The sequence below is a fragment of the Trachypithecus francoisi genome, unplaced genomic scaffold (genome assembly GCF_009764315.1).
Source record: "Trachypithecus francoisi isolate TF-2019V2 unplaced genomic scaffold, Tfra_2.0 Lachesis_group6, whole genome shotgun sequence".
In the NCBI taxonomy this organism is placed as follows: domain Eukaryota; kingdom Metazoa; phylum Chordata; class Mammalia; order Primates; family Cercopithecidae; genus Trachypithecus; species Trachypithecus francoisi.
In genome coordinates, this window is record NW_022681471.1 from 48,391,447 (window position 1) to 48,647,331 (window position 255,885).

Consider the following 255,885-nt stretch of genomic DNA (forward strand, 5'->3'; position numbering starts at 1 on the left):
TGGATTAAAGTGACAAAATGCACAGACATAATTTGGTAGTGACCATGAAAATTAGAAGGGATCATGGATTTCACTACTGTCTTTTATTGTTTCATTCTTCTTCCAGTGTAGCACTACCTTAAAGAGATCAAAATATGACATCAGACTTTAAATATGTAACTGTTTATCATGAAGCTACAGTAATTAACTTGGTGGTGAATTAAAAATAGAACAATGAAACAGACTAGAATACATTAACTCACCAAAATAGATAGAGATATTTAATATATTATAAAGATGGCATAACTGTGGGCAAAAGATGGATTGTTCAAAAAATGGTATTTGGAGAGTGATGACAGGGAAAATGGCGGAGTAGGAACTGTTAGGAATTCATCTCTCCACATAGACAACAATTGTACTTCTAGAAACCAGAAATTGTCTGACATGACTGTTTTGGAAATCTTGATTCTACTTGAACTCTTTTAGCTTCCAAGGGGAAAACTTTGCTGGTAATTGTAGTTATTATCAGTCCTTTTTAGCCGTCATGCAATAGGGAGCTACTCTTACTCCAGCCCCCTTCCAAGCCCCGTGTCAGTGTAGGGACTGCAACCTGTGTCTCTGGCATGGCTTGTTGGAGCTACAGTGCATAATAAGAGTATTGTCCTCCAAATATCAGCGGTTTGTGTTCTGTTGTGGATAACTGCTTCTGATTACTGATGTGCAGGTAAATAAACCTGGCAACCATTGTTTTACCCCTCACCAGCTCAAGTAGCTTCCAGAGGATTTAAGGGAGCCTCATCATCATTTTTTTTTTTTTTTTTTTGGACATTCAAAAACAACTGCATATACAGGGTAATTTAGAAAGGCACTGTGTATACCCAAGGAAGATATGGTCCCAGAAAAGACCTGAGAAGACCTTAAGCTTCTAGCCCATGCTGATTTCTGGCATAGAGACATGTTACAACAATTTTTAAAACCCCAGAAAACCTTGGGGAAAGGAATACACAATTCGATTTCCAGAGTTACCACATTATAAGATTCAAATGTGCACTCTTTAACAAAAGGCCACAAGGCATGAAAAGAAACATAAAAGTATAGCCTATTAAAGAAACAAAATAATAAATAAACAAAAAACAGGCCTGAGAAAGCACAGATGCCAGACTTACTAGACAGAGATGTTAAAACAATGGTCTTAAATATGCTCAAAGAGCTAAAGGTAGACATGAAAAAAGACAGGAAAATTGTGTATGTACAAAATGGCAGTACCAATAAAGATACAGAAATTATGAATAAAGAACCCAAAGGAAATTCTGGAGTTGAAAGGTACAATAACTCAAAATTAGGGCAAAAGCTGATTTCAGCAGGTGGAATAAAGATTCATAGAGCTAGAAGATAGAACCTTTTAAATTATTGAGTCTGAGGAACAGAAAGGGAAAACAATGAAGAAAAGTGAACAGAGCCCAAGGGACCTGTGGGACATGATCCAGCAGAACAACAGGCCAACTTACACGTTATGGGAATATTAGGAAGAGAAGACAGAGAGAAAGGGGCAGAGAGGTCATTCAAAAAGTAATAATGGCTAACAACTTTCCAAATTTGATAAAACACATGAATGTAAAAATCCAAGAAGCTCAATGAACTACAAACAGGACAAAACAAAGTGACATATGCTAAAACACATTATAATAAAATTATTGAAGACAAAGAGTGAATCTTAAAAGCAGAAAGAGAGCAGTGACTGATCATATACAAGTGATTAAACCTGTCAGCAGTGACTGATCATATACAAGTGATTAAGACTGTCAGCCAATTTGGTATCAGAAACCTGGAGGCCAGAATGTGTCAGGTTTATATCATCAAAGTGCTGGGGGAAGAGTCAACTGAGAATTCCATGTTCACCAAAAAATATTTTTTAATGGGGATAAATTAAGACATTCTCAGATAAACAAATCTGAGGGAGTTCATTTTCACTAGATATGCCAAGCAAGAAATTCTAAAGAGAGCCATGTAGATTTAAACAAAAAGAAACTAGACAATAACTCACAGCTATATGAAGAGATAAAGATCTCTAGCAATATAAATATGTAAGTAATGACAAAAGCCAGTACTGTTAGAATTTTGGATTGTAGCTCCACTTTTTTTTTTTGTATGACCTGAAAGACAAATGCATAAAAATCAATATTTAATGTATGTTTTGGACATGCAGTGTATAAAGTTATAATTTGTGACAATAACAGAAAAGGAGATGGAGCTGACTAAAGAAGATACAAAATCTCAACAGTGGAATGACATTAGCAAGATGGCAGACTAGGAAGCTTCAGGCCCTCCCCCTCTCACAAACACTCCAATTTAACAGCAGTATATCAACCAGAGTACCTATGTTAAACTCGACAATTGAGAAGAGAGACCACCCAGGTCATGATTTTCCCCACCTCCTTTGCTGGAATCCTTTCTTGATTTTACATTGTCATCAGCAATGCACAAGGGTTCCAATTTCTCCACATCCTCACCAACTCCAATTGGTTCAAAGATTTAAACACAAATCTCAAAATCATAAAAGTACTAAGAGAATATATTAGAGACTTAAAAAAAATCTTATATATAAATTAATTTATATTTTACATTTTATTTTATATATTTATATAAAATAAATTTATGTATATTTTATTATATATTTTATATTTATAAATTAAATAAATTTATATTCTAGTATCCTATTAGGTGTGAAGTAGTATCTCATTGTGGTTTTTATTTATGTTTTATTAATAACTAATGCTTCTATCTAACCTATTTATATTCTAGGTTAGATAGAAATAAGCAGGACATAAAAATTGATAAAGTTAACTGATAATGTTAACATGATTCATAATATAAACATTTGCAGATGAATTAATCTTGCATATAGAAAATCCTAGGAGATCCACTAAAACCTGTTTATGAACTTCAGTAGAGTTGCATGATAAAATATCAATATGCAAAAACATATTGTATTTCTATACAGTAGTAATGATCAAAAAAATGACATTTTTATAACTGCAAGTGCATCAAAATAATTTTTAAAATAAGGAGTTTTACCAAAAAAGTGTAATATTTGTTCACTGAAAACTCTAAAAATTGTTGAAAAGAATTGAAGACCTAAATAAATGGAAGACATCCCATGTTTATGGATTGTGAGACTTAATATTATTAAAATATTGATACCAGCTAAATTGATCTATAGACTCAATGTAATCCTTACCAAATTTAGCTACCTTTTTATAGAAATTCAGAAGCTGCTCTCAAAATTTATATGCAAGTGATCCACAGTATCCAAAATAAGAAAAGAACAAAGTTGGAGGACTCACACTATTTGATTTCAATGCTTACTATGAAACTACAGTAATCCAGACTATGTGGTACTGACATAAGGGTAAACATAAATATGAATGAAAAAGTATTGAGATTCCAGAAATAAATCCTCACATGTATTGAGTTTGACAAGAGCATGAGAGCCATACAATAGGGTCAGAATTGTCTTTTCAACAAATGGTGTTGGGACAATTGGACAGGCACCTGCAAAATAATGACTTTTAATCCCTGCCTCACACCGTATATAAAAATGAACTAGAAATTGTTCAAAAACCTAAATGTAAGAGCTAAATCTATAAAACCCTTAGAAGAAAACACATGGTATAAATCTTTGTGACTATGGACCTTTGTAACATTTGGTGTCTCACATATGACACCAAAGCATGAAGAACAAAGGGAAAAATAGGCAAACTGTACATCATTGAAATTAAAAACTTTTGTGCTTCAAAGGACATAAGTGAAAACCCAACCCAGAGAATGGGAGACAATATTTCAAATCATATACTTAGCAAGGAACTTCAATCTGGAATGAATAAAAACTGTTTCAACTCAAAAATAAAAAGATAACCCAATATAAAAATGGTCAAAAGATCTGGATAAATATTTCTCCAAAGAAAATAAAAAAATTGCAAGTAAGCACATGAAACGATGCTCAACATCATGAGCTATCACTGAAATGCAAAGCAAAACCCCCAAACATTTCCATACCGATTAGGATGAAAATAATTAAAAGACAGGTAATAAAATGTGTTGGTAAGGATATGGCAATATGAGAATCCTCATACACTGCTGGTGGGAATGTAAAATTGTGCAGTTGTTTTGGAAAGCAGTCTGGCAGTTTTTCACAAAATGACCTTATATTCTAGCAGTTTCACTCCTAGACATATATCCAAGAGAAATGAAAACATATGTCCTCATAAAATATACACATATGTTCATTGCAACATTATCAATAATAGACAATACATAGCAACAACCCCAGTTTCCATCAACTGGTAAATAGATAAATAAAATGTGGTATATTCATACAATGGAATAATTTTCCACAGTAAGAAGCAATAAAGTACTAATAAATGCTACAACAGGGAAGAGCCTTATGCTAAGTGAAAGAAATCACAAAGAACCATTGTAGTCATTCCTATAATTTCATGTTGCTCCAGCATCCACCCTAGATATAGAGTTAACTTTCTAACTTTCTCATACCAGAGGCAGGGCCTAATCACCTAATTCTCCACTTCCTCACACTTTCTCAATGTGATCAATCCATATATCTGCCTTACACAACCAGATATCCACCGCCCTCTGGGACGGAGAGATATAACCTACTTAACTTGCCCCACTGACCCTCACACCCAACATGGACAATGCAAATATGCCACAGTGATCACCTCTCATCCCTGCTTGCTTCAAACTTGCCAGTTTGAACTCCTCATAGGAAACATATTTGGGTAATGCTTTTGATCACAATAAAGGCCCAGCCTACAAGTCTGTCCCACTCAACACCCACTGGTTGTGCATCCTGCTGTCTTCAGACTTCTCATCAGCCCTTGTGGGCAACCCTCTTCTCTTGTAGATCTGAGTAATAAAAATATTTTGTATTTCATATGTTTTGTTGTGCTGTCTTCTCTGTGCCTCATTTGACTTACACAACCAAACCTAACTATCCTGGTCAGGGCTCTCCTTGCAAGTGACTATCTTAGCAGGGATAAACTGGACACAGGTCAAACAAGAGCCACAAGGGTATCTGCCAGTACAAACAAGTTTTCAGTGAGAGGGACACCTGATCACAGGTTGGACACTTACGCATTAGGCTGTCTGCCAGGATGAAGTATCCCGTGAGAAGCACACTGTAAACACTGAAGACCACCTCCCTTAGAGCCCCATTCAGCACAGGGCTAGAATTTATAGCCACTCTCCAGACAGAGACCTCAAGACCAAATTAGAAAAAATAATGATAATAATACAAATAACAACTACATACTAAATGATTCCATTTATATGAAAAATCCAAAATAGATAAATTTATAGAGGCAGAAAAATGAATTGTTGCCTCTGGTTTGGGGGTTAGGGCAATGCAATCTGACAACTAAGGAACAGAGAGTATCTTTTTGGGCTTAAAAATGTTACAAAATTGTGGCCGGGCGCGGTGGCTCAAGCCTGTAATCCCAGCACTTTGGGAGGCCGAGACGGGCGGATCATGACGTCAGGAGATCGAGACCATCCTGGCTAACACGGTGAAACCCCGTCTCTACTAAAAAATACAAAAAACTAGCCAGGCAAGGTGGCAGGCGCCTGTAGTCCCAGCTACTTGGGAGGCTGAGGCAGGAGAATGGCGTAAGCCCAGGAGGCGGAGCTTGCAGTGAGCTGAGATCCGCCACTGTACTCCAGCCTGGGCAACAGAGCGAGACTCCGTCTCAAAAAAAAAAAAAAAAAGTTACAAAATTGATTTTGGTGATAAATGCACAACTCTTAAGTGTATTAAAGTCTTGAATTGTACATTTTGAATTGGTGAATTGTATATGAATTGTATTTTAATAAAGCTGTTTTAAAATATTATAAACAGGCCGGGTGCGGTGGCTCACGCTTGTAATCCCAGCACTTTGGGAGGCCGAAGCTGGCGGATCATGAGGTCAGGAGATCAACACCATCCTGGCTAACACGGTGAAACCCTGTCTCTACTAAAAATACAAAAACTTAGCTAGGTGTGGTGGCGGACGCCTGTAGTCCTAGCTACTCGGGAGGCTGAAGCAAGAGAATGACGTGAACCCAGGAGGCAGAACTTGTAGTGAGCCGAGATCGTGCCACTGCACTCCAGCCTGGGCAGCAGAGCGAGACTCCATCTCAAAAAACTAAATATATTATAATAATAATAATAATAAAATATTATAAGCAAGTCAAAAAACAGCATATACTGGAAACACTAGTTACAGCAGATATGGCAATCTACAGGCTCATTTTGTGAGTTACAAAAGCATACTATAAATCAATGGAGTGAATATCCCAATGGAAAGCTGAGTAAGTAAATAATTAGTTCACAGGAAAGAAAAAAGGTCTGTAGTACTCAGCAAATAGATTTGAGACTTTTGTTAATTATTACTGTTGCTAACCAAGATTTCCTGCAGTCCAATTTTCAGACACTTAGCCTTGCACTTCCCCACACCTTTTGAACACAACAATGGCCATGTAACTCACTTTGGTCAATGCAATATTCAAAAAGATTTTTGTCAGTTCTGGGAGGAAACTTGTAAGAGCTGCTGTGAGATTTGTCATGATCGGTCTCTTCCTATGTCATGGTAACCAGCAATGTTTCAGATCATAACTGTTCCATTTAATCCTCATGAGTAAAGCTCCCAACAGAGGTGTTAGACATGTAATATGAACAACAAATATATTTTTGTGATTTTTTTTTGAGACAGAGTCTCACTCTGTTGTCCAGTGGCACGATCTTGGCTCACTGCAACCTCTACATCCTGAGTTCAAGTGATTCTCTTGCCTCAGCCACTCGAGTAGCTGGGATTATATGTGTGTACCACCATTCCTGGCAAATTTTTGTATTTTTAGTAGAGATGGGGTTTAGCCATTTTGGCCAGGCTGGTCTCAAACTCCTGGCCTCAAGCTATTTGCCTACCTCAGCCTCCCAAAGTTCTGGGTATTTTGGTTATTTTAAGTTGCCCAGATTTGGGGGTCATCTGTTACGGCTATGTAATGTAGCACATCATTATTGATAGACTCCCTCACAATTGTAGAACACATTAAAATAATAGTATTCCATTTTTTACCTTTCATAAGAATAAAAATAAAAGTTGGATAATTCCCACTGCTGACAAGGTGTCTCTGAAACAGTTTCATTTAAAAAAAAATTCTTTTTTTCATTGAGAAATGAAAATTGTACGTATGTATGATGTCCAACATGATGTTTTGATATATAGATACATTGTGGAGTGACTAAATCAGCTAATTAACACATCTATTGCATCTCATGAGTTTGTCATAAATTAACAAATCCTCTATACTCATATATTTAGGTTATATCTATTTTTTCCTATTATAAACAATTCTGTAAGGAATGTCTCTGTGGGAAATTTCTAGTACTAAATGATACATTTCACTTGTGTATTTTTTATTTGTGTCAGCCCAGTTATAGTTCTTGCCCTGTTTCACCCGGTAAGATTACCTGGGTGAATTCTAGGATATTGAGAAAAGATATTGAAAATCTGAAGATTATATAGGCGCTTGTGTTTGCTGATGCTTGGATCAATTCTGTTTTTCTGTTTTATCTACACTTTGAGTGCACTCTCTCCAAGGTGTTTTTCTTTTCTAAAGTTAGCCCATAGATGAAGGAATAGCACAGGATTAATATTCTTGTAGCTAAATTGATTTGCACATCCTTAAGGTATTTCCTTAGGGAAAAATTCTAGAAGTAGAATTCCTGGCTCAAACAATCTCTGTTAAAGAACTCTTAGTTGTATTTAAAAAATTACAATCACCTTCTGTCACTTTCTCTGTAGTGGCACAGAAACGCTTATCCAGTGATCAATTCAAGTACCTGAACATCGAAGAGGAATACAGTTTAAATGGCCTTGAGAGACTTGTGAAAAATAGCTGTCAAGACTTCTTTAAGTAGCATAGATAAAAAGTCAAAAATTTTAGCGTCAGCTGCAATATATAAAGAGCTTAGAAGTCATCACTCCCAAATTTAAATAAGAAAAACCTGAATAAACTGAAAACAAATGGCCGTTTTTTTGTTTTTTTGTTTTTTTTGTTGTTTTGGACCTATCAGAGAACTAAGGTCATAAGCCGAACCAATACCATAAAATCTGGAGAAACAGTACATTCAGAGTCAAAGCTGAAATTGGCTTACATGGAATAGAATTTACTGGAGCCATAAACTGGTAGGGACACTTAAATGTTAAGTTGATGAACTGCTTGACACTGACTGTGGAGCAGCAGGAGAGTGAGAAATTCTGGGAGTCATAGTCTTATAGGGGGTTTTTATGGATTTAACCTTCAGGAAACTCACTCAGTTCTTATGGTGAAGAACCAAGAATTATCCCCTTGTGAATCTGGCAGAGGGAGAGGAAATACAACCATTTTTAAGTACACCCAGAGCATTCTCCATACAACTGACTACTCTTAAGAGAGACAAACTACTGGAGCCTTCTCCCACCTGGGCTCAGGCATTTCACCAATTCCAACTCCACCTAGCATTCTTGTCTCACTTTCGGAGGAAGAAAGTTAAGAAACACTTATAAGGTCACAGGCCAAAGGAAATATCAAATTCTAGCCCCTTCTACACTTCCTGTCTCACTTAAGGTTTAAAAAAAAAAAAATGAGAAGCACTTGTGAATGTCACAAAATGGGCAAAAGCTCACAAAAACACTGAAACCTAATAATAGGACCTGGAAATACTTCTCCTCCCCCCGCTGCCCACCTCAATTTCTACTACATCAGTAAGGCTACTGTATTATAGCAGGATATTAAGAGATAAGAAACTGTACTTATGAGACCGTATTTAAGAAGTCTCTAGAGAAACCCAAAGACAGCAGGGGATACTAAAGCAAGGACATCAGAAGAAAATTAAGCTATAGCAACATAAACACAGCCCAACTACTAGCCAGACTAAAGGCCTACTTACCTCATTTTCTTTTACCCAGTACATCATATTGATCTTTCAACAAGAAAATACAAGTATTAACAGAAAAATACCAAGGAATCAAGAGCTAGAGTAAGCATCAGAATTAGTTTGGGATATGGCAGAGACTTTGGAATTATCTGAGTAGGAATTTAAAACAACTATGATTAATATGCTAAGTGCCCTAATGGAAAATGCAGACAACATGCAAGAACAGATGGTTACTGTAAGCACAGAAATTGAAAGTCTAAGAAAGAAACAAAAGGAAATTGCCAGAAATAAAGAAAGAGAAATGAAGAGTGCCTTTCATGGATTCCTCAATAAACTGGACATGGCTGGGAGTAGAATCAGTGAGCTTGAAGAAATGCCAATTGAAACTTCCAAAACAGAATGCAAAGAGATAAAACAGGAGAAAGATGGAACAAGAACTGTGGGACAATTACAAAACATGTAACTTACATGTAATAGGAATAACAGAAAGAAAAGAGAGAAAGGAACAGGGATATTTGATGTCATAATGGCTAAGAATTTTTCAGAAATCAGAATATACCAATCCACAGATCTAGGAAACTCAGAGAACATGGAGCAGGATAAAAATCAGAACATCTACAGTAGTTATATTATATTCAATCTGCAGAAAATCAAAGACAACTAGAAGATATTTTAAAAGCCAGAGAAAACAATTACCTACAAAGAAGCAGGGATAAAAATTGGCATTCAGATTTTTTTCAGAAACCATAGAAGCAAGAAGAGAGTGGAGTAACACATTTAAAGTGTTGAAGGAAAAGAACAACAACACAGAATCTATGAAATTACCCTTCTCATCTAAAGAAGACATTCTGGATATTCTCAGACAAATAAAAATTGAGAAAATTTGTTCCCAATAGACCTGGCTTGTAAAGATATCAGTAGACAATCTTCAGAGAGAGGAAAATTATGCAGGTCAGAAATTCAGATTTACGTAAAGAAAGGAAGCATGTTAGACAAGGAATAAATGAGGGTAAAATAAATCTTGCATTTTTCTTATTAATTGATTTAACAGAAAACAGTTTGTCCAAAATAATCATGTTAGCAACAATGTATGTGATCATTACAACTTACAGATTAGTGTAATGAATGACAGCAATGGTATGAAGGATTGGAGGAATGAATTAGAAATACCCTGTTATAAAAGTACTTCGCTCAAGGGAAATTTTTTAATAACCTAAAAAAATTACAAAAATACAACTTATAAAAGTTGTGGGATGTAGCAACACAGTGCGTGAAAAGAAGTTTATAGCATGTAATGAATATATTAGAAAAGAAGAAAGATCTATAATCAGTAATCTAAGCTTCTATCTTAGGAAACTATACAAAGAAGAGGAAATTAAATTCAAAGTAATCAAAATAAAATATAAAATCTAGGCAGAAATCAGGGAAAATAGGAAATCAATGGAAAAACTCAATGAAAACAAAAGCTGATTCTTTGAAAAGATTAAAAACATTCACAAGTGCTCCTCCGAAAGTGAGACAAGAATGCATTTTTAAGTACACCCAGAGCATTCTCCATACAACTGACTACTCTTAAGAGAGACAAACTACTGGAGCCTTCTCCCACCTGGGCTCAGGCATTTCACCAATTCCAACTCCACAAGGCAAAAATTGTTAATATCAGAAATAAAGGAAGGCCTATCACTACTCTCCTGTTGACATTAAAAAGATAATAAAAGAATATTATGAACAACTTTATCCAAAACTTTGATAGCCTAGCTGGAATGGAACTATGCCTTGAAAAACAATCTACCAAAACAAACCCAGGGAGAAATAGATAATCTGCCTAAGCCTATAACCATTAAAGAAATGGTATCATAGCAAAGACATGGAATCAACCCAAAAACCCATCACTGATAAACTAGATAAAGAAAATGTGGTACATATACACCATGGAATACTACGCAGCCATAAAAGGAATGAGATCATGTCCTTTGCATGGACATGGATGGAGGTGGAAGCCATTATTGTCAGCAAACTACACAGGAACAGAAAACCAGACACTGCATGTTCTCACTTATAAGTGGGAGCTGAACAGTGAGAACACATCGACACAGGAAGGAGAATAACACACACTGGGCCTGTTGAAGGGGGTGGGGGGAGGGAGAGCATCAGGATAAATAGCTAATGCATGTGGGGTTTAATACGTAGGTGATGGGTTGATAGATGCGGCAAACCACCATGGCACAAGTTTACCTATGTAAAAAACCTGCACATCCTGCACATGTATCCTGGAACTTAAAATAAATTTAATTTAAAAAAAGAAACTGAATCAATGCATAATACACTTCCAAATGAGAAAGCACCAGCCCAGATGGGTTCACTGGTGAATTCTACCAAACACATAAGGAAGAAATTATAGCAATTCCATATAGTCTCTCATAGAAAATAGAACCCAAGGGAATACGTTCTTAAAAAATGCTATGAGGTCAGCATTACCTTAATACCAAGACCAGGTAAAGAAGTTACAAGAAAGTAAAACAGACCAATATCCCTTACACAGATAAATGTAAAATTCTCAACAATATTAGTCCATCAAATCCAACAATGTATAAAAAGAATTATATGCCACAACCTAGTAGAATTTATTTCCAGGTATGCAAGAATGTTTCAACATTCAAAAATCAATTAATATAATCCATTACATCAAAAGGCTAAAGAGGAAAAATGACATTATTACATCAATAGAGCAGCAAAAGTATTTGGCAAAATCTAACACCCATTAATGATTTTAAAAAGAGAAACTCTCAGAAAACTAGGGATAGCGGTGTTGTGGGCTAAATGTGTATGTCCCACACCAAATGTATATATTGAAGTTCCAACAACCAATGTGATGGCATATGGAGGTGGGACCTTTTGCAGTTAATCAGGTTTAGATTATCTGATGAAGATGGAACTCTCAAAATGGGATCAGTGCTCTTATAAAGAGACACCAGAGAGCTTGATCTCTCTCTCTCTCCCCCCTCCCCCCACCACATGCACACACTGAGGAATAACCATGTGAGAACACAATGAGAAGGTGAATGAATGAATAGGAATCAATGGAAAAACTCAATGAAAACAAAAGCTAAGGCCGGGCGCGGTGGCTCAAGCCTGTAATCCCAGCACTTTGGGAGGCCGAGACGGGCGGATCACGAGGTCAGGAGATCGAGACCATCCTGGCTAACACAGTGAAACCCCGTCTCTACTAAAAAATACAAAAAACTAGCCGGCGTGGTGGCGGGCGCCTGTAGTCCCAGCTACTCGGGAGGCTGAGGCAGGAGAATGGCGTAAACCCGGGAGGCGGAGCTTGCAGTGAGCTGAGATCCGGCCACTGCACTCCAGCCTGGGCAACACAGCGAGACTCCGTCTCAAAAATAAATAAATAAATAAATAAATAAATAAAACAAAAGCTAGGAAAACAAGCTAGGAAGTGAGACCTCACCAGCAACCAAATCTGCTGGCACCTTCATCTTAGACTTCTTAGCCTTTACGGCTGTGAGAAATGAATGTCTATTATTTAAGCCACTCAGTATATGGCATTTTGTTATAGCAACCTGAACTAAGAGAGAGAGATCTCTTTATACTTAATAAAGAACATCTACAAAAACTTTACAGCTAACATCATAAGGGTAAGAAACTAGATACTTCCCTGCAAAGATCAGGAACAAACCAAAGATGTCCCTTCTCACTAATCCTATTCAACATTGTACCGGAAGTCCTAGCTAATGCAGTAAAACAATAAACTCAAAAGGTACACAGATGTGGAACGAAGAAATAAACTTACCTTTGTTCACAAATGACATTATTATTATTATTTTGAGACAGAGTCTAGCTCTGTATTTTTAGTAGAGATGGTGTTTCACCATATTGGCCACGCTGGTCTCGAACTTCTTGGCCTCAAGTGATCCTCCCACCTCCCAAAGTGCTGGGATTACCACCGCACCCGGCCCACAAATGACATTATTGTCTACATAGAAAATCCTTCAAAATTGCCCTTATATGCTCTCAACAAACTAGTATTTCACGCATGAGAAATGAAAAAAGTGCCCCCAAAGACCATTGAACCTCTCATTGTGAAACAGAAGCTCATGAGTTTTAAATAGATAAGTCAGGAGGGGCCTCTGAACAGTTTGTTCTCCAAGCAGCCAAGCACACTTTCACTAAGGAGAACTACATTCTAGGATTTAGCATTGTTCTTAAATTACCTATCTCAGATCCAAAAGTTTAACTTGCTGAAGCTTCGATGTGTTTATGCCTAAAACTTCAATGTACTCTATATTGTCAAACTACACTCGCACAGAAAGCCTTTTGCTTAGAAAATGGTGTGTGCATTTTTTTATAACAAGACTTTGGCTAACTCCTTACCCTATTGGGGTAAGAGAGTAAGAGAAAAAAAGGACTTGATGACAACCAAAAAGGACTAGACCAAAATACTGTGTGTACAATAAAAGTGAGAAGTGTTACAGCATTCCAGAGAGGATTGACATGAAAGCTAGCACAATGAAACATTCTGCAACTAAATTGACAATAGAAGAAAGAAAGTGTGGGAACATAATAAGAAAATGAGATCAAGAGGTATACTGAGGCTGGACAAAAACGCATATATCCTATAGATATTGATGACTCATTAAGGATTTTACATGTGAAGGAATAATATGAATTATTTAGAAATGATCACTGTAGAGATTCCAATAGAACTTTCTATGATGATGAAAATATTCTATATTTGTGGTGTCCAGAATTGCCCACTACCCACAATAGTCATCAAGTGACTATCAATACTTGAATCCAAAATATATAAAATATAAAATATAGATTATGAACAATGGGATTTGTTGCACAATTATGTTGGCTTAACATTTGAAAATCAAGGTAATTACCAGAATGAAGAAGAAAACTGATATGATCATTTCCATAGATGCAAAAATTTTGACAAATTTCAGCACCTATCCTTATGGAAAAAAAAAGTCAGAAAACTAAGGAGGAAGAAAAATAAAACAAGGGAACTTCCTCAATAAATATTGAAAAGGAAGAACACTGTTGGAGGATGTATTTACCTGACTCCAATACTTGCCAAGAAGCTACAAAAATTAAGAATGTTTGGCACTGGCATAAGGGTCAATAAATAGATCAATGGAATAGCCTAGGAATTGGCCAACACTTATAAAATTTTTAGATTTTTCTACAAAGGAACCAAGCAGTCCAAATGGGGAAAGTCTTTTTAACAAATGATGCTTGGACTACTGGATATGTATATGGAAGAAAGTGAACCTTGACTCCTGCCTCACACAACACACAAAAAATAAATTTGAGACAGATCATAGATTTAACTATAGGCCGGGCGCGTGGCTCAAGCCTGTAATCCCAGCACTTTGGGAGGCCGAGCGGGTGGATCACGAGGTCAGGAGAATCGAGACCATCCTGGCTAACATGGTGAAACCCCGTCTCTACTAAAAAAATACAAAAAATTACCGGGCGATGTGGCGGGCGCCTGTAGTCCCAGCTACTCGGAGGCTGAGGCGAGAGAATGGCATAAACCCGGAGGCGGAGCTTGCAGTGAGCTGAGATCCGGCCACTGCACTCCAGCCTGGGCGACAGAGCGAGACTCCGTCTCAAAAAAAAAAAAAAAAAAAAAAAATAACTATAGAAGTTAAGCCACAAAGCTTATAGAGAAAAAAAACAAAAAAAACAAAGAATTTCTTCTTGTCTGGGACTGTAGGTAAAGTTTCTAAGAGAGTGTACATAAAATAACTAGAACTCGGCTGAAATCAGCAAAGAAAGGCTGAAAAACTATTTCAATTAAAAGTTAAACCAAAAGAGACACACCACATTCAGTGTGTACACACATATTTGATTCTGGGCCAGGAAAGAAAATGACTATGAAGGAACTTTTGGAACCAACTGGCAGAGTGGAAGAGTTTATAATTTAGATAATAGTGTAGTAATAAGTTGTATCAGGCCAGGCACAGTGGCTCACACCTGTAATCCCAGAACCTGGGCAACAAGAGTGATACTCCCTCTCAAAAACAACCCAAAGGAAGAAAAAAGAAAAGGAAAGAAAGAAGGAGAAGACGGAGAAGAAGGGAAATGGGGAAGAAGAAGAAGAAGAAGAAGAAGGAGAAGGGGGGGGAGGGGGAGGGGAGGGGGAGGGGGAGGAGGAGAGGAAGGAAGAAGAGGATGAGGAGGAGAGAATAAATAGGGTCCCTTTCTATTCCTGGGAAGTATCAGTGGTTTCAGCAAAACGGCACTTTCGGCACATTTCTATAGATTACCTATAAAAAAAAGCATTCTCCCTTTAGGAAGCAAAGACGAGGAATTGATGTGTTGTAGTGGTGAGGCATGAGCTCCAAAGTAGATCTTCCCAGAGACTGATCCACAGGTAAAGAAGTCAAGGGGAATAGACTTCGTCAGGATGGTAAGTGTATTAGGTTCATACTGCTGCTTTAACCAATTACCACACACAGAAAGGCTTAAAATAATACAAATTTATTATTATCTTACAGTCCTGGAGGCTGGAAATCTGCAAAGAGTTTCATTACACTAAAATCAAGATGTTGCCAGAGCAGCTATCCCTCTGGGATTTCTAGGGAAGAATCTGTTTGTCTTTTCCAGGTTCTGGAGACAGCCTGTATTTCTTGGATCTTGGCTTCCTTCCATCTTCAAAGCCAACAATGGCCAGTGTAGACTTTCTCATGGTGCTTCAATCTGATATTGAGTCCCTGCCTCCCTCTTCCACATCTAAAGTACCCTTGCAATTACATTGGCCAAGATAATCCAGCATAATCTTAAATTAAATTCAGCTGATTAGCAATCTTAATGATCCTTTGCCAGGTAATATAAAATAGTACATGTTCTGGAGAACAGGACATGGACATCTTTAGGCGACCATTACCTGTCAAACACAATGAGGGTAGCATCTAAATGAGTTTTCAAATGGACAGCAGTAACGACATCAACTTCGTATTTAACCACATTGTCTGTCCCATGCAGGAAGCAGGGAAAGGAGGGGCTCAAGATTAAAGGACGGATGTGGGGGCGATTCAAAAGGAGCCAGGTTGCTTTGTCTCGGTGAGGGGGTTGCATGGTGGGATCCTCTCCTGAGAATGACTGCTGAAACAGCAGGTAGTTGTGGCAGGTGGCTGAGATCCAAGCTGGTGCGAATACCAGCCACATTTCCACACTGCCAAATGTCATGGCAAGAGAAGACTTGACAGGGAACTGAAGAGGAGCTAGGACCATCCCTACCTGGTGCCATCAAAGAGAGAGGACTGTTATGACCTCCTGCGGGTCCTGACAGGGAGAGGTCCTCTTTTGGGGGCAACTGTGGGGACTGTGCAATGCCAACGTGAGCCACCATTTGAAATGAGAAAGAGCGGTGTGGCAGAAAGAAATGAGTCTGGTTCAGACCAGTGGTTGGTTTCCTAGGGTTAGAGGTCTAGGTCTACCTTCTTTTAGAAGAGGGGCAGTGTTGAGACCTTGATGGGAGCCCCCTGCCCCAGAGTTCACTTAAGAGCAGGTGTACCTTCCTCCCCTGCGTGGCTCCACGAAGCTGGGAAAGAAACGCACAGGAAGACCACCCTAGAGCCCCAGGCCTGTATTGCCTGAAATCGCCTCTCCCCTCCCACACTGCAGTGCTGACACCCCCTTTCCCATTAGCGTCCAGGAAGGAGGGTGACGGGACTGGGGAGAGACAGAGGGCACACACCCAGCAGTCCTTGTGAAGGGGGTTCTTGGGGGGGGGTGCAGACATATCACTGGGCGGTTTGGTATCCATCCGCTGTTCGCTCCAGCGCGGCTCTTCCAGACCTCGCGATCCTGTCCTCTGCCCGGGCTCCCAGCCGCCCGCCGGTCCCATATATTATAGCAGCGCCAGAAATATGGTAGTGGTCGCCACATTAGGGTCCGCGGGGGCCTCCTGAGGCACCCTGGTGCCAATCCGCACACCCAGGCTGGGGCTCATCCTGGCCCCGCCCACCTCGGGGTCGGAACTACGGTGGGCCTGGGAGGGGGCGTCGAGCACTTTCGCGCCGTATCCCTCCGCCCCCCTTCCCGACACCCTCGCGGCGAGCGGTTCTTGCCGCATCCTGCGCAGCCCCTGCCTACTTTGGTGCAGAGGCGTGGGGGGCGGGACGCGTCTTTGCCATTTGGATCGCGGGGAAAGCGGTGGCTCCAAGTGAGGAGCCGCCAGAGGAGAGCTGAGGAGAGGAGGGGGAGGCCGACGACCTGGGCCCTGGGCCTCTGAAGGCAAGTGCGCGTGCTTGAGGTGGGGGTCCGGGTTGCGGGGGTGGTCCGGCAGGGTGGAACAGCAGGCAGCCTGCCCCGCGGACCCTGACAGCTTGGCAACGAGGAGACGATCCGGTGGGAGCCAGGCGCTTGAGAGAGGTGCGCAGTGCGCGAGACCCCTGGCGATGGGGAGGCGGTGACCAGAGCGGGCCGGGCCGGGCCAAGGGCTGAGGGGCTGGCTTTAGAGGCACTGTCAGATCCTTTGGAGGAGAACCGCGCTGACCGCTTCCCAGCCAGCCTTGCAGGCGCCCGCGCCCCGCCCTCGACCGTGTCTGTGCCCGGAGAGGGCTGTGGGGGAGGCTCCTGCGGGAGAAATGGCGGAGCAGGAGCCGTTGTGGGGGGCGCCCGGGGAAGCCGGCGGGGGTCGGCGTCCGGGCTCTGTACCCAGTCCGCGGGAGGTGGGCCGCGTTTGCTACTCCGCGCCCCGATTCCCAAAAGGGGCTTGTGAGGCTCCATGTCCTGGGTGCCTTCCCTTCCCACAGGCTCCAGGTTGATGTCAAAGTCTTCTGTCTGCGCGGTAGGTCTGGCGTATTCTGACAGGACACAGTGAGCATCTGTAGAGGAGAGGCTTGAGATAAAGGAAGAGCACGAATATTGCCTGGATTTCTGGAGGTGTGTGGGGATAGGGGTTGGGCGCTAAACACTGACTGGGGACCCAAATCGGGGTAGGGGACTGTGACCAGAGCAAGTCCGGCATCCAGGAGCACCTCATAATCTTCCCCTCTCTAATGGCGCTTCCCCCATCTTCCATCCCCACCCAGCTCCCCCACTGTCCTAAACTGGGGGCATGAAAGGGTGGGCTTTGGAGGTAGGGATGATGAGGGAGACATACTGACAAGTACCAATTCACAACCTGTTTTCTAGAATATGCGGCGCCCTTCCCCCGTTTTATGCTGCGCAGAGCAAGGAGATGTGGCGCACCTAGTGGTGAATCCTCAGAATTGGAGAAGGAAGTAATGAGAAGAGTATGACGTCAGGAGAAGGAGTTGTTATCTCTAGAACCTTGAAGTAGGGCCTAAACAAAACGAGAATATTCCACCTGCAAAACCCCGAATGTTGAAAGACAGATATCAATAATACGGGGATTCTTATCCTTGGCGTTGGTCTGTCTACCAAGTGCTCTTCTGCCACCCCTCATATCCTGACTGTCTTAATTTTTCATGTGTTTGTCCATAGGCCTACTTTAAGGCTAGCCAGTTCTGCAAGAAAGGCAAGGAGGAGGAGACTGGCTCACAACCCTGGAGGTTGGTGAGAAGGGTGAGGAGTCAGTTCAGGGGACAGTTGGAGAAAGAGAGCATGGCAGGTGGCAGATCCACTTCCACCTGTAGTAGAAGTGGCAGACCCACTTCTACTCTGCTGGGTTTGCACAGTGTCAGCATCCTTTTTGTTTCTTGCAGGAGACACGAGATAGGTGTAGGTTGGGTTGTGACTCAGAAAAGACCTGAGAGCAGGGACCAGGACTCAGGAAACGATAGATACATTAAACCCTTGAATGGGAAGAGAGATATTTGTCACAGGGGCCAGAGTGCCTGCCTATCTACCATTCTCCATTCTCTCCTGTATGTTTACTTGTCTGTAGGACCCCCTTCTGTCAGCTGTGGGGCTTGACACCACTTGAACAAGAAAAGGAGGGGGAAACTGCACCACATCAGTGAAGGTTGGTATGAGAGCGGGTATACTTTTGGGTGGGGTGGTGGAGACCAGCATGGGTCCAGGAGTGATTAGGGTCCAATCTGGGGGCTTCTCGGCCCCTCCCATTGCCAACACACTTTCCCACTGTTGTTGGACCTGTTTTGTAGCAGGCAGCTGGTCCAGAGAGACTTTCTCAAAGCCCACCTGTCCCACCTAGCATTCAACATCAGTCGCACTGCATATGTCTCATACAATTGGAAGAGACTCAAAGCCTCATTTCATTCTCTCTCCCTAGATCTACCTCCAGTGGCTGCTCTGCTGGTGGTGGAGTTGCTGCTGACAACCACCCTCAACAGGTCTGCACCCATCCAGGAAATACCTGTCTTCCTTTAGCTTGATTGTGCCTGTTCTACACTCAATCTGTATTATTGAATTATTGACTGAGACTGTGTTTGGGAAGGAGGCTGAGTGACTACTGGATTGGATATTGACTGTAACTCTTGTTTCCAAGCTTATATCCTCAATCACCTAAAGATCAGAGTGTGAAGAAACAAACCTGTGACAGATCTGTGGTTGAAGTTTAGACTGGGGGAGGAGTATATTACTGGACTTCCTTTGTAACTTGTACCATGACTGGGGCAGAGATTGAGCCTAGTGTCCAGGCCAAGCCTGAAAAGAAGGCTGGGGAAGAGGTTATCGCTGGGGCTGAGAGAGAGAATGATGTCCCTTTGGTGGTCAGACCCAAGGTGAGGACCCAGGCAACTACTGGGGCAAGGCCCAAAACTGAGACCAAGTCTGTGCCTGGGGCAAGGCCCAAAACTGATGTCCAAGCAATGTCTGGGGCAAGGCCCAAAACTGAGGCCCAAGTAATGGGTGGTGCAAGACCCAAAACGGAGGCTCAAGGAATGGCAGGAGCTAGACCCAAAACTGATGCCAGGGCAGTAGGTGGTGCTCGTCCTAAAACTGATGCCAAGGCAATCCCTGGAACAAGGCCCAAGGATGAAGCTCAGGCATGGTCCCAGAGTGAATTTGGGACTGAAGCAGTGTCACAGGCAGAAGGGGTGTCCCAGACTAATGCCGTTGCCTGGCCACTGGCCACTGCTGAGTCTGGATCAGTTAATAAATCTAAGGGCCTGTCTATGGATAGAGAACTAGTCGATGTGGATGCTGAAACCTTTCCTGGCACCCAGGGTCAGAAAGGAATCCAGCCCTGGTTTAGACCAGGGGAGGAGACTAATATGGGGTCTTGGTGCTATTCCAGGCCCAGGGCCAGAGAGGAGGCCTCTAATGAGTCTGGGTTCTGGTCAGCAGATGAGACCTCTACAGTGTCTTCTTTCTGGGCTGGAGAAGAGACAAGTATCAGATCATGGCCCAGAGAAGAGTCCAATACCAGGTCCAGGCACAGGGCTAAACATCAGACTAATCCCAGGTCCAGGCCCAGATCCAAGCAAGAAGCCTATGTTGATTCCTGGTCTGGATCTGAGGATGAGGCCGGCAACCTATTCTCCTTCTGGGCTGGAGAAAATACCAGTAACTTGTTCAGGCCCAGAGTCAGGGAGGAGGCAAATACCAGGTCCAAGCTCAGGACAAATAGAGAAGATTGTTTTGAATCTGAGTCTGAAGATGAGTTCTATAAGCAGTCCTGGGTGTTGCCTGGAGAAGAGGCCAATAGTAGATTCAGGTGCAGAGACAAAGAAGATCCTAATACCGCCTTGAAACCCAGGGCCCAGAAAGATGTTGACGGTGATAGGGTCAAACAAGAACCCAGGTTTGAGGAGGAAGTCATTGTTGGGTCCTGGTTCTGGGCAGAAAAAGAGGCCAGTTTGGAGAGTGGAGCTTCAGCAATCTGTGAATCTGAGCCAGGAACTGAGGAGGGGGCCATTGGCGGATCCACGTATTGGGCTGAGGAAAAGTCCGGTTTGGGGGCTGTGGCCAGAGAAGAGGCCAAGCCAGAGTCTGAAGAAGAGGCCATATTTGGGTCCTGGTTCTGGGACAGAGATGAGGCCTGCTTTGACCTAAATCCCTGTCCTGTGTACAAGGTCAGTGATAGGTTCAGAGATGCAGCTGAGGAACTTAATGCATCCTCCAGGCCCCAAACCTGGGAAGAGGTCACTGTTGAATTCAAACCTGGTCTTTTTCATAGGGTTGGCTTCCGATCCACAAGCCCCTTTAGAATTCCTGAAGAGGCTTCTGAAATGCTTGAGGCAAAGCCCAAGAACATGGAACTTAGCCCAGAAGGGGAAGAGCAGGAATCTTTGCTTCAGCCTAATCAGCCTAGTCCTGAGTTCACATTTCAGTATGATCCTTCCTACCGGTCAGTCCGGGAAATTCGAGAGCATCTTAGGGCCAGGGAGAGTGCAGAGTCTGAGGGTTGGTCCTGCAGCTGCATACAATGTGAGCTGAAAATTGGTTCTGAAGAGTTTGAAGAACTCCTTTTATTAATGGACAAAATTCGGGATCCTTTTATTCATGAAATATCTAAAATTGCAATGGGTATGAGAAGTGCTTCTCAGTTTACCCGAGATTCATTCGAGATTCAGGTGTTGTCTCACTTATTGAAACCTTACTTAATTACCCATCCTCTAGAGTTAGGACAAGTTTTTTGGAAAATATGATTCACATGGCTCCACCTTATCCAAATCTAAACATGATTGAGACATTCATATGTCAAGTGTGTGAGGAAACCCTTGCACATAGTGTGGATTCCCTTGAGCAGCTAACTGGAATAAGGATGCTTAGACACCTCACTATGACTATTGACTATCACACACTGATTGCCAACTATATGTCCGGGTTTCTCTCCTTATTAACCACAGCCAATGCGAGAACAAAGTTTCACGTTCTGAAAATGCTATTGAATTTGTCTGAAAATCCTGCTGTGGCAAAAAAACTATTCAGTGCCAAAGCTCTTTCAATATTTGTGGGTCTCTTTAACATAGAAGAGACAGATGATAATATTCAAATTGTTATTAAAATGTTTCAGAATATCAGTAACATTATAAAAAGTGGAAAGATGTCCTTAATTGACGATGATTTCAGTCTTGAGCCGCTTATTTCTGCATTTCGTGAATTTGAGGAGTTAGCTAAGCAACTACAAGCCCAAATAGACAATCAAAATGATCCTGAGGTGGGACAACAAAGTTAATATGATTAACCACCTGCCGTTGATCAGCCTTATGTTCCCAAAGAGCCCTGAGTAGTGCTTTGGTGTTCACAGTCTGTTTTTTTGTTGTAACTTATATTTTTTAATGCTTATGTTAACTTTGTCAAACTCTTGTTTTGAGCTAGATCATTTTGTGGATGCCAAATGAATATCAAAACTGAAAACACATTTGTTGATATTTGTCTTGCTGTCCAGATTGCGATATTTTTCAGTATTAAGCTTTCAGTGAACTGTGTCACCTAAGTAAGCTACCCTGCTATTTGTTGTTTAAATATATGGTTCTCTATTTGAGTCTGTGTTTTCAATAAAGTTCTATGTTTAAATTGGCATAAGTGACCCTTCTTTAGTTTAAGAACCATGTATAGATACATCATGTGCACTTACAAACATAGGTAATTATTAGTATGAGAAACGTGCTCATTAGAAAATTCTGTTCTTGAGCTAAGAAGGGAGCGATTATTGTGGGCTCTGATACTTGAGGAATGCTTCCGAGAAGAGAGACCCATTGAAATTGGTCGGGATAGAACAAATTTGTCAGGATAGGAGAGCAAGACAAGTTGCCCACCTGCTTGCCCAATTATGAGCCTACCCAACAAGCAACCTAAAATTAATACTTCTTATAGGACCCATTTAAATTACCATCTTAGCCCTGGGACTTGCCTAAGGGTAAGAAAACACAAATCATTAGATTGCTCTTGGAAGTGGGCAGTGGTGGTTTGAAGAAAAGTGTGTAATTGAATAATCTGTTTCGGTAGCATGGATGAACCCAGTCTGCCTGAAACAAGTAAAAGGAGTTTGATGAGAAATGCAGTTAGAAAGTTGAGAAGAGGCCAGTTTGGGGAACAGAATAAGCCAAATCTGCATATTTAACAATTCAAAGTAAGGTGTTACCTCAATGCCACCTAAACGCTGAAAGAGTAGGATAGCACAATTAAATGGAATGGGGAATATGATTTCCTTATATGCCTAGACAAAGGAAAGTGTTAAGGAAATACCATACAGCCGTTGAAATGATTATGTATGGATAGGTTTTTTTTTTTTTTTTTTTTTTTTTTTTTTTTTTTTGAGACGGAGTCTTGCTCTGTCGCCGGGGCTGGAGTGCAGTGGCCGGATCTCAGCTCACTGCAAGCTCCGCCTCCGGGTTCACGCCATTCTCCTGCCTCAGCCTCCCGAGTAGCTGGGACTACAGACGCCCGCCACCTCGCCCGGCTAGTTTTTTGTATTTTTTAGTAGAGACGGGGTTTCACAGTGTTCGCCAGGATGGTCTCGATCTCCTGACCTCGTGATCCGCCCGCCTCGGCCTCCCAAAGTGCTGGGATTACAGGCGGATAGGTTTATTGACACAAAAGGACATTATTTTATATTTGCTGAAACAGAGAATGTGACATGTATGGAAAATTAGATTCCATTTTTAAAACATCTGTAAATGTACACAATTCCTATACAATTTCAATATGAATTTCTAAACATTTCACAGTCTGGAATAAAATATATACCATGTTAAAAAATGCTTAGAGACAGGCGTTGGGGAGATACAAACATTAATAAGACAAATTAAAATATTAATATGCTTACATTTTGTATCTTGAGTTATAGATGAGCATGCTGGAAAGGACACAATTATATAAATGAATAAACTATAAGTGTTAAAATACGGTTAGAGATAATATCATTTAGCAAAGTTGTAAATGAATGAGCTATCAGAAAGACTAGCTTTTTATAAAATGTTTTAAAGACAAAAATTAAAATTGGCCGGGCACAGTGGCTCACACCTGTAATCCCAGCCCTTTGGGAGGCCGAAACGGGAGGACTGCTTGAGCTCAGGAGTCCAAGGCCAGCCTGGGCAACATATTGACGCCTTGTCTCTACTAAAAATACAAAAAGTTAGCCCAGCATGGTGGCACGTGCTTGTAGTCCTAGCTACTCAGGAGGCTGAGGTGGGAGAATCACTTGAGCCTAAGAAGTTGAGGCTGCAGGCCGGGCGCGGTGGCTCAAGCCTGTAATCCCAGCACTTTGGGAGGCCGAGACGGGCGGATCACTAGGTCAGGAGATTGAGACCATCCTGGCTAACATGGTGAAACCCCGTCTCTACTAACAACTACAAAAAAAACTAGCCGGGCGACGTGGCGGCGCCTGTAGTCTCAGCTACTCGGGAGGCTGAGGCAGGAGAATGGCGTGAACCCGGGAGGCGGAGCTTGCAGTGAGCTGAGATCCGGCCACAGCACTCCAGCCTGGTGACAGAGCGAGACTCCGTCTCAAAAAAAAAAAAAAAAAAAAAAAAAGTTGAGGCTGCAGTGAGTCATGATCACACCACTGCACTTCAGCATGGGTGATGTGAGTGAGACCTTGTCTCAAAAAAAAAATAGGCCGGGCGCGGTGGCTCAAGCCTGTAATCCCAGCACTTTGGGAGGCCGAGACGGGCGGATCACGAGGTCAGGAGATCGAGACCATCCTGGCTAACATGGTGAAACCCCGTCTCTACTAAAAATACAAAAAACTAGCCGGGCGAGGTGGCGGGCGCCTGTAGTCCAGCTACTCGGGAGGCTGAGGCAGGAGAATGGCGTGAACCCGGGAGGCGGAGCTTGCAGTGAGCCGAGGTTGCGCCACTGCACTCCAGTCTGGGCGACAGAGCGAGACTCCGCCTCAAAAAAAAAAAAAAAAAAAAAAAAAATAAAGTAAAATTACCAGGGTGGGCCAGGCACGGTGGCTCATGCCTGTAATCCTAGCACTTTGGGAGGCTGAGGTGGGCAGATCACTTGAGGTCAGGAGTTCGAGACCAGCCTGGCCAACATAGTGAAATGCTGTCTCTACTAAAAATACAAAAACTTAGCTGGCCATGGTGGTGTGCACCTGTAATCCCAGCTACTAGGGAGGCTGAGGCAGGAGAGTCGCTTGAGCCTGGGGGGCAGAGGTTGCAGTGAGCTGAGGTTGCACCACTGCACTCTAGCCTGGGTGAGAGAGCAGAACTCCGTCTCAAAAAAAAAAAATTACCAAGGGTGTTAAGTTTAATATTAGTCTGTTCATGGTACAAAAATGGCACCTTTTTCACATAATTATTACCGTAAAAAACATAACATTTCCTTTTGAGGTGACAACAGAGTTCTGGAGCTAGACAGTGGTGATGGTTGTACAACATTGATAATGTACTGGGTTGTATACTTTAAAATGCTTAAAATGGCAAATCTTATGTTATGTGTATTTTGCCACGATAATTTAAAATATGACAACACCATACCTTCAGTCAGGAGAATTGGAAAAGACAGGGATATATGTTGGTTTGGAGAGGAAATTCAGACTTAGGAGAAATATCAAATGTTTTATTTTTAGACATGACAAAATATTTTTTTTGGTCTCAGAATGCTCTAAATTTTCAAAGGTAAAATTATAACTCATGTAAATGTAAAAAGAATATGTGAAAGATTTTTCAACACAATTAATGAACAACTGCTAGGATTAAGAAAACAGTTGAAGGGTATATGTGTATATACAATATACACAACATGAAGATATAAACAAAACATTGAATTTTATAAACACATAGGAAATTAAATGTTAGAATAACACTGCCAGGTTAAATACAAAACTAGTTAATATCTTACAGGGCAATAAATTGTAATATTTAAGGTTATCTATTGTACTGGACATAAATCATTTACATATCTATTGAATAAAATATCTACATGTTAACCTCAGTGTCTACAGAGTTGAAAAATAGGTAAGTCAATAGACATCCCAGCACTGCCCTGAAATGACATCCAGTAACTAATGGTGGCTTTACCTAAGTTTTGTAGAATTTTTCTGACAGTGCAACATGCTTTTTTTCCCCACCTGATCCTAGTTTGGTAAGGTACATGGAAGTGACAGTTTTGCCTCCCTTTGCAAACCGTAAGTTTTAACAGGGATCATCCTAGTGGTGCAAATTGGAGTTTGAATTTTGTTTTGCTTACCACCATGTTTCAAGACAGATCCTGTGTGTGTTTTAGTATGTCGCTTGAGTCGTATACAAAATATTAAAAATCACTTCATTTCCCAAATCCTCATCGAATGTTCCTCGCCAGCCAAGTGGTCCTCCCGAGCAAAGCCCAGCCTTCCTTCCAGCTGTCTGGCCAAGGAGCTTCAGTGTCTTCTAGCAAGCACCCCAGAGGCAGAAGACTGTCATCCGTGGTACGGGACTGCGGCGAACAAGCTGACTGCGCAGTCACGTGGGGCTGACGGTGGGTCATGTGACCAGGCTCCGGCTTTGGCTTGCCGAGAGGAGTGTTTTCTTACACCCAGAAAGGACCTGAAAGGCGGAAGACACCTGTGCTCCGCAGAGCAGAACGTGGGAGGAAGGGCGGCATATTAAGGTAGGTAGGTGACTTTCCATGCTGCATCAGCCTGAAAACTAATTTCTCGGGCGACCGGAACTACAGCATTTGTTGGTAAAGGAAACAATCCCTCAGCCAACCGCGAGCGTCTTAGCTGGTCTGTCTTTTGTTCAGGAGCTCAGGAAGCAGAGAGTCTACCTGCCTGACGCATTCGTGGAAAGGAGCAGCGGTTGCTATTGGAGGAAGTGGGTGCAAGGACGGCAGATGCCATCCCTAGGAGGTGGTGACTGAGACTAGATGCGGGTGCAGGTAATGCCTCGGATCCGCCTGCTCCCTCCTGCCTTTTGAACACCCTTGTCCCCTAATCCCAAGGCTCCCAGCCTAGTGAGTGCCCTGTGTTTGTATGTGTGGGTGGGGGAGGTGGGCATATGGATGGAGTTGGCTTCGGGGAAGCCCAGAGCGGGGAAATGGTGAAGTGACAATTCGTGAACACCTGTGGTGCTGGATCAGGAAAGGCAGGAGTGGGGATGGGAACCATGGGCTATGCATCCGCACTCATTCTACTTTCTGTCTTCTTACTGGCAGTATTCAGAAAGTGGGGATGGCTGATACCAGCTCAAAACTGGCAGAGGGTGGAGGAGGGCAGGAGAAGGGAACACATACATCTGCCTTTTCCTCCAAGGCTCCAGCTGACTGGGGATGCAAGAGAGGAATGAACCTCAATCCTGGCAGTTCTAGGAAAAGGAGGAGAAGACATAGACTCGAGGAGAGGAAACCTAGATGCTGTGGGTCTTTCACCTAGGATTTCTCATTAGGATACTCCAAGCTTCTCGACCCCCAACGGGATTCCTGGATCTCAGCCCCATGCAGCAGAATCTCATTCCCATTGAGGGACACAAAGTGGGTTGCTGCTCCATGTGACACTCTCCCTGCTCTCTTGGGCCTCAGAGGAGGGTCTTTCTGGGGAGCACCTACAGAAACTGCTTCATGGATAGTTTCCTAAGTTCCCCTCTGCATACCCTTTGCCCTCTTGTGTTGTGATCTCTGCTTATTCCTTGGGATGTGTTTCTTTGGTCCCATCCCAGGTAGCAACCCCATGGTAAGTCCTTGTCCTGTTTCACATTGAATATCCTTCTTTCCCCCTGCCCCGTGCATCCACTGGGTACCAAGTGAAAGAAAGTGGTTCCTCTACCCACAATACTTCTGGCACAGAATGTGTGGATTTTTCACACCAAGCAATTCTCCTATTCTTTGAGGACACCAGTTAGGTCTCCTACAATTTAATTCAATTCTGACACTACCCAGAGTTAGTGCAGTCTTCTCTGGTTCAGGGCTCGTTCCCATGAGACTGCCCTCCCCCACTTCAGACAGCAATCACAAGTAATGGATCTCCACCTTACCCACACTTCTGTCTGACTTAGCTCCCAGATGGGAGTTCCCGCAACCCCCTCCTCAGGTTCAGTAATTTGCTATGAGGGCCCACTGAACTCAGGGAAACTCTACTTCCTATTACTGGTTCATAAAGAATATAAATTAAAAGTGAGATGAAGAGGTACATTATGGCAAGGTCCAGAAGGGTCCCAAATGCAGAAGCTGCCATCCATGTGGATTTGGGGTACACCACCTTCCCAGAATATGAGTGAGTTCACCAACCTGGAACCTCTCAGACATTTGGGGTTTTTATAGAGGTTTCATTACATAGGCATGATTGATGAAATCATTGACCATTGGTGATTAGCTCAATCTTCAGCCCCTCTCTTCTCCTTGGAGGTCAAGGGGTGAGGCTGAAAGTTCCAACCCTCTAATCATGCCTTGATCTTTCTGGTGACCATCCATATCTTGAAGCTATCTAGTAGCCCTCACCCACCAGTCATCTCGGAGCATAAAAAAAGACACCTAGCACTCCAGAGATTCCAAGGGTCTTATTGTCAAGAGCTTGAGACTAAAGCCACATGTAACAAAAGATGCTTCTGTTATCCCTATCAGGAAATAGCAAGGGTTCTAGGAGCTCTATGCCAGGATATGGGACAAAGATTTATGGTTACCAAAGGCTGGAAAGGGTATTGGGGATGGGGTATAAAAAGGAGTTGGTTAATGGGTACAAAAACACAGTTAGAAGGAATATGACCTAGTATTCAGTAGCTCAATAGGGTGCCTATAGTTAACAATAATTATTATATATTTCAGTGTAATTAGAAGAATAGATTTGGATTGTTCTCAGTGCAACAAAATGATAATATTTGAGGTGATATATATCTCAATTACATTACACATTGTATGTTTATATCAAAATATAATTTATACTCCATAAATATCTACAAATATTACATATCCATATAAATTAAAAATTTTAAAAAATTAAAAAAAAACTCATTTGAAATTTCAATCAAAATAAAAAAGATCAAATGCTTATTTCTTCGTATATCACAATACATACAAAGTCAGTGTAAGAAAGTGTTGCTAAGAAAAAATTACTTTTTCTAATCCCACTCCTATTCTTATGTTTATACCAAGTTTATAGAGTTGAAACTATATTGTTCTACTACTTTAGGCCCTCCTGTTTAGACTTAAGTCTAGGATAGATACAAGGCATGTGGGGCAAAATCATAGGTAGAGATTAGTCCCCTACATCCTCGTCTCCTACCCTCTCCTATTATTTTCTTCTCTTTACTCTCCAGAATTCTGATAATATAAATACTGGGGCCAGCATTCAGCTTATGGTTTACTACTCAAGCTGTCTTGTCTCTTGTCTCTGTGTGTTTTTTCGAGTATGTCAACAGAGAAGACTTCAAGTATGGTGTAGTATAATAGAGAATATAGCTGATCTTTAGCCCTAGTTTCTAACACAGAGCTTCAAAAAACCTTGGGATTTCCTGTGTGACAGAAGTATCTTTGTTATGCTAATGAAGTGACTTATGGTGGGCCCCTAGATAGCTTCAGGATGGGGACTGGTCACCAGAAGGACCAACCATATGATTAAAGGGTTGGAACTTTGGGCCAGCTCAACCTTCAGGGAAGGTAGTGGGGCTAGGTATTAAGTTCAGTCACATAACCAATAGTTTAATTAATCTTGCCTATGTAATAAAACCTCAGTGAAAACTTTGAACTTCAGGGCTAAGTAGAGCTTCTTGGTTGGTGAACATATTGTTCTCTAGGTAGGGTGATATTTCCTGACTCCACAAGGAGAGGGTATGGAAGCTTTGTGTCCAGGATCCTTTCAGACCTTGTCCTGTGTGTATCCTTAAATGAAACTGTAATAATAAGAATAGCACTTTTCATGAGTTCTGTGAGTTGTTTCAGTTAGTTATGAAACCTCATAATGTCATGGGAACTCCTGAATTTATAAGTGGTCAGTCAGAAGTATGGGTGGCTTCCTGAGAATTGGGGCTGGTATCTGATCTAAAGCGGGGGCAGTATTGTTGGGGATTGTGCCCTTAAACCTGTACAGTCCAATGCTAACTCCAAGTAGGTGATTTCAAATATTTGATGTCAGAACAACAGTGTAATTTTCCCTAGTTTTAGCAGCCACACCTAGATTAACATATGTAAAGCTTACCTTTGCTGTATATTCTACATCAACAAGTTAAAATAAAGGAGACAGACCCAACAGTGTATTATGGGTGAAAACAGTCTGTTTTTGTGACATGTACCTATAATTTAGATAATTTTTAAAATTATCTATGTATCTATTTATCGATATCTATCTATGTGTCTGTCTATCTAATCTATCTATCCATCTATCCTGTCATCTTTTTTTTTTTCTTATCACAGCTCCCTTAGCCTAGAATTCCTGTTGTGGGTATTGCATTTATATTTGGAAAACTTCAAATTGTGACCCGATTAAATACTTCTGTGCCCCAAATGTACTCCAAAGCAGATACTTAAACAGTTTATACCTGTAGAATTTTTCAATCTCAGCCAAAGAGCAGGGCGACTGGGGGGTGTGTGTGTGTGTGTTTGTGTGTGTGTGTGTGTATCCAAGCAAGATGATGATTGCCTTTGTTCTGACTTGTAGAGGGTACAATCCTTCCTCAATTCTTTTTCTGGGGTGTAATTGAAATAAAAATTCATCATTCACTCAGGCCTCTTGTTCTTTCTCCCTTTTTTGATAAATATTATGGGCTACTTTATGTAATAGAGGCTACTTCAGATGTCACCTGGCCTAAAATGTTGTGTGGGGATAATATCAGAGTGAATTTTTCATCTGTCTAGTCTGGACTTTTAGCAGCCACTAATTATCAACTCTGCCCCCAATTTCAAAAGAGCAACCTTCAATGGGATGTAATCTATAAAATACCACCAGATTTTCTATCAAGGCTTTCAAGACCTTGCACCCTTTAATACAAGTCTGCCTTTCTATCTCCATCTCTCATAACATTCTTCCAAGTCAAGGCCAGGACTTGAATGAAATAAAGAAAGAAGCTCTCACTCTCAAGTGCCTCACACTACTCCAGGCCTTGCCCCACTTTGCCTGCAGTCAAGCCCCACTGGAAAATCTGTTGTTTTCCAAACTGTACTATGTGCTTTACTACTTGTATGCCTTTCCACATGCTGTCCCTTCAATCTTCAATGTTCTTACCCTTTTTCTCTCTATGACAAGCATCCTTTTGGGCTCAGTTCAAATGCCAGGACCTTTTTGAAGTCTGATACCTCCTCACCCTTATTCCTTGCCCCTTGGTAGGAAGTAATTCCTCTATCATTTGTACTTACACAATATTTTATTTGCCACTTGTTTCTTTTTTTTTTTTTTTTTTTTTTGTTTTTTTTTTTTTTTTTTGAGATGGAGTCTCACTTTGTCACCCAGGCTGGAGTGCGGTGGCACGATCTCGGCTCACTGCAGCCACCATCTCCCAAGTTCAAGTGATCCTCCTGCCTCACCCCCCTGGTAGCTAGGATTACAGGCACACAACACCATGCCCAGCTAATTTTTGTATTTTTAGTGGACACAGGGTTTCGCCATGTTGGCCAGGCTGGTCTCGAACTCCTGACCTCAGGTGATCCACCCGCCTTAGCCACCCAAAGTGCTGGGATTACAGGCATGAGCCACTGCGCCCAGCCCACTTGTTTCTTTATACCATGCATCAGAGTCTTTTTTTTTTTTTAATGAATAACATAGAACTAGTGTTGAGGAACAGGTAGCATAGAGAAAGAAGCTTGGACTCTGGAAGTGTAATTCAAACCCCAGTCTGTCTGACTGCAAAGCCTGAATGTTTACTACTTAATATTGTGTTAATATTAAGATTTGTTGGGTGATTTCTATGTGCCAAGGTACTCTACTAAGAGCTCTAAATATATTCACTTATTTAATCCTCAAAACAAACTTATGAGGTAGGTGCTGCTATTGTTTCCATTCTATATATGAGGAAGCTGAGGCACACATTGGTTAAGTAGCTTAGCCAACCTCACTGAGTCGGTTAGCAGAGGAGGTGACATTCCCACCTTTGTGGTTTGAATCTGGTGCTGATGTGCATTCCTTCTATGCTATGTCTATATTCCTCCAGTGCCAATTATCACTAAAAGCTTCCATAATCATTGTAACTGTTTTTACAATCAGATCTTTTGTTCCTCAAAGCTTGTAGCAAAGTATTTATCATAAAGAAATTAAACCTGAATATTGTTAGACCTCTTGTCCCTTATCCTTTTTTCCCTGTTTATCAGCCTATTCCACCCTTTCCTTCCCTCCCAACCCAATGTCCACCACACTACATTATTTTTACTACTCTCCTACCTCGTCCTCTGGTTCCTGGCTCCACTGTCCTGGAAAAACCCCAACTCTGGATAAATCTCTAGTATCTACGACTTTCTATACTTGTGTTGTTTAGTGCACCTAGGAAAGTTAATCATATTGTTCTAACTGTTGACACTGTAAATGTGTCTTTCTCAGTATCAGTACAGTCCCCTGAATTGAAAGCAAGTAACCTTTGGTATCTTTATAATCTAGATATTTCACAAGAGTGCACCTTCACACAATGATCCTCTGAATTGAAACTAGGTTTCTGTATTATCTCAAGTATTTAATGTACCTCTGGACCTCCTAGATAAGTCAGAGTTTGGCTTCTGCCTGAAGCTTTCCTTTTTAATCTGGAGCAGAAGCCAAACAGTTGTCAGACCTCTAGCAATCATTAGGACAAGTGTTGATAATTTCTGGCTTTTCTTTCCTGGGAAACATGAGTTCTGCCACTGTAGATGTAGGTGCTCACTGATGGACACAAGTCAGGAATTCTTACTCATTGAAGAGCTGTTTTGTGCCTGAGCACATCTCGGATTGTTCCATTTTCATATAACAAGGAATTCAACTAAAACTAACTTAATAAGGAAATTAGGCCGGGCGCGGTGGCTCAAGCCTGTAATCCCAGCACTTTGGGAGGCCGAGACGGGCGGATCACGAGGTCAGGAGATCGAGTCCATCCTGGCTAACACGGTGAAACCCCGTCTCTACTAAAAAAAATACAAAAAACTAGCCGGGCGATGTGGCGGGCACCTGTAGTCCCAGCTACGTGGGAGGCTGAGGCAGGAGAACGGCGTGAACCCAGGAGGCGGAGCTTGCCGTGAGCTGAGATCCGGCCGCTGCACTCCAGCCTGGGCGACAGAGCGAGACTCCGTCTCAAAAAAAAAAAAAAGGAAATTAATTATCCAAAGATTGTAAGTACTGAAGTAGGGCAGCCTTGATGGTTGTTTAATTCAGTGAAGGACTCAGCTTTTTTCCATCTCTTTCTTCTGCCATTCACAATATCAACTTCCGTCCTAAGGCTGATAGCTTGATGGCTACAACAATTTCAGGAGGTAAGCAACTTCCTGAGGAAGAAGAAAAGACAATCTTTTCTGATGAATTTTTCTTATGAATGAGGACACTTTCCTCAGAAGTCCATCTGTAACCTTCCCCTAATGTCTCATTGAGTGGAATTTGATCAATGCCTCTTCCTAAACAAGAGAGTACCAAGCAGATAGATTATCCCTTGACCAAAGAGACTCACTCCTGGAAATGGAATTAGCCTCTCTGTGACATGTGACTAAAAGGAGGAGAGAGTCAGTAACCTGCAGTGGCAACTATGCAAAAATGGCATCCTTTTAGTAAAGAGTTATGGTAAGCCACACAGAATATACAGAGCACTGAGGCTACAGCACAAAAAGCACAGTGACACTGACTTAGCAATTATGACCTTTAAAAACCATGTACTTCTCATCTATTCTTTCCTGCTTTCTCTAACCCACCTCATGATAGGAATAGATCAGAAATTTTAAAAGTACTAGAAAGACCTGATATATGCATGTGGTACAGGATATCAAATAGTTTTCTCAGTATACACAATAATCCTATGAAGTAGTTAATGCCAGCTCCCTTTTAAGGATGAAGAAACTGGGTCATAAAGACGTTAAGTACCTTTGCTAAAGTTACACAAATAGTGACAAAGTCTGTATTCAGACTTTGGACTGTCTGGTTCTGAAATCTGGATACTCCCAACTCGTCTATACAAACTTCCTTTAGAATGTACTCCCAGGACTCAGAAACTGGTTACTCTAGTCTAAGCAAGCACTTAACAATCATTAGGCAGTTAATGTAAGCTATAGATTCTAACAGTATCATGCACTGCCTCTTGATGGTGGTGGTAGTGGTAGTGACATAGACAACTTTTCTCTCCTAGCATTAAGTTACAGTTCCTCAGACTTCATTACCAAGAATATATATATTTTTTAATTTTTAAAGTTTTTTTTGTAGAAACAAGGTCTCACTGTATTGCCCAGACCAGTCTTGAATTCCTGGGCTCAAGCGACCCTCCCACCTTGGCCTCCCAAAGTGCTGGAATCACAGGCATGAGCCATTGTGCATGGCCATTACCAGGAATTTTGATTCAGGAGCTCAAAATTCTAATTTGCACTGCACCTTAAAAATTTTGGGGCTGCGATGTCAGGTTCAGGGAGCCCTATAAATTTCCTGTACCGGCCGGGCGCGGTGGCTCAAGCCTGTAATCCCAGCACTTTGGGAGGCCGAGACGGGCGGATCACGAGGTCAGGAGATCGAGACCATCCTGGCTAACACGGTGAAACCCTGTCTCTACTAAAAAGTACAAAAAACTAGCCGGGCGAGGTGGCGGGCGCCTGTAGTCCCAGCTACTCGGAGGCTGAGGCAGGAGAATGGCATAAACCCAGGAGGCGGAGCTTGCAGTGAGCTGAGAACTGGCCACTGCACTCCAGCCCGGGCGACAGAGCGAGACTCCGTCTCAAAAAAAAAAAAAAAATTTCCGTACCTGGGAGTGAAAAGAGCTAATATTTATGGAGCAGCTGGGTTTTCCAGGGCAACCTAATTCCCAGGTGTGATGTCCAGCAGAAAAGAAGCAGACAAAAGCAATGTGCACTGCAGTTTGTTTTTTTGTTTTTTTTAAATAGAGATGGGGTCTTGCTATGTTGTCTAGGCTGCTATTGAGCTCCTGGACTTAAGCGATCCTCCCGCCTTGGACTCCCAAAGTGCTGAGATTACAGGTGTGAGCCACCACACCCAGCCCATTTAAAATTTTTTATTTTTTATTTTGCACTGCTGTTTAGCTTCCCTGTTAAAACCCATAGCCAGATTTCCAGTTTCAGTTCCAACATATAAGAACTTATAAGTCATTGCTCCTGTACTTACAAGCAGAAAAAAATCTGAACAAACAGAATCAACAACATTTCTTAGATTTTTCAAAGAACTGAGGCATAGGGCAATTGACTACCCCAAATTCTGAAGGCAAATCCAGAGAGTCACAACCTATTTCTTCTTGTGGTAAAAGAAGAAAAGCACGTAAAAGCACGTAAATGTAATATTGATGAATTGCTGGAGACTGACTGTGGAATAATATGAGAGTGAGAAACCCCTGAGGATCTGCAGTCAGGGAGGTCCCCACACTTTTGTAGGCATTACTTCCAAGAACCCCACCATATTCTTACAGTGAAGAACCCAAAATTATCTCCTCATGGCCCCTGCAGTGGGAAGAGAACTATACTTTCGTGAAATACACTCAGAGCCGCCTTCATTTTTTTTCAAAGCCTATTCTGCAGTGGAAAAGACTTTATCAGAGCCTTATCTCAGCTGAGGGAAAGGCATTTCTCCAATTTCAGCCCCCTTTAGGTTTCTAGTCTCATGTAAGGGAGAGAAAGGAGCTAAAATAAAACTCTTATGAAAATCAAAGCCCAGGGACACAGGCCCACAAAAGACTGAAACAAGGTCTCACTGTTTCAATTAATCATAATATTATAGAACACTTCCTCTCTGCTGCACTTCACCACCATGCTAACAAGGCTCTAGTATAATAATAGTGTATAACAGTGAATAACAGCTAAAAGAGCTGCAAAATGTAAACTCTCCTTGAGAAGAATATTTAGGGAAATGCTAGAAATAAAAAAATACTGTAACAGAGTCCAGGCACAGAGGCTTACGCCTATAATCCCAACACTTTGGGAGGTTGAGGTGGGTGGATCACCTGAGGTCAGAAGTTCAAGACCAGCCTGGCCAACATGGAGAAACCCTGTCTCTACTAAAAGTACAAAAATTAGCTGGGCATGGTGGCAGGTGCCTGTAATCTCAGCTACTCAGGAGGCTGAGGCAAGAGAATCGCTTGAACCCCGGAGGCGGAGGTTGCAGTGAGCCGAGATCGTGCCACTGCACTCCAGCAAATGAAGAATGCCTTTGATGTGATTATCAGTAGACTGGACACAGTTGAGGAAAGACTCAGTAAGCTTGAGTAGCAGTCCCCAACCTTTTTGGCACCAGGGGCAGGTTTCGTGGAAGACAATTTTTCCACACACCGGGGGTGAGGGGCATGGTTTCCGGATGATTGAAGTGCATTACATGTATTATGCACTTTATTTCTATTATTATTACATTGTAATAGATAATGAAATAATTGTACAACTCACCATAATGTAGAATCACTGGGAGCCTGGAGCTCGTTTTTGTAAAGCTAGATTGTCCCATCTTGGGGTGATGGGAGGCAGTGACAGATCATCAGGCATTAGATTCTCATAAGGAGCATGCAACCTAGATCCTTTGCATGTGCAGTTCACAATATGGTTTGTGCTCCTATGAGAATCTAATGCCATAGCTGATCTTCCAGAAGGCGGAGCTCAGGTGGTAATGCAAGTGATGGGGAGTGGCTGTATATACAGATGAAGGTTTACTGGCTAGCCCACCACTCACCTCCTGCTGTGTGACCCAGTTCCTAACAGGCCATGGACCGGTCCTGGTCCGTGGCCTGGGGGCTGGGGACTCCTGAGCTTCAGGATAGTTCAATAGTGTAAACCAAAAAGTATGTAAAACATGTCTCAATTGATTTAGAAGTTTATTTTGCCAAGGTGAAGGACATTCCCAGAAGAAAAGAGCATGGAATCACAGAAACAGTCTGTGGTCTGTGCCTTTATCCAAAGATAATTTTGAGGGCTTCAATATTTAAATAGGAACAGCAGGCTAGAGGGGAAAGAGGGAGGGTACAGTAATCCACATGATGCAAGGGAAAAAGAGCAGAAATGGGAATAGTCAATTCTGTATTCCTCTGGCTCACAGTAAATTAGCACTTTACATAAGATAAGGGAAAATATGTAGTATCTACCTGTGGAGATGTTTAACCTTTTATCTGTAGCTATCTGCTTAGGAACAAAAAGAAAGGTATTTTATTGCATGACTCAGCTTTCAGCTTAATATTTTCCTTTTGGCATAGTGAATTGGGGTCCTGGGTTTTTATTTTCTTTTCACAATAGAAACTTCCAAATTGAAATGAAAAAAAGAACTGAACATTGAAGCACTGTGGGATGATTTCAAAAGGTATACCATATGCATAGTTGGAATACTAGAAAGAAAACAGTGAATTTGGAGCAGAAGAAATATTTCAAATAATAACAGCTGAGAATTTTCTAAAATCAGTGACAAACATCAAACCACAGATCCAGGAATTTTAGAAAATACCAAGTAGGATAAATACCAAAAAAATCCACACCGGGGTGTTACCAGTGGAAGGTATCCAAGTTACTGACAGTGAATCCATACAGGTCTGCAGCAAACTCAATTCTTGCCTGCTCAGAAGAAAGAATTCGACTAAGGGGCAGAAAGCAGAAAAAGAGACTGAGGCAAATTTCAGAGCAGGAGTGGAAGTTTATTTAAAAAGTCTTCAGGGGCCGGGCGTGGTGGCTCACGCCTGTAATCCCAGCACTTTGGGAGGCCGAGGCAGGCAGATCACAAGGTCAGGAGTTTGAGACCAGCCTGACCAACATGGTGAAACCCTGTCTCTACTAAAAATAAAAATAAATAAATAAATAAAAAACAGCTGGGCATGGTGGCGCATGCCTGCAATCCTAGCTACTCAGGAGGCTGAAGCAGGAGAATCACTTGAACCCGGGAAGTGGAGGTTGCAATAAGCCGAGATCACGCCACTGCACTCCAGCCTGGGCAACAGAGCGAGACTCCGACTAAAAAAAAAATAAAAAATAAAAAATAAAGGCTTCAGAACAGGAAAGAAAGGGAAGTACGCTTGGAAGAGACCCAAGCGGGCAACTTGAAGGAAAAGCGCACTGTTTAACTTTGATCCTAGGATTTTATAGGCTGGCCCCTTTCCCATGATTCTTCTGTTAGTGTGGGCTGCCCGCATGTGAGGTGCCCTCCTTACCCTTGGGAAGTGAGCATGCACAGTGTGTTTAGAAAGTTGTATGCATGCCCATCTGAGGCTTTCTTCCCTTTTCCAGTGGAGTGCCCCCAGAAGGTCATACTCTGTCGTTCTCTCTCTTAATGCATATGCCTGGGAAATTGCTTCTCCCTGGTGTCTGCATTCAATTAATACTTTAGTACAATAGGTGTGGACTATCAGGAAATGGCCTCTCCTTCATGCCAGCTGCCAACTTATTACTTTTAAAGAGGCAATGGGATAATTGCAGAACCATCACCTGACATTCCTAGTGGGTGGGGGGAGAGCCGTCTCTTGCCCTGCTCATGCCTAACTACCTGTAACATTCCCCCCTCAAGAGCCCAAGACCCCAAGACCCCAAATCTTTGGGGAAGAATGGACAAAAGTCAGTCTTCTGTAACTGCTTTCAACTGACAAATGGACAGTGGTGGTTCAGTGGGTCTTGGCATTTTGCTAGCTGTCAGGGCAGGAAGGTCATTCCATGGGTTGGTGAAAGCAGTATCTAGCCAGGTCCGAGGGAGTCAGGGCAGGATTTTTCCTCCTTCCTGTCCCACTGATGAGCAGTCTTGGGGTCCCCTGTAGAAGGGTGTCTCTTGAATATTGAGAGGATGATATCCTTCACTGAAGATCATCTGGAGCTTGATGACCCATCCTTTTTGTTTCTTCTGAGCTGCATCAAGAGATCACTAGTTGGTTTACAGGAATAAGCAGGGTTAGTCCAAAATGCAGACAAAAACTTAAAAACAACTGATGAGACTAGATTCTAATAGTAGGTATATAATAATTTTTGAAAAATATTTTTCTCTCTCCAGTCCTCATGTTTTTTTTTTTTTTTTAATTATGATAGGAGTGATTTGTTTGGAAAGTAAACTTTAGTCTTATTATACTTAGCCTGATTATTTGCATAAAGCCCAGCAAGAATAATTATTTTTTCACATAGGCTTTTAAAATTTGCTTTGATGGAACTCTGTTCCATAAGTAATCTCAGACAAGACTTTTTAAAGCTGAGCTCACCCATGGGTTTGTACCTTCAAATACTTATGGGTTGAGTAAATTTCTCTTTTTTTGAGGTTCTAAAATAACTTGGGGCTCCTAGGCTTGTCAGAAAATGACATTCTTTACATACCACAGGTCAGGAACACTGTACAGGAACTGTGTAGACAAGGTATGAGGCCAGTTTTCCCAAACGGCTTTTATTGGCTCTATAAGTCAAGCTTGATTCCTTAGATGAAGACATGTCATTCCAGTCAAAGACTTGGTAAAACAACCAGTTTCTCCCATTGCCCTGTTGCAAAAGAAAGTATTCTTATTGCACTTACGCAAATAACTATATTGCCATAAGTTAAGAATACTCACAAATTGGCTGGGTGCAGTGGCTCATGCCTGTAATCCCAGCAATTTGGGAGGCCGAGGTGGGCGCATCACCTGAGGTCAGGAGTTCCAGACTAGCCTGACCAATATGGTGAAACCCCGTCTCTACTAAAAATACAAAAAAAATAGCTGGCTATGGTGGCAGGCACCTGTAATCCCAGCTACTCAGGAGGCTGAGACAGGAGAATTGCTTGAACTTGGGAGGCAGAGGTTGCAGTGAGCCGAGATCACACCACTGCACTCCAGCCTGGGTAACAAAGAGCAAAACTCCATCTCAAAAAAAAAAAAACCTCACAAATTGTTTTCAAATTCTGGAAAAATCAGGTAGAGAGAAAGGAATAGGCTCCAAATTTTCTTCACAGGAGTATTCTTTACTCAATTGTTAAAAGCTGTAAATAACTCAAAAGTTTTCTTTAATCTGAAAAACAAAGGATCAGCAACATTTTAAGCAAAATGTTAAAAAAAAAAAAGGATGACTTTAGTCTTTTACTGGTTTTGTCCATTCAGTTAACCCCTGTTCTGCTTGATATTCATGGAACATTTCAGCTCTCCATGAAAGTCCTGAAAAATATTTTTTCCTTTATTTTAATGTCACTTTCACTCGCGTCCCTGTGAAAAGACCACCAAACAGGCTTTGTGTGAGCAATGAGGCTGTTTATTTCACCTGGGTACAAGCGGGCTGAGTCCGAAAAGAGAGTCAGTGAAGGGAGATGGGGTGGAGCCGTTTTATAGGATTTGGGTAGGTAAAGGAAAATTACAGTCAAAGGGGGTTGTTCTCTGGCTGGCAGGGGCGGGGGTTACAAGGTGCTCAGTGGGGGAGCTTTTGAGCCAGGATGAACCAGGAGAAGGAATTTCACAAGGTAATGTTATCAGTTCAGGCAGGGACTGGCCATTTTCACTTCTTTTGTGGTGGAATGTCATCAGTTAAGGCAGGAACAGGCCATTTTCACTTCTTTTGTGATTCTTCAGTTACTTCAGGCCATCTGGATGTATCCCTGCAGGTCACAGGGGATTTGATGGCTTAGCTTGGGCTCAGAGGCCTGACATTCCTATCTTCTTATATTAATAAGAAAAATAAAACAAAATAGTGGTAAAGTGTTGGGGCAGCAAAAATTTTGGGGGGTGGTATGGAGAGATAATGGGCGATGTTTCGCAGGGCTGCTTCGAGCAGGATTAGGGGCGATGTGGGAACCTAGAGTGGGAAAGATTAAGCTGAAGAAAGATTTTGTGGTAAGGGGTGATATTGTGGGGTTGTTAGAAGGAGCATTTATCGTATAGAATGATTGGTGATGGCCTGGATGCGGTTTTTTTTTTTTTTTTTTTTGAGACGGAGTCTCGCTCTGTCACCCAGGCTGGAGTGCAGTGGTGCGATCTCGGCTCACTGCAAGCTCCGCCTCCCGGGTTTACGCCATTCTCCTGCCTCAGCCTCCCGAGTAGCTGGGACTACAGGCGCCCGCCATCTCGCCCGGCTAATTTTTTGTATTTTTTTAGTAGAGACGGGGTTTCACCGTGTTAGCCAGGATGGTCTCGATCTCCTGACCTCGTGATCCACCGGTCTCGGCCTCCCAAAGTGCTGGGATTACAGGCTTGAGCCACCACGCCCGGCTGGATGCGGTTTTGTATGAACTGAGAGACTAAATGGAAGACACAAGGTCCAAACAAGAGAAGGAGTAAAACAGATATTAAAGGACTAAGAATTGGGAGGACCCAGGACATCCAATTAGAGAGTGCTCAAGGGGGTTCAGCATAATTACTTGCTTGGTTGGCAAGTTTAGGCTCTATCCTTGAGTTTTTTTATGTTGTCATATACCAGGCCAGATTGATTCATGTAAAAACAACACTCTCATTTAAAAATATACAGAGTCCCCTCCCCCGCCTTTTTGTTGTTGTTGTTGTTGTTGTTGTTTGTTTTTTTTTTTAAGCAGTAAGTCGAGGCCTCCATGATTTTGGAGGAAAGAGAAATGCAAAGCCAGCAATTGTTTGTTAAAGAAGGATTAGAAACGGCTAGGAGAGAGTGACTGAGATTGATAGTGTGGTGGAGATAGCTGGGGAGAGGTAGAGGGTGACATAAGAAAGGGAACAAGAATAAGAGTAAGCATAAAAGTAAAGAATAGGACTTCGTTAGGGTGAAAGTACTGGAGTGTACTTTGTCACTGAAGATCTTCTATCCACTTAAAGAGAGACTTAAGGGTAGCAGTTTGAGGTAAAACCAGGCACTGTAGCCGGACAAGCTGCAGACAAAACTCCTCAGACACTGAGTTAAAGAAGGAAGGGGTTTATTTGGCCGGGGGCATCAACAAGACTCCTGTCTCAAGAGCCGAGCTCCCCAAGTGAGCAATTCCTGTCCCTTTTAAGGGCTCACAACTCTAAGGGGGTGCGTGTGAGGGGGTCGTGATTGATTGAACAAGCAGGGGATATGTGACTGGGGGCTGCATGCACTGGTAATTAGATTAGAACAAAACAAGATAGGGATTTTCGCAGTGCATTTCTATACAATGTCTGTAATCTATAGATAACATAACCGATTAGGTCAGGGGTAGATCTTTAACTACCAGGCCCAGGGTGCAGCGCCAGGCTGTCTGCCTATGGATTTCATTTCTGCCTTTTAGCTTTTACTTCTTCTTTCTTTGGAGGCAGAAATTGGGCATAAGACGATATGAGGGGTGGTCTCCTCCCTTAGCCCCACTGAATACCAAGAACCTGAGAAACTGCTTGGGTGATTTGACTAATAAAGGACAGTCTGTTATCGGACTGTATAGAGGTAGGAAGGCCAAACTGAGGAATTATGTCTGACACTGTAGGGACCAGCCTTACAGGGTCTATGGGTTTTTCTCCCCATGTGCAGAGATGAGAGATCGCAGAAATAAAGACAAAAGACAAAGAGATAAAAGAAAAGACAGCTGGGCCTGGGGGACCACTAACACCAAGACGCGGAGACTGGTAGTGACCCTGAATGCCAGGCTGCGCTGGTATTTATTGGATACAAGACAAGGGGGCAGGGTAAGGAGTGTGAGCCATCTCCAATGATGGGTAAGGTCACATGGGTCACGTGTCCACTGGACAGGGGGCCCTTCCCTGTTTGGCAGCCAAGGCCGAGAGAGAGAGAGAGGAGACAGCTTATGCCATTATTTCTGCATATCAGAGAATTTTAGTACTTTCACTAATTTTTCTACTGTTATCTAGAAGGCAGAGCCAGGTGTACAGGATGGAACATGAAAGTGGACCAGGAGCATGACCGCTGAAGCACAGCATTACAGGGAGACGATTAGGCCTCTGGGTAACTGCAGGTGGGCCTGACATCAGTCAGGCCCTCCACAAGAGGTGGTGGAGTAGAGTCTTCTCTAAACTCCGCCGGGGAAAGGGAGACTCCCTTTCCCGGTCTGCTAAGTAGAGGGTGCTTCTCCTTGGCACTGATGCTACCGCTAGACCACGGTCTGCATTGTAACGGGCGTCTTCCAGACGCTGGCATTACCGCTAGACCAAGGAGCCCTCTGGTGGCCATGTCCAGGCGTGACAGGGGGCTCACACTTGTCTTCTGGTCACTTCTCACTATGTCCCCTCAGCTCCTATCTCTGTATGGCCTGGTTTTTCCTAGGTTATGATTATAGAGCAAGGATTATTATAATATTTGAATAAAGAGTAATTACTACAAACTAATGATTAGTGATACTTATATATAATCATATCTGTGATCTGTATCTAGTATAACTCTTGTTATTTTATATGTTTTGTTACACTGGAACAGCTCATGCACTCGGTCTTTTGCGTCGGCACCTGGGTGGCTTGCAGCCCACAGACAGAAGGGAAGAAATGACCACAGTGGCCTTCTCAGACCCTGTGGGAAAGGCCTCTACCCATCCAGTGAAAGTGTCTACCCAGACCAAGAGGGATTTTAGTTTCCTGACTCAAGGCATGTGAGGAATTCACCAGTCCTGGGCTGGGGCAAATCCCCAAGCTTGATGTGTAGGTTAGGGAGGGGGCCTGAACAATCCCTGAGGAGTAGTAGAATAGCAGATGGAACACTGAGACGTGATTTCCTTGAGGATAGATTTCCACGATGGAAAGGAAATAAGAGGTCCTAAGAGACGGGCTAGTGGCTTGTAACGTACATGGAAGAGGTTATGAAATGACAACAGAATAGAATGGGCCTGTGAGGCTGGAAGGAGATATTTTCCTTGGTGTAAGAACCATTTGCTTTGTGTGGGAAGAGATTGATAGGTGGAAGTTTCAGTGGGGGAGTAGGTGGGAGTGGCCAGATGAGAAGGAGAAAAACTACCCTAAAGGATAGAAGTTGGAATGCTAGCTGCTTTTTTAGCTACCTTATCAGCATAAGCATTGTCCTGAGCAATGGGATCTGATGCCTTTTGATGGCCCTTGCAGTGAATGACTCCAGCTTCCTTTGGAAGTAAAGCAGCTTTGAGCAGAGTTTTTATTAAAGAGGCATTAATGATGGAGGACCCTTGCATAGTGAGGAAATTTCTTTCTGTCCATATTACAGTATGGTGGTGCAGGATATGGAAGGCATATTTAGAGTCAGTATAAATATTGATGCGTAGTGCTTTTGCAAGAGGGCTGGAGTTAAGGCAATGAGTTCGGCTTGTTGAGAGGTAGTGGAGGGGGGCAGAAACTATGTGCATCAGGTGTGAGGAAGAAAATAGATTTTGGAAGTTATGAGAACTGTAGAGAGTGAGTTGAGCATAGTTTGTGATTTTGAGGGCCTCTAAAAGTATTAAAGCAGTGGCAGCCACTGCATGCAGACATGAGGGCTAGGCTAAAACAGTAAGGTCAAGTTGTTTGGACAGAAAGGCTACAAGGCATGGTCCCGGGTCTTGTGTAAGAATTCTGACTGCACGTGAGCTGAGATCTGGCCACTGCACTCCAGCTCGGGCGACAGAGCAAGACTCCGTCTCAAAAAAAAAAAAAAAAAAAAAAAAAAAAATTCTGACTGCACAAACCATGCCTAGAAAGGAAAGGAGTTGTTGTTTTGTAGAAGGGATTGGGGTTTGGGAGATTAGCCGGACACAATCACAGGGAAAGCACGTGTGTTTTTATGAAGAATTATGTCGAGATAGGTAACGGATGAGGAAGAAATTTGGGCTTGACTGAAGAAATGGGAGCTGTCTGTGAAGCCTTGAGCCCAGATAATTTGCTGAATCTGATGGGTGTCAGGGTCAGTCTAAGTGAAAGCGAAGAGAGGCTGGGATGAAGGGTGCAAAGGAATAGTAAAGAAAGCATGTTTGAGATCCAGAACAGAGTAATGGGTTGTGGAGGGAGGTATTGAGGATAGGAGAGTATATGGGTTTGGCACTACAGGGTCAACAGACAAAACAATTTGGTTGATAAGGTGCAGATCCTGAACTAACCTGTAAGGCTTGTCCGGTTTTTGGACAGGTAAAATGGAATTGTAAGGAGAGTTTATAGGCTTTAAAAGGCCATGCTGTAACAGGCGAGTGATAACACACTTTACTCCTTTTAAAGCCTGCTGTGGGATGGGATATTGGCATTGAGTGGGGTACGGGTGATTAGGTTTTAATGAGATGGTAAGGGGTGCATGATCAGTCGCCAAGGAGGGAGTAGAGGTATCCCATACTTGTGGGTTAAGGTAGGGGGATACGAGGGGGGGATGCGAAGGAGGCTTTGAACTGGAGAAAAGGGCAGCAATGAGGTGTGGCTGTAGCCTAGGAATAGTCAGGGAAGCAGATAATTTGGTTAAAATGTCTCGGCTTAATAAGGGAACTGGGCAGGTGGGGATAATTAAAAAAGAGTGCATAAAAGAATGTTGTCCAAGTTGGCACCAGAGTGGGGAAGTTTTAAGGGGTTTAGAAGCCTGGCCGTCAATACCCACAACAATTATGGAGGCAAGGGAAACAGGCCCTTGAAAAGAAGGTAATGTGGAGTGGGTAGCCTCTGCATTGACTAAGAAGGGGACGGACTTACCCTCTGCTGTAAGAGTTACCTAAAGCATCTGTGATGGTCCAGGAGGCTTCCATGGTGATGGGGCAGCGTCAGTCTTCAGCTGCTAAGCCGAGAAAATCTGGGAAGGAGTCAGTCAGAGAGCCTTGGGCTAGAGTTCCAGGGGTTCTGGGAATGGCTGCCGGGCAACTTGGGCAGTCCAGTTTCCAGGGGGTCCCGCACAGATGGGACACGGCTTAGGAGGAATCCCAGGCTGCAGGCATTCCTTGGCCCAGTGGCCAGATTTCCAGCACTTGTAGCAAGTTCCTCGGGGAGGAGGTTCTGGAGGAATCCCTGGCAGCCGTGGTTCAGGCATTTGGAGTTCTTGTGTGCTGGAGATGTGGCTGGGTTTTGTCTCACAGTGGAGGCAAGTAATTTTAACTTTTTAAAAATTATTATTATTGTACATCTTGAAGGCGAGGTTAATTAAGTCCTGTTATGGGGATTGAGGGCCGGAATTTAATTTTTGGAGCTTTACTTAAAGTTGGGAGCTGATTGGGTAATAAAATATATATTGAGAATAAGACAGCCTTTTGACATTTTAGGGTCTAGGGCTGTAAAGTGTCTCAGGGTTGCTGCCAAACGGGCCATGAACTGGGTTGGGTTTTTCATCTTTACCTTGGGTAGTTCTTTCAGTTTGTCATAATTAACAGCTTTGTAAGCCTTTTTAAGCCCTTCAACTAGGCAGGAAACCATGTAATCTCGCCTAGCTATACCTGGGGAATCTGCCTGATAGTTCCACTGGGGATCCTCTCCGGGAACTGCTCTAATGCCTTCCTGGAGGTCTGGCTCGTGGAGCCGGCAGTTGTCAGTGTGAGATTGGGCTAGAGAAAAAACTCTTCCTGTTCATCTGGGGAGAGGGTAGAAGTCAGGTTGACATTTAAGTCACTCCAGGTTAAATTGTAGGACAGAGTTAGATATCTGAATTCCTGTACCTATTTAGTGGGATCTGATGAGAAAGAGCCTAAATGCTGACTGATCTGAGAGAGGTCTGATAGAGAAAAATGTACCCAGACTGTGCCTTCAGCTCCAGCCACATCTCTAAGAGGAAATTGTTGGGCAGGTGGGGGAGAGCTAGTCACAGAACTAAACTGTAAGCTGGCCTGGGTGTGAGGAGGGGAGGTGATAGAAAGATTATAGGGTGGAGGAGCGGAGGCTGAGGAAGAATTGGGACCTGACTCTGCCTGGCGATGAGCAGTCTGGGGAGGAGGGGAGAGGTCAGACGGGTCTGTAGAAAAGGAAGATTGGAAAGACTCAGCGATGCTTGGGGTTAGGACTGAGGGTATAGGCGGGAGGGAGAGAAGGAGGATTTGGGAGGAATCACATTGGGAACAGAAACTAGGGAAGGAACGAAGTGTGAAAAATGCCTGGATGTAAGGCACCTCAGACCATTTGCCCATTTTTCGACAAAAATTATTTAGGTCTTGTAGAATGGAGAAATCGAAAGTGCTGTTTTTCTGGCCATTTAGAGCCATTGTCAAGTTTGTATCGGGGCCAAGCGGTGTTGCAGAAGAAAATAAGGCGTTTAGGTTTTAGGTCAGGTGTGAGTTGAAGAGGTTTTAAGTTTTTGAGAACACAGGCTAAGGGAGAAGAGGGAGGAATGGAGGGTGGAAGGTTGCCCATAGTGAACGAGGCAAGCCCAGAGAAAAGAGAGAGTAGAGACACAGAGAGAAGAGGTGGGGGGTGCTTGCCCCCCAGGAAAGTGGAGAAGGGGTAGAGACATGGAGAGAAGGGGTCGGGGGGGTGCTTGCCCCCCAGAAAAGCGGTGCTTGCCTCTGAGGGTGAAGGACCAAGGCAGGCGCCCCCGCGTGGTCAGACACCTCTGAAACGTGGGTGAATAATCAGGCAGGCGTCCCTGCACGACAGTCTTCCTGAGTCCGTGATCTGCGCTGGAGTTTTGGGTTCACGGATAAAAACGCACCTCCTTTGACTTTACCGGAAAAGGAAAGGAACTGAAATTAAGAGAAGGGAGAGATTGAAGTGTGGTGCCAAGATTGAAAGGACAAAGAGGTTGAGGGATAGTGAGAGAGGTTGGAAAAAGAGAGTGAAGAGAGGCCGCTTACCGGATTTAAAATTGGTGAGATGTTCCTTGGGCTGGTAGGTCTGAGGACCCGAGGTGGTAGGTGGATGTTTCTCACGGAGCGAAGAGCAGGAGGACGGGGGATTGATCTCCCAAGGGAGGTCCCCTGATCCGAGTCATGGCACCAAATTTCACTCGCGTCCCTGTGAAGAGACCACCAAATAGGCTTTGTGTGAGCAATAAGGCTGTTTATTTCACCTGGGTACAAGCGGGCTGAGCCCGAAAAGAGAGTCAGTGAAGGGAGATGGGGTGGAGCCGTTTTATAGGATTTGGGTAGGTAAAGGAAAATTACAGTCAAAGGGGGTTGTTCTCTGGCTGGCAGGGGCGGGGGTTACAAGGTGCTCAGTGGGGGAGCTTTTGAGCCAGGATGAGCCAGGAGAAGGAATTTCACAAGGTAATGTCATCAGTTCAGGCAGGGACTGGCCATTTTCACTTCTTTTGTGGTGGAATGTCATCAGTTAAGGCAGGAACAGGCCATTTTCACTTCTTTTGTGATTCTTCAGTTACTTCAGGCCATCTGGATGTATCCCTGCAGGTCACAGGGGATTTGATGGCTTAGCTTGGGCTCAGAGGCCTGACAGTCACAATCTCCAAAGTTACCAGAAACTTGCATTCAGGAACACCTGTCCGTTCTATAGCTGATTATAAAACACCATTTAAAGAGGATCAAAACAAGACAACAAGCTGGGCGCGGTGGCTCACGCCTGAAATCCCAGCACTTTGGGAGGCTGAGGCAGGCGGATCACAAGGTCAGGAGTTTGAGACCAGCCTGGTCAATATGGTGAAATCCTGTCTCTACTAAAAATACAAAAATTAGCCGGGCATGGTGGCAGATGCCTGTAGTCCCAGCTACTCGGGAGACTGAGGCAGCAGAATCACTTGAACCCGGGAGACAGAGGTTGCAGTGAGCCGAGATTGGGCTAATGCACTCCAGCCTGGGCAACAGAGTGAGACTCTGTCTCGAAAAAAGAAAAAAAAAAGGCAACAATTATCTGTGGATGACGAAAAGTCCTAGGGCAGCCACAGTTAAAGACACACATTGACAAGGAAATTTCTTACCTCTGTGGCACACAAGAATTTTACATAACAGTTCTAATTATTAATAATACCCACTAAGTTATATCAGAGTCTCATAATTTTGGAACACATATTAATGACATATTTATGCAAATACAGCCCAAAGAAAGCCAAATACAATTTCATATTTGACAATGCTTCCTAATACCAAATAAGCCAACTATGTCATTTTGGACTTTAGAGGACCTAAAGTCCAAAATCTAAAACATTAATTAGGTCAGAAATAGACATAATTTATAATTTAATTTTGGAAAGTTTGTCAATTATCAAAGATTTTAAACACTTGATATTATAAAATAAAACCCCAGGTCACCATAAGTCATTCACTTAGCCAACCTGTAGTTTATTTGAAAGGCAAACAAAAGTCTTTCATTATTTTTAATATTACACAAAAATCTTGTTCAAGAGAGAAAGCTAAACTTCACCTTTGCATTAGTGTCAAACCAAATTCTTAATAAAATGTTATAGATAAATCTAATTTTAATGTCTGACCATAAGGTAAGATTCTCATAAACCTTTTATAACACATTACAACTTTTGTTAAAGAGCAGATCAGGGCTCCAAGAAAACTCTGTTATGCTTTTATTCCAATGTTCAACTTATGGAAAAACTGTATAATACCCCTTTAACTTTAGCCAATATGTTTACACACAGAATCTCTTTTTTATTTTTTTTATTATTTTTTGAGATGGTGTCTCACTCTATCGCCCAGGCTGGAGTGCAGTGGTGCGATCCCAGCTCACTGCAAGCTCCACCTCCTGAGTTCAAGCAATTCTCTGCCTCAGCCTCCCGAGTAGCTGGGACTACAGGCGCTCGCCACCACACCTGGCTAATTTTTTTTTGTATTTTTTGTAGAGATGGGGTTTCACCGTGTTAGCCAGGATGGTCTCGATCTCCTGACCTCGTCATCCACCCACCTTGGCCTCCCAAGGTGCTGGAGTTACAGACGTGAGCCACCGCGCCCGGCTGAATCTCTTTTGCAATATATTTTTCACAAACTTTCCACAACTTGTTCATACCTTCAGATGTTTCCTATCTAACTTAAAATAATCCTTTAACCCTCTAAACTAGGCAAGAAATCCACATTCCCATTCCTTCTTGTAATCTTTTACCAAATGCACATTTTACTTTCTTTGTACACCTTGCATGTAAAACTGTTTCTTCAGTAGTTTCAAATACATGTTACACTGTTGATTCTTAGCAACTTTTGGTGAAAAACCTGGTTAGTAAGCTATTTTAATTATGTACTAGCCTAGGACACCATACAGAAGTGCAGATAAGGTCTGACTCTTTCCAGCATAGCTAGGGATATGGCTAACTCCACATGTTGTTAGGCCTTATCTAGTGGTAAAGCAGGCAAGTTGAACAAATTTCAAAAGCAAAAGAAGCAGTTTATGACCTTAAAGCATTTAGCAAACCTAATATCTGACTTGCATAATTTAGACCAAATGGCTAAATTTTTGAAGATATTTTTATTTTACCAATAATCCTAAAACTGTCTTTATTTCCCAAAGATAATTTAGGTCACATGAACTAAAAGGCATACACTTTACATTTTCTGACAATATTTAAGCAATTATTTTTTAACACCAATTAATTAGAGCTCTTTTATATAAACATCACACACGACACATAGAAGATTCAGTAGTTGTAAGATTTTTCATTTGGCACTTTTTGTTTCTTAATTGGATTATCGGCTTCAGGGTGGAGCCTTTGGAAGAACAGAGTGGAGAAAGCATGCAGTTTCCAGAGTCTAATAAGCAGATACAGCTGGAAGGCAAAAATGGATCCCCAAAATTAAGGGTCCCATCATTACAGTGGATCCTGGATCCCCAAAAGAGAAATGCTACAGAGCAAAACAGTACAATGATTTTACCATACATTTCATTGCAAAGTGATCCAATGCCATTCAGCCCATTCCCCATTGGAGTCTTATCTCTCAGTGGGGGGTGGGGATGTTGCCTTCCCTTCCGGGTGGCCAAGAGCATGCTTCTCTGATCCAAACGTGCAAGTATTCCTCCATAACTGCCATTAGCCATCCATATATTTCCTACCTGGTTGTTACCAAAGTTCTTTCATAATGTGAAGTAATTTCTGAAACTCCCAAAAGTGAAAAACAGGTAACGCAATGCAAACAGAACAGAGCCTTAGATTTTAAGAGGGATCTATCCACTTTCAGTTCCTGGGGTTACATGAGGAAACCAGAGGTTTTTCCCAAAATGGGGTCTGTTGCACCTCCTCTGATTTTCCCAAGGAGTCCCAAGCTGTTAGAAATTATCTTAGGTCTTTCATGTGTGCATCAAGAGTGCAAGAACACAAAATAAGAAAACCAATTCAGTTGACTGAGAACAAAAAACCTTTTTTTCTTCAGAAAAATAAGATCCAAGAAGAGAAAAAAACAAAGGCCTTTTAAATATATGTATAGCTTGGACATCTGCTTTTAACTAAGCTGACTTTTAACCATAGTGTTCCTAAGAAAATCCTTTTAAATCTCTTATTACTTGACTTTAGCCTAGCCAAACAGCCAATACTTGTGGTTTTTGAACTTTACCAAAAGTAACCTCACAGGTGAAACCAATAAGTCTTAACTAAGGTTATGACTTATCCATGAGTGTACAAGGTATTTTCAAAGAGGTGGTAAGCAGTTTTTACAAGATTTAGAGTCTACAAAGGTAGCTTCGACAAAGAAAAATTCAAGAAGGGAAGTCAGAAGTCATTCATGGAGGGGCAGAGAATACACTGATTTCTACCATTCCTACTACTGGTTTGCATAGAGAGAGAGAAGCCAGAAGTCTGACTGGCAAGAATTCCCACCCTTCTACCAGCATGCCTGGCTGCTGGCTTCTGGGTTCCCTTTCCCTGAGCAGCCCTAACAACCCTGCTTGCCGCACCCTGAGGACCAAGCCACAACACCAAGGAAAAATCATCTTTTTTCCATTTCATGGAATCTTTGAACTAGATAAAAGTCATTTTCTTTCTGTTAGAAAGTTAAGGTTTGTACTGCATGATGCCATGTGTGTCCTGAGAAGAAGGAGTAGATAAAGAGGTTGTCTACATACTGTAGAAGTTATCCCCTCTCAAGAGATTTCTCAGTTAGAGAAATCTCTTGAGAGTTAGGACTTGTCTGAATAAGTGTGGGCTATTTTAGACATTACCAGGGATGGGTGGGAGAATGGCAATTGGTCCCTTAAGTAATATAAAGGGGTGTGAATCTTTTGTTTTGAGGGAGGGGATGCCATTTTCCCCACCTAACAGGCTTAGCCCTGTTCTCTTTATTCTGCTCTGGGTTGTAAAAGACTTAAGAGGCTAATCTGAGGACCTCCTGCACAGGGGTTCCAAGGCTGACTCTTGTAATTGCCTCCCAGTTTCTTTTTAAGCCAGGCAGTTTAAGGTTTGGGGAAATTAAAATTTTTCCAGTTTTGGGGGAATGCATCCAAGGGGCAAGTCCTGTGGTATGGAGACACAATTTCCCATCTGCCATTTGTGAAGAGAGAACAGAGGAGGAAAAAGAGGAAAAGGGAAAAAGGTATCCTCCCTTTCTTCCTATTATCCCAAATGGGGCATCCCCCATCATCCTGGGTTCTAGACTTAACCATTCTTACATGTACCCAGCCTATAAAGTCCTAGGATCAAGATTAAACAGTGCACTTGTCCTTCAAGTCGCCCGCTTGGGTCTCTTTCAAGCATGCTTTCCTTTCTTTCCTGTTCTAAAGTCTTTTAAAATAAACTTCCACTCTTGCTCGGAAACTTGCCTTGGTCTCTTTTTCTGCCTTATGCCCCTCAGTCAATTCTTTCTTCTGAGGAGGCAAGAATTGAGGCTGCTGCAGACCCATACAGATTCACCAATGGTAACTCAGACACTTGTCACCCTTAACATATTAGGTACCATGAGACTCGGTTATTTGCCACCGGTAACATATTGGCCATGTGACTCAGATGTTAAGAGGTATCTATGCCTTGCCTTTGGTTGGAGGCATCTGACCCCTGTGTGTAGTCCCTTGTCCCTTCCCTTCCCTTCCCTTCTTTCTTCCCTTTTTTCTTCCCTTCTTTCTTTCTTTCCATGTGACTCAGATGTAAGAGATATCTATCCCTTGCCTTCTTTGGTTGGAGGCATCCACCCCCCATGTGCAGTTTCTTTCTTCCCTTCCCTTCCCTCCCCTCCCCCTCCCTCCCTTCCTTCCTTTCCCCTCTTTCTTTCTTTCTTCTTTCTTTCTTTTTCTTTCTTTCTTTCTTTCTCTCTCTCTTTCTCTCTTTCTTTCATTCTTTCTTTTTCTTTCTTTCCTTTCTCTTTCCTTCTCTTTCTTTTTCTTGTGATCAGTTCTGCTACTAATGCATTCTTCAGTATGCAGCTGCAAATTTTCTAGATACTATCTCGGGTGACATTCCATCTTTCCCCTGTCTGCTGGCATGTGGCCAGGACACTAATTGGAACTCCAGTGCTGCAGGCTTCTTACAACTCATTATGTGCATTTTGTTCCTGTTACACCCCAGCACTAAGTTTTCTGATGGCTTTTAAAAGCAGCTTGTCTGCCTGCATAGTGCTTCACTCTGGTCCTTTAAGGTTCCCCCGCTTTTGCTTTTTAAGCCACCACCACTTTGGGAGGAGGAGAAATTCCTACCCCAAGCCCCAAGTCCTCGAGGTTACTGCTCTATGTTCAGAGGGCAAATAAACGTTACCCTCTTGAATACAAGGGCTCCTGTTTTTGTGAGCATATGAAGGCTTTCCATGAGTATTCCTCTTGCTTCTTTCCACATCCTCCTATAGCCTCCATTTCTCGAATTACTTCCATGCCCTTCTCAATGTGCATCAAGCCCTTCAAGTCATATTCTAAAGGAGGGAGGAGAGAAGTCCAGCCACTGCGGCAGTTAACAGAGAAACAGGTTTCTAAGAAAAAAGATAATTATTTTATTACTAAAATCCTCTGAGTGAGAGTCACTATAAGGCCATGGAGACAAGGATATAGGCTGGCCAAAGGCCACAGATGCAACTGTGAAAGGAAAATATCTTGTGCCCTCAAAATCCTAAGCTAAAGGGAACATTCAAGCTGGGTAAATCTGCCTCCCATTCTATTCAAAGTCATCCCTCTGCTCACTCTGATAGAGGCTTATTCTGATTGCCTCCTTTGGAACAGCTTATCAGAAACTCAAAAGAATGCAACCATTTGTCTCTCACCTAACCTGTGACCTGGAAGCCCCCTCCCTGCTTCCAGTTGTCCTCACCATTCTGGATGGAACCAATGTACTTCTTACATATATTGATTGATATCTCATCTCTCCCTAAAATGTATAAAACCAAGCTGTGCCCCAACCACCTTGGGCACATGTCCTCAGGACTTCCTGAGGCTGTGTCACTGGCGTGTATCCTCAAGCTTGGCAAAATAAACTTTCTAAATTAACTGAGGCCTGTCTCAAATTTTCAGGGTTCACACAAGAGACCCATAGGACAGAGATGATCTAGAAAATTTGGAGCTGCATACTGAAGAATGCATTAATAGCAGAACTGATCACAAGAAAAAGAAAGAGAAGGAAGGAGAAAGGAAAGAAAGAGAAAAAGAAAGAAAGAAAGAGAGAGAGAGAAAGAAAGAAAGAAAGAAAGAAAAGAAAGAAAGAAGAAAGGAAAAGGAAGGGAGGGAGGGAGGGGGAGGGGAGGGGAGGGAAGGGAAGGGAAGAAAGAAACTACACATGGGGGGTTGGATGCCTCCAACCAAAGAAGGCAAGGGATAGATATCTCTTAACATCTGAGTCACATGGAAAGAAAGAAAGAAGGGAAGAAAAAAGGGAAGAAAGAAGGGAAGGGAAGGGAAGGGACAAGGGACTACACACAGGGGTCAGATGCCTCCAACCAAAGAAGGCAAGGCATAGATACCTCTTAACATCTGAGTCACATGGCCAATATGTTACCGGTGGCAAATAACCGAGTCTCATGGTACCTAATATGTTAAGGGTGACAAGTGTCTGAGTTACCATTGGTGAAACTGTATGGGTCTGCAGCAGCCTCAATTCTTGCCTCCTCAGAAGAAAGAATTTGACTGAGGGGCATAAGGCAGAAAAAGAGACCAAGGCAAGTTTCCGAGCAAGAGTGGAAGTTTATTTTAAAAGACTTTAGAACAGGAAAGAAAGGAAAGCATGCTTGAAAGAGACCCAAGCGGGCGACTTGAAGGACAAGTGCACTGTTTAATCTGGATCCTAGGACTTTACAGGCTGGCCCCTTTCCCATGATGCTTCCATTAGTGTGGGCTGCCCGCATGCGAGGTGCCCTCCTTACCCTTAGGAAGTGAGCATGCACAGTGTATTTAGAAAGTTGTATGCATGCCCATCTGAGGCTTTCTTTCCTTTTCCAGTGGAGTGCTCCCAGAAGGTCATACTCTGCTATTTTGTCTCTTAATGCATATGCCTGGGAAGTTGTTTCACCCTTGTGCCTGCATTCAGTTAACACTTTAGTGCAATAGGTGTGGGCCATTAGGAAATGGCCTCTCCATAGCACTAACTGCCAATTTTTCCATTTTAGAGAGGCAATGCGATAATTGCTAAATCATCTTCTGACAGTCCTAGTAGGGTGGGGGTAGAGCCCTCTTCTGCCCCAATCATGCCTGTCTAACTACCTGTAACATAGGCATATCATATCCAAACTGAAGAAAGACAAAGAGAAAATACTGAAAAAACAAAAAACAAAAAACAAAAAAACCCCCAAATCCCTTACCTATAGAGGAACAAGGATAAGAATTACAGTGCAGAAATCATGCAAGTAAAGAAGAGAGTGGGCTGTAATATTTAAAATATTGAAAGAAATACTACCAACCTAGACCTCTGTGATCAGTAAAATTATCCTTAAACATGAAGGAGAAATAATTTCTCAGACAAACAAGAACTGAGGATATTCATCACCAGCAGACGTGACCTGCAGGAGATGTTAAAAAGAAGTTCTTCAGGGAAAAGGTACAATAATATAGGTTAGAATTTATAGAAAGAAAGGGCATTGGAGAAGGAATAAATGAAGGCATGCTTGCTATTGCCTTCATCATTCTTGTCCATCTCAGTGTGCTAATGAAACCACCTTTGCAAAAATTATAGCTAATGAAATTATGACAGTGAAAGAGATCAGACCTAACCAACTCCATCTTGCTTCTAAACTTTAAGCTGTCCTTGTTCATTCCTGGGTTTAGGCCAAACTAACCTTGGGAATGAATTTAGTTATAGTTTAACTCTGAAACAAAATTGATAATAGCCCTTTCCAGTCGGGGGCGGGGTGTGGGAGGCCTTCTTGCCTGGGGACCAGTCTGCCTTCGTAGGGCTAACAAATTAGCTACAAGATTAAAAATTATGGTTTAGGGGCCATACAGCCTCCAGCTGCGAGTCTGAACCTCCCCAAATTGCTCCTGGGAATAACATCACTGTTGAAAAACCTAAGATCACTACTTGAGATATTTTGCAGACCCTGCCTTCCTTGTTGGAAGCAAGTAAAACTCCAAAAAAATAAAGGAGTTGTACAGCAAACTAAACTTTAGTTCTCGTCCAAATTTTGGGAGATCAGGGATTCTCTGGGGAGGGGCTTCCAGGCCTCTGCAAGTTGTCCTATTGGTTTCAGCCATAAACCAAGCTGGTACCAAGCACCCGTAGGAGATTCGTCAAGGTCAGGGGTACCTCCACTCAGAATCCCTTTGTGGTTACCAAAATATATACCCCAAACATCTGAGACAGGTCTCAGTCAGTTGAGGAAGTTTATTTTGTCAAGGTTAGGGATGCTTCTGTGACACAGCCTCAGGAGGTCTTGATAACATGTGCCCATTGTGGTCGGGGCAGTGAGACATCAATTAATACATGTAAGATGCACATGGGTTCTGTCCAGAAAGGCAGGACACCTCCAGGAGGGGAGAGGGCTTCCAGGTCAATGGTAGATAAGAGACAAATGATTGTATTCTTTTGAGTTTCTGATTAGCCTCTGCAAAGGAGGCAATCAGATATGCATTTATATCAGTGAGCAGAGGGGTGACTTTGAGCTCTGTCTGTCCTTTGTCCACAAGGAATTTCCTTGTGGATAAATGGTGCGGGATGTATGTAGCTTTTTTTTTTTTTTTTTTTTATCTTAGTAACTATCTTTTTGAGGAATAGAATGGGAGGCAGATTTGCCCTAAGCAGTTCCCAGCTTGACTTTTCCCTTTGACTCAGCGATTTTAGGATGCTGAGATTTTCCTTTCACAATAGTTATATACTTATAATGCACACTTTCCATAAACCATATGTATTATTGTACAACTTGCATTTTCACTTTGTATTTTGAGTTATTTCCATTTTGGTATATAGAGAGCCACTTCTTTTTGATATCATAGTAGGGTAAAATAGTACTTTATAAAATAAATTTATCATACTTAGTTTAATCCTTTCACTATTGATGATCATTTATGTAACCATGCGATGGGTTCTTCCTGCCAGCTGCACAAACAAAATTAATTCAAGGAGACCACGGCATTGCAATAAAGAAAGAGTTTAATTGATGCGGTGCTGGCCACACCAAATGGGAGATGGAGTCCTGTCTTAACTCAATCTCCTGAAGAATTTGGGGGCTACGGTTTTACAAAGGTAGTTTGGGGGCATGGGAGTGGCTAGGCAATGGGTTGTTGGTGCTGATTGGTTGGGGGTGCAATCATAGGGGTGTGGGAAATGGTCCTCCTATGTGCTGAGTCACTTCTGGATGGGGCCTCAGGAGCAGTTGGTGGGTCAAGGTGGAGCCAGACATGCAAGAAATCTGAAAAGATACCTCGAAAGGCCAATCTTAGGTTCTACGATAGTGATGTTATCTGCAGAAATAATTGGGGAAGCTGCATATCTTGTAACCTCGGAATAATGGCTGTCAATCCTTTATGTCTACACCTTAGCAGGACTCAGGCTGCTCCATCCTCCTAGCCTGGTGGTTTCTTATTAGCTTTACAAAGACAGTTGGTTACTTTTTGGGGAATGGCTATTATCATTTAAACTGTAAAGTAAATGTCTCCCAAAGTTAGCTTATACGCCCAGGAATAATTAAGGGCAACTTGAAGGCCAAAGGCAAGACAGGTGTTAGCCAGATCAGATCTCCTTCACTGCCCTAATTTTCTCATTGTTATAATTTTTTGTAAAGGTGGTTTCATTTACATTATTTACAATTAATTGCTTAATTGCTTAAAAGAAATTATGCATTTTAATATTCTTGCATATATTAAAGCATTATACTGGAGAAAGAAAACACATCAGAATCTGCAGGCCTATGTCCTTCATATTTAAGATAATGTGTTAAAGTTTTAATGCTATTAAGCTTAAAGGACAAAGCTAATAAGAACACACAAATGTTAAGAATCATATCGTAAAGTGATTCATCAAAAAGTAGTGTGACATCCAATTGAAACTCCTGTCTCTCTTAGTATGACTAATATCTCCTAAGTCACATATATTGGTGTGTCAGATTGAGGCATCCACAAAGGGAATACAAATGACCAGGAAAAATGATTATATTTTTCTGCCTCTTTGTGCTCTATATTTTAAAATGTAGGTGTTGGTACTATTTCTAATATGTGTGTGCTTCAGGAGTTGCTTCACAATCTGTCTTCCTCTCTTGCTCCCTTCCAACACTGAAAAACCATACAAGAGCAGCTGCGGGTGGCATACTCTGGGCTAAGCCCTGGGGTTACAGGCAACAAAGATAAAGACACACTTACGAATTAGCATTGATCTGCAGCCCACAGAAGGTAACATGGAATTGTCATGACTCAGTAGCCCCTCACCTCCTTCAACCCTTGACTGACTATACCGTCTACAATGTGCTGAGAATACAGTGGTGAACAATACCAAGAGGGTACTTTCATTCAGGCAACTTCCAGTCTAACAAATTCCCCACCACTTGGGAGAGTAAAAAAAGGTACATGTTCAGAAGAAAAGGGCACATGCATGCATTAGGCAGGATGCAGGTCTGGGCCAAAAGGAGGAGCTGAGGAGCTCAGCTGGGATCTGGGATTTGCCTTGAGGAAGTGCGCGAATAGCGGTCCCCTCTCCTGACAGAACAGTGGAGAGGCGCCAAGACCATCCCTACGTGGTGCCATCAAAGAGAGAGGGCTGTTATGACCTCCTGCGGGTCCTGACAGGGAAAGGCCCTCTTTGGGGGGCAACTGTGGGGACGGCGCAATGCCAACGTGAGCCACCATTTGAAATGACAAAAACCGTTGTGGCAGAAAGAAATGAGTCTGTACAGACCAGTGGTTGGTTTCCTAGAGTCAGAAGTCTAGGTCTACCTTCTTTTAGAAGAGGGGCAGTGGTGAGGCCTTGATGGGAGACCCCTGCCCCAGAATTCACTTAAGAGCAGGTGTACCTTCCTCCCCTGAGTGGCTCCACGAAGCTGGGAAATAAACGCACAAGAGGACCACCCTAGAGGCCCAGGCCTTTCTGGCCTGAAATCGCCTCTCCCCTCCCACACTGCAGTGCTGACACCCCCTCTCCCATTAACATCCAGGAAGGAGGGTGAGAGGGCTGGGGAGAGGGAGGGGGCAGACACCCAGCGTCCCTGGTTGGGGAGTTGGGTCTTGGGTGCAGACACACTAAGAGGAGGTTTGGTATCCATCCGCTGCTCCCTCCAGCGCGGCTCTTCCCAACCTCCTGATCCGGTCCCTTGCCCGGGCCCCCGGCCGCCCGCCGGTCCCATATATTACAGCAACGTCAGAAATGTGGTGGTGGTCGCCACGTTAGGGTCCGCGGGGGCCTCCTGAGGCACCCTGGTGCCAACCCGCAGGCCCAGGCTGGGGCTCGTCGTGGCCCCGCCCGCCTCGGGGTCGGAACTAAGGTGGGCCGGGGGAGGGGGTCGTCGAGCACTTCGCGCCGTATCCCTCCGCTCCCCTTCCCGACACCCTCGCGGCGAGCGGTTCTTCTCGCATCCTGCGCAGCCCCTGCCCAGTTTGGTGCAGAGGCGTAGGGGGCGGGACTCGTCTTTTCCATTCGGATCGCGGGGAAAGCGGTGAGAATCCAAGTGAGGAGCCGCCAGAGGAGAGCTGAGGAGAGGAGAGGGAGGTCGACGACCTGGGCCCTGGGCCGCTCAAGGCAAGTGGGGGTGCGTGAGATTGGGGTGGTCCGCCAGGGTGGACCGGCTGGCAGCCTGCCCCGCCGACCCTGACAGCCTGGCAAGGAGGAGACGATCCGGTCGGAGCCGGGCGCCGGAGAGAGGTGCGCAGTGCCCGAGACCCCTGGCGATGGGAGGCGGTGACCGGTGAGGGCTGGGCCAGGCCAGGCCAAAGGCTGAGGGGCTGGCTTGAGAGGCACCGTTAGATCGTCTGGAGGAGAACCGCTCTGACAGCTTCCCAACCAGCTTTGCAGGCGCCGGCGCTCCGCCCTCGACGGTCTGTGCCCGGAAAGGGCTGTGGGGGAGGCTCCTTCGGGAGAAATGGCGGAGCGGGAGCCATTGTAGTGGGCGCCTGGGAAGGCTGGTGGGGGCCGGTGTCCCAGCTCTGTGCCCAGCCCGCGAGAGGTGGGCCGCATTCACTACTCCGGGCCCTGATTCCGGAAAGGGGCCTGTGGGACCCTTTTCCTGGGTGCTGTCCCTTCCCACAGGCTCCAGGTGGTTGTCAAAGTCTCCTGTCTGCGGGGTAGGTCTGGTGGGTTCTCCAAAACTAGAACTTTGAGTGGGTGGATTATGAAGACACTAAAATGAAATGTTTATCCGCCTTTTAATACCGCACTGTTTTATTGCCTTACATATTTAGATCCCCACACCCAGTTTTGTGCAAACAAATAGATAGGGTGTGGACTTGGTCGAATTTCACAACAGTGGTCCATGTAAATAACAGGGTAGTATTTTTCCACCTTTCTTGTTCAGGATCTGTTTTCTCAACATGCTGATGCACTTTAAGTAATGTAATGATGCGTGAGAATGAGGGTTCCAAGTAGAGGGGAAATCTTTTTGAAGGGTCAATTTAGAATATTTGAAGTCAATCTGCTTCTTCAATTTCTGGTTCTGGAAACCAAAACTCCATCTCCAGCCATTCCTCACAGACCGTCTCATTTTGGTACAGAAATAGTCCCACAGAAGAATTCATGGCATTTCTGATGGTGGATATCTGAGGAGCTATGAGAGTTAGGAGACTTCATTTACTTAGTTTCTGATTCTCAAAAAGGAGGTGTTAGAATCCGAATTCTGGGAATCTGTCCATTAACCTGCTATTTTTCTACCATTGTTAACATAGTCTCTTGGGGTTATTTTTTTGCTAGTTGCTCGCCTTCTTTTTGTAGGGTGTGACTCTTCTCTAGCTAGAGGACTCTTTGGTGGGAAGGATAGCATCTCCTGAGAACCCCTGCTGTATGAGCAGGCTGACATGGGTGGTGAATAAAGTAGGATCTAGGTATGCATGGGGAAGGGGAGGGACATGCACAGATGATATTAAAATAACAGTCTCCATTATCTTCCCTGCCTGCCTCATAAGTACGATTGCCTGTGTTCCACTACCTATTTCTGCACCTCATTTTTTTTTTTTCAGGAAAGGAGGTATAACTTCTGTTGGGAAAATGACTGACTTCAAAGTTGGCAGGAGGTGTAATCAGGCTGCAGGTCTTGGGGTGATTAGGGAATCATTGAGGAGGAGCAGACAGGTGGGAGACATTTAACATAGCCTTGAATATTCAAAAGCATATGTTATAACCCTTGTTATGGGCATTAGATCATCTTAGTCTCTTCTGTTTTCTTTCCTCTGCCTTCCTTTCTATCCTTAGGTCTGTTCCTTTCTAGGTTCCTGTAGAGATCTGTATGTAGCTGTTCACTTGGAAGTTAATTAAGAAAGAGAACAAAAACTGTTCATTTGGATTCAAGGTAGGTTTATGTGTGAACACCCCTGTTGATTGGGGTTATGGAGAGGCTGTTGCCAAGTGGGTTAGACCAGATGATATCTTGGAGCCACTGTCTTCCAGCTTTCTAGTCACTTCTGACCTCACATTTGTGTACAAGTGATGGGGTGGGGTGAGCCAGGATTATGCTGATGAGGTAACTGGTAGATACTGGGGCAGGAAATGGGAAGAGAAGCCACGAGGAGTACTAGGAGGCCAGAAGTGTTATATAACCAAAGCCCTAGATTTGGGAAGGCAGAAATTGAGTTTAGAGATTAGAGTGTAGGTCTGTCAACCAAATACTCAGAATTCCAATCCCACCTGTATTTTTGTCCATAGGCCTGCCCATGAGTTAACTGTAGGGCATATCAACACTGGAAACAGGAAAGGAGGAAAAATTGCACTAGATCAGTGCAGGTTGGTGTGAGTGCTGCCTGAATACATCTATGAGGTCTAGTGGTATGTATTTTAGTGGTGGACCTACTAGCATGGGTCCAAAGAGACTGGGCACTCCTTTAGCCTTTCTCACTCTCAGCAAGCTTACCTGCCATCTTTGTTCCTGTTTGATTTAGAGTAAAAGAATGACAGTGCTTGGGCAGGACATTGTTGAGCATTAGTGGCAGTGTGCAAGGTATAAAATGAAGCAGCAGAGTTTTTTATTAATTCACTTCTACACAATTCATTTCTACTCTATGTCCTTCTGTGTGGCTGTTTGCATAGAGAAGCACAGTTGGACAAGACTCAAAGCCAGTTTCTTTCTTCAACCTCAGGTCCATCTCCACTGGTGGCTGTAGTGGCTTTGGATTGTTGGAAGACCATCACCTTCAGCAGGTCTGCACTTGGGAACAATCATTCTCCCCCAGCCCGAGCGTGCCTCTGCCCTCTGTATCATTGACAGAGGCTATATGTTTGGAAAGAGAACTTTGTGACTGCAGAACTGACAGTTGACTCTAACTCTTGCTACTAAGTTTTTCCATTACCCAGTGAAAGAGGGTTAAGACTTCGACCTAGGACACATTGAGAACCAAGGCCAAGACTGGACAGGGCCATATAACTGGGCTTCAACCATGACTGGGACTAAGAATAAGACAAGAGCCCAGGCCAAAACTGAAAAAAAGCCTGTTACACAAGCTAAAGCTGGAGCAGAGAGGGAGGCTACTAGTGTTGTTAGGCCTGTAGCCAAGACCAGGGCCAAAGCCAAAGCCAAGACAGGGTCTAAGACAGATGCAGTAGCAGAGATGAAGGCAGTGTCTAAGAACAAGGTTGTTGCTGAGGTGAAGGAAGGATCTCTGTCAGAGCCTAAGACTCTGGGCAGAGCCATGGGAGATTTCAGTCCCAAGGCTGGGAATGAGTCCACCAGCTCCACATGTAAAAATGAGGCTGGTATTGATGCCTGGTTCTGGGCTGGGGAAGAGGCCACTATCAATTCCTGGTTCTGGAATGGAGAAGAGGCAGGTAATAGTTCCAGCACTAAGAATGATAAACCTGAAATTGGTGCCCAGGTCTGTGCTGAGGAGTTGGAGCCTGCGGCTGGGGCCGATTGCAAACCCAGGTCAGGGGCTGAGGAGGAGGAGGAGGAAGAGAATGTTATTGGGAACTGGTTTTGGGAAGGAGATGATACCAGTTTTGACCCTAATCCTAAACCCGTGAGCAGGATAGTTAAGCCTCAGCCTGTGTATGAAATTAATGAAAAAAATAGGCCCAAGGACTGGTCTGAGGTAACTATCTGGCCCAACGTCCCTGCTGTAACTCCAGCAGTGTTAGGATTTAGATCCCAGGCACCATCTGAGGCAAGCCCTCCTTCATATATTGTTCTGGCTTCAGCTGAAGAAAATGCCTGTTCTTTGCCTGGGGCAACAGCTTATCGCCCTTCTAGGAACACTCGCTCATGCTCACAGCCTATCCCTGAGTGTCGTTTTGATTCTGACCCCTGCATCCAGACCATAGATGAGATTAGACGTCAAATCAGGATCAGGGAGGTAAATGGGATTAAGCCATTTGCTTGTCCTTGCAAAATGGAATGCTATATGGATTCTGAGGAATTTGAAAAACTTGTTAGCTTACTTAAGTCAACTACTGATCCTCTTATTCATAAAATAGCACGGATTGCAATGGGTGTCCATAATGTTCACCCGTTTGCCCAAGAGTTTATTAACGAAGTGGGTGTAGTGACACTTATTGAAAGCTTGCTCAGTTTTCCTTCCCCTGAAATGAGAAAAAAGACTGTAATTACTCTGAATCCTCCTTCTGGTGATGAAAGACAACGCAAAATTGAATTACATGTTAAGCATATGTGTAAAGAAACTGTGTCATTTCCTTTGAACTCACCCGGACAGCAATCTGGATTAAAGATACTAGGACAACTGACTACTGATTTTGTCCATCACTACATTGTTGCCAATTACTTTTCAGAGCTTTTCCATTTGCTGTCCTCAGGAAATTGCAAAACCAGAATCTTGTTTTGAAACTACTTTTAAATATGTCTGAAAATCCAACTGCAGCCAGAGACATGATCAATATGAAGGCATTGGCAGCATTAAAACTCATCTTTAACCAGAAAGAGGCAAAAGCCAATCTTGTTAGTGGTGTGGCCATATTTATTAACATAAAGGAGCATATCAGAAAAGGCTCAATTGTAGTTGTTGATCACTTGAGTTATAGTACACTCATGGCCATTTTCAGGGAAGTTAAAGGGATTATTGAAACAATGTAAAATGAGCCAGAGATAGAATGTTTTGAGCCATCGCCAAACTCTAGCAGGCTGTACATTACAGTGTACACATTATACACTGCATCTTTAACACAAAGTCACCTGTGACAGGCTCTAGGTTTGAGCTAGACTATTTTGGCGGTATCAAATGAATATTATACCTTGGGCTGAAAATGTTTGATTTTTATCTTGTCTAGATTGGCATATTTTTAACATTTTACTTAAGATAGCGAACCAGTTTGTTTTAAGTAAGCTAACTTTTTCATTAGTATCTGCTTAGATACATCTGTGGCTTAAAATGGCAAAAAAGAAAATATCCTTGAGTTTGTAATCCAGTTACAGAAGTAAGGCATACACATACACAAAGATAACAGTACCTAGAGAGAGAGAGAGAGAGAGTGTGTGTGTGTGTGTGTGTGTGTGTGTGTGTGTGTCTCTGTGTGTGCACGTGCACACTCATGGCCGAATGTGCGCACTCTACATAAAGGAGGCAGGGGTTGCTATAGGATATTTAATGTAAGATAAACTACTATTTTTCTCCTCTTCCAGCTGTATCAGATACTCATTCCACAACACAGAAATGACTCAGAATCTCAGACAAAATGTATTATTTGTTCAATTTTAATTTTGCTACTACATTCATAACTCTTAAATTGTTAGGCTGTTTCATTTACATAAAAGTTATCTCACAAAAGAGAAGGCAGGAAACATTTTGTGAGTGCCTATTCTATGTCAAACACTGTGTTGGCACCATATTTTACAAGTTTTTTTCCTCTTCTCATAGTGAACTTGTGAGCTAGTTACTTGTATTTTTATTAGAACTCATTATTCTGGGTACCCTCCAATGAGAATTAGGTTAAATACCTTTTCCTAGATTCCCACAGCAGGCAGGTGGCATAGCTGTTTTGTCTGACACCAGAACCTATCTCACCACACTGCTTTACAGTCCCCCTGAAGGGCATTTTGAGGTGGGGGGCCTTCAAAGCTCAGAGACTGGTTTTAATGGTTTAATTTTGCAATAGATGATGTGTATGTCAGGTGTTACGATTCTTAACTTCCTTCAAATTCATGTGTCTATTAGACATTTGGCTACATCTGGCTGGAGGTCAGGAGAACATTCTGAGGTGAATAGATGGATTTTATCTGGCAGTGTCGAAAATAGTAGGAGCCCAAAACTTTGTTCAATGAGTAAGATGTAGATTTGGAGTCATCAGCAAGGGAAACTTGTTAGGTGTCCTTTGTATCTTTTTCTATCCATTTGTATTTTTTATTTCCCAAAGAGCTGAAATCATTTTATACCCTGAATTTAAAAGGTAATTGCTTTTTTCCTCCTTGCGAAATCATACCTTAATTTTTTTTCTTTTTTACCATTTATGATTTATTCTCCTGTGTGTCATATGAAAGGCCAAGGGGCTTTATCTTTTACTAGTAGGCAAGCCTGGGCATTTCTGCATTTGTACCAGCTAACACTACAAGATAAACTTAATTAGAGAAATTTAGACCCAGAATTGCAGCCTCAACAACACAAAACAGGAAAGCTAGAAGAGGTTGCTGTGTCAACCTACAAGATAGTGATTCTTGGAAGTTGGTATGGACCAGAAAGCATTCCCAGGACATTTAGGCTATGGCTGAGTTCTCTAAGACTCATGGTGGGAGTTATAATCCCTGGTCTTAGCTGATGTGAAAGTTTCTATGTGTGAAAATATGGAGTTATATGTTTTGAGATTTTCTGCCAGTTAAGAAACTAAAACAAGATCATACTGTAAATGTTTGTAACTTGCTTCCCCCCAGTTGTATACTGTAAACATCTTTGCATGTCAATAAATATGCCTCTACAACATATTTTTGAATCACTTAATATTTTTCTATGTTAACGGTTGGTATATAGTGTTGTAATCCTTTATTGCATATTCTCATACAATATACACATTCTTTTGCAAAAATAGGAATACAGTGTTGAGACTTGCCTTTTCCTCTTAACAGTTATCTTTTCAATTTAGTGTTATGTAGATCTGTCACATGCTTTTTAATCTAATAACTTGACAGAAATATAATTGCCATACATTAAGCTGCATGTTAAAAGTATACAGTGTGATCAGTCTTGGAATGTATATACACATAAAACCATAACCACAATCAAAATTGTAAACATATTCATCACCCACCAAAGCTACTTTTTTTTTTGAGACAGAGTCTTGCTCTGTCACTGAGGCTGGAGTACAGTGGTGCAGTCTCGGCCCACTCAACCTCTGCCTCCCAGGTTCAAGTGATTCTCATACCTTAGCCTCCTGAGCAGCTGGGACTACAGGTGCATGCCACCATATCTGGCTAATTTTGTGTGTGTGTGTGTGTGTGTATGTGTGTGTGTGTGTTTAGTAGAGGCAGGGTTTCACTATGTTGGCCAGGCTGGTCTTGAACTCCTGGTCTCAAGTGATCCACCCGCCTTGGTCTCCCTGAGTGTCAGGATTACAGGCGTGAGCCACTATGCCCAGCCTCCCCCAAAACTTCTTAATGCCCCTTTGTAATCCCTCCCTCCTCTCTCTCCCTGTGCCCCTAACCCAGGCAACCATGGGTCACTTTCTGACAAAATAGAATTGTTTTGATTTTCTGTAATTGTGTATAAATGGATTCATACAGCATGCACTCTTTGGTCGGGAGAGGATCTGGCTTATTTCACTTAGTGTAATTATTTGAGATTCATCCATATCATGTGTCTCACTATTTCATTGCTTTTTATTGCCAAGTAGTATTCCACCATATGGCTTTACTACAGTTTATTTATCCATTCACTTGTTGATGGACATTTGGGCTGTTCAGAGTTTGGCCAGTATAAGTAAAGCAGCTATGAGCATTTGTGTACAAGTGTTTTTATGAACATAGGCTTTCATTTCTTTGGAATGACATCTAACAATATTGAATCATCTGACCCATGAATAAAATCTCTCTCCACTTATTTAAGTCTCCTTTATTGCTCTAAGCAACATTGTGTAGTTTTCATGCAACATGCCTTTTTAGCAGCTGCGTATATTCTTTTATATGGTTGTATCACATGTTATTTAATCCATTGCCTGGTGATGAACACTTACGGGATTTGGGAAGCATGAGTAATTCTATGATTTTGTATTTAAATAAATCTTACTCTATAGGTGAGGAAGACCAAAGTTGTAATTGGTAAAGAAGCAGCAGTCACTAATATTAGCCAGATTGGGGGGGGAAGGGTATTTCATCATTTTTATAATTGGGACAGTGATTTTCTGTGTTAGTACATTAGAGTAGTCTTGCTTTTGTCTTGATACATGACATTCATAGAGTAGCAGACCAGGCTACTCTTAGATGTCAGGCTGCTTTTCTTCTTGTCATGGATATTTACAAATATTTATGTATATTGCCTAGTTGACCTTCAGAATGAATCTTACCAGCCTCATCTCGTGGAGCATGAATGTCTGGTTCTTCATATACTTGCCAACACTTGGTATCACTGTTTTTAAGTTTTGCTACTCTCATAGACAAAATCATCTTATTGTTATTTTTATAACAACATTTTAAAGGTTACGTAATACTACATATTATGGATGTGACAATGGAATTGCACCTTTATATTCCATTGGGTTAATTGTAGGTATGTGAAGATGGACCCCATTACTTAGTGGGTGGAGGAGAATGGAGTATATATACGTCTGTGTCACTTTGCCTATTTTGTTTATGCCTCCTCATTGCTGTCCTTCCCACGGGATCTGGAGGCCCTTGCAATTATCACCAACTGACAGCTAGAAAAGTTGTATCACTTTATACCTTGGGAACTAGATTTAAAACAAGAATGAAAAGTTTAGCTGTGCTGACATTCTGTTACAGAGTTCAGACCCTGAACTCTGTTATGGACCAACACTCAGGCAACAGCCATAGTGACTAGACTAGCAAGTGATATGTACACACAACTACAGCTCAAAACAAAATGGGGCTTATTAATGAGACAAGCACAAATGCTTTCCAGTTACAGTTTTATGAACATAACATAATTGTGTTTCTATTTCTTCAGTTTAAAGAGTTGGTCATTTTATAAAATCAGCTTCAGAGAAGTATCATAATTAATTGTGAGTTGATAAAAGTCTTCAAGAGCACAATGAAATTTTGCTTTAAGATTTTAGCTTATCTCTGGACACCTGCTTTCAGCTCGACAACGTGCTGTCTCGTGTCAGCAGCTCTTCTGAAAGGAGCTGTGGCCACCTCTCTCCTAAAGGTGCCATGTCCCTCTCAATGGTAGTTGCTAGGGTTTCCCTGAAGGAGAGGAGAACTCCAGAAACTTGCAAACTGGAACAGCTATTTGTTTTATATGTTGAACAACTCATTTAGCAAACAAAACTAGGCTGTTCTCAAGTTGTGATACCCAAAATAAAGCAAAATATAAAAGACTTGGATAGAAATATTTTTCTTCTCCAGAAGATGTTAATATTCCATGCAGGAGGGAGAGACTGGCTACTCCCCAAGGCCCAATTAGGTCCTTTGTGGAAAGCTCTAAAATGTTAGGAACAAACAAAATGCCTAGTATGTTAGCAATGAACAGGAAAGAAGAGTAATGCAGAAAGCAATAATGTGTTTCCAGGTGCTCTGCTTTGAATTAGGAAAGAGTGCTATTCCCTCTCCTTGTTGACAACAAAATGTCATTTTAATGGGAAATTGAACTGGAGAAAGTGTGCTTCACTAGGCCCATGCTTTATTATGTAGCTTTTACGTGTAGCTGTGCTATTGTGGTTTAAGGATACCAAGAATTTTTTATCAGAACCATCTTGATTCTACAAAATATGATAATGTGATATGAGTTAAATTGCACTTCTTAACAAACATCAAATACTTTTTTTTTTTTTTTTTTTTGAGACGGAATCTTGCTCTGTGGCCCAGGCTGGAGTGCAATGGCATGATTCCGGCTCACTGCAACCTCCGCCTCCTGGGTTCAAGTGATTCTCCTGCCTCGGCCTTCTGAGTAGTTGGGATTACAGATGCCCACCACCATGCCCAGCTAATTTTTGTATTTTTAGTAGATAACGGGGTTTTGCCATGTTGGTCAGCCTGGTTTCAAACTCCTGACCTTAAGTGATCCACCCACCAAAGCCTCCCAAAGTGCTGGAATTACAGAAGTGAGCCACCGTGCCCGGCCTACATGAATACTTTTATAATGGCCTTCTGGAAAGCCATACACTTACGCTGCAATTGTTCAAAACATTGAAATTGCCTTCAGAACTAGTTTCTATTAATTTTATATTTATGATTAACACATTATAATTGTGTATATTTATGGGTACAGTATGATGTTCCAATGCATGTGTACATTGTATAAGGATCAAATCAGGATAATTACTATATCCATCACTATAACCGCCTTCAGAACCAGTTTGTGAGTTACACAAGGACACCAGGATCATCACTTTATAGCCGTGGCTATATATTCAATATTTTTGTACTCAAGATCAGTGCTTTTCCATCTTCGTCATGTCCTAACACACACAGAAAAAGAGTATTTGTATGGGATAAACAGACACATCTGTTCCCCCTTAAAGGCATCAGCCTCAAGGACTCCAGCTGCCCCATTCCCACCTGCAACTACTGTGAGCACTGAGGAAGCAGTGTCTTCAGCACACCTGTAACCTATTTCTAGCATGTGATTGGAATACTCCAGGTCCATGGTTTTCAATCTGCCTTTCCTGGAGTCTTAGGATTCCCAGAAATGCTTCAAAAGGCACTACAGAGGCTCAGGGGAGGCTGAGTGGGTGGGATCTATGTGCTTCCCACTACTCTCAATCAAAGCAACTTAGCTTTGGGATTATGTGTAAGAGTGTGTTTGGAAAAAAGTTCCGCCTGTTAAAAATTGCTGTGACCACTTCTATAAATATCCATTCATCCATCCGTCTTTAGAAAGAATCTGCGTCTAATGGTTGAGTTGCCCTTCTGCATATTCCTAACACTGACAGAATTACTATCTACTGATTTTTTTAGTTGATGGAAATCTATTCATGTTACTCAAAAGATTCCCATGTTCGGGTATCACATAATTTATTAAAAGCTCTAGCTAATACCTTCAACTAAAGTTCGTAAACTTATATAAATTCTATTTTTGAACAAGTGTGTCACACACATGGCAGGCAGGCAAGAGTAAATAGTAGTTTTGAATACAAGTCCCAAATGTATCATTTTTTTGGTTTTGATGCCAGAGTTCTCAACTTCCTCGGCAGTATTTTCTGTCTGCCAAAAGCATAGGCCTCCACTGTACACACGTCAATTTGTGCAAAGGTTCCCCTAGGAAACATTTCTAGAATTTGAATTTCTAAGTCTGAATAGAACATTTTTCATCAGTGGTGAAGGTGTAGAACAGTGATTCTTAACCCTGGTTGCATTAGAATCACTTGGAGAGCTTTTAGAAACTAGTAATGCCCAGGATCCGCTCCCAAAGATGCTTATTTAATTGGTCTGGAGAGGAACTTGGGCCTTGATAATTTTTAAAACGTTCCCTAGGTAATACTAATGAGCAGTCGAATTTGAAAACTGCTGTTGTAGAGAATCATGCAATCTCATAAACTGCTAGAGGTAAAGGAGAATAATTTGGTGTAACCTCTTCTAATGGTCATTTGCCAATATCTATTAAAATGTTCATATTTTTGAATGAGAAATAAATTAATAGATATTTATCCTACAGAAAAAATACGTAAAAGTGGGCACAAATATTGTATAAATACGTTAATTGTACCAATGTTTGTATTTTTGAAACTAGAAATATTCAGTATATCCACAAATAGGAGATTAAATAGCTTACAGTAGTTCTATAGTATGGGATATTCTGCATTAAAGTAATCAAAGAGATCTATATATACTAAAATATGATCTTCGTTTTGAAAATGCATGCAAAGAGAAAAACTGGAATGACATATAAAATATCTAATACATTTTATAGCTAGTGGAGGAACTAGAGTGTTTTATTATCTTTTTGTTTATCTTATTTCTCTAATTTTTCTTTGGTAAACAAATACTTATGTAATAAAACATACAACCTTAAGGAGAAGATCTGATAAGGAAGCATTTGTTACACAAACAGTTAAGCATATACCCATAAAGGAAATATCAATTAAATGGAACTTCTCAGGCCGGGTGTAGTGGCTCATGCCTGTAATCCCAGCACTTTAGGGGGCTGAGGTGGATCACTTGAGGCCAGGAGTTTGAGACCAGCCTGGTGACATAGCAAAACCCCTTTCTACTACAAATACAAAAATTAAGCAGGTGTGGTAGCTCATGCCTGTAATTTCAACTACTCAGTGGCTGAGGCACAAGAATCATTTGAACCCGGGAGGTGAAGGTTCCAGTGAGCCGAGATCATGCCACTGCACTTCAGCCTAGGCAACAGAGACTTTCAAAGTAAAATAAAATGAGATAAATGGAACTTCTCTATGGGTAAATTATTGGGACAAGATACAAAGTCGAATTTCATGAACTCATATTAGTCTAGGAATTACAAAATATCGTAAATGAGAAGATGTAAATATGAGCTAAAATTCATAGTAATCGCCCAAGTAAATGAGATATTTAAGCAATCCAGAACCTTTTCTCATGAAGTTGATTAAGGGAAATAATCTCCCAAGGTGTTGGGAGGCTGATAGGAAAGTGTGTGTTTCATAATCAGAACCCAAGAAATCTGACAGACACAAACTTCGAAAGTGTGTAAGTTAATAATCAAAAATTAGCTGGGCATGGTGGCAGGTGCCTGTAATCCCAGTTACTCAGGAGGCTGAGGCAGGAGAACAGCTTGAACCCAGGAGGTGGAGGTTACAGTGAGTCAAGATGGCGCTACTGCACTCCAGCCTGGGCGACAAGAGCAAAACTCTGTCTCAAAACAAAAGAAAAAGAAAGTGTATAAGGGGATGAGAAATGTTTTGTTCTCCAGAGGTCAAGGGAGGTCGCAGATCTCGGATGGCCATTACATATATTATTGGCAATGCAAAGAGTCAGTTTACATCCAAACACCATACTTTCTTTTAAAAATGACTGCATCAAATAAGTCTTTTGAAAAGCAAAGAAAATAATTATGTTTTTATCTTAAACTAGTAACAGAAGCAATCAGTTGCTGAATGGTCTGTCACTTTATATTCAGTAGGACCTCCCTAAACAGGATTATTCTGTGAAGTAGCATGGTTGGAACGAAAAATAGCTAAGGAAGACATTTCTTCTTTTCTTCCTTGTAGTGGACATTCTGTGTGCCCTTTAACACAATATGGTTGCAGCATCAAAAGACACAATTGATTAATAGTCATAAAACTTCACAACCATCCTACAATGTGAAAAACTGAGCACTTAGTCTCTACGAAAGGTTTGTTTATTACATGAACAAAGGAATGAATGAATGAGTTATGAGGCACTAGATATTGAAAGAAACAATTCCTTATCTTTAAAGTGGAAGTTGAGAAGAAAACATTAGTTCCTTGAACAGCCAACTACCTTTGCCACCAGTAGGTTTATTCATACAAAAATCTCTTGAATGGAAGCTGTGGTCTTTGAGATATTTCAAATTATGATAGAAACAATGCAGTGAATTTGAGCAGGTGCTTTCTTTAGGACTGATCTATAAAATATGATAATGCGATATGAGTGTAATTGCACTCCTCTACACTATAAAGGACCTCTACACTGATCAGGCAAACCTCACAATTCAAATGAACCAATTCAAACTGCACATGTGAGCTTCTCAAATGTTCTTGTAGGTATAGGCTCAATAGAGGGCTGTTTGCTATTGAATATTGGAATCTTAATATACAATTTTAATACTTTTATCATTTGACAAGTGCTATATATTATGCTGTGAGGATGAAAATACAACTCCATTTTCTTTTGAATATATATAAAAATATATTATATTTTTATATATATTTATAATAAACATATTAAATATTTATAATATATTTTAAAAAATAAAAATTATTTTTACCCAGTGATTTGAAAATGCCACTTTTATCATAATAAACATTTATAAATGCTTTGGTCACTCTCAGTGGGCTTTCTATTTTATTTCATTAAATTATATATTGTTGTATTGGTTTTAATTGTTCTTGCCTTATAATTTGTTTTAGTATAAAACAGAGAAAGGGTCTCTTCATTATGCTTCTTCTGAATGGCCATCAGAGCTAGGTGGTATTATTCCTGTTTCTAATGGAAGTAAGGATGGGTAGAGTGACTTACTCAGTGTTATAAAGTAAGAATGTTGTTGATATAGCCCAGGGACCCAGATTTCATGCCTCCCATTACAGTATTCTGTTTGTCAGCATCGTTATTTTGCTTTATTTGTTTGTGGGATCTTGTCTCTCTGTACCTTGAAGGATATAACCAACATCAAGTTCTCTTGCTTCTCTGCTGCTGACAGGGAAAAAAAAAAAAAAGGAAGCAGGAATGTACATACACCAGTTACATATAAATGGGTGGTCTTTCATCCCTATCCCAATTATACCATCCTAAACATTCTACAATACAAAAAATGATGCTGAAGGTCATGTATAATGTAATATGTGCTTATTTCTCTGTCTGATTCTAGAAGAAATTCTGATGTATTTAACAGTCATGCTGCAATCTTACCAGAATTCTTAGACTGAGTCACTACATTCAGTTCAATTAGTTAAACAAAAATTCTCAGAGTGTTTGGCCCTGGCTGAGGTCCTACAGATATATGTTGCTGTGTGGTAGGATACCATTGTGGTTAATACCAGTGTGCTTTGACACCATACAGTCTGGGCTAGGGTACTGCCTCTGCCCCCTACTAGCCATGTGGTCCTGGAAAGTGTCTTAACCTTTCTGTACCTCGAGGTCCTGATCCATGAATGGGGATAATACCTTAAAGAGCTGTTATGAAGCTCAAATACGTTAATGTCATTAAAGTACTGAGCATGGTGTCCAGCATAGAAATGTAGGCTAACATGGACCTTCATGGTTTTTGTTCATCTGTCTTAATGTTGAAGCTCCTTTTGGGTCTGGCTTTACTTGCTGCTCATATAACCAATTTCTACATGTTTTACCATTTAAAACATGCCTTTAATAAAGGGGAACAAAAGCTAAGCTCTAAATTTTGGTTGAAACTGTAGATTTTGATACAGTTTATAAGAATGACTGTACTTCAGTTTGAGAAACTCATGTAAGGATGAAAAAAGACTGGAGACTCTCAATTCTGTATGCCATATGCATTGATTTAACAGATATGTATGGAATATCTATTATATGCCAGGCTCCAGAAGCCCTCAAACCATATCTTTATTACAGAAATTTCTTCTAGGGTCCAGACCCATGTATTCAAATACCTATGAGAAATTTTATCTAAAGCAGTGATTCCCATACAGGAGCAATTATGCTCCCTAGCTCCAGGGACATGCAATTGTCTGGAGACATTTTTGGTAGTCACACCTGGGGGTGCTACTGGAATCTTATGATTAGTGGCCAAGGAGGCTGCTGAACATCCCCCAATGCCTAGGACAGCCCCCACAGCAAAGAGCTCTCCAGCCCAAAATGTCAATAATGCTGAAGTTGAGAAAACCTGCTCTAGAACAGGGCAGATGTTACTACCCACACCTATCTGCAGAGGTTCATGGTGGAACCCAAAGTTGGAGTCTGACCACCCTGGATTCGAATAACCATGCTGTCTCTTATTGGGCATGTGTTCTTGTAAAATATATTTAACCTCCATTAGCCTTAGGAGAGCCTGCCTCTGGGGAGGAATAAGTTTAAGCAGGGAATATTGATACCTAACTTACAGAACAGTTGTAAGGACTTAGAGAAACAGTGTGTGAAGTGCCTAACACAGTGTCTGGCCCATCGTAGGCCCTTGAAGTGTTGGTTTTCTTTCCATCCCCCTTTCTAACTTCTGCTTCTGAGATGACTTTAACTACATAGTGAGTGATGACTAAACTACATAGTACTAAGCAGCATAATTGTGTTCTAAAGAGCTTCTGAAAACAAGGCAACAGAAAGAAAAATAAATTCACACAGACTCACATTATGTATAAGAGTTGGTGCCTCTTCTGTGTTGTGGCATCGTGCATTGTAGGTGGGATGGGGAAATGTCACCCCATTTCTGTAGAATCAATGTACCTTTCCTGACCTCTTTGGGCCCCCCTTGGAGAGTGAATGTCAGGGGTGGCCATTGACTGGGTATCTGGGTTGTTCCTGTGGCTCCATAAAGACAAATCCCCAGGGAAGAGCAGAGCATGAGGATAGGTCTTCTGGAGAGAGCAATGGAGTGAAAGGCAGAAGATGTTGCTTCCAGAGCCTGACAAACTGCTTTCTGTGTGATATGGGTAAAACACATACCTTCTCCTGGCTACAGACTTGGTGTTAGGGCATGTGAGTTGAGGGGATCTTCTAGCAGGCCAATTTTGGGTATAAATCATTTGACTTGCATCTTTCCAAGCATTTCTGCCATCATATAAGTTCTCATATTCTAGTGCTGCTGGAAGATTAAATGAATTAAACTACCTCAGAGGAAATCTGGGACATTGCTGAGGCAGAGGGTCAAAGCGTGCTGGTGGGACTCCTAGATGGCCCTTATCACTTCTGCTTGGGAGGGGCACACTCCATTTCCCCTCATAGCTCATTGGCCACATCTGGTCACAGGCCCAGGTCTGATGTCAGTGGAATGAGGTCAGTGGGTGCCTCAGTGCACTTGAACTGCCATAACAAAATACCTGAAAGTGGGTAATTTGTAAACAACAGAAATTTATTACTCAAAGTTCTGGAGGCTAGGAAGTCCAAGATCAAGATGCCAGAATATTTGTAGTGTGGTAAAGACTCTGCATCATAAATGACACCTTCTTGCTGCAACCTCACATGGTGAAAGTGGCGAACAAGTTCTCTCAGGCCTCTGATAAGGGCATTAATCCCATTTATGAGGGCCCTGCCTTCCTGGCCTAACTACCTCCTCAAGGTTATTAGGTTTCAACATATAAATGTGTGGGAGACACAAACATTCAGACAAAAGAAGTGGGCCTAAGAGGGACCCTAAGGACCCGCTGGTACATGTGATTTCACAGCTAGGTTTCATGGACCAGGAAACAAGATTTCATCTCCACCATTATCTTCCTCAACATGGGGGTTATTGAGTGATAGGGGACAATACTAGGGAAATGTAAAACTATCATTTTCCAAATGGGAAGCTGCTGGTGATATTGTGGGGAGGGCAAGAATGGAATCACATTCAATTTCTGTGACTTCTCTGGAGAGGGTCTTAGTCCCTGTGAGAAGGAGCTTGGTCATCTGGGAAATAAGATGCACCACATTATCTTCTTCAGAGTACTGTCCTAGGGATACATGAGAAAACCTGTCAAGTGCCTATGGGAGATAGTAGGACTTCAACACATAACAGGCCTGGCTATTTGCCCCCTTCTTCCCAGAGAGTAGATGACATTGACCTAAACCAAAGGGCATTACTGCCATAGAGAGCTTGTGGAAAGGTAGCAGCAAGAGCTGAAATATATCCCCATAACCTATGAGCTTTGGGCCAGTTCTGAGTTGTTGAGTTACATGTGAGAGCTGGGGAAAAGGAAAAATAAATCACCATACCATTTCCTATAACTGCATCTGCCTTCCTATCCTCTTAATTTATCATTCAGTTTGACACTGGAGGAGCAGTTTCCCAATAACTTTAAGGTAGAAGGGACACCACAGGGCAACATGACAAGAATACTGGACGGAAGACTAGAGTCAAAAGACCAGACACATTATGATCCACGATTATGTCTGTTATATGGTAAAAGGGAGATGATCAGCATAGGCCTGACCTAATTAGTCGAGCGCTGTAAAATCAGAGAATTTTCTTCCGCTGTTTAGAGCAGGGCAAGTCAGAGATTCAAAGCACAGGAAGCCTTCAATGTGCCATTGCTGGATGGAAGAAGGAGGCCACATGTCAGGGAAGTGGACTAGCCCCCAGGAGCTAAGAATATCCCCAGCTGACAGTCATCAAGGAGACGGGGACTGCAGTCCAATGGCCACGAGGAAATGACTTCTGCCAGCAACAAGAATGATCTTGGAAGCAGATTTTTACCAGATCATCCACATGAGACCTCAGTGGAGCCTACACAGGCACCTTGATTCTAGCTTTGTGAGACCCTGATCAGAGAATAAGGTCATGCTGGACCAGACTTCTGACCTGCCGACCTGTGAGGTACTAGATGGATGTAGCTTTCAGACACTAAATCTGTGGTTATACACCTACAATAAATTAATACATTCCAGTTAAGTTAAATCCATATTCAATGCATACACAGTATTTTTGTTTACATGTACACATGTGTATAGATGATAATTGGTGGAAACATAATTACAGTTTTTGTTAGTACATGGTGGGATTAAATGTTATCAATATTCATATTGGTATTTGAATGCACTTTCCACATTTTTTAAATAGACAATGGGGTACTTATTAATCAGAGATAAAACACATTAGAACTTTGTTCATGTCAATTTGATAGATTTCAAACTTTTTGAAAGGTATTATAAATATGATAGTAGGCAAACACATACACAGCCAAGGTTATGAAGCAAAACATTACAGAGTGTACTCTCTTGTGTGAGTTCCCTGATTGCCTCAGTGCCCCCAGAAGGAACCACTATCCAAAATTTCTTGTTTAGTCATGAATACATCCCTAAACAAAACAATAATTGCTTTGCATATTTTTATCTCTAACTATATAAGTAACATTTATATGTCAATTATTGAAATGTTTTCCTCTGAAAATAGTGTTTCTGAGATGTTTCTAATCAGGTGACTTTGGGACTATTTTGATATTTACCCATGCTCCTGTGAACAGGTTTGCTATGTGCCAAGATTCTGCAATGCACATCTGAGAGAGCAACAGCTGACAGAGCCTCACATGATTCTATTGTGGGTGCTGCTCAGTATCTCCACAAAGAAGTTGTACCAATTTGTCCACTCCAAGCTATGTATAGGGTTCTCCTGGCCCCAACATTTCAATTGAAACAGGATGCAATGTAAACACAAACTCGATGATTGGGTTTTCTTTTCAAACTCTAGAATTATTCCAAGACATATTCTAAGGTATAATGTGGAACCATTAGCTAAGCATTTTTAATGCACCTGTGAAATACACTATTTAAAACATAATACAATAGAGAAAAATAAAGAAAATCTAATGTGCCAATAACAGGATCTCAGAATAAAAAATATTAAAAATATGTGAAACCTATTGTTTGCACAGATCAGGAAAAACAGATGTTTTCAAATTGTTGTTGGATGGAATATATACTATTAAAGAGATTTTAAAGTTCAACTAGATAGGAAGCATTAAAAATGTTAAATGGTCATGCTCTTTGACAAAACAGTTCCACTTCTGGGAATGTATCCTCCTGATATGGCCTCAAGAGTCTCCTGCTGTAACCACTCATGTGTCCTCACTGCTCAGGGCTGAGATGACCATTTCCTTAGTTGGCCCAATGCCTTCATGCCCCAGATCCTGAGTCATCTACCTCTGGATCAAAACAGGAAAATCAAATCTGAATCATGGATGGATGCCCAGCCTCGAAGGACCATCCACTAATTCACCACAAACATTGATATAGAGCAATGCTCAGGTCCCAACTCCTGGAGAGACTTGTAGACCTCAGACCTCATCCCAGTCTGGGAGAAATCTTCCTTCCTCTCCCATCTTTGTATCCTGAGAAGCCCCCACTTCCCTACCAGGTACAAGCAGCCCAGTCCTTTCAACAAATTAAGTTTTCATAAAGGATGGAAGAAACACTGGCTCCAGAAGGCTTCTGCTTTCAGCCCTCTCACAAACCTCCCCTGAGGTAAGGAGAGGGGGCACCAACCCTACTGCAGGGAGGGTAAGCAAGGAGCACAGAGATTAACCTCCTTAACAGTACATGTCTGGATACATTTGCTAAAGGTCTATCACCAGCAACTCAAGGTGCCCAGGCTGGCAGTTTCTATCCCTGGCTCTGGCAGTGGGCCTGGTGAGTAACCTCCTTGCCATTCAGCTCTGTGTTTAGGAGCATGTGCTTTATAGTCACTGACATTCATGAGGAAGACAGGATACTGGTACTTCACTAGCACAGCTGTCATGAGATTAAATCCAGACACTAATGTGAAGAAACTGAAGCTGGGCCCAGCTAAACCATCTGCCTTACAAAATAGTAGCTGTCTTTCCTCCTCCAAGCAGGGAACTCATGTTGCTGTGATCTGCCACCTCAGCCAGGGCCCCTTAAGAGGTCGCACATCGTAGTCACCTTGATGAGTCTTTTCTAAACCCTCAGCTGAAACTCCCTTGTTGGTGGAAAAATAGGACTTTTGCATCAAAGATCATTAATGTCATTAACTTATAATATAAGCCTTAGAAAACAGATATATCCACTTGGCACCAACAGTATATGTGAGCGTCTGCTGGCTTTTCATTCCACCAATGCCAAGTATTACCAACTTTTGTCTTTATTGCAATCCGATCTCATTTTCCCCAGACCTATCCCATTGGAAGAACCAGCTCAGATGGTCATTAAACTTACAGATTCACAGGATCATCCCCTGCAATTTTCCAGATTTAGCAAATAATAAGACGATTTAAAAATTTTATTTATTATTTATTTCATTTACTTTTATTTATTTAATGAAAATCCAGTTGGATTTTAATTTTAAATAAACCAATACTGCATGCCACATAAACTAAAAAATATTCCTATTAATCTGGAATTTAAAGTTAACTGAATTCATTTTAATCTGGTAACTGTACATATGGAGGGCTCTGTGGAGAGCCAAGATGCTCAGGTCAGCAGCCTCAACTGAGCTCCCAGCAGATGCCAACACCAGTCATCATTCATGTGAGTGAGCTCTCTCAGATGTCCCAGATGAGTGGAACCTCCAGATGACTGCAGCCCCAGGTAACAGACATCACATACAGCAGAAAACATCCAGCTGGGCCCAGTTAACACACAAACTACTGAGAGAAAATAAATGGCTGTTAATTGGAGGTGTTTGTTAAGAAGGAATGGACATCTAAAACATTATGGTTTTGATGAACTTTCCTCATTTTCTGTGATGTGTTATCATTGGATAAGAAAGGGATTTTCTTATCCTTGAAGACTTAGTGAAACTTGGTTATAATTGTATCATCTGAGTGTTGGCTTACATGTGGGTACAGATTTCTGAACCTGTTATCAATTCCTTCTTGAAGGGATTCCCAAGGGCAATTTACATGGTATCTATTTTTCATGCTGGTCTTAAAATTTGAAACCTAACTCCATAAGATGAATTCCTACTGCAATCATTTGAACTAAGATACTGAGAGAGTGTTGCTACAAACCATTCTATGACGAAACCTGAGAGGTTGTCTTAGGGAGTATTTATTCTGAACAAGGGCCGTTTAATCAATTTTAGAAGTGTTTCTCAAAGAAAGTGTCCTGAAACACTTTCTCCTGCTATAGTGATAACCCTTGGCAAGGAAGTAACTTTCCTTGGGCACACGTAGACAGGGCTCCTTTAGGAGACAGCAGATAGATATACATTGCAGTCCTTGGTTTTTATGACTGTTCCAGTGCAGCAGTGCTGGGTGGATAAGTCTGTCCAATACTAGAACTTATAGTAAGCCCACGTGACAGCAAATCTAAGTCACATTCTCCAATATCACCTTATAAGAGATAAAGTCAATATATGTTTCTCCTTATTCTTTTCCTATGTTTCTCAGTTGGTTTAGAGCTCAGACTAGAAGCAGAAGAGTATTTTTGGGGCCCCGTAAAGAATTAAGCATTGTGAATCAAGAACGATAGGAATAATTGTAGAGTCTGTGAGACACAGAGGAGTAAACCTGTGGGCCTATTGTAAGTCCCATCCCTGAAGGCAAAGCTGAACAAGTGCCTCCTGAAGGGCAGCTTACTACCAAGAATTTGAAGAGAGAGGGCTTGGGCAGAGTATCATGTTTCTCCTTCCAGATTCTCCAATCGGATAAGTCATTCCTGCCATAGAGAGGAGTGAGTGTGTAGAGGCTACATGTATTTTTGTCATGGATGTATTTTCCACATGGAAAAACATACCAGGAATGAAGGATAAGAATTTCCTTAAAGCAGGGCCGGGCGCAGTGGCTCACGCTTGTAATCCCAGCACTTTGGGAGGCCGAGGAGGGTGGATCACGAGGTCAGGAGATCGAGGTCAGCTTGACCAACATGGTGAAACCCCATCTCTGCTAAAAATATAAAAATTAGCCGGGCATGGTGGTGGGCGCCTGTAATCCCAGCTACTCGGGAGGCTGAGGCAGGAGAATCGCTTGAACCTGGGAGGCAGAAGTTTCAGTGAGCCGAGACTGCGCCACTGCACTCCAGCCTGGGTGACAGCGAGACCCCGTCTCAAAAAAATAAAAAAAAATTTAAAAAAGAATTTCTTTAAGGCAAACTACTGTGTGTTTTAATTGACTAGATTCTTGCCTACTAAATGATTATATTATTCTAGTCCGGCCTCCCTGAAATAACTGTATTATTACTCAAATGACAGTTTTTGTGTTTCTAGATCATTCAGTCACTTGATTATAAACAGTATCTCTGTTTTCTGCCACAGATAACCAACTGCCTAGCATAGTGTGTGAGTTGTACATGTTCCTCTTCAGAGGGCTAGCTCATCTCCCAGAGTCCTAGGACACCTCTCTAGACTTCTGTGTACTGATGATACTCCTCTAAGGTCACTTTTTTTTTTTTTTTTGAGACAGAGTCTGGCTCTGTTGCCCAGGCTGAAGTGCAGTGGCCCCATCTCAGCTCACTGCAAGCTCCGCCTCCCGGGTTTACGCCATTCTCCTGCCTCAGCCTCCCGAGTAGCTGGGACTACAGGCACCCGCCACCACGCCCGGCTAAGTTTTTGTATTTTTAGTAGAGACGGGGTTTCACCGTGATAGTCAGGATGGTCTCGATCTCCTGACCTCGTGATCCGCCCGCCTCGGCCTCCCAAAGTGCTGGGATTACAGGCATGAGCCACCTCGCCCGGCCCCCTAAGGTCACTTTTAAAGCAAAATCCCTGACAACATGGACTTTCTTTCCTCTGCCGTAATGGGTGGAGAGTCTTGAAAATTGCCCGAATCCCTTCCTAGTTCCTCTAATTGGTATGTTTTCTCAGGGAGTTATCTGAAGAGCGGAGATGTTTTGCTTTAAGGGAAAGCCTGGGGATGGAGGAGAGGATGGAGGAGCGGGTTGTGCACAGACATTTTCAGGTTTGGAAGACAAGCCAGTGCTACGCGGTTGCCATAGTAACCTGACGTCATATTAGCGACGGTGACGACTTTTTAATGAGACCAATTTGGCCTGGGTAGAACAGCAGTGTCTCACCTTCAGGCGTTTGGACTCGGTGTAGGTTGTGAGTGCCCAGCTGTGTGGGCTGAATCTCCGTGGGGTTTAGGGAGAAGAAAGGACCCCAGATCGACGTCCCCTCGTTCCCAGTTTGGGGATCGGCGCTCTGGCTGTTTGGTGAAAGAGAGAGAGGTGGGTCTCTTCTGGCCCCAGTGAGTGTGGTGTCTTGTTCCAGGGTGTCCCGGGGCTACTTTCCAGGTAAAGGCGGGACGCAGGAGGATGAGAAAGGTAAAGACCCTCTCTGAGCCCAGTTTCCCACTCTGTAAACTGGAGATAAAAATGCTCACCTACAGGATTGCTGGAACCTTCAGTGATAACATAGGTGCAAGATGTTAGATAGCCCTGTGGTTATTGCAGGATCAGCAAGGCCTGTATGAAGTCAGGCCTCTTCTTGTTCTGTTTCAAACTTTCTTACGGTATAGATAAGGGAGAAACTTTATGTTTAACATGCATTTATGATAAGTTTATATGTATATTTCTGACTGCATAAATCTTAATCAGTGATTCCCATCAGCACCATCAATGAATGTTGAAATATGCAGTTAGTTAGAAGGCCTTCCTACCAATTTGAGATTATAATATGCCTTCTCCCATATCTGTTGTATAATAAATTTGTTTATGAACCATAATTTATAAAGTGTCAATTAAAAAGTCATATGATGTTTTGATATATTTTATACATTGTAGAATGGCTGAATCAAGCTAATAAACCTACACATTACCTAATGTACCTTTTTTGTGGTGAACACTTAAAATCTACCCTTTTAGCAGTTTTCAAGTATTCAATATATTTTTACTAACCATAGTCACCGTGATGTACAGTAGATCTCTTGAATTTATCCCTCCTCTCTAACTGAAATTTTGTATCCATTGACCACCATCTCCCCAACCCCTCCCCAGCCTCTCTCTAGTAATTACTATTCTACTCTCTGCTTCTATGAATTCAACTTATTTAGATTCCATATACAAGTGAGATTATGTGGTATTTGTCTTGATGTGCCTGGCTTATTTCACTTAATGTCCTCCAGGTTCATCTATGTTGTCACAAATGACAGGATTTCCTTCTTTTTTCAAAAAGCTGAATAGTACTCCATTGTGTGCATGTATGACATTTTCTTTATTCATCTGTTGATGGATACTTACGTTGATTCCATACCCTGGCTATTGTGAATAATGCTGCAGTGAACATGGGAGTATATATATCTGTTTGAGGTACTCATTTCATTTCCTTGGATATATACTCAGAAGAGGGACTGCTGGATCATTTGGTAATTCTATTTTTAGTTTTTTTCAGGAACGTCCATACTGTTTTCTGTAATATCTGTATCAATTTACATTCCCAGTATTGTACAAGGGTTCCATTTTTTCCACATCCTTGTGAACACTTACCATCTTTTGTTTTTTTTAAATAATAGCCATCCTAACAAGTGTGAGGTGATATCTTGTTATGGTTTTAATGTGCATTTCCCTCATGATTAGTGATACTGAGAATTTTTTCACATATCTGTTGGCCATTTGTATGTCTTACTTTGAAAAATGTATATTTTATTATATATGGACACATCATGATTATCATACATATTTATGGGGTACACTGTGATATTTCTTTTTTTTTTTTTTTTTTTTTTTTTTTTGAGACGGAGTCTCGCTTTGTCGCCCGGGCTGGAGTGCAGTGGCCGGATCTCAGCTCACTGCAAGCTCCGCCTCCCGGGTTTACGCCATTCTCCTGCTCAGCCTCCCGAGTAGCTGGGACTACAGGCGCCCGCCACCTCGCCCGGCTAGTTTTTTGTATTTTTTTTTAGTAGAGACGGGGTTTCACCGGGTTAGCCAGGACACTGTGATATTTCAATACATGTATACAATGTGTAGTGATAAAATCAGGGTAGTTAGAATATCCATCATCTCAAATCTTTATCATTTATATGTGCTGGTAACATTCAACATTCTCTCTTCTAGCTCTTTGAAAAAATACATTAAATTATTGTTTGATAATGTAGTATAATGCTGTAGAACACTAGAGATTATTCTTCCTATCCAGGGTCTGGAGTATGGGCTAGCCTTCAATGGTTGTTAATTTGTTGTCTGGAGTATAGACATGTGCAAAGTGACCTTGGCTTAGGGGCCAAGGGTATGACCTAGGTCTCTGTGGCAGTGGCTCTGGTGTCTGAAGCATGAGCAGGCACAGTGAGGCACAGAGCTGAGGTCTGGAGTATGGGTATTTACAGAGTAGCTGTAGCTTGGGGGTCAGTGACACATGCAGGATTGGGACAGGTGGTACCTCTGGTCCCAGAGTGGTACAATAGCTGCTGCTTCTTGAGATGAGAAGTGTGCAGCCTCTTCTCCCTCTCTGGGGTTCCTTGGGCAGGAATGACCGTTGGTTATCTCAGTGGCAAAAGATGCCAGTGTCCTCTCCAGAGCAGACTGCTGTGGACCGTGGTGGTTCCTGCCACGTGGCTAATATCTATAGCCTTTGCCTTTCTTCTTTGCTCCTAGACATCTCCTGGCATCTCAAGTATACTGATCTCACCAGCAATATTTTCTGTGTGGATATTCCCCATTTTTTTTTCTACTGTGTTGCTGCAGATTCTTAAATGGGCCCCTGAGCCCTCCCTGTCTACACTTGTTTTTTTGTGGTGGGGAGTGATGAAGGCTGATATTTCCTACTCTGCCCTCTTGGTCCTTCAGTATCTAGTTTGCCCTATTCTAATGATACCCTGCCATGTCCCCTAAAGTAACCATATAGGCTTGAATATCATTGTTATTATTTTCCAGGACATAACATTTTCAGTTCTGTTGTATCCAGCCTACCCATTCCTCCCACTGTCCTGTCTCCAGACAAATACAGCACTTTTGTCGTTATAGATTAGATTTCATTTATTTAAATAGAATCATAGAGGTTTTTTTTTAAGGGATCTGGCTTCTTTCGTTCACTCTGTGTATTTTTAGATTTATCCATTTTATTGCCTATTTCAATAGTTCTTTTTTTTTTTCATTACAGAGTAGCATTACAGTATAGGATATACTACAATTCGTTTTGTCCATTCACTTGCTGATGGATATTTGGGTTGTATTCAATTTAGGGGATCTTGTGTATGGGTCTTTACAGAGAAATGTGCTTTCTTTCTCTAGGGTAAATACTTGGGATTGCAGTGGCTGGAACACGTTACAGATGTAAGACTAACATTGTAAGAAACTGCCAAACTGTTTTCAAAGTGGTTGTACAATTTTTCATTGTCTCAGCAGAGCTTCATCCTCCACAACCTTGTCAGTGCTTGGTATGGTCAGTCTCTAACTTTAGTGATTCTCATGGGGAGATAAAACAAGAAGACCCAATGGAGATTTAATTAATTAGGCCACAAACAAAATATAACTATTTAAGGAATAACATTTAATCTACTGGGCTAAAAATTTCAGCTGGGGTAACTTCAGAGCACCGTACAACCTCTGAATGATTAAAACCTGGACTAGACTAGTTATTCATAAAAGTATTTGTAATTTATTGGCCAAGCAATTTGATCAATAGAACAAGTTACCCTAGGGATAACAGCATGATCATATCTTAGAGTTCATATCAACCATAGGGATTTACCATCCTGATGTGGGATCAGAACATCCCAATAGTATAACAGCTATTAATGGTTCATGTTTTCAATGACCAAAGTCCTACGTGATTTGAGTTCAGGATCTGGGTTGGTTTCCACCTATTTAATATTTCTCCCAATACAAAAAGAGAAGAGAATTATGGCACATAGAAAGCACCCTCAATTCAATAGATGATATAATCTAGATCTAATTTATTATTATACACCTTGCCCCAAAACAGGACTTGTTAAGATGGTGGAGCCTGGTAATTGCATAAAACTTGAAACTTTATGATCAGAGGTTCAATTACTCTTCTTTTTAAAATAATTGTTTATTTTATTTTTGGTTTTTGTGGGTATACAGTAGGTGTATGTATTTATGGGGTACATGGGACATTTTGATACAGGCATGTAATGCATATTAATCACATAATGGAAAATGGATATCTGTCTCCTCATAATTTATCCTTTCTGTTACAAAAAATCCAATTATACTCTTTTAGTTGTTTTAAAATATACAATTAAGTTATTATTGACTGTAGTCACCCTGTTGTGCTATCAAATACTAGGTCTGTTTCATTCTTTCTAACAATTTTTTGTACTGATTAACCATCCCTACCTCTCCCCAGCCCTCCCCAATTCCTTTCCCAGCCTCTGGTAACTATCCTTCTACTCTCTATCTCCACAAGTTAAATTGTTTTGATTTTTAGACCCCACAAGTAAATAAGAACATGCAATCTTTCTCCTTCTATGCCTGGCTTACTTCACTTAACATAATGATCACCAGTTCCATCCATGATTTTGCAAATGACTGGATCTCATTCTTTTTTATGGCTAAATAGTACTCCATTGTGTATAAGTACCACATTTTCTTTATCCATTCATCTGTTGATGGACACAGGCTTCTTCCAGCTCTTGTCTATTGTAAACAGAGTGGCAACAAACATGGGAGTGCAGATGTCTCTTCAATATACTGATTTCCTTTCTTCTGGGTATATATCCAGAGTAGGATTGCTGGATCACATGGGTAACTCTATTTTCAGTTTTCTAAGGAACCTCCAAACTGTTCTCTACAGTGGTTGTAGTAATTTACGTTCCCGCCAACGGTGTAAGAGGGCTCTTTTTTCTCCACATCTTCACCTGCATTTGTTATTGCCTGTCTTTCAGACATAAGCCATTTTAACTGAGAAGGGATGATATCTCATTGTAGTTTTGATTTGCATTTCTCTGATGATTCATGATGTTGAGCACCTATATATGCCTGTTCGTCATTTGTATGTCTTCCTTTGAGAATGTCTATTCAGATTTTTTTTTTTTTTTTAAACGGAGTCTCACTCTGTCACCAGGCTGGAGTGCTGGAGTGCAGTGGCGTGTGATCTTGGCTCACTGCAACCTCCACCTCCTGGGTTCAAGCGATTCTTCTGCCTCAGCCTCCCGAGTAGCTGGAACTACAGGTGCATGCCATGCCCAGCATGTATTTTTAGTAGAGACGGGGTTTCACCATTTTGGCCAGGATGGTCTCAATCTCTTGACCTCGTGATCCACCCGCCTTGGCCTCCCAAAGTGCTGGGATTACAGGCGTGAGCCCCTGCGCCTAGCCTGCCCATTTAAAAAATCAGATTATTATATTTTTTCCTATAGAATTATTTGAGATACTTATACATCTGGTTATTAATTCCTTGTCAGATGGGTAGTTTGCAAACATTTTTACCCATTCTATGGATTGTTCCTTAACTTTGTTGATTGTTTCCTCTGCTGTGCAGAAGCTTTTTAACTTGATGTAATGCCATTTGTCCATTTTTGCTCTGGTTGCCTGTGCTTGCAGGGTATTACTCAAGAAATTTTTGCCCAGACTGATGTTCTGGAGAGTTTCCCAAAGTTTTCTTGTAGTAGTTTTATAGTTTGAGGTCTTAGATTCAATTCTTTAATCCATTTTGATTTGATTTTTGTATATGATGAGAGATAGGGGTCTAGTTTCATTCTTCTGCATATAGGTATCCAGTTTTCCCAGGACCATTTATTGAAGGTACTGTTTATATGTTTTTGGCACCTTTATCAATAATGATTTCACTCTAGGCGTATGGATTTCTTTCTGGGATCGCTATTCTGTTCCATTCATCTATGTGTCTGTTTTTATGACAGTAGTATGCTGTTTTGGTTACTATAGATCTGTAGTATAATTTGAAGTCAGGTAATGTGGTTCCTCCACTTTTGTTCTTATTGCTCAGGATTGCTTAAGCTATTCTGGGTTTTTTGTGGTTCTATATCCCTTTTAGGGTACTTTTTTCTATTTCTGTGGAGATTGTCATTGGTATTTTGATAGGAATTGCATTGAATCTCTAGATTGCTTTGGGTAGTATGGGCATTTTAACAATATTGATTTTTCCAATGCCTGAACGAGGAATATTTTTCCATCTTCTGGTGTCCCCTTCAATTTCTTTCATCAGTCCTTTGTAGTTTTCATTATACAGATCTTTCACTTCTTTGGTTAATTCCTAGGTATTTTATTTCGTTTGTGGCTGTTGTAAATGGGATTATGTTTTTATTTATTTTTTTTCAGATTGTTCACTGGTGGCATATAGAAATGCTACTGATTTTTCCATGTTGATTTTGTATCCTGTACCTTTACTGAGTTTATTTATTAGTATGAATAGTTTTTTGGTGGAGTCTTTAGGTTTTTCTAAATATAAGATAATGTCATCTGCAAACAAGGATGATTTTAATTCTTCCTTTGCAACTTGGGGGCACTTTATAGATTTCTTTTCTTTGGATGCTCTAGCTAAGAGCTCCAATACTATATTGAATAACAGCGGTGAAAGTGGACATCCATATTATGTTCCAGATCTTAGAGAAAAGGCTTCGATTTTTTTCCCATTCAGTATGATACTAGCTGTGGGTCTGTCAATATGGGTTTTATTACATTGAGGTATGTTCATTCTACCCCAGTTTTTTGAGGGTTTTTATCATGAAAGGGATGTTGAATTTTATCAAATGCTTTTCCAGCATCAATTGAAGTGATCATATGGTTTTTGTCTTTCTGTTGACATGATATATCACATTGATTGATTTGCATATGTTAAACTGTCCTTGCATCCCAAAGATAAATCCAACTTGGTCATGATGAATGATCTTTTTAATGTATCATTGAATTGGGTTTCCTAGTATTTTTGTTGAAGATTTTTGCATCAATATTCATCATAGAAATTGGCCTATAGTTTTTTTTTTTTTTTGAGACGGAGTTTCGCTGTGTCGCCCAGGCTGGAGTGCAGTGGCCGGATCTCGGCTCACTGCAAGCTCCGCCTCCCGGGTTCACGCCATTCTCTTGCCTCAGCCTCCCGAGTAGCTGGGACTACAGGCGCCCGCCACCTCGCCCGGCTAGTTTTTTTTATTTTTAGTAGAGACGGGGTTTCACCGTGTTAGCCAGGGTGGTCTCGATCTCCTGACCTCGTGATCCGCCCGTCTCGGCCTCCCAAAGTGCTGGGATTACAGGCTTGAGCCACCGCGCCCGGCCCTAGTTTTTTTTTAATGTGTTTTTGTCTGGTTTTGGTATCAGAATAATACTGTCCTCATAGAACGAGTTTGGCAGTATTCCCTCCTCCTGTTTTTTGGAATAGTTTGAGTAGGATTTAGGTATTAGTTCTCTTTAAATGTTTGGTAGAATTTAGCAGTAAAGCCATGGGGTCCTAGACTTTCTTGTTACTAGGTGTATTAGTCTGTTTTCACACTGCCGATAAAGACATACCCGAGACTGGGCAATTTACAAAAGAGATTTAACTGGGCTTACGGTTCTACATGGCTGGAGAAGCCTCATAATAATGGTGGAAGGCAAGGAGGTACAAGTCACACCTTACATGAATGGCAGCAGACAGAGAGAGAGAGAGCTTGTGCAGAGAAGCTCCTGTTTTTGAAACCATCAGATCTCATGAGACCCGTTCACTATGACGAGAACAGCACGAGAAAGCCCCATCCCCATAATTCAATCATCTTCCCCCAGGTCCTTCCCACAACATGTGGGTATTATGGGAGCTACAAGATAAGATTATGGTAGGGACAAAGAGCCAAACCGTATCACTGGGGAGACTTTTTATTATGGCTTTAATTTCATTACTTGTTATGGGTCTGTTCAGGTTTTGGATTTCTTCCTGGTTCAATCTTGGTAGGTTGTATGTGTCTAAAATTTGTTCATTTCTTTTAGATTTTCAAATTTATTGGCATGTTGTTGCTCATAATAGCCACTAATGATCATTTGCATTTCTGTGCTATCAGTTGTAATGTCTCCTTTTTCATCTCTTATTTTATTTATTTGTATCTTCTTTTTTTTTTTTCTTAGTCTGGCTAAAGGTTTGTCAATTTCATTTAACTGCAAAAACCCAAGTTTTCGTTTCAGTGACCTTTTGTGTTGTTTTCTTCATTTCAATTTCATTTATATCTGCTCTGATCTTTATTTATTTTTTTCTAATTTGGGGTTTGAGATTTATTCTTGCTTTTGTAGTTCTCTAAGATGCATCAAGTTGTTTATCTTCATTTGATGTAGACATTTATACCTATAAACTACCCTCTGAGTACTGCTTTTGCCATATCCCATAGGTTTTAGTGTTCCCATTATTATTTGTTTCAAGAACTTTTTCAGCTTCCTTCTTAATTTCTTTATTGTCCCACTGGTCATTCAGGAACATAATGTTTAATTTCTGCATTTTTGCATAGTTTCCAAAATTCCTCGTTATTGATTTTTAGTTTTATTCCATTGTGGTCAGAGAAGATGCTTGATATTATTTCAGTTTTTTGAATGTTTTCAGACTTGTTTTGTGACCTACCATATGTTCTATCCTTCAGAATAAGCCCTGTGCTGAGGAAAAGAATGTGTGTTCTACAACCATTGGATAAAATATTCTGTAAATTTCTATTTGGTACAGTTGTTCCATAGTTTTGATTAAGTCAAAAATTTCTTTGTTAATTTTCTGTCTGAGAGATCTGTCCAATGCTGATAGTGAAGTGTTGAAGTCTCCAGCTATTATTACATTGGAATCTATCTATCTCTTTAGCTCTGGCAATATTTGCTCTATATACCTGGGTGCTCCAGTGTTGGGTATATATATTCTTAAAATTGGTATTTCCTCTTGCTAAATTGATCCCTTCATCATTATATAGTGACCTTCTTTGTCTTTTCTTACAGTTTTTGCCTTGAAATCTATTTTGTCTGATATGAGTATAGAAATTCCTGCCCTTTTTGGTTGCCGTTGGCATGGAATATCTTTTTTCATTGCTTTATTTTCAGCTTATATGTGCCTTTAGAGGTGAAGTGTGTTTCCAGGGACCAATCCTGGAGAAATAGAGATATGTGACTTTATTTAGTTCATTTGGTGAGGTCATGTTTTCCTGGCTGGTCTTGACACTTGCAGATGTTTGTCTGTGTCTGGGCATGTGGAGTTAGGTATTTATTGTACTTTTCAGTCTGGGTTTGTTTTTACCCATCCTTTTTGGGAAGGCTTTCCAAAAGGACTTGAATGTTGTGATCTAAACTGTATCTGCTTTAGGTGGGACCACAAGCCTAGGATTGTGCTGGGCCTGACCTGAAGCTAGTACATCGCTAGGTCTCACCCAAGGCCTGCTGTTACCACTTCTGGCTCCCAGCTATGTTCGCTTAAAGCCCTGGGGCTCTACAATCTTTAGGTGGCAAAGCTAGCTAGGCCTGTGTCCTTCCCTTCAGGGAAGCAAGTTCCTTCAGGGCCTTGGTGGATCCAGAGGTGTCATCCAGAATCTAGGGTGGAGTCAAAAACCTTAGAAGTCTGCCTGGTGTTCTAGTGCATTGTGGATGAGCTGGCACTCAAACCACAAGATACAGTCTTTCCCACTCTTTCCTCCCCTTTCCAAAGGCAGAGGAGCCTCACCTCATGGCCGGTGCCACCTCAGGCCCACAGGAATATTGCCAGACTACCTCTGATCTTCCCTTAAGGCCCAAAGTCTCTTCAGTCATCTTGTGGTGAATACTGCCTCACCTGGGGTTCACCATTCAGGGAAGTGGACTCCCCTCTGACCCAGGGCAGGTCAAGAAATACTGTCAAATAATGAAGTCCTGGAATTAGTCCCACCAAGTGGGACCCCAGGAGCCCACTTGGTGTTCTACCCCCCTGTAGCTGAGCTGGTACCTAAAGTGTAAGACAAAGTTCCTTTTACTTTTCCCTCTATTTTTCTCAAGCAGAAGGAGTCTCACTCCATAGCCAACACAATTGGGAATGTGCTGAGTCTCACCTGAAGCCAGTAAGTCTCAGAGTCTCACCCAAGGCCCTCAACATACTACCTGGGTACAACCGCTGGTTATTCTGGGCTCAAGGGCTCTTCAGTTAGCAGGTGATAAATTCTGCCAGGAGCAGGACTAGGTCCTTCCCTTCAAGCAGTGGGTTCCCTTCTGGCCCAGGGTATGTCTAGAAATGTCATCTGGGAGCTAGGGCCTGGAAAGGGGGTCCTGCTGTGGCTGAGCTGGTATCCAAGATGCAAGACAAAGTCCTCCCACTGTCTTTCTCCTCAAGTAGAAGTAAGAGATCTCTTGGGAGCCGAGAGCTTTGCAACCTGGGTTTAGGGGAGGTGTGATACCAGCACTCCCTTAGTTGTGCAGGCTGATGTCTTAGTAGGTCAAGTGCCTCTCTAGTCCACTGGCAGTGGGCTCAGTTAGCACTAGGACTCGTCTAGGTGTTGCAATCCTTGTGGCCTAGACTGCCTTTCAATGCCTTTCAAATTTATTTGGAGACACCAAGCACTTTAGGCCACAGTGGTGAGGCCTGTGGAAACTCAAGTTCGAACCACTGGGATCAGCAATTCCGCTCTGGCTAGGTCTGGTTTAAATTCTCCCTCCATGGGTAGGCATTAGGTGAGTTTGGTCCGGTTTGCTTTCTGCTGTAACAAGGGCAGTGCTGAGTTCAATGCCTCACAATTGCTGGCCCTCCCTCTCTCCAGCACAGAGAAACTCTCAGCAACAGGTTGCTGCTGCTGGACAATGGGGGCAATGGGGAAGGGGTGGTGTTCAGTATTCAAGACTTTTTCCTGCCTCTTCAGTGCCTCCTTCAGTGATAGGAAGTTCAAAACTAGTACTGTGGGTGCTTAACTGGTGTTTGGCTTTTATGAAGGTGCTTTTTTGTGTGTAGATAGTTGTTAAATTGGCACCCTGTCAGGGGGTGTTGGTACAATTGGTGGAGCCTTCTAGTCCATTATCTTACTCTGCCCCTCTCCTCAACTTTTTTTTTTTTTTTTTTTTGAGACAGAGTCTCATTCTGCCACCCAGGCTAGAGTGCAATGGCATGATCTCAGCTCACTGCAGCCTCCACCTCCTGGGTTCAAGTGGTTCTCCTGCCTCAGCCTCCCGAGTAGCCGGGACTACCGGCACGTGCCACCACGCCCGGCTAATTTTTTGTATTTTTAGTAGAGATGGGGTTTTACCGTGTTAGCCAGGATGGTCTCGATCTCCTGACCTCATCATCCGCCCACCTCAGCCTCCCAAAGTATTGGGATTACAGGCATAAACCACCACACCCGGCCAACTATTCTTCTTAACAGCATGTTTATAATTCATCTTCACCTACTCATTACCCCTGCCATTCTCTCTATAGCATTCTTAACATTAGTTGAACAAAAAGTATTAGCCTTTATGCAGCTTCTCAAAGGGCCTAACAGTATAGGCCCTTGTGGCCTACTTCAACCCTTCGTAGGCACAATAAAACTATTAAAGAGCCACTGTGACCACTGACATCTTCTATACTCTTATACAGTATTGCACCCACTCTAGCCCTAGCCCTTGTACTTACTATATGAATCCCATTACCTATACCACATCCATTAATTAGCCTAAATATAGGAATACTGTTCATCTTAGGTACATCAAGCCTAGCCATATCTTCTATCCTATGATCAGGATGAGCATCAAATTCAAATTATGCATTAAGTGGTACACTATGAATAGCAGCACAAACAATTTCATATGAAGTCACTCTAGCCATTATCCTATTACCAGTTCTCCTAATAAACAGATCATTTACACTGTCAATATCCTAATTATTACCAAAGAATATATATGACTAATTCTTCCATCATGACCCTTGTTCATAATAAAATTTATTTCAACACTAACAGAAACTACTTGAGCTCTATTCATTCTGTCAGAGAATGAGTCAGAACTGGTAACAGGCCTTAAAGTTGAATATGCTGCAGGCCCATTTGCCCAAACTTTTTAAATAGCAGAATACACCAACATCATTATAATAAGCACTAAACACTATCATTTTTCTAGGGGCACTCCATGACATTCACATACAGGAAATTTATATTATAAATTCTATCATTAAAACACTCCTCTTATGAGTTCATGCATCATATCCACAATTCCATATGATCAACTCATGCACCTGTTTGAAGATTTTTTTTTTAAGCATTTGCACTAGCATTATGCATGACACATCTATATGCCCATTTTACTATCTAGTATTCTACCAAAAAGATTTTTAAAATTCTGGTAAAAGTGTTATTTTCATAGAGTAAATAAAAGAGGTTTAAATCCTCTATTTACAGAACTATAGGAATTAAACCTACTCTTAAGAATTCAAAAATCTTTGTGCTACCTGATACACTATATTCTATAGTAAGGGCAGCTTAATAAGCTGTTCTGTCCATACCCTGAAAATTTTGGTTTGTATCCTTTTTGTACTAATTAATCCCTTAATCTTTTCCACCATCCTGTTTACTCTCTTCATAGGAACCATAATCACATATTCAGCTCACAGTGATTAATAATCTGAATAGGACTAGAAATAAATATATATCATTACCCCCATTTTAATCAAATAAGCAAACCCATGATCCACAGAAGTAGCTAAATATTAACACAAGCAACTGTATCTGTACTCCTAACAATGCTCATTATCATTAATATATTGTACTCTGGACAATGAAGAGTTGTAAAAATTTCCAGCCAAACAGCATCCCTAATAATTATCATAGCACTAGTTATGAAACTTGGATTATCACCCTTCCATTTTTAAGTGCCAGTAGTTACACAAGGAATCTCGCTAACATCAGTTGTAATTCTACTAACATGATGACAATGTGAAAGGAAAATAAATCTTGGGACCCCAAGCTCATTAAGCCAAAGGGAAAAGTTAAGCTGGGAACTGGGTCACTCAAAACTGTCTCCCTCTTTTGATTCCTAAATAAGATGACTATAAGATGAAAAGCTACACGCCTCCCCCATATTTTGCTCACGAGGAAATTCCTAGTGAGCTCCAAGATCTTTACCCTAAGGTGTTTCTGTTAAAATTTCACCATGACAATGTAAATTGATAGTTAATTGACAGGTGCAGTCACTCCCCTGCCCACCTGACACAAATGCATATCTGATTGTTCCCCGTCCCATTTTGCCTGTGTTATCTTATGTAAAAGTACAGATTCCTTGCATTTTTCCTCTGCCCCATTTGTCTGTGTCATCTTAAGTAAAAATGCAGATTCACTGAGCAAGACAAAGGCATGAATGACTGTTTTTCCCTATCCCCCTCTTACATGAAAATTGTATACTTCTCAATACCCTGCCCTTTTCCCTTTAAATTTGGAGCCCTCAAAATCATCTTAGGAGAAAGGCATTGACCTGTTTCCTGGGTGCACATCCTTAACTTTGGCAAATAAACCTCCTAAAATGATTGAGACTTGTCTCCTCATTTTTCTTGATTGGCAACAACTAGCACCAATTTCAGTTATGTTTCAGGTATCATCATCAGTTGATCTAAATATAATGCTAACAATTGCTATGCTGTCTGTTCTAGTAAGAGGGTGAGGAAGACTTAATCAGACAAAACTTTGAAAAATCTTAGCCTACACATCAATTGCACACATAGGCTGAAAAACAACTACCTCCTTTTATAGCCCTTCCACAATAATTCTAAATTTACTAATTTATGTAATCCTAATACTCACCATATTCATAATATTTAGCTTAAATACAAACACCACAACCCTATCGCTATCACACATATGGAATAAGTTACCATTAATAACTTCCATAATCCTTATTACCCTTTTATCCTTAGGTCTACCCCAACTTACAGGATTTCTTCTCAATGAATTATTATTCAAGAACTAACAAAAACCACACCATCATCATGGCAACATTTAAAGCTATTATAGTGTTACTCAACCCATACTTTTATATACGATTAATCTATCCTACATCATTAACATGTTTCCAACAAACATTAACATAAAAACAAAATGACAGCTCAAAAATTTAAAACATTCTTTCTACTGTGAATCCTCAAAATTTGAGACAAATCTCAGGTAATTTAGAAAGTTTATTTTGCCAAGGTTGAGGATGTGTGCTCATGACACAGCCTCAGGAGGTCCTGATGACATGTGCCCAGGGTGGTCAGAGCACAGCTTGGTTTTATACATTTTAGGGAGACATGAAACATCAATCAACATACGTAAAATGAACATTGGTTTGGTCCGGAAAGATGGGACAACTCTAAACAAAAGCAGGACAATTTGAAGCAGGGAAGGGGCTTCCAGGTCACAGGTAGGTGAGAGAAAATTGGTTGCATTTTTTTTTTTTTTTTAGTTTCTGGATTGCCTTTCCAAAGGAAGCAATCAGATATGCATTTATCTCAGTGAGCAGAGGGATGACTTTGAATAGAATGGGAGGCAGGTTTACCTCAAGCAGTTCCCAGATTGAATTTTCCCTTTAGCTTAGTGACTTTGGGGACCCAAGATATTTTCCTTTCACATTCCCTCCACTCCCGCCCCCCCCACACCTTTTCTTTTTAAAAATCTTTGGAGAAAGCATTTTAGAAGAAAATGAGTCTCTGGTCCCAGGTTTTGTCTGATCTCTCATGGTTAGCATGGTTTATTCCTAGACAGGTAGGTCCTGATTTATTAGGAAAAGCTCATTTTTAACAGGTTGTGAAGTCTCATGTCCTATGAAGAAAAAATAGGGGGAGGAAGGGAGAAAAACAACACAAATGAAAGAACGAACCTGGAAAATCAATATAGGCAACGTTACTCTGAAGTCCATACATCAGTAGGCTGGTATGAAGGTGGCTTATGTATGTAAATAGGTTGCTGTTATTTTTGCTGTAGTTTAAGTTGTCTAGCTTCAGTTCATAGGGCTATATGAAGCACAGCTTAGTTTCAGTGACTCAAAATTAGGAAAAATGGGGAAAAAAAGGAAAAGAAAGTTGAAAACGTTATTTTGAAGACTTGTAGCCAAGAAAAATTAGAATTCGATCCAAACAGTAGAAAATAATAAAATTGAAAAACATTAGGCAAGATTAGAATCTAACAACAGGTGTACTATAGTTTTGAAACCATTTTTCTCTCTCCAGTTTCCCATTTTTACTAAAGACAAATTATGGTAGGACTGGTTTGCTTTATTATACTTGACCTAATTATTTGTATACAATGCAGCAAGAATAATTATTTTTTACGTAGACTTTTAAATTGACTCCAGTGGTACTTTGTTCCATAGCAGGAATCTCAGATAAGACTTTTCTAAAGCCGAGCCCAGCCATGGATTTGTGCCATCAAATTCCTGAGAGCTGGGTGAATTTCCTCTCCTCTTGAGGTTCCAAGATACACTTGGGACTCCTGGGCCTGTGAGAAAGTGACATTCTTTACTTGCCACAGGTTAGGAACCCTGTACAGAGCTGTGCAGACAAAGGTAAGAGGCTACTTTTTCCAAGGGGCTGTTATTGGCTCCATAAATTAGGTTTGATCCCTTAAAGGAGAGCACACCATTCCAGTCAAAGCCTTGGTAGAATAACCAGTTTCTTCAATTGTGTCCTATTACACATGAAAACAGATTCTTATTGCACTTATGCAAATAACTGTATTGTCATAAGTTAAGATACTCACAAATAGTTTCCAAATTCTGAAGAAATTAGGTAGAGAGAAATATGCTTCAAATTTTGTTCACAGGAGTATACTTTACCCAATTGTTACAAGCTGTAACTAGCTTAAAAGTTTTCTTGACTCTGAAAAACAAAACAAAGGATTAGCAATGTTTTAACCAAAAAGTTAAAAGGTTTACTTTCGTCTTCTGTTAGTTCAGTTCATAGAGTTAACTCCTGTTCTGCTTGATATTCATGAACATTTCAGGTCTTCATGAGAGTCCTGAAAGTTTTTTCCTCTATTCTAATGTCACAAACTCCAAAGTTATCAGAAACCTGCATTTAACAATGCCTGTTACACAGTTCTATAGCTGATTATAAAACCACCTTCTAAGAAGGATCAAACAAGACAATTGTCTGTGAATGATGAAAGGTTTTAGGGCAGCCTTAGTCAAAGACACAGTTGACAAGGAAATTTGTTACCTCTGTGGCATACAGTAATTTAACATAACAATTATAATTATTACTGATAATATACACTAAGTCATATCAGAATTGTAGGAGTTTCCCGTGATTTTGGAACACATACCAATAACATTTATACAAATACATCCTAAAGAAAACCAAATACCTTTTCATATATGACACTGTTTCTTGTATAATTTTTACACCAATAAACCAAATTATTTCATTTTTGGACTTTAGGGAAACTAATATCTCAAATGATTAATTAGATCAGAAAATGATATAATTTATAATTTGATTTTGGAAAGTTTGTCAAATATCAAAGGGTTAAAGCACTTGACATCACAGGTCATTGTAAAATAAGTCATTCATTTGATCAAAGTGATAACTCAAGTATTTACACAAAAAAAGGTGAAAGCCTTCATTCTTTGATAGAAAAGACTTGATTTTCCAAATAGTAAGCCCTAATAAAAAGAACATGAAGCCAATTAAGTTTTTCAAAATTTTGTAGTCTATAAAATTTTCATTTTGACCATAAGATATAACTTCCATAATCCTTTTATAACCTTTACAACCTCTATTTAGGAGTCAGTTAATGCTTCAAGAAAACCTTGTTAAATCTGACATGGGCCCATATGCTGGTCTTGCATCAGTGTGTGCCTTTGACATTAATGATTCATTTATGGGGAAACTGAGCTTATTTTATGTCTCAAAATCGGCCCTTAAAATCTCACATGCCCACCTCTTCTGCAGTAGTCCCTGGGCCTTGAGGAGTTGAATATCTCTAATTTCTGGCCCTGTGTTTCGGGAATGCCATTTATTTTGATTGACATCTTCTACCAGGCCTGAAGATGGGGCTTTAACTGCTGTCAGTGTTTAAAATTTAGCAGGACTTGGTGTCCTTTTTAGACCCAGGAGTCAAAGCCCTGTAACTCAATGTCACAAGTACTTTAAAAGTACATACAGAGAGAAACATGGATGTAATAATGTTAATTTTTTTCTTTATTTCTTCTAACAAAAAATGGGATACATGTGCAGAATGTGCAGGTTGGTTACATAAGTTGTTACATAGGTATGCATGTGCCATGGTGATTTCCTGCACCTATCGACCCGTCCTCTAAGTTCCCTCCCCTCACACTCCCACCTCCCAACAGACTCTGGTGTGTGTTGTTCCCTTCTCTGTGTCCATGAGTTCTCAATGTTCACCTCCCACTTATGAGTGAGAACATGCAGTGTTTGGTTTTCTGTTCCTGCATTATTTGCTGAGGATGATGGCTTCCAGCTTCATCCATGTCCCTGCAAAGTACATGATCTCATTCCTTTTTAGGGCTGCATAGTGTTCCATGGTGTATATTTACCATGTTTTCTTTATCCAGTCTATCATTGATGAGCATTTGGATTGGTTCTATGTCTTTGCTATTGCAAATAACTGCAGGAGGCATATATGTGCATGTGTCTTCATAGTAGAATGATTTATATTCCTTTGAATATATACCCAGTAATGGGATTGTTGGATCAAATGGCATTTCTAGTTCTAGATCCTTGAGGAATCACCACACTGTCTTCCACAATGGTTGAACTAATTTACATTCCCACCAACAGTGTAAAAGAGTTCCTATTTCTCCACAGTCTCGCCAGCATCTATTGTTTCCTGACTTTTTAATAATCACCACTCTGGTGTGAGATGGTATCTCATTGTGGTTTTGATTTGCATTTCTCTGATGATCGGTGATGTTGAGCTTTTATTCATATGTTTGTTGGCTGTGTAAATGTCTTCTTTTGAAAGTATCTGTTCATATCCTCTGCCCACTTTTTGATGGGGTTGTCTTTTTCTTGTAAATATGTTTAAGTTCCTTGTAAATTCTGGATATTAAACACTTGTCAGATGGTAGATTACAAAATTTTTCTCCCATTCTGTAAGTTGCCTGTTCACTCTGATGCTAGTTTCTTTTTGCTGTGCAGAAGCTCTTTGGTTTAATTAGATCCCATTTGTCAATTTTGGCTTTTGTTGCTATTGCTTTTGGCATTTTTGTCATGAAGTCTTTGCCCATGCCTATGTCTTGAATGGTATTGCCTAGGTTTTCTCCTAGAGTTTTTATGGTTTGGGATATTACATTTAATTCTTTAATCCATTTTGAGTTAATTGTGTAAGGAAGGGGTCCAGTTTCAGTTTTCTGCATATGGCTAGCCTGTTTTCCCCACACCATTTACTGAATAGGAGATCCTTTCCCCATTGCTTGTTTTTATCAGGTTTGTCAAAGATCAGAATGTTGTAGATGTATGGTGTTATTTCTGAGGTCTCTGTTCTGTTCTATTGGTCTATATATCTGTTTTGGTAACAGTACCATGCTGTTTTGGTTACTGTAGCCTTGTAGTATAGTTTGAAGTCAGGTAGTGTGGTGCCTCCAGCTTTGTTCTTTTGCTTAGGATTGTCTTGGCTATACAGGGTCTTCTTTGATTCCATGTGAAATTAAAAGTAGTTTTTTTTTCTTCTAATTCTGTGAGGAACGTCAATGGTAGTTTGATGGAAATAGCATTGAATCTATAAATTACTTTGGGCAGTACGGCCATTTTAGCAATATTGATTCTTCCTATCCATGAAGATGGAATGTTTTTCCATTTATTTGTGTCCTTTCTTATTTCCTTGAGCAGTGGTTTGTAGTTCTCCTTAAAGAGTTCCTTCACATCCCTTGTTAGCTGTATTCCTAGGTATTTTATTCTCTTTGTAGCGATTGTGAATGGGAGTTCATTCACGATTTGGCTCTGTGCTTGCCTATTGTTGTTGTAAAGAAATGTTATTTTTGCACATTGATTTTGTATCCTAAGACTTTGCTAAAGTTGCTTATCAGTTCAAGAAGATTTTGGGCAGAGATGATGGGGTTTTCTAAATATAAAATCACATCTTCTGCAAACAGAGACAACTTGACTTCCTCTCTTCCTATTTGAATATACTTTCTTTCTCTTGCCTGATTGCCCTGGCCAGAACTTCCAATACTATGTTGAATAGGAGTTTTGAGAAAGGGCATTCTTGCCTTGTACCAGTTTTCAAAGGGAGTGCTTCCAGCTTTTGCCCATTCATTATGATATTGGTTGTGGGTTTGTCATAAATAGCTCTTACTATTTTAATATATGTTCCATCAATAACTAGTTTATTGAGAGTTTTTGACCTGAAGGGATGTCGAATTTTATCAAAGGCCTTTTCTGCATTTATTGAGATAATCATATGGTTTTTGTCTTTGGTTCTGGTTATGTGATGGATTCCATTTATTGATTTGTGTATGTTGAACCAGCCTTGCATCCCAGGGATGAAGCTGACTTGATCATGGTGGATATGTTTTTTGATGTGCTGCTGGATTCGGATTGCCAGTATTTTATTGAGGATTTTTACATCAATGTTCATCAGGGATATTATCCTGAAGTTTTGTTTTTTTGTTCTGTCTCTGCCAGGTTTAGTATCAGGATGATGCTGGCATCATAAAATGAGTTAGGAAGGAGTCCTTCCTTTTCAATTGTTTGGAATAGTTTCAGAAGGAATAGTACCAACTCCTCTTTGTATTTCTGGTAGAATTCAGCTGTGACTCTGTCTGGTCCTGGGCTTTTTTTGGTTGGTAGGCTATTAATTACTGCCTCAATTTTGAAGCTTGTTATTGGTCTATTCAGGGATTCAACTTCTTCCTGGTTTAGTCTTGGTAGGATGTATGTGTCCAGGAATTTATCCATTTCTTCTAGATTTTCTGGTTTATTTGCGTAGAGATGTTTATAGGATTCTCTGATGGTAGTTTGTATTTCTGTGAGATCAGTGGTGATATCCCTTTATCAACTTTTATTGTCTCTGTTTGATTCTTCTCTCTCTTCTTCTTGTCTAGCTAGTGGTCTATCTATTTTGTTAATTTTTTCAAAAATCCAGCTCCTGGATTCATTTGGTTTTTGAAGGATTTTTCATGTCTCTATCTTCTTCAAGTTTTCTCTGACTTTAGTTATCTCTTGTCTTCTGCTAGATTTTGGATTAGTTCGCTCTTGCCTCTAGCTCTTTCAATTGTGATGTTGGGGTGTTGATTTGAGATCTTTCTAGCTTTCTGATGTGGGCATTTCGTGCTATAAATTTACCTCTTAACACTGCTTTAGCTGTGTCCCAGAGATTCTGGTATGTTGTCTCTTTGTTCTTATTGGTTTCAAAGAACTTCTTTATTTCCCCTTAATTTCATGATTTACCTAGTCATTCAGGAGCAAGTTGTTCAATTTCCACATAGTTGTGTGGTTTTGATTGAGTTTCTTAATCCTGAGTTCTAATTTGATTGCTCTGTGGTCTGAGAGACTGTTATGATTTCAGTTCTTTTGCATTTGCTAAGGAGTGTTTTACTTCCAATTATGTGGTTGATTTTAGAATAAGTGCCATGTGGCACTGAGAATAATGTGTATCCTGTTGATTTGGGGTGGAGAGTTCTGTAAATGTCTACTAGGTCCACTTAATCCAGAGCTCAGTTCGAGTCCTGAATATCCTTGTTAATTTTCTGTCTCATTGTTCTAATACTGACAATGGAGTGTTAAAGTCTCCCACTATTATTGTGTGGGAGTCTAAGTCTCTTTGTAGATCTCTGACAACTTGTTTTATGAATCAGGGTACTCCTGTATTGGGTGCATATATATTCAGAATAGTTGGCTCTTGTTGAATTGCTCCCTTTACCATTATGTAATGCCCTTCTTTGTGTTTTTTGATCTTTGTTGGTTTAAAGTCAGTTTTGTCAGAGACTAGGATTGCAACCTCTACTTTTTTTTTTTTTTTTTTTTTTTACTTTCCATTTGCTTGGTAAATTTTCCTCCATCCCTTTGAGCCTCTGTGTGTCTTTGCCCTTGAGACATGTCTCCTGAATACAGGATATCGATGGGTCTTGACTCTATCCAATTTGGCAGTCTATGTCTTTTAATTGGGGCATTTAGCCAATTTACATTTAAGGTTAGTATTGTTATGTGTGAATTTGATCCTGTCATCATGATGCTATTTGGTTATTTTGCGCACTTGTTGATGCAGTTTCTTTGTAGTGTCTTTGGTCTTTATATTTTGGTGTGTTTTTGCAGTGCTTGATACCGGTTTTTCCTTTCCATATTTAGTGCTTCTTTCAGGAGCTCTTGCAGGGCAGTCCTGGTTTTAACGAAATCCCTCAGCATTTGTTTCTCTGGGAAGGATTTTATTTCTCCTTCATTTCTGAAGCTTAGTTTGGCTGGATATGAAATTCTGGGTTGAGATTATTTTATTTAAGAATGTTGAATATTGGCCTCCAATCTCTTCTGGCTTGTAGAGTTTCTGCTGAGAGGTCCACTGTTAGTCTGATGGGCTTCCCTTTGTTGGTGACCTGGTCTTTCTCTCTGGCTGCCCTTAACGGTTTTTTTTCATGTCAACCTTGGAGACTCTGATGATTATGTGTCTTGGGGTTGATCTTCTTGTGGAGTATCTCTTCTGGTGGAGTTCTCTGTATTTCCTGAATTTGCATGTTGGCCTGTCTTGCTAGGTTGGGGAAGTTCTCCTGAATAATATCCTGACATGTGTTTTCCAGCTTGTTTGCATTCTCCCCATCTACTAGGTTTGGTCTTTTTATGATGTCCCACATTTCTTGGAGCCTTTGTTCAGTCCTTTTTATTCTTTTTTTTTTTTCTGTTCTTCTCTGCATGTCTTATTTCAGTAAGGTGGTCTTCATACTCTGATATCCTTTCTTCTGCTTGGTAGATTTGGCTGTTGATACTTGTGTATGCTTCACTATATTATGAGTGTTAGGTTTTATCTTTTTATTTACATTCGGAGGCCTAATATTGTATTAGCTAACTCGTCACTAGATACTGTCCTTCATGATACATATTATGTCATTGCTTGTCTCCTTTATGTTCTACCAATAGGAACAGTCGTTGCCATTATAGGAGGATTTGTCCACTGATTCCTACTGTTTTCAGGTTATACACCTAATTTAACTTGAGTCAAAATTTATTTTACAATTATATTTGTAGGTGTTAACTTTATTTATTTATTTATTTTGAGACGGAGTCTTGCTCTGTTGCCAGGCTGGAGTGCAGTGGCACGATCTCAGCTCACTGCAACCTCCACCTCCCAGGTTCAAGCAATTCTCCTGCTTCAGCCTCCCGAGTAGCTGGGACTACAGGTGCGCACCACCACACCCAGCTGATTTTTGTATTTTTAGTAGAGATGGGATTTCACTGTGTTGGACAGGATGGTCTCGATCTCTTGACCTTGTGATCCACCCGTCTCAGCCTCCCAATGTGCTGGGATTACAGGCGTGAGCCACCGTGCCCGACCGGTGTTAACTTTCTTTCCACAAAGAACATTTCCAACATTTCCTTGTGCTATTAGGAATGCCCAACAATACTCCAATTACTCCATACATATGCAATATGAAATGCCATCATTGATAGGCTCATTCATTTCATTAACACCATTAATGTTAAGGATTTTCATAATCTGTTAAGACTTCTGTTCAAAATGAGAAGTCTTATTACTAGAACTTTCAAATATAAATCTCAATGACTTCATGGCTGTCCACTACCATGTCATAGATTTGAAGAGCTGCTTACATAAAGGCCTAAAATAAAAAGAAAGGGATCGAATCCCCTATTACTGGTTTCAAGCCAGTCCCATAACAGTTATGGCTTTCTCAACAAACAAGATAATAGTAAAAATATTACATTTTTTTTTCAGTTAATTTATAGGTTAAAATTCTTTTTTTTTTTTCTGTTCTTCTCTGCATGTCTTATTTCAGTAAGGTGGTCTTCATACTCTGATATCCTTTCTTCTGCTTGGTAGATTTGGCTGTTGATACTTGTGTATGCTTCACTATATTATGAGTGTTAGGTTTTATCTTTTTATTTACATTCGGAGGCCTAATATTGTATTAGCTAACTCGTCACTAGATACTGTCCTTCATGATACATATTATGTCATTGCTTGTCTCCTTTATGTTCTACCAATAGGAACAGTCGTTGCCATTATAGGAGGATTTGTCCACTGATTCCTACTGTTTTCAGGTTATACACCTAATTTAACTTGAGTCAAAATTTATTTTACAATTATATTTGTAGGTGTTAACTTTATTTATTTATTTATTTTGAGACGGAGTCTTGCTCTGTTGCCAGGCTGGAGTGCAGTGGCACGATCTCAGCTCACTGCAACCTCCACCTCCCAGGTTCAAGCAATTCTCCTGCTTCAGCCTCCCGAGTAGCTGGGACTACAGGTGCGCACCACCACACCCAGCTGATTTTTGTATTTTTAGTAGAGATGGGATTTCACTGTGTTGGACAGGATGTCTCGATCTCTTGACCTTGTGATCCACCCGTCTCAGCCTCCCAATGTGCTGGGATTACAGGCGTGAGCCACCGTGCCCGACCGGTGTTAACTTTCTTTCCACAAAGAAACATTTCCAACATTTCCTTGTGCTATTAGGAATGCCCAACAATACTCCATTACTCCATACATATGCAATATGAAATGCCATCATTGATAGGCTCATTCATTTCATTAACACCATTAATGTTAAGGATTTTCATAATCTGTAAGACTTCTGTTCAAAATGAGAAGTCTTATTACTAGAACTTTCAAATATAAATCTCAAATGACTTCATGGCTGTCCACTACCATGTCATAGATTTGAAGAGCTGCTTACATAAAGGCCTAAAATAAAAAGAAAGGGATCGAATCCCCTATTACTGGTTTCAAGCCAGTCCCATAACAGTTATGGCTTTCTCAACAAACAAGATAATAGTAAAAATATTACATTTTTTTTTCAGTTAATTTATAGGTTAAAATTCTTTTTTTTTTCCCCGAGATGGAGTCTCGCTCTGTCGCCCAGGCTGGAGTGCAGTGGCGCAATCTTGGCTCACTGCAAGCTGTGCCTCCCAGGTTCATGCCATTCTCCTGCCTCAGCCTCCCGAGTAGCTGGGACTACAGGTGCCCACCACCATGCCTGGCTAATTTTTTGTATTTTTTTAGTAGAGACAGGGTTTCACCATGTTAGCCAGGATGGTCTCGATCTCCTGACCTCGTGATGTGCCCATCTCGGCCTCCCAAAGTGCTGGGATTACAGGCATGAGCCACCGTAAAATTCTTTATATCTTTATGTACGTGTACCCATTCTAACTGGGCTTTCACGATGCAATATCAACTCTTATAGACATTCTCCATTTCCACCACCACACATCAATAACCATTTTCTTAATTGTAGAGGACTAGTACTATTAATATTTTATTAATACTAACAACTAAATTAACTTATATACATATATAGATGCTCAATAAATAGACAGTATGAACTATTCTACCCACTATTATTTTGAACCTAATTGCCTAACTGTAAACACTATAGGCCACCAATGATTAACATGAAACCCCTTGAGAAAAAAAAGTGAACCTTGATTATTGTATAATTCATACAACAGATCTTAAACCAGGAGAGCTACAATTACTTGAAGTTGATAATTGAGTAGTTTTACCCATAGAAATATCTATTTAACCCGGGAGGCGGAGCTTGCAGTGAGCTGAGATCCGGCCACTGCACTCCAGCCTGGGCGACAGAGCAAGACTCCGTCTCAACAAAAAAAAAAAAAAAAAAAAAAAAAAAAAAAAAAAAAAAAAAAAAAAAAAAAAGAATATCTATTTGCATACTAATCTCATTTGAAAATGTATTACATCCATGAACTGTTCCATCGTTAGGCTTAAAAACAGACATAATTCCAGGGTGTTTAAATCAAACAACCCCAACATCCACATGACTAGGCCTGTATTATGGTCAGTGCTCAGAAATTTTTGGATCAAATCAGGGCTTCATGCCTATTATACGAGAATTAGTTCCTCTAAGTCATTTAAAAATCTGATTAACATTTTGAAACTATTAACATCTATGTTATAATATCACTGTTAAATAGCATTAACCTTTTAAGTTAAAGACTGAAAGTACTCATCTTTCTGCAATGAAATGCCACAACTAGCTACATCAACATGATTTATCACTATGGCTTTAATAATTCTTGCACTATTTATCTTATTTCAATTAAAAACTTCAAAATATATCTACTGTTTAAGCCCAATACCAAAAAATATTGAAACATTAAAACGTGAAACTTCTTGAGAAAAAAAGTAAACAAAAATGTATTGGCATCTTTCATCATCCTTACAATAGTAGAATTACCCTTGATATTCTAATCATTTCATTCCCAACATTATATTCCCTACCCCATCACCTAATCAATAATCAACTAATCACCATACAATGATTAGTGCAACTCATATTAAAACAAATGATAATAATATACAATGTCAAAGGGTGAACTTTATCCCTCATATTAATTTCACTTATTCTATTTATTACCTAAAGAAACATCAGGATGACTAACTCACTCATTTGCACCAATAACTCAGTTATCAATAAATCTAAATATAGGTATCCCACTATAACCAAGAGCAGTTATCACTGACTTCTGCCACAAAACAAAAGCATCATTGGCTCATTTGCTACCACAAGGATCACCCATTCCACTAACCTCTATACTTGTACTTATTAAAACTATTAACCTTTTTATTCAACACTTAGCCCTGGCTGTACAACTAACAGCCAATATTATAGCCAGCCATCTACTTATACACTTAATTGGTGATGCCACACTAGTGATAATATCCATTAGTTTTGCAACAGCTTAAATGTATTTTAACATTTACATACATATACACATACACACACATAAACACACACATATAAGGTCTCGCTCCATTGCTCCAACTGGAGTGCAGTGGAACAATCATGGCTCACTGCAGCCTCAAACTCCTGGACTCAAGTGAGCCTTCCACCTCAACCTCCTGAGTAGCTGGGACTACAGGCGTACTCCACCATGCCAAACTAATGTCTTTTTAAAACTTTTTTATTTTTATTTATTTATTTATTTTTGGAGATGGAGTCTCACTTTGTCGCCCAGGCTGGAGTGCAGTGGCGCGATCTTGGCTCATTGCAATCTCCGCCTCCCAGGTTCAAGAGATTATTGCGCCTCAGCCTCCCAAGTAGCTGGGATTACAGGTGTGTACCACAATGCCCAGCTAATTTTTGTATTTTTTGTAGAGACAAGATTTCACCATGTTGCCCAGGTTGGTCTTGAACTCCTGGCCTCTAGCAATCCTCCCACCTCAGTCTCCTAAAGTGCCGGGACTACAGATGTCAGTCACTGTGCCCAACCATATTTATTATTTTAATTATATTCACCGTCTTTGAATTTGCTGTAGCCCAAATTCAAACATACCTCTTTGCTATACTAGTTAGTCTTTAGTTGCACAACAGTACTTAATGACCTACCAAATACATAGCTATGATATAGTTAACCCTTGACCCTGACCACTTACAGGACTCTATTAGCCCTGCCAATAATATCTGATTTAGTAATATGATTTCACTTTAACCTAGCTATCTTATTATCTTTAGGTCTACAAACCAATAGATTAATGATATACCAGTGATGATGAGATATTGTCCGAGAAAGCACATTTTCAAGGTCATCACATATTAATTGTTCAAAAAGGCCTATGTTTCTATTTATCATGTCAGAAATCTTTGATAATTATCGCCAGTCATCATCATCTCTGCAAAGAATCATACATATGAAAAAAATTACATATTTCTGTATTAATCTTTCTACAAATGTTTTTAATGATAAAACTTACTGCTACAGAATTCTTTTTTATATTCTCTTTGAAGCAACACTAATCGCAGCACTAATCATCATTACCTGATGAGGAAATCAAACAAAATGATTAAATACAGGACTCTTATTTCCTGTTCTATACACTGGCTCCCTGCTCCTACTCATAGCACTAATTTATATCCAAAACTCCATAGGCTTATTAAACTTCTTAATAGCCTCCTACTGAATTCAAGCACTACTACCAAGCCCCTGAACTAATAGCCTTTAACGGTTAGCATGTATAATAGCATTTATAGAACATATACCCCTTTAGGCCTTCACCTCTGATTATCAAAAGCGCAGGTACAAGCCCCAGTTGCTGTACCCATGGTTCTTGCAGACATATGAAAATTAGGGGACTATGGCATGATACAAATTACTATGATTTAAAATCCACTAACAGAGTTTATAGCTTACCCATTTCTTATACTATCCTTGTGAGAAATAGCAAACTGTATTTGTTTATGCCAAACGGACTTAAAGTCACTCATGGTATATTCATCCAAAAGTCATATGGTACTCATAGTTGTAGTTGTTCTTATCCAAACACCATGAAGTTTTATAGGAGTGATAGCCCCAATAATTGCCCATGGCCTCACCTCATCATATTATTCTGCATCAAAAGCTAAAGTTATGAATGAATTCATAGCTGAACCATGCTATTAGCTTGAGGACTACAGACACTATTACCTCTCATAGCTAACATGAGTACTAGCTAGCCTAACTAACCGAGCCCTATCACCAGCCGTCAACTTAGAGAGTTATTTGTAGTTATAGCATCATTCTCATGATCTCATTTTACCATTGCCGTAGTAGAATTTAGTATATTTATTATGGCCTTATGTTCTCTCTCTATATTAATCATAACATAATTAGGAAAATGTATATATCACATTAATAATATTAAACCATGCCGGTCACAGTCGTGCATGCCTGTAATCCCAGCACTTTGGGAGGCTGAGGCAGGAGGATTACTGGAGTCCTTTCTACAAAAAATAAAAATAGCTGTACATGGTGGCATGTGCTTGTAGTCCAGCTACTTGGGAGGCTAAACAGGGAAGATTGCTTTAACCTAAGAGTTTAAGTCTGCAGCAAGCTATGATTGCACCACTGTACTGCAGCCTGGGTGACAGAGTGAGATCCTATCTATAGCTATATCTATATGCAAAATAATATACTCTTCTTACTTAACCCAAAAATCATTCTAGGACCTTATACTGTAAATGTAGTTTAAATGAAACATTGGATTATAAATGTAATAGCAGAAAATTAAAACTTCTTATTTTTTGAGAAAATGTGCAAGAACTGTTTATATGATGGATTACGTTTCTTGATTTGCGTATGTTGAACCAGCCTTGCATCCCAGGTATGAAGCTGACTTGATCGTGGTAGATAAGCTTTTTGATGTGCTGCTGAATTCAGTTTGCCAGTATTTTATTGAGGATTTTCGCATCGATGTTCATCAGGGATATTGGCCTGAAATTTTCATTCATCAGGGATATTGGCCTGAAATTTTCTTTTTTTGTTGGGTCTCTGTCAGGTTTTGGTATCAGGATGATGCTGGCCTCATAAAATGAGTTAAGGAGGATTCCCTCTTTTTCTATTGTTTGGAATAGTTTCAGAAGGAATGGTACCAGCTCCTTTTTGTACCTCTGGTAGAATTTGGCTGTGAATCCGTCTGGTCTTGGACTTTTTTTAGTTGGTAGGCTATTAATTGCTGCCTCAATTTCAGAACTTGTTATTGGTCTATTCAGGGATTTGGCTTCTTCCTGGTTTAGACTTGGGAGGGTGTATGTGTCCAAGAATTTATCCATTTCTTCTAGATTTTCTAGTTTATTTGCATAGAGTGTTTATAGTATTATCTGATGGTAGTTTGTATTTCTGTGGGATCAGTGATGATATCCCCTTTATCATTTTTTATTGTGTTATTTGATTCTTCTCTCTTTTCTTCTTTATTAGTCTGACTAGCGGTCTATCTATTTTGTTGATCTTTTCAAAAACCGGCTCCTGGATTCATTGATTTTTTTTTTTTTTTTTTTTCTGAAGGGTTTTTCGTGTCTCTATCTCCTTCAGTTCTGCTCTAATCTTAGTTATTTCTTGTCTTCTGCTAGCTTTTGAATTTATTTGCTGTTGCTTCCCTAGTTTTAATTTTGATGTTAGGGTGTCAATTTTAGATCTTTCCTGCTTTCTCTTGTGGGCATTTTAGTGCTATAAATTTCCCTCTACACACTGCTTTAAATGTGTCCCAGAGATTCTGGTACATTGTGTCTTCGTTCTTGTTGGTTTCAAAGAACATCTTTATTTCTGCCTTCATTTCATTATTTACCCAGTAGTCATTCAGAAGCAGGTTGTTCAGTTTCCATGTAGTTGTGCAGTTTTGAGTGAGTTTCTTAATCCTGAGTTCTAATTTGATTCCAGTGTGGTCTGAGAGACTGTTTGTTATGATTTCTGTTCTTCTGCATTTGCTGAGGAGTGTTTTACTTCCAGTTATGTGGTCAATTTTAGAATAAGTGCGATGAGGTGCTGAGAATAATGTGTATCCTGTTGATTTGGGGTAGAGAGTTCTGTACATGTCTGTTAGGTCTGCTTTGTCCAGAGCTGAGTTCAAGTCCTGAATATCCTTGTTAATTTTTCTGTCTTGTTGATCTGTCTAATATTGACAGTGGGGTTCATGGGTGCAGCAAACACCATGGCACGTGTATACCTATGTAACAAAACTGTACATTCTGCACATGTACCCCAGAACTTAAAAGTAAAATAAAAAAATAAAAAATAAAAGAAAGTGTATAAGAACTACTAACTCATGCCCCCATGTATAACAATATGGCTTTCTCAACTTTTAAAGGATAGAAGTAATCTGTTGGCCTTAGGAGCCAAAAACTTGATACAACTCCAAATAAAAGTAAATAAATGTATTTTTTTCATTTTTCACAATTTCAGTAATCCTCCTAACTCTTCCAATTATTGTAACTATAACTACTGTTTATAAAGTTATTTCTAACCTCATTATGTAAAAACCTCTATTTCATACACATTTACAGCCAACCCCATTCCAGCCCTAATATTGATTTGCTTGTGCCAAGAAATAATTATTTCAAACTGTCACAATCCAAACTTTAAAATTAACAGTCACCTTCAAGCTAGATTATGTCTTTTTTAAAAGTTTTAAAAATTTCCATAGGTTCTTGGGGAACAGGTGGTATTTGCTTACATGAATAAGTTCTTTAGCAGTGATTTATGAGATTTTGGTGCACCCATCAGCACAGCAGTATACACTATACCCAATTTGTAGTCTTTTATTCCTCACTCCCCGCTTTCCTCCAAGTCCCCAAAATCCATTGTAGCATTCTTATGCCTTTGCATCCTCATAGCTTAGCTCTCACTTATGAGTGAGAACATATGATATTTTGTTTTCCATTCCTGAGTTACTTTACTTAGAATAATTGTCTCCAATTCCATCCAGGTTGCTGTGAATGCCATTATTTTGTTCTTTTTTTATGACTGAGTAGTATTCCATCATTCATATATATATATCTATATATATCTATATATATATGAGTGTGTGTGTATATACATATGTATGTGTGTGTATATATATATACTCACACATTTTCTTTATTCACTCATTGATTGATGGGCATTTGGGCTGGTTCCATATTTTTGCAATTGCGAATTCTGCTGTTACAAACATGCATGTGAAAGTATCTTTTCCATATAATGACTTCTTTTCCTCTGGGTAGATACCCAGTACTGGGATTGCTGGATCAAATAGTAGTTCTAGTTTTCGTTGTTTAAGGAATCTCCACACTGTTTTCCATAGTGGTTGTACTAGTTTACATTCCCATCAACAGTGTGAGAATGTTCCCTTTACACTGCATCTCTGTCAACATCTATTTTTTTTTTTTATTTTTAGATTATGCCCATTCTTGCAGGAGTAAGATGGTATTGTATTCTGGTTTTGACTTGCATTTCCCTCATCATTAATGATATTGAGCATTTTTTCATATGTTTGCTGGCCATTTGTATATCTTCTTTTGAGAGCTGTCTATTCATGTCCTTTGCCCATTTTTTGATGGGACTGTTTGTTTTTTTCTTGCTAAGTTTGAGTTCCTTGTAGATTCTGGATATTAGTCCTTTGTCGGATATATAGATTGTCAAGATTTTTTCCCACTCTGTGGTTTGTCTGTTTACCCTGCCGATTGTTTCTTTTGCTGTGCAGAAGCTCTTTAGTTTAATTAAGTCACACCTATTTATCATTGTTTTTGTTGCATTTGCTTTTGGGTTCTTGGTCATGAAGTCTTTGCCTAAGTCAATGTAAAGAAGGGTTTTTCCAATGTTATCTTCTAGGATTTTTATGGTTTCAGGGCTTAGATTTAAGCCCTTGATCCATCTTGAGTTGATTTTTGTATAAGGTGAGAGATGAGGATCCAGTTTCATTCTTCTACATGTGGCTTGCCAATTATCCCAGCACCATGTGTTGAATAGGTTTTTATCAGTAGCACTTTTTGTTACATGATCTATCATAGAGTTCTCAGTATGCTATATACATTCAGATCCAAACATTAACTGATTCTTTAAGTATTTACTCATATTTCTTATCACTATACTATTTCTAGTTACTCTCAACAACTCCTTTCAACTCTTTGAGAACAAGCAGGAATTATATTTTTTGGTCAATTGATTATATGGCTGAATAGACACAAATACAGCAACTCCCCAAACAATTTTATGTAACTGCATGGGAGATACTGGATTTATACTACAATAGTACCTTTTAAAATTATATTCAAATACATGAGAATGCAACAAATTTTTGTGTTCAATTCCTATCCCAATATCCTTCCATTAAGTGGAGTCATTCTGGCAACTGACAAGTTTGCCCAATTTGGCCTTCACCCATGACTACCATCAGAAACAGAAGGTCCAACACTTGTCTCAGCCCTATTCCATTTCATCACAGTGTTATAGCAGGGGCTCTTAACCCACTTTTATACACTAATAGAAAATAATAAAACAATCCAAACACTAAAAATATGCTGAGGTGCTATTACCACTACATTTATAGCAATTTGTGCTCTAACACAAAGTGACATCAAAAAGATTGTCACATTTTGTACCTCAAGACAACTAGGTCTTGTAATAGTCAATATTAATCAACTACATCTAGCACTTCTCCACATCTAGACACATGCATTCGTTAAAACTATAGTGTTTATATATTCAGAGCCATCATCCACAACCTTAATGATGATCAAGATATTAAAAAAATAGGATGTCTATTTAAATACATACCTACTCCTCCTTACTTATTATTGGAAGCCTTGCACTCACAGGCATACCTTCCCTTACCGGCTTCTACTTCAAAGACTTATTTATCAAAATTGCAAACATGCTATATACTACTGCCTGAGTCCTTTTAATCACACTAATCACCACCTCCCTAACAACTGTCTACAGTACTCAAATTGTCTTTTTTGCACTCTAGGACTACCTAGTTTTTCAACTTTCATTATTATCAGCGAAATTAACTCCCTCCTGGCTAATTCAGTTAAACCTTTAACAACTGGTAGTATTTTTGCTTTTTTAAAAATTTCCAACATTTCTCCTGTAACTGTTCCCCAAATGACTATGCCATTATACCTAAAACTTTCAGCCCTTGTCATAACTATCTTAGGCTTCATTATGGCAATTAGAATTTAACCAAATAAAATGTAATCTCAAATTTGAATTCTCCTCATACATATATAAATTTTCTAACCTTCTAGGATTTTTCCAACAGTTGTTCACCATTTATCAGTGTACCTAAACCTTTCTAAAAGTCAAAATACAGCATCACTTTAATTAGACATGACTAGAAAAATACCAAAAATTATCTCATCTCCAAATAATAGCCTCAGTAACTATCCCTAACCAAAATGGCCTAATTAAATTATATTTTTTCTCTTTCTTTATTTCATTTTTATTAGCTATACTTCTAGCCACTTAATTACTCTGAGTAATTTCAATAGCAAAATATTAACAAAGGGATCAGTCACTTACAACTATTAATCAACTTCATAAACTGTACAATGCAGCCATACCTATAGAATCTTCACAAAGAAGCCCAACTTCTTTACCCTCAAAAGTCACCCAATCTTCTAAATTTTTGAAATCAATAATAATTTTCATTTCATCATAGCCTATTATTTACACAATGATTAAATAATTCTATTAATAATCCTAACTATTGTTAGGATTTGAACCTCCCCCAAATAACACCACCAGATCCTCACATTTCAGGATTGTCTTTAGGTAGCTATGGCTATAGGATTCTAAACACTACTAGTATCCCTGCTAAATAAATTTAAAACACTATCATTCCCGTAAAACATCCACCAACATTTATTACAATCCTGCATTCCACACCACCATTAATAACCCTAAACCCACATAATAGGTAAAAGTTTTGAAGAAGGTCCTACGACGCCTACACCAAAAATAGTAGCAAAATATAGTATATGCCATAATTCTCACATGGAATCTAATCATGACCAATCACGTGAAAAATCATCGTTGCACATCAACTGTCAGAACTCTAATAACCAACATTTAACAATCTCACTTCCTAATAAAAATTCTTACTCATTTATTGATATACCTGCAACATTAAACAACTCAACATGAGGAAATTTCGGTTTCCTACTGAGTTTGCCTAGCTTTACAAATCATTACAGGGCGTTTCCTAGCTATACACTGTACCTCAGACACAATAACTGCATTTTCCTCTATCACACACATTTGCTGACATGTAAGCTATGGCTGAATCATTTAATATTTGCATGCTAATGGATATCTATATTTTTTATCTGTTTATTCATGTAGGCTGAGGTCTGTACCTTTCTAGAAACCTGAAACATTGGAATTATTCTTTTAGTCACTGTAATAGCTACAGCATTCATAGGCTATGTCTTATCATTAAGAGAAACAACAATCACAAATTTACTGTCAACTATTCCATACATTGGCACCAACCTGTTAGAATGAATCTCAGGTGGATTTTCTCTTGACAAGGTAACTTCACACAATTCTTCACCTTTCATTTTATTCTGCGATTCATTGTTTCAGCTCTAATTATTATGCACCTTCTATTTCCACATGAAACAGGATCAGATAACCCAAGGAAACTCAACCAACTGAAATAAAATCCCATTCCACCCCTACCACACAATTAAAGGCATTTTAGGATTTGTTTTTCTACTATCACTTCTATTCAAACTTGTTTTATTCTCCCCTGACTGTTTAGGAACCCAGATTATATTCCAGCAAATCCCCTCAATATACCACCACATATTAAACCAGAGTGATATCTTCTATTTACCTGTGCAATTTAGGATCTTCTCCCAATAACTAGGAGGTGTCATAGCCCTGTGCTCTTCATCATAATTTTAGCAATCATCCCAATCCTTCAGTTATCTAAACAGCAAATCATGATATTCCAGCTACTAAGCCAATGCCTATTCTGGGTTCTAGTATATAATAACCTCACATTCACACAAATCGAAGGTCAATCAGTAGAACACCCTTTCGTTATTATTGAACAAGTATTACCCATTTTATATTTTTCCCTTGTTCTCATATTGATACCACTTACTAGCCTAATCAAGAATAAACTTCAATGAAGAGTTCTTGTAGTTTATTAAATTTGGTCTTGTAAACCAAAATGGAGAGCACTTCTCCCCAGCACAGTCAAAGGAAAAGCATTTCCTCCACTGTCAGTGCCCAAAGCTGAAATTCTATTCTCTGATTCTTATACTGAATGCAGAGAAATTGTTCCTGAGTTCTACGTCAGTATGGGAAAAAAACATAAAATCTACTCACCCTGTGTACATCATGCATTATGTAATTTACCCCATTAATTATGTAGTAGTACTATATATACTTCATCATACATTATACATTTATATCTTATGGTGCTTTAAAATCCATTCCCCATGCATACAAGCATGTATATCAAACTAATCACAGTGCATAATACATTAAATTAAAAGTCCACACATAAATGAATTTAACCATGAGTATTATTCCATACAGTAAGTTATTCATTTTACGTAGGACATAATATTATTGATCATACATAGCACAGGAAGTCAAATGCTTTTTTGACACCATGCTTATCACCTCCAATAGGATTTCTTATCTACCAAGCTTTGATAAATTAGCAGTCTGCTCAGGAAGTGTCCATCTTCTCACTCTGGACTCAGAAAACTTAGGGGTTTCTATACTGAAACTATACCAGACATCTGGTTCTTACTTCAGGGCCATGAGCTTATAACCATCTACTCATTCCTCTTAAATAAGACATCTCAATGGACTAATGACTAATCAGCCCATGATCACTCATAACTGTGGTGTCATACATCTGGTATTTTTTAATTTGGGGGGATGATGTGATCCAACATGGCTGTCAAGGCCTTGACAAAACTTGACTGTAGCTGAACTTAAATTGAATGTTATTTTCCCAAGTAAAAACCATAAGGTGTTAATTAATCCATGCTCAATGGACATAATAAAAACAAGATATAGTCACAGATGCATAATTATTCCCATCATACATGATTAACTCTGCAAACTCCCTCTGATCCCCTACTTTAAGCTGTTACGGTATTTATGTAAATATATGTCTTTTATTCTTGCCAAACCCCCCAAACAAAAAATCTATGTCTGCTGATTATTACCTGAGGCTCTAATGTGTACCCACATATTATTAATTCAATTATAAGCTTATCCCAAACATTATTTCAGCCTAACTCCTAATTAAAGCATTTTCTAAAACAAACCAAAAAAATCCATTAAAAATTTGATGTTCTAGGCTAAAACTTTTTGTTTCTTAAGATTATCAAAAAACTCTCAATACTAGAATAATTCTTAAATTTAGCAATTTCCCCTCGAGAGTATTCTCTAGATACAAGTTGATGTAGTTTAATTCAGTAAAGCAAGCCACTGAAAATGCCTGGATGAATTCATGTAACTTCGTAAACACACAGGTTTGGTCCTGGCCTTTTTAGTGAGATTACATATGCAAGTGTCTGAATACTAGCGAGAATGCCCTCTAGATCACAGAAGATCAAAAGGAGCAGATACCAAGCATACTAATTAGTATCTCATAATGCCTTGCTCAACCACACCCCCATGAGAAACAGCAGTGATAGAAATTAAGCAGTAAACGGAAGTTTGAGCAAGCTGTAGTAATTTCCCGTAGGGTTGGTAAATTTCGTGCCAGCTACTGAGGTCATATGATTAACCCAAATCAATAAAACCCAGCACATTTTTGATTATGTCTAACTAACACCAAACTGTAAGCCATAAAAGGCAATAGCTAAAATGAAAATAAACTATGAAGGTGACTTTATTATGTTCTGAATTCACAATAGCTAAGACCCAAACTGGGATTAGATACCCCATTATGCTTAGCCATAAACTTAAATAACTGAATAAATAAAGTATTTACCAGAGTGCTACTACCAGCAACAGCCTAAATCTCAGAGGATTTGGCAGTGCTTTATATTCCTCTAGAGGAGGCTGTTCTGTAATTGGTAAACTCTGACAAACCTCACCATCTCTTGTCGGTTCAGCCTGTATACTGCTATCTTCAGCTAACCCTAAAATGATTTAAAGTAATCACAGATATTACATAAAAATGTTAGGTCAAGGTTTAGTCTATGAGATGGGAAGAAATGGGCTACAGTTTCTAATTAAAGAACACTCCACCTATAATAACCCCTATGAAACTGAAGATAAAAGGAGGATTTAGTAGTAAATTAGGAATAGAGAGCTCAGTTTAATGACATGAACACACCACCTATCAGCCTCCTGAAATACTTTAACAAACCCAAATTTATAATTAACACAAGTTTATGTATAAAAGAAGATAAGTCATGACAAAATAATCATACTGGAAAGTGTGCTTAGGTAAACCAAAATGTATCTGAATTCAAAACACCTGACTTACACCCAGAAGATTTCATATTAATCTGACCACTTTGAACCAAAACTAACAAAACTCAACATTACATATATTTAAATGAAAGCCTTCATTCATAAAAAGTATAGAAGATAGAAATTCAATTAGGTGCTATAGAAATAGTACTGTAAGGGAACAATGCCAAGAATAATTTTTAAGGTACAAAAAAGCAAAGCCACGAGGTAGTGATGCCTTGTAGTTTTCATTTACATTTCCCTAATGATTAATAATGTTTGAGTATATTTTCATGTACTTATTTGACAGTTGACAGTTGTTTATCTTCTATAGATAAGTGTCTATTCAACTCTTTTGCCTATTCATTTATTGGAATGTTTAATTGAATTTTGTGATATTTTCTATATTTTGGATACAAGTACTTATCAGATATGATTTTCAAACATTTTCTCCCAATCAGGGACTTGTCTTTTCATTCTCTTAACAGTGTCTTTGTAAGACCCAGAGTTTTTAACTTTGACGCATTCCAAATTACTGATTTATTCATCTAAGAAATATTTACCTAACTCAAGGTCACAATTTTGCTCTCCCATGTTTTCTTCTACAAGTTTTACAGCTTTAGGTTTTATATTTACATCTATGATCCATTATGAATTGCCTTTTGAATTCTCTTTTGTACATGGTACAATATATAGATCACAGTATGTAATTGGGTATATGAATATCTACTTGTTTCAGCATGATACATTGAAATACCATCCTTTATACATTGAATGGCTTCTGCACCTTTGTCAAAAGTCAGTTGTCCATATATGTAGGTCAATTTTTAGGTGGTTATTTTGTTCTTTTGATCTGCTTTTCTGCCTTGATGCCAGTAGCACACTGTCTTGATTACTATGGGTTTGTAAGAAGTCTTAAAATCAGGTAGTGCTTGTCATCCATTTTGTTCTTTCTCAAAGTTGTTTGCATAGTCTAGATCCTTTGTATTTTTACATGAATTTTAGAAACAGCATTTTACTTTCTGTTAAAACTATATCAGTTAGGATTTTTATTGGGATTGTTCTGAATATTTAGATCAGTTTAAACAGAACAGGCATCTTAACAATACTGAGTTTTCCAACTCATGAAGACAGTATGTCTCTCTATTTATTTAGGTCTTCTTTAATTTCTCTTTGCAATGTTATGTAGCGTTCACTATACAGACCTGTCACATATTTGGATAGATTATTCCTAGTTATTTCATATTTCTTGGTGCTCTTATAAATGCCAGTATTTTGAATTACATTTTTATTTTCACTGAGCTGTCAGCTGCCAAATGTTTAACAGTAGCTGTTAACTAATCTTCTAGGTTGAGATCTCAGACTATAAAATGGAAAAGGTACCTGATACTTAACAGGCATTTGCCTGTGTTTCCATGTCAGCTTTCAGAAGTTATTGAAAATATACTGTAACTAGAGGAAAAAAGTCCCAGAGACAAATCGACAGGTCATCTCCAGAAAAATCCATCGTAAAATAGTTTAGTAGATTTCAACTTTATATGTGGTCAGAATTGAATCTATTAAATTGTGGGGTTTGTTACCTACCCCCCACCACCAGCAATCTATCTCAGTGAATTCCTGGGATCTTGGGTGTTGAGAAAGAAAGAGAGAGAGAGAGAGAGAGCGAACATGTATGTATGTGGGTATGTATGTGTGTATGAATGTGTATATTGCTGAAGCTGCCAGAAGTATTTATTGTGAGGAATACTTCAGGTTAATTACTGTGGTCATATGATTCCTAGGACATACTAGAAAACAAATCAAAGTGATGGTTATTTTCTTTTCCGAGCTGTCTTGGCCCACATTGTTACCATGGTGACTCAGTGACTGCCATGAGATTTGGTGCAGAATGAGCATTCGTTTATGTTGTTTGCCTGAAACACGTATTATTATGATAGTTGTTAAGTGGCTGTTTTCTAATTCTGATATTCCTTCTGGAATTATTAGTTTGCATTTGAGAAAAAGAGCTTTTTCTTCTCCCTTATTTATTTATCAATGTATTTATTAACATTTATTATGTCAGTGTGACTCAGATTCCCATGTTCCTCAAAGGGTTACCCTCTGTAATTATTAATATATATTTTTTGTATTAGGCCATTCTTGCCTTGTAATACAAAAATACCTGAGATGGTAATTTATGAAGACAAAGGTTTAATTGGCTCATGGTTCTGCAGGCTGGACAGGAAGCATGGCCCCAGGATCTGCTTGGCTTCTCGGGAAGCCTCAGAGAGCTTTTAATCATGGCAGAAGGCAAAGCAGTAGCAGGCATGTCACATGGCAAGAGTGGGGAGCAAGAGAGACAGACAAGGGGAAGGTTTCAGACTTTTAAGCAACCAAATGAACTAACTGATGGAGAACCCACTTATCACCAAGGGGATAGCACTAAACAATTCATGAGAAATCCACTCCCATCATCCAGTCACATCCCATCAGGCTTCACCTTCAACAATGGGAACTGCAATTCTACATGAGATTCAGAGGGGACAGTATCCAAACCATATCAATTTTGGTGCTCTAGTGTTCTCAAAATTGGCCAGTGGGAGCCCCTTAAAGTAGGCCTCATGTCCATTTGAAGCTTCCATAAAATTCCTGAATATGTACTTGGCCCCCTAAGCCTATTAGCCCTCATCTGTAGGAAGGAAGCTGTGATGTCAGCCTCAGAACATCACTTTGAGGACTTGAAGAGAAAAAGCCTGAAAATAACAACCTATACTGTGTGGTACCTAGTAGACCATCAGCAAATGGTAATTCCCCATTCCAACTTGCCTCCTCCATTCTGTCAATAGAATGCTTCTGGCATTAACATAATGGCCTAACTACTAGAGCAAATACTTGAAAATGTAACTTCAAACAGGAATAAGTCCACATTTCCATTATGTGTGAGCTTCAGTGTCACTGCTGTGTGTGGGAGGGGTTCTGGGATGGAGTTGAGGAAGAGGAAAAACATCATTGCACAGCTTCCAGTTAACTGAGTGGGATAGGCCAGACATCATCACCCCATCCCCTGCATTTTCATGTGCTTTCTTATCCTCTTTCTTCTCTATTCCATGTGCTTTCTTATCCCCTTACTCTCTCTTCTAGTTTAAGATCAGAGACTCTGAAAGCCTCTTAGGTTACTGGAGCAAGAGGAAAGAGACCCAAGTCACATCATGGGGACAGTTTAGGCAAGTCATACCTTTCTTCCAGCTTTGTCTATCCAATAGGATAATAATCCCCACACCTCTAGACCACCCAGGAATACTCTGGAATGTAAGTGTGATCCCATGTGGCAATCTGTGGTCTTATGTGGTGGAGAAGAACCAGTGTACTTTCACCTAAGTATATTAACAGAGTAACTGCAGATATCCCAGAGCTTTGTATGGTGGGCCTTAAATTTGTGGTACCCAACTCTGAGCTGTTTAGGGCAGGATTTTTACAAGTGTGATCTATGGACCATTTCATCAGATTTGTCCATGGTTGCTTGCTAAAATTGCACATACTTGGACCCATCCTAGATCTGCAAAATCAAAACCAGGGAGGGGAGGTGAGAGGTGTCTACATTTTGAGTAATTTCTTTTGTTGTTTCTGTTATTCATCCACGATTGAAAAGCAATGCTGTGGATGGCAACAAGGTCTATGAAAAGTTTAAATCCTTTGATGTCTAATTTCATTGTTAGTTGCTCCTGCTACTCAGCTTTAAATTTCTGTATCTTGTCTTGTGTGTCCAGTAGGTAACAATTTTTTCAATTCATAATTCTTATTCAGTGATTAATGTATGAGACACTGAAGAAACATTACAGAGAATAAAAGAAGAAGAATCCCTGGAGCTATCATTCTAGTTTGGGGAAACTGACAATAAGCAATCAACGAGTGAGGCAATTTCATATGGGGATTTGTGTTTTCAAGAAAATTGACAGGTAGAGTAGAAAATGACTGAGACAGGGATTATCATAGATGGGGTTGTCAGTGAAGCTCTTTCTCAGAAAGTGACACTTGAGCTGAGTCCTGAACAACAGAAAGAAGCCAGGCATGGAGAGGCCATTTTGTCAGTGTCCCTGTGCTGTGTATGGGCACCATTGATCTAGGAGCAGAGGACAAGTTGGAGTGGCTGAAGCCTGGCCCATATATGCAGACAAGTCGGAGATGAGGTCAAAAGGGCAGACAAGAGCCACATGGTTTGGATCTTTTAAGGAGTTTGGGTTTTATTCTGAGTGTGGAAAGCTAGAGTACGGGAGTGACGTGATCTGATTCTTGTTTTCAGAAAGTGACTCTGGCCACTGTTTGGAGAATGGACTGGAGAGGGACAAAATAAAGAGTGGGGATAACCATTAGAAGAATATTGCAGAAATTCAGGGAAGAGGCACAGGTGAATGACGCCAGGACTGCAGCTGTGTGCAGAGGAAGGGTTAGACCTGGACAGGTCGTGTTTGGAGGTAGGGCATGGGGGACCTGCAGTGGCTGTGTGTGGGGGGTGTGTGGGGTGTGTGGGGATAAGGCATAGTCAAGGAGGACCGCTCGGCTGTTTGTTTGGCCATGCAGAGAAATGGTGGGCTGTTTTCTGAGATCAGTTCTTCTAAGTGCTTCTGAGCGTTCTTAAGGTAATTAGTCAACCAACAGTGGTTGTAGTGAAAAAAGTGATTTTAAATGCATCAGTTGATGACTAATATTCATACCTGAGGGTAGATGGAGAGAGGAGAGTAAGGATTGAAAACTACCTACTGGTACTATGCATATAACCTGAGTGGCAAAATAATCTGCACACCAAACCCTTGTGACACACGATTTGCCTGTATAGCAAACCTTCACATGTACTCCTGAAACTAAAATCAAAGTTAAAAAATGAACAAAAATTTAAAAATAAGTAAAATCAAAAGCTATATAAGGCAAAAATAGGTAAATTTGACAGCAAAATTAAAACTATTATTTAACAAAAGATACCACAAACAAAAGTAGAGGACTCCAACAGATTGGAGGAAAATATGCCATTTTGTAATAAAGAATGAGTATCTGGATCATAAGTAAATAAATAAGAAAAAGGAAAAACAAGACTCATTTGTAAGACTATTAAGCTTTATTGAATTTATTGAATTGGCTTGATTTAATCTTTCCACAATGTAAACATATATCAAAACATTACAGTGTACCCCATAGTATATACAATTATTTGTCAGTTAAAATTAAAATTTAAAAAATACCCGAGTTGATAAATAGGATTAAGTTGCAAGACTGTTACACTTTCTTTCCCCAATATCTCTACCTTAGAATTTTCAAGTTAATGTGATCCCTGGCCATTTATATTTTTAAAAACCAGAACACAGGGACTTTTTTTTAAATTTAATTTAAATTTTAAGTTCCGTGATACATGTAAAATATGTTTTGTCCTCTATTGTAAGTACTATATAATCCTGGTTTTACTGACAAGACTTTGAGTGATTTTATGGTGAAATAACAGTATTCAAAGTCACAAGGTTTTTACATGGCAGAACTAGAGTTTGTCTCTAGTCTGTATACAGAGCCCACACTCCTAACCAGTGCACTTAGGAAGAAGAGACAGATATTTGTTGAACTATGTCAACCCATGGTGGTTGGTGTAACTTGAGACCATAGCTCTTTTATCTATGTTTCTGTAGTCATTCTACATTGTACCACATGGTATTTATTTAAGGAAAAGTAATAATTTTTAAAATAAAAACATTAATAAACATCATAATTACTTTGTACTAGACAACTTGGCTGTTGATATAGGTAATTCCTTGGACCCCCAAGATGAATGAGTTCTTTTCCCTTTTAGGAACTCAGAGTGGTTTTCCAGATGGGAATCACATTGCTCTCTGTCCCTGAGATCTTGCTGGAGACAGGACTACTCAGTCCCTCTTTGCTGGGTGAGTATAGATGTGGTGTGGTGACTTACTCAAGGGCACCTAGAGTTAGTGGGATAAGTATGTCTCCTGTCTCATATCCAGCTGCATGTCCATTATACACAGCTGTATTAGTTTGTTTCCATGCTCCTGATAAAGACATACCCAAAACTAGGAACAAAAAAAAGGTTTAATTGGACTTACAGTTCCACATGGCTGGGGAGGCCTCAGAATCGTGGTGGGAGGTGAAAGGCTCTTATATGGTGGCAGCAAGAGAAAATGAGGAAGAAGCAAAAGTGGAAACTCCTGATAATCCCATCAGATCTCGTGAGTCTCATTAACTATCACAAGAATAGCATGAGAAAGACTGGCCTCCATGATTCAGTTACGTCCCCCTGGGTCCCTCCCACAACATGTGGGAATTCCGGGAGATACAATTCAAGTTGAGGTTTAGATGGGGACACAGCCAAACCATATCATTCTGCCCCTAGCCCCTCCAAATCTCATGTCCTCACATTTCAAAACCAATCATGCCTTCCCAAGAGTCACCCAGAGTCTTAACTGATTTCAGTATTAACCCAAAAGTCCACAGTCCAAAGTCTCATCTGAGACAAGGCAAGTCCCTTCCACCTATGAGCCTGTAAAATCAAAAGCAAGCTAGTTACTTCCTAGGTAGAATGGGGATAGAGGTATTGGATAAATGCAGCCATTCCAAATGGGAGAAACTGGCCAAAACAAAGGGGTTACAGGGCCCATGCAAGTCCAAAATTCAGCAGGACAGTCAAATTTTAGGGCTCCAAAGTGATCTCCTTTGACTCCAGGTCTCGCATCCAGTTCACACTGATGCAAAAGGTGGGTTCCCATGATCTTGGACAACTCCACCCCTGTGGCTTTGCAGGGTACAGCCTCCCTCCTGGCTGCTTTCATGCGGGCTGGTGTTGAGTGTCAGTGACTTTTCTAGGCATATGGTGCAAACTGTCAGTGGATCTACCATTCTGGGGTCTGGAAGACAGTGACTCTCTTCTCACAGCTCCACTAGGCAGTGCCCCAGTAGGGACTCTGTGTGGGGGCTCCAATCACACATTTTTCTTCTTCACTGCCCTAGCAGAGATTCTCCATGAGCGCCCCGCCCCTGTAGCAAATTTTTGCCTGGGCATGCAGGAGTTTCCATACATCTTCTGAAATCTAGATGGAGGTTCCCAAACTGCAGTTCTTGACTTCTGTGCACCTGCAAGCTCAACACCACGTGGAAGCTGCCAAGGCTTGGGGCTTCCCCCGTCTGAAGCCACAGCCTGGGCTGTATGTTGGCTCCTTTCAGCCACAGCCAGGACACAGGGCACCAAGTCCCTAGGCTACACACAGCATAGGGACCCTAGGCCCAGCCCAGGAAACCACTTTTTCCTCCTGGGCCTCCAGGCCTGTGATGGGAGGGGCTGCTGTGAAGGTCTCTGACATGGCCTAAAGATATTTTCCCCATGGTCTTGGGGATTAACATTAGGCTCCTTGCTACATATGCAAATATCTGCAGCCAGCTTGAATTTCTCCCCAGAAAATGGATTTTTCTTCTCTATCACATAGTCAGGCTGCAAATTTTCCAAACTTTTATGCTGTGCTTCCGTTATAAAACTGAATGCCTTTAGTAGAACCCAAGTCACCTCTTGAATGCTTTGCTGCTTAGAAATTTCTTCTGCCAGATACCCTAAATCATCTTTCTCAAGTTCCAACTTCCCCAAATCTCTAGGGCAGAGGCAAAATGCTGCCAGTCTCTTTGCAAAACATAGCAAGAGTCACCTTTACTCCAGTTCCCAACAAGTTCCTCATCTCCATCTGAGACCACCTCAGCCTGGATCTTATTGTCCATATTGCTATCAGCATTTTGGGCAAAGTCATTCAACAAGTCTCTAGGAGCTTCAAGACTTTCCCACATTTTCCTGTCTTCTTCTGAGCCTTCCAAACTGTTCTACCCTCTGCCTGTTACCCAGTTCCAAAGTTGCTTCCACATTTTTGGGTATCTTTTCAGCAACACCCCATTCTACTGGTACCAATTTACTGTATTAGTTCATTTTTACATTGCCAATAAAGACATACTCAAAACTGGGAAAAAAGGGTTTAATTGGACTTACAGTTCCACATGGCTAGGGAGGCCTCAGAATTATGGCGGGAGGCAAAAGGCCCTTCTTACCTGGCGGCAGCAAGAGAAAATGAGGAAGAAGCAAAAGCGGAAACCCCTGATAAACCCATCAGATCTCGTGAGACTCATTAACTAGCACAAGAATAGCATGGGAAAGACTGGCCCCCATGATTCAGTTACCTCCCCCTGGGTCCCTCCCTCAACATGTGGGAATTCCGGGAGATACAATTCGAGTTGAGATTTAGATGGGGACACAGCCAAACCATATCAACAGCATTAGCCACGTTCACATCTGTAGTGCTTCACTTTTTAGGGGCTCAGTGGATATGTGCTTCTCTGAGGTTAACCTGCGGACAATATATGGGAACACTAAGTACCTTCAAATAAGAAAAAATAGGGTGTTGAATTTTTTATGTAGCCTAAACTGTAATGGGAAATTAGAAGAAAAATTCCTAGAATCATACATCATGTTCTCTTTTCTAACTTTCTTCCTTCAGTCAACATACTGTATGTGAGATTTACATTTATTGTTGTCTATAGTAGTAGATCATTCATCATCATTGGTGGATATTGTTACATCTAGTGGATATTTCACAGTAAGCATATCTGCTATGTGGATTTTTTCTAGTTTTTGACATTATGAATAACAGCGTTATGAATGTCTTGGACGTATCTTTGGATAAACATTTATTTTTCTTTCTTTTGGGTGTGTACCTTCCCCAGACCTAAGAATGAAATTTCTGAGTTGTAGGATGTGTGTATGATCAGCTCAGTCAATACTGCCAGCACTTTTTCAAAGTAGTTGTTGAATTTGTATTTTCACCAGTGCTGTGAAAATTACACAGCTTCCATATCCTCACCAACACTTGGTGTTTTCCATCTTTTCAATTTTCTTTTTCTGGTGTAAGTGTGGTGGTATCTCATTATGGGTTTTAATTATACTTTAATTTCTCATTAACTCTCTGGAGTTTTAAATCTCTTTTCTCTCTTTGTTTTTGCTTTTCAATTTACATGTTCAGTATCCCTAATCTGCAAATCCGAAAGGCTCCAATATCTGAAATTTTTTGATCATTGACATGATGCTCAAAGGAAATGCTCATTGGAGCATTTCGGATTTTGGATTTTCAGATTAATGATATTCAACCTATATTTGCTTATTACACTGGATCTTTGGTTTGTGGAGTTTACATTCTCAATTTTGCTGATTGTATCCCCATTGTGCTGTTACTTACATTGCTCTGGCCCCTCCTATTTCCTGTAAATTAGTAGAGTTAGAGGCTTCATCCAGTTCAGGATTTTTTTGGCAAGAGTACCTCAGATGTGTTACATATCCTATATCCTTACACCAAGTCTTAGTTCAGGCTGCTTTACCAAATTACCACAGACTAGGTGGCTTGAATAACAAGCATTTACTTCTCATGAGTCTGGAAGCTAGAAGTCTAATCAGGATGCCAGTATGGTTGGGTTCCTGGTGAGAATCCTCTTCCTGGTTATGTCCTCACGTGCCTTTCCTTGGTGTGTGCATGCAGAGAGCAAGCAAGCTCTCTGTGTCTCTTCTTATAAAGACACTAATCTCATAATGAGGGCTCCACTTTGATGACCTAATTATTTCCCAAAAGTCCTATTTTTAAATGCTGTCACATTGGAGATTACGGTTTCCACATATGAGTTCTGGGAGGACACAAGCATTCAATTCATAGGCATACAAAGAGCCTCATTGTGTCTGATTGTCACTCCTACCTTGACATTAAGATTGAGCACTGGGCTCAGGTGTTGTTAGACTGATCCATCCATTGTGAAATGTCCCATCTGCTTTTTACCTCATGATTTTTTACAATCTCTGATCTTTACCAAGATCTGCATTTCATTAAAAATTCTACAATGATGGTGTTTAGATAGTACAATTTCTTCTGCATTTATTAGCTGGACATTTCTATAAGAGAAACTCCCCCGCTTCAACCCCCGCCAACTATTAGGCTTAACTGAGGTATGGCACACACAGGAAAGGAAGGACAAATATTTAATCATTTTGCAGTATTTCCAGTTTTAAGAATAAGTATTGTTTCTGTAGGATCCTCCACAGATGAGCAGTGAGTTGGTTTTGTTTGAGTTTTTTCTTTTAAAGTGTCATCACGACTCAGAGATGTTTCTGTATGTGATGTGTTTTAACTCACTGTGGGCACTAATGTTTTTGATGCTTAAATTGTTCTTATTTGGTCTGTGGAAGTCCTATCAGGTTGGCTTCTGAGTCTTTTTGACATGTTCGCTGGTGTGATCATTCAGTCCAGACTCATCTGGTACAGCTTGACCACAGACTTGGATTCAGCCATTTTTCCTTGTAGGTAATATTTTTAGAGGACTCAATCTGGGTACTAGAGTTACTCATTGCTACTGGATTGGCCATTGTTTCTTAACTTTTTCAGTGCATCAGAGCAGTAAATAGGTATTATATTTTTAACAGAATATACATGATCAGCTTCCATCCTGGGCTGCTACTCTGTTCCCTTGTAAGTAATTATTTTTATCAGTTTTTGTTTTAACCTACTAGTTTAAAGAATATAATAGACTATTATATGGCTGTTAGTTTTCTCCTCTCCTCAGAGGTAAAAGGTGGCATATCCAACCTCAGTCAAGTTTCTAGAAGCTCAAAGGTGTGGAGCATTTGAGATATCCCTTCTAAGGTGAAGGATAAATACTTGCACCTGGCCTCTCCTACAACCAAAAAAGAGGTACACCATCTGGTGGGCTTCTTTGGATTTTGGAGGCAGCATACTCTTCATATGGGTGTGTAACTCTGACCCATTTACTGAGTAACACAAAAAGCTGCTAGTGTTGAGTAGGGCCTAGAACAAGAGAGGGCTCAGCAACAGGTCCAGGCTGCTATGCAAGCTGCTGTGCCACTTGGGCCATATGATCAAGCAGATCCAATGGTGCTTGAGTTGTCAGTGACAGATAGGGATGCTCTTGGGAACCTTTGGCAGGCCCCCATAGGTGAATGGCAACACAGGCCCTGCCATCTTTCCTAGATAACTACAGTTCTTTTGAGAAACAGCTCTTGGCCTGCTAATGGGCCTTAGTAGAGACTGGAAACAACCAAGTTTTCACGTGACCTGAGCTGCCCACCATGACCTGTGTGTTATCCGATCCACATAGCCATAAAGTTGGGTATGTACAATAGCACTCACTCCATCAACAAAGGTAAGTAGTATATATGAAATTGAGCTCAAGCAGGCACAGAAGGCATAAGTAAGTTACATGAGGAAGCAGCTCAAATGCCCATGGCCCTCATTTTTGCTACACTCCTTTCTTTCTCCCAGCCTGCACCTATAATCTAAGTTCCCTATGATCAGTTGACAGAGAAAGAGAAGTTTGTTTTGTTTACAGATGATTCTGCATGATATGCAGGCACTACTCAGAAGTGGACAACTAACACTACATCCCCTTTCTGGGATGTCCCTGAAGGACAATGGTGAATGGAAACTCTCCCAGTGGGCAGAACTTTGAGCAGTGTACAGTGTACCTGGTTGATCACTTCGCTTGGACAAATGGCTGGACCTGCCATTTCTATATATACTGATTCATGGACTGTGGACAATAGTTTGGCTGCATGATCAGGAACTTGGAAAGGACATGATTGGAAAATTGGTGACAAAGAAATTTAGGGAAGAAGTACTTGGATAGACCAACACACACTGGGAATCAAGCTTTCAATACATAAACTTTACTGGACGCATTCATACTGCAGCATTCTGCCCCCGGCTCATAAAATTCATGTCCTTCTCACATGCAAAATATTCTGACTCCATGCCAGTAGCCCCAATGTCTTTACCAATCAAATATGGATGAGACTCAAGGCATGATATATTCTGAGGCAAATTCCCTCAAACTGTGAGGCTATAAAATCAAAACAAGTTATCTACTTCCAAAATACAACAGTGAGACAGGCATAGGATAGATATTCTAATTCCAAAAGGGAAAAATAGGCAAGAAAAGAGGAGTAATGGGTCCCAAGTAAGTGCAAAACTGAACAGGGCAAACAACGTTAAATCTCAAAGCTGGAGTATAATCTTTCTTGACTCCATGTCCCACCTTCTGAGCACACTGGGGTATGGATTAAGCTCCAAGGCCTCAGGAAGCCCCACCCCTATGGCTTTGCTGGGTTGTGCCCTTGTAGCAGCTCTCATGGGTTAGGGTCTCCTGCCTGCAGCTCTTCCAGGCTGGGGCTGCACGCTGATGGATTTAGAGGTTCATGGTCTCAGTGGCAACCCTATGCCTGTGGCTCAGCTAGGCATTACCCTGGTGAGAACTCTATAGTGCCTCTGCCCCTGCAGCAGGTTTCTGCCTGGATCACAGGGATGTCTGATACATCCTTTAAAATCTAGGTGAAGGAAGCAGTGCCCCCATAGCTCTTGCATTCTGCTCACTTGCAGAATTAGCACCATGTGGGAACCAGCAATGCTTACAATTTGCACCCTTCACAGGAGCAGCCCAAGCATACCTAGGTCCACTTGAGATACAGCTGGGGCTGCCAGGCAGCACTGTACTAGAATGCAGGGATCAGAGTCCCAAGATGGTTCTGAGCAGTGAGCCCGTGATGGACACCCCAGGCCTGTCCCTTGAAATCATTCTGCCCTCCTAGATCTCTGGACTTGTAGGAAAGGGGCAACTTTGAATATCTCTGAAATGTCTTCAGAGTCTTTCTCCAATGCATTGTCCTAATGAACAGCACCTGGCTTCCTTCTATCCATGCTAATCCCATTATCAGAGAGTTGCTTGGCTCTACCCTTGCATGCTTTTTTATTCTTTATATGACATGAATGTGAATTTTCCAAATGTTTATGTTCTGATTCCCCCCCACCTTTTTTTTCGAGGTGAAGTTTCGTTCTTGTTGCCCAGGCTGGAGCACAATGGCGCGATCTCGGCTCACTGCAACCTCTGCCTCCTGTGTTCAAGCAATTCTCCTGCCTCAGCCTCCCGAGTAGCTGGGATTACAGGCGCCTGCCACCATGCCTGGCTAATTTTTATATATTTAGTAGAGATGGGGTTTCACTGTGTTGACCAGGCTGGTCTTGAACTTCTGACCTCAGGTGATCCCCTGCCTCAGCCTCCCAAAGTGCTGGGATTACAGGCATGAGCCACCATGCCTGGCCCTCTGATTCCTTTTTAATTATAAATTATAAATTCTGTCTTTAAATCATTTCTCTTTTCTTACATCTTACTGTATGCAGTTATAGATGCCACACAGTTCCTCCAATACTTTGCTTAGAAATTTCTTCTGCCAGATACTTTAGTTCATCACTCTTAAATTCTGCCTTCCATAAAGCCCTTGGGCATCAAAACAATACAGTCAAGTTCTTTGTCAATTTATAATGAGAATTGCCTCTGTGCCAGTTTCCAATAATATATTCCTAATTTTCATCCAAGACCTGGTGAGAATGGTCTTTACTGTCCATATTTCTACCAATGTTCTGATCATAGTCACTTAGGTAATCTCTAAGAAGATTCAGACTTTTCTTACAGCCATACTCTTCTTCTGAGGCCTCACCAGAATTGCCCTTAATACTCTGTTCATGGCAATGTAGGCTTTTGCTAGCTGGCTCCTCCGAACTCTTCTAGCCGCTATTACCCAGTTCCAAAGCCACTTTCACATTTTCAGTTATTTGTTGTTTCAAAACCCCACTTCTTCAGTACACATTTTCCTAATCCATTTTTGTGCTGCTAGAACAATGTCACAGCCTGTGTAATTTGTAATGAACTGAAACTTATTGGCTCACAGTTCTGGAGGTTGGGAAGTCCAAGATCGAGGGGCTGGCATCTGGTGAGGGCTTTTTATTATATCATCCCGTGGCAGAAGGGCAAAGAGAGGAGGAGAGACAGCAAGAGGGGGAACAAACTTGTCCTTTTATGAAGAACCTACTCCCACAGTAATGGCATTAATCTGTTTCTGGGTGCAGAATCACCATGACCCTAGATATCTTAAAGGTCCCATCTTCCAACACCTTTATATTGGGAATCAGGTTTCCAACAAATGAACTTTGGAAGACACATTCAAACTATACCACTGTGGATACCAACTAGAAGCAAGTCACTAACTCCAGCTCACACACAATGAGACAGATTATACAAAGGAGTAAATAACAAGAAACAAGAATCACTGGGTGCATACTTAGATTATACTTACCACAACATCACTAGGCCATTTCTCCTTACTGATTACTAGGAATGCTTCATATGTTATGATAATAGACTCATATAATTTAATATTATAATCTAATTTAATATTATAATTTTATAATGCAATTTTAATATATTTGATATATTAATATTATATTTAGATAAATATTTAATAATTTGATATTATATATCATATATTTAGTATTTAGTTTTAAAGTCATATAGTTCATTATATAAAAAATTAAGCAATACCCTGGGCAGTATTGCATGTGAGCACTGAGAGAAATTAGAGCATTCAAATTCCTGGTGACTTCAGGACACAATGCCTTAATGAAATTCCAGTTTCTATTACTGAGCAGGCATTACAAAGCAATTTGTCTGATTTACATAACTGTTCCTAAATTTCCATAATTTAATCTAAATTATACATTAAATAATAGGCTACTTGAATAAATGTTAAGATGAAAAGACATGCAAATTAGAGCATTTCTTGCTCATACTGGTTTTGTCAACATTAATTTTCTACCCTCCAGGTCATCTGTTCCAGAGGAAACGTGTCGTTCTGACTGAGCCCCTGCCTGTCTGTCACCTTAAGAACCAGTCAATTCGTATGGTCCACATATCAAGGTCTCCTGTGCCCAGAGAGAGAGAAGATTTCATTTCAACCATCACCATCGCCACCATCATCATCATCACCAGGAGGGGTTGCTGAGTGAGCATCCGGGGAGGAGAGTAAAATGATCAGTTCCAAAGCCCTGGTGGCCAATCATCTACATAAGAAGTCACTGGGCATAAGCAGTGTTTCTCTCACCTTCTTTCATTCTTGTCCCTTTTTTGGAGGACTTTTAGACATGTTCTTCCTCACACATCCTTTCTGCCAAGAATGTAAAATATTAATACTACACGTAAAGTGGTAACTGTTTATGTACTGTGGTACTTTGCAGGACCACAAACCATTGTAATGTCTACCATCCTCCTTAGCATCAAGAACCAATTTTCAGCCCCTTGGGCATGATGTCACCTCTGTTGGCAATGCATGAAATACTGTGATGACAGCAAAGGCTGGACCAGATTTCTGCCCATTACTTGATGTGTGATGCTGAAATCCTTTCTTACCCTCTGTCAGCTTGCCCTTAGTCATCTGTAAAAGGAGACTCACTATATCTTCCTTACATGACTAGTCTATGGTGTAAATAAGAAATCCTGTACAGCATAGATGTCACCTAGTAGGACATCAACAAATGTTCATACTGACCCACTTTTCACCTCCCTCCTAGAGAAGTGATAACTGTTACCTAAGCCAAACAGCACAATTGCCATAGAGCCTACCTGGAAATATACCAAGCAGTAAGAAGTTAAACCTACTCACACTTGCATTATGAATAAAGCTTTGGGAACTATTCCTGTGTTGCAGGAGGACTTTGCTGAGGGATCAGGGAAAAGGGAAAGAAATAATTAAAACATTTCCTTTAATCCCCTGTCATTTTCTGCCCCCTTGTTTAATCTTCTAGATTGATATTGGAAAAGCAGTTTCTATTGAGCCCCCAAATGAAGAGTGAGTGCAGATGAAGAGGAGGCAGGACTCACAAGCCCTTGACCTTCATTCCAGACCCATTAGCACCTACAGGACCCTGCACTGGGATTTCATCTGCACTGTCAGCTTCTTCAAAGAGAGAGAGGTTGTTGAGTGAGTACCCACAAGGCACAGTACTAAAAACATGTAAAATTACAAGTGTTTAAGTCCTAGAAGGTTATGATCTATAAAGAAGATACCTAGGTGTCCTTTGGGAAGGGTAAGAGTTAGAATGCCATTCCTATTCCTTACTAGATGAATCTGCAAAATTGATTTTACATCAGCAAGTTTACATAGTCAACTTCAGAATGGGAATATGATGATTTCTCCACAGAGTATGAGGGAATCATGCAAAATATACAACTACATGCTTTTAGCTATAAATATATAAATGACATCATGGAGTAAGTGCTCTTTTGAAAATTTTTATTCTCTGAAAATAGTGTTACTTAGCTATATCTAATAAGGTGATTTGAGATTCCTTTAAATATGACTAGCCATGCTATCTTGGCCATCTTACGTATGTGCTATCTAGACCTAAGAGTACAGTGGGTGACAGGTGCCTTGCTTCTTCTCTCAGAGATGTTGCCAAATGTCTCTGCAAAGAGGTTGTACCAATTTGTCCTCCCTAGGCCATGTAAGGAGTTTTCGTGGCCCCACATTTTCCATTTAATGAGGATATAACATAAACACCAACTCACTGACTGAGTTTTCTTTTCAAACACCATAATTATTCCGGAACATATTTGAGACATAAAGTGGGATCATTATCTTGCATTTGGTAATTTAAATGTGAAATATGCAGTTATAGGAAAATAAAATATGGAAAATGAAAAATAACATTCTAATAAAAGTATATCACATTAGCAAATATTAATAATGTAGTGAAACCCATTATTTGTACAGATCTTGAAAAATGAGTGTTCATATCTTATATTTCATTGTGACAAATTAGTAAAGAGATTTTAAGGTGAATTAGACGAATGTTTAATATTCATGGCTTTTTGAGGAAGCAGTCCCACTTGTGGGAATTTATACTCTAGTTAACAGCCTGAGAGGTCCCTGCCATCATCAATCATGGGTCCCTCCTGCTCAGTGCTGAGCTGACCATGTGCCTAATTGGCTTGGTGCCTTAAGGACTCCCTGACCCTGTTCCATCTATCCTTTTATCCAAAGAGAAAAATAGGTGTCATGGCGGGATGCCCAATTTCAATGGACCATATACTGATCAAACCCAAGGGTTGATATGGAGCAGTGCTCAGATCCTTACTCCTGGAGGGACAAGTAGATCTCTGGCCTCATCCCTATTTGAGATAAATCTCTGGTCCTCTCCTTCTTTATGTCCTCAGAGGACCTCCTCTTCCTACCAGATAACAAGCAGTCCAATATTTCCCTGAAGTTTAAGTTTCCTAAAGAATGGAAAAAACTGGATTCAGACATCTTTGGCTCCCAACCGTGCCATAAACCTCCCCTAAGGCAAGGGGAAGGAATACCAAGCCTGGTTCCTTGCTGGAAATGCAAGGAGGGTAAACACAGGGAGGACAGACATTAACTTCCTCAACAGTGTGTGTCCAGATACATTTGCTAAAGATCTGCCACCAGCACTTAAGGTGCCCAGGCTGCCAGCTACTATCCCAGGCTCTGTAAGTTTCTGTGGTGATCAAATCCTTTGCCATTCTACTTTGCCCTTGCTCATCTGTAAAACGGGACTCACAATGCCTTTCTTAGACAAGTTTTCGGTGGGGTAAATGATAAATCCCATACAGAGCAGATGGCACCTAGTAGAACTTCAACGAGTGGTCATCCAGGCCCAACTTTTTTCTCCCTCCTAGAGAAGTGATGACTATTATCTAAACCAAGCAGCATAACTGCCACAGAGACCACCTGGAAGGAGAGCAGGAAGATGGAGCATTTGCTCACACTTATATTATACATGAAGCTTTGGGGCCATTTCTGTGTTGCAGGATGGTTTGCTGAGGTATTAGGGTAAGGTGAGAAGATCGTCAAACCAATCCCCTGTCATTCTCTGCCCCTTTATTTTTTGATCTGCTACATTGGTTTGGAAAAGCAGTTTCTATTGAATCTCAAATGAAGAGAGAGTGCAGATGAAGAGGAGGAAGGAGTCATAAGCCTTTGACCCTCATACCAGACCCATTACCACCTATAGGACCTTGCACTGGGATTTCATCTGCATGATCAGCTCTTTCAAAGAGAGAGAGGTTGTTGAGTGAGTACTCACAAGAGCATAACCCTGACAACACAAGAAACTACAAGTGTTTAAGTCCTAGACGGTCATCATCTCTAAAAGGAGACTGTGTTATCCTTTGAGGAGAGTAAGAGTTACATCCCCACTCCTGAATCTACTAGATGCCTCTGCAAAATTGATTTTTTTTTTTTTTACTTGTTTTTTTTTTTTTTATATACTTTAAGTTCTAGGGTACATGTGCATAATGTGCAGGTTGTTACATATGTATACTTATGCCATGTTGGTGTGCTGCACCCATCAACTCGTCAGCACCCATCAATTCATCATTTATATCATGTATAACTCCCCAATGCAATCTCCTCCCTCCTCCCCCCTCCCCATGATAGGCCCCAGTGTGTGATGTTCCCCTTCCCGAGTCCAAGTGATCTCATTGTTCAGTTCCCACCTATGAGTGAGAACATGCGGTGTTTGGTTTTCTCTTCTTGTGATAGTTTGCTAAGAATGATGGTTTCCAGCTGCATCCATGTCCCTACAAAGGATGCAAACTCATCCTTTTTTATGGCTGCATAGTATTCCATGGTGTATATGTGCCACATTTTCTTAATCCAGTCTGTCACAGATGGACATTTGGTTGATTCCAAGTCTTTGCTATTGTGAATAGTGCCGCAATAAACATACGTGTGTATGTGTCTTTGTAGTAGAGTAATTTATAATCCTTTGGTATATACCCAGTAGTGGGATGGCTGTGTCATATGGTACATCTAGTTCTAGATCCTTGAGGAATTGTCATACTGTTTTCCATATGGTTGAACTAGTTTACAATCCCACCAACAGTGTAAAAGTGTTCCTATTTCTCCACATCCTCTCCAACACCTGTTGTTTCCTGACTTCTTAATGATTGCCAAATGTCATGAATGAGATGACGAAATGGCAAGTGACTGATGATGCTCTATTCTTCACAAGATGCCATCAGCTGGAGATGGAAGCCCCAGGAACCAGTGTGGGTTCCTGGGGCTGTCTCTACTTCCTTCACTCCCTGAATTATTTTCTGTGGACTAAGATTTGTACTCTGTTTGTGGCTCTGATGGTGTTGGTGTGTGCTTTCTGGGAAGTAGGAATGGGGAGGAATGCTAGGAAGGTGTCAGCTGTTAGAGAAGCCCTGAGAGGAGGATCCTGATTTAAGAGAGGATTGAAAACCATAGCCCTAAGTCAGGTTAGTCCGGCATGCACGTGATGTCTAATAATAAGGGGGGTGGCACACTTACCCTCCTAAGAGGCACCTGAATTTCCTGTGAGGGGATGTCCCTGCCATGTTTGTGTGCCTTGGAAACTGACTTCTGACACTGTAAGGACAGCATTAGTGTTGTCCTCAGAAGGCTGGGTGGTGGGGTGAGGGTGGGGGAAGATTGCATCCTCAGAGCAACTTTAAAGACCCTGCTGACAGAGACAGAACAGCCTGCTTCAGCTGAGAGAAGGGCAGGAGAGATAACTAGGTGGGCAACAGGGTCTTCTAAGCAGGAACCATACAGTGGTACATGAGGACCATCAACTCTGGCTAAGTGAGATGCTGGCCTGAGATGTTAGAGCACTTTTACATGCTTTCATGAGCTGGAGGTAGAGCACAGGCCTGCTGATTCTCAGCTCTGTGCTCTCATGAATTACTGCAAGCTGCCTTTTCAAAGGAAAGGCAGACTTGGTTCTCACCATCTTGGAGACACAGTTTCCTCATCTCAAAAAAGGAAACTGACACCACTCCTTTTATAGGGCGGTCCTGAAGACGGACTGCTATCCTGTGTGTGCAGAAAACAAACTCTGCAAATATAACCCTATTCACGTTAATGAGACAGACCCTGGGGTCACTGGAAAATGGAAGGCTCAGCCAATGGTGCCGTTTGCTCAGAGCACAGAGTGCTTGCACACAGGGCTAGAAAATGTAGGCTGGGTCCATGGTAGGAGGTGTCTCTGGCAGGGAGAGAAGGTGGGTTGGTTTTGAGGATGTTTTGAAGATATGATTATCTTTATCCACTTTCTTTTTTTTTTTGAGACGGAGTCTCGCTCTATTCGCCCAGGCTGGAGTGCAGTGGCCGGATCTCAGCTCACTGCAAGCTCCGCCTCCGGGTTTACGCCATTCTCCTGCCTCAGCCTCCCGAGTAGCTGAGACTACAGGCGCCCGCCACTCGCCCGGCTAGTTTTTGTATTTTTTAGTAGAGACGGGGTTTCACGGTGTTAGCCAGGATGGTCTCGATCTCCTGACCTCGTGATCCACCCGTCTCGGCCTCCCAAAGTGCTGGGATTACAGGCTTGAGCCACCGCGCCCGGCCTATCCACTTTCTTAATAGTGCCAGCATTACCTGGTAGTGCTCCTCCTTCCAGAGACTGTATTTGTCTCTGAGCCACTGTTGCTATGCAACAGCCTCCTCTGAGCTCAGAGCATGATTCAGCAATACTGGTCTGAGCTGCTACATCCAGAGTCCTGGAGATGAGATGACAGAGAGGGAGTGGGAGAAGGTCTGGGAAGTCTGTACAGGAGTGGAGTTCTTGGGGTCTTGAATGGCCTGCTGTCTGGAAGGGTCCATCTCTGGAGTGAAGACATGTCAGCCAACCCCTGATGAGAGACAGAGTGAGTAAAGGAGATGGCAATGAACAAAATATATGGAGTGGACATAAAATGAAGCTTATGCTTAGCCTTTTAATATACATAGGAATTTTCCAAAAAGAATTGGCAACATATTCTCCAAACTGTTTCATGAATGACTCTAAAGAATAACATCTGTTTGGTCATCTAAAAAATTAGGAGCTTTAATTTTTAAGAAAGGAAAACCAAAATGGTGATAGAGCCCCTTTGCCAATAATTGCAGCTCTAGAATTCTCAGATGGTGACTCAGCAAGAGTGGTAGGAGGGAGTAGGGACCTAGGCTTGATGGTTATCAGCCAGAGCTTCTGGAATTTTCCACACATTATCAGTAATCTTGTGTATTCATCACTATCTGGGATCTCTAAGCCCCAAGATAGGAAGCCCAGTCCCTCTCTCAGATGGAGAGAAAGCTGTACCTGGGAGTGTGTGTTTGGCGTGATAGAGTTTGAGCCCTAAATACACAAACACACACAATGTTGTGTTTCAACCATAGACACACACACACATACAAGTACACCCACACCTACTGTGTCTAGGCATTTATTTCAAACTGCTTCTTCTCCCATGAGCAATATGTTTTGTACATGTTCCAAAAACAGTAGGTGTATGTGTACATGTTTTTGTCAAACCATGTACAATTTAATCTTAATATTATTACCTCAGTGGTTTTCTTGATTATAACGTTTCAAAAAGTAAAGATAAGTATTTATAAAATGAAATATATATATATGGAGAGAGAGAGAGGAAAGAGAAAGTGATAGAAATGATTACTACAGTGAAGCACATTAACATATCCATCTATTCACATAGCTATCTTTTTTTTTGTGAATGCACTTGAAACCTACTCTCTTACCAAATTTACAATGTACATTATATTACTATTAACTATTGTCATCATGCTGTACGTTAGATCTCTAGGCTTATTTATCCTTCATAGCTTCAATTTTATACTTTGGAACAACATCTCTCCTGTTCCCCCCTTCCCCACTCCTGGTAATAACAGCTCTATGCTTCTATGAGCTTGACTATTTTAGATTCTACATGTAAGTGAAATCATGCGTAATTCTTCTTTCTATGTCTAGCTTATTTTACTTAGCATAATGTCCCCCAGCTTCATTCACGCTATCACAAATAGTAGGGTCTCCTTTTTAAAGGCCAAAATAATATTCCATTGTGTGTGTGTGTGTGATTATATATACACACACACACCATATATACATACATAATAATTATATAATATATAAAACACACATGTATATATACATATATGTATATATAATCACACACATATACATACATACATATACATATATATTTTTAATACAATATTCCATTGTCTATACAAAGTCCTTGATATAAAATGGGGTGGTATTTCCATATAACCTATGCACATCCTCCCATATACTTTAATCATCTCTAGATTAGTTATGATACCTAATACAATGTAAGTGCTATATAATAGTTGTTATACTAAATTGGTTTAAAATTTGTATTTTATTATTGTATTGTTTTTATTTTCTTTTCAGAATATTTCAGTCTGAGGTTGGATGCATTCATGTATGCAGAATCCACAGATACAAAAGGCCACTGTACTTACTTAATTCTCACCACAACCTATGAGAAGGATCTATTGTTGCCTGACTTTAGACATAAGGAAACTGAGGTACAGTGAAGACAGAGTTAGCAAGTGCCAAGGCTTAGATTTGAACACAGGCTGTGTGGTTCCCGAGTAAATTCATCTATCTAGCATGTGCTGCTGCCTCTCAAATGATAAGAAAAATCTTACTTTTTGGGCGGTGGCTCACACCTGTAATCCCAGCTACAGGGATCACCTGGTGATCTCAGTGATGGATAACACCAGGTAAGCAAAGTGTGGAGTTTGCCTGATGGTTGCTCCTGGACTGTTTGGTATGTTAATATACTTACAGGAAGCAGTGGCTTACGCCTGTAATCCCAGCACCTTGGGAGGCTGAGGAGGGCGGATCACTTGAGGTCAGGAGTTCGAGACCAGCCTGGCCAACATGGCAAAACCCTATCTCTACTAAAAATACAAAAAGTAGCCGGGCATGGTGACGCACACCTGTAATCCCAGCTGCTACTCAGGATGCTGAGGCAGGAGAATTGCTTGAACCTGAGAGGCGGAGGTTGCAGTGAGCCAAGATTGCACCACTGCACTCCAGCCTGGGCAACAGAGCGAGACTCCATCTAAAAAAATAGGAAAAGAAAAACTTACTTTTTCATCAGGGCACAGCACAATAAAACAGTGGATTAAATTGTATCCCCTCTGATTGGAAATGTGTATATTAAAGCATTTCTATTTGTTCTTGACCCTAAATCTACCTCGCATTTATAGATTTATCTCTTACTTCATCAGTGCAGGTTAGGTTGGGGTGTTCAGTGTAAAGGAGTCCCTCCCAGAAAGCAGAATGGTTATCCTTCATTACCCCAACTTGTACAGGCTTTCCAGACCTTTGCCCACCCCTCTTAGTCTCCAGGACACTGTGAACACAGCAGCCCAGACCCCACTCCGCTGCCCCTCTCCTCTGTCAGTCACCTCCTGCTGGCCCTGCCCCACGTTATGCCTTCCAGCCAGTGACTATCAAGGGGCAGTAGAGCTACTTGGCTCTACTATCATATAGATGCCCCAGAGTATGTTATTGTTGTTGTTTTACAGTCCTCTTTTGCGCTTTTAAGTTTTTTTCAGGCAGAATTTGAATCATTTGAATGATTCCATAAAGGTTCATAAGCTAAGTTTTTAGAGAGGTAGAGTATTTTTTGTTTTTTTGGATACACTTCTTTGCAGAGAAGTTTGATAATGGAGGTGCATTGCTGCCACCTTGTAACAGAAGCCTGAACTGCAGCCTGAACTAGTGTAAGCTGGAAGATGAAAGGGAGGGACTGTGGCCCAAACTTGACAGAACTTTCTGGAAGTCTGGTTGTAAAAGGTGGCATACACAGGCAAAAAAGATACTGAGGGCCTCTAAGCAGGAAGTACAGGTTTTTAGTATGTTAAAGAGAAAGAAGTATGTGAGAGGAACTAAAAGATCATTTTAACATTTATGCGTTGAGACTTGTGGTTAAATAGCTAGAAGCCTATATAAGCAAAAATGGGATCAGACCATTTATGATTTCTGTAACCCACTTTTACTGTTATTGTGATTGCCTTTCTGTATAAATATATTTTTATGATAACATTTGAAATAACTACAACAAAATTTTAGTGTCTTTTTTTAATGACATGGGTATCATCTCATCATGTGGATGCCCTAAAATTTAATTAATTGGTATCCTAATTACAAAATTTAGTTCCCCTACTATTTTTTTCTATTGCAAACAATAATATACTTAACCCTATGCTCATAGAGATGCAAATATCTTTGTGAGCATTTATTTATAAGTTCCTGAAAATGTCATTTCAAACCCTTTGAACTGTAATACTCTTCAAAGTACTATTACTCATTTACATTCCTTATATCACAGTATGAAAATACCTGTTTTTCCACACATTAAAATAATGTGAATCATTAATCTTGTCTGCAAGATATCATTTTTTCATTATTTTTATTATAATTGTTTTTGCTACCTTCTAGAATTCTATCCTATGGATGTGATATTGTCAGTTTTACAACTCTATGTTATTCAGAGTGTTCTGATAGCTCCTATTACTGACAGTCTGTGGATTAAATCTTTTCAGAGTCTTTGCACCACAAAAGAGCACAGTTCTGGGCACAGTTCCTGTAGCTATTTGTACTGCTGAGCAGAATGTGTTCCTCCTAGGAGAATTCTGGTATTGTGATAACAGAACATGATTGTCATATGAGAGAGAGTCTGTGTGTGCTGACAATTACGTTTCCCTCTTCCTTCTGCCCCTTTATGGCCTTATGTTCCATTTGGTCTCTAAATTCAGGCTCTGCAGTGAAGGAAGGGAATTGTCAGGATGACAGGCCTTAACACTGGATCCTCATCAACATCTTCCACTATGTCCTGAAGATAAACTTCTAAAAGAGAATTGTTGGTGCAAAAGGTGTACACCTATGTAACCCTTTGCTAGGTATTGCCGTACTGACACCCATAAAGGTAGTTCCATTTAGGCTCCCCAAGTGGAGTCATGTGGCTGCAGAGGAATGAAGAAACTAGTAATGTTGACATCTAGTCACACAAGGCAGGTGCTGGACTTTGTCATGGATCAACTCTCAAGCCACTACCATAATTGGAGGATGTGGAAATGATCAGAAGTTATCAAATTTTGCACACAAGCAAAACCCTAGGTAGCATGAGGGGAAAGGGGATAGTCACTGTTGGAGGAACACAGGAAAGAGTCGGCAGATTGAAATATAGCAACAGTTGTATACATTCATGTTTATATGAAGCAGGTACATCAAATCAATATCAGAAGACCAGATCAATATCATATTTTTAACAGCTTTCTTGCAGCTAAACCTACAGACAATATAATTTACACATTTAAAGGATATAATTTGATGAATTTTATTAAATGTATAGAGTTGTTCACCCATACCATAATTAAGTTTTAGACATTTTCATCACTCCAAAAAGTCTCATCATGCTTGAATGCAATTAATCCTTGCTTCCACCCCAGGCCTCAAACCACAGATATGCTTGGTGTCTCTGTGGATTTCTTTACTCCAGAAATTTCATGTAAATGCAATTATATAATATTTGGTCTTTTGCATATATCTTCTTCCACTTCACATATGTTTTGAAGGTTCATCTGTATTATGGCATATCCATACTTCATTCCTTTTATTGGCAAAGAATAATCATAATGTATCACATTTCAGACACATTTATCAATTAGTGGACATTTGGGTTGTTTCCAGTTTGGGGCTATTGCAAATAAGGTTGCTACATACATTTGTATACAAGTTTTTATGTAGACAAATGTGTTGATCTTGGGTGTGTACCTAGGAATGGAATTGCTGGGTCATATGATAACTCTATCCATGCGAGGAACTGCCAGGCAATTTTCATGACTGATTGTCTGGAGGAGCGCAGACTTAGTTTTTCTTGTGATTAGACTAGTGTTATAGGTTCTGAGAAAGAATACCACAGAGCTGAAGTGCCCTTCTTGTCACATCATATCTGGGTTTACATAGTGCCTCCATGAAGTCACTGGTGATAATGTTTCATCACTTGGTTAAAGTGGTGTCTGTCAAGTTTCTAATAACTATTTTTTCATTCCCTACTCTGTTCTTTAGAAGGAAGTCATGAAATCAGCCCTGCCCTCAGCAAGTGGGGTGCAGAATTAAGCTTGACCTCAGGGAGAGCAGACAGCTACGTATTTCACTTAGAATTATTTGAAAAAGACAGTTTTCCTCCTCTCACTCATTTCTTATTTATTCAAACTTTTGATTATATTGGTATGGATTCATGTATAACTATGTTAAATGCTGGGATATTTTATTGAACAAATGCATCACAATAGAAACTCCAATATCTTGGTATCTGTGGTGCAGACTGGAACATGAGTGCGGGGAGACTAGAGCACTCAGATTCCTGGCAGCCTCAGGGCACAAAGCTTTAATGAAACTCCAGGTTCTGTTACTGAGCAGGCATTAACAACATAGTTCCCCTGATTACTAACCTCTCCTAACTTCCTATAACCTGACCTAAACTATGGATTTCATAATAGGTTACTTGGATGAAGGTTAAGGTTAAAGGATATACAACTTAGAGTATGATATGATTACAGTTTTAATATTAGTTTTAAAAACATTAATATCGTCTCTCCCAGAAGAAATACCTGTTGTCTGACTGAGCCCCTGTCTGCCATCTTAAAAGACAGTTCACATGGTTTCCATTCGCAGGTCTCTTGGCCCTAGGGGCAGGATTTCACTTCCATCATCATTATCCTCATCATCACCAAGAGGGGTTGTTGAGTGAGCATCCATGAGGGAGTGTAAAATGACTAGTCCCTAAGCCTTGGTGGCTCATCATCCACAGAAGTCTCCGAGTACAGGCAATGTTTCTTAACTTTCTTTCATTATTATGATCCAAAGGAGGCTTTTTAGACACTCATTTTTTTCCTCATTAGCTCCTTCCTGCCTAGAACATGAAATTTTAATAGCACTGATATAGTGTAAACTGTTTGTGTGTTGTGTGGTTCATTGTAGTGCCACAAACCATTGTAACGTCTACCATCCTCCTACCCTCCAGAATCAATTTTCAGCCCCTTGGGGCCAATATCTCCTCTGTTGAGAATGCATGGATATTGTGATGATGGTAAAAGCTGTAATTCATTCCTGTCCTTACTTGATGTGTGACACTGGAATCCTTTCTTAGCCTCTGTCAGCCTGTTGTTGGTCATCTGTAAAAGGAACTCAAAATGTCTTCCTCACAGAACTGTTCTGTGGGGTAAATTGGAAATCCTGTACAGAGCAGATGACACCTAGTAGGACTTCAACAAATGTTTGTCCTGGCCCACCTTTTCCTTCCCTCTCAGAGAAATGATGACTGTTACCTAATCCAAACAGCATAACTGCCACAAAGACCACCAGGAAATGGAGCAGGAAGAAATAGAACATGATGAATGAAGCACCAGGGCCATTTCTGTGTTGCAGGAGAACTTTGCTGAAGGATTGAGGGAGACTGAAGAAGCTAATTGAACCATTTTCTTTAATTCCTTGTCATTTTCTGCTGCTTTGTTTGTTCTTCTAGATTGATACTGGAAAAGCAGTTTCCCATTGAGTCTCAAATGAAGAGAGAGTGCAGATGAAGAGGAGGTAGGAGTCACAAGCCCTTGACCCTCATACTAAACCATTACCACCTACAGTACCTTGCAGTGGGATTTCATCTGCACCATCAGCTTCTTCAAGAGAGAGAGGTTGTTGAGTGAGTACACACAAGGGAACAATCCTAGCAACATAAAAAACTACAAGTGTTAAAGTCCTAGACAGTCATCATCTCTAAAAGGAGACCAGGTGTTGTCCTTTGAGGAGACTAAGAGTTGCATCCCCACTCCTGATCATTACTAGATGCCTCTGCAAAATTGATTTTCCATCAGTGAGTCTGAGTTGGTCATCTGTAAACTAGAAATAATGATGCCTTCCTCACAGACATCTTGTGAGAGAATTGCACAAGGCATACAATTGTTTCCATACTTTTAGCTAAGTTAGTGCTGTTATCCAGCTTTTCATTCTCTAAAGATAATGTTTCTGAGATTTCTCTAATAAGATGACCTTGGGATTGTTTTGATATGACTAGACATGTTGTGACCATGCTTGTATACCTTTTCTGGTGCAACACACATGCTTCTCTCTATAGTCTGTGATTAAGAGAGTAGCAGCTGATGGGGGCCTCATTTTGTTTTCTCATAGATGTTTCCAAATGTCTCTGCAAAGAGGTTGTACCAGTTTGTTCTTCCCCATTAGTGTATGAAGCTCTTTACGCCTACCTTTTCCATTTAAATGGGATGTAGTGTAAACACACACTATCAATCATCAGGGTTTATTTCTAAACTCAGTAATTATTCTATGATATATTCTGAGGCATAAATGTAAACTATGTCATTTATTTAAAAATGTAATAGAAAAAAATGAAAAGGAATCTAACATAATGCCAGGATATCAGATCAGCAAATACTTAAAAAGTCTTGTGAAACTTATCATTTGTTCAGATCTCTAAAGCAGGTGCTCTCTTATAGTTGGTTGGGATACATATTAATAAAAAAGATTATACAGTTCAATCAGACAGTACAGCAATGTTAAATTTTCATGCTTTTTGAGGGAACAGTTACACTTTTGGGAATTTAGCCTCCTGATATACCAGGAAGAGCTCTGGCAGTCATCACTCATCTGTCCACATGACTCAGGAAGCTGCCCATTTTCCTAGCTGACTCAGAGCCTTCAAGTCCCCTCTTCCTGAGGCATTGTTTTACAATGTAGGTTTTACTATTATTTAGAATAGTGAGGCCAAGGGATCAGGATACAACTGCCATTAAGGAGATAGTTTGTTACTCGAAATTTCCAAGAGGAGGCACTCTCCATTCCACATAAGTCCACTCAGAGTCCACCAATTTAGGCGGGAGGTAAACGCCGCAAAAGCCTTTATTGTGGTTTTCTGTGGTAAATGACAGACAAGGCAGGGTAATTAGGCTTAGGACTGACTACTTGGAATAATTTCAGCAGGTTCTGTGGTGCAGGGGCTGTCCTAAGTTGTCTGGAATTGTTACCGGAAAGAGGTCCTGATCCAGACCCCAAGAGAAGGTTCTTGGATCTCACTCAGGAAAGAATTTGGGGCAAGTCCATAGAGTAAAGTGAAAGCAAGTTTATTAAGAAAGTAAAAAAATAAAACAGTGGCTACTCCATAGGCAGAGCAGCCCCGAGGGCTGCTGGTTGCCCATTTTTATGGGTATTTCTTGATTATATGCTAAACACTGGGGTGGATTATTCATGAGTTTTCCAGAAAGGTGTGGGCAGTTCCCAGAACTGAAGGTTTCTCCTCATTTCAGACCATATAGGATAACTTCCTAATGTTGTCATAGCATTTGTAAACTGGCATGGTGCTGGTGGGAGTGTCTTTTAGCATGCTAATGCATTATAACTAGCACATAATGAGCAGTGTGGACGACCAGAGGTCACTTTCATAGCCATTTTGGTTTTGTTGGGTTTTAGCTGGCTTTTTTACTGCAACCTGTTTTATCAGCAAGGTCTTTATGACCTCCTATCTCATCCTGTGACTAAGAATGCCTTGACCTTCTGGGAATACAGCCTAGTAGGTCTCAGTCTTATTTTACTTAGCCCCTATTCAAAATAGAGTTTCTCTGGTTCAAATGCCTCTGACAGAATCAGGCTCTGGTATGATTAGGGGAGGGTACTATTGGCCAGGAATGTAAGAGCCCAGTAGAGGAGGTGTGAGTGTGTATGTGTAGTTGCTCTGGATTAGTTAGTTTGAATATAAAATGTGTGCTCCTTAGGTGAGTTTTTTGTTAGGACTGGGAATTAGCTAACTCTGGAAGGAGCAGTCCCTCCCCAGTTAGCAAGGCCTCAGATGCCAGAGCATCAAGCATATAAGAAATAGAAAAAAAATGCCACCACTGTTATCTATCCTTTGATCCAAATAGAAAAATCTGCCCCATGCTGGATACCCTCTCTAGGTGGACCATCCAGGAGCCACTCCAAGCTTTGATATGGAGCAGTTCTCAGGTTCCTGCTCCTAGAGCGACCTGTAGACCTGTGATGTCATTCCTGTTTGGGAGAAATCTCTCTTCCTCTCCCTTCTCTGTGTCCTCAGAGGTCCTCCCTTTCCCAGAAGATAATAAGCAGCCCAATCCTTTCCTTAAGTTTTCATAAAAGATGGAAGAAATACTGGCTTCATGTGTGAAGCTTCTGCTTCTAGCTCTGGCACAAACCATTCCTGAAGCAAGGGGAAGGGTCACCAAACTTGGATCCTTTCTGGAAATGCCACCAGCACCCCAGGGTGCCCACATTGACAGATTCTATTCCTGTCTCTAGCAGTAGGCCTGGTGAGCAATGTCTTTGCCATCCTTCTCTGGTAAGGAATATGTGCTTTGTAGTCACATCCATCTGTGGAGAGAGAATAGCAATACGTCACTAGCAGGGCTGTTGTGTGGGTTAATTCCAACTACTAACGTGAAGAATGTAGCACTAGGCTTGGCTAAAAATCGGCTTCGTAAATATTAGCTATCTTTCCTCTTTGGGGCAAAAGTTCATATGACTCCTAACCTGCCCCCTCACCCAAGCTTCCTTAACCAAATTGCAGGTCAGAATCACTTTGGGATCCCTTTCTAAACCCTCACTTGAAACTCTTTTGTTGGTGAAATAGGACTTCTGTATTAAAGGCCATTCAAGTTATGAAGTTGTAATAATGTGGGCCTCAAAAAATATGTACACCAATTTGGCACCAACATGTATCCAAGTGTTCATTGCCCCTTTATTCCACAAACACCAGGTGTTACCAGCTTTTGTCTTTTTTTTTTTTTTTTTTTTTTTTTTGACAATCTGATCTGCTTGTTTTCGCCAGACCTTTCCATTGGAAGAATCATGTCAGATGGTCATTAAACTTACGGATTCATAGGGTCACCCCTTAGACTTTCCAGATTTAAAACAAAACGAAACAGTATGACTAATTGAATTTGAACTTCAGATAAACAAAATTATATACATTAAAACATTCAGATTTACCTAGATGTACTGTGTTTCATCTTTCTATGCTTCCCATGGAAGACTCTGTATTGAACCAAGGTGCTCTACACAGTAGCCCCTGCTGAGCTGCCAACAGATGCCAGCATCGGTCATCCATGTCAGTGAGCTTTTTTGGAAGTCCCGGGATGCATTTGTCTGTATTCAGATGATTGCAGTCCCTGGTGATAGATACCACATTGAGCAGAAATCATCCAGCGGAGCCTAGTGAACACACAAAATCCTGAGAGATAATAAATGGCTATTGTTTGGGACATTTTGTTAAGTAGAAATGAATATCCAAAACATGTGGATTTGGTGAACTTTCCCTCTTTTTCTCTAATCTATTATACTAGAATTTGTAGAGATTCTGTTAGCCTTAAAGCCTTGGTAGGACTTTGTTATAAATTTTGCCATAATCTGCATATGAGTTTATGTGTGGGTATTGAATTATGAACATTTCCTCAATTCCTTCTTGAAGTGATTTTTCAAGGGAAAATTTCACAATATATGATTTTCAACCCGCTCTTGGAATTTAGAACCTAATTCAAAACCCCCTCCATAAAAGGAGCTTCCACTGCAATTACTCATTTTAAGGAATTCAGAGGCTGTTACTACATGCTACTCCCAAGCCATATGGAAAATCATATCTTCAGCAGGTTGCTTGATGAATATGCTATTGAGACAAGGGATATCTATCACTTGTGAACTGTTTTTCAAAGAAGATGTCCTGAGATACTTTCTCCTGCTATAGGGATAGCCCTTGGCAAGGAGATCACTTTCCTTGGGTTCACATAGTCAGGGCTCCTTCAGGAGACAGCATGCGGTTAACTGTTCATTGCACTCCTTGACCTTTGTGACTGTCCCAATGCAGCACTGCTAGATGGACTAATCTGTCCAGTTATAGGGTTCATTCATAGAAAGCCCATGTGACAGGCCGGGCGCGGTGGCTCAAGCCTGTAATCCCAGCACTTTGGGAGGCCGAGACGGGAGGATCACAAGGTCAGGAGATCCAGACCATCCTGGCTAACACGGTGAAACCCCGTCTCTACTAAAAAATACAAAAAAAAAAAAACTAGCCGGGCGAGGTGGCGGGCGCCTGTAGTCCCAGCTAATGTAGTCCCAGCTACTCGGGAGGCTGAGGCAGGAGAATGGCGTAAACCCCGGGAGGCGGAGCTTGCAGTGAGCTGAGAACCGGCCACTGCACTCCAGCCTGGGCGACAGAGCGAGACTCCGTCTCAAAAAAAAAAAAAAAAAAGAAAGCCCATGTGACAGTAAATCTAAGTCATATTCTCCAATATCACTTTTATGAGGAATAAGGTAAATGTATTATGCTTATTAGTTTTTTGTGATTTTTTTTAAGTTGGTTTAGAGTTCAGACTAAGAGCAGGAAGGTATTTTGGGGGCTTCTTAAACACGAAAGCATTGTAAAGCAAGACCGTAGAAAGAGTTGAGGAGCCAGTGAGGCACAGAAAGGGGAGTAGAGCTGTAGGCATGTTGTAAGACCCATCCCTGAGGACAGAGCAGAATGATTGCCCAGAAGGGCAGCTTACTATTTAGAGTTTTGATGGGAGAGGACCTGGGTTGAACAACCCATTTCTCCTTTCAGATTTAGATTTACCAATCAGTTAAGTCATTCCTGTGATAAAGAAGGAGTGAGTGAGTGTGTAGAGAGGCTACGTGTTTTTTTTTTTTTTTTTTTTTTTTTTTATGGATGTCTCTCCACATGGAAAAAGTATCAAAAATGTAAGATAAAAATTTTCCAGGGTAACCCACTGTATTATTGAATTGACTAGATGTCTGCCTACTAAATGATTATATTATTATAGGCCTGCTTCCATGAAATAAATTTGAGATTCCTTAAATGACATTTTATGGTATTTTAGATCATTTTAATCATAAATATGATTATAGATAGTCTCTAGTTTTCCGCCACAGATGACTAACCACTTAGCATGATGTGTGAGTTTTGCAAGTTCACTCTCAGAGGGCTAGTTCATCACCAAGAGCGCTGGGGTACCTCCTGGGTCTCTGAATACTGGTGATACTCCTCTACTGTCACTTTTAAACAAATAAATTTTTGACCACAGGGACCTGCTTTCTTCTACCAAACTGGGCAGAGTTCCCCCTATTGCCTGGGTCCCAGCCTAGTTCCTCTAGTGAGTATGTTTTTGCAGGTGGTGGTCTAAAGTGTGAAGGTATTTTGCTTTCAGCTATAGGCAAAGGAACTATGCAAAGGCTTGTGAGATATAGAGGACAAGTCAACGCATCACAGTTGCCATGGAAACCTGAAGTTATTATGGGGCTTCTGCATCTTTTAATAGAGCAGAAGACCTAGAAGAATATGGCTATGAGAGCAAGGTCCTACCTTCAGGTGTCTGGGACTCAGCTGAGGGTGTGGGTGCCCCATGGTGGGGGCTGAACTGCCCTGGGATCAATGAGAGAGATATAGGGCTGTTTCTCACACCAGTGAGTGTTGCGTATTGCTCCAGGGTGTCCTGTAGCTACTTTCCACGTAAAGGCCAGACGTGGGAGGATGAGACTGATAATGACTCTCTTTGACCTCAGCTTCCCCCTCTGTAAAATGGGGATAAGAATGCTCACATATGGCCAGGCACGGTGGCTCACGCCTGTAATCCCAGCACTTTGGGAGGCCGAGGCGGGAGGATCACAAGGTCAGGAGATCAAGACCATCCTGGCTAACACAGTGAAACCCCGTCTCTGCTAAAAATAGAAAAAAAATAGCCAGGCGTGGTGGTGGGTGCCTGTAGTCCCAGCCACTCAGGAGGCTGAGGCAGGAGAATGGTGTGAATCCAGGAGGCGGAGCTTGCAGTGAGCTGAGATCGCGCCACTGCACTCCAGCCTGAGCAACAAAGCAAGACTCTGTCTCAAAAAAAAAAAAGAATGCTCATATACAGGATTGCTGCAACCAGGATTGTAATAACACAAATGCAAGCCCATAGCCCTGTGGTTATTGCAGAATCAGGAATGCCTGTGTTGAGTTGAGGTCACTTCTCATTCTTTTTCAATTTTGTTGTTAGAAGATAGATGAGGAAAGGAGAAGAAAAAGGTCCTAGTGAGAAACCCACTGATGACCCTTCTAATTGTTATGATCACTGCCCAATTGTATAAGTGTCATTGTTCACTAACCCAGTGCCTAGCATGGTGCCAGGCACATAGTTACTCTAAGAAAGCACAGTGATTGCTGGATTCTTTCTCTCCTTTTACAGCTCTTCATGTGGATGTCTGAGCTCCTATCAGGTGTCTGAAAGAGGCAGATTCTGAGGATTTGGGTCATGATGGCTGCCAAAGCTTCTACGCCTGACTTAGAGGGCAACAATCCTAGGAGACCACCAGCACTTACATCCCTGGTGGGACATGACACCTGCTTATGGTGAGTTCATAGATCTGAACAAAAGCATGTGGTGGAATAGCTCCTGTGAGGTTCACAAAATAGCCTAAAAGTAAAGAAGCTACTTTCATGTCATCACTGGGGAAGACGGTTAGCAGGAGGAATTTCCTTTCATCAGCAGCTGCATGCTTTGAAGTAGACCTTGATACCCATCTAAGTGATGCCTGCTTTGAAAGCAATGAATTACCCACACTGAAGAAAGAACTTGATCTTAATATGCACTTGTAATAAATACAAATTTTTTTCTGACTGTATAAGTCATTCCCATGTATCTCCCAGTTGGGGGTTGAACTATGCAGTTGGTTAGAAGGTGTTTCTAGCAGTTTGATTCATGTATTAATATTTCTCCTTGCAGTCTATCAGCTTTAGCCTCATTTTACATTTTTTTAAAGACTTTAAATCAGAAAAACAAAAATTGAGGGAATTCCACATGAATTTTAATATCAGCTTGTTAATTTCTAGAAAACAATTTATGCTAGTATTTTGACTGGGATTCCATTGAAAGCATAGATCATTTTGGGGAGAACAGCCATCATAACAAAACTGAGTCATCCAACTCAAGAAGGGAAGAAAAGGCCTAGAGATAATCTACAGGTCAACTCTAGAAGGATCAATCTATAAAAGAATAGTTATAGTACTTCCAATTTTGTATTTGTGGTTAGAATTGAATCAGTTGAATTGTGTTTTTCTTCCTCACCTGATGAATCATGAGTTCTTTGGTGGTGAGAGAGAGGGAGAGAGCATGTGGATATATCAGTGTATGTACAGGCACATATATATATGTTTATATCACTGAAGTTGTGATGAGTATCTATTGTTAGGAACACTTAAGGAGTGTTAATGTGGTCATGTCAGTCTCTTTCAATTCTTTGCACATTTTATGAACCAGATCAGAGTGATTATTCTTTGCTTTTTTTCCACCTTTCCTTGGCCAGCATGGTTACCATGGTGACTCATTGACCACTGTGGGATTTTGTGCAGACTAAGAGCATCCATGTATGATTCTTGTCTGAATCACTCACACACAGTGGTCTGTCCACCAGACATAGTATTAGCCTTTGATCTTATATGCAGTTGTTCACTTCTAAAGGGCTTAGAAGAAACTTGCTTTGCTTCTCTGAGGTTACGCTACATAACATAAGAGGACACTAAGTAACTTAAAAGAAAAAGAAATGGGTTGTTGATATTCTCCTTCCTCAAACTTTATCAGGAGGTTAGAAGAAATATTACTGGAATCATACAGCATGCACTCTCTTGTGTCTGGCTCCCTTCAGTCAACATAATGTGTGTGAGATTAACGTGTATTGCTGTTGTAGTTGTAGATTATTCATTCTCGTTGCTGTAAAGTATTATATTGTTTGGATATTTCACAATATAGTTACCTGTTATAAAAACTTGGGTATTTTCCAGTTTTTGACTTATCATGAGTAATGATTATATGAACATTTTTGTTTGTATCAAATAGATGGACATATATTTTCATCTCTCTTGGGCGTATACCAAAAAATAGCACTCCTGAGTCATAGGGTATGTCTGTGTGTGGCTCCATAGATACCACCAAGCAGTTTTACAGCGTCTTTTTTTTCAATCTATATTCCCACCAGCAGTGTGTGAGAGTTTCACTTAATCCATATCCTCACCAACACTTGATATTTTCCATCTTTTCCACTTTTGTTGTTCTGGTGAGGTTCTCCTCCTGCTTTTAATTGTAATTTCTCCAAAGTGTTAAGTCCCTTTTAATTCAAAGAAGGTCAGTCCTTTTTTTCAACCTTCTACCTTAGTCAGAGTTCTCCAACAAAACAGAACCACTCATATATATATGTGTATATATACATGTATATGTGTGTGTATATATGTATGTATACATACACACACACACACGTATATATGTATGTATATATGTGTATATATTTATATATACACACACACACAGAGATATTACAGGTTCAGTTGTAGACCACTGCAATAAAGCAAATACCATATTAAGCAAGTCACATGAATTTTATGGTTTCCCACTGCATATAAAAGTTACGTTTATACTACTGTAGTCTATTAAATATGCAATAGCATTATATCTATAAAAATAGTGTACTTACCTTAATTTAAAAATACTTTATTGCTAAAAACTGCTAACAATCATCTGAGCCTTCAGTGAATCATTATCTTTTTGTTGGTGGAGGGCCTTGATGCCGTTGATGGCTAACAGATCAGAGTGGTGGTTGCTGAAAGTTGGCATAGTTCTAATAATTTCTTAAGATAAGACAACGATGAAGTTTGCTGCGTCCATTGATTCTTCCTTTCACAAAAGATTTTTCCATAAGCATGTGATACTATTTGATAGCATTTTACCAGAGTTGAAGTTATTTCAAAATTAAAGTCAATCTTCTCAAACCCTGCCACTGCTTTATCAAGTTTATGTAATATTCTAAACCTTTTGTTGTCATTTGAATGATGTTCACTGCATATTCACCAAAAGTAGATTCCATCTCAAGCAACCACTTTCTTTACTCATCCAGAAGAAAAAACTCCTTATCTGTTCAAGTTTGATCATGAGATTGCAGCAATTCCATCACATCTTCAGGCTCCACTTTAATTCTAGATCTCTTGCTGTTTCCATCACATCTGCAGTTATTCTTCCACTGAGGTCTTGAACCCCTCAAAGTCATCCATGAGGATTGGAATCAACTTCTTCCAAATTCTTTTTAATGTTGATATTTTGACCTCTTCCTCTGAATCACAATGTTCACAAAGTCATGTAAAATGATGAATTCTTTCTAGAAGATTTTTCCATTTACTTTGCCTGGGTCCACCAGAGGAATCACTGAGCAGTAGGCCTCAATAGTGGGCTTAAAGTATTCAGTAAACCATGCTGTAAACAGGGGTGCTGTCATTTAGGCTTGTTGTTTTATTTCTAGAACGCAAGCAGAGTATATTTAGCATAATTTTTAAGGGCCCTAGGATATTCAGAACATTGACTTCAATTTTAAGTCACCAGCTTTATTAGCCCCTAAAAAAAAGGGTCAGTCTGTCCTTGAAGCCTTGAAGCCAGGCATTGTTTTCTACTTTCTAGCTATGAAAGTTGTACATGGCATCTTCTTCCACTATAAAACTGTTATCTCTACATTGAAAATACTTTGTTTAGTATAGCAACCCTCATCAATTATTTTACCTAATTGTCTCTGGATAATTTGCTGTAGCTTCTACATGAGCACATGCTACTTCACCTTGCACTTTCATGTTGTGGAGATGGGTTCTTTCCTTAAACCTCAAGAACCAACCTTTGCTAGCTCCAACTTTTCTTCTGGCTACACTTTTCTTCTGCTGCTTCCTCATGTAGCCTTCATAGAATTGAATAGAGTTAGAGCCTTGCTCTGGATTAGGCTTTGGCTTAAGGGAATGTTGTGGCTGATTTGATCTTCTATCCAGGTCACTAAAACTTTCTCCTTATCAGCAATAAGGCTGTTCTGCATTCTTTTCATTCATGTGTTCACTAGAGGAGAACTTTTAATCTCCTTGAAAAACATTTACTTTGTGTTCACAACCTGGCTGTTTGGTGCAAGAGGCCTAGCTTTTGGCCTGTCTCGACTTTTGACATGCCTTGCTCACTCAGTGTAATCATTGCTAGTTTTTGATTTAAAGTGATAGACATGGGACTCGTCCTTTCACCTGAACATTCAAAGCCATTGTAGGGTTAATATAATAGCCTAATTGCAATATTGTTGTGTCTCAGGGAATAGGGAGGCCTGAGGACAGGGAGAGAGACCAAGAAACAGCCAGTCAGTGAAGCAGTCAGAGCACATACATGTATCAATTAAGTTAGTCATCTTAGATGGGTGTAGTTTGTAGTGCCTGCCCCAAAGCAATTACAACAGTAACATCAAGGACCACTGTTCAAAGATCACCACAACAGCTATTACAATCATAATGAAAAAGTTTGAAATATTGTGAGTATTACCAAAATATGACAGAGACACAAAGTGAACACATGCTATTGGAAAAATGGTGCTAATAGACACACTTGATGCAAGGTTGCCACAAAACTTCTGTTTGTAAAAAAACATGAAATATCTGTGAAGTGCAATAAAGCAAAGTACAGTAAAATGAGATATGCCTGTATGTGTATACACACACACAAACACACACACATATGTACACACACACACATATACACACAGAGGGTCCTTATTACGGAGTTACATTCCAATAAACCTATCCTAAGTTGAAAATATCATAAGTCAAAAATGCACTTAATACACCTAACCTACTGAACATCACAGCTTAACCTAATTTGCCTTAAACACATTCAGAACCCTTACATTAGCCTGCACCTGGGCAAATCATTCATACAAAGTCTATTTTATAATAAAATATTGAATATCTTGTGTAATTTATTGAATACTATACAGAAAGTGAAAAACAGTTGTATGAGTACTCAAGCACAGTTTCTACTGGATACATATCACTTTTCTACCACCATAATGTTGAAAAATTATAAGTTGAGCCATAGTGATAAAGATTTATTATAAGTAATTGGCTCATGTAATTATGAAGGCTGAGGTTTGTCAACATCTGCAGTAGGCAAACTTGATTTCCAGGAGAGCCTATGGTATAGTTCCTATTCAAAACTGAAGGTCTGAGAATCAGGAGAGTTAATGTTGTAAATTCCAGGCCAAAAGGCTACTGGCTAGAAACACAAGAAAAGGTGATTTGAATTCGTGTCCAAAGACAGGAAAAGACCAGTGTTTCAGTTCAGGAAATGAGGCAGAGAAATTCCTCCTGGTCAGCCTTTTTGTTCTGTTCAGATCTTCAATTGATTGGACGAGGCCCATGCACATTAGAGAAGGCAAACTGCTTTACTCAGTTCGCCCATCTGAATGTTAATCTCATCCAGAGATACCATCAAAGACACACCAAGAATAACTTTTTTTTTTTTAAGACAAGATCTCACTCTGTTGCCCAGGCTGGAGTGCAGTGGCACCATCTCAGCTCACTGCAACCTCCACCTCCCAGGTTCAAGCAATTCTCCTGCCTCAGCCACCTCAGTAGCTGGGATTACAGGCGTGTGCCACCACACCTGGATAATTTTTGTGTTTTTAGTAGAGACAGGGTTTTGCTGTTGGCCCGGCTGGTCTTGAACTCCTGGCCTTAAGTGATCTGCCTACCTCGGCCTTTCAAAGTGCTGGGATTACAGGCATGAGCCACCGTGCCCAGCCCAGAATAATGTTTGACAAAACATCTGGGCCCTTTGTTGCTCAGTCAAGTTGACACATAACCATCACACATTCCAATTTATTTGCTTAAGATATTTTGCCCTGTGGAGTTTGCTTTGTGGATTTTGCTGACTTACATCCTTATTGTGTTGTTTATTATATTCCACTGGCAACTTCTTTTCCTTTAAATTTGTATTAGATTTAGAGTCTTGATCCAATTCAGATTTCTTGGCAGAAGTACCTAATATGTGGTGGTGTTTATTCCTATAGCATTATACCAGGAGGAGGCTCATTGTATCTAGTTGTCTCTCCTTTGATCACTAGGTTCAAAAGTTGTTAGATTTACTGATCATAAAAATTCCCATCTGCATTATACCTCAAATATTTTGCAGCCTCTAAAGATTGTTGTATAAATCCACATTTCATTAAAAGTTGTAGCAGGGTGATGTTCTAATTCTATTTTTGGCATTTATTAGCTTGAATTATTCTATAAAAGAAACATCCCCTCATCAACTATAGGTTAGTATGGTATGCATAGGAAAATAAGATGAATGTTTAATTCTTTTGTTGTATTTCTACTTTTCAAAATAATGGGTTGTTCTCCTAGGATTCTTCAAAGGGGAGCAATGAGTTGCTTTTGTTTTGTTTTGTTCTGTTCTATTATTATTTTAAAGTGTTTTCATAAACTCCATATGTTTCTGTATTTGATGTGTTTTAACCTATTGCAGTATTTTTATTGATGTTCAGATTTTTCTATCTTTGTGAATGGAAGCTCCTTTAGCTCAGCTTATTCTTGACGTGGTTTTGAGTATGTTAGTTTGGTCTAGACTCCTCTTGTACCATTCCTACCCCAGACCTGGAGTCAGACATTTTTCCAAGGGAGTCTGGTTCTTTTTAGTGGGAAATGTTTTAGAGGTCTCATTCTTGGTACTAGAGTTGCCCATTACTATTGGGTTGGTCATTATTACTTATCCTTTTCAGTGCTTGAAACCATTAAATATGTGTTATATTTTGAGATAATACACATGATTGTCTTTAATCCTGGGCTGCTCTTCTATCCCTTTATGCATAATCATTTTTATCAATGTTTGTTTTGCCCTTCTAATTTTAAAATTATAAGCAAATACATTATTTTCTCCTATTTTATGGCTTAAAAGTAGGCTACTCTACTTCAGTGGAGTCCAATACGATTTCCGCAGAGATAAAAAGAGTCTATGTCTACACTGTTCACCACAGTAGCCACTAGGTTCCTGTGGTTGTTGAACACTCAAAATGTGGTGATTGTGATTGAAGAACTGAATTATTAATTTCATCTAAATTTAATCAACCTAAATTTAAATAGCCATGTGTGGCTAATGTCTCCCATAATAAACAGCAACAGCTCAAACATATTTCTGCACCTCATTTTTTCCACTTAAGAATATATTCTAGAGATCAATACATAGCAGTATAGAGAAGGAGTCCTTGCTTTTTATTGCTGCATAGTATTCTAGGATATAGATGTACCTTAGATTATTCAATAAATCCCTTATTGGTGGACATTTGTTTTAGTTCTAGTCTCCTGCTGTTATGATTGGTTCTGCCAGTAATGGCCTTGTGTTTATGCCATTTGGTCTTTTTTCATTGTGTTTTTGGGATAGATTCTTAGAAGAAAGATTGCTGGTACCAAGATAAAATACCTACGTGTAATAAAATAGAAGATTTGAAACAGAGTGTATCTGGAAATGTAGCTGCAGAAAGTGACCTGAGGTCTTTTCATTCTTTTTATTCCACATGATTTTTGGTTTCTTACTTTCTTTCTAGGGTGACATGGGTAAAGGAATTTCTTTCATTTTTGTTATTTTATTTTATTTTCCTTTTCATTTCTTTTGTATTTGTACAATACTAGTTATTTACTTTTTTTTAAATTTCCACGTTTTTGGGGAACAGGTGGTATTTGGTTACATGAGTAAGTTCTTTAGTGGTATTTTGTGAGATTTTGGTGCACCTATCACCTGAGCAGTATACACTGAACCCAACCTGTAGAATTTTATCCCTCACTTCCTTCCTACCCTTTCCCCCTGAGTCCCCAAATTCCATTGTGTCATTCTTTGCATCCTCCTATCTTAGCTGCCACTTATGAGTGAGAACATACGATGTTTGGTTTTACATTCCTGAGTTACTTCACTAACAATAATAATCTCCAATCCCATACAGGTTGCTGGAAATGCCATTAATTCATTCCTTTTTATGGCTGAGTAGTATTCCATCACATATATAGATATATACCACAGTTTCCTTGTCTACTCATTGATTGATGGGCATTTGGGTTGGTTCCACATTTTTGCAATCACAAATTGTGCTGCTATAAATGTGTGGGTACAAGTATCTTTTTTGTATAATGACTTCTTTTCTCTGGGTGGATACCCAGTAGTGGGATTGCTGGATCAAATGGTAGTTCTACTTTTGGTTCTTTAAGGAATCTCCACACTGTTTTCCATAGTGGTTGTACTAGTTTACATTCCTACCAGCAGTGTAGAAGGGTTTCCTTTTCACTGCATCTATACCAACATCTATTTTTTTTTTTAAATTTTTTGATTATGGCTATTCTTGCAGGAGTATGGTGATATTCCATTGTGGTTTTTATTTGTATTTCCCTGATGATCAGTGATGTTGAGCTTTTCTTCATGTTTGTTGGCCATTTGTATATCTTCTTTTGAGTATTGTCTATTCATGTCCTTGGCCCACTTTTTGATGGGTTTTTTTGTGTTTTCTTTTCTTGTTTATTTGTTTGAGTTTGTTGTAAGCTGTGGATATTAGTCCTTTATCAGATGTATGGATTATGAAGATTTTCTCCCACTCTGTGAGTTGTCTGTTTACTCTGCTGACTGTTCCTTTTGCCATGCAAAAGCTCTTTAGTTTAATTAAGTCCCAGCAATTTATCTTTGTTTTCATTGCATTTGCTTTTGGTTTCTTATCATGAAATCCTTGCCTAAGCCAATACCTAGAATGGTTTTTCTGATGTTATCTTCTAGAATTTTTATAGTTTCAAGTCTTAGATTTAAGTTCTTGATCCATCTCTAGTTGATTTTTTATAAGATGAGAGATGAGGATCCAGTTTCATTGTTCTACATGTGGCTTGCCAATTATCCCACCACCATTTGTTGAATAGGGTGTCCTTTCCCTACTTGATGTTTTTGTTTGCTTTGTCGAAGATCAGTTGGCTCTAAGTATTTGGCTTTGTTTCTGGGTTCTCTATTCTGTTATATTAGTCTATGTACCTATTTTTATACCAGTACCATGCTGTTTTGGTGACTATGGCCTTATAGTATAGTTTGAAATAAGGTAATGTGATGCCTCCAGATTTGTTCTTTTTGCCTAGTCTTGCTTTGGCCATACAGGCTCTTTTTTGGTTCCATGTTAATTTTAGCATTGTTTTCGCTAGTTCTGTGAAGAATGATGGTGGTATTTTGATGGAATTGCATTGAATTTGTAGATTGCTTTTGGCAGTATGGTCATTTTCACAATATTGATTGTACTCATCCATGAGCATAGGATGTGTATCCATTTGTTTGTGTCATCTATGATTTCTTTCAGCAGTGTTCTGTAGTTTTCCTTGTAGAGGTCTTTTACCTCCTTGATTAGGAGTATTCCTAAGTATTTTATTTTATTTTTTTGCAGCTATTGTAAAAAGGAGTTGAGTTCTTGATTTGATTCTCAGCTTGGTTGCTGTTGGTGTATAGGAGAGCTACTGATTTCTGTATATTAATTTTGTATCTGGAAACTTTGCTGAATTAGTTTATCAGTCCTAGGAGCTTTTTGGAGGAGTCTTCAGGGTTTTCTAGGTATACAATCATATCAGCAAACAGCGACAGTTTAACTTCCTCTTTACCAATGTGGATCCCCTTTATTTCTGTCTCTTGTCTGATTTCTCTGGTTAGGACTTCTACTACTGTGTTGAATAGGAGTGGTGAGAGTGGACATCCTTGTGTTGTTCCAGTTCTCAGAGGGAATGCTTTCAACTTTTCCCCATTCAGTATTATGTTGGCTGTGGGTTTGTCATAGATTGTTTTTATGACATTGAGTTATGTCCCTTATATGCCAGTTTTTCTGAGATTTTTAATCATAAAGGGATGTTGGATTTTGTCAAATGCTTTTTCTGTGTCTGTTGAGATGGTCATGTGATTTTTGTTTTTAAATTTGTTTATGTGGTATATCACATTTATGACTTGTGTATGTTAAACCATCCCTGCATCCCTGGTATGAAACCTACTTGATCATGGTGGATTTTCTTTTTGATATGTTGTTGGATTCAGTTCACTAGTATTTTGGTGATGATTTTTTTCCTTTTCTTTTTTTTTTTTTTTTTTTTGAGATGGAGTCTCACTCTGTTGCCCAGGCTAGAATGCAGTGGTGTGATCTCGGCTCACTCCAGCCTCCGCCACCTCCCAGGTTCAAGCGAGCCCATATCAGCCTCCCAAGTAGCTGGATTACAAGTGCATGCCACCACACCTGGCTACTTTTTGTATTTTTAGTAGAGACGGGCTTTCACCATGTACGCCAGGCTGGTCTCAAACACCTGACCTCAAGTGATCCACCTGCCTTGGCCTCCCAAAGTGCTGGGATTACAGGCATGAGCCATCACGCCTGGCCAAGGATATTTACATCTGTGTTCATCAGGGATATTTGTCTGTAGTTTTCTTTTTTGTTATGTCCTTCCCTGGTTTTGGTATTAAGGTGATATTGGCTTTACAGAATGGTTTAGGGAGGATTCCCTCTTCCTCTGTTTTTTAGAATAGTGTCAATAGGATTGGTACCAATTCTTCTTTGAATGTCTGATAGAATTCAGCTATGAATCCATCTGGTCCTGGACTTTTTTTGTTGGCAATTTTTACATTACAGTTTCAATCTCGCTGCTTGTTATTGGTCTATTCAGAGATTCTATATCTTCCTGGTTTAATCTAGGAGGGTTGTATATTTCCAGGAATTTATCCATCTCCCCTTGGTTATCTAGTTTATTTCCGTAAAGGTGTTCATATTAGCCTTCAATTAATTATCTTTTATATTTCTGTGGTGTCAGTTGTAATATCTCCTGTTTTGTTTCTAATTGAGCTTATTTGGATTTGCTCTCTTCTTTTCTTGGTTAATCTTGCTAATGGTATATCAATTTTATTTATCTTTTCAAAGACCCAGCTTTCTGTTTCATTTATCTTTTGTATTGTTTTTCTTAGTTTTAATTTTATTTAGTTCTGCACTGATCTTGGTTGTTTCCTTTCTTCTGCTGGGTTTGAGGTTGATTTGTTCTTGTTTCTCTGATTCCTGGAGGCGTGACCTTAGATTGTCTGTTTGTGCTCTTTTAGACTTTTTGACATAGGTGTTTAGGGCTATGAACTTTACTCTTAGCATCACCTCTGCTGTACCCCAGAGGTTTTGATAGGCTGTCACTATTGTTGTTCAGTTTGAAGAATTTTTAAATTTCCATCTTGATTTCATTTTTGACCCAATGATCATTCGGGAGCAGGTTATTTAATTTCCATGTATTTGCTGGTTTTGAAGGTTCCTTTTGGAGTTGATTTTCAGCTTTATTCCACTGTGGTCTGAGAGAGTGCTTGATATAATTTCAATTTTCTTAAATTCATTGAGACTCGTTTTGTGGCCTATCATATGGTCTATCTTGGAGTTTATCTTGATCTACCTTTTGTTTTTTTAAATTGTATTTTTGTTTTGTAGGTCCTGTGAGATTTATGCTTTAAAGAGGTTCGTTTTGATGTGTTTCCAAGATTTGTTTCAAGATTAGCGCTCCTTTTAGCATTTCTTGTAGTGCTGCCTTGGTAGTTTCAAATTCTCTGTTAAATAGAATGTATATTCTGTGGTTGTTAAATGGAATGTTCTGTAAATATATGTTAAATTCATTTGTTCTCGGGTATAGTTTCAATCCATTGTTTGTTGACTTTCTGTCTTGATGACCTGTCTAATGCTATCAATGGAGTATTGAAGTCCCCCACTATTATTGTGTTGCTGCCTATCTCATTTCTTAGGTGTCGTAGTAATTGTTTTATAAATTTGGGAGCTCCAGTGTTAGGCGCATATATCCTTAGGATTGTGATAGTTCCCTGTTGGGCAAGGCCTTTTATAGTTACATATTGTCCCTCTTTGTCTTTTGTAATTGCTGTTACTTTAGAGTTTTTTTTTTTTTTTTGTCTGATATAAGAATAGCTACTCCTGCTCACTTTTGGTGTCCATTTGCATGGAATGTTTTTTTTCCACTCCTTTACCTTAAGTTTATGTGAGTCCTTATGTGTTAGGTTGGTCTCTTGAAGGCAGCAGATTGTTTGTTGGTGAATTCTTATCCATTCTGCAATTCTGTATCTTTTAAGTGAAACAGTTAGGCCATTTATATTCAAGATTAGTATTGAGATGTGAGGTACTATTCCATTCATCATGCTATTTTTTTCCTGTATACCTGTGTTTTTTTAAATTGTATTTTTGTTTTATAGGTCCTGTGAGATTTATGCTTTAAAGAGGTTCTGTTTTGATGTGTTTCCAGGATTTGTTTCAAGATTGAGAACTCCTTTTAATATTTCTTGTAGTGCTGGCTTGGTAGTGTCAAATTCCCTCAGCATTTGTTCATCTAAAAAAGACTGTATCTTTCTTTCATTTATGAAGCTTAGTTTCACCAGATACAAAATTCTTGGCTGATAATTGTTTTGTTTAAGGAGGCTGAAGATAGGACCCTAATCCCTTCTAGCTTGTAGGGTTTCTGCTGAGAAATCTGCAGTTAATCTGATAGGTTTTCCTTTATAGGTTACCTGACGCTTTTACCTCACAGCTCTTAAGAGTCTTTCCTTCATCTTAACTTTAGGTGACATGAGGCCAATGTGCCTAGGCGATGATCTTTTTGCAATGAATTTCCTAGGTGTTATTTGAGCTTCTTGTATTTGGATGTCTAAGTCTAGCAAGACTTGGGAAGTTTTCCTCAATTATTCCCCCAAATATGTTTTCCAAACTTTTAGGTTTCTCTTCTTCCTCAGGAACATGGATTATTCTTAGATTTAGTCGTTTAACATAATCCCAGACTTCTTGGAGACTTTGTTCATTTTTTTATTATTTTTTCTTTGTTTTTGTTGGATTGGGTTAATTCGAAAACCTTGTCTTTGCCTTCTGAAGTTCTTTCTTCTGCTTGTTCAATTCTATTACTGAGAATTTTCAGAGCATTTTGCATTTCTGTAAGTGCGTCTATTATTTCCTGAAATAATTTCCTTTTGATTGTTTTTTATTTATGCTATCTGTTTCACTGAAGATTTCTCCCCTTGTTTCTTGTATCACTTTTTTAATTTCCTTAAATTGGACTTCACCTTTCTCTGGTGCCTCTTTGATTAGCTTAATAACTGACCTTCTGAATCCTTTTTCAGGTAAGTCAGGGATTTCTTCTTCGTATGGATCCATTGCTGGTGAGCTAGTGTGATTTTTGGGGGTAGTTAAAGAACCTTATTTTGTCATATTACTAGAATTGTTTTTCTGGTTCCTTCTCATTTAGGTAGGCTCTGTCAGAGGGAAGGTCTAGGGCTCAAGGCTGCTGTTCAGATTCTTTCGTCCCATGGAGTGTTCTCTTGATGTAGTACTTTCCGCCTTTTCCTAGGGATATGGCTTCCTGAGAGCTGAGCTGTAGTGATTGTTATCTCTCTTCTGCATCTAGCCACCTAGCAGGTCTACCAGGCTCAGGCTGGAACTGGGGGTTGTCTGCACAGAGTCCTGTGATGTGAACCATCTGCAGGTCTCTCAGCTGTGGATACCAGCACCTGCTCCAGTGGAGGTGTCAGGGGGCTAAAATGGATTCTGTGAGGGTCCTTGGTTTTGGTTGTTTATTGCAATATTTTTTGCTGGTTGGCCTTCTGCCAGGAGGTGGCACTTTGAAGAGAGCATCAGCTGTGGTAGTATAGGGAGGATCAGGTGGTGGGTGGGTCCCTAGAACTCCCAAGAATATATGCCCTTTGTCTTCAGCTACCAGTGTGGGTAGGGAAAGACCATCAAGTGGGGGCAGGGCTAGGCATGTCTGAGCTCAGACTCTCCTTGGGCAGGTCTTACTGCAGCTGCTGTGGGGGATGGGAATGTGGTTCCTAGGTCAATGGAGTTAAATTCCCAGGAGGATTATGGCTGCCTCTGCTGTGTCATGCAGGTTGTCAGGGAAGTAGGAGAAAGCTGACAGTCACAGGCCTCACCCAGCTCCCATGCAACCCAAGAGGCTGGTCTCACTCCCACCATAGTCCCCCCAACAGCACCGAGTGTGTTTCCAGGCAGCGGGTGAGCAGGGCTGAGAACTTGCCCCAGGCTACTAGTTGCTTCCCTGCCTGTGGCATCTGCACACCAGATCCATGCCCTCCCGTGAATTCTGGCCAGGAGACTTCACATTCAGTTCGAATTGTTACAAAGTTCAACTGGAGGTTTCCTTCTCCCTGTGGTGTTTCCCCAGTGGCTCTGGTAGCCCTCCCCAAGGACTTCTGTGAGATAAGGCAGAAATGGCTTCCTAGGGGACCCAGGGAGCCCACAGGGTTTTTCCTCCTGCTTCCTCTACCCCTGTATTTCGCTAGGCTCTCTGAATTGACTCAGCTCCAGGTGAGGTCAGAATCTTCTTCCATGATCTAGACGTTCAGGTTCAGTGAGGGTGTGTGTTCAGGGGTAGATGATCCCCCTTTTCCACTTCCACAGCTTGGGTACTCACAGTATATGGAGTGTCTCCTGGGTCCTGCAGGAAAAATCTCCTTCTTTCAGAAGGTCTATGGGTTCTCTCAGCTTTCCTGGTTTATTTCTGCAGTAGTTCTGGAGCAAAAGTACACGATGCGAGTCTCCATACACTGCTCTGCCTGTCCGCGTGGGAGCTGCAATCTAGTCTTGCCTCCCATCCACCATGATCCCTCTGGAATCATGGGGCCCATTTCTTATTGGGCCCCAAGAAGAAATAGTACAGAAGAGCCAGGAATATTAATGGGCCAGCTGGACTGAAGATGAGAATCATTAACCTTGTGCCCTGGCTGCAAAACCCCTCAACTGACCACAGGTCTTTGAGAAAGTCCCTTCCCTTTGTTGGCCTCAGGCCAAACACAGAGGAGCACTCAGTGTAGAAACAGTGATTAGAGGTGTGGGCTTTGGGGCGAGAAGTTTCTGAATTTGACCCTGGGAACCATCACTTTTTGGTTGTGTGATCTATAGTAAGCAATTTATCTATTAATACTATATACCCTATAATTGTTAGCATATTTTATTATTATTATTCATTTCACCTATCAAAAGGGTGAATAATAGGAGTAGGAATACATGGCCAGGTATTATGTTTCATGAACCTATAATGAAATAACTGTTGGACAGAGTGTTTGATATATAGATTAAAGGAAGTCTATAGAAATCTCAGGAGCAGACCCAAACATATAATATTATTCAATATGTTACATGTATACCATTTCCAATCAGATGCATTGTTTAAGAATTGAGGCTGGATCAACTGGTAAAGGGTTCATTGGGAAGCAAATTTGGGGCAAGGCATGGTGGTTCCTGCCTCTGATCACAGAACTTTAGGAGGTCAAGGTGGGAAGATTCCTTGAGCCTGGGAGTTCAAGATGAGCCTGAGCAACCTGGTGAGATCCCATCTCTACAAAAAAAATTAAAAATTAGGCAGGAGTGGTGGCACATGGCTGTAGTCCCAGCTACTCAGGATGCTGAGGTGGGAGGACTGCTTGGGCCCAGGAGGTCAAGTCTACAGTGAGCTGTGATCACACCACTGTACTACAGCCTGGGTGACAGAGCAAGAACCTTCAAAAAAAAAGCAAAGTTGTATCATGTCTTTTACCTTGTAATTTAACCAGAATGCCTCATCCACATGTTAGTACTTAAGGTAAAAGGAAAACTAAAATAACAAAAAAGACAGGGTACTAAACTATATATATGGTATATTAATTATTATATGAGTTGCATATGTAGTGCATGTACAGTTCATGTGCATACATGTATACACAAAAAAGTCCCAAAGAACATAGCCCAATGTTAATTTCTACCATGATGGGATTGATTTTTTTTTTTTTTTGACACAGAGTCTTGCCGTGTCACGCAGGCTAGAGTGCAGTGGCGTGATCTTGGATCACAGCAGCTTCTGTTCCCGAGTTCAGTCGATTCTTCTGCCTTAGCCTCCCAAGTAGCTGGGATTACAGGTGTGAGACACCTGACATCCTGAGTAGCTGGGACTACAGCCATGTGCCACGACTCCTGCCTAATTAAAAAAATTTTTTTTGTAGAGATGGGATCTCACTATGTTGTTCAGGCTCATCTTGAACTCCCAACGTCTAGGAATCCTCCCACCTCGGCCTCCAAAGTTCTGTGATCACAGGCAGGAGCCACCATGCCTTGCCCCAAATTTGCTTCCCATGAACCCTTTACCCGTTGATCCAGCCTCAATTCTTAAACAATGCATCTAATTGGAAATGGCATATATGTAACATATTGACCACTCAGCTAATTTTTTTTTTTTTTTTTTGTATTTTTAGTACAGATGGGATTGCTGTATTGGCCAGGCTGGTGGTCTCGAACTCCTGGCTTCAAGTGATCCACCTGCCTCGGCCTCCGTAAGTGCTGGAATTACAGGCGTGAGCCACTGCGCCCAGTCTATGATGGGACTGATATTTTTAACTTCTCCACTTGGCTCAATATTAAGCCTTTGCTGAGTATGGATTAGACTTATGAAAAAAAACACTATATCCCCTAAAACCTCTGCTACTTATGAAATATTTCAGATAAAGTGTATAGATAACTATAAAATTAATCCAGGTTAAGAAAAACTTTACTCCTCCATGCCCTTTCTTCCCTCCTAGAGATAATCAATATCCAGAATGCAGTATTTACTCCACATTTTTTTTTATTACTTTACTATATATGAGAACATCCCTAGACAAAATATATATTTCTTTGCATATTTGTCTTCATACAACCACACACACACATTAATACTATAGGTGTTCTTGTCCTCCAACTAGTTAATTTAACATCGTATGTCTATATGTACACACACACACACAAACTTGATTCTTATACTCAAGAGAGCATTGTGAAGAATTCAAGGGGAAACTCTCCTCCAGATCCCAGCACAGTTTTTGACACATTATTCACAGCACCAATGTTTGCTTCCTTCTCATCCCAACTCTGCTGAGATGTTATTTCTTTACATTCACTTCTAATTTTACCATTAAGTATTCTTTTCGTCTGCATTCTTTTAGTTTACATTGTGGTTCTTTATCAGGCTTTCTGAATTGAATGTTTAACTCATTTATTTTCATTTTTATTGATATCGGTATTTAATGCTTTAAAATAGTCTCTGATAGCTACTCTAGATAAATTCATACATGCTCTGTTTTCATTATGATTATATGCACCAAATTCTGCAATTTTAATCTATTTCCATTTGGGCGCAAGTTTTGTTTTACAGCCTCAGATAGAATCAATATTCATGAATGATTCATGTTTATATGAAAAGTAAGTGTGTTACCTAATATTAGGCTTCACAGTTTAGAATAAGTGTATCTGTAAGATCTACCCTTGGAATTATGTTGCTTAAGTCTTCTCTACAGTTACTAAATTTTTCTCCACCTGAACGTTTTTGGATAACAGGAAATGTGGTAGAATCATCTATTATTAAATCGTGTGCTTCTTCCTACTTCTCTTTGCACTACTGTAGTTTTTGTTCTATCAATATTTTTATCACATGACTGCATATGTAAGTATCAATAGCTCCCATCTTCCTTGTGAATTGTAGCCTTTGGCTTTATCAACTGTGGTTTTTTGTCTCTTTAAATCCATTTTGGTGTCAGTTTTTTTCTCTTAATTATCAAGATTGTAACCCTTACTTTCTTTATATTGTCAACTCCCTAGTGTATATTTATCCTTACATTTTTAACCTATATGAATACATTTGTTTTACGTGTATCACTGGGAAAAGCATAGCTTTGGATTTTGCTTCAATAGGTAATCTGAAATACTTTTCTTTTAATAGATGAGTTAAGCCAATTTACTGTTATTGATATGATTGCTCATTTGTGTTCAATTCTGTTGTATTGCTTTTAAACACAGAAATTGTATAGTCTTTCACTAGTTCATAGGTTTATTTGCTATCTATATTTATTTAGGATTTAGAATGGTTAATACATAATATCCTTGATATGGAAGAGGTCTTAATAATGAGGAGAGAAATCATCAAAAGATATGAACAGATAATTCACATAAAATGCAATGTACATAGTCACTAAACTTTCAAAAATACACCAAATTACAGTAATTCTGCCTGCCATGGGCTGCCAGTGTGCACTAGAGGTATCTCATGTTTCATCTTATGGATGCCGCAGAGTAGAGGATTTTACTGTCATCTTTTACACTTACCAATTTTATTCTGACAGAATTAGAGCCATTCTGTATGTAAATTCATACGCTAGGTTTTAAGTGAGGAATTTTTTTGGCTCCATGCAAACACGGCTGTGAAGTTTGACAATGGTGGTATGATAGTGCCCCCTCGTGACTGAAGCCTGAACTGCAGCTTGAACATCACAGTAGGAAAGTGGGAGGGAGGAGTTGTGGCCCAAACCCGCCCTACAGAATTTTCTAGAAGTCTGAGTGGAACATTGGGCATTCCCAGTGTGTAGGAATACTGACGGCCTCCATTTAAAAAATGGAGCCTTTTACTATGTGGAAGAGAAAACTATGTCAGAATAATAAATACATTTTTTCAATGCTTTGAGACATATGGATAAATAGCTGGAGAACTGGGTAAGCTAAAATGGATGCCGATCTTTTATCATCTTCGTAACCCAAGTTTGCCCTTATTATAACCATTTTTGCATGAAAGTATACTTTAAAATACTTAAACACAAAATCTCACTTTTTTTTTTTTTTGGACTGTGTATTTCATTGTGTGGATGCCCTCAAATTTATTTCACTAGTATTACAGCAATGAAAATTTAGTTCCCTTACCATTTCTATGACCAAAAATAATGTACTTAGCGCCATGCTCATGTATATGCAAATATGTTTGTAAGCATTTATTTATAATAAGTTCCTGAGTCATTTTAAAGCCCTTTGAACTGTAACATTTTATATTAATAATGAATTCAAAATACTATTACTAATTTATATGACCTGTATCACAGTGTGAAAGTACCTGTTTCTCCACACATTAGAAATAATGAGAAACATTAATTTGGTGCACAAGAAGTCATGTCTCATCATTACTTTCATTATAACTCGTTTTCGTTGCCTTCTGGAATTCCATCCTATGGATGTGACATAATCAATTTTCACAACCTCATGTTATTCAGACTGTCCTGAGATTTCCTTATCTACACTGTGTGGATGGCATCTTTTCAGAGTCTGTGCACTGCTGAAGGGCACAGTTACGGGCACAGTTCCTGTGGCTATTTGCACTAGTGAGTTGAATGTGTCTTCCTTGAGTCCAGCAAGCTGTCTTAGGAGAAATACAACACAACGTGATAAATGTCTCAGTTTGTGTGAGAGAGTGTGTGTGTGTGTGTATGTGTGTGTGTGCTGACAACCACATTTCCCTCTGCCCCTTCATGGGTTTGTGTCTCATTTGGTCTCTCTTCCCAAATTCAGGCCCAGACGTGACAAAAGAGAATTATCAGGATGGCAGTCCTTATAACCAGATGCTTATGAACATTCTTCACTACATTCTGAAGATGAATTTCTACAAGGGAAATTGTTTATGTAAGTGGTGTGTACCCTTTGATATGTATTGACATAGTGGCACACATAGAGTTGTGCCATTTAGACTCCCCAAGGGGAGGCATGTGAGGTCAGCCACAGAGGAGTGAAAAAATTAGTTAATGCTGACATCCTATCACATAGGATGGGTTCTGGACTCTGTCATGGACCCGCTCTCAAGCCATTGCCATAATTGGAAGATGTGGAAGTGATCAGATGCAATCAAATTTTGCACACAAGCACAACCTGACGTAGCAATGAGGGGAAGGGGGAAGAGGATGATCATTGCTTGGAGTTACACAGGACCGAGGCAGCAGGGGTAGGACACAGGCACTCTTTTATATGCATTCTTTTTTTTTTTTTTTTTTTTTGCGACGGAGTCTCGCTCTGTTGCCAGGCTGAAGTGCAGTGGTGTGATCTCGGCTCACGGCAACCTCCACCTCCTGGGTTCAAGCGATTCTCCTGCCTCAGCCTCCCAAGTAGCTGGGACTGCAGGCACGCACCACCACGCCCAGCTAATTTTTTGTGTTTTTAGTAGAGACGAGGTTTTACCATGTTGGCCAGGATGGTCTCGATCTCTTGAACTCGTAATCCGCCTGCCTTGGCCTCCCAAAGTGCTGGGATTACAGGCGTGAACCACCACGCCCGGCCCTATATGCATTCATTTTTATATAAAACATATGCATCAATTCTTTTGTATGAAAACGTTTGATCATTGCTGTGGTACAACAGAAGACTAGGTCAGTACCGTATTTTTTTTCACATTTACACAGATTTTTATTTTGTTTTAGACATTGTCTTACATGCAATAGACATTCAATATTTGTTGAAATTAATGAAAGAAAAGAGAAACATGAAAAGGGACTGAGAAGACAATAATCTGCTTTTTAATTTATAGACAGCAATTAGGTCAAACAGTTATAATAATGATGACAAAGAACAATATCTGAGGTACACTCAAAATCTTATGAGGGTTATTTGCCAGTTTTCCTGGCTATTTCTACACCCCTTTATCTCTAGTGAATGTTTCTGTTTACAACTACATATTTTGTGAGTTTCGCTTACTGTATTTCAGTCAACACTGTGAAAAATGAGGAGAATCTTTTTGGTTCAAATGTGGTTTTTAGTTAATTATGTGATGTGTATATGATTTTTGTTACCTTTTCTGTATAGATATCAGGAGAATCGAAAATAAGTTGATGGTGGAATTGTGGTATGACATTTTTACTGACTACTACTCTGTAAAAGTTTTGTCTATGAGCTCTATGGGTTGTTCCTGGCTTTTGAAAACTTACTTTAAGGAAGTGTTTTTGGAAATGGATTATAATTATACTAGTATGCAATCTTATGTATTTGCAACTGTCTAAAATGTTATGATACTTTCCTTCCTCCCTGTAATCTGGCATTCATCCATTCAAGATATTTTAATTGAACTCTTACAATGTTCTTAATACTGTGATAAGCCCTGAAAGTAAACTGTGGCTAAAAATGTTGCAGGATAAAATACAGGATTCCCAGTTAAATTTGAATTTTAGATAAACAACATTCTTATACTAAAAATTATTCTATGTTTATCTGAAATTCAAATTTAGCTGAGTGTCCTGTAGTTTTTATTTTATTTGTTTACTTGTTTGTCTGTGATAAATATGGCAGCCCTAGTAAAAATAAATATAGCCCCTGATTTATTCTAATTTACTCTTCAGTTGGCAAGGAAGGCACTAATCAAATAATCCTGTAGATTAATGAAAAATTGCAACTGAGATAAGTATGAACAAGAATAAATTCAAAGCTGAAGAAGAAGAAAATAATTGGAAGAGAAACCTTGTCAGAAAGGGGACTTCAAAGAAGACTTCTCTGTGGAAATGTCAATGGACCCACAATACAGTGGGGAAGGAAAGAGATGCTCTGTCACTTTCTTTTATTTTTTTTTCTTCTTTTTTTTTTATTATTATTATACTTTAAGTTCTAGGGTACATGTGCATAACGTGCAGGTTTGTTACATATGTATACTTGTGCCATGTTGGTGTGCTGCACCCATCAACTCGTCAACACCCATCAACTCATCCTTTACGTCAGGTATAACTCCCAATGCAATCCCTCCCCCTTCCCCCCTCCCCATAATAGACCCCGGTGTGTGATGTTCCCCTTCCCGAGTCCAAGTGATGTCATTGTTCAGTTCCCACCTATGAGTGAGAAAATGCGGTGTTTGGTTTTCTGTTCTTGCAATAGTTTGCTGAGAATGATGGTTTCCAGCTGCATCCATGTCCCTACAAAGGACACAAACTCATCCTTTTTTCACTTTCTTTTAAATGACAGTTTTATATTCAACTTTAATAGTATAAGCAGTAGAAAGCCTGGCTGCTCACAGAGATGCAGAAAACACTCAAAGCCTTGTCTCAGGACCCACTCACTGTCTTTCCCATTTGACATCTGACTCATAATGAAGCCAGAGGCTGCAAGTTTTAGACTTATGCAAAGGTGGTACATTTCAATATTCAATTCCAATTAATATGGATATTTTCTGGGGTCAGAGAAGAAAAGGTTATTTGTCCCATCAGGCCACTGGCCTTTGCTCCTACCAGAAGTGAGAGGAACCATGCCTGTTTTTAATAGCAGCACAGGCTGCTGGGAAAGACACAAATCTATCTACTCACCTGGGAGCTGTCAGACAGGAATGTTGCAAGTGTCTACGCCCTGCAGTGCCTCTGGCAGGATTAGGACTCTCAAGCTTTCCCAATGGCCCTGCTTGTGATTCCTTCTTGCTTTCCAAGTTTCCATATGCATGCAATATTTAAAAATGGTCTTGGACAGTTTGTATTAATTACTCAGATTTTGAATATGCCCATTGTTTACCATCATTATAATAACAGTCCTACCTCAGGTTTATATGTTTATTCCCATATATTTGGGTTCCTTTAATTATCGTATGTATCTTTATGATGTCTGCAAAATAAAAGGGCAATGAGTGTTATTATACCAATTTTTATGGATGCAGGAACCTGAGCATAGTCTCTCCACATAAGTTGCTGAAGTCATTTTTCTGATACAATCCACAACCGGATTGACTGCTTACCTAGACTCTTAGCTTTGTCTGGAGCTGTATCAAGCTAGTTAGAAGTGCAAAGTCCAAATTTATTGACTGGGAAAAAAAAAAAAAAAAAACCTTGAAAAGATAGTACTAAATATAAATAAATAAGTCACAAAATAATGCAGCCAATTAGATTAAACTCATCAAAAATAAAGTGACACCTGCTTTTTCTTGCTTCCATTTGCTTGGTAAATATTCCTCCTTCCCTTTATTTCAAGCCTATGTGTGCCTTTGCACGTGAGATGGGTCTCCTGAATACAACACACCAATGGGTCTTGACTCTTGATCAATTTTTCAGTCTGTGCATTTTCATTGAGGCATTTAGCCTATTTACATTTAAGGTTAATATTGTTATGTGTGAATTTGATCCTGTCATTATGATGTTAGCTGGTTATTTTGCCCGTTAGTTGATGCAGTTTCTTCCTAGCATTGATGGTCTTTACAGTTTGGCTTGTTTTTGCAGTGGCTGGTACTGCTTGTTCCTTTCCACTCCTGAAGTGCTTCCTTCAGGGTCTCTTGTAAGGCAGGCCTGTGGTGACAGAATCTCTCAGCATTTGCTTGTCTGTAAAGGATTTTATTTCTCCTTCGCTTATTAAGCTTAGTTTGACTGGATATGAAATTCTAGATTGAAAATTCTTTCTTTAAGAATACTGAATATTGGCCCCTACTCTCTTCTGGCTTGTAGGGTTTCTGCAGAGAGAGCTGCTGTTAGTCTGATGGGCTTCCCTTTGTGGGTAACCTGACCTTTCTCTTTGGCTGCCCTTAACATTTTTTCCTTCATTTCAATCTTAGTGAATCTGACGATTATGTGTCTTGGGGTTGCTCTTCTTGAGGAGTATCTTTGTGGTGTTCTCTGTATTTCCTGAATTTGAACGTTGGCCTGTCTTGCTAGGTTAGGGAAGTTCTCCTGGATAATATCCTGAAGAGTGTTTTCCAACTTGGTTCCATTCTCCCCATCACTTTCAGGTATATCAGTCAAACATAGGTTTGGTCTTTTCACATATTCCAATATTTCTTGGAGGCTTTGTTCGTTCCTTTTCATTCTTTTTTCTCTAATCCTGCCTTCATGCTTTATTTCATTAAGTTGATCTTCAATCTCTGATATCCTTTCTTCCGCTTGATCAGTTCAGCTGTTGATACTTGCATATGCTTCATGAAGTGCTCATGATGTGTTTCTCAGCTCCATCAGGTCATTTATGTTCTTCTCTAGACTGGTTATTCTAGTTAGCAATTCCTCTAACCTTTTTAAAAGGTTCTTAGCTTCCTTGCACTGGGTTAGAACATGCTCCTTTAGCTCAGAGGAGTTTGTTATTACCCACCTTCTGAAGCCTACTTCTGTCAGTTTGTCAAACTAATTCTCCATCCAGTTTTGTTCCCTTGCTGGTGAGGAGTTGTGATCCTTTGGAGGAGAAGAGGCCTTCTGGTTTTTGCAATTTTCAGCCTTTTTGTGCAGATTTCTCCCCATCTTCATGGATTTATCTACCTTTGGTCTTTGACGTTGGTGACCTTTGGATGGGGTTTTGGTGTGGACATTCTTTTTGTTGATGTTGATACTATTCCTTTCTGTTTGTTAGTTTTCCTTCTAACAGGCCCCTCTGCTGCAGGTCTGCTGGAGTTTGCTGGCAGTTCACTCCAGACCCCATTTGCCTGGGTATCACCAGTGGAGGCTGCAGAACAGCAAAGACTGCAGCCTGTTTCTTCCTCTGGAAGCTTCATCCCAGAGAGGCACCCATCAGATGCTAGCCGGAGTTCTCCTATATGAGGTGTCTGTCGACCTCTGCTGGGAGGTGTCTCCCAGTCAGGACTTATGGGGGTTAGGGACCCACTTGAGGAGGTAGTGTGTCCCTTAGCAGAGCTTGAGCACTGTGCTGGGAGATCTGCTACTCTTTTCAGAGCTGGCAGGCAGGAACGTTTAAGTAGGCTGAAGCTGCACCCACAGCCACCCCTTCCCTGAGGTGCTCTGTCCCAGGGAGATGGGAGTTTTATCTATAAACCCCTGACTGGGGCTGATGGCTTTTTTTCAGAGATGCCCTGCCCTGAGAGGAGGAATCTAGAGAGGCAATCTGGCTACAGCGGCTTTGCCAAGCTGTGGTGGGCTCTGCCCAGTTCGAACTTTCCTGTGTCTTTGTTTATGCTGTGAGGAGAAAACCACCTACTCAAGCCTCAGTAATGGTGGACGCCCCTCCCCCCACCAAGCTGGAGCATCCCAAGTGGACTTCAGACTGCTATGCTGGCAGCAAGGATTTTAAGCCAGTGGATCTTAGCAGCAAAAATTTTAAGCCAGTGGATCTTAGTTTGCTGGGCTCCGTGGAGGTGGGATCCACTGAGCTAGACCACTTGGCTCCCTGGCTGCAGCCCCCTTCCCAGGGGAGTGAACAGTTCTGTCTTGCTGGCATACTACATAAAAATTGTAGTACCATATTTTTAAACAGCTTTCTTGCAATATACTTTACAGACAATGAAATTTACCCATTTTAAGGGTAAAATTTGATGAATTTTAGTAAATGTGTAGAGTTGTGCTACCATCACCATAATTAAGCTTTTAACATTTCCATTACCTCAAAAAGTCCTGTCATGCTTGAATACAGTTAATTCCTGCTTCAGCCTTGGCAATCACAAATGTTTTCTGTGTCTATATATTTGCCTGTTTACATGCTTTATATAAATGGAATCATACAATATTTGGTCTTTATTGTCTGGCTTCCTTCACCTGGTTATGATATATACTCAAGGTTCATCCATGGTGTAGCATGTGTCATAATGTCATTCTTTCTAATGGCTGAAAAATCTTGTATGAATAGACTACATTTTTTGTCCATTTATCTGTTGATAGTCATTGGATTATTTCTAGTTGTTGGCTAATATGAATGACAATTCGACATACATTTGTGTACAAGTTTTGAGGTAGACTTATGTTTTCATTTCTCTTGAGTATGTACCTAAGAGTGGAATTGCTGGTAACTCCCTGCTTATCCATTTGAGGAACTTCCAGATGACTTTCATGACCCTGACAGTTATGAGGAGTACAGGCTTAGCCAGTTGTTCTTATTGTGATTAGACCAGGATTATGTGTTTTGAGAAAGAATACCATTGAGTTGAAGTGCCCTTCTTGTCACACTATATCTGGTAGTCAAGAGGCCTACTTAATGTCACTGGTGATGTTAATTAATTAAGGTGGGGTTTGTCAAGTTTCTCTAGTGTATAGTAACTATTTTCCATGAGATTAGAGAGCATTTGGGAGAAGGAAAACACTCCCACATTTCTAATTTCACCGTGAGTCAGTGTCATTTCTTTTTTTTTTTTTGAGACGGAGTCTCGCTCTGTCGCCCAGGCTGGAGTGCAGTGGCCAGATCTCAGCTCACTGCAAGCTCCGCCTCCCGGGTTCACGCCATTCTCTTGCCTCAGCCTCCCGAGTAGCTGGGACTACAGGCGCCCACCACCTCGCCCGGCTAGGTTTTGTATTTTTTTAGTGGAGACGGGGTTTCACCATTTTGGCCAGGATGGTCTCGATCTCCTGACCTCGTGATCCACCCGTCTCGGCCTCCCAAAGTGCTGGGATTACAGGCTTGAGCCACCGCGCCCGGCCGAGTCAGTGTCATTTCTATGTGGTGGAATAAGCGCCCTGATGGTGCTGGGGAAGGGAAGAAGGGGATTCCACCACTTCTATTCAACTGAATCATGGACCCCATGAATGGAGTTTGGGGTAAGGGAATAAAGTCACCACATACCCCACTTCTTCCTGTTTTGCGGGTTTTCCTGCCCCCTTATGTTACCTGCCATCTGCATGAGAGAAGTGTGTTTCCTTTGCAGTCCCCAGGGGCTTGATGAAAGCCTCATACTGTCTGCTGTTCAGGACACTGGAGCAAGAGAGACTAGAGATCTCTCTGCATTATTGGTGCCAGACCCAAACCAGTAACTGTTGATGTTCTGGTCTCAGGGTTAAGTCACTTACCCTGCTAGCCTCCCTTGGAGAGTGCATATTTCTGTTAATGTGGGAGCTTCATTACTGTGTGGTAGAGTGATGGTGAGGCACACAGAAGTAGGAAGAGATGGAGCGCCTGGTGGGTGAGCCAACACCCAGGACTAGTGCTGCATGATCCACCCTTCTCATGGTCTAGATCTTCCCATCATTCTGTCCTCTCTTAGGGTACCTTGGATACCTGTGTACATCCCATACTGTCACACAGAGCAGGAGACAAATGACGTGGGGAAGGGAGCAAAGACAGAGAGAGGTAGAGGTGATCCCTGGAGGGCCTGCTGTTTTCTGTTCTCTTCGCTGTTATTTCTTGTTCCACATGAGATTATGTTTCTTTATTTCACCCCACAGTTAACCTCAGAGACCTGGTAATCCATATGACCCTACAGCTATGCCTCATGGCCCAAGGGTAGGATTTCATCTCCACCATCCTCTTCCTCAATGTGAAGGGCTGTTGAGTGAGTACCCTTAGGGAACAATACTGGGGAAGTATAAAATTATCATCTTCCAAATAAGAAGCTGCTGGTTCCATTGCGTGGGAGGGTAAGAGATAGAATCTCATTGCCATTCTGCCACTTATCTGGAGAGGGTCTTAGTCTCTGTGAGCCAGAGCTTGATCATCTGTGAGATGGGACTCACCATACTTTCTTCACACTGCTGTCCTGATGAGTAAATGGAATAAACCATATATTTTTATAACACTATCTTAGTCCATTTAGTGTTGCTATAAAGGAATATCTGAGGCTGCATAACTTATAAAGAAAAAGTTTATGTGGCTAACAATTCTGATGGTTGGAAAGTTCAAGATTGGGCATCTGCTTATGATGAGGGCCTCAGGAAGCTTCCACTCATGATGGAAGGCCATGGGGAGCTAACTTGTGCAGAGATCACATGGCGAGAGAGGGAGAAGAGAGATGGGAGGTACTAGACTTTTTTAAACAACCAGCTCTTGTGGTAACTAATAGAGCAAGGACTCACTCATCACAGCAAGGATGGCACCAAGACTTTCATGAGGGATCCACCCCCATGACCCAAACACCTCCTGTTAGGTCCCACCTCCAACATTGGGGATCAAATTTCAACATGAGGTTTAGAGGAGTCAAACATCCAAATCATAGCAAACACTTATTGAAATTATTTCTTCTGAAAATGATGTTTCTGAGATGTCTTTAATAAGGTGACTTTGGGGCTATTTTGATATTTTGGCCACGCTGCCATGACCATTCTTGCACACATGCCAGGGAGTCTCTGCAGTGCAGACTTAAGAGTTGATGGGGCCATGCTTGCTTCTCTCATATATGTTCCCCAGTGTCTCTGCAAAGACAGTCCACCATATTGTTCTCCTGCTTCAGTGTATGTGGTTCTTATGACTCCACAATTTCCATTTAAACAGGACACAGCATAAACAGAAACTTACTCATCAGGTTTTCTCATCAGACTCTAGGACTATTCAAGGACATATTCTGAGGCATAAAGTGGGACTGTTATGTTTACATTTAGAAATGCATGTGTGAAATATGCCATTTATGTGGAAATAGGTGGAGAAAAATGAAAAGTATTTTAACATTACAGTGATAGGATATTACATTAGCAAATATTAGCATTGGGAAACCCATTATTGCACAAATCTAGAGAAACAGGTGCTCTCATCTTGTAGTTGGTTGGGATATTCATTAGTAAAAAGATTTTAACTTTCAACTAGACAGTATATATTAAAAATAGTCATGCTCTTTGACAAAGAATAGCCATTTGTGGAAATGTATCCTCCAGATACAGCATGGCAGATCATTATCACGCATGTGTCCCCACTGCTGAGGGCTGAGCTGACCATTTCCCTAGCTGGTTTGCTACCTGCAGCCCCACCCCTCTTCCCGACCCTGAGCTATCCATCCTTCCAACCAAACAGGAGAATCTGTCTCATGGATGGATGCCCAGCCTCGATGAACTATATACAGAGCTTCTCCAAACATTGATATGAAGCAATGCTCTGGTCCCTACTCCCGGAGGGACCTGTAGACCTCTGACCTCATCCCTGTCCAGGAGAAACCTCTCTTCTCCCTTCTCTGTGTCCTCAGAACCCTTCCCCTCCCTGCCAGGTACAAGCAGCCCAATCCTTTCCTTAAGTTTAAATTTTCATGCAGGATGAAGCAAACACTGACTTCAGACAGCTTCTGCTTCCAGCCCTGCTATAAACCTTTCCTGAGATGGGGAAGGAGGCCCAAGCCTGGTTTTCTGCTAGAAATGCAGGAAGGGTAAACACAAGGAGAACAGAGATTAAACTCCTTAACAGTATATGTCCTCATGCTAAAGCTCTGCCACCAGCAACTCAAGGTGCCCAAGCTGGCAGGTTCTGGCAGTGGGCCTGGCTCTGGCAGTGGGCGTGCTGAGCAACATTTTTTGCCATCCAGCTCTGTGGTAAGAAGCATGTGCTTTGTAGTCGCAGACATCCATGAAGAAGAGAGGATACTGGTACCTCAGTAGCAGGGCTGTCATGAGATCAAATCCAGACACTAACATAAAGGACCTGAAGCTAGGCCCCTCTAAACACTCTGTTCCGTAAATAGAAGCTATCTCATGTATTAATTTGACCTGCCCCCACGTCCAGGGCTTCTTAACTAGGATGCACATCAGAGTCACCTCGATGAGCCTTTTCTTTCTTTTTTTTTTTTTTTTTAATGTTTGTAGTAGCTTTATTTGTAGAAGCCAAAAACTAGAAAGAATACATGCTTTATGAATATGTTTATATAAAATTCTATGAAATTCAAACTAATCTCTGGTGATACAAAGTACATTGATGAGCCTTTTCTAAAGCCTCAGCTGAAACTCCCGTGTTGGTAGAAATAGGACTTCTTCACAAAGGCCATTCAAGTCATTAAGCTGTAATAATATGGGCCTCAGAAAGTGTATACATCAATGCTGCGCCAATAGTGTATATGAAAGTCTGTTTCCCCTTTATTTCACTAGCACTAGATATTACCGGCTTTTGTCCTTTTTTTTCAGTCTTACCTGCTCATTTTCCTTAGACTTGACTCATTGGAAATGTCATGTCAGAAGGTCAATAAAACTTACATATCCAAAGGCTGCACCCATAGGGTTGCCAGATTTTGCAAATAAAAATATGAGATGCCCAGTTGAATTCAAATAAAATAGTATTGCATGCCACATCCAGAGTCACATCTCCAATACAGTATGTGTGTATATGTATGTATCTATCTATCTATCTAAATAGAGGGTTTGGGGAGAGACTGATTTATTTTCAGGAATTGGCTAGCATGATTATGGTAGCTGGAAGTCCCATATTTGCAGGATGTGTTTGCAGACTGCAGACCAGTGAAGAACCAATGTTGCAGTTTAATTCCAAATGCCATCTTCCAGCACACTTCCCTTTGCTTCAGGGGATGTCAGTCTTTTTTTTTTTCCTATGCAGATTTCCAGTTGATTAAATGAAGCCTACCCACAGTATAGATGGTAATCTGCTTTATACAATATCCAGAAATTTAAATTTTAATCTCATTCAAAAATACCCTCAAAGAAACATCCAGAATAATGTTTGATGAGCTGTGTACTTTAGTCCAGCCAAGTTGGCATATAAATATAACCATCACACACTAAAATATTATTCATTATTTATCTGGAATCAAATTTAACTGAGCGTCTTCTATTTTCTCTGGCTACCCTACCTATGGAGGACTCTGTGTCAAACCAAGGTGTTCCAGGCAAAACCCCAGCTGAGCTCCCAGGAGTTACCAGTACCAGTCACCATCCATGTGAGTGAGCCTCTTGGATGTCCCAGATGTGTGGAGCATCCAGATGACTGCATCCCCAGGTGACAGATACCCCATGAAGCAGAAAACACCCAGCTCAGCCCAGTCAACACACAGACTCCTGAGTGATAATAAATGGCTATTTGGGGGTTAATGGTTAAGGAGAAATATATATGCAGAACATTAGGGTTTTGGTGAGCTTTCCCTCTTTTTCTGTGATCTGTTACTGACTAAGAAAGGGCTGGTGGAACTTAGTTATAATTTTGACTATAATCTGAGTGTTGGTTTATATGTGGATAGAGGTTTGTCATTGATAGGACATGTCATTGATTCCTACTTGAAGAGATTTCCAATGGAAATTTATACAATGTATAATTTTTCCACTACCATTGGAATACCGTAAGATGAGCCTCTACTACAGTCATGTAAATTAAGGTGCTGAGAGTGTGTTTCTATAAACCACTTCATAAGAAAAACCTCAGAGGTTGGCTTAGTGAGTTATGATTCCAAACAAGGGATATTTCTTCACATTTCTCCTGCTACAGGGATAGCCCTTGGCAAGAAAGTCACTTTTCTTGAACACACATGGACAGGGCTCCTTCAGGAGATAGCAGGTCATTATGCATTGCAATCCTTGGCATTTGTGACTCCCAGTGCAGCACTGCTAGGTGGACACTGTCGATTCTGGAGCTCTTTCATAGCCCATGTGACAGCAAATCTAAGTCACATTCTCCAATATCACCTTTATAAGAAATAAAGCTCATGTAGTTTTAAAATTATATATCTTGGTTTAGTGCTAAGACTTGGAGCAGTGGAGTACTTGGTGGGGGCTGGGAGGCCCTTAAAGATTCAAGCATTGTAGGCTGGGCGCAGTGGCTCATGCCTGTAATCCCTGCACTTTGGGAGGTTGAGGCAGGCGGATCACGAGGTCAAGAGATCGAGACCATCCTGGCCAACATAGTGAAACCATGTCTCTACTAAAAATACAAAAATTAGCTGGGCATGGTGGCACATGGCTGTGGTCCCAACTACTTGGGAAGCTGAGGCAGGAGAATTGCTTGAACCCAGGAGGTGGAGGTTGCAGTGCGCCAAGATCACGCCAGTGCATACCAGCCTGGTGAAAGAGTGAGACTCCATCTCAAGAAAAATTAAAAAAAAATATTCGAGCATTGTAAAGCAAGACCATAGGAATAGTTGGGGAGCCAGCGAGACACAGAAAGAGCAGAACTGTGGGCCTCTTGTAAGATCCCCTCCTGCTGGCAGAGCAGAGTGAGTGTCTCTGAAAGGCAGCTTACTACAAAGAGTTTTGAAGAAAGGACTCCAGCTGAGCAGCATGTTTCTCCTCCCAAAGGAGTGTGCAGAGAGGCTAGAAATGTTTTGGTTGTGAATGTCCATTCACATGGAATAAAATACTGGGATGGGGGAAAAAGACTTTGTTAAGACAAACCATTGTATGATTGAATTGATTAGGTTTTTGCCTACTAAATGACTATATTATTCTAAGCCTGCTTCCATGAAATAACTTAGAGATATCTTAAATGACATATTTTGGTGTCCCTAGGTTGTTTAGTCATATGATTATAAACAGTCTCTCAGTTTTCTGCCACAGATGCCTAACTGCCTAGCATGGTGTATGAGTTGTACATGTTCCCTCCCTCAGGGCTAGCTCATCGTCTAGAGCCTTAGGATACCTCCCTGGCTCTCTATGTAGTGATAATATTCCCTCAAGGTCAATTTTAAAGCAAACAAAATCCCAACAACACGGACTTCTGTCCTTTATCAAATGAGGGCAGTGTTCCACCAATTGCCTGGGTCCCAGTCTAGTTCCTTTTATTGGTAAGCTTTCTCAGGTGGTAGTCTGAAGAGAGAAGGTTTTTTGCTTTCCCAGAAAGGCAAGAGGACAGAGGGCGCTTTGGAGGCAGCATTTCCGGTGTGGAGGACAAGCCTGTACATCTCGGTTGCCATAGAAACCAGACATCATAAGGGTGACTGTGACGACTTTTCAATGGAGACTTACATGGCCTGGTGAAAAAAGCAGGTTGCCTTCAAGTGTTTGAGACTCAGCTGAAGATGTAGGGCTGAGCTGCCCCGGGGTGTGGAAAGACAAGGGATTCCAGCAAATCTCCTTGTTCTTGCTTTGGGACTCGGTGCCCTGGCTGTCTGGTGAGAAAGAGAGGTGGGTCCCTCCTGGCCCCAGGGAGTGTGGTGTCCTGTTCCAGAGTGTCTCAGGGCTACTTCCCATGTAAAGGAGGGGTGTGGGAGGATGATACAGGCAAAGACTGAGCTTAGTGTCCCATTCTGTATAATGGGGATAATTGTGCTCACCCACAGAATTTCTGGAACTTACCATGATAAAGCAGGTACAAGACCATAGCCCTGTGGTTATTGTGGGATCAGGAATGTTTATGTGAATTCAGGCCTCTTTTTATTCCTTTTCAGATTTGTTGTTAGGGGATAGATAAGGAAAGAAGAAAAAGGCCCTGGTGAGAAACCCATTGTACCTTCTGGATATGATCACTACCCAATTTTATCAGTGTCATTGGTCACTAACCCAGTGCCTAGTATGGTGCCAGGCACAGAGTTACTCCAAGAATATACAATAATGGCTGGATTCTCTTTCTCCCTGTGCAACTCTTCATGCCTGTATCTGAACTTATATTAAGTGTCTGAAGGAGGTTTGTTCTGAGGATCTGGGACGTGATGGGTGCTGAAGCTTCTACTCAGGATTTGAAGGGCATCTGTCCTCAGGAGACCCCTGGCACTTCCCTCCCTGGTGGGATATGATGCCTGATTCTAGTGAGTTCATAGATCTGAACAAAATTGTGTTGTGGAATAGCTCCTGTGAGGTTCATAACATAGTCCAGAAGATGAGAAACTACTTTTTGTAGTAACCTTGATTCCCATCTGAGAGATGCCTTACTTTATCATAAAGCAATGAATTGTTCACTTGAGGAGGGAACTTGATGTGTAACATGTATTTGCAACAAATTTACATACATTTTCTGCCTGTATGAATAGCTGTCAGTGATGCCCATGAATTCCTCTGATGGATGTTGAACTATGCAATTAGAAGGTTAGAAGATCTTCCTAGCAATTTGTGATTATAGTATGCATTATTCCATGGTTTCTACATTTTTGTCTGTTCTATAATGAATTTTCTAAGAAGCCAGAAATTAATTAAGTACTACCTAAAAATATCAAAATGTCAAGTATAAGAATTTAGTATTTTCAAAATTAATAATTGCAATGTAGTTTGCCCTATTATAATGATACCCAGCTATGTCCACTAAGATAACTAGATTATTCTAAATACCATTATTATTTCCCAGGACATCACAATTTCAGTTCTGTAGTACCTGGCCTACCTACCCTTCCCACTGTCTTGCCCCCAGGTAACACAGCATGCCTGTCACTATACATTACTTTACATGTCCAGAAATATATTTAAATGGAATCATAGAGGTGGTTTCTTTTTTTTTTTTTTCATCAACACCTGGGTTTTTTCATTCACTCTACTTATTTTTATATTTATCCATTTTGTTACATTTATCCATTGATATACTTCATTTGACTGCTAAATGCTATTGCAGTATACAACCACACTAAACATTTTATTATCCATCCATTTGTCGATGGACATTTTGGCTGTTTCTCATTTGGGGCTCTTGTAAATAAAGCTGCTATGAACATTTGTGAATAAGTCTTTTTGTGAAAATATGCATTCTCTTTCAAGGATCAATACTTAGGAGTTCAGTCCCTGGACCATGTGGTAGAGGTAAGATTAACATTGTAAGAAACGGCCAAACTGTTTTCAAAGTGGTTGTACCATTTTTCATTCCAACCAGCAGTGTTTCAGCTGAATATAAGCCCTTTTCTGGATATATCCTATTCTGGATATAAGCCCTTTACCAGATAAATGGTTTCCAAACGTTTTCTCCCAAAACAAGGACTTGTCAACAGTATCTTTGGAAGAGCAAAGTTTTTAACTTTCAGGAAGTCTAATTTATTGATTTCTTCACTGGAAGCAGGGTTTCAGCTTCCAGAAAATTGCCGATGATTGGTATGGTCAGTCTTTTAAATTTTGATCATTCTTCTGGAATGAAATAGTATCTCACTGTACTTTTCATTTTCTTTCCCTAATTATTAATGATGTTGAATATCTTTTCATGTGCTTATTTGACATCTGTATATTTTCTTTAGTGGAGTGTCTTTTCAGCTCTTCTGTTCATTTATTTATTGGAGTGTCTGTTTTCCTCTTAAGGAGTTTTGTGAGATTTTCTGTATTTTGGATATAAGCCCTTTACCAGATAAATGGTTTCCGTACATTTTCTCCCAAACAAGGGCTTGTCAACAGTATCTTGGAAGAGCAAAGTTTTTAACTTTCAGGAAGTCTAATTTATTGATTTCTTCACCTACAGATTGTAGTTTTGTTTCACTCATGAAGTCTTTACCTTACCCAAAGTCACAAGGATTTTCTCCTGTGTTTTCTGGTAGAAGTCTTATAGTTTTAGGTTTTATATGTATATCTATGATCCACTTTGAGTTGAGTTACCTTGTGTGTAGTATGATATTTGGATCACTGTTTGTATTTGTGAATATAGATGACCACTTCTCCCAGCACAATTTGTTGAAAAGACTATCTTTGCTCCACTGAATTGCCTTTGCATCTTTGTCAAAAAAAAAAAAAAACAGTTATCCATGTAGGTTTGGTAGGTTTTGGATTCCTTATTCTGTTTGATCTGCTTTTCTACCTTGATGCCAACAGCATAGTCTTGATTACTGTATGTTCGTAAAGAGTCTTGAAGTCAGGTAGTGTTTGTTCTCTAACTTTGACCTTTTTTTCAAAGTTGTTTTTATCAGCTAGATCCATTAAATTTTCACATGAATTTTAGAATCAGCCTGTCAATTCCCTTTTTAAAACTTTGGTAAAATTTTTTATTGAGTTTACATTGAATTTATAGATCATATCGGGGAGAACTGATATCTTAACAATACTGAGTCTTCTGATCCACGAACACAGTATGTCCCCCATTTATTTAAGTCTCCTTTAATTTTCTCAGCAATGTTTTCTAGTGTTCAGTGTGCAGGTGTTGTAAAATTGAGGACAGATTTTTTATCCGTAAATATTTCATACTTTTCGAAGCTACTATAAATGGCATTTTAAAATACAATCCCTAATTATTATTTTTTCTTTGAACTATTATATTTTCTCAGCAGCCAAATAATAATAGCTCAAGGTTTCCTTTGGTTGAAAGCACGGGCCATTTTCTGATTGAAAAAGTATTTGAAAGATGTCTCAGAGATATTCTACAGGGGTCATCTCCAGAAAAAGTAATCATTAAAAGAGCATGGTTCAGTAGCTTTCAACTTTATATATATGCTTAACATAAATCTGTTGAAATGCAAGGTTTGCTGTTTTTTGTTGGTGGTGGTGGTGGTTGTGGTGGTGTTGTATTTTTGTTTTTTGTTTTTTTGACAGCATCTTGCTTTGTTGCCCAGGCTAGAGTAAAGTGGTACAATCATAGCTCACGGCAGCCTTAACCTCCTGAGTTCAAGCAATCCTCCTGCCTCAGCCTCTCGAGAAGCTGGGACTCCAGGTGCACACCACCATACCTGACTAACTTATTGTTTACTTTGTAGAGACAGAGTCTCATGTTTCCCAGGCTGATGTCAAACTGCTGGGCACAAGTGACCCTCCCACCTCAGCCTCCCAAAATGTTGAGATTATAGGCATAAGCCACCATGCCTGCCAGGTTTTAATTTTTTACCTGGCCACCCACCCACTCAGTAAATCTACATCAATGAATTCCTGGGATCTGGGATGGTGAGAGAGATCAAGTATGTATGTATGTGGGTATGTATGTATTATGAATGTATATATCACTGAAGCTGCCAGGAATGTTTATTGCAAGGGATAGTTGAGGTTAATTACTATGCATCATGTGAGTCCTATTCAGTTCCAAGCATATATTAGGAATAAGATCAGGGTGGTCATTCATTTTTTTCCCAGCTTTTTTGAGCAAGCATGGTTACCATGATGACTCAGTGACCACTGTGGGATTTGCTGGTACAAACTGAACATTTATGATTTTTACCTGAATCACTTACAACTATGAGAGTTGTCAAATGTTGCTGTTCTAATTCTGTTATTCCTTCATGAATTATTACTAAGCACTTGAGTGTAGAGATTTCTCCCTTCCTCCCTCCTTCCCTTCCTTCCCTTCCTTCCTTTCCTTCCTTTCCTTCCCTCCCCTCCCTCCCCTTCCCTCCCTTCCCTTTTTTCCCTCCCTTCCCTCCCCTCCCCTCCCTCCCCTTCCCTCCCCTCCCCTCCCTCCCCTTCCCTCCCTTCCCTTGTTTCCCTCCCCTCCCCTCCCCTTCCTTCCCTCCCCTCCCCTCCCTCGCTTCCTTCCTTCTTCTTCCTTCCTTCTTCCTTCCTCCTTCCTTCTTCCTTCCTTCCTCCCTCCCCTCCCTCCTTCCTTCCTTCCTTCCTTCTTCCTTCCTTCTTCCTTCCTTCCTTCCTTCCATCCTTCCGTCCTTCCGTCCTTCCTGTCTCTCTCTGTTGCCCAGGCTAGAGTGCAGTGGCTTGATCTTGGCTCACTGCAGTCTCAACCTCCCAGGCTCAAACGATCCTCTCACCTCAGCCTCCCAAGTAGCTGGAACTACAGGTACATCCCACCACACTCAGTTAATTTTTCATATTTTTAGTAGAGATGGGGGTTTCACTATGTTGCTTAGGCTGGTCTTGAACTCCTGGGCTCAAGAAATTCACCTGCCTTGGTCTCCCAAAGTCCTGGATTACAGGTATGAGCCATTGTGCTTGGCCTCATTATTTATTAATGTACTTATTCATGTTTTTATTTATATCAATATGACTGGGAGATTCCTATTTTTTTTCAAAGGGTTACACTCTGTTACTATCATTCTGTATTTTGATGCTCACATTTTTCCAGAATTGGCCGGTGGAAGGACCTTGAAATTGGTTTCAGTGTCTGCTTGACACCTCCCTAGAATTCTTTGAGCATGTATTTTGCTCTCTGAGCCTGACTGTATCCCCATCTGTGGAAAGAAAGTAATGATGCTCACCTCAGAGCACAGCTTTGAGGATTTGAAGAGAAAATGTCTGAAAATAACAACCTAAAGCTTGTGGCATCTTGTAGGCCATCAGCAAATGTTCTTCATTCTAACATTACCTCCTTCACTATGCCAGTGTGATGTCTTGACATTAATGTAATAGCATGACTACTAGGGTGAATACTTGGAAATGTAACAGAAAGCACAGAGAAGCCCACATTTCTATTATGTGTGAGCTTCAGTGTCACTGTTGTGTGTAGCAGGGGGTTGTAGGATGGAGCTGGGGAAGAGGAAAAGTATCATAGCACAGCTTCCAGATAACTGAGTGGGGACAGGCCAGACATCATCATCCCATCCCCTGTGTTTCATGTGCTTTCCCATCCTCTTACTTTCCTCTCTATTCCATGTGCTTTCTTATCTTCTTAATCTCCCTTCTAATGCAACATCAGAGAAGGGTGTGGACTCTACATCCCAGAACCAGGAGCTAATAGAGAAGAACCAAGTGTGATGTGGAGTCTGCTAGACAGGTTGCTGGAGCAAGAGTGAAAAGATCAGGGTTCCATCATTGGGACACTTTAGGTGAGTCACTACCCTTCCACCAGCCTCACCCATACAGCAGGATAACAATTCCCAATCCTCCAGACTACTTGGAATACTCTAGAGTTTAAATGTGATCCCATGTGAAAAAGCAATCAGTGGTCTTCGGTGAAATGGAAGAACCAGCGCACTTTTAAGTAATTACGTTAACAGAGACACTTCAGATGTCCCAGAACTCTGCATGGAGGCATTAAATTAATTATACTTAAATATGAACTGTTTAGGTCTAGAATTTTTCCAAGTGTGCTCCATGGGCCACTTCATCAAATTCGTCAAGGGTTGCTTGTTAAAATTGCAGATACTTGGGCCCATCCTAGATCTACAGAATCAAAACCAGGGAGGTGGGGTGAGAAGTGTCTACATTTTGAGTAATTTGTTTAGTTGTTTCTGGTATTCATCAGTGTTTGAAAAGCGCTGCTGTGGATTGGCAACAAGGCCTGTGAAAATTTGAATCCTTTGATGTCTAATTTCATTGTTGCTCCTGCTACTCAGTTTTAAATATCCGTGTGATCTCTGGTATGTCCAATATGTAAGAATTCCTTCAATTCAGTAATACTTATTCAATGATTTATGTGTGAAGTTCTGGTCTAGGCACTGGGGAAACATCACAGAAAACAAGACAGGCAGGGTCCCAGGAGCTATCATTCTAGTCTGGAAAAACTGACTATAAGCAGGTAAATAAATCAGCAAGCATGTGATTTCATATGAGGATATACTCTTTGACGAAAATAAGCATAACTAAACAAAGTAGAGAAGGATCAACACAAGGATTATTATAGATAGGGTTGTCAGTGTACTCTTTCTCAGGAAGTGATACTTGACCTGAGTCTTGAATGATAAGAAGAAGCCAGGCATGGAGAGGCCATTTTATCAGTGTCCCTATGTTGTGTGTGGACACCACTGATGCAGGAACAGAGGACAAGCTAGAGTGGCTGGAGCCTAGCAGACAGTATGCAATCTGGTGGGAGATGAAGTTGAAAGGTAGACAGGAACAACATGGTTTAGGCCCTGTAAGGAGTTTGGATAATTGTATTGTGAGTGTCAAGATTAGAGTATGGGAGTAACATGGTCTGATTCTTGTTGTCAGAAGGTGACTCTGGCTGCTGTGTGGAGAATGGACTAGAAAGGGACAAGGTAGGGAGTGAGGATAGCCATTGGGAGAATACTGAAGATGTGCAGGTAGATGGGACCAGGGCTACCACTGTGTGCAGAGGCCAGGGGCAGAGGCAGGGAGGGCGGTGTGGACCTCAACAGAGAGTATTTGGAGGTAGGGCAGGCAGGACTTGCAGTGCCTGTGTAGGTAGGGTGTGGGGGATAAGGCAGAGTCAAGGAGGACCCAAGGTGTTTTTGTTCAGCAAAATGGAGAAATGATGGTGCTGTTTTCTGAGATCAGTCCTTCCAAGTGCTTTTGAGATAGTCTCAAGTTAATTAGTTAGGTCATCCAAATGTGGTTAGAAGTGAAAGTTAGTAATTAAAATATGTATCAGTTGATAATTAAGATTCATTGTAAGATTATAATGCTTTATTTAATTAACATGCAAACTATTAAACTTTTAAAACTTGAAAAATCTCAATATCAAATTCACATTTAATGAGCAGTTATTGTGTTCCTACTATGTGTCTAAGAGTTTGCCTGTATTAACTCAAGTAATTCTCAAAGCCACAACTCATGAGGTAGGGACAGTTGCTTGCCCCAGTTTACAGAAAACGAAATTGAAGTACAGAGTGGTTCTAGAGTGGTTTTTTTTTTTTTTTTTTGAGAAGGAGTCTCGCTCTGTCGCCCAGGCTGGAGTGCAGTGGTGCGATCTCGGCTCACTGCAAGCTCCGCCTCCCGGGTTTACACCATTCTCCTGCCTCAGCCTCCCGAGTAGCTGGGACTACAGGCGCCCGCCATCTCGCCCGGCTAGTTTTTTGTATTTTTTTTTAGTAGAGACGGGGTTTCACCGTGTAGACCAGGATGGTCTCGATCTCCTGACCTCGTGATCCACCCGTCTCGGCCTCCCAAAGTGCTGGGATTACAGGCTTGAGCCACCGCGCCCGGCCTTTTTTTTTTTTTGAGGCAGAGTCTCACTCGGCTCACTGCAAGCTCCGCCTCCCAGGTTCTCGCCATTCTCCTGCCTCAGCCTCCCAAGTAGCTGGGACCACAGGTGCCCACCACCATGCCCGGCTAATTTTTTGTATTTTTAGTAGAGACGGGGTTTCACTGTGTTAGCCAGGATGGTCTCGATCTCCTGACCTCGTGATCTGCCCACCTTGGCCTCCCAAAGTGCTGGGATTACAGGCGTGAGCCACTGTGCCTGGCCCAGAGTGGTTCTTTCACTCTCCCAAGGTCACAGAGAGCCAGGTATCCCAATTTCTCTGTAGTATAATTTTTTAAATAATGGGATTCTTGGCTGTTATCCTTGTAAAACCAAAACACAAAGCAGTATTTGTTTAAAAATGGTTTGTCTTCTTTGGTAGGTATTGCATAATCCCAGTTTACTGATGAGGCATTTGAGTGACTGTAAGGTGAAGCAAAGTATTCAAAGTCACATAGGTTATAGGAAGTAGGGCTTGTCCCTATTCCGTCTCCAGATCCCACACTCCTAACCAGTACAATTATGGAGAAGAAAAAGCCATGTCAGTTTTGACATGGTTGAACCATGTCAGCCCACGGTGGTTCATGTATGTCTTTGGTTGGAAAGTATCTTTCAGTAGCTTTTGTGCCATATACCAAGATGGTATCTCTTTAAGAAAATGTAAAAAGCTGATAACTGTGAAACCAAAAGAGAAATTATTTCAAAAATATATTAATCATCATACTTAATATGCATTAGACAACTTGGCTATTCAAATAATTCCTTGGAATTCAAAGATGAATTATCTTCCTTTTTAGGAATTCAGAGTGCTTTTCCAGGTGGAAGTCACTTTGTCCAGTGCTTTAGGTTTCTTTAGTTTGGAGACAGGCCTGGTCGGACCACCATTGATTGGTGATGCAGATAAGGTGAGGTGATTTACTCATGGTCACCTAGAGTTTATAGATTAGGGCTGGCATTGAGCACAGGTATATCTCCCATCTCACACAGTTATCTATTCTCAGACATGGTATTAGCATTTTTCTTAAGTATAATGAATCACTTTTGAAGGGTTCAGAGGATACATGCTTCTCTGAGGTTAACTTGCAAGTAATATAGGAAGACATAGAATACCTTCAAATAAATGGAAATGGGATAATGATTTTCCTTTCCTTTACCAAAATCTATTGGGACATTAGAAGAAAAATGCCTGGAATCATACAGCATGCAGTCTTTTGTGTCTATCTCCTTTCAATCAGCATAATGCGTGTGTGATTTCCATTATTCTTGTCTATAGTTGTAGATTATTCATTCTCATTGATGGATGGCATTGCATTATTTCGGTATTTTACAATATATGTATCCCTTTTGGAGATTTACATATTTTTCCAGTGTTTGACTTATGAATAATGGTGTTATGAATGATCTTATACATATGTTTGGATAGACATTTATTTTCATTTCTCTTGGGCATGTGCCAAGGACTGGCATTTCTGAGTCACAGGGTATGTGTATGTTCAGCTCAGTGGACACTGTCGGTTTTTCAAAGTGGTTTTTCCAATCTGTATCCCCATCAACAGTGTAAGAGTTCCACTGCTCCACATCCTTGCCACGCTTAGTGTTTTCCATCTTTTTTGTTTTTTTTTCTTTTGGTGGGTGTGTAGCAGTATCTCATTGTGGTTTTAATATCAGTTTCTCCTTAATTTAGTTCTCTCAAGTTTTAAGTCTCTTTTAATCAAAGAAGGTCTGTACTCTTTTTAAAAACCTTATTTATTTGCTTAAGAAATTGGATTGTTGTCCTGTGGCGTTTGCATTCTGGATATTGCTGATTGTGTCCTTATTTTGTTGTTTATTAAGTTCATCTGGCCAATTTTATGTCCTTTAAATTGGTAATGAGATTTAGAGGCTTGTTCAGATTCAAGTTTTTTGGCTTGAATATCTCAGGTGTGGTGGTGTTTATTCTTACAGTGTTACACTAGGAGGCTCATTGGATCTGGTTGTCTCTCCTGTGATGTTGAAATTAATCACTGGGTTCAGGTGTCATCAGCATGATCTGTTCTTTATAAAATTTCCCTATTCCCTATTCACCTTTACTTCATGTTTTTTGCAGTCTCTGAATATTCTTACCTGTATCTGCATTTCATTAAATGTTACAAAAAGGGTGACATTGTAATTCTGATTTCTTCTGCCTTCAGCAGCTGGAATTCATGTATAAAGAAAAATTCCTCTGACCTATTAGATTATATTGAGATATGGTATACACAGGGAAGGTAGGATGACTGTTTAGTTCTTTTGCAGTATTTCCACTTTTCAAAACAGTGACTTGTTTCCTTAGGAGTTTCCAAAGGTGAGCAGTGAGCTTGTTCTGTTTGTGTTTTGTTTTTTTTTTTTTTTTTTTTTTTTTTTTTTTTTTTGAGGCGGAGTCTCGCTCTGTCGCCCGGCTGGAGTGCAGTGGCCGGATCTCAGCTCACTGCAAGCTCCGCCTCCCGGGTTTACGCCATTCTCCTGCCTCAGCCTCCCGAGTAGCTGGGACTACAGGCGCCCGCCACCTCGCCCGGCTAGTTTTTTTGTATTTTTAGTAGAGACGGGGTTTCACCGTGTTAGCCAAGATGGTCTTGATCTCCTGACCTCGGGATCCGCCCGTCTCGGCCTCCCAAAGTGTTTTGTTTTTTTGGATTCAGTCTGAGTACTTTTGGTTGCTCATTGCTACTGGGTTAGTCATTGTTTTTTGTCCTCTCCAGTGTGTTTAACCAGGAAATGTATATCCTTTGTAAGAGATACACGTCATCTGCTTTTATCCTGGGCTGTTCCTCTGTCCTATTGTAGGTAATCATTTTATTAGTTTTTGTTATTACCCTCATTCTAAAAAAAAAAAAAAAAAAAAAGCAAATATGTATATTATTTATTATATTACTTCCCCAGTAAAAATTTATCCAGAAATGAAAATGTTCTATATCTAAGTAGCCACTAGCTAGCTATGGTTATTGAGCATGTGAAATGTGATGAGTAAAACTGAGAAACTGAGTTTGTAATTTAATTTAAGTTGACACATGTCAGTAGTGGCTACTGTATTGGATACTGCTGCTCTATACTTTTTTTCTTCTTCTTCTTCTTGCTTTTTATTTCACAATGTGTCGTAGAGATTACTCATAGCAGTACAGAGAGGGAGTCCTCCTTGCTTTTTATACTTGCATAGTACTCTAGGTTGTAGTTGTACCTTAGATTATTTAGTTGGCCCTGTACTGGGCATCTGTCATATTACTAGTATTCTGTTAGGAATTTTCTACCATAAATAGCCTTGTGTATATGCCTTTTATCTTTTTGCAGTGTTTCTTTGGGATGGATTTTTAGAAGAGGGATTGCTGTTTCCAAGAGTAAATACCAATGTATTTTTATAGATAGCATCAAACCCCACCACAGGGACTGTACCATTTAACATTACTTCTAGCAATGCATGAGAGTGCCTATTTCCCCACAGAGGAAGAGGAATGCTGAGGGGTGGTGAACATCATGTGAGAAGTTCATGAAAGCCATCTCACTAAATCAGGAGAATTAGATATTTGGATAGGAGTCCTGCTCCTGTGCTTGTCTTTGACAATTCAGTCTCTATTCTTTTCAGTCTTTTGTGGATCTGGGTCCACATCCCTCAAATGGGAGAGGCAGTCTTGCATAAAGCAGAAACTTCATGTCAGCTAGAAGACCAAATGGAGGGACTTCTGTCCTAGGGAAAAGACAAGCACAAAACCAGAAATCCGCAACTCTGATGTAGTGAAGGGCTAAAAGAGAAAGTAAACATGTACTCCCTTACTCATGAGGAGAACCAAGGATGAAACCAACACAAGGGTGACCTTATCCTTTACTTTCTATCTGCGAACTGAATAGAAAGCTGCAAGAGTTTGTGTGTGTATAATTGCTGTGAAGAAGACTGAGATACAAGCAGCATGCAGACACCCACACTGAAACATATAAACACACCATCAAATAGTTTTGACCTATTGTCTTATGTATAAAACAGTATACTGTGAACATGTTTCCAAAGCAATGAATAGATGAGCATCATATTTGTAATTTCACAACTTTTTGTTTTTCACATTTTGTATAATGAAATTTCTAAATTTAAAACACCAGAGAATTGCACATTTATAAAACAACAGAATCCTCTATCTACAATGTGCACACACTGATTACGAAATATAATTTTTAATGTACTATTTTCACACAGCATATGAACATGATTCTTAATGCATTTCTACACTATAATTTTGTGACTAGGTCACAGATTTTTCTGATTTACAGAACAGAATCTCAATAACTTTGTCACATTATCAGTTAATTATTTTCATTGTTTAAGATTTATCAAATATAATCAAAATGTTTATTACATATTAAAAATATTGTCCATCTGTCACATCTTCTCCTTCTCCATAATACAAAGATAGTTTCTCTTAATTTATTAGTATCTATTCTTCAGATGTTTTTCTCTGCACGTAGTATACTAACTTACTTTTATTGACACACATACCTCTAAATCCATGTTAATCAGTCTATATAAATTATTTTACATAAATCCATGCACTACATTATAATTTATGACTTAACTGGTTGACTAAATATGATTCTGTTTCATATTTTTTATTTGTTTTGGTGTGTTCCCAAGTGTTGGAATTTATATCATTTTTCTAAGATTTATATATTGTCTCGATATGATTGGCTTACTTCTCTTGTTCATGAATATTTCGTATTTGGAGGATATAAAACATGATTGAATATGGGTTAGAAATAATTTCTCCCAAATATTTTATTTCTTTTTGTTTTCTATTTTAGCTATGCAAATACAATTCTATACTTTATAATTTTTTACTATTTAAAAAGCACGTTAGCACATTGTTTTCGAAAGAATGACTCAACTAAATAATAATGCTTTAAGGCCAGGTGCAGTGGCTCACACCTGTAATCCCAGCACTTTGGGAGGCCGATGTGGGCGGATCACTTGAGGTCAGGAGTTTGAGACCAGCCTGGCCAGCATCAGGAAACCCCATCTCTACTAAAAATACAAAAAATTATCTGGACTTGGTGGTGCATGCCTGTAGTCCCAGCTACTCAGGAGGCTGAGGCAGGAGAATCGTTTGAACCCAGGAGGAGGAGGCTGCAATAAGCCAAGATCATGCCACTGCACTCCAGCCTGGGTGACAGAGCGAGACACCATCTCTTAAAAAAAAAAATAAAAAAATAAAAAAATGCTTTAAGTTATATCAAATGTCAGCTGACAGGACAGAAGGGAAAAAACGTTTTGAATAATTCTAGGTTTAGAATCCTGGAACAATAGTTTATAAGGTAGTTTCCCTAGATCGAGTTATCCGTCTTTTCATTTGTGCTCCCTGATCCAACTAATGGGCATAATTATTTGTACTGGATAGAATTGTTGAAATCAAAATGAGATGAAATATAAAATACCCTTTATATAGTAGTTGTGTACCTGTTAATAGACTACCATCCAGGTTCCCTTTCCAAAGGGCTATAGCCTGATCTAGTTCAACCTCTGAGGGATCAGCCAGTCCATGTACATACAGAAGATACTTTATCTTACATTTAGTGGTGTAACTTGCTTATTTAACTGTAGTGGGTAGAATTTTGTCCCCCTCAAAACATGTCCCAATCCTAACCCACCCAAACTTTATTTGGAAATAGGGTCTATGTAGACATAATGAAGTGAAAGATCTCCCAGAAGGGAATATCCTGAATATAGGTTGATGCCTAGCTCCAATGACTGGTGTCTATATAAAAGAAAGCAGAGGGAGATTTGACACATGCAGGAAGAAGGCCATGTGAAGACTGAGGCAGAGATTGAGTTATGCCACCTCAAACCAAATAAGCAGGAGCCACAAGAAGCTGGAAGAGCTAAGAAAGGATTCTCCCCTAAAGGCTTTGGAGGCAGTGCAGTCCTGCCTACACCTTGATTTTGTACTTCAGACTTCGGTTTTGTACATCTGAATCATGGGATAATAAATTTCTGTTGTTTAAATATGTAAAGTTTGTGATAATTTGTTATGGTGGCCCTAGGAAACTATTACATGTACAAACATCATACCCCAAATGTCGTTGATTATGAATAAACATTGGTTGATACCCTAATTTTTTTTCATGGCTACAGGGATATGAATACCAGTAAGGTATGTGAAAAGTATTTAAAAGTGCCAACATATCATAGGACTATATGCTTTTAATGGGTTGGATCATTCAGTACCTAGAACACACTTATGAGTTAAATACTATTGCAAAATTCAGTTTTACAGATGGAAAACTAAGGGACAGAGAGTTTAAGGACTTTGCCTAAGACTGAATAGTTAGGGAGCGGGACAGCTTGGACTTATGTCCAGTGCATCATGCTCTAGAGCCTGGGAAACTGTGAAAGCTCTGTTGTTAGGTGAAAGAAGCAGTCTGCAATCATACATACTTTAGGAGCTCATTAAAAGTAATATGCCCTATGTTAGTGTATTTATACAAAACCTGGACCTAGTAAGAAATGGGTGGATTATGACTTTGGAGAGAATGTTCATTGCAGTCCCAGAGAAAGAAGCCATAGGACAGTAGGATGATGAGTGGGAAGTGAAAAATGTTAACAGAGCATGTAGAAAACTCTTTTTGGTACTTTGAATATGAAGAGAAGAAGGATAAGGGAGGGAGAGACAGAGACAGGGAGATCTGTATCCTGTAGCTGAATGGGTGACGAGGGGGTCCAAGGATAGATTTTTTTTAAATATTCAATTTCTTGAAACTTGACCAAGTTAAAAGCTAATGTGAAAAAAAGCTATCTCAGAATGAACCCTTGAAGTTGCCCACATGTTTATTTCCCTTATGCTTTTATATCACATTAGAGCTCATGAGACACCTCCAATGGAATAGAATGGGTTTTAAGCTCAATACATATTTAGTTATTACCTAAAGAAAGAATAGACATTGTGTGTGAAGAAATGCTAGTAACTCTTGGATTTTTGTCTCTCAGGGAGGCAGCAGATGGCTGAAATTCTGATGCAATGTGGCTGGTTAATGCACAATCTGAAAACCCCTGCACTGGTGATTTTGGGACAGATCTAGAATATACCAATAAATATATTAACATACCAAGTAGTCCAGGAGCAGCCACTGGGCAAACACCAAACCTTGCATCCCCGGTGCTGTCTCTGAGCTCAACAGGTAAGTTCAAAGACATTCCTGTCTTCCCAGTGTGGGGAACTAAATTTGGGTCATCTCAGAAGCATGATGTTAGACAGCTCTTATGAGTTTCTGATAACACCCACGAAGTAGAGAAACTACTGTCTACAAAACTTTGAACTCAAGGCATATCACAGGAACATTTGCTTTCTTCAACTAGATGTCTGTGTTCTCATAAGGGGGAACAATGAGAAATGATTTTTCACAATGCCTGCCTTAGCACTGAGGCTCGGCCAGCCCCTAATGCTGTGTCCCATTTAAAGGTCATTTAAGTCCCACCCCATGCCATATACTCTGAAGAGGTTTCCTCATGTACCCATCAGGCAGCTATGTAAGGATGGTATGGTCAGTCCCATTTAAAAGATGACTAAGCTCAGGCTCTTACCTAAGTCACCTCTTCAGGTAAGTGGCAGGATTTTAATGAAATTCCATCCCTCACCCTCCCTAGAGGACCCTGAGGAGCCTCCCTTTTAGAAGATGGGTTTCTGGGCTTGAGAAACGGTGAGATTCCACCCCCCTGCTATTGTGACCCCACGAGTCTTTACTTAACAACTTTTCTGGATGAAGATGACAGAGGTGAGATCCTATTCTTTGTGCCAACAGACCTGTGTGTAGGGACACATGAGTTGGCTGATTGATGCCTGAAGTGGTGAGTGGGCTCAGGCAGAAGCTCAAGAGTTGGCCTTGAGACAGGTGAGCGCATATATATGAGAGAGAGAGTTTATTAAGTATTAACTTACACAGTCACAAGGTCCCACAATAGGCCATCTGCAAGCTGAGGAACAAGGAGAGTCAGTTCGAGTCCCAAAACTGAAGAACTTTGAGTCCAATGTTCGAGGGCAGGAAGCATCCAGCATGGGAGAAAGATGTAGGCTGGGAGGCTAGGCCAGCCTCTCTTTTTCACATTTTTCTGCCTGCTTTATATTCACTGGAAGCTGATTAGATTGTGCCCACCAGATTAAGAGTGGATCTGCCTTTCCCAGACCACTGACTCAAATGTTAATGTCTTTTGGAAGCACCCACACAGACACACCCGGGATTAATACTTTGTATCCTTCAATCCAATCAAGTTGACACTCAGTGTTAACCATCACAACTCCTTTAGGCAAATGCACTCTATATTTCATCTCCTTTAATCTCAACAGCTATTCAAGTTACCTACAAGAATACCCACTGAATTATGTCCATTATTCAGATCAGGGTACTTTAGGCGAGTTTCTGTACATCAGGGAAATACCTTTGTTGTGTCTCGATTAGCAGGTAATTCTGAATTATTCTTTTTTTTTTTTTTTGAGGCGGAGTCTCGCTCTGTCGCCCAGGCTGGAGTGCAGTGGCCGGATCTCAGCTCACTGCAAGCTCCGCCTCCCGGGTTTACGCCATTCTCCTGCCTCAGCCTCCCGAGTAGCTGGGACTACAGGCGCCCGCCACCTCGCCCGGCTAGTTTTTGTATTTTTAGTAGAGACGGGGTTTCACCGTGTTAGCCAGGAGGGTCTCGATCTCCTGACCTCATGATCCGCCCGTCTCGGCCTCCCAAAGTGCTGGGATTACAGGCTTGAGCCACCGCGCCCGGCCAATTCTGAATTATTCTAAAGTTTTCTCCAGTTTGTCTCTGTGCCTCCTGGGCTTGGAATGATCTAATCTGCTTGAGCACTGCCATTACATGTTCCAAGGCAGTTTAACATTTTTTAAAAAAATGTGATCCATGTGGTTTTAAGTCAGAAGATAATTTAAATTGAAAAATTATAAATTAAAAAAAACCTAAGAATAGCGTAAAAACTCTGGAAAAATCTGTGCAAACTAGAGCTGAGATACTGGGTTAGAATTCATGCTTTGTGAAGCACACTAACAAAGAACTTAGGCAAATAATTTCAGTGGAGAAGTCAAATAATTAGATACATTAACAATAAACACATGAATTATGCCAAAACCACAGAAACTAATAAGATGTAAATATAAATCCTGAGAAGAATAGTGGAAAAAATAGGTTGCAAAAGAAGATAAGGATGTGATTTGACCTTTGGAACAGTCTGTGTGTGTGTGTGTGTGTCTGTGTGTGTAGGTGAACACATTTGTGTGCATCTCACCTGTGGAGACACATTTCACAGTATGCACCATTCTATGGACAGCAGACACCTAGGGGTCAGGGGTTAGGAGCTGCTCCAGTGAGAGATACAGGTTAATTTCAATTCATATATGTGTTTTTATATATTGTTTTACATTTTATATTCAGGAAAAAGTATTTTGATAAAATATTAAAAACAATATGCTGTGAACATATTGACAAGAGTATGGTACACATACATTCCTTACTTTAGGCATTCATTTATTCAATTTCCTAGGGAAATAATGTAGATTTTTAAAAAATGAATTGACTCCCACATGAGTGTGTGTGTATGTGTGTATGTTCTAGCTCCTCTAGCTCTACCACCTCAAATACAGTTCACAGTTGCAGCATTATCCCCAGTTCAGACTGACACTGTACTTCCAATCTCAGATTTAGATATCCCAGAAAATGTACTTTTTTATAACCCAGAAAAATGATGGATACAGAGGGATTCCTGTAGGTACGTCAAAAATTCCAGAAAACTGGCTGATCCCATTAATCAACCTCCCAACCTCCATCCCTCCCTTTCCCCCTGCTGAGCTCACCAGTCAGCTCTGAGTTGCAATCCTGGCTCTGGCCACTAGGAGACATCACAGCCATCTTCACATTTGTTCTTTTTTAAGGAAAAGGAGTATATCTAACAAAGAGTAACAGATGTTATAACATGGTTTGTTCACTGAAATACCAGTTCTCTTTGGAGTCTTTGTGTATATATTAAAACAGTTCCATTTGCTGTCGACCCCAAATCTACATCGCATTCATTGATTCATCTCTTCCCTTCTCAGTGTAGGTTGAGGTTTCCACACTGTAGGAGGGTCCCTTCCACACAGCAGGGCATTCGTTCACTCTCCATCCACCCCTGTACAGGCTTCCTGGACCTTCTGCCACTGCCTCCCACTCATCCCCTCTCCAGGACACTATAAGCACAGCCTCCCAGACCTGCCCCTTGTGCCCTCATCCTCTCTCAGTCACCTTTCATCTGCCCTGATGGAATCCATTAAGATTCTGTCTTCCAGCAACAGCCAAGGAGTGTTAGACCTACCTGGTGTTTCATCCTATGGATGCCCCACCGTATATGTATTTACAGTCTTCTTTTACACTTACCAGTTGTTCTTTTTTTTTTTTTTGACAGAATTAGAATGAATCATTCTGCACTTAGGCTCATAAGCTGTGGTTTAAGGGAAGTATTGTATTTTTTGCTCCTTGCAGACACGTCTTTGCAGAAGAGTTCTATAATGGTGGTACAATGGCGCCCCCCTCATGACAGAAGCTTGAACTACAGCTTGAATATCGGTGAGCAGGAAGGTGGGAGGGAGGGGCTGTGGCCCATGCACACCCTATAGAGCGTTCTGAAACTCTGGGTTGAAAAAGGAGGCATTCCAGGTTAAAGGGGTACAGAAGTCCACTAGATATTCCAGCCTCTTTATATGCTGAATAGAAAGCTGTATATGGGAATAACAGAAAAATCATTTTAATTTCTATAGAGATGAAATATACTGTCTACATTGTTCAATACAATAGCTAATGGCAACTGTGGCGGTTGAACACCTGAAACGTGTTGAATGGAACTGAACTTTTAGTTTCATGTACGTTTAATCAACTTAAATGTAAATGGCCATATGTGGACAATGCCTACTATATTGGACAGCAGTGACTCAACACATTTTTCTGCACCTTTCTTTCTTCAGTTAACAATATATGCTGGAAATCATTACAAAGGAGTAGAAGGGGGAGTTCTCATTGCTTGTTTTACCTCCATAGAACTCTGGGATGTAGGTGTACCTTAGATTATTCAATCAATTCCTTATTGATGGACATCTGTCTCATTTCTAGTCTTGTCCTGTTACAAATTGTTCTACCATGAATTGCCTTGTGTTTATGCCTTTTGTCTTTTTTAATTGTATCTTTGGGGGTACATTCTTAGAGATTGCTGGCCCTGGAAGAATACATCTGTGCTGCATAAAATAAAAGATTTGAAACGAGAGGATCTGGAAACATGGCGACAAGCAGTGAATGTTGGTTGTATCTCGTTATTCTTTTGATTCCATGTACTTTCCGATCTCCTATTTTCATCCTAGTGTGACATGGTGAATGAATTTATTGAGCCCCAGAAAGAAGGAATATTAAAGAAGAGCAAAGAATAATAGCTGTACAGAAGATGGGGGTCATTGAACCTGTATCCTAGTTGCCAGACCTGTAAAGTGACCACGGGACCTGGGGTGAGTCCTGTTCTTTTGTCAGCCTCTAGTCTACCACAGAAGGACATTTATTATAGGAACAGTGGTTAGCTGTGTGGGCTTTGGGGTGAGAAGGACTTCGATTTGAGTCTGGGAACTATCACTTGATGGTTGCATAATCTAGAGCACATAATTTATCTATCATGTATCCTACAATTGCTGGCATTTTTATTATTGTTTATTTTGTTTTATTATTGCACCATTCATCCAAAGGGTGAATGTTAGGAATCAGGATTACACTGTCAGGTATTGCAATGTTCCATGAAACTTTGCTTTTGTAGCTGATGGAGTCTTTGACATACAGATTATAGGATGTCTGTAGAAAGCTCATGAACAGACCCATATATATATTACATTTAATATGCAATGTAGATACGGCATTTCCAATCAGATGCATTGTTTGAAAATTGGGGTTGGGTCAGCTAGTTCTTTAAAAGGCAGAGTTAGATTATATATCTTATAATTTAATCAGAATGATTCATCCACATATTAGTACTTTGTATAAAAGTTCAGATAAAAGTAGAAATGAAAATAAAAACCCAGAATACCAAGCTCCATATATAGTATAACCATTATATAAAATGTAATGTATGTGTATCCATTACATTTGCTTGTATACATGTATAAAAACACAATTAAAATAGCATGATGTAAATTTCAATAAGGATAGGAATACTGATGATAAAAGAAAAACTTCAGCCAAATTAAATTTAAAGGACTTTGAGCAATGAACAATTCGTGAATTGGGCAGCCCCCAGAATCACAGCAGATTCACGGAGACTCTAGTACAGCCATATGGTGGAAAAAGATTTATAGACCAATAAAGGGAAATGATGTACAGAAATTGGAAGTGAGGTACAGAATGGCTGGATTGATTATAGCTTGGTGTTTGCCTTGTTTAAACCCAGTTTGAACACTCCGCAGTACACAAATGGTTGAAGTATGGCCGCTGGGATTGGCCAAGAGTTAGCTATTATTACAGGCACATACTCCTAAGTTATGTTTTCAATTTTGTCTGTTAAGCTAGGTTACAGTTAATCCACAAGGACTCAGATATAGAAGTACGAAGTCCTTCTCAGGTCATATTTAGTTTGCTTTAACGCTGGGTATTAATAGTTTTTAAATTCTGCGCTTGACTCAATATTAACCTTTTGCAAAGACAAGTGTGGAATATATTTATGATAAAAATGTGGCTCCTAAAATATGTTACTTAAGAAATATTTCCGAAAAAAACAGCCATAAAATTAACCCAGGTTAATCTCACACCTACTTTAGTTTTTCTCTAACCCCAGGTCCCATAGGCTCCCATCTGGCAGTGAGTTTATGCTTCCTCCTGAAGTCACGTTCTTCACCAGAACACTCTTTTCACAGGGTCACAGTCTCTCCACACTTTGATTTGTTTTCTCTCTGCACTCAGCCTGGGCAACAAAGCAAGACCTGAAAAAAGAAAGAGAGGAAGGGAGGAAGGGAGGGAGGGAGAAAGAGAGAGAGAGACGGAGGGAGGGCGGGCTTTGCTGTCTCTTCTTTGTAGCACAGGTAACCTGATAATGCAGTGGAGGAGAAGGAAAATCATCCCCTCATTACATTTTGTTTGATGTCCTTTCTTGCTACCTTCTTTTACCTTCTATTTGGACATTGGAATAGCAGCTTTTCATTAAGCTCCGGAAAGGAGATAGCACCGAATGACAGAGCATGAAGATGAGTCTGCTGTAAAACAGACTGAAACCAGCACACCTGGGTCCTAAGTACCAGATCTTTCCTCGTATACCCAGTGGTTAGGGATGTGGGCTTTGGAGCCAGATAGATCAGGTAGAAAATGTGTGTACATTTAATAACTGCTTTCATGATCTTTAGCAAATATTGAGTCTTCAAATTAATGAAACCCATATTTCGTATACATACATTAAATATGCATGCATAGAGAATGAAATGAGCATTAATACAAAAAAAGTTTAAAAATTAACCAGTGATGGGGTTATTGATTATATATCTGGACCTGATTATATTTCCCTGAATTTCTTAATTGGTATGGATCTTTTTAAAATCAGAATTAAGTCTCAGAGAAATAGTGGTTGTTATGAAATCTTAAAGTAACACAAAAAATTATAGAATACAACAGACTTCTACATACTCATGTCAACATATAAAACCTTCATAGGTGAGTCAAACACACTTTAAAGTCTTCTCTTATTACCTCAGCTGCTTTCTTTCCCACAGGTGACCACGATGTAGAATTTAGGTTTTACGTTTTTAAGACATTTTTCTATACTTTTATTACAGATGCATATATCTGTAAGTGAAATATGATATTGTTTTCTGACGTGGTTTCATCCCTAAATACCTGGCTACCTCATGAAATAGGAGAAAGGAAGAAACATGAGGAGAACAAACATACATTCACATCTTAATAGAGGGACCTACCATATACGCCTATTTGTCATTTATACTGTCTTTCAGACTCACTGAAGCAGACACACCCATTTTCTCAGTTTATATGCTGTGGGGAGCTCCAACAAAATCTACAGATACCATTTTTCAAACCTCTTTATTCCCTGATGAATTCAAAATCTTAGCGCTTCCCTGAAGCTAACTAGCCTAAAATAATGTCTCAGTGTTTCCTGACATGAAATACCTTCCATTTGCCCAGACCTAATTTTCTATCTTTAATCCAAACTGTAATTCATGTAGGCTTACCCTGTCTATCTGGAATCTAAACTGGGTCATGCTGGTGAAAGAAGACAGTGATTCCCTGAGTTGATTTTCATATGTCCAGGCTACTACCCAAATCCATTGATTAGTTCAGGGATGCATGTCATTTAGAGCTTGATCTGATTTTGTATCACAATTGCTCAGCATGAGTATATTGTACTTTCCATTTGTTATTTTTGATTGCACAAGGAAGGTATTTCAAAAGAGGTTTTTTGTTGTTTGTTTGTTTGTTTCTTTTTCTTTTTCTTTTTTTTTTTTTTTTTGAGATGGAGTCTTGCTCTATCGCCCAGGTTGGAGTGCCGTGGCGCAATCTTGGCTCACTGCAAGCTCCGCCTCCTGAGTTCATGCCATTCTCCTGCCTCAGCCTCCCGAGTAGCTGGGACTACAAGCGCCTGCCACCACGCCCGGCTAATTATTTGTATTTTTAGTAGAGACGGGATTTCACCATGTTAGCCAGGATGGTCTCGATCTCCTGACCTTGTGATCCGCCCATCTTGGCCTCCCAAAGTGCTGGGATTACAAGCGTGAGCCACCGCACCCGGCCTCAAAAGAGTTTTAATTCATATGTGTTAATTGATGATCCTGGGGACAGAATCCATAGTGTAATGGGATAAAGAGTCAGTCAAAAGTGGAGAGTATTAACAAGGAATGTATAAAACTCTTTGTGGAACTTTGAATTTGAAGGAGAAGAGAGAATCCAATGGGGGAGGACACATACACGTACACACACACACACACACACACACACACAGAGAGAGAGACAGACAGACAGAGAGCGAGCATCAGAGAGAGAGAGGGAGAGGGAGAGGAGTGGTATCTCTATCATGTGGTTGAATAGGTGATGAGAGGTCCAAGGAGGGATTTTTGAAAATCATCAATTTTTGAAACACGATCAAGTTTAAAAATTAATGAGAAGAACCATCTCATCTCAGATTAAGCAATGAAGTCACCCATATATTAATTTCCTTTCTTACCCAGTTAATTGGACTTTAGAGTTCATGAGGTACCTCCAATGGAATAGCGTGAATTCTGAGCTCTGTAAATATTTAGTTGTTAGCTAATTAAAAACTGGACAATTGTGTGTTATATTAGTCTGTTCTCATGCTGCTAATAAAGACATAACGGAGACTAGGTAATTTATAAAGGAAAGAGGTTTAATTGACTCACAGTTCCACATGGCTGGGGAAGCCCCACAATCATAGCAGAAGGCAAAAACACATCTTACATGGTGGCAGGCAAGGGAGCTTGTGCAGGGAAACTCCCATTTATAAAACCATCAGATCTCGTGAGACTTATTCACTACTATGAGAACAGTGTGATATAAACTGCCCTTATGATTCAGTTATCTCCACCTGGCCCTGCACTTGACATGTGGGGATTATTACAATTCAAGGTGAGATTTGGGTGGGGACACAGCCAAACTATATCATGTGTCAAAGACTTGCTAGTAACTATTGGATTTTTGTCTCCAAGGGAGGCAGCAGATGACCGAAAACCTGAAGTGATGTGGCTGAATACTGCATGATCCGAAGACTGCACTGGTGACTGCGGTATGGGTCCAAATTTTTCCTTAAAAAAAATAAATAAATAAAGAGCCCAAAACCATACTGACCAGTCCAGGAACAGCCATTAGGCAAACACAACTTTTTGCTACCCTGGTGTTACCGATTTCTGAACTCAACAGGTGAATTCCAAGATATGCCTGTCTTTCCAGCATGGGGAGCTGGATTTGGGTCAGCTCGGGGGCATGATGTTGAACAGCTCTTATGAGCTTCTGATAATGCCCAGGAAGTACAGAAACAGCTGTCTACAAATCTTTGAACTCAAGGCATATCACAGGGACATTTGCTTTCTTCAACTAGATACCTATTTTCTCATAAAGAGAAACAATGAGAAATGATTTTTCACAATGCCTCCTTAGCCCTGAGGCTCAGCCATCCCCTAGTGCTGTGTCCCAACATTTAAAGGCCATTGAAGTCCCACTCTATGCCATATACTCTGGACAGGTTTTCTCATTTACCCCTCAGGACAGCACTGTAAGGATGGTATGGTCAGTCCCACTTCATAGATGGCCAAACTCAGGCTTTCAGAGCCTAAGTTTCTCCAGATAGGTGGTAGGATTGGAATGAGGTTCCAACCCTCATCATCCATAGACAACCCTGAGTAGCCTCCCTTTTAGAAGATGGGCTTCCAGGGCTTGAGAAATGGTCAGATTCCACCCCTCTGCTATTGTGGACCAATGCATCCTCACTCCACAACCCCTCTGGGTGATGAAGAAGATAGAGAAGATTAAATCCCGCCATTTATGCCAGGAGACCTGGGTGTAGGGCCACATGAGTTGGTTGCTGCTCAAAGTGGTGAGTGGGCTCAGGCAGAAGCTCAAGTATTGGCCTTAGGACAGGGGAGGTTGAGAGAAGGAAATTAACATACACTAAACTACTGTAAGCAAATGCACTTTATATTTCATCTCCTTTAATCTTAACTGCTATTCAAGGTACCTATCACTTTGACCATTATTCATATTATGGTACTTTAGGAAAGTTTATGTAAATCGGGGAGAAAACTCTTTTCTCTCCAGATCAGCAGCTAACTCTAGAATTACTTAAAGTATTTTTCCATTTTTGTCTTGATATCTCCAGGACTCTCAATACTCATATTTTTCTCAAGGCCGACAGTACACACGCCCTAAGGTGTTCTTCAGTATTTCTTTTTAAATTACAATCTGTATATATCTTATTCATATTATTGAAGTTGAAAACACGTTCTAAATGAAAATAACACTAATAATTTATAATGGGAAAACGTTTTCAAACTACATTTCAGATGTTAGATTAGCATCCATAATTTATAGGGCAAGCTCAGTAACAAAGCAGTTGGCAACTAATTTTGACATACAATTCTAATAGACATAGACATGAACAATGAACTTGTTGATTATGTTAAAACTGTAAGAACTAATAAGATGCTAATATAAATCCTCAGAAGAATATTAAGTGGAAAATATAGGTTGCAAAAGGAGATGATTAATGTGATCACACTTTTTGGCAAAGATTATATGCATGTGTAGGTGGACATGGTCATGTGCACCACATCCACAGAAACATGTCTGGAATGTGTGCGCCATTCTATGGACAACAGACATTTTGGGTCAGGAGGTAGGAGTTGAGAGGTGAAGATTAATTACAATTCATAAATGTGCTTTTGTATATTTGAAATTTGGTATTCAGGAATAAAAGTATTTTGGTGAATATTTAGACAATATACTTTTGAACAGATTGACAAAAGTAATGTGTATTATGTTCATTAATTTGAAATAGCTATTACTGTATTCTATTTAATGGTGTAAGAAGTAGTTAAGTAGAAGGACACAAAACAAGTCTCAACAAATTTAAAAAATCAAAATCATATCAAGTATGTTCTCAGACAAAAATGGAATAAAAGTAGAAATCAATAATAAGAGGAACCTGGGAAACTGTACAAATATGTGGAAATTACACAAACAGCATGCTCCAGAATGACCACTGAGTCAAGAAAAAAATTATGGAGGAAATCAAAAAGTTACTTGAAACAAATGAAAATGGAAACACAGCATATCAAAATCTATGAGCTACAGCAAAAGCACTGCTAAGAGAAAAATTTACAGCAATAGATGCCTTCATCAAAAAAGGCAAAAGATTCCAAACAATCAATCTAACTGTACACCTCAAGGAACTAAATAAGGAAAAACAAACCAAATCCCAAATGAGTAGAAGGAAGGAAACAGTTAAAGTCAGAGCCAAACTAAACAAAATAGAAACTAAAAATATAGAAAGTTTTAATGAAACAAAGAGTTGATTTCTGAAAAGATAAAAAATTGATAAACCACCAGCTAGACTAACCAAGAAAAAAAAAGAGACAAGACACAAATAAACATCAGAAATGAAAAAGGAGACACTACAACTGATAACATGGAAATACAAATAATCATTCAGAGACTATTATAAACAATTATATACCACCAAATTGGAAAGCCTAGAGGAAATAAATAAATTCCTGGACGTATGCAACCTACCAAGATTGAATCAGGAAGAAATAGAAAACCTGAACAGACCATAATAAGTAATGAGATTGAATCAGTAATAAAAATCTTCCAACAGAGAAAAGCCCAGGCCTGGGTGGCTTCTCTGATGAATTCTATCAAACCTTCAAAGAAGAACTAACACAAGTTATATTCAAACTACTGAAAAAAAGTTGAAGAGGAGGGAATCTCCCTAACTCATTTTATGAGAGCAGCATTATTATGATATTAAAAACCAGACAAGGACTCAACAAAAAAGAAAACTACAGGCCAATAACCCTGATGAAAATAGATGCAGAAGTTCTTAGCAAAATACTAGCAACCTGAATCCAACAGCACATCAAAAAGATAATATGCCATGAACAAGTGAGATTTATACCAGGGATGCAAAAATGGTTCAACATATGCAAATCAACAAACATAATACAGTAATTACATCAACAGAATGAAGGACAAAAACCTTACGATCATCTCAACCAATCCTTAGAAAGCATTTGATAAAATTCATCATCCCTTCATGGTAAAAACTCTCAAGAAACTAGGCATCGAAAGAACATACCTCAAAATAATAAAAACCATATATGATAACCTCACAGCTATCATAATGAATGGGGAAAAGCTGAAACCGTTTCATCTAAGAACTGGAACAAGACATGGGTCTTGTTTTTTCACCTTCATCACTACTATTCAACATAGTACTGGAAGACCTAGCCAGAGCAATCAGACAAGAGAAATAACAGATATCCAAGTCAGATATCTTTACATTTGTTCCTCTTTGCAAATGATATAATTTTGTATCTAGAAAAACCTAATGACTCCATCAAAACCCTCTCAAATTTGATAAATACAATAAAGTTGTAGGATAGAACCTCAATATACAAAAATCGGTAGTGTTTATATGCACCATTGACGAAATAGCTGATGATGAAATGGCTGAGAAAGAAATTAAAAAGGCATGCCTACTTGAAATAGCTATCAAGAATAACCTAGGAATAAATTTAACCAAGTAGGTGAAAGACCTCTACAAGGAAAACTACAAAACACTGATGAAAGAAACTGAAGAAGACACAAAATGGAAAGATATCCTATGCTCATGGACTGGAAGAATTAATATAATTAAAATGACCATACTGCCAAAAGTAATCTGCAGATTCAATGCAATCCTTATCAAAGTACCAATGACATTTTCCACAGAAATAGAAAAAACAATCCTAAAATTGATGTGCAACCGCAAAGGAACCTGAATAACCAAATCAATCCAGACCAAAAACAACAGAGCCGGAGGCATCACACTACTTGACTTCAAAGTATATTACAAGGCTATACTAATCATGTTTTGATTACTGTATGGTATTGGTATGAAAACAGACACAAAGACCAATGGAACAGAATAGAGAACGCAGAAATAAATCGACATGTTTACACACAAAACTGATTTTCAACAAAGGCACCAAGAACATACGTTGGGGAAAGGACATCCTCCTCAATAAACGGTATTGGGAAAATTGGATATGCATATGCAAAAGAATGAAACTGCACCTCTGTCTCTCATCTTACACAGAAATAACTCAAGATCGATTAAAGAGTTAAATGTAAGATCTGAAACTATAAAAGTACTAGACAGAAACCTGGGGTAAACACTTAAGTACATTGATCTAGGCAAAAATTTTATGGCTAAGACCTAAAAAGACAACAAAACCAAAATAGACAAATGACCAATATTTGTGTCCACCACAGAGTCCAGGGCCTTTCCTCTGCAGTACCTTGTCAGTGTCAGTACTTTCTTCATTCCTCTATAGCCTTTCTCACCTCCCTGTACTTGGGGAGTCTAAATGGCACTACTTTATGAGTGTCTGTAGAGCAATACTTATCAAGGCCTACATAGGCTCACACCCTTTGTGCTAGCATTTCCTTTTATATGTTTATCTTCAGGACTTAGTGAAGAATGTTGATAAAGATCTGGTTACAAGTACTGACATCCTCATATTTCCCTTTTTTCACTTTTGGGCTTGAATTTAGAAAGGGAAACCAAATGAGATGCAAAGACACAAAGAAGCCAGAAGGAAGTAAAGGGAAATGTGGTTGTCAGCACACACATACACTCTCACACACACACACACACACACACACACTCCTACATCAACCAGGTTCTGTTATCACAGTATTACAATTCTCTCAACATAGTTGTTGGACTCCAAGGGGACCCATTCAGCTCACCAGAGCAAATAGCCAAGGGAACTGTGCCCTGGATTACACCCACTACCAGTACACAGACTCTGAAAAGATGCCATCCACATCGTGTAGATAATACGGAATATTGGAACGCTCTGAATAACATGGGGTTGTGAAAATTGATTATGTCACATCCACAGGATGAAGTTTCAGAAGAGCGCAAAAATGAGTTATATTGAAACAATGATGAGAGATGATTTTTTTGCCTATCAGATTAGTAAAGATTCACATTATTTCTAATGTGGGCAGAAAGGAACTTTCATACTGGAATATTAAGAGTATAATACTTTTATTAGAAGTATTTTGATTTCAGATAAATGCACGGGGGCAAGATGGCAGATAGGAGGCAGGACTAGCTTGAAGCTCCTGCTCAGGTGGACAGAGCAGCATGTGGAGACTCAAACTGTAAACCTTTGCTCCAAGAAGTACTGCAGGAACATACCAGGATAGCTGAGAGAATTCACAGACCCTTTGAAGAAACTGGATCACTGCTGCAGGCCCTCTGAGGTGCCGAAAAACTGAGTCTGCTTGCTTTGTCAGCGGGGAAGCTGGTGGTCTGGGACAAGTTCTCAGCCCTAGTCACTGGTTGCCCTGAAATAGACTCATTGCTGTTGCAGGGCACAGTGGGAGTGACACTGGCCTTTAGGACTGCAGGCTGCGTGGGAGCAGGCTGAGGCCCATGACTGCTGACTTTCCCCCCACTTGCTGGTGAACTGTATGATTCAGCAGAAGCAGCCATAATCCCCCTGGGAATATAACTCCATTGGACCAGACACCACACCCCCATCCCCCACAGCAGCCACAGCAAGCCTCACCCAAGGAGAGGCTGAGCTCAGCCACGCCTATCCCTGCCTCCACCTGGTGGTCTTTCTCTACCCACCCTGGTAGCCAAAGACCAAGGTCATAATCTCTTGGGAGTTCTGTGGCCCTGCCCACCGCCTGAGAAATCTGAATACTTAACCAGCTGTCCCTAGGGAAAGTTGGCATCCTCTCTACAGGACACAGCTGATGCACTCTTGAAAGCACCACCTCCTAGCTGGAGGCCAACCAACACAAAACCAGCGCATTAAACCAAAATACAACCAAGGACCCTTACAGAGTCCACTTCACTCCCCTGCTACCTCCACTGGCTGCAAAACCTGAAGATGGATCACATCACAGGACTCTTTGCAGACACTCCCCAGGACCAGCCCAGAGCCCAGTAGCTCCACTGGGTGGCTAGACCCAGAAGAGCAAAAACAATCGTGACAGTTTGGCTCTCAGGAAGCCCCATTTATAGGGGAAGGGGGAGAACACCACATCAAGGGAGCACCCCATGGGATAAAAGAATCTGAACAGCAGCTCTTGAATTCCAGATCTTCCCTCTGACATAGTCTGCCCAAATGAGAAAGAATGAGAAAAAAATTTCTGATAATATTACAAAACAAGTTTCTTTAATACCCCCAAAAGATTGCACCAGCTCACCAGCAATGGATCCAACCCAAGATGAAATCTTGGAATAGCCAGAAAAAGAATTCAGAAGGTTAATTATTAAGCTAATAAAAGAGGCAGCAGAGAAAGATGAAGTCCAACTTAAATAAATCAAAAACATGATATAGGATATAAAAGGAAAATTCTTCAGTGAAACAGCATAAATAAAAAAACGATTACAATTTCGGGAAATCAGGGGTACACATAGAGAAATGCAAAATGCACTGGAAAGTCTCAGCAATAGAATCAAACAAGCAGAAGAAAGAACTTCAGAGCTCAAAGACAAGGCTTTCAAATTAACCCAATCCATCAAAGACAAAGAAAAAAGAATTTAAAAAAATGAATAAAGCATCCAAGAAGTTTGGGACTATATTAAATGTCTAAACCTAAGAATAATTAGTGTTCCTGAGGAAGAAGAGAAATCTAAAAGTTCGGAAAACATATTTGAGGGAATAATCAAAGAAAACTACCCCAGCCTTGCTAGAGATCTGGACAATACAAGAAGTCCAAAGAATACCTGGGAAATTCATTGCAAAAAAAGATAATTGCCTAGGAACATAGTCATCAAGTTATCTAAAGTCAAGACAAAGGAAAGAATCTTTTTTTTTTATTATTATTATACTTTAAGTTCTAGGGTACATGTGCATAACGTGCAGGTTTGTTATATATGTATACTTGTGCCATGTTGGTGTGCTGCACCCATCAACTCGTCAGCACCCCTCAATTCGTCATTTATATCAGGTATAACTCCGAATGCAATCCCTCTCCCCTCCCCCCTCCCCATGATAGGCCCCGATGTGTGATGTTCCCCTTCCTGAGTCCAAGTGATGTCATTGTTCAGTTCCCACCTATGAGTGAGAACATGCGGTGTTTGGTTTTCTGTTCTTGTGATAGTTTGCTAAGAATGATGGTTTCCAGCTGCATCCATGTCGTTACAAAGGACGCAAACTCATCCTTTTTTATGGCTGCATAATATTCCATGGTGTATATGTGCCACATTTTCGTAATCCAGTCTGTCACAGATGGACATTTGGGTTGATTCCAAGTCTTTGCTATTGTGAATAGTGCCGCAATAAACATGCGTGTGCATGTGTCTTTATAGCAGCATGATTATAATCCTTGGGTATATACCCAGTAGTGCGATGGCTGGGTCGTATGGTACATCTAGTTCTAGATCCTTGAGGATCGCCATACTATTTTCCATAATGGTTGAACTAGTTTACAATCCCACCAACAGTGTAAAAGTGTTCCTATTTCTCCACATCCTCTCCAGCACCTATTGTTTCCTGACTTTTTAATGATTGCCATTCTAACTGGTGTGAGATGGTATCTCATTGTGGTTTTGATTTGCATCTCTCTGATGGCCAGTGATGATGAGCATTTTTTCATGTGTCTGTGGCTGTATGAATGTCTTCTTTTGAGAAATGTCTGTTCATATCCTTTGCCCACTTTTTGATGGGGTTGTTTGTTTTTTTCTTGTAAATTTGTTTGAGTTCTTTGTAGATTCTGGGATATTAGCCCTTTGTCAGATGAGTAGGTTGCAAAAATTTTCTCCTATTCTGTAGGTTGCCTGTTCACTTTGATGGTAGTTTCTTTCGCTGTGCAGAAGCTCTTTAGTTTAATTAGATCCCATGTGTCAATTTTGGCTTTTGCTGCCATTGCTTTTGGTGTTTTAGACATGAAGTCCTTGCCCATGCCTATGTCCTGAATGGTACTACCTAGGTTTTCTTCTAGGGTTTTTATGGTATTAGGTCTAACATTTAAGTCTCTAATCCATCTTGAATTAATTTTCGTATAAGGAGTAAGGAAAGGATCCAGTTTCAGCTTTCTACTTATGGCTAGCCAATTTTCCCAACACCATTTATTCAATAGGGAATCCTTTCCCCATTCTTGTTTCTCTCAGGTTTGTCAAAGATCAGATGGCTGTAGATGTGTGGTATTATTTCTGAGGACTCTGTTCTGTTCCATTGGTCTATATCTCTGTTTTGGTACCAGTACCATGCTGTTTTGGTTACTGTAGCCTTGTAGTATAGTTTGAAGTCAGGTAGCGTGATGCCTCCAGCTTTGTTCTTATGACTTAGGATTGTCTTGGCAATGAGGGCTCTTTTTTGGTTCCATGGGAACTTTAAAGCCGTTTTTTCCAATTCTGTGAAGAAACTCATTGGTAGCTTGATGGGGATGGCATTGAATCTATAAATTACCTTGGGCAGTATGGCCATTTTCACGATATTGATTCTTCCTATCCATGAGCATGGTATGTTCTTCCATTTGTTTGTGTCCTCTTTGATTTCACTGAGCAGTGGTTTGTAGTTCTCCTTGAAGAGGTCCTTTACATCCCTTGTAAGTTGGATTCCTAGGTATTTGATTCTCTTTGAAGCAACTGTGAATGGAAGTTCATTCATGATTTGGCTCTCTGTTGTCTGTTACTGGTGTATAAGAATGCTTGTGATTTTTGCACATTAATTTTGTATCCTGAGACTTTGCTTATCAGCTTAAGGAGATTTTGTGCTGAGACAATGAGGTTTTCTAAATATACAATCATGTCATCTGCAAACAGGGACAATTTGACTTCTTCTTTTCCTAACTGGATACCCTTGATTTCTTTCTCTTGCCTGATTGCCCTAGCCAGAACTTCCAACACTATGTTAAATAGGAGTGGTGAGAGAGGGCATCCCTGTCTTGTGCCAGTTTTCAGAGGGAATTTTTCCAGTTTTTGCCCATTCAGTATGATATTGGCTGTGGGTTTGTCATAAATAGCTCTTATTATTTTCAGGTACGTTCCATGAATACCGAATTTATTGAGCGTTTTTAGCATGAAGGGCTGTTGAATTTTGTCAAAAGCCTTTTCTGCATCTATTGAGATAATCATGTGGTTCTTGTCTTTGGTTCTGTTATATGCTGGATTACGTTTATTGCTTGCGAATGTTGAACCAGCCTTGCATCCCAGGGATGAAGCCCACTTGATCGTGGTGGATAAGCTTTTTGATGTGCTGCTGAATCCGGTTTGCCAGTATTTTATTGAGGATTTTTGCATCGATGTTCATCAGGGATATTTGTCTAAAATTTTCTTTTTTTGTTGTGTCTCTGCCAGGTTTTGGTATCAGGATGATGTTGGCCTCATAAAATGAGTTAGGGAGGATTCCCTCTTTTTCAATTGATTGGAATAGTTTCAGAACAAATGGTAGCAGCCCCTCCTTGTACCTCTGGTAGAATTCAGCTGTGAATCCATCTGGTCCTGGACTTTTTTTGGTTGGTAGGCTATTAATTATTGCCTCAATTTCAGAGCCTGCTATTGGTCTATTCAGGGATTCAACTTCTTCCTGGTTTAGTCTTGGAAGAGTGTAAGTGTCCAGGAAATTATCCATTTCTTCTAGATTTTCTAGTTGATTTGCGTAGAGGTGTTTATAGTATTCTCTGATGGTTGTTGTATTTCTTGGGGTCGGTGGTGATATCCCCTTTATCATTTTTTATTGCGTCTATTTGATTCTTCTCTCTTTTCTTCTTTATTAGTCTTGTTAGCGGTCTGTCAATTTTGTTGATTTTTTCAAAAAACCAAGTCCTGGATTCATTGATTTTTTGGAGGGTTTTTTGTGTCTCTATCTCCTTCAGTTCTGCTCTGATCTTAGTTATTTCTTGCCTTCTGCTAGCTTTTGAATGTGTTTGCTCTTGCTTCTCCAGTTCTTTTATTGTGATGTTAGAGTGTCAATTTTAGATCTTTCCTGCTTTCTCCTGTGGGCATTTAGTGCTATAAATTTCCCTCTACACACTGCTTTAAATGTGTCCCAGAGATTCTGGTATGTTGTTTCTTTGTTCTCATTGGTTTCAAAGAACATCTTTATTTCTGCCTTCATTTCGTTATGTACCCAGTAGTCATTCAGGAGCAGGTTGTTCAGTTTCCATGTAGTTGAGCGGTTTTGATTGAGTTCCTAGTCCTGAGTTCTAGTTTGATTGCACTGTGGTCTGAGAGACAGTTTGTTATAATTTCTGTTCTTGTACATTTGCTGAGGAGTGCTTTACTTCCAATTATGTGGTCAATTTTGGAATAAGTGCGATGTGGTGCTGAGAAGAATGTATATTCTGTTGATTTGGGGTGGAGAGTTCTATAGATGTCTATTAGGTCCGCTTGGTGCAGAGATGAGTTCAATTCCTGGATATCCTTGTTAACTTTCTGTCTCGTTGATCTGTCTAATGCTGACAGTGGAGTGTTGAAGTCTCCCAATATTATTGTATGGGAGTCTAAATCTCTTTGTAAGTCTCTAAGGACTTGCTTTATGAATCTGGGTGCTCCTGTATTGGGTGCATACATATTAGGATAGTTAGCTCTTCCTGTTGAATTGATCCCTTTACCATTATGTAATGGCCTTCTTTGTCTCTTTTGATCTTTGATGGTTTAAAGTCTATTTTATCAGCGACTAGGATTGCAACCCCTGCTTTTTTTTGTTCTCCATTTGCTTGGTAGATCTTCCTCCATCCCTTTATTTTGAGCCTATGTAGTCTCTGCATGTGAGATGGGTCTCCTGAATACAGCAGACTGATGGTTCTTGACTCTTTATCCAGTTTGCCAGTCTGTGTCTTTTAATTGGAGCATTTAGTCCATTTACATTTAAGGTTAATATTGTTATGTGTGAACTTGATCCTGCCATTATGATGTTAACTGGTTATTTTGCTCGTTAGCTGATGCAGTTTCTTCCTAGCCTCGATGGTCTTTACATTTTGGCATGTTTTTGCAATGGCTGGTACCGGTTGTTCCTTTCCATGTTTAGGGCTTCCTTCAGGGTCTCTTGTAAGGCAGGCCTGGTGGTGACAAAATCTCTAAGCATTTGCTTATCTGTAAAGGATTTTATTTCTCCTTCACTTCTGAAACTTAGTTTGGCTGGATATGATATTCTGGGTTTAAAATTCTTTTCTTTAAGAATGTTGAATATTGGCCCCCACTCTCTTCTGGCTTGCAGAGTTTCTGCCGAGAGGTCTGCTGTTAGTCTGATGGGCTTCCCTTTGTGGGTAACCCGACCTTTCTCTCTGGCTGCCCTTAAGATTTTTTCCTTCATTTCAATTTTGGTGAATCTGGCAATTATGTGTCTTGGAGTTGCTCTTCTGGAGGAGTATCTTTGTGGCGTTCTCTGTATTTCCTGAATTTGAATGTTGGCCTGCCCTACTAGGTTGGGGAAGTTCTCCTGGATGATATCCTGAAGAGTGTTTTCCAACTTGGTTCCATTTTCCCCCTCACTTTCAGGCACCCCAATCAGACGTAGATTTGGTCTTTTTACATAATCCCATACTTCTTGCAGGCTTTGTTCATTTCTTTTTCTTCTTTTTTTCTTTTGGTTTCTCTTCTCGCTTCATTGCATTCATTTGATCCTCAATCGCTGATACTCTTTCTTCCAGTTGATCGAGTCGGTTACTGAAGCTTGTGGATTTGTCACGTATTTCTCGTGTCATGGTTTTCATCTCTGTCATTTCATTTATGACCTTCTCTGCATTAATTATTCTAGCTATCAATTCTTCCACTCTTTTTTCAAGATTTTTAGTTTCTTTGCGCTGGGTACGTAATTCCTCCTTTAGCTCTGAGAAGTTTGATGGACTGAAGGCTTCTTCTCTCATCTCGTCAAAGTCATTCTCTGACCAGCTTTGATCCGTTGCTGGGGATGAACTGCGCTCCTTTGCAGGGGGAGATGCGCTCTTATTTCTTGAATTTCCAGCTTTTCTGCCCTGCTTCTTCCCCGTCTTTGTGGTTTTATCTGCCTCTGGTCTTTGATGATGGTGACGTACTGATGGGGTTTTGGTATAGGTGTTCTTCCTGTTTGATAGTTTTCCTTCTAATAGTCAGGACCCTCAGCTGTAGGTCTGTTGGAGATTGCTTGAGGTCCACTCCAGACCCTGTTTGCCTGGGTATCATCAGTAGCAGAGGTTGCAGAAGATAGAATATTGCTGAACATTGAGTTTACCTGTCTGATTCTTACTTTGGAAGCTTCCTCTCAGGGGTGTACTCCACCCTGTGAGGTGTGGGGTGTCAGACTGCCCCTAGTGAGGGATGTCTCCCAGTTAGGCTACTCAGGGGTCAGGGACCCACTTGAGCAGGCAGTCTGTCCCTTCTCAGATCTCAACCTCCGTGTTGGGAGATCCACTGCTCTCTTCAAAGCTGTCAGACAGAGTGGTTCGCATCTGCACAGGCCTCTGCTGCTTCCCCTTTTGTTGTTTAGCTGTGCCCTGTCCCCAGAGGTGGAGTCTACAGAGACAGGCAGGTTTCCTTGAGCTGCTGTGAGCTCCACCCAGTTCGAGCTTCCCAGCGGCTTTGTTTACCTACTTAAGCCTCAGCAATGGCGGGCGCCCCTCCCCCAGCCTCGCTGCTGCCGTTTTGGTTAGATCGCAGAGTGCTGTGCTAGCAATGAGGGAGGCTCCGTGGCCGTGGGACCCTCCTGGCCAGGTGTGGGTATAATCTCCTGGTGTGCCCATTTGCTTAAAGCGCAGTATTGGGGTGGGAATTACCCGATTTTCCAGATGTTGTGTGTCTCAGTTCCCCTGGCTAGGAAAAGGGATTCCCTTCCCCCTTGCGCTTCCCAGGTGAGGCAATGCCTCGCCCTGCTTCAGCTCTCGCTGGTCCGGCTGCAGCAGCTGACCAGCACCAATTGTCCGGCCCTCCCCAGTGAGATGACCCCAGTTCCTCAGTTGAAAATGCAGAAATCACCGGTCTTCTGTGTCGCTCGCGCTGGGAGTTGGAGACTGGAGCTGTTCCTATTCGGCCGTCTTGCTCCGCCCCCAAAGGAAAGAATCTTAAGAGCTATGAGGCAAAAGCGTCAGGTAATCTGTAAAGGAAAACCTATCAGATTAACAGCAGATTTCTCAGCAGAAAACCTACAAGCTAGAATGAATTCGGGTCCTTTTTTAACCTCCTTAAGCAAAACAATTATCAGCCACGAATTTGGTATGCAGAGAAACTAAGCTTCGTAAATGAAGGAAAGATACAGTCTTTCCCAAACAGATGCTGAGAGAATTCACCACTACCAAGCCAGCAGTACAAGAACTGCTAAAAAGAGCTCTAAATATTAAAACAAATCCTCAAAATATGTCAAAATAGAATCTCCCTAAAGCATAAATCTGGCAGGACCTATATGACAGTAACACAATGCAAAAACAAACAAACAAAATAAATATACAGGCAACAAATAGCACAATGAATAAAATAGTACCTCACATCTCAATCCTAACATTGAATGTAAATAGCCTAAATGCTGCACTTAAAAGATACAGAATGGCAAAAATGGATAAGAATTCACCAACCTAGTTTCTGCTGTCTTCAGGAGATTCACATAACACATAAGGACTCACATAAACTTAAGGTAAAGGGATAGAAAAATATATTCCATGCAAATGGACACCAAAAGTGAGCAAGAGTAGCTATTCTCACATCAGACAAAACAAACTTTAAGGCAACAGAAGTTAAAAAAGAGGGACATTATATAATGATAAAAGGACTAGTCCAACAGGAAAATATCACAATTCTGAATATATATGCACCTAACACTGGACCTTTCAATTTATAAAGCAGTTACTACTAGACCTAAGAAATGAAACAGATGACAACACAGTAAAAGTGGGAGACTTTAATACTTCACTAACAGCACTAGACAGGTCATCAAGACAGAAAGTCAAAAAAGAAACAATGGACTTAAACTATACCGTATAACAAATGGACTTAACAGATATTTACAGAACAGTCTACCTAACAACTGCAGAATGTATATTCTATCCATCAGTACATGAAACATTCTCCGAGATAGACCACATGATAGGCCACAAAACAAGTCTCAGTAAATTTAAGATAATCGAAATTATATCGAGTACTCTCTCAGACCACAATGGAATAAAATTGGAAATCAACTCCAAAAGGAACCTTAAAGCCATGCAAATACATGGAAATTAAATAACCTGCTCCTGAATGATCATTGTGTCAACAATGAAATCAAGATGGAAATTTAAAAATTCTTTGAATTGGAAGATAATAGTGACACAACCTATGAAAACCTCTGGGATACAGCAAAAGCAGTGCTAAGAGGATAGTTCATAGCATTGAATGCCTGCATCAAAAAGTCTGAAAGAGCACAAATAGACAATCTAAGATCATACCTCATGGAACTAGAAAAACAAGAACAATCCAAACCCAAACCCAGGAGAAGAAAAGAAATAATGAAGATCAGAGCAGAACTAAATAAAATTGAAACAAACAAAGCAATACAAAAGATAAATGAAACAAAAGCTGGTTCTTTGAAAAGATAAATAAAACTGATAGACCGTTAGCAAGATTAACCAAGAAGAGAAAAGGTCCAAATAATCTCAATTAGAAATGAAATGGGAGATATTACAACTGATACCACAGAAATACAAAAGAGTATTCAAGGCTACTATGAACACCTTTATGCACATAAACTAGAGAACCTACAGGAGATGGATAAATTCCTGGAAATATACAACTCTCCTAGATTAAACCAGGAAGATATAGAATCTCTGAATATACCAATAACAAGCAATGAGATTGAAATAGTAATACAAAGATTGCCAATAACCAAAAAAAAAAGTTCAGAACCAGACAGATTCATAGTTGAATTCTATCAGACATTCAAAGAATTGGTACCAATCCTATTGACACTATTCCAAAAGATAGAAAAAGAGAGAATCCTCCCCCAAATCATTCTATCAAGCCAGTTTCGCCATAATATCAAAACCAGGGAAGGACGTAACGAAAAAGAAAGCTACAGACTGGTATCCCTGATGAACATAGATGCAAAAATCCTCATTAACCATCCCCACATCTTCCTCACCTCCCCGCCTCTACCCAGACTCTGGTAACCATCCTACTCTCTATCTCCGTGGGTTCAATTATTTTTTGAGTTTTAGTCCCACAAATAAGTGAGAACATGTGATGTTTGTCTTTCTGTCCCTGGCTTACTTCACTTAATGTAATGACCACCTGTTCCATCCATGTTGTTGCAAATGACAGAATCTCTTCATTTTTATGGCTGAATAGTACTCCATTGTGTATATGTACCACATTTTCTTTTTCCATTAATCTGTTGATGGACACTTAGGTTGCTTCCAAATCTTGGCCATTATGAATAATGCTGCAACAAACATGGGAGTGAAGATACTCTTTGATATACCGATTTTCTTTCCTTTGGATGTATAGCCAGCAGTGGGATTGCTGGGTCATATGGCAGCTCTATTTTTAGATTTAGATTTTGAGGACCCTCCATACTGTTCTCCATAGTGGTTATACTAATTTAGATTCCCACCAACAGTGTATGAGGGTTCCCTTTTCTCCACAGCTTTGCCAGCATGTGTTATTGCCTGTCTTTGGAGAAAGCCATTTTAATTGGAGTGAGATGATATCTCATTGTAGTTTTGTAGGAAGTGCAGAAAACTCGTTTTAAAGCTTTAACTTTGGGAAGAAGGAAAGAGAAAAAGAAGTGGAGGGAGGAAAGATATCCAATCCTGTGGCTGAATAGGTGGTGAGGGGTTAAGGAAGAATTTTTTAAAATCTTCAATTTCTTGAAATTTCAGTTAAGTTTAAAAGCTAATGTGAAGAACCCATTTTATCTCGTATTTAACCCTTGAATTTTCCTATGTATTATTTTGTTTCTTACTCTCCTGTTTCCACTTTAGAGCTCATAAGATGTCTCCAATGGACTAGTACATGTTTTGAGCTCAATACAAATATAGTTATTAGATAAGGAAGGAATGGACAATTGTGTGTCACAGAAATGCTAGTAATTTCTGGATTTTTGCCTCGCAGGGAGGTAGCAGGTGGCTGAAATCCTGGTGTGATGTGACTGGATCATGCATGATCTGAGGACCCTTGCCCTGTTGATTGGTGGACAGGTTCAGATTTTTCCTATAAACATATTAACATACCAAACTGTCCAGAAGCAGCTATTAAGCAAACACCATACTTTGCTTTCCTCATGCAGTCTATCACAGAGCTCTTCAGGTGAGTTCACAAATATGCTTGTCATTCCAGTGTGAGGGAACTTGATCGGAGTCTGCTAAGAGGCATGATGTTGAACAACTCCTATGACCTTCTGATAATACCTAAGAATATAGAAAACCTTCTGTCTCAAAAACTTTGAACTCAAGGCATATCAGAGAGATATTGCTTCTTTCTTTTGGATGTTTGTGTTCTTATTAGGAGAAATAATGAGAAATGATTTTTCACAATGTCTTCTGAGCCCTGAGGCTCAGCCAGCCCCTACTGCTGTGTCTCAACATTTAAAGGCCATTGAAGTCTCGCTCCATTCCATATATTTTGGACAAGGTTTCTCATTTATGCCTGGGGACAGTTCTGTAATAATGGTATGGTCAGTTCCATTTCGCAGATGACTAAACTCAGGCTCACAGAGTCTAAGTCACTTCCCTAGGTAAGTGGCAGGATTGGAATGAGGTTCCATACCTCAGCCTCTCTAGAGGATCCTTAGCACCTCCCTTTTAGAAATTGGGCTTCCAGGACTTGAGAAATGGTCATATTCCACTCTCCTGCTGTTGTGGCCCCAGAGGTGCTCACTCTGCAACCTCTTGAGGTGATGAAGATGATAGAGGAGATAAAATCCCTATCAGCATCTAGTTTTTAGTTATTCTAAAGTTTTCTTCATTTTGTCTTCATGCCTCCTGATCCCTGAATGATCTAATTTCCTTGGAGGCTGCCATTCCAAAGGAGCGTTCAACTTTTTCTTAAAAAAATATGTATATATATGTGATCTGCAAAGTTTTTAAGTCATAATATTTTTGAAATTGAAAATCAATTTTGAAAGTAATAAAAAACATTAAGAATTATCTTAAAACATTGGAGAAAGTATTTGCAAACTGTACCTTATATATAGGATTAGTATCCATAACTTGTGACACACACTAATGACAAAGATATTGGTAATTCATTTCAACAGAAAATTACGTAAAATAAACATGAACAATAATCTTGTTAAATATGCCAAAACCAGAGTACTAATAAAATGCAAATACTTAAAAATCCTGATAATTTATATAAAGTGGGAAAAAATTGCAACAGAAGATGAGGACTGTGATTGCACTTTTGGAGAAGACTGTGTGTATCGGGTGAATGTGTTCATGTGCACCTCACCTACAGGGACACATCTGAAGAGTATGCAATGTCCTTAGAACAACACATCCCTTGGGTCAGGCTGTTGATTGCGATTCTTGTTGTCAGAAGGTGACTCTGACTGCTGTGTGGGGAATGGATTGGTAAGGGAAAAGATAGGTAGTGGGGATAACATTAGAAAAATATTGCAGAAGTCCAGGGAAGAGACACAGGTGGATGGGACCAGAGCTGCAGCTGTGTGCAGAGGGAGGAGTGAACCTGGACAGGGCGTGTTTGAAGGTAGGGCAGGCAGAATTGAAGTGACTGTGCATGTAGGGTGCATGGGGATAAGGCACAGTCAAGGATTACCCCTCAGCTTTTTATATAGCCATGTGGAGAAATAGCACAGTTTTCTGAGAGCAATCCTTCCATGTGCTCTTGAGATATTCTCAAGGTAGTTAGTTAGGTCATCCAAATGTGTTTGTAGTGAAAGTTATTTAAAATGCATCAGTTGATGATTAAGATTCTGTTGTATTAAACTTATTGAAGACACATGCAAAGTGTTAAACTTTTAGAACTTGAAAAATCTCAACATGAAAACTCACATTTAATGAGCAGTTTGCTATGTGCCGACCACTGTTCTAAGGGCTTTCATGCCTCAACTCAAGTAATTCTCAAAACAACAACCCATGAGGTGGGGATAATTGTTTTCCCCATTGTACCGTAAAGATAACTGAAGTATAGAGTGGTTCTGTTACTCTCACAAGGTCACAGAGAGTCAGTTATGCTGATATCTCTGCAGTAGAATTTTTTAAATTATCGTATTCCTGACCAGGCACGGTGGCTCACGCCTGTAATCCCAGCACTTTGGGAGGCCGAGGCGGGCGGATCACGAGGTCAGGAGATCCAGACCATCCTGGCTAACAGTGAAACCTCGTCTCTACTAAAAATATAAAAAATTAGCCAGGCGTGGAGGCGGGCACCTGTAGTCCCAGCTACTTGGGAGGCTGAGGCAGGAGAATGGCGTGAACCCCGGAGGCGGAGCCTGCAGTGAGCCGAGATCATGCCACTGCACTCCCACCTGGGCGACAGAGTGAGACTCCGCCTAAAAAAAAAAAAAAAAGATTATGGGATTCCTGACCAAAACGGCAAGGCAATATTGTTTAAAAACATTTTGTCTTCTTAGGTCAGTATTATCCTTGTTTTACAAATGAAGCATTTGAGTTACTGCAAGGTGAAGCAAAAGTATTCAAAGTCCCACAAATTTAAGAAGCAGGGTTGGGTCCTAGTCTGTCTCCAGAGCCGACACTCCTAACCAGTATACTTAGAAAAGAGGAAAAGACATTTGCCAAACCATGTCAGCCAATGGTGGTTGATGGTAGACAGGACCATATGTCTTTGAGTGATAACTATCCTTCAGTAGCCTTTCTTCCATGTACCAGATGATATTTATTTAAGAAAAACAAACAAGATAATAATTGTAAAAACAAAAGAGTATAATTATTTTTAAAAAGATAATAATCATCACAGTTAAGTTTTCCTTAGCCAACCTGGCTGTTGAAATAATTCCTTGAACTTCCACAGTTAATTCTATTCCCTTTCAGGAACTCAGAGTGCTTTTACAAATGGAAATCACATTTATTCTGGTTTCTATCCTTCAACTGGTTGAAAGGCAGGGCTGGTATGATTTCCTTTGACGGGTGAGGCCATTTCTCCTGGGGATGCACCAAAGAGTGGCATTTCTGAGTCATATGACATGTGTATCTTCAGCTCAGTGGATACTGTCAAACAGTTTTTCAATGTGGTTGTTCCAATCTATATTCCCACTAGCAGTGTTTAGACTTCTACTGCTTACATCCTCGCCAACACTTGGTACTTTCTATCTTTTTCATTTTTCTCTTTCTGGTAGACATGTGGTAGTATCTCCTTGTGATTTTAATTTTACTTTCTCTTTAACTCTCCTTGAAGTATTGTCTCTTAAAAGCTATCTGTTCTTTAAAAAAGAACCTTTCTATTTATTTGCTTACAAAACTGGATCTTTCATCCTTTGGAGAGTGCATTATGGATTTTGCTGATTGGATTCTTATTGTGTTGTTTATTAATTTCCTCTAGCCCCTCTTATTTTTTTTAAATTGGTAATTAGATTTAGAAGTTTGATCAAATTCAGCTTATTCGGCCTGAGTACCTCAGAAGTGGTGTCCTTTATTACTAAAGTGTCAAATTAGTAGGCTCATTGGCTCTGGTTTTCTCTCCTCCTGTAACCTTGAAATTGATCACTGTATTTCAGTGTTGTCACCCTGATCCATCCATTATAAAATTTCCGGTAGCATTTCATCATAAGATATTTGAACCTCTGAAGTAGGCACCCAAAACTATTTAATAAACAGATGTAGACATAGGAGTATGCAAGGAAACAAAACTATGTATATGACCTGTCCATCTTTTTGTAAACATATGAATATTTCAAAGAGAGTTGTGGTCATACTGTACTTATTGTTTCATTATCTAGTTTGAGGAAAATTTTGTTTCCGTTTATGCAAATTGTGCCTTTTCATTGGAAGAAAGAGAGAATGCTTTCACCTGGTGCCCAGAGTCAGAATTGCAGAAATGAAAGTCAACCAAGAGCTTGGAAAGGCGTAGGAGATTTGAGGGGAGTAAGGGAGGCACATGTATTCTATTGTATAGAACTGTAGAGAACAAAGCTTTCTGGAATTTCCTGTATGCGTGTGTCCAGAGCAATGAATATGTGGGCATCATAAATATAATCAGTTCACAATTATAGTGTTTTTTGTTGTTAACATTTTGGACAATGAAACTTCCACATTTAGAACACTAGGGAATTGCAAATTTATAAAACAAATATCCTCTATCTCCCTCCAATGCAAATATACTGATTTATTAAATAAATGTTTTTAATATGCTATTTTTATACCACGGCATATGAACATGATTCTTAGTCAATAAATGTATTTCTACACTATCATTTTGTGACTATGGTCACAGATTTTCCTGATTTACAAAACATTATCTTAACGACCTTGTCACATTATTAACTTTTTTATTGTTTAAGCCATATGAAACATAATTGAAATGTATATTAGAAATTAAAAATATTCTGTCCAAATCTTCTCCATCTCCATAATACAAAGATAGCCTGTATTAATTTACTGGTATCTATTCTCCAGATCTTTTTCTCTCCATGTAGTATACTAACTTATTTTTAGCCACACACATACCTATAAACCCATGTAGAGAGAGATAGATACATATATTTTCACAGTGGAACCATATACTGCATTATAATTTATGACTTTGCTGATTGACTAAATCTGATTCTTTTTCATTTTGTGTGTATGTCTACAAGTGTTTTGGAGAGATTAATATTGGTTTTTATTGCATTGTCTCTTGTGTTTTGGAGAGATTAATATTGGTTTTTATTGCATTGTCTCTTGATATCATTGACCTATTCTGTAGTTTAAGAGTATTCATACATAGAGGATAAAAACCTAGATTAAACATGCATACAGCATTTATATATTAACCTATAAAACTACCTTATCTAACATTTGTAGTGTAACTTGCGTGTTTAACTGTAGTGGGTAGAATTGTGTCCCCTCAAAACATGTCCCAATCCTAACCCACCCAAACTTTATTTAGAAATAGGGTCTTTGTAGATATAATTAAGTGAAAGATCTCCAGAAGTAAATATCCTGAGTGTAAGTTGATGCCTAACTCCAATGACTGGTGTCTATGTAAAAGAAAGCAGAGGGAGATTTGACACACGCAAGGAGGAAGGCCATGTGAAGATTGAGGTAGAGATTGGAGTTATGCTGCCTCAAACCAAACAAAGGAGGAGCTGGAAGAGCTAAGAAAGGATTCTCCCCTAAAGCTTTTGGAGGCAGTGTACTCCTGCCTACACCTTGGTTTTGTACTTTGGGCTTTGGTTTTATACTTCTGAACCATGAGATAATGAAATTCTGTTGTTTAAATGTGCAAAGTTTGTGATAATTTGTTATGGTGGCTGTAGGAAACTATTCATTGGCCGATATCCTATTTTTCGTATCTACAGTGATACTAATGCCAGTAAGATATGTGAAAGAATTTAAAATGACTAACATTTCTATGAATCATATGCTTTTAATGTATTGAGTCAGTTAGTCCTCATAACTGTTTTACAAGGTAGATACTGTGACTAAACCTTATTTTATAGATGAAAAACTGAATGACAGAGAGAATAAAGACTTTGTTTGATACTGCATAGTTAGGGAGTGGGACAGCTTGGATTTGTGTCCAGTACCTCATGCTCCAGAGCCTGTCACAGATTTGTGTTAAGTTTAAAGAAGCGACTGGACAAGCATGCATATTTTATGAGTTCATTAAAAGCAATACTCAGTATGGTAATATACGTAAACAAAAAACTGGACCTAGTGACCAAAAGGGGATTGTAACCTTGGTGAGATCATGTTCATTGCAATCCTGGGGACAGAAGCCACAGTGCAGTGGAGTAAAGAGTAAATGGGAAGTAATGTTAATAGAGAATGTAGAAAATGTAGACAGTTTTTTGAAGGAGAAGGAAAAGACAGAGTCAAAGAGGGAGAGAGGGAGGGGAGGGAGAGGGCAAAGGAAAGGGAGAGGAAGGGAGAAGAGGGGAGAGGAGAAAAGAAAGATATCCTGTGGCTGAATTGAATTGATGATATATTAGGCCATTCTTGCATTGCTATAAAGAAATGCCTAAGACTGGGTAATTTATAAAGAATAGATGTTTAATTGGCTCATGGTTCTGCAGGCTTACAAACATGGCACCAGCATCTGTTTAGCTTCTGAGAGGGCCTCAGGGAGCTTTTACTCATGATGGAACCTGAAGCTGAAGTATGTATGTCACATGATGAAAGCAGGAGAGAGAAAGTGGTGGGGGCGGGGTGGGGGAGTGCCACACACTTAACCAGATCTCTGAAGAACTCACTATCACGAGGACAGTACCAAGCCTTGAGGGATCTGCCCCCATGACCCAAACACCTCCCACCAGGCCCAACCTCCAATATTAGGGATTAGAATTCCACATGAAATTTGGCAGGGACATATATCAAACTGTATCAGGTGATGAGGAGCAAAAAAGGATATTTAAAACAATTCTTGGAATTTGAGAAAGTTTAAAGTTAATTTGAAGAAACCATCTCCTCTCAAATGTGAGCCACGAAGTTACCCATATATTTATTTGAATTCTTACCCTCTTTCCACTTTAGTTAATGAGACACCTCCAGTAGACTAGTATGCTTTTAAAGCTCAATACACATTTAGTTATTACCTAATGAAAGAATAGAGAATTGTGTTATAGAAATTCTTGTAATTCCTAGATTTTTGCCTCTCAAGGAGGCAGCGGGTAACTGAAATCCTCTAGTGATGTAGCTAGATACTGTGTGATCTGAGAACCTTGCACTGTTTACTGCAAAATGGGTCTACAATATTCCTATAAACATATTAAAATACTGAGCAGTGCTGGAGCACTCATTAGACAATTGCCACTCCTTGTGTCCGTGATGTGATCTGTCATGGAGCTCACCAGGTGAGTTCACAAACACGCCTGCCTTACCACCATGGGGAAGTGGATTTGGGTCTGCTCAGAGGCATGATGTTGAATAGCTCTTGTGAACTTTCCAAGCACCTAAGAATGCAGAGACCTTTGGTCTCTAAGACTTTGAACTTAAGACATTTGAGAGAGAGATTTGCTTGTTCTTCACAATGTTTGTGTTGTCATTAGGAGAAACAATGAGAAGTGATTTTTCATGATGACTACCACCTTAGCCTTGAGGCTCAGCCAGTCCCTCATGCTGTGTACCAATACTTAAAGGCCACTCCCTGCTGTATATTCTCAACAGATTTTCTCATTTACCCCTCAGGACTGCTCTGTAAGGTTGGTATGGTCAATCCCATTTCACAGCTAACCAAGCTCAGGCTCACAAAGCCTAAATCACTTTTCCAAATAAGCGGCAGGATTGGAATGAGGTTCCATCCCTCACCTTCCCTAGAGGACCCTGATCACCCCCTTTTAGAAGATGGGTTTCCAGGGCTTGAGAAATGGTCAGATTCCACTCCCCTGCTATTGTGGTCCCATGGGTTCCCACTCAACAACTTCTCTGAAGATGACAGGGGAAGTGAAATCCTGTACTTTGTGCCATGAGATCTGGGTGTAGGGCCACATAAGAGGGCTGATGCCTAAAGTGGCAAGTGGGCTTAGGCAGAAGCTTAGGTGTTGGCCTTGGGACAGGTGAGCTAGAGAGAAGGAATTAGAAACATGCACTGAATTACTGTAAGCAAATACACTTTACACCTCATCTCCTTTAATCTTAACTGCTATCCAAGGTCATTATGACCATTCAATTAGGCTGCTGCCTTTAGAGGAGTTTATGTAAATCAGGGAGACAGCTTTGTTGTTTCCTGATCGGCACAAACTCCATAATACTCTAAACTTTTATCATTTTCTCTTCATTATTCCAGGGCCCTGAATGCTCTGATCTCCCTCCAGGCTGACAGTACCTGCTCCCCAGGTGTTTTTCAGTGTTTTTTCTTTTGAAATTTAAGATCTGTATAATTTTAAAGTCAAATTTTGAAGTTTAATTGGGTTAGTATCCATGATTTGTGAAACATAGTAACCAAATGGCAACTATTTCAACAGAGAATTTAAATGAAATGTACATGAACAATAAACATACTAAAATATGCCAACCCCTCAAGAACTAATAAAATGCATTTTAAAATCTTGAGAATTTATAATGACAAGATACAAAAGATAAGTACCGTGATTGCACTTTTGGAGAAGACAATGTGTGTATGTAGGTGAACGTGTTGATGTGCACCTCACCTACAGGGACATGTCAGGAGAGTATGCACCATCCTAGAAACAGCAGACCCCTTGGGGTTAAGGAGTGGGAGTTGACCAGTGAGAGCTCAGGTTAATTTTGATTTATCAGTATGCTCTTATATACTGTTTGAAAATTGGATTTGGGAATAAAAGTATTTTGATGAAAATTTGAACACAAAAAATACTTTAGAACAAATTGTCAAAGTTAGGTGTACATAATGTTCATTAATTTGAAAAAGCATTCATTATATTCTATTTTATTGTGAAAGAAGTAAATAACAAGTCTAATTGACAGAGGTTTTGTGTGTGTGTGAGTGTGTGTGTGTGTCCTCTAGCTCTACCACCCCAAATACACAGTCATGGATGCAACTTTATCTTTAGTTGCAGAGGGAATTGGAACCAATATTAGTTTCATATATTCTGGAACATGATGGATACATGGAAATCGCTACTATTAGATGAATAATTCCGGAAAATTGTGGCTGGTACCTTGGAGCTAACCTCCAACCTCCATCCCTCCCTCTTCCTGAGTCCCCGGTTTGAGATTATCAGAGCTGCGTTTCTGCCTCTGGCCACTAGGAGGCATCACAGCTATCTCTGTTTTTGTACATTTTGCAGTGACATGTTTCAAAATAACTTGTTTACTTTGGTTCTAGTTCTGTTTGGAAAATTCACTTGTATATTAAAGCAAGTCCATTTGCTGTTGACCCCCAAATCTACATCGCATTCACTGATTTATCATCTCTTCCGTTCTCAGTATAGGTTGAATTGTCCATACTGTCAGAGGGGGAGGGGTGGGGGCGGGGGGCGGGGTGCCCCTCCCACAGAGCAAGGCATTCACTCTCCATAACTCTATCCCTGTACAGGCTTCTCAGACCTTCTCACACTCTCTCTCAGTCTTCCCCTCTCCAGGACACTATAGACACAGTTCCCCAGATGCTGCTCTACTGCCTCCGACCTCTCTCGGTCACCTTTCTACAGCCTTGTCACTGCTACCTGCTGTTTCATTGTATGGATGCCCTGGAACATATGTTTTTACATTTACGCCGATCAGTTTTTTTCTTACCAGCATGGGGAACTGGATTTGTGTCTTCCTGGAGGCATGATGTTGAACAGTTTTTGTGAGATTATGAAACACACAAGAATGTAGAGAACCCCATCTCTAAAACTCTGAAATCAAGGTGTATCAGGGAGATTTGCCTTCTTTATATGGATGTCTGTGTTTTCATTAGGAGAAACAATGAGTAATGATTTTTCACAATGCCTGCCTTGGCCTTGAGGCTCAGCCAACCCCTACTGCTATATCTCAACATTTAAAGGGCCATTGAAATCTCCCACTCCATGCCATATACTCTGGACAGGTTTTCCCATTTATGCCTGGGAACAACTCCGTAAGGATGGCATGGTCAGTCCCATTTCACAGATGACCAAGCTCAGGCTCACAGAACCTAAATCGCCTCTTCAGGTAAGTGGCAGGATTAGAAAGAGATTGTATGCCTTACCCTCCCTAGAGGACCCTGAGCACCTCCCTTTTAGAAGATGGGCTTCCAGGGCTCGAGAAATGGTCAGATTCCACCATTCAGATCATGGCAATGTTTTTAGGGGAGTTTGTGTAAATTAGGAGACAACTTTGTTATTGTTTGTTCTGTATTGATGCATACTTAAGATGCTTCTCATTTTTTCCTTTTTAAAAAGATTTCAGCAATGCTGTAGCAAGTAACCTCTTACCTGGATATTTTGTACATGTGAAAAATGTTTCATCCATTACATGCTTAAACGTCTATCCCTTGGGGCTTGATTTCAATAATTTAAACTCCCTTATATGTGTCTCATTTCTTTAACCATCTTTGTACCTGTTGTTACAATATCTAAATGTATTTATAACTGATAAGTGTGTTTCCATTTATTTGATGTATTTGGTCCCTCATCCCGCCCCCATACCCAGACACACACAGAATTACTTTTTACCTTTTTCTTTTGCAAATTAAAAAAAAATTCTTATTCAGCTTTTTCTACATTTAAATTTTGTCAAACGATAGGTGATAAAAGTATATTTAGATGGTTTCATTTGCATTCCTTAATGTATTAGTGAGCTAGAATGCTTTTTCTTATGATTATTGGCCATTTGCATTTTGTCATCCATGAACCATTTACATATTTTGTCAGTTTTGTTGTTTTGTTATAGGAGCTGTACATGTGTTAAATCTAAAATCCTTCACTGATGGATGCATGCGTTATTTCAACACATCTTTCTTGGGTGAATATTATTTATGAGACACTCTAGCAAAATCCATATCCTAGATGTCTCTTCTGAGATCTTGGCTCTTATATTTATGGGAGATGTCCACCTGCAGCAAGAAAAGTATTAGTGTCCATGCAAACATGCGTGGCTTGTCAAGGATCACATGCACAGACAGTTCACACTTACTCCTAAACCCTGCATGGCCACAGAGTAAAAAGGATGTGTGATGCATTATATGAGGAGAGCACCGGCTCAGGATTGTGATTTCTGTGATCTCTACACTAACAGCAAGATTTTAAAAAATTACATAACATTTCTGAGTTTGCCTTTTCTCATTTGTAAAATGGAAACAATCATAGCTACCAAAGACAATTGTTCTGACAAGTAAAAGAACAAATTATTTTAAGCGTCATACACAGCGTAGGGTACATACGGTACTCCACACATCTTAGTCCCCTTCCTATTTCATACCTGTCCTTCCTTTAAAGGAGATTCCTTTGACATAATCCAAAAGGCATGGTTACATAACGATCACATGGAAATGTTAAGAGAAATGTAAGGTTTCAATGATGAATTAACTGCTGTGTCTCTACTCTGTTTTGGATAAGAAAAAGTAAAACAATCGGTGAAGCAGTTTTCCAGGGTTTGTAAAAGAAAACCATCAAAGCCACCACCTCATTTCGCTTTATTTCATAAACTTCGCCATCCCATTTTTTATGTTCTATGTTAATTTCTCAAGAAAAATAGGCCCGGCACCGCCTCTGCGTGCAACCCGGCTGGTCTGGCCCAGGCGCGGGGCGGGGCCAGCACGATGAGCGCCCCAGGCAGCCCAGACCAGGCCTACGACTTCCTGCTCAAGTTCCTGCTGGTGGGCGACAGCGACGTGGGCAAGGGCGAGATCCTGGAGAGCCTGCAGGACGGCACAGCCGAGTCCCCGTACAGCCACCTGGGGGGAATCGACTACAAGACGACCACCATCCTGCTGGATGGCCAGCGGGTGAGGCTGAAGCTCTGGGATACATCGGGGCAGGGAAGATTCTGTACCATATTCCGCTCCTACTCTCGTGGTGCACAAGGAGCGATCCTGGTCTACGACATTGCAAACCGCTGGTCTTTCGAAGGTATGGATCGATGGATTAAGAAGATCGATGAGCATGCCCCTGGTGTCCCTAAAATCCTGGTGGGGAATCGCCTACATCTGGCATTCAAGAGGCAGGTGCCCAGGGAGCAGGCCCAGGCCTATGCTGAGCGCCTGGGCGTGACCTTCTTTGAGGTCAGCCCTCTGTGCAATTTCAACATCATAGAGTCTTTCACGGAGCTGGCCAGAATCGTGCTGCTGCGGCACAGGTTGAACTGGCTCGGGAGGCCGAGCAAGGTACTGAGCTTGCAAGACCTCTGCTGCCGCACCATCGTGTCTTGCACGCCTGTGCATCTGGTAGACAAGCTCCAGCTCCCCATTGCCTTAAGAAGCCACCTCAAGTCCTTCTCCATGGCTAAGGGCCTGAATGCCAGGATGATGCGAGGCCTCTCCTACTCCCTCACCACCAGCTCCACCCACAAAAGGAGCAGCCTCTGCAAAGTGAAGATCGTCTGCCCACCCCAGAGCCCACCCAAAAACTGCACCAGAAACAACTGCAAAATTTCTTAAGGAAGGCGCCAAAATGAAACAAGCTGGAATCGCTCCAAGAAAAACTGAATGGTTACACCTGGAAGAGGGAAGATGCATTCCAGATTCAAAGAAATAACGTTTTCAGTTTCTCATGGGAACAGTGCTGCTTGGGAATGTGTGTGATGCCTTCCGTCAATAAAAGCACTTTATGCAGTTTGACTTTGAATTTCTACGTGGATGTGCATGTGTTTATACAGGGAAAATTAGTACTTTGCTCAACTCTTGATAACAGGAAATTTTGAATGTTACTTATAATCACACTGCATCTTTTTCCTTAACCACTTTTGTAAGAATGGTGATATGGCAGTGATGAGTATAAATTCAAGGGAATTTGAGATGCAATGATAGTGAGATAATTCAGTCATTGATATTACAAGAGGGGCCTTTTTGTAAACCTCCTTTTAAAGTCAAAGCACCAATTTATAAAACACTGCAGATGCATATAGAGATTATATGTAACAGATCTGTCCAGTTTGTGCACGAAATGCATTTGATAAAGTTTTTGCTATGTTATTTTACTACATTTGGGGATTCATAAGTGATTTATATGTATGTTTTTCTGTAAATTTACTTTTTTGTACAAGATGTTCTACAAGATATGAAGCTAAGGAAAGAAAATGCCAAAGATATCTCTAGTTACGTTGAACATAGCCAACATGGTTTCAATGGGTCAGTAAGAAAAAAGCCATTTCAGTAAGGAATGAAATAAGTACTTATTTAAGAAAATGTTTCTTAACAATAAAAAAGTATATATTTTTATCTTTTGCTAAAATGAAAAGAAAAAGAAAAATATGTATAATGTAACCCCGCAAGATGAGGCTTTGCAGAAAAACAATGCAATAGAACATAGGAGGCCAGGCCCATTATAAGGCCTTAAGTGAGTCATTTCCCCTGTGCTGGCCAGTTTTGGTTAACACCTCTCAGATCTATGTAGAGGTTAATGAGATCACATCTGGGAAAGCACTTCTGAGACCTTAGATGGGAAGGAAGGAGAAGTGATTTCCATGTAATTACTTTCCGATTTACACTGTGGATTATTATAATAATCGATATTGGATAAACTGATTAAATGTAAGTCCTTGTACTCTTTTGTAATTGAATGACTATTTATTTGTGCATTGTCATAGGGTGGTTGTAACATAAAGTCCCACAGAAGGGCAGTATCTCTGGCCTCAGGGAGCCTTGGGGACTCACCCTTCCTGAATGCTGGCACTTTTCTATCTCATGAATTTCTCACAACATTCCTGGGAGGTAGAGGATATAATCTCTACACCATCCTGTAGCTGAAGAAACAGTGATGTTTGCAGGTTAAGCAACCTGGCTGGGGAGCATCCTGCCACTAAGTGGAAAAGCAGGGACCTGCACCCTATATGCCCCCAGGCAGACTGATGCTGAGCTGCACATCACACCATAACCATGTAAATCTTGCTTTCCTGCTGACCCAGGTCACTACTGAAATCTGTATCTTCAGCTCTGAAGCCAAGCTCCCAGTTCTGTCTCTCTTCTGAAAGACAGAGAGCCTTGTCAGACCTAAGTTTCCTACTCTGTAGACAAGGGAGTGTGTCTGGGCCATTGCTTTAGAAACTGGAGTCTGCAGACAGTTCCTGTGTCAGGAAGAATATGCACTCTTAGAGGGACAGGAGTCATGCTGAGGATGAATACTTGAAGGAGCAGTCCCCAAACACATGCAGATGGGGGATACATAGAGTCTTTAATAGAAATTACCAAATCAACCTGGAAAGAGGTTGTACTAAATGACATCCCCACCACCAATATGAAACAAGGTAGACTTCCCCGCATGCCCACCTTACTGGAATCCTGAATGGTTTCTTTTTATATTTGGATGACATGACAGGTGGAAATTCTTTCATTGTCATTACATTTAATTTGATGTTCAGATAACTTTAAAAATTCCCTAGTATACAAAATGCTCTAATAATCATCATTGCATTATATTTTTATTGCAAAATGTTCCATTTTCATATGTAGCCTAAAAACAATGAGCAACAGGCACATGAGTCTGCACGATAGAGCTACTGCTGGCATTACATTTCCAGGGTGTGTGTGTGTGGCCTCTGGGTGCTTCTAATGACACTGTTTTCATAGAAGGGGATTAAGAATGTCTCTCCATGACATTGGTTGAGTTCAAGTTCGGAGAGGATCTGGATCTGCACTTTGTGGATTCTTTTTGAATGGCACAAGAGCTGGACCACAACACGCTTCTGAGCAGGCTGTAATCTTTTCCCCATTGTGGAAAGCAAGCCTGTCTGAGACCTCACCTGTTCAAGTCAGGGTGGATCACTCCAGGATGTAAGGTGTGGAAGTCGGCCTAAATCTGCTTCTGAACACTGAAGCTGGGTGCTCCCATCTTGCTGCCATCAGTTGCAGAGACCTGCAAAACTGCCTGCTCTCAGCCACTAATGCCACAGATTTAGTCACCTGTGTGAGAACTCGGTCCTGAGAGAGAAAATACCATAAATTACCAGCAGCTGTTTGACATATCTTCCTTCCATCCATCCATCCATCCATCCATCCATGCATCCATCCATCCATCCATCCATCCATCCATCCATCCATCCATCCATCTATCCATCCCTCTCTCCCTCCCTACAGTTAATAGACATTAAGGCCAAACTCTATACAATCCCTTTTGTGAAGTTTTAGCTTCCCCAGAACAGAAACAAGGAAGTGAAGTATGGAAATAGGGGCGTGATGAATTCAGTTTGCAGATCTAAAAAGAGATGACCCCTTCCTCTTAATATTCAATGTGACAGAGTCTCTTATCATTGATAATTTTAAAACATAATTTAATACCCTGGACCCCTCTCTACATCCACAGTTACGGTTCTCTTTACATATATTCTCTCCATTGCAACCAAAGTTCTATGAAGAATTCTCAATACTCAACTCATTCTTCCACCTCAGTCCTTATTGCTTATCTAATGGTGCTTTGTTCCCCCACCCCGCCACTGAAATGCAACCCGCCAAGGTCTACAGCCACTTCTTTTTTCACATTTATAGATCAAGAATGTTGAAATAAACATCCTAATGTTTTCATCTGTATAATATTATTCAGAAGTTTTCTTATGCAGGTACTTATAAATTTATTCAGAAATGTATGTATTTATATACTTATCTTCAAAAGATAAGGTTCATCCTACATTAATATAACTTGCTTATTTCACTGAGAACATACCTCAAAGTTTATTGATTATGAATAAACATGAGTCTATACCATAGGGATAGTAGAGATACTAACGGCCAGTAAAGACAAGAAAAGAAATTAAAATGGCTAAAACATATGCTTTGCCAAGTCCTTTTTAGGCATTGAGTCATTCAATATTCAGAGCACCCTTCCAAGGTAGAAACTGTTACTAATTCCCATTTCGTAGATGAAAATCTGAAGTACAGAGTGAGTAAAGACTGCCTGAGACCACACAGTTAGGGAGAGGGACAGCTTAGAATTGTGTCCAGTACATCATGCTCCAAAGCCTGGGAGACTGTCAAAGCTCTGTTGTTAGGTGAAAGAAGCAGTCTGCGCAAGCATGCGTACTTTGGGAGGTTACTAAAATGAATACTTTGTATATTAATATATTTTTATGAAAAACTAGATGAGAAAAATGAGAAAAGGTGGATGATTATGACCTTGGTGAGAGGACATTCATTGCAATCATATAGACAGAAGATATAGTACAGTGGGATAAGCAATCAAAGGGAAATGAGGAATGTAGAAAACCCTTTTCCAAAATTTGAATTTAAAGGTTATGCATATGTGTGTGTGTGTGTGTGTGTGTGTGTGTGTGTATAATATAAACATCTAGTCATTGGCAAATGAAAGAATAGATAATTGTGTGTCAAAGGTATGCCAGTAGTTAGCAGATTTTTGTCCCTCAAGGAGGCGGCAGGTGGCTGAAATGCTGGTTGCTGTGGCTGGCTAATGCATGACCTGAGGACCTGTGCGCAGGTGGCTACAGGACAGGTCCAGAATTTTTCTATAAATATATCAACATAGCAAGTAGCCCAGTAGCAGCTTCTGGGCAAACACCAAACCTTGCATCCCTGGTGCTATCTATCTCTGAGCTTGCCAGGTGAGTTCCCAGTCATGCCTATCTTGCACACTGCCCCCACCCACAACCTGGGAAGCTGGAAATTTGGGTGTGCTTAGAAGCATGATGTTGAGTAGCTTGCATGAGACAATGAAATACTTCAAAATGCAGAATCCTTTCTTTCTCTAAAACTTTGAACTTAATGCATATTGCAGAGATATTTGCTTCCTTCAACCAGATGTTTGTGTTCCCATGAGAAGAAATAATTAGATGTTTCCCTAGGGTCCTACAAACGTGAGCAATAAATATAATTTGTTTGTTTTTCTTCTGGAGTGTTTTCATTAGATCTAGATACTTCTATGTTTGTCTTGATTGACTCTTGCATTATTTTATTTGACCTTCAAATAGTTTTATCTTCGTGAAGTGGGAGCCCCTCTAGTTTGGCTTCTGGTCTTTTTGACATGTCTTCTGGTATGTTAGTTGGGTCCAGAGTCATCAGCTACAATTCCTACTCAGACCTGGAATAAATCATTTCTCCAAATAACCTGATTCCTTTTAATGGGAAATGTTTTTAGTAAATTCAATCTGGAGACTAGGGTTGCTCATTGCTTTTAGATTGGTCATTGTTTCTTGTCCTTTTCTGTGCATGGATCCAGCAAATATGTATTATGTTTTTCAGGGAATACACATGATTGTCTTCCATCCTGGGCTGTTCCTCCATCCCTTACATGCAGTCATTTTGATCAATTTTTTTTTTTTGAGACAGGGTCTCATTCTGTCACCCAGGCCAGAATGCAATGGCACAATCACAGCTCACTGCAGCCTCTCCACTCCCCAGGCTCAAGAAATTCTTCCATTTCAGCCTCTGCAGTAGCTGGGATCACAGGCATGCATCACCACACCCAGCTATGTTTTTCTTTTCAATTTTTAATAGAGAGGCGGTCTTGCTATGTTGCCCAGGCTATTGATCAATTTTTGTTTTAACATTCAAATTTATAATATTATAACCAAATGTAATATTTATATTAGACTTCTCCTATTTCACAGGTGGCATATTCTACATTAGTGGAGTCCAGTAGAATTTCTGTAGAGGTGAACATATTCTGTGTCTACACTGTCAAACACAGTAGCCACTAGCTATCTGTGGCATTGAATATATGAAATGCGGTGAATGCAACTGAGGAACTAAATTTTTAGTTTTATCTAAAATAAAATATATCTAAAATACCTTGTTTAAATAACCACATGTGGTCAGTGCCTACCATATTGAACAGCAACAGCTCCTCACATTTTTCTGTGCCTTGCTTCTTTCACTTAATAGTATATCTTGAAAATCATTACATGGCAGTAGAGAAAGAGAGTCCTCCTTGCTTGGTATACGTGCATTGTACTCTAGCATGTAGATGCACCTTATTCAATCCCCTATTGGTGGACATTTGTCTTATTTATAGTCTTGTCCTGTTACAAATTGTTCATCTAGGAATGACCTTGTTCTTCTGCCTTTTTGTCTTTTTGAAATGTATGTTTGGGATAGATTCTTAGAATAGAGATTGCTGGTTCCTGGAGAAAACACCTGTACCTCATAAAATAGAAAGGGAACAGGGAGTCCAGAGTGACTGGAGTGAAGAGTGGGGGCCTCCCAGGGGAGTGGACAGGGCTCTGAGATACTGACTGGGCACTCCAGGTCTGAGGCCATCCAGATTTAGGACGGATTGTGGAAGAACACATTTGCTTCGGTGAGATGCTGCATGTCACCTTTACACCCTGAAATTACACAAATTGGTGAGAACAGAAGTGTCCTGAAGACTTCTCACAGGTCCATGGGTGCAGGAAGGAGACAGGAGCATTGAAAATAGTGAAGTGGTGATGTCAGTGCCCTAAGCCTTCATTAAAGTGAGAAGCAAATGTCAAGAGGAAGGATTTACCACTAATTGGGTCCTCATGCTGTGTGGAAATCATACACCCACTATAGTTTCTCTCCGACCCCAGGTCCAATGGTCTCCCATCTGCCAGCATGTTTATGCCTTCCTCCTGGAGGCACATTCTTAGCCAGAGCACTCTCTCCAGGAGGTCACACTTTCCATGCTTTCATTGTTTTCTCCTTGTATCCTCCCTGGGATTTTTCATGAGGCTTTTCTCTGTTGCCTCAACTCCTTTCATCAACTCAGTGAGTTGTATCACAACTCAACACTGCTCTGACAAGTTTAGGCACAATTTAATACTCACCTATACTATCATTTACATGTTACATCTTTGCAGTTATTTTTGTAGAGTTAAATTTATGGTCCTACCCCAACAGAGCTGCATATGTTAACCAAATGCCCCCTTCTGCTTAGGCAGCTCTGTGCTGTTGTAGACTCATGGCTTACCATAATTTACTCAAATGGGCAGCTTTCCTGTTGTCCATATTACATGACCTTTTCAACTGTTTTCTGTAGAATCTCTGTGCAGGATTTCCTCCTGGGATGTGATGGTTTATTTCTGGATTTTAGTCATGGTATCTTCACATGTTCCCACATGCAAAATTGACCCTATCACTCTGCATCGTTGTTGGATGCCTTCAGTGATTTACTAGGTGGGCCCACAATGCCCCTTTCATTTCTCTCTAAATTCATCTCTCTGCCAACTTACTCAAGGTAGGGAGTAAAGAAGATGCAGGAGATGATTCCTGGGCTGCCCTGAGTCCTTTGACCTGGGGGAAGATGCATTTAATACCCGGGAAGTGGATCTGACAAAATTCGATTGCTGGTGGTAGCACAGTTTATAACATCTGGAAAACACTGCATTCAAAGGGAGATATTTTTTAAGAAAAGAGAAAATGTCATTTGAGGCCAAAGTAACCTACTGCCCAATGTGGTGATATTCAGATCCTGTCTATTTAGAATATAAGGAAAATATGTACCCCATCCTAGGATATATCTCACAAATTTATTAATTAATACATTCATGGGTGACAATGTGCCCTGAACAGCGGTAAGTGCCTGAGTGCCCAGCTCTTTCAATGGCATGGTCAGTAAAGTCCTGTCAATATCTGCCACTTATAGTATAGTCTTCAGTATTTACTCTACGTATATTGAGGACGAATCAGATCTTGTACTTCCTGCTTCAACCATCAAACAGAATTTGGCTATCTCAAGAGGAATATGGAAATCTATTCTATTGAACTGTAATAGTGTTTTTTTCTGTTGTTCTTTATTCCTTATAGATGTTTCTGGACTCTTTTAATTATTATTTTGATAAAAGAGATTTTAAACTTTTAAAGACATTGGAAGTTGGCTGGGCGAGGTGGCTCACACCTGTAATCCCAGCACTTTGGGAGTCCCAGGTGGGTGGATTACAAGGTCAGGAGTTTGAGACCAGCCTGGCCAAGATGGTGAAACCCCATCTCTACTAAAAATACAAAAATTAGCCGGGCATGGTGGCATGTGCCTGTAATCCCAGCTACTCGGGAGGCTGAGGCAGGAGAATTGCTTGAGCCCGGGAGGCGGAGGTTGCAGTGAGCTGAGATCACGCCACTGCACTCTAGCCTGGGCGACAGAGTAAGACTCCACCTAAAAAAAAAAAAAAAAAAGTGAAATTATAGTAACTAAAGAACTAAAGTAATGCAGATTTATGTCCTAGCCTATTACTGGATGAAAACAGAAAGAACTTTAAAAATATTCATCTCAATTTGCTAAATAATACATATAAGTGGGCCTGTTTGTGTATTATATATATTATATATAAATGAGTGTATTTATCTCATATATATATATATATATATATATATATATATATGGTAGATCTTATTCCTGCTTCTACTTAGATATGTGACCCAATAATAGTGAGTTACCCCTTGTGAACCTGAACTGGGGCATCTGTAACATGGGCATATTGATACATACCTCGGTGAACTGTTGTGGGAAGAAAATGTACAATGCTTAAACCTGTGTGAAGTGTCTAACATGTAATGCTACAACAAATATATGTATTGGCTTTCCCTGTGTTTTCTCTTCTACAAAAGAGGTAGTTTACATGAACATCTCCTAGAGGTCAATTAGAGTTGAAGCAGCAGGAAATAAAATGTTTACATATTTCTATGAGAGAAAAGCATTTCTGTCTTTTCTTTGTAGAAGTTACCTGATGCGTGGAGCGGAGGAGAAAGAAAATAATTTCCTTATTTTTTATTTGATGTCCTTTTCTAACATCTTCATTTACCTTCCATTTGGACATTTTAATAGCAACCTCTCATTGAGCCTCAGAAAGGAGACAGCACAGAATGACAGACCATGAAGATGGGTCTTCTGGGAAACAGATGATATCAGGAGACCTGGGTCCCAAATACCAGATCTGTCCTTATATACAGGACCATGGAGAGTCACTTCTGTCCTGGCCTCAACCCTTTCACAGGAAAAGCTTTTATTTCCCAAAAGAGGGGAGGTGTGGTTTTGGAGTCAGATAGAGTGGGTAGGATATTTGGGCACAATTAATAATTAATTTAATGATCTTTAGCAAATGTTAGGTCTGCAGATAAATGAAATCCATGTGTAATGCATATACATTAAATATGTCTGCATAGATAATCAAGTGGGAGGTAATTGACAAAAATGATACATTTTTAAAAATTAATCAGCCATGGGGTTATTGATTAATTTATCTCTGGAGCTCATTATGTTTCCTAAAATTTCAAATTAGTAGGAATCTCCTTTGAATTCAGAATCAAATATAGAAACAGTAGTTTTTATTAAATATTTCAGAAATACACAAAATTATAGAATATAAGAACCTTCTATGTTAACATAAAACATCATATGCAATTAAAATTCACTTTGAAGTGATCTCTGATTACATTAGTTTCCTTCTTCCTCGCAGGTAACCACTAGGCAAAATTTGGGATTTACAGTTTTAAGACATTTCTCTATATTTTTATTATATTTGAATAGATCGCACGAAATGTGGTATTTTTAATGGTATGGCTTTGTGGACTGAAATATCACCAATTTATAAATTTTTAAAAGGATAGCTTTATTTCTTATAAAAGATTACAGCCTGCAGAGTGGCCATTCTGACGGGCTGGGAATGTAGCCATTGGAAGAAGCCCAGAAGCAGACACTTAGAGGGAGTGAGAGGTTAAGACAGGAATTTAAGCTGAAGGGGTTGGACAAAGATACATACACAACACGTTATGGGAGGAGCTATGAATATTTATGAAGGGGGTCCTGGCACATGGGTACTGAACAAACATGTATGTTATACATATGGACCAGGTTCACCTTGGGGTGGAGACTTCACATTTAAATGTATCACAATTAGGCCCTGTACGTCAAAAGAACTTTTCAGAACACAAAGGCACTCAAGTCCTGCCCTCTTTAAACTGGCCAGAACCGGTCCATGGTTGGTGATCTTCTAATCAGAAGAAAGTTATCGAAATCAGTCTCTTGTCCAATCAAAACTGTAGCCATTGCTGGTGGAACAGGGGCTGGGGATCAGCATCTAGTGATGGATGAGCTGCAAGTTGTTTTAATATTGCTTATCTTGAGGCCAGTACTTGTTTAGCTACTGGAGAAAAATGAAAAGGAAAGCTTGTGTCAATTAGAACGCAGTTTATTCTTTAAGTGTAGAGTATGTGACTTAACCCTTTCCTGGCATGGCCTTAGGTCTTATTTATAATTTGATATCTTATTGCCACAAAGAGTCTGTTCTGCCAGTCTTATGATCTCTATTTAACATTAATGCTGGTCAATTGTTGTATCTAAACCACAAAAGAGAGGGAGCATAACAAGTTGTATCTGACCCCACTTCCTGTCATGCCTAGGAACTCAGTTTTAAGGATTTTGGGGGGTCCTCCTGGCCATGAGGAGGTTTGTTCAGTCAGTTGAGGGGCTTAAGGTTTTACTTTTAATTTACATTTTTATCTCTAAATGCATGACTACCTCATGGAATAAGAGGAAGGAAGAAACATAAGGAGAACAAATACATGTTCAGATTTCAACAGTGGGATTTGCCATATATGCCTACATGTCATGTATACTGTCTTTCCAACTTGCCAAAACAGGCCCATTTACTTGGTTTATATGCTGTAGGGAGCATTAATAAAATCTGCAGATATATTTTCAAGCCCCCTTTTTTACCCGATGTATTCAAGCACCTAAAGTTTCCCTGGAGTGAACTAGCCTAAAACAATGACTTAGTGTATTCTTTAATGAAACACCTTCTAGGCCAGGCGCGGTGGCTCACGCCTGTAATCCCAGCACTTTGGGAGGCCGAGGCGGGCGGATCACAAGGTCAGGAGATCGAGACCATGGTGAAACCCCGTCTCTACTAAAAAAAATACAAAAAATTAGCCGGGCGTGGTGGCGGGCACCTGTAGTCCCAGCTACTCGGGAGGCTGAGGCAGGAGAATGGCGTGAACCCGGGAGGCGGAGCTTGCAGTGAGCCGAGATCGCGCCACTGCACTCCAGCTGGGCGACAGAGCGAGACTCCGCCTCAAAAAAAAAAAAAAAAAAAAAAAAAATGAAACACTTCTATTTGTCCAGACTACTTGTATTTAACTCAAACTGTAACTCATGTGGGGTTACCCTGTACATCTGGAACCTCATCTGAGCCAAGCTGATGAAAGAAGACAGTGATTCCCTGTAGTTAGTTTTCATATGTCCAAACTACTATCCAAATCCCTTGACTGGTTTAGGGATGCATCTCATTTAGAACCTGATCTCATTTTGTGTGATGGTTGTTTGGCATGAGTAGACTTTTCCATTTCATTTATTATTTTTTAATTGCACAAGAAACGCACTTCAGAGGTGTTTGAATTCACATGTGTTACTTGATCTTGTGGACAGAGGCCATAGTGCAGTGGGATAGTCAGTGGAAAGTGGAGAATATTAACAGGGAATGTAGAAAACTCTTTATGGAACTTTGAATGTAAAGAAAAAGAATGTAAAGGAGACAGAGAGAGAAAGCAATAAAGAGAGATAGAAGAGATATATCCATCATGTGGCTGCAATGGATGCTGGTAAGTCCAAGGAATGACATTTGAAAATCTTAAATTACTTGAAACTTGATCAAGTTTAAACATTAATGGGCAGCTAGAAAAATTCAAAAGAAAAAATAATGGGAAGGAGCCATCTCATCTCAAATTAACATTTGAAGTTGCCCATATAGTCATATCCTTTCTTACCCTCTCATTTCCAGTTCAGAGCTAATGAGATGCCTCCGCTGGGACAGCATGAAATCTGAGCTCAATAAACATTTAGTTATTACCTAACACAAGAATAGACAATTATGTGTCCAAAAATGCTGCTAACTATTGGATTTGTGCGTCTCCAGAAGGCAGCAGGTGGCTGAAATCCTGGTGTGATGTGGCTGGATAATACATGACCTGAGGACTCCTGCACTGATGACTGCAGGATGAGTCCAGAATTTTCCTATACGTACATTAAAATACTAAGTAGTCCAGAGGAGCCATTAGGCAGACATCACACTTTGCTTACTTTGCTATCTGTCACTGAGATCACCAGGTGAGTTCAAAGACATACCTGTGTTCCAAGCAAGGGAAACTGGATTTGGGTCAGCCCAGGGGAATTATGTTGAACAGCTCTTATAAGCTTCCGATAACACCCAAGAAGTAGAGAAACTACTGTCTACAAAACTTTGAACTCAACGCATATCACAGGAATATTTGCTTTCTTCAACTATCTATTTTCTTATAAAGGGAAGTAATGAGAAATGATTTTTCACAATGCCTGCCTTAACCCTGAGGCCCAGCGAGTCCCTACTGCTGTGTCCCAACATTTAAAGATAATTGAAGTCCAACTCCATGCCATATATTCTCAAAAGGTTTTCTCATTTACCCCTCAGGACAGCTCTGTAGAGATGGTATGGTCAGTCCCATTTCACAGTTGACCAAGCTCAGCCTCACAGAGCCTAAGTCACCTCCCCAGGAAAGTGGCAAGATTAGAATGAGGTTCCATCCCTCACCCTCCCTAGATGGCTCTGGGCAGCCTCCTTTTTAGAAGATGGGCTTCCAGGCCTTGAGAAATGGTCAGATTCCACTCCCTGGCTATTGTGCCCCGCAGGTCCCCACTCTGCAACCCCTCTGGGTGATGAGGAAGACAGAGGAGGTGAAATCTCATGCTTTGTACCAAGAGACCTGGGTGTAGGGCCACACGAGTTGGCTGATCCTTGAAGTGGTGAAGGGGCTCAGGCAGAAGCTCAGGTGTTGGCCTTGAGACAGGTGAGCTGGAGAGGGGGAAAGTAACATGCACCGAACTACTGTAAGCAAATGCACTTTACACCTCATCTCCTTTAATCTTAACTGCCATCCAAGGTACCCATCACTATGACCATTATTCACATCAGGGTGCTGCCTTTAGGAAAGTTTATGCAAATAAGAGAGACAGCTTGTTCTCTCCAGATCAGCAGCTAACTTTGGAATACTTAAGGTATTTTTCTGTTTTGACTTGATGCCTCCAGGCCTGTTAATGCTTTAATCTTCCTCAAAGGATAGTACGCACGCCTCAAGATGTTTTCAAATGTATTTAGTTTTCTGTAATCCTAAGTATCATTCAAATCACCCAATATCATCACCATTATTCATATAAGGTTACTGATTTTAGGAGTGACTAAGTAAACCAGAAAAATGCCCTTGTTATCTCCCTATCAACAGTTAATTTTGAATTATTTTGAAGTTTTTCTCATTTTGTCTTCATGGTTTTGGGGCTGGGAATGATCTTATCTCCTTGGGGTCTGCCATTACATGATCCCAGAGTATTAAACTTTTTTTTTTTTTTGAGATGGAGTTTCACTCTTGTTGCCCAGGCTGGAGTACAGGGGTTCCATCTCAGCTCACTGCAACCTCTGCCTTCCGGTTTCAAGAGATTCTCCTGCCTCAGCCTGCCAAGTAGCTGGGATTACAGGTGCCGTCCATGCCTGGCTAATTTTTGTATTTTTAGTAGAGATGGGGTTTCACCATGTTGGCCAGGCTGATCTCGAACTCCTGACTTCGTGATCCACTAAACTTTTTTTAAAAATATGACCCATATAGTTTTTAAGTAACAATATTATTGATGTTGAAAAATTCTAAATGAAAGAAAAAGATTTATATATCCCAGAAAATAGACTTTAAAAAAATAACCTAGATAAATGGATACACACAAATTGTGACAAGTATGTGAAAAATTCCAGGATACTGTGCCTGATACCATTAATTAGATTCCACCCTCTCTTCCTCCCTCCCCTCTCCTGCCCCAACTCTTCTCCCAGATGTGCAATAATTTCTCTGGCCACCAGGAGGCATCACAGCTATATTCACCTTTGTCGTTCTTTTTTAATGGACAGAAGTGTATTTTACGGAGTAATGAATGTTATGAAAATATTTATTATAATAACAATTCTGTTTGGAAAATTCACATGCATATTAAAAACAGTCCTATTTGCTGTTTACCCCAAAGCTACATCGAATTCATTGATTTATCTCTTCTTCCCTACTCTGTAGATTGAGGTGTCCAGAGGGGTCCCTTCCAGAGAGCTGGGTGTTCACCCTCCATTACCCTACCCTTGTACAGGCTTCTCAAACCTCTCACTCCCTCTCACTCATCCCCTCTCCAGGACATTATGGACGCAGCTGCCCAGGACCCACTTAGGCACCCCCATCCTCTCTCAGTCACCTTCTGCCTGCCTGGCACTGACCTATTAATGCTAACTAATGATTGCCAACGTGCGCCAGAGCTGTCTGATGTTTCATTGTTGATGCCATACATATATACAGACTTATTTTACACCTATCATCAGTTTTTTTCCCGACAGAATTAGAATTACTCAGTAATCAGTTTCATAAGCTAAGTTTTAAGGGAAGTATTGTTATTTTTTGCTCCTTGCAGACCCTTGATAGAGGAGTTCGATAATGGTGGTACCGTGGTGCCCTCCCGTGACAGAAGGCGGAACTACAGCTAGAACATCGCGAGCAGGAAGGTGGGAGGGAGAGGCGGTGGCCCAAGCCCACCGTACAGAGCTTTCTGGAACTCTGGGTGGCAAAGCGGACATTCTCAGTATTCCCAGGGATATTGATGGGCTCAAGACAGAAATCGTTGTCTCTTACTGTGCTGAAAAGAGAGCTCTATATCAGAAGAAAAAGGTCATTTTAATTTTTATTCTTTGACCACTGGAAAATCAGACTTGTATAAGGGAAAAATGGATCCAGACTACTTGTTCGAGTCTTTGTACCCCTCTTTAAATCTTTATTACTATCTTTTCATGAAAATAAAGTTCTATAACATTCAAAATTATGTTACAGTATACGTTCGATATTTTTATATTAACTGGTGTTTCATCGTAGGATGCTGTAAACTTTATTTCCCCAGTATCCTAGTTGTAAAAATTAAGCTCCCTTACCGTAGTTTCTATAACAGATGGTATTTGTAACACTTGCTCATATACACAAATGTCTTGGCAAGAATTTCCTAAGTTTTTGAAAGCATCCTTTTAAAACCTCAGATACTCTAAAATTTTACATTAATATAATGAAATCAGAATAATATTTATCAGATATACTCCTAATATCCCAGTATGAAAGTTATTTCTTTTATTTTTATATTCAAGTATAATTCATTTCTTTATTCACTTAATACTTTTTAACTTTTACTTTAGGCTGGGGGCTCAGGGGTATATTAGCTGGTTTGTTATATAGGTAAATTGCATGTCACAGGGGTTGGGTGTGCAGATTATTTCATCATCTAGGTAATAAGCATAGTACACGATAGGTAGTTTTTCAATCCTCTCCCACCTTCTACTCTCAAATACACGTGCCCATGTGTACTCAATGTTTAGCTCCCACTTAGAAGTGACAGCATGTAGTATTTGGTTTTCTGTTCCTGTATTAGTTCACTTAGGATAATGGCATCCAGCTCCATCTATGTTGCTGCAAAGAACATGCTCTCATTCTTTTTATGATTGTGTAGTATTCCGTGGTGTATATGTACTACGTTTTGTTTATCCAGTCTACCATTGATGAGCATTTAGGATGATTCCATGACTTTGCTATTGTGAATAGTGCTGTGGAATGTGTGCATGTCACTTTATAGTAGAAGAATTTATATTTCTTTGAGTATATACCCAATAATGGGATGGCCAGGTTGAATGGATATTCCATTTTAAGTCCTTTGAGAAATTACCACGCTGCTTTCCACAATGTCTGAAGTAATTTACATTCCCACCAGAAGTGTATAAGCATTTCCTTTCCTCCACAACCTTGCTAGCATCTGTAATTTTTGACTTATTAATATTAGCCCTTCTGACTGGTGTGAGATGGTATCTCATTGTAGTTTTGATTTGCATTTATCTAATGATTAGTGATGTTGAGCATTGTTTCATATGCTTGTTGGCCATGCATATGTTTTCTTTGAAAATTATCTATTCATGTTCTTTGCCCACTTTTTAATAGGGTTGTTTTATGTTATATGTTTGTTGAAGTTTCTTATAGATTCTGGATATTAGTTCGTTGTTGGATGCATAGTTTGCAAATATTTTCTCCCATTCTGTAGGTTGTATGTTTACTCTGTTGATAGTTTCTTTTGCTGTGCAGAAGCTATTAATTTAATTAGGTTCCATTAGTTAATTTTTGGTATTGTTGCAATTGCTTTTGGTTTCTCATCACAAAATATTTGCCAGGGCCAATGCCTAGCATACTATTTCCCAGGCTTTTTTCAAGGCTTTTTTTTTTTTTTTTTTTTTTTTTTTTTTTTTTTTTTTGAGACGGAGTCTCTCTCTGTCACCCAGGCTGGAGAGTGCAGTGGCGCGATCTCGGCTCACTGCAACCTCCACCTCCCGGGTTCACGCCATTCTCCTGCCTCAGCCTCCCGAGTAACTAGGACTAAAGGTGCCCGCCACCACGCCTGGCTAATGTTTTATGTTTTTAGTAGAGACGAGGCTTCACCGTGTTAGCCAAGATGGTCTCAGTCTCCTGACCTTGTGATCCGCCCGCCTCGGCCTCCCAAAGTGCTGGGATTACAGGCGTGAGCCACCGCACCCGGCTTTCAAGACTTTTTATAGTTTTAGGTTTTACATTTAAGTCTTTAATCCATCTTGAGTTAATTTTTGTATGTGGTGTAAGAAAGGGGTCCAGTTTCAATCTTCTACATATGGCTAGCCAGTTATACCAGCACCATTTATTGAATAGGGGATCTTTTCCCCATTGCTTGCTTTTGTCAGGTTTGTCTAAGATCAGATGGTTGTAGGTGTGTGCTGTTATGTCTGAGTTCTCTATTCTGTTCCATTGGTCTATGTTTCTGTTCTCCAGTACCATGCTGTTTTGGTTACTGTAGCCTTGTAGTATAAAGTCAGGTTATGTGATGCCTCCAGCTTTGTTCTTTTTGCTTAGGATTGTCTTGGCTATACAGGCTGATTTGGTTCCATATAAATTAATTTTTTTTTCTAATGCTGTGAAGAATATCAATGGTAGTTTAATGGGAATAGCATTGAGTCTATAAATTACTTTGGGCAGTATGGCCATTTTCACAACACTGATTCTTCCCATCCATAGGATGGAACATTTTTCCATTTGTTTGTGTCCTCTCTGATTTCTTCGAGCGGTGGTTTGTAATTCTCCTTGAAGAGGTCCTTCACTTCCCTTGTTAGCTGTCTTCCTAGGTATTTTATTCTCTTTGTAGCAATTGTGAATGGGAGTTCACTCATGATTTGGCTCTCTGCTTGCCTGTTGGTGGTGTACAGGAATGCTTGTGATTTTTACATATTGATTTTGTATCTTGAGACTTTGCTGGAGTTGCTTATCAGCTTAGGAAGCTTTTGGGCTGAGATGATATGGTTTTCTAGATATAGAATTATGTCATCTGCAAACAGAGACAATTTGACTTCCTCTCCTCCTATTTGAATATCCTTTATTTCCTTCTCTTGCCTGGCCAGAACTTCCAATACTATGTTGAATAGGGGTGGTGAGAGAGGGCATCCTTGTTTTGTGCCAGTTTTCAAGGGTAATACTTTCAGCTTTTGCCCATTCAGTATGATATTAGCTGTGGGTTTGTTATAAATGGCTCTTATTATTTTGAGGTATGTTCCATCAATACCTAGTTTATTGAGAGTTTTTTAAATGAAGGGATGTTGAATTTTATCAAAGGCCTTTTCTGTATCTATTGATGCTGAAATCATGTGGTTTTTGTCTTTAGTTCTGTTTATGTGATAAATTACATTTATTGATTTGCATATGTTGAACCAGCCTTGCATCCTTGGGATGAAGCTGACTTGATCATGGTGGATAAGCTTTTTGATGTGCTGCTGGATTTGGTTTTTTAGAATTTTATTTAGGATTTTGCATAGATGTTCATAGGGATGTTGGCATGAAGTTTTCTTTTTTTGTTGTATCTCTGCCAGGTTTTGGTATTGGGATGATGCTGGCCTCATAGAATGAGTTAGGGAGGAGTCCCTCCTTTTCAATTGTTTAGAGTAGTCTCAGAAGAAATGGTACCAGCTCTTCTTTGTGTCTCTGGTAGAATTCAGCTGTGAATCTGTCTGGTCCTGTACTTTTTTTTTTTTTTTTTTAATTTGTAAGCTATTTATTACTGCCTTGATTTCAGAACTCGTTAATGGTCTCTTCAGTGATTCAACTTCTTCCTGGTTCAGTCTTGGGAGGGTGTATGTGTCTAGGAATTTCTCCATTTCTTCTAGATTTTCTAGTTTAAGTGCATGGAGGTATTTATTGTATTCTCTGATGGTTGTTTATATTTCTGTAGGGTCAGTGGTGATATTTCTCTTATCATTTCTGATTGTGTTTAAAACCAGCTGCGGATTCATTGATTTTTTGAAGGTTGCTTGTTTTTGTTTGTTTGTTTGGCTTCTTTTTTTTTTTTTTTTTTTTTTTTTTTTTTTTTTTTTTTTTTGTCTCTATCTCCTTCAGTTCAGCTCTGATCTTGGTTATTTCTTGTCTTCTGCTAGCTTTGGGTTTTGTTTTGTTTTGCTTTGTTTTTCTCTTGATTCCCTGGTTCTTTTAGTTGAGATGTTAGGTTGTTAACTTGAGATATTTCTAGCTTTTTGACGTGGGCATTTAGTGTTATAAATTTCCCTCTTAACACTGTTTTAGCTGTGTCTCAGAGATTCTGGTACATTGCCCCTTTATTCTCACTAGTTTCAAATAACTTTTTGATATCTGCCTTAATTTCATTATTTACCCAAGAGTCATTCAGTGGAAGGTTGTTCAGTTTCCATGTGGTTGTGTGGTTTTGAGTGGATTTCTTAATCTTGAGTTCTAATTTAATTGTGCTGTGGTCTGAGAGATTGTTTATTAGGATTTCGGTTCTTTTGTGTTTGCTGAGGAATGTTTTACTTCCAATTACGTGATCAATTTTAGAGTAAGTACCATGTGGCAATGAGAAGAATGCATATTCTGTTGATTTGGGGTGGGAAGTTCTACAGATATCTATCAGGTCCACTTGATCTAGAGTTGAGTTCAGGTCTTGAATATCTTTGTTAGTTTTCTGTCTCAGTGATCTGTCTAACATTGACAGTGGGGTGTCTCACCCTCTTACTGCGGTGGAGGATAAGTCTCTGTAGATCTCTAAGAACTTGCTTTATGAATCTGCGTGCTCCTGTATTAGATGCATATATATTTAGGATAGTTAGCCCTTCTTGTTGAATTGAATCCTTTGCCATTATGTAATACCCTTCTTTGTCTTTTTTGATCTTTGTTGGTTTAAAGTCTGTTGTTTTTCAGAAAGTAGGATTGCAACCCCTGCTTTTTTCTGCTTTCCATTTGCTTGGTAAATTTTCCTCCATTCCTTTATTTTGAGCCTATGTGTGTCGTTGCACATGAGATGGGTCTCTTGAAGACAGTATACTGAGGGGTCTTGGCTCTTTACCCACCTTGCCATTCTATGTCTTTTAATTGGGACATTTAGCCTGTTTACATTTAAGGTTAGTATTATTATGTGTGAATTGAATCCTGTCATCATAATGCTAGGTGGTCATTTTGCAGACTTATTTAGGTAGCTGCTTCATAGTGTCACTGGTCTGTGTATTTTAGTGTGTTTTTGTAGTGGCTGGTAATGGTTTTTCCTTTCCATATTTAGTGATTCCTTCAGGAGCTCTTTCAAGACAGGCTTGGTGGTGACGAATTCCCTCAGCATTTGCTTCTCTGAAAAGGATCTTATTTCTCCTTTGCTTATGAAGCTTAGTTTGGCTGGATATAAAATTCTGGGTTGGAAATTCTTTTCTTTAAGAATGTTGAATATTGCCCACCAGTCTCTTCCGGCTTATAGGGTTTCCACTGAGAGGTCTACTGTTAGTCTGATGGGCTTCCTTTGTAGGTGACCTGGCCTTTCTCTCTGGCTGCCCTTAACATTTTTTCTTTCATTTCGACCTTGAAGAATCTGATGATAATGGGTC

At 40.3% G+C, this 255,885-nt stretch overlaps 3 protein-coding genes across 3 annotated transcripts; all 3 read left to right on the forward strand.

Annotated features, from left to right (window-relative positions):
• The first annotated feature begins 19,235 nt into the window (after nucleotides 1-19,235).
• Nucleotides 19,236-22,378, forward strand: GPRASP2 (G protein-coupled receptor associated sorting protein 2). The gene is given in 2 exon segments (XM_033201468.1): nucleotides 19,236-21,406; nucleotides 21,409-22,378. Coding segments are annotated over 2 exon segments (2,514 nt in total). The 5' UTR covers nucleotides 19,236-19,515; the 3' UTR covers nucleotides 22,032-22,378.
• A 4,188-nt stretch (nucleotides 22,379-26,566) lies between these two features.
• On the forward strand, nucleotides 26,567-241,330 carry LOC117077919 (ras-related protein Rab-40A-like). The gene is made up of 12 exons (XM_033201477.1): nucleotides 26,567-26,665; nucleotides 124,754-124,844; nucleotides 133,659-133,837; nucleotides 134,637-134,812; nucleotides 146,218-146,282; nucleotides 152,930-153,093; nucleotides 171,942-172,052; nucleotides 199,603-199,793; nucleotides 203,125-203,208; nucleotides 203,994-204,134; nucleotides 208,335-208,411; nucleotides 235,544-241,330. Exon 12 carries the CDS (start codon nucleotides 235,616-235,618, stop codon nucleotides 236,450-236,452), a length of 837 nt encoding a protein of 278 aa, XP_033057368.1. The 5' UTR covers nucleotides 26,567-26,665; nucleotides 124,754-124,844; nucleotides 133,659-133,837; nucleotides 134,637-134,812; nucleotides 146,218-146,282; nucleotides 152,930-153,093; nucleotides 171,942-172,052; nucleotides 199,603-199,793; nucleotides 203,125-203,208; nucleotides 203,994-204,134; nucleotides 208,335-208,411; nucleotides 235,544-235,615; the 3' UTR covers nucleotides 236,453-241,330.
• BHLHB9 (basic helix-loop-helix family member b9) lies at nucleotides 26,599-66,972 on the forward strand. The gene is given in 5 exon segments (XM_033201475.1): nucleotides 26,599-26,665; nucleotides 60,967-61,078; nucleotides 61,199-61,295; nucleotides 62,080-63,757; nucleotides 63,760-66,972. Coding segments are annotated over 2 exon segments (1,644 nt in total). The 5' UTR covers nucleotides 26,599-26,665; nucleotides 60,967-61,078; nucleotides 61,199-61,295; nucleotides 62,080-62,376; the 3' UTR covers nucleotides 64,023-66,972.
• Nucleotides 241,331-255,885: the final 14,555 nt, after the last annotated feature.

What these genes read in the sequence shown, in the direction of transcription:
- LOC117077919 (XM_033201477.1), top strand. Translation starts at nt 235,616, where the DNA reads ATGAGCGCCCCAGGCAGCCCAGACCAGGCCTACGACTTCCTGCTCAAG.